Source organism: Glandiceps talaboti, chromosome 7 (assembly GCF_964340395.1).
Source record: "Glandiceps talaboti chromosome 7, keGlaTala1.1, whole genome shotgun sequence".
NCBI classification, from domain to species: Eukaryota; Metazoa; Hemichordata; class Enteropneusta; family Spengelidae; genus Glandiceps; species Glandiceps talaboti.
The window spans coordinates 12,350,879-12,639,236 of NC_135555.1; the positions used below are offsets into that span (position 1 = coordinate 12,350,879).

General features: G+C 36.3%; 22 protein-coding genes across 29 annotated transcripts; 8 read left to right on the forward strand and 14 right to left on the reverse strand.

The window, feature by feature from the left end:
- Positions 1-5,202: 5,202 nt before the first annotated feature.
- LOC144437284 (DNA topoisomerase I, mitochondrial-like) lies at positions 5,203-21,402 on the reverse strand. The gene is made up of 17 exons (XM_078126208.1): positions 21,249-21,402; positions 20,928-20,964; positions 16,538-17,366; positions 15,617-15,665; positions 14,723-14,832; positions 13,939-14,029; positions 13,509-13,618; positions 13,231-13,346; positions 12,651-12,772; positions 11,730-12,040; positions 10,930-11,074; positions 10,152-10,295; positions 9,566-9,751; positions 8,824-9,007; positions 8,087-8,309; positions 7,306-7,455; positions 5,203-6,955 (listed from the first exon to the last, which is right to left on the reverse strand). The coding sequence occupies exons 1-17, from the start codon at positions 21,288-21,290 to the stop codon at positions 6,853-6,855; spliced, it is 2,952 nt and encodes a 983-aa protein (XP_077982334.1). The 5' UTR covers positions 21,291-21,402; the 3' UTR covers positions 5,203-6,852.
- Positions 21,403-26,262: 4,860 nt separating this feature from the next.
- LOC144437285 (mRNA cap guanine-N(7) methyltransferase-like) lies at positions 26,263-35,398 on the reverse strand. Its single transcript, XM_078126209.1, has 9 exons — positions 35,359-35,398; positions 34,874-34,965; positions 33,367-33,628; positions 32,558-32,676; positions 31,659-31,840; positions 30,504-30,668; positions 29,519-29,636; positions 28,582-28,779; positions 26,263-28,190 (listed from the first exon to the last, which is right to left on the reverse strand). The coding sequence occupies exons 1-9, from the start codon at positions 35,363-35,365 to the stop codon at positions 27,867-27,869; spliced, it is 1,467 nt and encodes a 488-aa protein (XP_077982335.1). The 5' UTR covers positions 35,366-35,398; the 3' UTR covers positions 26,263-27,866.
- Positions 35,399-35,745: 347 nt separating this feature from the next.
- LOC144438233 (hydroxysteroid dehydrogenase-like protein 2) lies at positions 35,746-37,553 on the forward strand. The gene is made up of 3 exons (XM_078127278.1): positions 35,746-36,417; positions 36,676-36,817; positions 37,259-37,553. The coding sequence occupies exons 1-3, from the start codon at positions 35,883-35,885 to the stop codon at positions 37,431-37,433; spliced, it is 852 nt and encodes a 283-aa protein (XP_077983404.1). The 5' UTR covers positions 35,746-35,882; the 3' UTR covers positions 37,434-37,553.
- Positions 37,554-39,493: 1,940 nt separating this feature from the next.
- LOC144437945 (UDP-glucuronosyltransferase 2C1-like) lies at positions 39,494-44,713 on the reverse strand. Its single transcript, XM_078126979.1, has 4 exons — positions 43,853-44,713; positions 41,318-41,537; positions 40,434-40,653; positions 39,494-39,773 (listed from the first exon to the last, which is right to left on the reverse strand). The coding sequence occupies exons 1-4, from the start codon at positions 44,711-44,713 to the stop codon at positions 39,494-39,496; spliced, it is 1,581 nt and encodes a 526-aa protein (XP_077983105.1).
- A 746-nt stretch (positions 44,714-45,459) lies between these two features.
- LOC144437750 (UDP-glucuronosyltransferase 2C1-like) lies at positions 45,460-49,957 on the reverse strand. Its single transcript, XM_078126765.1, has 4 exons — positions 48,926-49,957; positions 47,714-47,933; positions 46,625-46,844; positions 45,460-46,300 (listed from the first exon to the last, which is right to left on the reverse strand). Exons 1-4 carry the CDS (start codon positions 49,784-49,786, stop codon positions 46,021-46,023), a joined length of 1,581 nt encoding a protein of 526 aa, XP_077982891.1. The 5' UTR covers positions 49,787-49,957; the 3' UTR covers positions 45,460-46,020.
- Positions 49,958-51,123: 1,166 nt separating this feature from the next.
- On the reverse strand, positions 51,124-55,432 carry LOC144437946 (UDP-glucuronosyltransferase 2C1-like). The gene is made up of 4 exons (XM_078126980.1): positions 54,569-55,432; positions 52,616-52,835; positions 51,961-52,180; positions 51,124-51,403 (listed from the first exon to the last, which is right to left on the reverse strand). The coding sequence occupies exons 1-4, from the start codon at positions 55,430-55,432 to the stop codon at positions 51,124-51,126; spliced, it is 1,584 nt and encodes a 527-aa protein (XP_077983106.1).
- A 1,153-nt stretch (positions 55,433-56,585) lies between these two features.
- LOC144438263 (UDP-glucuronosyltransferase 2C1-like) lies at positions 56,586-60,501 on the reverse strand. Its single transcript, XM_078127315.1, has 4 exons — positions 59,611-60,501; positions 58,612-58,831; positions 57,397-57,616; positions 56,586-56,920 (listed from the first exon to the last, which is right to left on the reverse strand). Exons 1-4 carry the CDS (start codon positions 60,472-60,474, stop codon positions 56,641-56,643), a joined length of 1,584 nt encoding a protein of 527 aa, XP_077983441.1. The 5' UTR covers positions 60,475-60,501; the 3' UTR covers positions 56,586-56,640.
- Positions 60,502-62,019: 1,518 nt separating this feature from the next.
- On the reverse strand, positions 62,020-63,376 carry LOC144437947 (histamine N-methyltransferase-like). Its single transcript, XM_078126981.1, has 2 exons — positions 63,019-63,376; positions 62,020-62,378 (listed from the first exon to the last, which is right to left on the reverse strand). Exons 1-2 carry the CDS (start codon positions 63,374-63,376, stop codon positions 62,020-62,022), a joined length of 717 nt encoding a protein of 238 aa, XP_077983107.1.
- Positions 63,377-65,096: 1,720 nt separating this feature from the next.
- Positions 65,097-69,469, reverse strand: LOC144437948 (UDP-glucuronosyltransferase 2C1-like). Its single transcript, XM_078126982.1, has 4 exons — positions 68,621-69,469; positions 67,272-67,491; positions 66,535-66,754; positions 65,097-65,376 (listed from the first exon to the last, which is right to left on the reverse strand). Exons 1-4 carry the CDS (start codon positions 69,467-69,469, stop codon positions 65,097-65,099), a joined length of 1,569 nt encoding a protein of 522 aa, XP_077983108.1.
- A 1,174-nt stretch (positions 69,470-70,643) lies between these two features.
- Positions 70,644-74,114, reverse strand: LOC144438181 (UDP-glucuronosyltransferase 2B15-like). Its single transcript, XM_078127215.1, has 4 exons — positions 73,250-74,114; positions 72,415-72,634; positions 71,750-71,969; positions 70,644-71,106 (listed from the first exon to the last, which is right to left on the reverse strand). Exons 1-4 carry the CDS (start codon positions 73,985-73,987, stop codon positions 70,827-70,829), a joined length of 1,458 nt encoding a protein of 485 aa, XP_077983341.1. The 5' UTR covers positions 73,988-74,114; the 3' UTR covers positions 70,644-70,826.
- A 7,140-nt stretch (positions 74,115-81,254) lies between these two features.
- Positions 81,255-91,763, reverse strand: LOC144437949 (CMP-N-acetylneuraminate-beta-galactosamide-alpha-2,3-sialyltransferase 2-like). Its single transcript, XM_078126983.1, has 6 exons — positions 91,521-91,763; positions 86,586-86,779; positions 83,548-83,721; positions 83,250-83,295; positions 82,241-82,360; positions 81,255-81,449 (listed from the first exon to the last, which is right to left on the reverse strand). Exons 1-6 carry the CDS (start codon positions 91,761-91,763, stop codon positions 81,255-81,257), a joined length of 972 nt encoding a protein of 323 aa, XP_077983109.1.
- Positions 91,764-96,492: 4,729 nt separating this feature from the next.
- Positions 96,493-140,817, reverse strand: LOC144437763 (CCR4-NOT transcription complex subunit 1-like). Of its 5 annotated transcripts, none has more exons than XM_078126780.1 (46): positions 140,341-140,817; positions 138,784-138,891; positions 136,001-136,099; positions 135,097-135,220; positions 132,917-132,973; positions 131,331-131,477; positions 130,315-130,427; positions 129,951-130,133; positions 129,116-129,418; positions 127,097-127,224; positions 126,566-126,698; positions 125,746-125,853; positions 125,095-125,337; positions 123,816-123,970; positions 123,349-123,496; positions 122,247-122,829; positions 121,602-121,799; positions 119,954-120,129; positions 119,567-119,691; positions 119,016-119,205; positions 118,351-118,566; positions 117,471-117,611; positions 116,955-117,134; positions 116,482-116,598; positions 115,854-116,042; positions 115,414-115,470; positions 114,481-114,765; positions 113,258-113,398; positions 112,228-112,383; positions 111,639-111,779; positions 111,183-111,287; positions 110,349-110,480; positions 107,487-107,672; positions 106,641-106,792; positions 106,102-106,210; positions 105,472-105,638; positions 104,288-104,522; positions 103,652-103,891; positions 102,945-103,108; positions 101,637-101,754; positions 101,005-101,106; positions 100,387-100,644; positions 99,448-99,697; positions 98,655-98,787; positions 97,711-97,845; positions 96,493-97,026 (listed from the first exon to the last, which is right to left on the reverse strand). In XM_078126780.1, the coding sequence occupies exons 1-46, from the start codon at positions 140,440-140,442 to the stop codon at positions 96,939-96,941; spliced, it is 7,620 nt and encodes a 2,539-aa protein (XP_077982906.1). In that variant the 5' UTR covers positions 140,443-140,817; the 3' UTR covers positions 96,493-96,938. The 5 variants fall into 5 exon arrangements, with proteins under 5 accessions (XP_077982906.1, XP_077982909.1, XP_077982910.1 ...); XM_078126783.1 differs by having other exon boundaries at positions 121,602-121,784; positions 125,086-125,337; XM_078126784.1 differs by having other exon boundaries at positions 121,629-121,799; positions 125,086-125,337.
- An 83-nt stretch (positions 140,818-140,900) lies between these two features.
- On the forward strand, positions 140,901-151,914 carry LOC144437201 (lysosomal protective protein-like). The gene is made up of 10 exons (XM_078126092.1): positions 140,901-141,175; positions 142,082-142,193; positions 142,576-142,713; positions 143,452-143,610; positions 145,345-145,436; positions 146,214-146,298; positions 147,333-147,488; positions 148,391-148,542; positions 149,282-149,441; positions 149,818-151,914. The coding sequence occupies exons 1-10, from the start codon at positions 141,003-141,005 to the stop codon at positions 149,986-149,988; spliced, it is 1,398 nt and encodes a 465-aa protein (XP_077982218.1). The 5' UTR covers positions 140,901-141,002; the 3' UTR covers positions 149,989-151,914.
- Positions 151,915-154,284: 2,370 nt separating this feature from the next.
- On the forward strand, positions 154,285-161,599 carry LOC144437690 (lysosomal protective protein-like). The gene is made up of 10 exons (XM_078126695.1): positions 154,285-154,486; positions 154,885-154,996; positions 155,998-156,135; positions 156,521-156,679; positions 157,157-157,248; positions 157,970-158,054; positions 158,424-158,588; positions 159,101-159,240; positions 159,933-160,098; positions 160,435-161,599. Exons 1-10 carry the CDS (start codon positions 154,314-154,316, stop codon positions 160,603-160,605), a joined length of 1,401 nt encoding a protein of 466 aa, XP_077982821.1. The 5' UTR covers positions 154,285-154,313; the 3' UTR covers positions 160,606-161,599.
- A 445-nt stretch (positions 161,600-162,044) lies between these two features.
- On the reverse strand, positions 162,045-190,777 carry LOC144437221 (phosphorylase b kinase regulatory subunit beta-like). Of its 4 annotated transcripts, none has more exons than XM_078126118.1 (23): positions 190,671-190,777; positions 189,787-189,925; positions 188,810-188,909; positions 188,052-188,213; positions 187,303-187,439; positions 186,674-186,833; positions 186,362-186,559; positions 185,697-185,832; positions 184,744-184,899; positions 184,140-184,237; positions 183,305-183,451; positions 182,866-183,054; positions 182,210-182,292; positions 181,799-181,951; positions 178,496-178,604; positions 175,229-175,358; positions 168,800-168,948; positions 168,055-168,257; positions 167,576-167,630; positions 166,246-166,405; positions 165,879-166,048; positions 165,485-165,559; positions 162,045-165,101 (listed from the first exon to the last, which is right to left on the reverse strand). In XM_078126118.1, the coding sequence occupies exons 1-23, from the start codon at positions 190,735-190,737 to the stop codon at positions 164,898-164,900; spliced, it is 3,180 nt and encodes a 1,059-aa protein (XP_077982244.1). In that variant the 5' UTR covers positions 190,738-190,777; the 3' UTR covers positions 162,045-164,897. The 4 variants fall into 4 exon arrangements, with proteins under 4 accessions (XP_077982244.1, XP_077982243.1, XP_077982242.1 ...); XM_078126117.1 differs by having other exon boundaries at positions 175,229-175,349; positions 178,496-178,625; XM_078126116.1 differs by having other exon boundaries at positions 178,496-178,625.
- Positions 170,372-174,521, forward strand: LOC144437294 (uncharacterized). The gene is made up of 3 exons (XM_078126218.1): positions 170,372-170,550; positions 171,576-171,732; positions 172,809-174,521. Exons 2-3 carry the CDS (start codon positions 171,585-171,587, stop codon positions 173,930-173,932), a joined length of 1,272 nt encoding a protein of 423 aa, XP_077982344.1. The 5' UTR covers positions 170,372-170,550; positions 171,576-171,584; the 3' UTR covers positions 173,933-174,521.
- A 293-nt stretch (positions 190,778-191,070) lies between the features above and the next one.
- LOC144437210 (T-cell immunomodulatory protein-like) lies at positions 191,071-204,746 on the forward strand. The gene is made up of 16 exons (XM_078126105.1): positions 191,071-191,294; positions 191,625-191,727; positions 192,159-192,316; positions 192,846-192,900; positions 193,229-193,306; positions 193,588-193,862; positions 194,666-194,760; positions 195,476-195,645; positions 196,430-196,592; positions 197,245-197,353; positions 198,001-198,044; positions 198,956-199,034; positions 199,736-199,851; positions 200,856-200,938; positions 204,120-204,237; positions 204,398-204,746. The coding sequence occupies exons 1-16, from the start codon at positions 191,087-191,089 to the stop codon at positions 204,455-204,457; spliced, it is 1,914 nt and encodes a 637-aa protein (XP_077982231.1). The 5' UTR covers positions 191,071-191,086; the 3' UTR covers positions 204,458-204,746.
- Positions 202,859-203,613, reverse strand: LOC144437211 (histone H3-like). Its single transcript, XM_078126106.1, has 2 exons — positions 203,481-203,613; positions 202,859-203,136 (listed from the first exon to the last, which is right to left on the reverse strand). Exons 1-2 carry the CDS (start codon positions 203,611-203,613, stop codon positions 202,859-202,861), a joined length of 411 nt encoding a protein of 136 aa, XP_077982232.1.
- An 18,929-nt stretch (positions 204,747-223,675) lies between the features above and the next one.
- LOC144437950 (uncharacterized) lies at positions 223,676-231,309 on the forward strand. The gene is made up of 4 exons (XM_078126984.1): positions 223,676-223,685; positions 223,932-224,072; positions 225,347-225,616; positions 227,187-231,309. The coding sequence occupies exons 1-4, from the start codon at positions 223,676-223,678 to the stop codon at positions 231,239-231,241; spliced, it is 4,476 nt and encodes a 1,491-aa protein (XP_077983110.1). The 3' UTR covers positions 231,242-231,309.
- An 8,124-nt stretch (positions 231,310-239,433) lies between these two features.
- On the reverse strand, positions 239,434-239,766 carry LOC144437952 (uncharacterized). The gene has a single exon (XM_078126985.1). It carries the CDS (start codon positions 239,764-239,766, stop codon positions 239,434-239,436), a length of 333 nt encoding a protein of 110 aa, XP_077983111.1.
- A 26,020-nt stretch (positions 239,767-265,786) lies between these two features.
- LOC144437511 (RNA cytosine-C(5)-methyltransferase NSUN2-like) lies at positions 265,787-280,023 on the forward strand. Its single transcript, XM_078126450.1, has 20 exons — positions 265,787-265,909; positions 266,457-266,531; positions 266,827-266,921; positions 267,521-267,625; positions 269,476-269,581; positions 269,992-270,063; positions 270,529-270,613; positions 271,483-271,684; positions 272,025-272,099; positions 272,639-272,769; positions 273,659-273,732; positions 274,104-274,225; positions 274,812-274,921; positions 275,090-275,156; positions 275,330-275,419; positions 275,854-275,989; positions 276,652-276,729; positions 277,309-277,447; positions 277,905-277,947; positions 278,542-280,023. Exons 1-20 carry the CDS (start codon positions 265,880-265,882, stop codon positions 278,999-279,001), a joined length of 2,295 nt encoding a protein of 764 aa, XP_077982576.1. The 5' UTR covers positions 265,787-265,879; the 3' UTR covers positions 279,002-280,023.
- A 4,723-nt stretch (positions 280,024-284,746) lies between these two features.
- LOC144437540 (ADP/ATP translocase 3-like) lies at positions 284,747-287,518 on the forward strand. Its single transcript, XM_078126489.1, has 2 exons — positions 284,747-284,931; positions 286,312-287,518. The coding sequence occupies exons 1-2, from the start codon at positions 284,806-284,808 to the stop codon at positions 287,107-287,109; spliced, it is 924 nt and encodes a 307-aa protein (XP_077982615.1). The 5' UTR covers positions 284,747-284,805; the 3' UTR covers positions 287,110-287,518.
- The last annotated feature ends 840 nt before the right edge of the window (positions 287,519-288,358 follow it).

Consider the following 288,358-nt stretch of genomic DNA (forward strand, 5'->3'; position numbering starts at 1 on the left):
AAAACAAACAAACAAACAAACAAAAACATGACAAAACAAGAAATAGATCTAAACCAACGAATATGAAAAAAAAGTGGTAAGAAAAGACTTCAAAATGGCACAAGTTGAGCTTATTAACTTTTTTTTTACCCGTATGAAAATACTTACTATACGTTCAAGTTCAAGTATGATTCCAGTATAATGTTATAATGTGTGCCTTTGATGGCATTGACATTCACTAATGTTGTTGGCATAGTTGTTGGTATAAATACAGATTTCGTCGGTATTTCAGCTGACGTATAATAATGACGTCATCAATCGATTATGCATTATGCCTAGCCTGAATACCGGGTTTGAGTTCTATCAACAGCAAGTGATGACTGTGTATGCTTCACTAAGTAGAATACTGTATGTATAAACAAAATCACCCACAACAACGTAAAAACACACAAAACATCACAATTGACATAGGAAATATGATATTAAAGTCATTCAACAATTTCAAAGGTGTTACATTTCAGTGACATTCATACAGCACTTAATATAATGTGCATCCGATGCTGTTATCAAATAATTCATATCATTATCATTTACTGTACATTTAAGCTTGGATAATTTGATGATTTAATTGATTGATTGATTTGATTTGATTTGATTTGATTTGATTTGATTGATTGATTGATTGATTGATTGATTGATTGATTGATTGATTGATTGATTGATTGTTTGATTGATTGATTGATTGATTGATTGATTGATTGATTGATTGATTGATTGATTGATTGATTGATAGGTTGGTTGGTTGGTTGGTTGGTTGGTTGATTGATTGATTGATTGATTGATTGATTGATTCGCAGTGAGGGTTTTGCCCATCCATCCTCGATAGCGATGTTCGGTCGTGTGTAGTATTGTATCGGAAGACTCGGAAGAACATCCGAGGTCTAGCAGATAGACTAGTTGGTTGGTTGGTTTGTTGGTGGTTGAAAAAGAATAACATATCCGTATTTGAAACTAACAAAATACTTGAGACGTTATTGATTATCATAAACCAATTAATTAATTATTTTGTTTATATTCGTTACTAATAGATTGTTTCATTGGTTGTCATTGTGACTAATTTCTATTGGTCATGGTCGTTCCAGAAATCTTTTGAAGTAAGAATAATTTTCAATTGCTGAAATGAAATGAACATGGCGTACAGTAAATATCGGACTGTAAATGTCGCAAAATATCATTACGACATTGACAGATACACGTCTGAATACATACCGGGGTTTACGGCAATAGACCATAAAACTTGCAGCAGTGTCGTCAGGAAATATATTACGATCCTTTTCATAGACAAAATCATGTTGGATGTTGTGGCCTCCCGATCCAGCGAGGAAGAGATCTAACCTTCAAATCAAAGAAATATAAGTGAAATCTGTAATTAGTACTGAAGATATCATCTTGATATTAAAATTATTGGAGCGTACATGTCCATTTACAAAAGGAACGGAAAAGGCGTTTGTTCTCTACGAGGAAGTTTCATTTCCACGACGGAAAAAGACGTAAAATACACATATGTTGCGGTCCTTTGAAATGCTTCCAATCAGAACGGCTGTGATGGAAATCCAGATTGCACCTAAATAAGCTAGTTGCCATGGTTACTAAGCGGTAACAACGAGGATAATTAAACTTGTTATATATGAGTTTTCTTTCCTGTGAATACGAACTCCATGTTTTGTATACTCAAGTTTGAACATTTTAATAACCTGTCTGTTTTTGTCCTTTCCGTATAAACACAAAAAATTACAGAAATAAATATCACACTTATCATAAAATTGTTGCATTTTTTTACGTAAATTCAGGGTAGTTGGCTTTTGATGTGGGTATAACCTCACGTGACCATTTTACAATCTACCTTCAACGATGTAAACAACTCATGTCATGTAAGCGATGAGATCAGTAGTCCATTGTAGAAAAACAAACTAAATTCTTTTATTTGGTTGTGTGTGTGTGTGTGGGGGGGGGGGGGGGGCTAAGCTATTTTAGTTCTCATCCTACAAAATCGATTTTACTTTTAGTGGATGTTTTGTATCCCTAAATACAAATATTTCTTTAAAAAATGTCAAGTTGAGAAATTGAATAATTTTTGCTACAGTAAAGTAAAGTGTCAGCAAAAGAACTAATTTTTACTCACTACATACTGGCTTTATATTCATAACACTACGAACACTATTACATACTGATTTGAAATTGATTGTGTGGTTTGAAGCAATTTTGGCCAATCTAGCTAGAAGGGGGAGGGGGTCTGGGTATAAGAATCTAGTTTTTTATCCTATAGTGAACTATTGATCTCGCCCCTAAGCTCTAAGAAGGTTTTCAATTTTTTTGGGAAAAATCACTAATTACATTTAATAAGAAATATTGGTTACTCATAATCAATGTACAATTCTTGCAAAGTACAGTAACTGTTAAAGAATATGCATACACCTTTGTTTCGAAAGAGTACAGGAAAGTGTATGGTAAAATTTGAGTGATCTTTACAAGTGTAAATAATCGACCACACTTTATATATTTCTCAAATGACGTGAAGAAATAGTTTGTTCAAAACGATTTGAGCGCGAATCCCAATTATTTAATTGACATGAATCACACAAATACCAACATTTCAAGAAATATATATGTAGTCACTACAGTCACGGTCACGGTCATGGTTATAGTTGAGGTCAGACTGAACATTGAGTACGAGTGTAAACCACTGCTAGTTAAAGTTGAGGTGAAGGTCAACCGCCTCTAGCAATAAGATTCAACCCACCATACACCTGTACAAAGTCTTGAATCGCTGGTTTGATCGTTGTCCGTAGGTTAACAGGACGCAATGATAGTAAGTAATAGTCACACATATATTGTGAAGCAACTTTTACCAATAAATTGCGTATTTTTCATAAAAATATAGCACATCGATGGCGAACTGTGGTTTTTAACGGACGACGCCCAATGTCACCTGTACTGTACAGGCTGATTTATAGCTCTCTATTCACGGTGGAATGTTGTCATTCATGCTAAAGCTGGCATTCAACTCAAACAAGGCCAGTTATATACTATTTGAAAGTAGTCGTTAGAGTTCACAAATGAAATTGGAACTCCCTTTATCCAATTATACTTTGGTCAGTCTATGGTAGTGTGTTCGACCATCTCAATCGCAATCATTGTTGAGTACTGATCTCTCTCTCTCTCTCTCTCTCTCTCTCTCTCTCTCTCTCTCTCTCTCTCTCTCTCTCTCTCTCTCTCTCTCTCTCTCTCTCTCTCTCTCTCTCTCTCTCTCTCTCTCTCTCTCTCTCTCTCTCTCTCTCTCTCTCTCCTGCTCCAATGTCCATGGTAATTTAATCATGAAAAACGACATTTATGTTAATCGAGACGCCATAAGTATCATATTAAAATCATAAATACTGTACGCCATCGATGTTATTGTATATTATGAGTCGTTCTTACCATGTAGAGATCGGTAACCGTGTTGTCATCAGCAGCTAGCAAGGGTTGTTGAAAAGAAAACAGCTGTTACCTAGTCGTTTATCGGCATCCCTAGTTCATTATTCCCCCATTGAATCACACTCACAGTTCATGAATACATCCATGTCTTGAAATGTACACAACTTACCTTTTTTTCCCTCTAAAGCCAATGCTTGAATAAGAGTTCAGTACTGGCGAAGTTAATCAAAGCTTTGTTTAGAACGTAGAGATGCGTATGAACTCCAGTAGCAGTTAAAACAAGGAGCATGGGGGGCGGACCAACGCCCTATTGAGAAACTATGTCGTCGTGTACGGTCGGTCTACTCTGCAATGACATGACTTAGTCTGGCAAAGGCTAAGTCTTACTACCTTAAATACTCTGTATTGTTATATTTCATAGAATGAAATGCGTTACAATTCGGCCGTGACCTCTTATTTCAAGTATAGCACGTGTACAGGTCATTCATGTGTTTAGACCAACCATTAGTTTACGAGGTTTGTCCCTGCTTCGGTGAGCCACAGGGGACAGGGCTATAAAACATGGAAATAAAGGATTCCTATTTTAGGTAAGTGATGTAACAGGAATATTAGCAGTCAAATAATCATTATCGTTATAATAATAATGTATTTCTATCCGATAATATTTTCCAAAATAAAATCCTTAAAAAGTGTAAGTGAACTTGAGAAAGAAGTCGTTAAATTGTTGAGACAATTAATCGAACTTGGCGTACACGTAAAGTACAACATCATAACTTCACACTAAAAGGTAAAATACACATAAATATTATTATTGAGGGAGGGGTGGGAGATTGAAGTGTCTGTGCCTATATGACAGGCGTCTGATCCGATACCCCGCTTCGTCGGAGGGGAGGGGTGGAAGAGGAAGAGAGATCGAGAGCGGGGTTGTCTGTGTGTCAGGTGAATTATCCGATCCCCTACTTCTAGTCATACAAGTCCGAAGTACTGTGAATGTAAACAAATTTTAGCTGCAATGACACTTTTTTTCATTTTATTTTGGCTGACAAACAGTATACTTTTATTACACGTAGTTTACAGAAATTACCAGTGACAGTGATTCTGTTTTCACGCTGATTTGTTTTGGCACAAACTTGGCATTGGTCCATTTAAATACGCTAAATGGGAATGGGGAAAATAAGTTTAAAAGCAAAATACATACGCTCACCGTGACATATATACTATTACATATAGACGTCGTAATGAAGAACACGTGCACGAATAAACAATAACGCAGAATCAAACCCCCAATTGCCATGGCCCTCAGATGTAGCAAGCAATTGTAATGATATAATATCAGTGATCTTATCAGCATCAGTAATGAATAAAACAAGTGTAATACATGAACGACGAGTTACTCCACTGTATTTCATGGCCGTTTATTGTGTGAGGGCGCCCTTGAAAATTTTGTTCATGTCTCGCACGCCGGGCGTCATCAGCACCTTGAGCACGCAATATTCTTGAAAACGGTTTCATTGCATGCGTTGGGGTTTGCAGCAACTTCAATGGGTGCATGATTCAGTACCATGCTGAATTAATCGCCTTGCCCTGCTAAGTATTTAACATTCAATATCTCTTTGCAATTGTATACTACACACACACACACACACAAACAAACAGCTGCCAACAACAACAAATCAGATGCATACACATATGGCCAGAAACACAACACACATGGCACTGCCACCACAGAAAAGACACAAATTATTTTATGGTAAAATCCACTTTATTGAAGGTGGACACAGTTAAGAGGTACATTTCATAGGCACACGTCGACAGGGAGACTGAAACCTAAAAATTCTAAAAAAACAGACCAGAATTGCATTGAGTGATAAAACAAACAGTGAGTGTCCTTCTATGGTGTATAATCAATAGTCTTGGCTCTGTGGTTAGATATTAGCTGTATTTCTAAACAGAACACACTTGAATAATATTTTCAGAATTTCCCAACGATAAAGGTCACAATATTTACCCCTGGCACATTGTAGTAAACTGGTGCATTAGACACTTTTAGAGAATTCATCTGTCTCTAGCATTATCTGATCTGTGCTAGATATATATCATTGAAAATACTGGCTCTACTTTTTGCATAAATTTAGGGGTTACTGCTGTATCTGAGGTGATGTTGGCTGCTTCAAAAGTATTCTAAAAATTGCGACATAATTTGAAGACTTCACTACTGTAGAGCCATGAAATGTATAATTTGACCTGATTTTTTTCCCCTTAATTAAACGTCTGTCCTGGTCATAAAAAAGATATGACGCTGCTGAAAATGCTGCCGTTTTTTTTCATCTCGTGTGTAAAAAGTGATGGGTAAACATGTGGCCTCATCATCATCAACTTGTAGTGAACAGTACTTGTAAAAATTGATGCAGGTTGACAAACATTGCACAGTGAAATAAATGTTGAGGTATTATATATACTAAACATTTCGACTAAAGAGGGCAGTCATAGAAGGTAATAGGTTACACAAATACATCAAGTTTTTAAAGTATGTCTTTCTACAATAACTGACATCAAGGTTGTATACTAAACTAGTATTTCACGACAAAAAAAGGCTGGAAAAGAGAAAGAGAGAGAGGTTGTGGTGAACGCCCTTCAGCAGGCCTGATTCTTGAGCAACTGTTCCATGACTCAAAAGCATGTAAATATACAACTGTTCCCTCGTGGAAACTATGAAGGATTTCCGCATACTGTTTCTCTCTCTGATAGATCACTATGTCATTTCATGTTGGAAAATGAAATTTTGCGAGTTACAATCAATTTGAAATTTTTGTTGTTGTTGATAATTAGAGTCAGTGGCACAATTCATTTCATTTGACAAAAAAAAATGTATCTTGTTTATTTTTTTTATCACAATTTCTACATACTGAATATAGTAATACTTTTGCTTGGAGCAAATACAAGTTCATATCTACCAAAATAATCTATGGAAACCAAAGGGATATTGAAGACTGTTAGCCAAAAGTTACTAGGTATACAAGACCGTCAAATCAGTCACACACAATCTCGTCATAAATTAAGGAAACTCCAGGAGTTTAAATGCAATATTTGGTTCAATTCCTCCAGGTCAGCCTATAGACTCAAAGCATAAAATATTTTTTTTTAAAAAGAATAAAGTTTGCATGGTGCAAAACTTAATTAAACATCAATAGTATACAACAAAAATATTTCCATTTCTCAAAAAAAAAAATCAACAACAGTAATGTCCTCGCATATATATATGCTGACAATTACCGAGTAAAATCTAAAAATTTCCACTACGAAATAAAATTCAGTTTGGTTGACAGTCTCCAATAAGAATATCATTTGCTCATATAAATATACCCGCGTCATTCAATTCAGACGAGGGGTATACTAACATTAAAACACATAATCATCATCAACCATATCAATGGCCCATTGGAATTTCTCACGTTGTGTTCGGTTGTATATCTTCTCCATTGGAACTTCCCATTTCTTGCACCTGTTCATACAAAACAGAAAATAAAATTTAAAAAAAAAGTCTGACAAAAAAAGTCAACTAGGGGTTTAAGTCAACTACTAATAAGTCAACTACTAAGTTGACTATCTACAAAAGTTTTCATTTGTTTAGCGCCCTCAGTGACAGTATTTGGCAAAGCTGTCAATGTTGGGAATCTAGTGATAGCAAGTGACGTTACAGTTCTCAGATGTGTATTTCATTTCTTAGTATAATACTATAGTAACCTTGATTACTGCTTTAGTGTCTGATACACACTAACTTGACATAGGAAACAACAGGATCAAACCATAAATCATGGCGGGGGTGTAGTAGGGTGAGTTAGAGGGACTTACCATGCCACAGATATTCTGGGATCTAAATAATTCAACTTGGAGGTGCCCAAAGCAATTTCTTTATTTTCTTGTTTGTCAGTAGCCGACACTTCCAGTTTCATTAGCTGCTCCTCTAGTCTTTCAAGCTGTTTCTTTTTACGTTCTAGAGCTCTGTAATAATGACAAAATCAATGGTTAATGGAAATGTCAAGACTTATTTCTGCCTTGAGTATACTTGTATTGATTACTGCTATCAACTTAAAATAAAAGTCCAGTCAGACTTATTTCTACCTTTAGTACACTTCAAGCTATCAACTTAAAGGCAAAGTCCAGTCAGACTTATTTCTACCTTTAGTACACTTGTACTGATTACTGCTTTCAAATTCAATATGATTTTGGGGGAGAACAGAGCACCTTGTATTACACTCATTCAATTTCCTGCAAGGGTTTATGGGAAACTTTGATGGTCACAAATACTCCAATTTCTTTGTATTGACAAATAAGTTAGCAAAGCCATTATTTTGACTTTTTAAAAAAATATGTAGCCCGGCACCAACACAGCTGGCTACGTCATTCAAAAACAGCTGTAGTGTTTGGCTGGGTTTCTTATTTTATCCACCCTTCTTTCCATGGGATCTACTGTACACAGATTCTAGGACAGTGTGGTGTGGAATGTGGAACGGATGTCAGATTAAAAGATAGTTATGTCTGAGGACTGTAGACCACATGAAACTTACATGCATCGTAAGTGGCTGAGATTTTAACAACTAACAAATTACATGTACCATCTATCAGGTCTTACTTTTTTAGCCTTTCATCCCGACTTGTCTTGTAATCTACTTTAAGTTTCTTGTAATCTTTCTTGGCTGCTTTAATTGTATCATTCTTCTTGCCAATCTTTTCTTGTAGATTTGTCATCTGCTTATCAAACGTCTTAGGAGCGGCACGTTGATGGTTACACAGAATAGCCACAGCTCTATTAGCACGGTTGTAGGACAAGATCTTGGCAGTTACTGAATCATCAGCTGCAACACACAATAAATTTCACATTAAAATACTTCAATATCATTCTCTTATTCAAATACACAAGATAAACTAGTTCACATGAAGCAGAATTTTGTGTGAATTGACAAGACATCTAAGGAATTGCTAAATTTTATTGTATGGTTCAACAACATTTTATCATCTGGCAGGACAAAAAATCTTACCAACAGTGCCACATTTTATTTCCATGAATTTATTTTAGGTGATTTGCAGCCTTGGGCAACATGTATTTAATTTTTTGTCACAGCAGACAATACAAGTCTTCGTTGAAGACATATCTCCCAACTAGTGCAATAAAATACCTTTTTTCAGTCAAATATGGCCGCCCTTTGGTTAAAAGTTCAATGACCTTCATGATAGTTCATGCGTCCACTGCTAAGTGAAAGTTTTTGAAGACATCAATCACACTCAAAATACTACAGAGAGTGTGATGCACAAGAAAAGGAAAAACTCACTTCTCTTCACCCAAGGAGACATAATAACAATTGTACTTACGATCCGTCAATTCATCTAGTTGCTCTTGTAGAGTCTTGGAGGCGTTGTATGTCCTGAACACTTTGGCTGTCAACCCTTCCATCAATTCCTGTAGATGTTTGTTCAGAATGGAGGTGTTGAGTCGGTCAAAGAGATCATCACCTTCCTGTTTGTTCTCCATGAACAGTTGAAGATTCTTGAACACCTGAGATGGGCAGAAGGGAACACATTCATATAATCATTTGAAGGAATACTTATATACTATGGTATGTTATAATTAGATTTACAGACAAAGTACACAGTTGTAAAAGATGAACTAAGATTTATGCCTTGTTGCTTCAAGAAAACAAAAACAATCTGTAACTATGAACAAAATCTTCTATGCTCAATGGCATAGCCCATTACACCATACACACAGATGGATGTACATGGGTCTCCTATAGCTAATTCTGGGCTCTGTCCATTGGGAACTGATGTAAGTGTAAAGAGGCATTTTCACAATCTTGGGGACTGGATGCTACTGGTTATTTTGTAGCATATCATGAGTTTACTCATTTGCAACAATTTCTTCAAACTGCTAAATTACTACACTATTGCTATTAAATGTGTTAATGTGACAATAGTACACTACTTGCTTAGAGGCCATATTATTCTTTGTACGCATACACTTCTCTGACTGTGTGTACAAAGATAGTTATACCTTAAATCTACGACAAGCCTCAAGAAATCACAGTTACATTTTTTATATCAAAATCCCACTCACCCTTTTCTCTACTGGTATATGATTTACATATCGAATGGAATCTTTACCAAGGAAATCAAATCCGACTACAAACTCCTTGCCCTCACGTTCTGGGTACAATGTGATATGTTCAACACGCAATGAACAACAACCCACGGTGTCTGCAGTCTCTCCTTCTTCCTTTTCATTACCAGCTCTCAGAGCAAGCTGAAAATGTAGACATTTTATATCATTATTATTTAAATAGTTCCACATGTATGTTACTATACAAATGATATCTATGTGCCATAAAGCCAAGTAGTATGTACCAGCTGTGTGAGCAATGCTTTTGGGATGTGAACAAATTGACTGCTACAGGGAACGATTCCAACACAGCTGATACATGGATGTGCATAACTGTGCACTAGGTATGCCGAGTTCAGCTATGACACAGGGATGTGTAGCACATCCCTAACACAGAGATGATATCCGCATATCTATAACATGTACACTTTTCACATCCATGTAGCAGGGCTGTGGAAAACAGGGCCTATGTGGCACATGGTTGATGAATGGCTGTGCTCCTCTTCCTAACCCTTGGATGTGACCACACTTTAGTGACACTTACCTTGTCAATAAAGTACAGAGCTACAGCTCTCTGCCTGATTCTCATTTCTTTGCTCTTCCAATCTTCCTTATACTGAGACCTGATTCTGTCGACAATTTTTTTCAGTTTTCTTGCAGTTTCATATTTCTGCCAATCTTTTTCACCCTGTTACAGTAAAAACAAAGAAGTTAATTGAAATGAATTATTACAGAATCTGAAATGGGGAAGTTAAGATGTTCGAATTGGGGTAAACAGGAATAGGGGGCTGGAGGTGGTACAAGATGTACGAGAGAGAGAGTGTGTCTTTGGTAAAGGAAAAGGGTTACTGGTACTTCTCACAACGACACAGAATTGACAAAATCTCTGTTTCATCATTTTACTGTGAGAGTTAAATAAAACACAATTTTGATATTAAAAAAATAAATATGTAGCCCGACACCAACACAACTGGCCATGTCATTTAAATACAGCTGTAGTGTATGGCTGGGTTTCTTATTTTATCCACCCTTCTTTCCTTAGGATCTACTGTACAAAGATTCTAGGACAGTGTGGTGTGGAACGAGGAATTGGATGTCGGATGAAGAGAAGATAGCTCCGTCCGACTGTACTTCAGATGAAACTCATAAGTGTCTTAAGTGGCTGAGATTTTTTAACAGCTTAACAGAAAATTGCCATAATAAAGGAATCAGCTGTTATGTTCTCAGCTGATAAACATCTTCAGTAGATCCAGCTGTGAGTCATTTATCATTTCTGTCAAAACAAGCTGCTTTGCTAAACATTGACTCGTAGTAAAACTTACCTTGAGCCTAGAGTTAGCATTCAACATAACATATTTGATTGATCCCTGAATGTTTTCAGTCCAAGACGCCAACCAAGTCACTTTATTTTCATGGATGACTTCCTTCCATTTTCGACCATTAGGTGCTTCTGGAACTTTACTGCCTCTGTCAAACATACATAAATGATATTAGTTAGTCTGTTAATATAACCGACAGTCAAAAACACCATGACATTTATTCAAGGTATAGATTCTTTATCCTAAAGTGACTTTTCTATCACAAGTGACTTTTATTGCAAGTGACCCTTTTTCTTATTTTTGTTTCTTATTACAGGTGACTCTTTATAGTGACTTTTTAAAGTGATTCTAGTTTATTATTAGTGACCTTTATTACATGGGACTCTTTTCAATTCAGTGACGTTTGTGACTTTTTAGTGTTTTCCACTTGTAGTTTTTATTGCTTTTGTAGTGTTTCAGCACCTATAAAGTTTTAGGATATATGGCACTATACAAGTGCTATTATTATTATTATTATTATTATTATTATTAAATATATTTCGTCATGGAGTCATGACAACATGTAAGTTCCTACACATCAGTATGGCTGCCATCAGTGGTGGCTATATTTGATGAACATTTAATTTTGTGGGGTATTCAGAGTAGGGTGAAGTACGGCACATAAGGCTCAGTATTTATAATCCAGAATGATACCACCCCCTTTTTGTGGGTTGAGGAAATCATGTTAGGATCGAACAGCCATCCCTGATCAAAAAGAATCCTGCAGTTTACAGAAAACAAACGGAAAGTGAAAAGCAACCTACTTTCCAGTATTGATGATCACATCTGCCGGTGTTATTCTCCTCTTCAACATTCCCTGTTTGGGATGATCTCCACGTCCACGGAATAGACCTGGAGGTTCAATTTTGAAGTTACCAATCTTCTGCTTGTGGCCATCAATGATACAGAAGCCATAGTCACTTTGAATTTGTTCATTTTGTTTCTTGATTGCTAACTTTTCTTCCTTGGACATATTTTTCCTCTCCTCGGATTTCATTTTGTAATAATCATTAAATTCCCTGAAGTCACATTTTTTTAAGTCTGTGATTTTTTGTCTTTCCTCGTGAGTCATTTCCTATGAAAAATAATAAAAACATAAACATGTACAGATCAGAAAATATTTTTCACTATCAACGGAGAAGTACAAAATGACATACTTTTTCCTGAGAGTCAAACGAATACAGCAATTTTGACCGAGTTTTGCTTTTCAGGATGATTCTCCATGTTACTACATATAGATACCACATCCCCACATTGTACTTCATTCTGCCACGGAAAATACCAGTGACTTAAGGGGCCTTGTTACTACAAGTTGAAGACTAGGGAACCCTAGGTCACAAGTGTTTTCTATACCCGTGTATACATAACTTATGGAGATCTGTATAAATAAAGGTGATATTAAACATTTTCAATCATATTTTGAGCACTGCAGAAACAAGGATGTAGACGCATGTTGTAGTGCAATAAAATGACCAGAGTATAAACCCCATATTTTTTGTTTGAACATGTTCAACTTGGGTATCTGTTGGTATAAGGAAGAATATTAATTGCATAAGAATTTTAATATTCTTGTTATACTGCATTACTTTTAGCACCTGGCATTTGGCTGTCTATCTTCTACTAAGTCTTTTGTGATGACGGAATTACATTTTTAAAAATAATACATACATAAGTACACCATTTACCTTTCTCCAATCTTTGAAAAAGTTTTTGTTAAAGACTTCTTTTGTTGTGTAATCATGGTCCAACATTCGTCCATAGAAACCTGCCACTTCCTCTGTAGCCTGAGTCAATTTCATTTGTTTTCCTAAAGAGGAAATAAAATTAGTACAGGTCAAACCTACATCTCACTTTATCTGTTCAGATTTCTAGGAAATGATGATAGTATTACAAATACAAGATATTATTTATCAGTGTCTTTTATTCAAGAACAGGGCCAGGAAGAAGGGGTGGGGGGGGGGGGGAGACACTAAGTTTCATTACAGCTTTTCTGTAGATTATTCAATGGAATGGAGTCCAACTTACATATCACTTATATAGGATAACACCTCCACCCTCCTCTACACTATCGGAGTAGTAAACTGGCAGCACTACATTTATTTCTATGAATTAAAATCTGTGACAGTTTTACCAAATAGCAATCTCCAACAAATCAGACACATTTTTTTTCTTTTTAAAAAGTGAAGTTTACACAGCAATGTACTAGTAACAATGCATCGGTCAGGAAAAGCTACATGGATTAAATCCACAGAAATACTAACTTACCTTCATAGTAAAATCTGACATTGTCAGGCACAGGTTCGTAATCTGGGGCAAAGACAGGACCTTTGTGTTCCAATGTCATCCATTTGACACCCTCAGGATGTGGTGATTCTTCCCACCTAGTAAAACACAACAAAGTCAGTGAAGCTGATCACCCCTACTGTTCTTGTGGAGAAGTCAAAGCCTATTGTTATCTTCATAATGTGTGACACCATAATATAGAAATAGGGTGGACAAATTTCAAAGCACATACAAACATCAGATCAAAACAGAAAACTCACCATTTCCAGACATCCTCTTCCTCTTTTTCCTTCTTGGCTTTCTTCCTTGGTGGTTCTTCTTTTTCACTTCCTTTCCTCGCTTTCTTGTCTTTGTCTTTCTTCTTCTTTTTCTATACGTACCAAGACGTGAAATACATTTATTGTTGTCGGTTAATTAATAAGTTTCTGGAAACAAAACTGTAGTTGGACAGCTGAAGTAAGTATTGTACTTAAAATTGAGTGCTCCACTGCAACGACAAAGTAACATGCATTCATACACACACACACATACATACATACATACATACATACATACATACAGACAGACATACACACACACACACAGAGACACACACACAGACAGACACACAAACACACACACACACACACACACACACACACACATATTTAGAATGAGACAGATGTCAACTAGACACACACAAAAACTTACCAATGGCTCATCATCGTCTGTTTTCCTTTTCTTGGCACTGGGTTCTTGTTTCACAGAGGGCTCTGTTTTCTGTTTTTTGATTTTTTCAGCTCTACAACAGAAATTCGAATATGCAACAACCATAAACACAATATACTATTCACAAGGCTAAGAAATAAATCTGATCACTGAGTATCTATGGGATCTCTACATACTGACAATATGTGTTTGCATCATAACTTTTTTTCAGCATAACTAAATTCTAAAAATTTTTAATCACCATATACTTTGTCTTTCAAATTTCACAATGTTACAGGACGGAGTAACACTTGTGGTTGAAGCATGTGTGTCATTACACATCTGTAACCTTCAGAGACACCCACCCCCCCACCCTCACCATTTATATCAGCTGATGATACTAGTGGTTATACCTACTTACAAACTATACATACAAAGATCTAGTAATGTTCTTTGATACACAATCAAGTTACATTTTGTACTTTCTTTCTTGTCTACATTTCGGCAATTTTACTTTTGCCTTCCTCAGGACAAGCTGTCAATGACGTGAAACAAGTAACTTAGTTATGTATCATAGAACATTACTATATTAGTGAAGTTCCAACCTTATGAACCTGTTTACCGAGATATACATACAACGAAAGTGTCATAAAAAAATGTACATAAATACCCTCCACTAGTTCTCCATCTTGTATTTTAGTGTACATATCTCCCTTACAGACAAACTCACTACTTGTGACAAAGTGTATTCTAATCTCTGATTGGTCAATTAGTACTAAAGTCATACCTAGCAACCAATGGTTCGTCGTCTTCTGAATCACTTTGGTGTGGTCTTTTCTTTTGTGGTGACTTATGTTTTTCCTTCTTGATATCGATACTTAGCTTAGCTCTGTCCACCTGTAAATAAGTCAGCACACAGAAATGACCAGTTAGTGAAGTTTTCACTGTGTACATACGGTGTAAAACTCAGATTGTATACATTAATACAGGGGAAGAAAAGCAAGGCTGGTTTTGATGACGCAGTGTTTCTCATGGATATGAAGCCCTAGTACAAGTTATTTCCACCAATATGACCTTTCTCAAATTGTGTTTCAAAAATTTGGCAAAGCTGGTATAGAAGAGACAGCGGGATAAGCACCACGGGTAAGTAAACCAATAACATGAGTGCCAAGCTGGTCATAACATTGTTTGGCCCAGGTTTCAGGTGTGAAGCTCCACACATTGCTTATTTACCCATGATACCTCACCCAGTGTAAAACAGACCTTTTCTGAGCAAGATTTGACAAATTCTTTATAGCTCTATTCAGATTGGTTGCATGTAGCAGGACTGGTGAAAATGGATTTTTGTGACTCTCCAAGCACAAGAAATGCAGCCAAGATAAAATCAGTCTAAGTTGGCATGTCAATGAACTCGTAGCTGACTGAGGAAAACGTAGACATCAGGTCAATGTACTCAATGGCTGGCTGACTGACGTCAAAGTTGACATTAGGTCAATGTACTCAATGGGCCGACTAAGGTCAAAGTTGATATCAGGTCAATGTACTCGTGGCTGGCTGAGGTCAAAGTTGACATATCAAATTTAGAAGCATTCGATGTGCTGCCTCAGTACTATAAATAGTCTGATGTATGGTGACTGAATTGTTGATGAAATAAATACTGGAAGATTAGTTAGCTACTTACCAAAGGTACGTCATCGTCACTGTCTGCAGGTTCCCTTTTGATTGGCTTGCTAATGGGGGTAATGAAAACAAGTATATGAATGTTTTAGAAACATATCAAAGACAGTGTTTGTCAAATCAACCATCAGTGTGCCCTCTAAGCCAATTCAACATGCCAGACAGCGATGCTTGGCAATGATCCAATCTCTTGTGACCCACCAAAATTTGATGTTCCACTATCTCTCATTATTGGTGACTCACAAGAACATAGTTACAGATCATTAGAGGACACACTGGCAACCACATGTGAGTATTTTCCATGAAATAATAAGATAATTCATGGAACACTGTCTTCACACATTTCTTGAGAAGTATAAAACACTTTTAAGGCAAACATGTTTTTTATTAGGATACTACCTTTAAAAATCAGGAGATCAGAACCAAACAGGTAAAGTGTCAAAGTTTAATCCTCTTTCTCCCAACTTGTAATTAGGTGTGTACAAATAAAAAAAAAACCTTGTGTGAATCTACATGACATGATAAGTCTAATTTATCCACCATTACCGTAGCTGTGATATGACTTTTCGTATAGTGCTACAAAGTAGTAAAACCACAGACTTTTTTGAGTTACTGCCCCTTAACACTAGGTTGAAGAAAGATATGTGTTCCTGTGTGTACAATACAATAGCCACTTTTGAAAAGGGAAGGTAGTTGGATTACTGGGTAGGTAAGGTTTCTGATACTAACATCTCCCTGCATAAGGTTTCCTCAGTGATCATACACAATTTCACTTTGCTAGGCTATATCTTGTGATGTTATAAAAAAACAAATCTGTAATGTGACATTAACTGAACATCACCAAGGAAACCTTTGGCAATTGGACGTTAGTGTACCCACCACATGTTTTCTTTGAATTTCACCTAACAGTGATTTCACATCTTACCTGTGACTGTCGATCTTCTCTGTTTTGATGACCAATTTTGTTGGTGACATTGACTCCGACTTGACTTTGACACTGTTGTCTTTGTGCTTCTCTGTCTTAATTTTGTGGGATGAATCGCCAGACTTCTTCAACTCTTTGTGTTTACTATTGTCAGTCGGTTTTGTTGATGATGACGACTTGTGTTTGGATGACCCGTCAGATTTAGAGCTACTGTCTTTTGGTTTGCTAGAACTTACGGAATGCTCTTTGGGTTTGTTGGATGAATTGCTGGCTTTACTGGAATGATGTTTTGAGCTACTGGAGCCATCCTTTAGCTTATGGCTGCTGGAACTGCTGCTGTGTTTTGAACTTGAACCGTCCTTAGGTTTTGAACTTGAACTTGGCTTGCTGTCCTTAGATTTACTTGAGCTTGAAGATCCTTCCTTAGGTTTACTAGAACTGTCTTTGGGTTTATTACTACTAGATGAACTTGACTTGGAAGATCCATCCTTGGAACTGCTGCTTGAATGTTTGCCATCTTTTGTTTTCACCCCTGAGCTACTGTGGTGAGAATCCTTAGGCCTGGGAGAGCTGTGATCATTAGATTTGGAGTGGTGATTTTTGGGTTTGTCTGAATGGTGACCCGATTTGTGTTTCAAGCCATCTGATGAATGGCTGGACTTGTGTTTGTTATGGTGACCATTTTGGCTGCTTGAATGTTTAGGGGACACACCAGTCTTATGTGCAGATGACCCTGAAGATGATTTCCTTGGTGAGTTCATTGTCTGTTTGATGTGATCGTTAGCAGATAGACTCGAATTCATTGATGTGTGGTTCACATAAGCATCACCTGAAATAGAGAAAATTATGACAATACATACTCTATACATGTACCAATACAAAATACCAAGGTTTAAACTTAAGCTATCAATTTAGCCAAAAATGGTTGTGGATTGACTGCTTCTATGCTTGACCAAACTTCTGCACAAACCTTTTTATAATCAGGAAAATTTCCACAACAATGTTAAGTTTGATACAAGCAAAAAAAAAAAAAATTACGCCAAATATTAGTACAAGGAAATGCTTAAATGTAAATGAAAATGAGAAAATTGTTAATATGAATGTATTAGTTTTTTTATGAAGGAACTAGTGTTAACTGTTTCTACATTATAAATGTATCTTGAATTATTACTATTTTGATATGGAACTATTTCATGATGATTATATAATTAATATGTATTATTTATGCAGAACATAATTTCACTATAATGGCCATTATTCTCATTTTTCGAACAAATATCGTCTGCAGGGAAAAGGTTCTTTTATGGGCATGTAAAATGTACACGAGATTAGAGATTTAAGATGGAAGTCATTAAAATATAAGAAGCTTTATGGCTTTCTTAGTACAAAGCAGAAATATATGTCATAGAATTTAACCTTCATTTCTGAGTTCAAACATAAAAACAACAGGCATTTCTAAAAGCAAACACTTTCTCTTCTTACTTAATCTAGGCAGAACAATTGCAAATTCACTGGCATTCACATACCAAGACCCAAGCATTTTGCGAGTAAACACTTAGCCATCAGCGAGTCGACTAACACATCCTTGGGAAGTTTTGTAACAGCAAAAGGGGTGTCAACTTTACTGAATTCATCTCAATAGAGTTACTTCAGGTAAATTTAATTCAAATACCTCTCAAGGACTTCAGATAGAATTCAAACAAAAAACATACAACAGTCGTAACTCCTTCAACGAAAACGGGGCCTTAGGTAAAAAAACAGCTGTACTTCTCAAGAAGTCTGGCCAACTATTTATTAAATTTAAAACATTATTGACTCCAGATGAATTAGCTATACTGTATGTATAAACAACTTCCTCTACATATTTCATTTCATTTCAACAAACTAAATGGAAAAATCATATAAGGCCTAACGCTTGAAATATTGGCTAATGCTAACACAATTTGCATGTCTTTGTATCACAGCTTATAATCTCCAAATGTTGGATATTAGAATTGAGAGCACTCACAGCACTGCTATTTTGCTGTAATGGCAAAATCTCATTTTACTGTTTGGAAGACACCCAAGATTACGTAATAACATTTTTGCTAAAAAAATTATGAAGTGTAATTTCATTTAAAAAAAATAAGTTATGCAACCTCTAAAACGATGAATTAGAAATTTTTCTAAAATTTGGAAGCTTTTCAGTGCACTGTAAATCACTGTGACATGTCCTGTGATTGGCTATCTAATACGTAATACATGTACTGAAAGATCTAAATTAAATCTAGTGGTTTTCCAATCGGTAACTGTATCTTATAACTTAGATACATAAATTAGAACATATTTCAACCTTTCCTAACCCGATAAAAAGTATTTACATTATCATATCATATAACTTTGCAATATCTGACAGTTACTACAGACCCCTTCAGAGTGTTTGATTTACTGCTCTTCCAATGTGACCTCTTCACTGAGGAGGTTAAAGGTTACAAAGAGGTCATTAAATGGCATAAGGACCACATCAAATGTTGTAACTCTTTCCAGAAAACAAAACAGGAAACCGAGACCAGTGAATTTGTCAGCAGAATTTTGAACACTTTATACAAATATTTATCATTCTAACAAACATGAACGTTAGATTAATATCACTTTATATAAAATTTAACAAAGTTAAAACAATTCAAAATAGAATTTCAAATTTTATTTTTCACTGAAGTATTATTTTTTTATGTACAACTCTAAAATTAGAAGTTATGAGTATTTTGAACCTTGACCTCACATGACGTATGTTTGTCTACATTGGTGTTTTTGATGTCCAACATAATGTGAGTTCTCTTCTAAATCTAACAAAAACATGTTATTGAAGTACGTCATACAGGTAAATAAAGATTTACATTCATTTTATGAACTATTCACATAAACAGTTCAGAAGCAATATATATGAAAGATTATGCTTTTTGGTAAAAAAAAACCCATTTGAATGTAACAATTTCCACCTTTAAAAATTGAATATTATTTAGCCCTATTTTGGTTATGCCACTAAAACAAATTGATAAATTTACATAATTTTCAAACAAATTCATGTTCAATTTGAAGACACTTGAATTTATTAAGAGACATTCCTTTGATATTTCTCTAAATCCTTTTAATTTTTCGTATTTGTAAGTTGATGTCAGTTCAAACTTTTAATCCAAAAAAGCTAAGGTTTTTCTTTTACCCATAAATATTAGATACTGGCATATCCTGTTATCAAAAGAGCACTACTGAGTTACCTGTATACACTATCTCATTGTCTAGCAATCTAAAAATGACTCAGTCAGCATGAACCATTCTAAAATGAGAGCATGCCTAAGGACATTTTTGTCATATTTTCTGAAGAGCCATTGTTTTGAAGTAAAACCCGTAAATAAAGTAAGACAAAAGAATCGGATAAGGTTATCTTACATAATATAGAGTAAATTTCGGATGTCTTTTCTGTAACATACATTATTTTTCTTGAATGTGGTCAGTGGAATATAGAAAGATGGACAACTATTTACAAAAACACCCCAGAACTAACCAACAATTTCAATATGAAGTTATGTGAGTGATATTATAAATTTAGTTATTATGCAAACTGGTCGAGGCAGACACGTTACTCAACACAAGTTGTAAATGTAAACACAGAGAAGGTCGATAACATGCGATAGAGTCTAGTAGAGATGTGAACTCCACTATGCGTCACGAATGACCTTCAACTATGACTTCCGTTAGCTTCCAAGGTAATGGGTGTATATACTCATTAATTCTGTGTGTTCAACCAGCTTGTAGGTGCATGCACGTGGTGCACAGGTAATATTTTTGTAATTATTCATGATATTTGATAATTAAATGTCAAGATTGCACTTCAAAGTTGAACGTAAACTAAACCGTAAAAAAATTACAAAATTGATCTTTTTCATTCAGTGTCAATGCCACAAGTTTGTCAAATATAAATTACTAGTTAAAATTCGTTCACTTGTTTTTTCTTCCCAAGGTGTTGAACATGTACCTGGGCATAATGCTACCCGTATCGTATGTGGTGTTGAAAACAGCTGTGAACGAAGCCCTCCAATCCAAGCTGTGAGTGAACGGGTGAACAAAGGCCCGTACGGTGTGTGAAATATGCACGGGCCAGTCAGACACACCGGTTGGCAATGCAGATGAACTTTTCGGGGGTTCTTTTTGAAACAGAAGTTTTCAGTTAAATTAAAACTGTTCAGATTGTGCCCATTCATTCTACTTGTCAGAATAGATTTATCGTCAAACGAACGACAGATCGTGTAGAAAAGCTATTATTGGTGAGCCGCCATACAGGCCGATCGAATAGCTTAGTCAACGGACAATGAAGAAACGTGTAGAAAATGCCAGTGTTGACGCGAATACATACCCGAACCGGCACTTCCAGTTTTCTCTGCCATTTGGATCTGAAATTGAAAAGAAATATGCTCCACTAAGTTTGGAACAAGTGCTTCAAACCTGTATGAAATTCAATTCTGAAATTAGTACAGAAGAATGAGAAAAATCGACCGCGAAAAGAGACTATCTTCTCAACCTTCACAAGCTGGCCATGTCTTTTTTTCAGCTGTGGAGACTAAGTCAGAAATTTATAAATTTCCATCAGAAAATCACGTATTTCCAAACCTTTAGAACCCGTGAATTTTCACTCAATACATTCAATTTTGACGGTAGATTGCATCAAAATGCTTACCTGTGACGATTTTGAGGTGTGATCGCTGCTGGCACCGTTCATATTAACTAAATCAATGGCCTTGCTTGGCAATGTCTCGCACGCTATGGCGGCTGAGAGAAAAAACTGTGAAAAAGACAAAGTCGTAAAATTGATATCTGCGCATGCTTGAGAAAGTTGCCCGGATGTTGGACCATCACGCCTGTGAAATCTGCTGAGTACTGGGAATCGTAATGACGTGTTCAAGCATGCAAGGGGTACAGTGACGTCATTAAAGGGTGGAAGCTATTTACAAAAAATCCCCAAAAAGGAAAGAGCTTATCTTTTGTGACGTAAACGAAACGAATATAGATTCTGGCCGCAATTTTTTTCTTCTGTTTTTCTTTCTTTTGTTATTTCTAAATAAGATATTTCTCAGAAAGTGAGGATTGGGTGTTTATTTTTGATTTTTAATTAAAATTTTATAAAACAATTTTATAAATCCTACTTGAAAAATCAATGTGAAACAACATTGACTAAGTTTGTGTTTGTAACTCAATACATTGCATAAAGCTAAATAATGTGTAAAAAGTTTGCTGTTGTACGTACAATAACAACACATTCATTAATCTTTTGAAATTTATTGAGTTACAAACACAAACTTATTAATCAGTTTTGTTATGTCAAAAATAAATACCCAATCATTATCCATATGGCCATATGAATGAGGATTGTGTATTTATTTTGGATTTTTAATTTATAAAATAATTTTATCATGGCTTCCTAATACTGAAAAATCACATTTGAAACAACATATGTCAAGTCCTCAGTTGTTTGTAACTCAATGAATTGAAAAAGATTAATAAATGTGTAAAATGTTTGTTATTGTATGTACAATAACAAACTTTTTTTGTTTTACACATATATGAGTTTTTTGCAATGTATTGGTTACAAATACAAATTTTATCAATGTTGTTTCACATTGACTTTTTAAGCAGAAATTTATGATAAAATTGTTTTATGAAATAAAAGTCTAAATTAAATATAGAGTACCTTTGTGTTCATAAAGTAAACATCTGACTAGTATTAAATTATGAAATTGAAAGTATACGATACATACAAATGAATACTGGAGATGACAAAATCCCCCCCCCCCCCCGGATCCCCAACAAAAATGAAAATAAGAAAAGCCTGAAAAATGAAACTTGACTCCATAGTGGCCTGTCATTCTTGAATCCAGGATATTCTGTTATGGAACAGCAAGGTTTCATGGCCATTGATAGACTGCAGAAAATATTTTCATACAATTTTACAGATGGGATTTTTACATATAATTTTGTGTAACAATTATGATTTTTTTTTTATTAAAATTTTTGATAGAGGTCATTTCAAATTTACATAAAGTGTAATCTCCTTAGATGTTCATAACTACAGAAAGCAGAGGGTGATGTGATAACATGTAACAACATAAACCTTTAGTTTATATTGAGATCAAAATGTGTTTGTTATGTCATTCATTAATCTGCCTGATGTTACCACTGAAGTACACAGATGTGTTGTGTTTCATACCAAGTGTTTTCATTATGAAACATCTTGTCTATTAGTAATAGTGCATTTACCTGGAATCTAGTTTTGAAGTGACTATTGGTTCTATATGACTCTACTAGCCATATAGCTTGTTTATATGGCATTGACTGTGACTCCCTTTATATGGCTGCAGCAGTCAGATCTATAAGACAAAATATCGATCCACACATTATGCAAGAACCACCATTCAATAAAAAACTGCTACCAATATTTGCTGTATTCAAGAACCATCCACGAATGGAATTTACTACCTCCCACTATCCGTGCTGCAACAAACATGGGATGCCTTCAAAACATTGCTACAACAAGTAAAGTTACAAGACCTGATAACCAAAGCTCACCATAAACTGTAAACATTCAACAGGACATCATTTCCACCACTGACCTGTGTGTGATAACTGCAAGGTGTTTTTACACAGTATCAATCAGAAGCAGAAGCTGACTGTGACTTTGATAGTGGTTGTCATCTCAGAAGACAACAGCTGTTGGAGTCACAGTCAGAACCATAAACAGGCTGTATATATACTTGCCAGTACTCTTAACTCTCAAAGTTTGTTGTGTTTTGACAAGATCTCTCCTCCAGAAAGACAGGTGGCATATGGTAAACTTTCTGCTTTATAATACATAGTGACTAGACTGCTCTTGAAGCCAATATGATATGCAACTGATGTACAGTAATTTCTTGTAACCCACCAACATTTTCTGTTCTCTATCCCTTACTATGAGGTGACTCAAATGAAACCCCATTTTTATCATTTTGAACAACAATCAAAACATTGTGTTTAATTAGAAGGCACTTGGGTTAGAGGTGATGTGATAGCTAATAATGACATTTCAGCAGCCCATTCAAATGAATGAATGAATGAATGAACAAATGAATGAATGAATAAATGAGCAAATGAATGAATGAACAAATGAATGAATGAACAAATGAATGAATGAATGAATGAATGAATGAATGAATGAATGAATGAATGAATGAAAATATTGTATATTTTCATTCTCGACATTGTGTGGCTTAACAATTTATCGAGATTAAAATCAAGTCAATAATAATAATAATAATGAATGAATTGATGGATGGATGGATGGAGGGAGGCAGTGAATAACACAAGTCATTTGACATGTTATATTTGAAGCTCTGGTAAGTGATTCTTGGTTCTTCTTCTAGATGATGCTACTTCATGTGCATATATTTTGTTATTGTTCTGTCAGATTCTTTGTGTTTAACTGGGATAAATAACCCATACTTTGATTGGATATATTCACTATTGTAAAAAAACCAAACCATCTTCAATAAACTGTACATGATTTCATCCTTACTTGTAGCATTTATAAACAAATGATAAAAGGTTTAGACCTGAAGCACCAGTATTTTTTCAAAACACCTTTTAAACCATAAACACTCATTCTCACAAACCTGAGGAATGAAAAATACTGTACAAGGATGAATTGGTAATGTCGCAACGAGGTTAGTGGTTTGATGTGAACTATCTAATTTGAATACTCTACCTGTATGATTTATTGACTAGGATTTACAAATGTGTACAACTGTAAACCCTCACCCTTTAACACCATCCCTGCTCAATCATGGGAAATTACAGGCTGTTACTACTCTGGCAACCGAAGTCTCAGTTTACTAAGATTGACACAAACTAACATTTAGTGTTGTTTAAACCTCAATTGCCAGAGTAGTCTACTTTTTTTTAAAGATCTTAGTTGGGAGTCAGAATGGCTAAGACTTCAACATGGTAGATTTATTGATATGATACAGCCTGAAAACTAGTGACAGGCAGAGCTTTGGCAAAAGTACCGTAACATACTTGGATACTGAGACATATTAACTTATATTTGTCTTTGTTGACTCAAGGAAAACATGCATGGGGGGGGGGGGGTGTAGGGGGTGTATAAATGAAGAAAAACATTTGAGAATTAGATCATTATATCTATGCAAACCTAAATATCACTATTTTTTGTTATTCTTCTAAGACCTAAATATCACTATTTTTTGTTATTCTTCTAAGATAATGTTTTGACTATAATTTCAAGCAGTGCAGAACAATTACTGCTGATGTATGTAGCAACATACAACAGCCAGAAAATGAAACCCATATTTTCTCTCTTAATGGATACATCTTGGCTTGCAAGTGGTGTAAGGATTAATAGTAATGTGTTTTGGTTTACATTACGTGCAAGGTCACGCATCTGTTGTGGCTTAGAGTTTTAAAATTAGGTGTCAATCAATCATGAAGTTACCTGAAATAGAATTTTACCACCTAGGCAGGTCGTCAAAAACAATCATACATTTTCTTAGTCCACAACATGTCTTACTGTAGGCTCATGTGAGTCAACTTTCTTGTTCTATTTTGACCCCTTAGCAAGATGCAAAATGCTATAACAGGAACACAGAATTCATTATTACCTAATTTTGAAATGTCAATTGACACATACTGTTTGGATAGAATCGTTTGTATTGTAATGTCACTTGAACAAAACAAGAAGCAAGCTGTTTCTGCATTCTTTTAATTTGATGCAAGGGCAAAACATACACTGAATACTATGTCATCATGTGACTTTATTGGTTTGCGTGAGACTGCAGGTAACTATTGTGGATCTACCATATCAAATTATGTATACAACCCAAGTATGTATACATATTTCCCCAATTCTTTATGGGTGATTGTCAGATCGTCTCAGCCATTAAGACCACAGATGATGATAAGTATAGAAACATGTGTACACATGTCACTCACGTGCACAGGAACTAGCAAGGGATAAAATGCTGACACCAATCACTGCAATAGTTATAAATCTGGTACATAGGATAATTATTTGTATAGTACTTTCATATGGTAATAGATTTATTCATGTTACTGTGAAAAATCTACCATGACAAACTAAAAGAATCACAAACTAACATTTTTGGTGTTGTTGCATGAGGTAGATTACATAAATGGATGATAGCAATGCCTTGGTTATGCATGATGTGGATACATTTATCCTGTAATCAAGACAGTATTAACAATGAATGAGGGTGAATGTGCAACCACTTGAGGAAAACTTGTTATCAGTGATGCCACCCTACTGTGAGTGTAATTACATCAATGTCCATTGATAACTTTTAATATCAACATGTTCCATAACACCAACGTAAAGGGTTTCTGTATGTATCACAATCGTTTATAGCATCCATATCAAGTGTAAAAGTATACTGTTTCATTTGCTAATTGACAACATTAGAAAGGCCACATGCTAGGATTGTAACTAAACCAATTGAAACTGTATACTTTTACACTTGATATGAATGTTATCAACGAGTGTAGCACATATAGAAAGTGCTTTACTTCAGTGTTACTTCTTGTGAGAGTTTTAGTTTGTGTCTATGTTTAATTGTTAGTAATTAATCTAGACTACCATCATCTTATTTCTTCATCCAGTGAAGGAGTCTGGACTGTACAAAAAAATCAAGAGCATTTGTTGAAAAATGAGGCATTTTTATTTGATGTTAAAACAAATACATCCATTCATAAAGATGTCATATTCTTAGTTGTGGGTCTCTTTCTCAATTTCTTATCACGGATGTTTGCCAGAAAAATCAGTTAAACTTCATACACAATTTCACAAACAAGAAATGATAACATTTCACAACACTCATGTATAGATTGAAAGATTCATCATTGTGGTAGTTTAGTAATTATACTTGTGGTCGTTTTCTACAATCTCTCTCACCACGTATAGTCAAATTCTAGTTTAATCTCCTGCTGGGGAAAGGGTGAACAGTGCATGTCAGTAGTATTACATCAGACACTTACAGGCGGTTGTAATTGGTTACTTTGTTCAGTTTACTACGAACTCAACCTCTAGTATTAAAGTAAGTCATGTGAGAATGCGATAACGTCACCACGTTTATATCAACACTCCAATAGCATCAAACTACTGCTGTCAGTTCTAAAAGAAAGCCATTTGACTATATGGTGGAGAGATCATATTCTAGAAAATGACATGTATAGTTACTAGACCATGTGGGGGGTCCTTAAATTACCCACTATAGGACGAAATTAAAGAAGCACCAACAATGATGATTCTTTCATGCTAAACTTTATATGGTGGAATTTTGGATCAAAATCAATCAACTTTATCATGATTATGTGATAGTGACATGTAGAACACTGAAAACTTTACTTATACGATAACAGTTAAATCAAGCTACATAAACTGATACTCTGTCTCTCTGAAATCTTACACAGAGCAAACAACACAAAAAATAACTTCCCTGTAATTCTAACATTTACACAAGTCATCAATGAGCAAAAATAAAACACATCACAACCTCTGTTATCATAAACTCCACCATGAATTCCATCTACCTAGATTTCATGCCAAAAAAATATAGATTCCAAATTCTTGTTAACCTGAAAAACAATTTAACCACCTTGCTAGGCAAAAATAGCAATCGTTTCTCTCGCTTTTTTTGGAGGGTAATGCCATGACGTCCACTCTGTGTACTACATTATGTATAACTTGTGGCATGTGTGAGAATAAGTCAACCTTCTTGTTCTATTTTGACCCTCTAAGCATGAGGTAAAATGCTATTGTAGGTATCAAGAGAATAAGTTTACATTCTTGTTCTATTTTGACCCTCTAAGCATGAGGTAAAATGCTACTATAGGTACTGAGAATAAGTCAACCTTCTTGTTCTATTTTGACCCCCTAGCATGAGGTAAAAATTTTATTGTAGGTATCAAGAGAATTGAGTAGATAATGAATAGTTTAAATGAACAAACTTTTCTGAGGTCCACTAGCAAGTTTGCTAGCAGGAGATTAAATTTTCTAATTACGTAGATGCAAAAGAAATGATTGTGTTCCTGAATTATCAAAAGATTGAACAAAGTGTTGATGCAAGTCATATAGTTTGTTGAGATGTACAGTACCTATTGGCATTCAAGATGGTGGTGGGCGGGGGGGATGATTGATGGTGTAGAGGTGATAACGGTGATAATGTTCTTAACTTTTAGCATTTGCTTCCATACTATGCCTTGAGTAATTATTTTCTCTCTGTTATTCATTCAGTTTTCATTTCTTATCTTTATCTGACTTTTTCACTTTGTGGCTTGGTTCGTCATCGGACGAATGATACGGACTGCGACTACGTGATCTACTAGAATCACGCAAAGGGCTTTGTTTCCTCTTGGAGGTCTTCTTCGTTGGACTCTTAGATGACTCTCTGTCTCTTGCCCTTTCCTTCTCTTTCTCTCTTTCCTTTTCTTTCTTTCTCTCTTTTTCTTTCTCCTTTTCCCGCTCTTTGTCTTTTTCTTTCTCAGACTTCTCCTTTTCTTTTTGAAAGGCAAATATGACGTACATGCTGTTGGCTTCCCATTCTGCTTTAGTGAGAGTACCCTGGCAATAAGTAAAGAAAATAAATAAGCAATGTATTTTTCTGTTCAAATGGGAACTTGACAGTGCAAACTTTTAACAAAGCCACTTGCACAGCTGTGAGGAATCATTAGTCTTATTTTCAAACTGTCTATATTTGAATAATAATGTCATGTGCACTTTGACCTATGAACTTCCATTAAGTCTTTTCTTATGAATATGTAATGAGTACACCCAAATACAAGTGTTCGTGTAGACAACATACCAAATGTGGTCAAAATGTAAAAAAACAGCAGTGTCAACAACTACTTAGCATCAGACCAACATGTATTTAGTGGAAATGTTACACAGTTCTTGTCAAATATTGACTGACTGATATAATGAAAAACTAGTCTTTAAAATACCCAATACTTACAATCTTTGGTGATCTTCGGTATCTCTCATCATCTGACGAATCTGAATAGGAATCAGAATATGAATCTGAATCTCTTCTTGATCTCTTGCTTCGTTCTTCTTTTGCCTTCTTCTTGGCATCTTCTAAGAACTTCTTTGCATGTTTGTAATCTTTACTATCAGTACTGACAAGGTCTGTTTCCCTATCAGGTGGGTATTGCTGTAAAGGTATGCATACAAAACCAGATGAATGGCCACTTGTCAACAAAATACAGTACAATATTTCCTTTCTGTCTTGAATTTTCACAATGTTTACTCAGTTGCACTCATTTTCCATGAAAATCAAATAAAAAATTTCCCAATGCATGTCTTCTTAGACATAAAAAATTAAGTCTCTAAAAACAGTCAATTTTTTTTCACCAAAAATAAAATTCAGTAAAGTCACTAAAAACCAAGATAACTCTTTATCATGCAACAGTGTACAACCTGTAACAGTCAAGTTAAGTGATTCCACTGTGTGTCACATTCATTTATAGTGTTCATATCAAAATGTAAAAGTACACTGTTTCAGATACTTTGATTATAAGCCTAGTATGTCGTCCATGTAATGTAGTCAATTTTCAAACAATAATGCCAGCTAACTGATAATTTCTTTTAAGTCTATTTTCAAGGAGTGCCCTGGTCTTTTAGAAGACCCAGATCTGCACTCTGAGATGTCGAACAAAAGCAAGGATGACGGTACCTCTGGTGCACAGTTGAAAATGCCCTCAATGTTCACCTTAGGTACAATGTGACCTACAGTTGTTGCTTATATACGAAAAGAAAGCCCAACAGTCTAGCAGCTAGACTGGGAGTGTCCATACCAGGAGTAAATCACAATTGTACAGGACTTCAAGGAGTGGTTTAAATTCAAAGGAGTGTATAAACTCTGTCAGCAACCTGTTATTTTCATCACCTACCTCTAATGCCTGCATCCTACTGAGTAATTCTTCATTTTCTTTATCCTTCACCATGTCTTTGAAGAACTGAGCAAAAGTCTTCTTGTACACTAACTTCATTTTATACTTCTCTGCCATCCTGTAAACACATTGGGTGAAATTTTAACTTCTGTCCGTGAGCTTCTCTAACAATTTACTATGTTTTTTGAATATTATGATCACTAGTAAAACAACTCATGTGATGATACACATATCTATATTTCAACGTCCTGTCCATTGAAAATCTTAAAAGTATTAATCTTCACTATCAAAAATCACTTTATACTGAAAAGACAGACTAACACAATATGATGAAAATATAAATGGCAAGAAAGTCTATATGATAGATGACTTATGGTCTTATCTTTGACAAGTAAAGACATAAACTAAAACTACTATGACATGTAGTAAATCATGAGTAAATGAATGAATGACAGGAGTGCCTTGGTGATGTGGTTGTAATCACCTGTAAATTGAGACAGTGTAAACACAGGAAGTTGTATTCAAATAAACCCCTGCATGGCAGTCTTCCCACAGACTGGAAATGTACACTCAAAGTCTACATACAAAAATACATCCCTGCATTGGTCTTGCTAAAGACTGTGCCATTCTACTGTGAGTGTAATCACATCAACATCCACTGATAGATTACCGTCAATATGTCACATTAATAGAGTGAGCTTCTTCTGTTTTAGTATGGCATGTTGAAAGTAATCGCACCAGAGTAACGTAATATGGTTAGCGTTAGGGCTAACCCTATATTATCATTTGTAATTGACAAATCCCTTGATCTCTACTCAAATCTGCACAGAGACCCAACTTTACATGTATTATTGTCTTCATCTACCAGTAATATGTCTCTGTATGCAAAATACATGAATACAGTTTCTCAGAATAATTGTTAACAGACCCATAAAACTCTTCGGAAAAGCCAACATGTACATTTCCCAAAACAAAGACAACTTACTTTACAAGCAACGGGAAATAGACCAGGAACTCGGGGCAGTCAACAACACCATGTAATGAGAAATGATACTGGCAACCAAATAGAGGAAATTCTTCTTTGTTTTTAAACGTCACTTTGTATAGATCATTTCCATATGACAGGCCATCAACTTCTTTCAGTCTCCTCCTGTGTTGTAAAAATACAAGTGTGTTATCCCTATTAAATATAATTGGTTTACTTAGCACTAAATAGTATACCATAATTGATCAACGATCTGTTGACAGAAAATTGCCAAACACTAGACATATATGAATAACGATAAACAGGTGAATGCTAGAGCTGTTCCCAACAACGTACTTGAAGATATGTGTGTGAATGCTTTCAAGAAATGGCAGCCTCAAAATGATAAAAACACAATTTTGATGAAAAATACCGAACTAATGGAAATAGGTGTTTGACTCAATAAAAATCAAGCGGGTAAATCAAATTGTCTGTAGAAACATGATGTGAATATTTTTTCATGTTTTTTTTGGAATTTCTGTGGCAAGAATATCATTAAAACTTTATTTGTAGTTTCAACTACATGTTATAATAGCTTAGCTATTGACATTTTTTTCAGCAATTACACTCAAACATGTCACATTTTCTATTCACCATAAATCCGTCCATCAACATAACAAGTCTATAGAATGTGCTGGTAGTGTACATAAGAGAACAACATATGAACTTCTCGTTATCACAAAAATAGAAAACCTGGGCTACCATGAAAATATCATACAATGAGTCATCTGAACAGCAATCACTTCAATACAAAACCACCCATGCATATTTCATTGCAAATCTCTGAGAAAAAGTCATGTATTTCAATTTTTTAGATTTTGTACAAATTTTCAGGAACAGATTTGATACTGTTTATAATTTGACATAGTCTGATAGCCATAATCATCATTTTGTTACAAGGTGACCTGTGAACTTAAATGCATGCTGGGTATGGACCCTCCATGAAACTACACATGTGAACATTGTTTCATCTGCCATCCCTACCATGCTATTTTTTTCCTTCCTTGTATGGCTTAGCAGATAGGAACTGACATGAATGAAGGTTTCCGTTTGACATCAACATGTCGGACTATATCTCAACAAAGTCCTACCTATCTACCCCAAACTTATACTTACACCACTTCATATGAATCAGGTGTTGTACCAATGAAGTAACCGCCTGGTTTTAATCTTTCACATAGATTTCTCAGCATAGTGTCAGCTTGCTGGTAGCTTTCAAAGGCATAATGCAATGCAAATTGGCAGCTGGTGATATGGAACATCTGATCTGGATCCTTGTATCTTTCTTTAAGTAAGGCCTAGATGAGAAAATAGAAACAAAACCTATTGTAATGATGCATCATATCATCCCTATCTACATATAACAATACCTTATATACTCATAACAATACCTTACACAATATACCCAAACTCATAACAATACCTCATAAACAGTAAGCCCTCTACGCCAATTTGACGTGCCACTGACACACACAATTTCTAGTGACACACCAAAATTTGGTGTTCCCCTACCTCTTACTATGTGTTGACTCACAAGAAATGCAAGTTTTTATCACTTTGACTCACAACAACAAAATTTGGCTATCATAAGAGGGTGCACTGCTCATAAGGTGATTTGCTGTGAATCAATCAACATTTACACATAAAAAATATCTAAAATATTAAATAGTAATAGCATTATTCTGCATAGTTATCGATAGTCTGGATGCCAACATGGTTTCTAACTAAACAATGTCTGGTCAAAGTCCCTCAATCAGCACAGAAAGTTGTTCATCAAATCAGTGAACCTCAGCTGCTGTAGTGACGTAAACAGTGTATAAGTAGCACCCTGAGCTGACAAATATACCATATTTGGACATTATGCAACTGCCTGAATAAACACTAACTTTATGTCAGACTGTGTTATTCATGGTTAGAATTTTGTGATTGATTAACAAAGACATGATACTAATGACTGTGTTGGTGGCTGTGGATGACTGTATAGGGACAACCAAGTTATCAATGGAATGACTTACTTTGGAACAATCAGCAGTAATAAACTGACAACGGAACATTCTCTGTCTGGCTCGTCTGGCACGTTCCAAATTATCTTGATATCTTCGTTCACACTGGATGACGGATGTGGCAGCTATATCTGTACAACACAAGAAGAACACATACCTAGAGATTCAGATATGGAGATGGAACAATCATACATTTCAAAAACAAAGTCAAGCAAATGAATCATTTCTATTCAAATAGCAGATGTAGTATTTATATTTGTGGTGTCATTTACTTCATGTAAACATCAAGGAAACATAAGGAGTGACATTTAACTATTTTTATAGCTTATTTTTATAATCTTTGAAATGCGAACATTTCTGAAATATAGTACTACACAGTGTCACCATGATTCATCATTATTGCTGCCACCACCGCTACTGCTAAGCAGTCACCACCACTAGTCTAAGCCAATTTGACGTGCCACTGATGCACACAATTTCTAGTGACACACCAAAATTTGGTGTTCCCTATTTTCTACCATGTGGTGGACTCACAAGAAATGCCAGTTTTTCTCATTTTGACTTACAACAACAAAATTTGGCTATCATTTTAAAGGGCACACTGACCACCAAAGCCACCACCACCACCACCAAAATGTGTATGTATCCTTTGCTACTTGTTTCCTAGGTGATGGTCTGCCATCAACATTAACAAAACAATTAACAATGGATACACATAGTTCTGTTACAAATATTTTTTTTTTTTTTACAAATGTTTACACAGTATTGACACATGCATGATTGATACAAGAAAGAAAGAATATAATATGTATATTTGATACCTGCACAGACTAGTCTATCTATATGTGCAATTCTCCATTTCAGGATATCACCACCTTTCCCACATGCCATATCAAGTACAGATATCTTGCAATCATCTCCTCGTCGGTCTCTTATCTTCTGTACGATGTCAGCGATGCATGCACTCTTTATCCAGTTGTTAAAGTTTCTCAGGTAGAAAATACGACTCTGACTGCGGGCATCAAGTCCGGCTTCCTCAAGTTGATTGTAATGTTTAGCGACTTTGTCACCAACACCTTTGTCCTATTTCAAAAAGAAACCAAAACATCAATGTTACATAAAATTGTTACAATTCAAGAGTTAGTATGTGCCAGTCTGTGTGACACAATATTCATTTTAGTTTCTCTGAGATCAACTACGGTATTACTAATGGTGACGGATCAACTCATCCCAATTTTAACTCGTCCCATTTCAACTCGTCCCACTCAACTCGTCCAATTTTCAACTCGCCCCATTTTCAACTCGCCCCAACTCTTTACAATATAATTTACCTGTGCATATATGAAATCGAACCTAGTAGTACTCAGTTTGAGGGTCTGTGGTATCTCGTACTCCACTAATGAAGTACCACTTGCGCTGTAAACACATACTACAATACTTAGTTGCGTTAACTAGGGAGAGGAGACAAGTTTCCAAAACCCGTATGCGCGTAAGTCGTAAGCGTGTCAGTCACTAATATTCTCCCTGGTTATTATCATTATTATTTCTTATTTGGGTTGTAAACATTAAGTCCTAATGTGAAAAATGATATTCCATGACTGAGGAAAGTTGTTGTGCTAGTATAAGTTCTAGATCTAGCAAACACTTAGCCAAAACCCACACCACTTTTTGCTACGAAATGTTACATTTGCTATGCTTCACCTGGCCACGTAGGTAAAATCATGTAAATGTTTCGGTACCAGTACTTCGCGTCTATGTATCGTTTAGATTTATAAACTTTTACTAGTGTTGTTGGGGCGAGTTGAAAATGGGACGAGTTAAAAATGGGGCGAGATGAAAATGGGGTGAGTTGAAATTGGGGCGAGTTGAAATTGGGACGAAGTGAATCGCAATCTTCATCATAGGCCAAGTTGAAAAAAAAATTGTTATATTGGTTTGTTGTCATCATTCTCTCTTCTTCTGTTATACACCTAGAGATCATATAATTGTTTCACAAGAGGGCCAAGGAACCAGTAACACATATTACAGTTGTTACATGTAATAGGTGACCATAGCAAGTGTATTCTGTTGGTTATTGTGACACCATTATTGTATAAAATGAATACAAGGGACATGTTATTTAAAATTAAAATGCTAGAGTACATTGTCCAACCAGACGTATACAAGAGAGCGGAACATCCCCAGTGACACTGTGATTGTACTGAACCATTGTACTCAAGACAACCTTCTGTGTTTAGCATGCGGTATAATTGAATCGGGTGCAACGTGTGTTGCCACTTGATGTTCATTTTATACGTAGTCCTAGTATCACCTATTCAATTTACTTACCCGGTCATCGTCTGAACTGCTATAGCTTCGCGATCGAGAACGACGGTCTCGGTCTCTCGATCTGGATCGGGAACGTGATCTCCGTCTACGATCTGAAACAGGAAAGGGGGGAATCGTGATTTACTCTATTCTGAACTGTCTATTTATGGTATTGCAAATTAAATTATATGTACGTTGCAAGTATTATATGCATATTAACAACATCTGCACTTATCAACTTCGTTCGCGACATTCTTAAGCGCCATGTACAATGAAAGTGGCACTGGTATAATGCAACGCCGAGACCGTTGACTTTTGTTTATATTTTCAGCCTTTCTCCGGACACAGAGGGCATGCGGTGCTCGACTCGAAGGAACCAGTTAAACATCGTAAAGGTTACTGCTACAGGATCTATTTTACGAAATTCATGCTCTCCCTGTCAATTTTGAGTTTACTTTATCTCTCCAATGAGAAATGTTTCCAAAAAATAGAGAGATAATACCAACCTGACATGTTGATTTCGCTGAAAGCGTGCTCACAGCAACACTGAGGTGATTTGGCAAGATTCGTAGCACGTGGTTCGTTTTTATATCTCAAAGATATGTCTTCATGATCTTGGAATTATTGAAATATATCGACAAAATTATCAAATAAACTTTCCATAGAAACTCACATATAACTATAATTACTAATCACACAGTATCTGTGTTGAAAATTTGTAATCAGGTCCGGGGCATAGGTGACGAACGACAGTCTACAAATACGAAAATGAACTTTTGTGCCAACATAAGGACGCACTGTGGAGATCCATTGAGTGCGAGTCAGGAGTCCTGGTTGGGGGTTGTATTCTTTGTAGTTCTCTGGGCATGATTGCAGTACCCGTGCACAACAAATCATTGTTTTTATCGAGTTTATAGGTATCAACTAGATGTAACTGCTTGATTTGCAACATATATCACTGGTAACTATTTTTTACTAGTGCAACACGACCTTCGTGAACTAGCCGGCCGTCTGATTTTTAACTTCCAGTATGTTGGGGGCGCTGGTCATCGGTGCGAGTAGGGGGATTGGACGACAGATAGCTATCACTCTTGCAAAGAACGGCTACCAGGTGGGAGTTGCGGCTAAAACAACGCAAGATACGTCAAAGCTGCCTGGAACAGTGTTCAGTGTGTCAGAAGAAATAAACGCTGCAGGAGGTCAGGCGATACCAATCAAGTGCAATGTCCGAAATGAACGCGATATCAAGGAAGCAATTGAAATATGTCTATCAAAGTTCGGGAAACTGGACTTTGTTGTCTACAACGCCGGTGCTATCAAATGGGACAAAGTTGTCGATACACCCTTGAAGAGGTTCGACTTGATGCATGAAGTGAATCTCCGAGGCGCATATTGTCTAATTCAGGAAATATTGCCCAAGTTTCTGGAGCAAAAGTCTGGCAAGATTTTATTGATTTCACCACCGATCTACTCGAGATTCTTCAAAGGAAAAGCGCCGTACGCGGCTGGTAAAATTGGAATGACAGTTTTGGTGAATGGTTTAGCTAACGAACTGATGAATACAGGTAGAGTAAACTGTAAATGCGTCATTACCACCAAAACATATGATTACTAGATTATGTATACAACTAAAACAACATGTGACAAGACAAGTCCAGAAATTATTATGACGATATCATCTATTCTTTATTCACTGCATGCAACATACTCAGTACGGTTAAGTACTATGTGATGAAAACTCACACATTCAAGATTACTTCCAGAAGTATATGCATGACATTATCACGATCTCAACATTTTAACAATTCCTTTATTTTGTATAGGTGTAAGTGTCTCAGCACTGTGGCCAGCAACTGTGATCGACAGTCACGTGACCAGAGTAATGGGGACTAATAAGGGTTTGATGAGAAACGCTGAAATCTTCGCTGATGCGTGTCTGGAAATAGCCAAGGACCAAACTGATAGGTAGAATATGTTATCTGTACATTGTGCCAATGTCAACAACAACCAATTGTCTGGCTCTACATCAAGTTTGGTCTGTCTTTTGAGCTCAACTTCAAGTTCAACATCCCATTGTACTTTACTTCACTTCACTTTACTTCACAATGTAGATAATTATGTTGGGTTCTGATTAAAGTTAAACGAAAGGCCATTCTCGAAAATCAGAGCTGATATTTCTTCCGTGACACTGCTAAATATCATCTTGACTGTGCCGTAAAAGAGGCTGTGGTTTACAACAATATTTATAATGCGTAAATGTGGTTTAATGGCTTTCTCCTATAAAGCTAAACATTAGCATCTTTTATGATATTCTACAGGTCCTATTTACACTGCATACAACACACACACACACACACACACACACACACACACATTAACCCACCTGTCTTTCCTTTTATCCCATAGGTTGAATGGTCAGGCTTTGCTAGACGAGGACTACTTACGAAGTGTTGGCGTGACCGATTTCAGCAAATATCGATGTGATCCCGATGTTGAACCACCGAGGATGATGCCAAGACAGATCCCATCACTCAGGGTAGCAGAGGAGGACGAGGCAGTAATGCCAGATGCAAAATTATAGAAAACTGTGAAATCTAGGAAATCTCAATATGACCGAGAGATTAACATTGACGTGATTAGTTTATGATCACATTGGTATTGACAATGGCAATGACATTCTATCGTGAACAAGTCTTTAATGCGAAAGTAACATTTTTTTTTACAATGAATCGAATGTTCCTTATGACTAAATTCATTGTTTTCCAAATGGATATGATTTGAAAATGTATTTCAGTGAATCATAGGCAATGTCTAATGTCTGTGATTTAATAAAGTTCGAATTTATGATGATGATGATGATGATGATGATGACGATGACGACGCCGACGAGCGGTGGCGGCGACGACGACGATTAGCTTGTACATTATGATATGACTTCTAGGAAGGTAAAGATTCCAGTTACTGCTAGGATAATGTCAGCCACGAAAAGCAATCGTTGCAACGTTACTGAAAACAAATTTGTCGAACAGGTGTCAAATGTAGCTATGTTGCTATAGCAAGATGTTTGTTAAGCGAGATGATAAACAGTACTGTAACATTTTTTTTCAGCCAGACAACGCCATGTTTCAGGTGACATGTTTTGGTTGGTAGAATGAAGAAAATGTCGCCCTCAGCCTAGAATCCCTTCCCGTCCCGAACTAATAGAAATGTATACACTAAAATTATCATGTACTGCAGGCTAACTTAGACGGATTGTGTTCCTACATCAAATGACTTTTTCTTCGGTACATGTTTGTTTACAACACAAGTTACGTACAATATAGATAACCAAACACAAGATGGCTATCACGTCTAACAAGAAATATTGGATAAAATTCAAATTGAACCCCTCTGCTGAGAGATGCTGGCCGCCATGTTTGGATGACGTGTTTGATACAGAAGACAGCTGTATACCCTCTATGGATACCGGTTGCGTTTTCTTTTGTAGCTGAAAGGGTAAAGACAAATAGCACACTGTAAAATACAATTCTTTGAATTTATCAAATAGAAATTAAGAGTGTTAGTCATTATCTAATTCTCAGTTTTGACACAGAACTTGAATAGTTCGGGATGGGATTTATTTCTGAAATACTGGTTTGCAATTATTGAGTTGATATTAATAACAAAAACAAACAAAAACAAAACAAAAAATGAAAAATAACACAAGCTACCGGTATTTGAGTAGGTAGTCATGATAGTTTAATGAAATTCCTCATATTCTAAGACAATAACCAATTACAGACTGTAAGAGGTAACAGCAAAATATTCTGCAGCAATGCCAATGATCAGTTGTTGAACACGTGTTTCGTCACGGCAAACGTCACAAACTGGCCTGGCACTAACAATAATACGGTATAAATTTCTGACTGTGATTTGATACATAGAATCAACATATCTCTGAAATGCGTTTTCTGACCACACTGCAACGTTTTTGTTTTTAACAATCCACCCGCCTCTGCGATTACTTAATTGTAAGACAAGTTTGTATTGGGGTGATTTTGGAGAAAAAAATTCGGCCAAAAAGAAATTACTATTTCCACTTGAGGAAATGCGTCAGAATCCGATGGACGCCCATGATGAAAAGTCCAGTCAGACTTATTTCTGCCTTTAGTGCACTTGTATTGATTACTGCTATACACCATCTTGACAGTCCACTGGTGGAGGGGCTATGTATAAACTTAAAGGAAAAGTCCAGTCAGACTTATTTTTTGTCTTTATTGCACTTTTATTGATTACTGCTATCAATTAAAGGAAAAGTCCAGTCAGATTTATTTCTGCCTTCAGTACACAAGTCTTGTATTCTGGTTACTGATATCAATTTCAATATGATTTTGAGTGATAAAATAAAATAGCACTGTGGTAACTTACTCAACTTTGAAATCTTGTAAACAAGCCCTACTACACTTGACATGTGTTCAGCCAATTTAGGGATTAGGGTTTATAGGGTCGGAAAAAGCTTCTATGATGACATCACAAATACCCTTGTTTTTAAAAAAGGACAGGGCTTTTCCTTGAAATAGCGCCACCCTTAGTTTTGCATCACTCCTGTCCTGTTCAAGAACATATATAAAAAAATTATGTTTTTTTTTTCTAAATAATTAATCAATTAACCTTTTCTTTGCTACCTGTTTGTCTACAACACAAGTTAAACAAGTATATAAATATCTTTCTGACAATAAAAATGACAACAAAGACAACCAAAAACAAGAAGGCTATCACATCTAATGAAAAATATTGAATAAGATTCAAATTGAATCCCTCTGCTCGGAGATGCTGGCCGCCATGTTTGATGACGTGTTCGATCCAGAAGACAGCTGTATCCCCTGCCAACATCGGTTTGTCTCTATGGATACGGGCGAGACGCAGCGCGTTTTCTTTGTAGCTGAAATGGGAAAGAAAAATACGGGATTTTATCCGGCGTTGATTGTAAATAGTGATATCAGTATTCATATTAATGAATATAAAACACCGTGCATTTGTAAGAATCATACTGAATCGGAAAAGTTGTAACTTAATACATGTACAGTTACTATGACAATCATTTGCGTCAAAAGTTATGTCCGACAAAAGGTCAGGTGATTTGATTAATTCTTTGAGCATTGGGTGAAGATGAGGTTCGATGCGGGTGTGTGAGCTCATGCGAAACCATTGGAGGGGAGTGCGTGTGTGTGTGTGTGGGGGGGGGGGGCAGCCCCAAAATAACAAACCCATTCGAAAATGTTCTGAGGTAAGGTATAAAGGATGAGATAAGTATTCAAAATACGTCTTTGTTATTTTGACTTTGGTCTTGAAAGATAGTTTTGAAAATATACTCAAACTTGTCGGCCCGAGGTTTTATGCATGTACAACATGAAAATTTCGTTTTAGCACAAAGCAGGAAATTAGTGGTTTTAGTCAAAATTCTCACGATTGCCTATCCGGACCATGTACAACAAAGACAACTGTATCTTGTATTCAAGGTTTGTGTTAACATAGACCCTAAACTTCATTTTATGAAGGGTCTGTTCATAAACGTTTAATTTTCGTATTATTTGACACTCACCTTGGATTCTCCACGACGGTCTTTATAGCTTCGTAGAGTTCATCTGAGGTCAAAGTACCAATGTTCACAGTCACAGCCACACCTTTCTTTGTGAGTCTGGCAAAGTTGTCGAACTGATCCCCAAACAATGGTACACCAACCATTGGTACACCGTGACACAAACCTTCATAGACACCATTCATACCACCATGCGTCACAAAGGCTAATGTCCTGGGGTTTCCTAAAATTGTAAGCACAAAACGACCTTATGAAACCGCCATTAACTTTGCACTGAATGCACTGTTTAAGATCAACAGTTTAAATTTTTTTCGCTTTACATAATTTTCGATTTGGATGATGGTTAAGACTTACCGTACTTTATCTCCAAGAAAAATAAAAAGTCGATGAATACAGGAATGTCTTATGATCTATATTGATGACGTATTTGACTGACGATGAAATTGTCGATATTGTAAATCTGATTTGTAAACCAAGAACATTTCGATACTAGAAAATTTTTCGATTTGATCTTCAAGTAGTTCGCAAAGAAATTTTTTTACTAATTACAGACTGGTACATTGTGTTCATGTACAAGAAGGAATATTGGTCACCACTTGTTCTACGTTTTTTGTTTTCCAGCGAAATAAGCAAAAATGTCTTAATGAAAATTTCCAGGTTCAAAGTATCATGACATGTCGTGTTTGTTTGTTTGTTTGTTTGTTTGTTTGTTTGTTTGTTTGTTTGTGTTTATGTGTATACTGAACCTGCTTATCATAAAATTATTCTGTCATGCCCATGTACATTGGTAATTATGCAGACATGGATGCCACTACGGCATCTACACGATTTAGTTTTCTCGTGAATTAATCAACCATGCCGTAAGAATCGAACTGTATCAACTTTACCTAATAGATCGTTTTGTGGCATCCATTTGGTCAACTTAGTATTGTTACCCAAACTTTTAGGTGTTTCTCCTTCATATCTCATGATAACCTTCTGAGGTAGTCTGGCCAACGCTGCTGTCAGCATTTCAGCCACTTCCATGTCAGATCCCGGATTGGCCTTGGAACCAAAGGAAAACACTACGATTCCATTCTCGGCAGAGTTAACAAATTCTTCCAATTCCTTCCAAAAATAATTGAGAAATGTCAAAGTTGACTTGGTTAAGATATTTCGAGACTAGTTCGTATAATATATATAAATTAAATCCCCGCTGAAAATTAGGATAGGGTGGTAATCTGCCCAACGTGAGAAGGACGGATAACATCCCGACCCGAAATCACAAATACCCACATCTTGTGGATATAGCATCTTTTATTATGTGGATATACGAGTTTTATCCGGCCAGATTAGCAAAATCTGAGCGCATCTTTTAGAAATCGCAACTTGGAAGTGGTACAGCTTTTATATTATCATAATATATATTACAGTACTCGTTTATTACTCGCGTGCAATATAGCCCGTGGGCAATATGTTAATTCACTTGTAGGGCAAGTGCCCTGGATATTCCTATCTGAAATTATGGGAGGTTGTGTGTTTAGATCGGGGCATGTAATACCGTCGGTAATCACCCTAAACTGACCACCAAAAGAGTGTTCCTCTCAATAGACATGGAGTAGTTTCTGTGTTCTTGATGATATGGAAAACATAATCAAAGTGGCCAAGTTTGGTGAGAATTAAAATTATCATGCTATATTTAGTCAAAACACCGTAAATCCTAACGAATAATTATGCAGAATAAAATGCGGAATTGCCATTTACACGTAAAATGAGAATGGTTTTCAGAATCAGAATGAAATTTACATTTCATTCACGTTTCTATGGATTATGGTATCTCATTGTAATCCACACCGTACACAGTACACCAGGAGTGGAGTAACCTATCTGTGAAAGGTCAAGTTCTAAAGCAGATTAGACCACAGGGTAAAGGACAAATAATCAGTTTTGTCCTCGCGATTTTCCGGATTTCTAATATTATTTTCTGTATATTTCAAATAAAGTTTTAAATACTGTTTCCTCTCATTGTTTTCTTTTTTCTGTTTCCTACCTGATATCAATCGTCTTATCTGAATATATCAGCTTTGTATTAATTAGTAGCTTGCGAGAACAAACTCACTATTTGCCCAAATTAACGCATTATGCCGTGAGTGTAAACATCTACTGATCCGACTAAATGGTAATACGTGTCGAACCAGTAGATGTTTACACTCAAGGCATAATGCGTTAATTTGGGCAAATAATGAGTTTGTTCTAGCAAGCTACTTATTAATGCAAAGCTGATAAACTCAGATAAGACATTGATATCAGGTAGGAAATAGAACAAAACAGTGAGAGGAAACAGTATTTAAAACTTTATTTGAAATATACAGAAAATAATATTAGAAATCCGGAAAATCGCGAGTACAAAACTGATTATTTGTCCTTTACCCTGTGATTAGACTGAGCACGCCAATTGCTAATCCCTCCAATCGCATAGGATGATAACGAAAGAAATTAAACACAATTATATCAGTGACTAATGCGGCGACATTTATGTAAAACTGACCCGATGGAAAAAGAGGAGAAGCGATTGGTTCGTGACTCTCGAAACTCCCCATCAATTCTTATTGAACATGTTTTTTAGGTGTGGATTTAGTATCATTACTTCTACATATCTCTCTCTCTCTCTCTCTCTCTCTCTCTCTCTCTCTCTCTCTCTCTCTCTCTCTCTCTCTCTCTCTCTCTCTCTCTCTCTCTCTCTCTCTCTCTCTGATAAACTTACATTTATTTTAATTGAAGTATAATGATAGAGTCGAGTCCATGTTAGAAGGTAGTCATCAATATCTTGTTATCTGATGCATTCTTTTAGACATGTACACATAGTGACTACATTAGGATGCTCCTGACATACATATTATTACATGTACAAATATTTTGTAGGACAAGGCAATATGAACTGCTAACAACCATACAAATATACAGGCGAGAATAATGGAGTTACCCAGGAGCGCCATTGTAGATGTCGATAAAATATAACATACACATACTTTGAACCTCGGACCACCAAACATGTCGAGTTTGATGAACATGACTCGATGGTGGAGTGTCCATGGTTTGCACAGACATTATTTACCGATTACATAACTAAGTACAAACGAGAAAGATTTGCAGTATTCTAATTTCTATAGAACATTTACGTAATGTCTGTTCACCTACATTGAATCTAGTCTCACATTTATCATCACTATAGAAGTACGAATGTCCTTGTAAATGCTATGTATGCTCAGGATGTGGCAGGTCTAAAACACACAGAATGTCCATTCTCGCGAGCCAGAGCATATAACCCCCCTCCCCCAGGGAAATTCAACCATCCAACGTGAGCTACATTGCCGTAAGGTGGCAAGTGGTTTACGACGATGAGAAAGTCACAACATTTCAGTCCTTTTCCAAACTATACTTACCTGGCTGAGAGGAGACGCCTCCTTAGCCATCAAACCACCAAGGAATATAGTATTTGGCATTATTGGCCGGGGAAATTCGAGTGCCCAGTCCACACCAAATAGATAAAGTTCGGCACTCCCTAAAGATTCTCGTATACCTATCTCTGGTTTAATATTGTACATCTGTTTTATCTCATCGTAAGCGGGATAGAGGAAGAGGTTCGCAAAAGCAAATCCTACGACATTGACCATAACATTTTTCAAACGCTGCATGAAGTTCATTCTGTCGGATAATCCTGACAGCATAGCGGGAACGTAAGACATTGGTGTCGGTACGGTATGATATGTGTCTAGTGGAGATATAGGACGGTTGGTTGAAACAGCAACAAATGGAAGGGAAAGCTTCTGTGCAATGAGAGCATGACAAAATGCAAAGTTATTGGCGACGATAATATCGAATTTAGCAGATTCCAAGCGTTGTAATAGCTCTTTGTTTTCAAGAATTTTTTTGCAGTCTTCTTTCATACCATCGACCATTACCATGGTGTCTTTAAACTCGAATTGACCTCTGACAGCTTTGGAAAAAAGCGTCGCCTCAGCTTTATCAAATAAAGCCGTATCCAGTGCTGAGTGGTACTTCTCGAACGTGAACAGTTTCTGTGTCTGTGGTGTCTTCTTCAAGTCATTGTGATTCTCCCCTAGTAGAAAGGTGACATCGTTACCGGCGTTTGCAAGATACTCGCCGATTTTAGACATGTAGAGATAGTGACTACCTATGGATCCTCCTGGTAGTACAAGTATTTTGTAAGACCAGGCACCACGAGCTGCCAACAAACATACAATTATACAGGCGATAATGATGGAGTTACTCTGGTATGCCATTATGGTAGTACTTTACACGTGAGGTCTTTGAAAGAAATGAAACCTAAAATACTGATTTGACCTTTGACCCCCACGCCAAGCAAATGTATTCTTATCTCTTAAATAATAAGTAAACATTGGTACATGAATGAATGAATGAATGAATGAATGAATGAATGAACAAATGAGAGCCACGGAAAGAAAGGAGAAAGTACACTCAGCTGCAACAAAAGAAAACAATAAATGAAATTCTGGGCAAGAGGCGACAACAGAGTTTGATTGGAGCCGCATAATACCATGAGTATACTTGTAATTAGAACATCGCAATCACTATTTCACAATTTGATCAAAACAATTATTCTACAAGTATACCAAAATATTCAGATTCTACATTACTGTAAAAAAAGCAGACACAGACACACAGACACAGGCATAGACTGTAAGGTATGCCATGACGGGGCGCCCTCACACATTGGTCATCCCCTTTTATAGATAGAACTAAACAGGTTACATACATACATACATACATACATACATACATACATACATACCCAATAAACAGATATAAATAAACAATAAAAAAACCCGTAATGTTTGAAAATACTTGACGACTGACTTGTAGTCCAAAGAATGAATATAGAAGGCATGTCGTTTACGTACATAAAGTAAAATGGAATCAGAATTATAACACGAACAACATATTTCTGTATTGAGTCTAAAAATATTACATTGAGAGTAATACGGCCATGTGGTCTAACTGGTAGGAAAATAGTCATTGAAGAGTGGCGGAAGCATGATATTGAGGTTTATTTCTGTCTTTAGTACACTTGTATTAATTACTGCTATCAACTTAAAGGAAAAGTCCAGTCAGACTTATTTCTACCTTTAGTACACTTGTATTCATTACAGCTCTCAACTTAAAGGAAAAGTCCAGTCAGACTTATTTCTACCTTTAGTACACTTGTATTCATTACAGCTATCAACTTAAAGGAAAAGTCCAGTCAGACTTATTTCTACCTTTAGTACACTTGTATTCATTACAGCTATCAACTTAAGTTGTACAGATCAAAGAACATAACCAAATAACAATTATTTGGAAAAAAATTAACTCAAACCAGTCGTACTCAGAAAATAACAAAAGATATGTATCACAAACGAATACAGTCATTATTATGTTAATCAATATCACAGATGGATCGAAGCCACAACAGCAACCTGCAGACACACGGAAAAGCGAGGCAGAGTCTTCCTCGTCTGTCAGTTTTGAACTAATAATGCACTTGAAACTTGAATAATGCAGTGGATTAAAAATACAAAGACATGTTCTATCAGTTTCTCTTTTCCTTTACATCTGTGCGTTTACAACACAAATTACACAAAAATGTGAATACTTTTTTGAGTATAAAAATAGTAGTTAAGAAAAGTAAAAGTAGAAAAGCCATCACATCTAACAAGAAATATTGGAAAATGTTCAAATTAAATGCCTCAGCTCGGAGATGCTGGCCGCCATGTTTGATGACGTGTTCGATCCAGAAGACAGCCGTATCCCCTGCCAATATGGGTTTATCCCTATGGATTCGAGCTAGCCGCATGGCGTTTTCTTTATAGCTGAAAAGGTGAACAGAAATAACACGAAAATGCCACCATCTTCGATATTGTCTCGAAACATTGAATTATTTTGGATTAAGATGTTGTTTCAAGAGTTCTGAATATGGTATTGGGCTTTAAGTACTTTGGTACAATAGGATTTCAAGCGGATAGGCCTGGTACAAGACGTCGTATCTCTAATGGTGCATGGAGTATAAAAGTACAGAATTATTTGAAAGTATTTGTAAGCATTCCTGCAACTGTGGGACACAAATAGTGATCAGAAACACAAACTCGTAAAAGTTGTACCATAAACGTTTTAATTTTATTTTTTTCGACACTCACCTTGGATCCTCAACAACCGTCGTTATGGCTTCATACAGTTCTTTTGAGGTCAATTTAGCAATGTTCACAGTCACAGCCATACCTTTCCTTGTGAGTCTGGCAAAGTTATCATGATGATCACCATACAGTGGTACACCAACCATTGGTACACCGTGACACACAGCTTCGTAGATCCCATTCATACCACCGTGCGTTACAAAGGCTTTCGTTCTCGGATTACCTGTTATATTGAGATAGTCATTAGTATATGTAAGAAATACGTCCGTTACGTGATTTCGAATTCTCTGCTTACGATAGTACGTTAAAGAGAGGTGGGCTTCTGTCAATGGTTTGGTATTTTAAATCTTGGTCAATGATTTCATTGGTTTTGAGCGATTTGTCGCCCTCTATCAACGATCATCAGAAAACTGTCTTCAACTTTTGGCGGGCGACAGATACGAAATTGATCATGGTTGAGAAGTGGAATACTTGAGGTCATATTGACAAAACTGGCCCTGGCAACCATGGCCACGCCCTTAGCAACAGTGCCCTGGCAACCATGACCACGCCCTTAGCAACAGTGAAATGATTTTATAAATGCATCATATCATCTATCAGCCTCAAGCAGGACCTGCAGCACTTATTCAAAACATGAGTTAAATGCTGTCAGATATGTAAAAGGACACGAGTCCCAGAATCCCACCGCTGCCACCAATGTACGGCATTAATAAATACCTGTGTTTGGATCTCATTGGCTGAGTTGAAGGCCACAATTCAACCCCAATGATTAGATTGGCACACTCCTGACATCGTCGAGAGTGATTTGATATAGGCTGATACCACAGTACCTAACCCTAACACTAACTGTAATCCTAACCCTAACCTGAAAGGCAGCAATGGGATTTGGACCCAGTGGCAGCGATGGGATCACAAAACCACCCAAAATAATGCAATGTTAAGCAATACAATGAGTCAAAGTAAAATGTGACACACCCCCTCCAAATTTTCTAAAATATGGCCCTCCCTGAGAGCCGATTTGTAAAAGTGACCCCCCCCCCCCAATTCTCCCCATAGGCTCAACTACTAGGGTAATATGTCTGTCTTACAAACCTAATAGATCATTTTGTGGAATCCATTTGGTCAACTTGGTATTGTTACCCAAACTTTTAGGTGGTTCTCCTTCATATCTCATGACAACTTTCTGAGGTAGTCTGGCCAACGCTGGTGTCAACATTTCAGCCACTTCCATGTCAGATCCAGGATTAACTAGTGAACCAAAGGAAAACACTACGATTCCATTGTCGGCAGAGTTAACAAACTCTTCCCATTCCTAGGAAAATGATACATACATGTCATTCTTCAATGTTATCAGTTACGTCCCTATTACACGAGTTTGGTATACTGAAATATGATGGGTTGGTGAATTCATTCATTCATTCATCTTTTTGAAAGGTCAACGGCTGATCACAACGAATGATGACGTTTAGAAGGTTAGTTCCTCGGGCAAGCTTGTTATCAAACGCGATATTGGCCGTGATGATATATATATATATATAGCTCTCGATATCCTTGATGTTGTGTCTGAGCTTATTCTGTAAAAAACATTGACCGTCACACACACACACACACACACACACACATACACACACACACACACACACACACACACACACACTGTGCGTGCGTGCGCGTACTCATGATTCAAACCAGGAGTAATGGGAAACAGATCTCATTACATGCAAATACATGAATTGTATGACCGACCTTGTCACTACAATATTTTACCCATAACTCTCTCTGATCTGAACTATAACACAATAAGCTTCCTCAATTAATGCAAGTGTGCATGGTTTCTGTCATTTTCGAATCGCACTTCGTCACTATCATTTCGTAAAGTACCCATTTTCATCGGGTTTTTTTTTAGTAGAAGGAGCAAGAAGCCTTATACATTTTCCAATAGACTTTCTTGAAAGGCATGCGGAATATTTGCAAGGAAACTAAGCTAAATATTTCCACATGTTACAATCTCATCAAAGATATTGATTTCTCTCAACATATAATTCAACTGTAATTGTTACGATGCTTTCAAATGTTAAGAAATATTTGCCTATCTCTGAAGTTATAAAATAAGAAACATCGAATCATACAAATCGGAGAGCGTTGTGGGTACAAAATATTGTTCAGTGCTCGTACTCGACTGATGATGTACGTGCTGTTGAAGACAGTCATCTTCACGCCGTTATTCAGGTACAGATTATCGAGTCAACAAACATTATGTGCACAATGTCACATTATTTTTGATATTCAATAAATCATACTTACATCACTAAGAGGAGACGATTCTTTGGCCATCAAACCACCAAGAAATACACTATTTGGCATTATAGGTCGGGGGAATTCAAGTGCCCAGTCCACACCAAATAGATAAAGTTCGGCACTCCCTAAAGATTCACGCATTCCCATCTCAGGTTTGATATTGTGTATCTGTTTTAACTCGTCGTAGGCTGGAAGTATCAATAAGTTCAAGAAGGTAAACCCCACAATGTGGGCCATGAAGTTTTTAACACGCTGCAGAAAGTCCATTCTGTCTGATAGTCCCGTCATCATTGCAGGGACATAGGATAATGGTGTTGGCATATTGGTATAGTACGCATCCACGGAAGAAACGGGTCGATTAGTCGAAACCGTGACAAATGGGAGAGAAAGTTTCTGTGCAATTAACACGTGACAAAATGCCATATTATTCGAGACTATGATATCGAACTTGGCAGATTCCAGTCGTTCGAACAACCTCTCGTTTTCAAGCAATGCTTTGCAGTCGTCAAGAAGTACACTTGACATAACCGCCATGTCTTTCACCTCGGCATTACCTTTAAGAGCTTTAGATGAGAACGAGTCGACCTTGTCATAGAACGACTTATCTGCCTTAGTGTGGTACTTCTCGAATGTGAACAGTTTCTGTGTCTGTGGTGTCTTCTTCAAGTCGTTGTGATTCTCCCCTAGTAGAAAGGTGACATCGTTGCCGGCGTTTGCAAGAAACTCGCCGATTTTAGACATGTAGAGATAGTGACTACTTACGGATGTTCCCGGAAGTACAAATATTTTGTAACTCGAAACACCATCAAATGTCAACATGCATGCGAGAATGTAAGTGACCAATACAGCAAGCCTGGCGAGAGCCATTGTATTGGTTTACGATTTCCTACGTTTTAAAAACGTTACATCATAGATTCATTGGGATCCAGGGCATGCAACCAAGATACTGCTGGTATATGAATAGTCAGCTAAGCACGTGCCGTCAAGTCATTGTCCTTGTGTCTGTCTGGCTGTCTGTCTGTATGTGGTTTGACCTTCGATCCCGCTCCGAACATACTGATTTATGGGTAAACTGGTATACTGATTTATGGTAAACTGAAATGGCATACACAACGTACATACTACTAGTTTTAATACGTTCACCTACAAATTCGAAGTTCCCCTGGTATTTCATGTTCACATAAAGAGGCTATACATGTAAAACTGTTCTTATCAAACCATGAAATGTAATACAACTTCAAGTCTCTACTGTTCCAACATGCTGTGCTATTAAGCAATGCGAGTGTTTACTATTCCTGTTTATAATATAGTGACTAATAAGCCCGGTGGGCTGGGTGATGTGTTTGCTTTCTGATATTGTTATTGCCAATTTGTAAAATGTATATCACATGTCACTATAATAAACAACCTTATAAAGTTTCCTTTTCGTCAACGATCTGATGTCGGCACACAGGCACTTGTTACCCGAGATATGTATCAGAATGTTTCTATCAGAATATGATAAAATGTCGATAATATCGATAATATTGACGTATTTAGCCAACTATGTATGAAAGGGCTAAAATTACACTTGTTTCTGTGATCGCGCACATATTAGACTAATATTTCGCGGTGAGTGGACTTGCGCGATCACAGAAACATATCTCGGGTAACAAGTGCTATGTGTGACGGCAGTTGTATCATTGTCTTGTCTGTCTGACTGTCTGTCTGTCTGTCTGTCTTGTCTTGTCTTGTCTGTAAAAGCATAAACCCTCCACGTTAAAGGGAGCTTGATGTACTTATCATTGGTTCCCATCCAAGCCAGTTCCTAAAACATCTCTATATTTGAGAACTGTAGAAATAGATACTTAGTCTCAGTATTGATGATGAATGGAAATACTTACAGTATTAGAAAGACGATTTGAGTACATACCCAATTTGAGAAATTATTTCAATCCATTTATTTATTTATTACACATAACACCATAAGTAACCTCTGTACATACTGTCTGAAACACAGTATCATACAGGTCCTATCTGAAATTACAAAATAAATCCTGTTCTCACGAAATTATGAAACATATACATGTCCATGCATTATTTAAATCGAGTCCCGTTGTAGCACACGAAACAGACAACATGGAATACAACCTATCCTGGACTATTAATGAACTTGGAATGTGGAAGACCTTGAACAATACATTGGACTAAAAAGGTGTGTTCGATCAGTTTTCCTTTTCCTTTACATCTGTGCGTTTACAACACAAATTACACAAAAATGTGAATATCTTTTTTAGTACAAAAATAATGGTTAAGAAAACTAAAAGGAGAAAAGCCATCACATCTAACAAGAAATATTGGAAAATATTCAAATTAAATGCCTCTGCTCGGAGATGTTGTCCACCATGTTTGATGACGTGTTCGATCCAGAAGACAGCCGTATCCCCTGCCAATATTGGTTTATCTCTATGGATACGAGCTAGGCGCATTGCGTTTTCTTTATAGCTGGAAGGGTGAACAGGAATAACTTAATTAAGAAAATGTCACTGTATTTCGTACTGTCTAGAAATACTGATTTATTTGGGTAAAAAGTGACGTATTGGACTAAGATGAGCACCACATTGGGCTCTACCTACGTATTTTGGTCCAATATCACTAGGAGAAACCTGCGTTGCTCTGTCACCATTGGTGGTCTGAAACAGAGTTCACTGGTTTGCATTGATTTATATATTGATATTCATAGTGAGAGAGTTGGCTCCACAAATGGGAATTACAAAACCAAAGTTCCCTATATCAAAAGTTGACTGTCGGGAGTATACATGATAACCTGGTTAGAATTTCATAAATGTCATATAAAGAGACGTGCATGTACAGCGTAAGATACGTCGTGTCGTTCAGTTCTAATCAGTCTTCTCTGTACTGGCTAATAGGCATGGTACAACACGTCATGTCTTACAGACTAAGGTGTAGAATAAAGGTGAAGTTTGGTAAGAGTTTGTAACCATGCAACTGCGGTACACAAATAGCGAAACACAATGTAAAAGTTGTATTCTTCGACTCACCTTTGATCCTCGACAACCGTTGTTATAGCTTTGTACAGTTCATCTGAGGTCAATGTAGCAATATTGACAGTCACTGCCATACCTTTGCTAGTGAGTCTAGCAAAGTTATCATAATGATCACCATACAGTGGTACACCAACCATTGGTACACCGTGACATACAGCTTCGTAGATCCCATTCATACCACCGTGTGTTACAAAGGCTTTCGTTCTGGGATTACCTGTTATATTGAGATAGTCATTAGTACATGTATATGATGATAGATAATCCATTTGTAGATTTTACAGATTCATTTCACATTAATTTCATTTTTAACGATTGCAATATTCTGTCACTGTCACTTTTTTTTATCCCATCAATGTGGCAAAATATGTATTACATGTATATCTTTATCACATCATACCAAGGTAAACACAATGCCGAATGGTGTGTCTCGTATCATAGAAACTGTACATAATGCACATATGCTTCCTCGAGACCGAGGGACTTTTTGGCCCAGATTTCGATTTTGAAAAAAAAAGATAATTATCTAATAGCATATTTCATGTATATCATATTGCTTCTAAGATAATAGAAGTAGGGGAATCAAAGTACATCAATTCATATAGTAATAGATTTGTCAAAAACAATTCACGGATATGTCTGTCTTACAAACCTAATAGATCGTTTTGTGGCATCCATTTGGTCAACTTGGTATTGTTACCCAAACTTTTAGGTGTTTCTCCTTCATATCTCATGACAACCTTCTGAGGTAGTCTGGCCAACGCTGCTGTCAGCATTTCAGCCACTTTCATGTTAGCTCCAGGATGAACTAGCGACCCAAAGGAAAACACTACGATTCCATTATCGGCAGATTTGACAAACTCTTCCCATTCCTAGGAAAGTGATAGAAACATGGCATTCTTTAATGTAATCCCAACTACAACATTTGTCTGAATAGCACGTGCAAACTTTACCTGTTATAAACAGGACAAGTACACAAATGAATTGGATTAATATCACTTTGCACAGCATGCTAGAAGCACAGAGATATGTCCTTCTTCAAGAAGAGACACTTTGTAGGTAAAGACAACAAGGTTGAGGGGTCGCTTTTATGACTTTGTTTATATCTGTCATGTCCTAAAATAAACTCTCACAGTGTGGACTGTTCTTGGACTATTTCAATATTAAGGTGTCAATGCTGACTCATTTAGTTCTGTAATGTATTATGACACTACCGTTGTCCTGATGTTGCATACACTTGTATTTTATCTGTAAGAGTACTTTTTGGGAGAGAATCTTCATGGAGTACTGAAGTTTATATTATTCATCTACAACAGACAGAAGTTAGTGTCAGAGTAGTCCTGCTTGCAGACAGAATAAATCATACCTTCTTGGATGCAGGACTAGTGACAGGGTAGACTTTCAATGTCAAGGCAGTTTCAAGTTGACCTAGCACCAGCTGATGTATTTTGAGTTTGACATAACAATTTACTATATAAACAGCAAGCCATCTTGTGAATTTTGTAGAGGAGGTAGGTATTTGATAGTCTTGCTGCTAGACGTTCGGGCTTTCTTTCGATGCTATAACTATAAGCGAACGAAGTTCGTATGTGAGGGCTTGCCTCGATAGCGTTGTTCGGCTGTGTGTCGTATTTTATCGGAGGAACATCCGAGGGCTAGCTGATAGACTAGGTATTTGACTAGGTAGTTTATTTAATCCTTTGCTAATCTCAACAATGACTTTGTTTACAAAGTTTACTGATTACATAAGATTGTGCAAGACCACCATAGCACACAGCATTTCTCAGTAGGTTGGTCTGTGAATTTTGAAATGATACATCTTAATTTTTGTGAAAATGAAAACGAGTGGTGTATATTGTTGATCATGGATTGTTTAGTCTATCACAAAATAATTGGCAAGAAACAGCATGAATACTCAAATACAGGTATATCCGTGTTATCTGTCTGACCATGGAAGTAGAACCCCCTACTTCGAATCCATGGTCTGACAAAACACACAGAATGGGCGATGGAAGGGGGTACGGTGGGGGGGGGGGGGGAAATGCAACTTGTGTGTTACAAACTGAGGCCTATATACAGCACACGTGTGTAGGCTTTACGTTCTTCTATGATCCAATCATTCCTGTCCATGGTCCAACTCTGAGAAGTTTCCCTCTGACAATGTCACACAGTCACGATGTTTCCACCAGAATTGGTGATTGAAATAAAATTTGACAATGCATGGTCACACAGCTAACACCTGACATTCATTCAAAATCTAACTTCTGTTTCAAGAGGCTATAAAACCGTTCCTATCAAACCAGACGTCTACTGCTTTTAGATGCTTTTTAATATGTACTTTTCATGTCTACAACGGGTTCTGTTTGTACACGCTATGCTGTATCATTGTATGATCGGGCTCCATTGTCTTCATGTGTGTTAGGTAACTGAAGTACAATGTGTTGGTGAATATTCGTTCGTCCCTTTTTAATATAAAGGTCGTCTTGCCCTGAGCTGCTGTACTGGGGTAACGTACTTGGGCAAGTTTTACACCACATGCGAACAGGCCGTGATGATGGCCATTTACATGTAATTAGTGTGTGTGTGTGTGTGTGTGTATACTTACATCACTAAGAGGAGACGATTCTTTGGCCATCAAACCACCTAGGAATACAGTATTTGGCATTATAGGTCGGGGGAATTCAAGTGCCCAGTCCACTGCAAATAAATAAAGTTCGGCACTCCCTAAAGATTCACGCATTCCCATCTCTGGTTTGATATTGTGTATCTGTTTTAAGTCGTCGTAGGCTGGAAGTACCAATAGGTTAAAGAAGGTCAAACCCACTAGGTTGTTCATAAAGTTTTTAACACGCTGCAGAAAGTCCATTCTGTCTGATAGTCCCGACATCATTGCAGGGACATAGGATAATGGTGTTGGCATATTGGTATAGTACGCGTCCATGGAAGAAATGGGTCGATTAGTCGAAACCGTAACAAATGGGAGAGACAGTTTCTGTGCCATTAAGACGTGACAAAATGCCATATTATTGGAGACAATGATATCGAACTTGGCAGATTCCAGTCGTTCGAATAACCTTTCGTTTTCAAGCAGTGCTTGGCAGTCGTCAATAAGTCCATTTGTTAGAATCATCATGTCTTTCGCTTCGAACTGACCTGTAAGAGCTTTAGATACAAACATTGAGTCGAGTTTGTCGATCAGTGATTTATCTGCCTTAGTGTGGTACTTCTCGAATGTGAACAGTTTCTGAGTCTGTGGCGTCTTCTTCAAATCGTTGTGATTCTCCCCGAGTAGAAAGGTGACATCGTGACCGGCGTTTGCAAGATACTCGCCGATTTTAGACATGTAGAGATAGTGACTACCAACGGATATTCCCGGTACTACAAATATTTTGTAACTCGAAACACCATGGAATAGCAACATACATACGAGAATGTAGCTGAGCAAGACATCAGGTCTGACGAGAGCCATTGTATTGGTTTACGAATTCAGGGCATTCAGCTGAGCATTTGCCAAGTCATTGCACGTGTGTTTGTCTGTTTATCTGAGGCGGTTTGACCTTTGGCCCCGCTCCCAACATACTGATTCATGGGTAAACTGAAATTGCATAAGCAACTTACATAATAGTTTACAAATTCGAACTCCCCCTGGCATCTCATGTTCACATATAAAGAAGCTCTAAAACTGTTCTTATCAAACCATGAAATGTAATACACCTTTAATCTCTGCTGTTCCAAAATGCTGTGCTAAGTGTTATTAATCAAATGAGAGTGTTTACTTAAATTCCCTGTTTCTTATAGGTTTCCTTTCGTCAACGGTCTTGCAACATTGTCTTCTCTTGTCTGTCTGTTTAGGGAGCTATGTACTTATCATTGGTTCCCATGCAAGCCAGTTCCTACAATGTCTCTATATTTGAGAAATGTTTGAGTTCGTCTGATGCTATTTACTAAAACTTGCTTGATACATTGCGATCAAAATTGCCTTATCTCTGATCGTTTTCTTTGACAAACCATGATTTAGCAAAATAAGTTTTAGAGTGGGAAATGGACACTTACAACGTGACTTCAGACTTCAGACCGTGGACAAACGGAACCTGTTACAAACAGGGAAAGTAAACATATGAATTGGATTAATAACACTTGGCACAGCATGTTGGACGTACATAGACTTGTATTACATTCCATCATTTGATAAGAACAGTTGTATGGCCACTTTACATAAAAGTTCATGTTCACAAACAAATTTCTAGTTTGCCTGGCATTTCATGTACACATAAAGAGGCCATAAAACTGTTCTTTTATCAAACTATGGTGTGTAATACAAGTATCTGCTGTACTTTCAGTATTGATGGTGAATGGAAATACTTACAGTGTTAGAAAGACGATTTGAGTACAGACCCAATGTGAAACTATTTGAGAAATTTGGACAACTAAATAATTCCAATCCATTTCTCTATTTATTTATTTATTTATTTACTACAGATCACACAAATAATTAACATCTGCAACGTACTGTTTGAAACAACACTATCTGAAATTACAAAATAATCTTGTCCTCAGAAAATTATGAAAAATAATTATATACAACAACATGGAACAAGCTAATAAGTATTCTGAACTTAATGCAGTTGGAAAGTGGAAGACCTTGAATAATGCATTGGACTAAAAAGGTGTGTTCGATCAGTTTTCCTTTTCCTTTACATCTGTGCGTTTACAACACAAATTACACAAAAATGTGAATATCTTTTTTAGAACAAAAATAATGGTTAAAAAAACTAAAAGGAGAAAAGCCATCACATCTAACAAGAAATATTGGAAAATATTCAAATTAAATGCTTCTGCTCGGAGATGTTGTCCACCATGTTTGATGACGTGTTCAATCCAGAAGACAGCCGTATCCCCTGGCAACATAGGTTTATCTCTATGGATACGAGCTAGGCGCATTGCGTTTTCTTTATAGCTGGAAGGGTGAACAGAAATAACTTAATTACGAAAATGTCACACTATTTCGTACTGTCTAGAAATCAGAATTATTTGGGCAAAATGGACGTATTGGACTAAGATGTTACTGAGCACCACACTGGGTTCTACCTACGTATTTTGGTCCAATATCACTAGGAGAAACCTGCGTTGCTCAGTCACCATTGGTGGTCTGAAACAGAGTTCACTGGTTTGCACTGATTTACATATTGATATTCATAGTGAGAGAGTTGGCTCCACAAATGGGAATTACAAAACCAAAGTTCCCTATATCAAAAGCTGGTTGTCGGGAGTCTGTGTACTCTTCTCTGTACTGGCTAATAGGCATGGTACAACACGTCGTGTCTTACAGACTAAGGTGTAGAATAAAGGTGAAGTTTGGTAAGAGTTTGTAACCATGCAACTGCGGTACACAAATAGCGAAACGCAAAGTAAAAGTTGTATTCTTCGACTCACCTTTGATCCTCGACAACCGTTGTTATAGCTTTGTACAGTTCATCTGAGGTCAATGTAGCAATATTCACAGTCACTGCCATACCTTTGCTAGTGAGTCTAGCAAAGTTATCATGATGATCACCATACAGTGGTACACCAACCATTGGTACACCGTGACATAAAGATTCGTAGATCCCATTCATACCACCATGCGACACAAAGGCTTTCGTTCTGGGATTACCTGTTATATTGAGATAATCATTAGTATATGTTTATGTACAAAACACAACTATTACTATTTTGAAATCGTCGATTACGCTACTAGTAGGCTGAAGACTTGTGGGCTTGCAATTTTAAGTGTAAGCTGCCCATGGTTTAGTGTTCTGAATCTTGGTCAAGGATTTCATTAGTTTTGAGCCATTTGTCGCCCTGTATCCTCCATCTTTGGAAAACTGTCTTCCTCTTTTGGCCCGGCAAGGACAGATTTTAAGAATTTGGAGCTATTTTTCGTTTTGTCTCGTTGACAATCAACCAGAACAAGCAGCCAGAAAGAAGACCCATCTCCGTCTCTTTGTTATCCAATCAGACAGAACGTAATGTGACCAAGTTTTCTTTCTGTCTGTTTGAGAGTCAACCCGAACAACCAGAAAGAAACAGAACAACCGGAATTTTGACTGTGATTCTATCCCTTTCTGGTTCTTGCGCGCAACAGATTATACGTGGATGAAAATGGCCACATTCCATGGCGAATTGGAAAGCGGTGATGTGATTGATGATATGACGCACTTACAACTTCAAGGTTCATTCTGGTTGGGTAGAAATAAACGAAAATTGTATAGCCGTTATTACGTTCATCAATCGATGATGCTTATAACTATGAAATATAATTATGACACTGTCACTTTTTTTCATCTCATCAACATGGCACAATATATATTATATCTTTAGCATATCATACCAAGGTTACCAATGTCGTATTATGTGCCTCGTATCATAGAATCTGCGATGAGCATGTTTCCTCGAGACCTGGGGGATGTTTTTGGCCCAGATTTCGATTTCGAACTAAAAAGGATAATAATCTAATAGCATATTTTAATGTATATCAGATTGCTTCAAATATAAATAGAAGTGCTAAATATAATAGAAGTGCTTCACAATAAAACTTTTTCAAAGTACATCAATTCATATAGAATAGATTTGTCAAAAGAAATCTACAGATGTGTTTGTCTTACAAACCTAATAGGTCGTTTTGTGGCATCCATTTGGTCAACTTAGTATTGTTACCCAAACTTTTAGGTGTTTCTCCTTCATATCTCATGACAACCTTCTGAGGTAGTCTGGCCAATGCAGCTGTCAGCATTTCAGCTACTTCTATGTTAACGCCAGGATTGGCAACTGAACCAAAGGAAAACACTACGATTCCATTATCGGCAGAGTTAACAAACTCTTCCCATTCCTAGGAAAGTGACAGAAACATGGCATTCGTTAAGGTAATCAATTATACATGTATGACTGGGCTCTCCATTTGGTGAGTTAGGTATAATGAAGAAGCATGCGTTGTACCCATCACTATAATAGTCACAAAAACATATCTAGTATACCCCCACGAGTATCTGTTTATTTGCTGGTTTATTTAATTATTTTATTTGTCCCTATACTTGTCGTTTGTTTGCTTGCTCATTTGTCATTTATTTGATAGTTTATTTATTTATTTATTTATTTATTTATTTATCTGTTTGTTTGTTTGTTTGTTTGTTTTGTTTTGTTTTGTTTTGTTTGTCACACGGTTCATGGGTCCCCTGTGATTCTAACGCTGTTATATAACACAGGTGTGGAGTTAACACACTCTGATTAAAAATATGTCGTGGTGAATACGGCTCGATTTCTTTATTTACCTCAACTTCCTTCGGTTTTCGTTTTGTTTGTTCCGGGAGTGATCGCACCTACCCATACACTGTACAAACAGAACGAAAAACGAAGGAACTTGAGGTATTAAAATAAAGACATCGAGCATTCACCACATCAGATTTTAATCAGATTGCAAGGTAACGTGGCATGTGAACAAACTCCAGTGTCACCTGTCTATAGAAATGATGACTAGATGTGTGTGTGTGTGTGTGTGTGTGTGTGTGTGTGTGTGTGTGCGTGCGTGTGTGCGTGCGTGCGTGCGTCCCACTTGAGTCTTTATGTGTACAATATCACAGTGTTTTTGATATTCAAATAAAACATACTTACATCACTAAGAGGAGACGATTCTTTGGCCATCAAACCACCTAGGAAAATACTATTTGGCATTATAGGTCGGGGGAATTCAAGTGCCCAGTCCACACCAAATAGATAAAGTTCGGCACTCCCTAAAGATTCACGCATGCCTATCTCTGGTTTGATATTGTGTATCTGTTTGAACTCGTCGTAGGCTGGGAGTACCATTAGATTAAAGAAGGTAGAAGCAACAATTTGGACCATGAAGTTTTTAACACGCTGCAGAAAGTCCATTCTGTCTGATAGTCCCGACATCATTGCTGGGACATAGGATAATGGTGTTGGCATATTGGTATAGTACGCATCCATGAAAGAAATAGGTCGATTAGTCGAAACCGTAACGAATGGGAGAGAAAGTTTCTGTGCAATTAACACGTGACACAGTGCCACATTATTCGAGACTATGATATCGAACTTGGCAGATTCCAGTCGTTCGAATAACCTCTCGTCTTCAAGCAGTTGTTGGCAGTCGTCTCGAAGCCCATCTGCAAAAATTGTCATGTCCCTCATTTCGATCTGACCTGTAAAAGCTTTGGCTATAAACATTGAATCAAGCCTATCGAACAACGATTTATCCGCCTTAGTGTGGTACATCTCGAACGTGAAAAGTTTCTGGGTCTGTGGTGTCTTCTTCAAATCGTTGTGATTCTCCCCTAGTAGAAAGGTGACATCGTTGCCGGCGTTTGCGAGATACTCGCTGATTTTAGACATGTAGAGATAGTGACTACTTACGGATAGTCCCGGTACTACAAGTATTTTGTAACTGGAAACACCATCAAATGTCAACATACATACGAGAATGTAAGTGAGCAAGACAGCAGGTCTGAGAAGAGCCATTGTATCCTGGATCCGAATGAATCGTAACGTTTTACAAACCAGGAATCATAAACCAGTACAGTGCTGGTATATCAATGGTCAGCTGAGTGTTTGCCAAGTCATTGCACTCGAGTCTCTGTTTGTGATGGTTTGACCTATGACCCCGCTCCGAAACATACTGATTCATGGGAAAAATTGGAAAGGCGTACACAAGAACAAGTATCTATAGAAGAACTGAAAAAAATACATATCACGACAACTACTACTGTGAGGACAATCACAACCGATAGGCAGCATTACAATTGTACACATGACATGGAAATTGACGATATGGAGCGAGACATTAAGTTGGAAACTTCAATGAAATACACTTCACTTAGTACATGTAAATTATATCATCTGGAGAACTTTGAAGTTGGACATTGGAAACACGAACGCTAGAAATTTCACATCTTCCCACGGAGTGTATTGTGAGAGAAAATGACCGTAGATATAGGCAGAGTTTCACGTTGTACATGTACTACACCCCTGAATACAACTTGTAAAAGTAAAAAGTAAAACTAGAGGAAAGAAACGAAGACGAACAAACCATTATAATATGGGTAGCCCTACAGTCATCCCCGGACCTTATTACGGTGGTTTGTGGTTTGATATTCATCAGGCATTTAGTTCAAGGACAGTGGGGCCATGTTCACGAAAACAAATAAACAAACAAACAAACAAAGAAACAAACAAACAAACAAAGAAGATAACTTAGGAAAATATATCAACATGAGGTGTCTTTTGCAATGAAATTCACAATACATTATATATATTTGTATTGCCAATAACGCATCCAGTGACTGTAACAATAAATTATTGAGTGCATTATGAAACAGTAAAGTGTCAGAGCGCTTTGTTAACTATTAAATAAAAGACTCAGCATCCATGAAACAATAAAACAAACCCAACACCTTTATTGTTATTTAAGTTTACTGAAAATTTTACACAGTTGACGTCTGGAAATTGAACGCTTCTTATTTCATTGAAATGGAATCTAGACTAATCATGAACATGTAGACGACTACGAGAAGATAATACATCTTACTTCTTCGCTTTTTAGTACTTTGCAAAATATTTTATTCAGCAGTCTTAGCAGCTTTGTTATTTGGTATAGATAATGTATTCAATTAAATGTCTCAACATCTGCAATTTCATCATGTTCATTTTTTTTCCATATCGGGACATCCGGGATACTTTAATACCGGAAAAGTGGGCAATATTATACAAGAAAAAGAAGTATCTGGGCAAATCTTTTGAATCTCACTGGATGAAAACTATTATTACACAAATCAAATTTACATTACCCCCACCCACCCCCTACCCCGGCATCATTTACTCGTCAACTTCAGGTAATGCGAACATTATATCCCCAATATTTTCGTCTGCGCAGTCATACACATATAAATTGAACTACTAGTCATGCGTTTCATTAAACATGCTGGATGCTGCGATTTTTAAAAAAAAACCAAGCGGTTGTTCTTCTTGTAGTGATCTGCGCATGTTTCACTGCAAGCAAGACCCTGACTAAGGCGACTGAACAATTATGACATCCTTATTGTTATGGATGTAGACATTCTTATCTATCCTGTGTGATAGCAGCTTTGGGCCTTGTAGAAACTGTAGAACACTTTCAACCAAGTCTTCTGGCGCCGTTTCTCTAAAATTCAGAACATGTGTAAAGATATCTAAAATCAAGTTACCAATTTCGGAATCTTTTTGCAAACATGGAGTGATGTCGACCACTGCCTCCATATTCAATACTCTGACACTGGCTCCAAGTTCATTTAGCACAGTAACCACTTTATCAGTTGGTGCGTTTTTCCTTCCGAAGTGTGAGCATAACCTAGGAAACTGCTGTCTTATTGCATCAAATACTCCTTTCTCTGTTGGTGAGAAAAAAAACACAGTTAACAATTTTTAAGAAGCATCTACATTACAACCATATCTATAATTCCTTATCAGGCCGGGGATTGTTACATATGAAAACTTGGTTCATTTTTTGGACGGCCAAGTTAACGAGCGAAGCAAGCAAACGTTTCCTCAAAAATTGAGGTTACAACTCATCCTGTATATAAAGACTAAAATACTTACAGTATTTCACCATTGAACAAGAACGCTTGAACACCAGATCAGATGAGAGAGAGAGAGAGAGAGAGAGAGAGAGAGAGAGAGAGAGAGAGAGAGAGAGAGAGAGAGAGAGAGAGAGAGAGAGAGAGAGGAGAGAGAGAGAGAGAGAGAGAGAGAGAGAGTGAGTGAGCAATCCACCCGTAATACACAATAAAATAAGTCGCCAGTGGTGTCCCTTTTGTGGAAAGGGTGAGAAGAGAGTTCACACTATCGAACGGTTTATCTTTCAGTTCATACTTACAAGAGAGTGCTGTCTTCCTAACTGGTCACAATTCGTACTCAACCTAGCCAATTAGTGGGTCCCGGTGACCTTATCAAATGATGTAGTTAATTTGAGTTAGAGACGAAAATGACCCTTTCGTTAAAATCGGGCTATTCAATAAAAGGGGTAAGTACCTGAATTGTTGATGATGACAAGACTTCCAGTTTTCGACAGCATCTTGTACAAGTCCTTCATTGTCTGCTCCATATCCACAAAGTATGCCGTGACACAAACAAGAAGTACGCAGTGGAAGCATTGGTTGTTATATTCACTTTCCATGTATTCTTCAAAAGTCATGTTCTTCCATTCAAACTCTACATCTTTCAGTGCTGATCCCTCTTTGATGATATTCTCCTTAAAATCTGTTACCATAGAAGGTGTAGGCTCAATGATCGTTGCACTGATTTTCGGATATCGCTTTGTCAGTTGAATCAGAAGCTTTATGTCAGCTTCACCTAGACCATGTAGATAGGAACGGTAGACTTTCGTCATGCTTCTGTCTGTCTACATACATTGGTATTAATTACTGCTAATATTACTTACATTTGGTTTTGGGTGATAAAATCACACTTTGATAATTTTGGTATAATTTAATCAACCGTGGAATCTTGTAAAGAAGCTCTACTACACTTCTCTGTTGCACTTGATACGTGTTTAGTCATTTTGGGGATTCCGTGCAAGGGTCTATGGGGGAAAACCTCTAGTGGTGACATCACGAATTACCCAATTGGTTTGTCTTTACGTGTCTTTGACCTGCTGTTATTCGATTAAAAATATAGCTATAAAACAGTTTACACAACGGATACAAGTATCTGAAATGATGACATGACTCTGATAGTATCTACCGGATAAAAGCCTGTGAAATATGGGTGGTACATGTACCCAGCGAGCCGGTTGCGAGCTGCTGGCTAAGTATCTTCACGTATGGGTTACAGCTCAATGTGAGATCTCTCTTTGCAAAACACAGTTCTGAAGAAATATCTTATTCTGTATATACTCTTAAGTCGATTAATACCCGACACTTCCATTTTGTAATGTAGTGGACCACACTATTTTGCATCTCCAAAATGTGGGAGGGGGTACCGTATAATCTGTACATATACAAATCAAATATATGCAACCTTTGGAGGGGGGGGGGTTCGAAAATCATTGAGTTTATTTCGAGGGGGGCATGACATTTTTTGAGAGCCTACCTGACCCACTGCCTACTCCAAGGTAGCAAATTCGGTCAAGGTCTTCAGTGGCAGCGGCAATTACAATTTTAGGAATTTCAGTTGAACAAAGTTGGCACACCTTCTCCGCCCTGTCTGTGTGGTCAAGGTAGGCAACGTCGCTTTGGAGATAACGTGTAGGGGACGACAGCAAGGGGGTCAACTGTGATGCCATAATCACTTGGACCACTCCTTACCGCGAATGCGATATCGATAAACTGCAAGTTGAAAGTGGATAGTTCACATGAACGTGTAAGATGCGCATGCGTAGACCAAGGCGTGACATTACATTCTGCACGGTACAGTAACTCATGTCCGTTTGCCGCTTGCTCAAACTGCCACGGCTCAACTACCGATAGCAAACCAAGAAGTCACCACTCTCTTATATTATATGTTATTCGTCACAGTGATCATTCCAAACAACATACAGCAAGAACATGATCGATGGCAGAACTAATTTCAAAAAGTTGCATGTTAGAGGTGTTTCAGTGGGGGACTGTCAATGTGTCATATTTTCCCTTTAATTTCCAGCGATCCAGACCCGAGCAGTTTATGCCATTATCGCTTTGGATTACCGAATAGACAGGAAAAAATATCAGAATTACACTATTTTGTAAGAACTAAACTAGAGCTGGAAAATGGTAACGAATACTCGCTTATCCTCATGTTCGATCATTGTCCCGGGTAATAAGTCCACCGTAGTCGACTAGTATGACGTGGGCAGTCCGGACGGACGTTCGTGATGGACACTGCACACTGTCATGATGTGATACTCATCGTTAGTTGGATATCTAATTATTCCGTATACGTTTCATACCTTCATAAAAAAACACTTCTATATTTCATTGGAAATGCCATGTAATTTTATTCTGTCAATATTTTATTTTCAATTAAAAACACAAATTTTACATGTTCATTATTATTTTCAATGTTAAGTTATCTTCGAAGTCACTAAATAAGGTCGAACATTAAACTCGAATTTGAATGGATATCTTTGTAATTCAATTCAATTTTTCCTTACCAATCGTTCGTTTGCAACATAATTTACACAAAAACGTAAAAATTGTCTTAAATATTAGAGTGAATGTCATGAAAACCAGAAATAGGAAAGCAAATACATCTAACAAGAAGTACTGGAAAACATTCAGATTGAATGCTTCGGTTCGAAGATGTTGTCCGCCATCTTTGATAACATGTTCGATCCAGAAGACGGCCGTATCCCCTGGCAACATGGGCTTGTCTCTATGGATTCGAGCTAGGTGCATGGCATTTTCTTTATATCTGAAAAGATAATATATAAAAGTCGCTAAAAAAACAACAACATTGTTTTAGCTTGGAATAATGAATGAACTATAATAATTATTGATATTGATATGGATATTTAAATGTAACACTTACTGCCTGACTATGAGAGCACTAGTTTATTACCCCTAGGGAAACTTTGAATAATTGCTATAAACCTGTAAGAGAGGTAACATGGCGTCTACTAGTGCCCGAATAAGGGCAGGTAATAAGTGTCTTATAACACATTGTATTTTCAAGTATGTATACGTATTCTTTCTATAGTGAAAGCAAATCACTGGTATGACTCCCATGCTACATTAATAGTGCCCTAGGGGAAATAGAAAATGAATAGTGGCCGCTGTATACAAATTGAGGTCACTGCGGGTCACTAGTCCGTACAACATGACACGATCTAAGCCAATTATTGATGGATGTATGAAAACGATGCGTTACAAATACTTTTAGTGTACAGATATCTGGAATTATACCAATCTCGTGACATATGACTTTTGGCACGACTCGTCTTCCAGTCCTGGTGTCTGACAAGGCCCCTATATGAATAGTATCTTCCGTCAGCTGAACAAATGTCGTAGTATGGTATCTAATTATTAAACATCGGACAAAATGTCAATCTAGGTTTAATAATAAGAGTTATTTACATTTCATAATAAACTATGGAAGGACAGTGCATTCATATATAGGATTTACCAATAGGGATAACATCGGAAGAGTCGAAGAAAAAATGCGGCGTCATTCAGGGAAGGTCTTAGCTAAAGATACCTTTCCCGTGCTTCTATTGTCACAGTGATTTTCTGAAGACGATATTATTAAAGTTAACCTGAATACGAGAACATCATGACATGGGGATATTTTGTCCCTTGGATACAGATCGAGACATTACTTTTATTTGCATTGTAGTGCAATAAAGAAAACATTGGATACTTGACAAGTATGCAAATGAGCGCGCGACCCTTCCATCACAGTACGCGAAACCACTGCAAAACCACATGCACTATGATGCTAGAGAAAGTGCGGCCGCAGAGAAAACCGCAATATTAAATTGTGCGAATACATTACACCTGTACTCATACGTCACGTCATAGGGTGCTGTTTTACTGCCACACACACATGAGCTTGTTTTATGCGCATACTCACACTGGCTTCTCGACGACGGTCTTGATAGCACTGAAGAGTTCATCTGAGGTCAATGTACCGATGTTCACAGTGACAGCCATACCCTTACTTGTGAGTCTGACACAGTTGTCATAATGATCACTATACAACGGTATCCCAACCACTGGCACGCCGTGAAAGATAGCTTCATAGATTCCGTTCAAACCACCGTGTGTAATAAATGCTTTTGTTTTTGGATGACCTGAAATTTTTAAACAATTTTTTTAGCTCAAACCCTGGAAATATATTTTCTCCTACTTTTGGTCTGTGACCATTTTTCTCGAAAATACTCAACTCCACGCACACCCAGATACGTGTATCAAATGGTATACCCCTTAGATGATGTCTTCCACAATTAGCTATTTTGGGGAAACTAATTTTGCGTGTATGTGGCTCGAATATTTTATATCATGCGTGATTTCTAAAGGTTTGATATGATTAGTGGACCATGTACAACAATAATTTCACATACATCAGTGACATTTTGTTGCAGATGTTAATACGATTTAGTTGTTAATAATATTTAGAAGGCGTGATCATTGTCCAAAATTATGTGTATATACCATGAAATATCATTGATATTGATGATGTTCGATTGACTTGTCTTTTCGCCAAATGTGGCATGCGAAATGGCCTATCCTGAATATTGCCATTTTGATTGGCGTATACTGGTCATGTGATATAATAATAACAACAAATCTTTTAATAATATCTCGTACCTAAAATGTCGTTTTGTGGCATCCATTTGGTCAACTTGGTATTGTTACCCAAACTTTTAGGTGTTTCTCCTTCATATCTCATGACAACTTTCTGAGGTAGTCTGGCCAACGCTGCTGTCAGCATTTCAGCCACTTCCATGTCAGATCCAGGATTCACTAGTGAACCAAAGGAAAACACTACGATTCCATGGTCAGCAGAGTTGACAAACTCTTCCCATTCCTAAGGAATAACAAACACCCAATCTGATTAAAATCTGATGTTAGATAGGCTGGTTTTCCTGTATTTACCTTTATTCCATCGTTATTGCGTCTTTTACGTTAGTTTTTTTTTCTGGGCGAACGATGGAATAAAGGTAAATACAGGAAAACCAGCCTATCTAACATCAGATTTTAATCAGATTGAACAAACACCCGTCATAACCGGTTTTTAATCAATCAATATATGTAATGGGTATATGTGTGCGTGATGAACAGTGGGCGGAGGACTCGGATGGGAGGGAAGTGGAGGGGAGGAGAGGGTGTAGTCTCAAACCGATTAATGGAATAAGTCATCACTCTGGTAATTTGCTTAAAAGTTGTACAAAAACATGTGTTAGTGACATTTTCTTACACTTCAACCCCGCCCCCTCAATTGGTCAGAATGAAATATCATCATAAACAAATATGTTGATGCATGCAACCAGACGATAATAATGAAATCATTTGCACACTGGTGACAATTACAACATTAGCCGTACCTCTTTTCAAAATTTAGTCTGGCTGTTGGATTACGCCTGAAGTTCTCTAATTTTGGTTGCTTTCGACGACAGAGAAATATCAAACATACCAGCTTCACTATCCGTCGATATGGGGATGCTTCTTTTGCAGCAAAGGGGTCTGCTAATGTTACGTCGATGACCAGCCTTATATCTCATACTGTATTGTCGATATACACAAACCCGTCCCCAGCTATTGTAATGGTAACTCTTACTATTTACATCATACCAAAGTGAAGTATTCACCACTTCAAATCTGACAGGTTTACTGGTTGATGTTAAGTACACGTCGAGGTTTTGTACATTAATTATAAATCAACATTTCCACTCATGGTGTTTTTGTTTATTCTCTGGGTAGGAGTTTTTATTTTATATCTATGAACACGGGGTCCATGAACACTCATTCTTGTACGAACAAAAACCTTTGAACCTGGGCTCATTTATGTCGCTAATACAAGGGTCAAGTAGCCATCGTCTATGTAAACATAAAGCATGCCCAGATTAAAATGCATGATGTGTTTGAGTGGTGCACATGATCTCTGAAAATGTTGCAATTTTTGTACTCTCTACCTAACACATTTAAGACGTACTCACGTTACTTAATGGAGACGCTTCATTAGCCATCAATCCACCGAGGAATACTGTATTTGGCATTATAGGTCGGGGGAATTCAAGTGCCCAATCCACAGCAAATAGATACAGTTCTGCACTCCCCAAAGATTCTCGTATACCTATCTCTGGTTTGATATTGTGTATCTGTTTTAACTCGTCGTATGTTGAAAGTAAGAACATGTTCATGAAGGCAAAACCCACAAGGTTGACAATAAAGTTATTCAAACGCTGCACGAAGTCCATTCTGTCAGATAGGCCTGACATCATTGCAGGGACATAGGATATTGGTGATGGCATATTGATGATGTACGAATCCCCGGGACAAATGGGTCGATTGGTGGAAATCGTGACAAATGGGAGAGAAAGTTTCTGTGCGATAATGGCATGACAAAGTGCAAAATTATTTGCGACAATGATATCGAACTTGGCAGATTCTAGTCGTTCGAACAGCTTCTCGTTTCCAAGCAGTTGTTTGCAGTCGTCTAAAAGTCCGTTTGCTAGGATCATGGTGTCTTTAACCTCAAACTGACCTTTGAGAGCTTTAGATAGAAACGCAGAGTCTAGCTTAGCGAAAACGGCCTTATCAATCGTAGTGTGGTACTTCTCGAACGTGAACAGTTTCCGAGTCTGTGGTGTCTTCTTCAAATCATTGTGATTCTCCCCGAGTAAGCAGGTGACGTCGTGACCGGCGTTCGCCAGATGCTCGCCGACTTTAGACATGTAGAGATAGTGACTACTTACGGATAACCCAGGTAGTAGGAGTATTTTGTAACACGAGACATACTGAAATCCCAACAAGGCGAGAATGACAACGTGCCTGGAGAGAGCCATTGCAGCAGTTGAATGACGAACTATTGAAGAACGTGTCCTGATACCGCTGACTTATCTATTGGCGATTTGGCCTTTCGCCCTACGTACTCCCAGCATACTGTTTTACACATAAACCTTTACAACTAGCCTAGTAGATGTAATACCATCAAAGCTAGAAAAGTAGATCTGAAAAATGCAAATATTACGAGTGTATTGGGCCAAAAGGGGAATTATCGTGTTAAAACACTGTTTGTCGAAATAATTTGGAACGTTAAAATTCTTCGTACATAGATCCAGTGAGTGAGTGAGTGAGTGAGTGAGTGAGTGAGTGAGTGAGTGAGTGAGTGAGTGAGTGAGTGAGTGAGTGAGTGAGTGAGTGAGTGAGTGAGTGAGTGAGTGAGTGAGTGAGTGAGTGAATTGGATATCGAGAACATTTTCTAGAAATTATAATCAAAAACTCTCTGTTTCTTGTGGCGGAAGTGAATATAAGCATCTTACACAAGATGACTTCACAATACTGTCGTGGTACATGGTATTTCTAATATGTATGAAACGAGAGAACACACTTGGCTAATGGTACATCTCGACTTCCCCGAAGATTGTTGTACACACTTAAGAAGGAAGAGATTCAAGTAAATTACAGCCTAATTTCTCAGGAGTAGGCACATATCTAGCTGCTGGGACAATCATCCCAACTATAGCGAACAGTGAAGGTAGCACATGCTTTGGGAGTTGATGGCACAGGAGTGATATGCGGAATCAACCAATGGGATGAAGCGTTTATAGAAATATTGAGTTTATGACATAGAATCCAGCCCATGGCATACATGTTTGATGTAAATGTAATATATGGTTTGCCATTGACAGTGTTTATTCCAAACTGGAGCTAGTCAAAATGAACGGCATTACGGACCACTATACTGAGAGAAAGGTATGACTTTTTTTTAAACCTCAAAATCTCTTTTATTTGAAAACAACTGCAATAATGACGAGAGTGTAAACCACGGCGATGAAAGGAGAGGAAAATAATGTAATTTTTGAACGAAAGACATATCCATCGTCGTAAAATCAGTAAATTGCACTTTCACATTATCAATTACTTGCGTCATCATAATTTTATTGGAAAATACAAATTTTTTTTTCAACAATAATGTTTTTTCTTCAGAATCCAAAGACTAAGAAATTATGGTAGCAAAGAAGACAGACCAACTTAAACGGAAATTCACCTCATCAAAGTGTCTGTTTTCTATCATTCTTAATTTTTATACTCCAATATAAAAAAAAAAAATAGGTCCATACAGTGACATTACATTAAATCAACAAGATTTATCAATGAAAGTGCGGAAATGACAACCCAATGGTTATTTTCAGAATTTGATTAGTTTACCTTTTCCTTCCGATTTTTTCGTTTACAACACAATTTATACAAAACTGTAAACATTTTCTTGAGTACAAAAATAACAATCAGTAGAACCATAAGCATGAAAGCGAATACATCCAACAGGAAGTACTGGATAAAATTCAAATTAAATGCCTCTGCTCGGAGATGTTGTCCGCCATGTTTGATGACGTGTTCGGTCCAGAAGACAGCCGTATCCCCTGGCAACATGGGTCTGTCTCTATGGATCCGAGATAGGCGCATTGCGTTTTCTTTGTAGCTGAAAATATAACGGAAATGCATTATCAATTTCTAATCATAAAAAGATTGATGTTGACATTATTAAAATATGACTTGCATCCAAAAAACTGGTGTAACATGGTTTATATCATATCTTGTGTGAAATTTGTATGGAAATACATCTTAAATGGAATGCCAGTAGAATATTAACCAGTGATCGAAACCTTGCAAAATGTCGATTGCAAAGTTTTAAATGTGATTTTCCGTGCTACATGAATAGTGCCCTATGGAAAATCCGCTCTATGCAAATTGACGTCACTATGGGTAACTAGTCCATACCACGTGACAGAATCTGTTTTCGTAAAGTCAAACAACGTTCTGTTTCAGGTTTTAATACTGGTTTGTATTGTAATGTTTCGGCAGTATGGAAATGTAAGCCAAATTCAGCGTCATGGGATGGATAAGAGCTTACACAGTGATCGCGATATAACATATCGTGCTTGTCAACAAACAAAGGGCACTTCATCAGGTCATCATGACGTCAGCATTATCAGACGACCATTGAACTTTAAAGTAAATAAAACTGTAATCTGACAGTCTCAACAATAACTAGTCTATCCGATAGTCGAATTCAACATGATACTACATATAATGTACCGGTGACTAAATATACAAACACTTACCTTGGATCCTCGATGACCATCATTATAGCTTCGTAGAGTTCATCTGAGGTACATGTACCAATGTTGACACTCACTGCCATGCCCTTAGTTGTCAGTCTGGCAAAGTTGTCATAATGATCTCCATACAGTGGCATACCAACCATCGGAACTCCGTGAAACATAGCTTCATAGATTCCGTTCATGCCTCCATGTGCCACAAATGCTTTTGTTCTCGGGTTGCCTGAAAGTGTTGGATTCAATTACAGTCATCTCTCCAAGGGAAAGTATAAAGAGGAAATTTTAAGCCACACTCACCCTTTTTGGTTAGGAAAGTGTAGAATAGTTTTGGCTATGTTTTGAGTCAAGATGGGCCAAATAATGCGACAATTTCGGTTGAAAATACAGGACACGTACTTTTCATGCATTATGTGAGAAACGAGTTACTGCTATCATTTATCTAGCATAGGCATGATGGGGACCATTGATAACTTGTATAGATAAACATCATGTATTTCCAATATCGACGTGGACAAATATCTGACGAAGTTAGGTTGACAGTTGGCATTCATTAACTATGACAGACAACATGGCCTATACTGAACTTTGCTAGTTTAAAAGGCATATATTGAGGTGTGCCTAAAATCAAGAAACACTACATGTAAATGCATAAAGTATAGATCTCGTACCTAAAAGGTCGTTTTGTGGCATCCATTTGGTCAACATGGTATTGTTACCCAAACTTTTAGGCGTTTCTCCTTCATATCTCATGACAACCTTCTGAGGTAGTCTGGCCAACGCTGATGTCAGCATTTCAGCCACTTCCATATTAGCTCCAGGATTGGCAATCGAACCAAAGGAAAACACCACGATTCCATTTTCAGCAGAGTTCACGAACTCTTCCCATTCCTAGGAAAATACAATTTAATCATGTAAATTGTTTTATTTCTCAAAAAGTAAAATGTATTAGTTGGAGGTACACGTATTCACAATTAGGTTAAACTATTTTTAATATTAAAGGAAATGTCCAGACTTATTTCTGCCTTCAGTACACTTGTGTTGATTACTGCTATCAACTTATATGTGATTTGGGTTATAAAATGCCAGATGGGAAACCCTATAATGATGACATCACAAATATCCTTATATCTTTGTCTTTGCAATTTGTAATAATCAGGATGTCCAAGCAATAGGATCTTTATACCCGCTTCACACTCTACGGGATATAATCAAATGGATGTTTGAGTGACGTTGTCTTTATATAATGTATTAATTAATAAACCTCTGCAAACCTTGCAGTGATTTATCGAGGCTAGAGATAATACGTGGTGACCTACTGTGAGCAGGACAAATAGACTGTGCATCAAGCGTATACCATTTCTGACGTGTGTGGTCAGAGATTACTAGTAACATGTCAAGCGACAATCTATAAATATTGCCCCTGACACGTAACCCGTGCCAATCTGGAAATAACACATCGATGGTCGGTATTACTCATTACTGTAACACGATAGTTTTACTTACCTTATTCAAAGGCGACGCTTCTTTGGCCATCAAACCACCTAGGAATATAGCATTAGGCAAAATAGGTCGAGGGAATTCAAGTGCCCAGTCTACGCCAAACAGATAAAGTTCTGCGCTCCCCATAGATTCATACATACCCATCTCAGGTTTGATATTGTACACCTGTTTAAATTCCTCGTAAGGTGGAAGCAAGAACACGTTTGCGAAAGCAAACCCCACAAGGTGAAACACACAATCTTTGACACGTTGCATGAAGTCCATTCTATCAGAAAATCCCGATATCATAACAGGGACATACGATAGCGGTGTTGGCATATTGCTATAGTATCCATCCATAGAAGTAAATGGACGGTTGGTAGAAAGTGAAACAAACGGTACGGAAAGTTTTTGTGCGATGAGGGCATGGCAAAATACGATGTTATTCGCGACAATGATATCGAACTTTGCTGTGTCCAGGCGTTGAAAGAGTATTTCATTTTCAAGCAGTAGCTTACAGTCGTCCCCCTGCTTCTTTGTGAATATCGCCGTGTCTTTAATCTCGAATTCACCTTTCAGCGCTTTAGAAACAAACAGTGAGTTCACTTTGTTGAACAGCTCCTCATCCATAGCTGAATAGTACTTCTCGAGCGTGAAGAGTTTCTCCGCCTGTGGCGTCTTCTTCAGATCGTTGGCATTCTCCGCTACGAGAAGTGTGACATTGTGTCCGGCGTTCGCCAGATACTCCCCGATTTTAGACATGTAGAGAAAGTGACTACCTACCGAGCTTCCTGGAAGTAAGAGTATTTCGTAAGACCAGGCACCTTGAGATGCCAAAATACATGCAAATATGCTGGACAGAATGTTTACAGCACGTCTGGTGTGTGGTGCCATGATTACAGCAGGCGAAGAGCATATGTATCATGTACTGTACGATTTACAGACTGTGATCGGCCATAGCATTAGGGCACTGATATCGAATTGTGAAATGTGCTTAATCATCGTTTCATGACCTCTGACCTTTGGTCCAACACACAGACAAAATGACAATTGTTATTACTAGTAACTCTGGAAGGGAGCCTTCAAGTTATGAGGTTCCCGCCAGTACAGCATATCAAAATAATAGTTTTCATCTTCAAGTTTAAAGTCACTGAAAATTACAATGAATATCATAATGACGAAAAAAATAAATAATTATAAAGAAGTCCACCCTACCATCAAATTTATTACACAAGCCAATGACGATTTGTGTGACTTTTTGAAAGCAAGGTCAAAGTAAAATCGTGTTCAAAAATTAAATTCATGCAAATACCACTCGTCGACAGTCTAACATGTTTGTACAAAGGTAGAAGGACACGGTGCAGTACAAGATGGTTGTGTTCCCGGGTATCGTCCTGTATATCGCCTACAACGGCTGAAACATTCTTAAATTGGTGGTGTTCCTGGTAAGGGTAAACCATTTGATTGGGGGGGGGGGGGGGGCTGGTGTACTTGGCCCCAAAATCAAAAACAAAATTCAATCACCATGACAGCAAATTCTTTTTTTCGAGAACAACTAGACAGCAATTTTCTTTGGCCAAGTAGGGGTACAGCATTTAAAAAAAAATAAACATGACTTTTCGCCGTGTCGCATCACGTCTTGTAATTTGTTATTTTTGAAATTGAATTTCCTCATAACAGGAGACATACATGATGAATGTATCTTATTTCAGAATTAAGGGGTAATAATGAATACAGCTTTAATATTCCAAAAGTAGGTAGTAACATTTGAAAGTAGGCAGTTAAGTTGAATAGAAGTTTGAGGGAGCGAAGTACGGGAGGGTACAGGAGGTGGGTTTTTCCCCACCTCCCAGTCTTGGCGATTTTTGAAATTCAAAGATTAAACGAATGTTTTTCTGGTGCTATAGTCTTTCCCAGTTAAGTCAAGGTCCCAACGATTGCACATAATTCTGTGCTCCCTCCCACAGGGTTCATATAAACATGATGACGTCCTCGTGTCCCCATGTGATCCTTAGTTTAAACAGACTGGAGGAGGAGTTGGACATTTGCATATCATTATTACATGCTAAATTCCCGCGATAGTCAAAACATAGTCAAAACAGCTGTATCAAATATATTAATGAGCGATGACGACAGCCTGTCAATTTGTGATGGATTACTACTGACATGCGCCGTTCGTTCTTCGCTCACCATGACGTTCAAACACACTTGACACCTTTCGTTGGGACCTTGACTAGACTGGGAAAGAGATGAAGTTTTCAATACGTAATATTGTCCCTGTCTGGAAACTAGACTAAGGTAGTAATAATATGAGGCAAAATTTGAATCAAAATACAAGGGAGCAGTATGGGGGTGGGTACCCCTAGAAACTATTGAAATTCAAGATTGAACTAAAAGAATGCTATTTTAACATGTCAAGGTAGTAATAATACAAGGTAAAATTTGTATCAATATAAAAGGGAGCAGTGTGTGTATGTACCCCTGGAAATTCTTAAATTGAAGAACTAAAAGAACGCTTTGGGGTGATATTTCACATGTCAAGGTGGAAACAATACTAGTTAAGTTAACTTTAAATCAAAATACAAAAGAGCTGTATGGGGGTAGGTATGGGAGGGGGTTTCCCCTTCCCACCCTTAATTTTTTTTGATGCCATACCATTTAAAATTAATTTATCATTATGAAATATTACATGATTTATTAGTGTACTAAGTCGGGTCAGTATTCTTAGTAATTTGATTTAATGTTAGTGTTTCGGTTTGTTACAGCATTTGCCATCAGTTAGTATACACCTTTGACATAAACTTTAAAAGTTTTGGTGCCGACGTCGGTGTCGCCATAGACACTTACACCTAGGAATTTGACATTTGTAGCTGTTTTTTGCATGCACTTGTACACAAATTTGTTTAGCTCATACCCTGGAAACACATTTCTTTTTCTGTCTCGAGTTGGTCAGTATATTTTTTCCCTTACTTTTGGCGGGCGACAATTTTTTTTCCGAAAATACTCTAGCCCCCCCCCCCCCTCCAATCAAATGGTGTACCCCTAATGTCCGGTATGTCGCCCACAACGGCTGAAAGATTCTTATATTCAGAGTTATATTGGTGTTTCCGGGTAATGTCCTGTATATCGCCTACAACGGCTGAAACATCCTCACATTCGTGGTCTGTGGTGTTACACAAGGTTATCTCTACTCACAGTTTGTACTATGTTCAAACACATAGTTTCCAAACCAAGGTCACGTTAATATAACCTCAAACACTGAGATGACATGTCATGTTCGATTTCAAGAGTAGTGACGTCACAATTTGACAGCGTTCGAACACTAGAGGGCAGGATAAAAGTGTGGTATACATGAACTTGAGACATGTCGGAAATTCAAAATTGGTGAAAGGCCACATGGATGATAATTAGACACGGTGTATTATTGAAAGTCAAATATCAGATCAAACTTTGTGAGTCATATTGCTCCACGGTTGAACTTTCCTCCTTCATTAACGATTTTCTTTCTCCTTCCGATTCTGCTCATTTACAACACAATTTACGCAGAAACTACAATATGAAAATGCAAGTCATAGAAACCACAAAAAGGAAGGCCATAACATTTACATTCAAACAAGAAATATATTGGAAAATACAAATTCAATGCCTCAGGTCGGAGATGTTGTCCGCCATGTTTGATGACGGGTTCGATCCAGAAAACGGCTGTGTTCCTGGGTCTGTCGCTATGGATACGAGATAGGTGAATGACCTTTTATTTGCAGCTGTGGAAGAGACAAAAAGAAGGGAATTGCCCAGACGAAGCAATTATAGGTTCATTAATTATTCAACATTTCGATACTTGAAGCACTCGTTAAAATATCACCCGTTCATGATGAATAGTGACACTGTGTTTTATGTATTGTCTAATGCAAATAATAACTCAAAATTAATTGAATGAGCGTGTTTCGTATACCTAAATTCATGGGTAATTAAGGGTCAATCTTGCAAGGCAGATAAGTATTTTGCTGCTGGGATAACGAAAATCCTCCTGTCATGACGTCACGCGCACAGGGCGTGTTGTCCAGTTGCCGTAAAGAGGCCTGTAATATTTTACGACAATAATGATGAGGATGGGCAGGAGGGTTGTGCTGTACGGTTTCCTAAGACAATGAAATGTAAATACGAATTACATGTGAAAAATAATCCTCCTTTTGCGTTTACGTCTAAAAAGGTTAAATGTACGAATTACTGGGAAAATACCTCAGGTGTAATAACACTCGCTCACATGTACGTAGAAAATTGCATATTTCAATGGATTACGATTAGATGATTATGTGTAACACATTCTCTCGTCTTTGGATGTCCTCAAATAGTTTCGTGAGCTCGTTACAGAAATACCCCCCCCCCTCTTTTCATTGCAAATACAATTGGCTGATGAGATACTATTGAGACTTACAATACAGCGATATGTGTTTGAGTTAGAATTGATTCTGATTAAGGAAATCAATGATACAGATATATACATTTTTCTATAAGACTAGGGATAAAAGCATAACGGTGATTGTCAAAGCAAAGAGAGGTCTTTTTTTACGTTCGAAGATATAGCCCCAATAAATTTATGGATGTTCACTGATGTCTGAAGTATGGTCCTACAATTCACTGACAATTCATAGCATCACATATACAATATTTACTCACAGCACAAAGTAATGTTAATTGATCAAAATACACTCCATGAGAAAATGGTTATCGACTACACATAGAATGCATTGATATATGAGACAGACTTTGTCTGACAATATGGATATTGACATGTATGTTAAGAATGCATGTTAAATATGCATTCTTTATTAGGGATATGGTCTGCAATGAGATGTTTACCAAAATCTATTTATCAGTTCTTGTCCTTACCATATGGAAGATGTGTAGCAAGTTTAATTAAAATCAATGCGGTAGTTTTTGAGATGTCGTGTCCACAGACAAACAAACAGACAGACAGACAGACAGACAGACACACACACACACACACACATACACACAAGTATGCTCGTAACATAACCTCCCCTGACAAAAGGTAAGAACAACAACTCAGTAAAGCAAGAAGTAGCGCTTTTTATATTCCATTGTCAATAAAAATACAAAATCTTCAAAACGTCATTTCCCAACATATTATTGAAGCAATGCCAGATATATATCCAACACTGTTGACCTACGTAAGGGGTTAGCAAATCCAGTGGTCTCATCTGGATATAGCCCCAATAAATTTATTGCTGTTCACTGATGTCTGAAATATGGTCCTACAATTCACTGACAATTCATAGCATCACATATACAATATTTACTCACAGCACAAAGTAATGTTAATTGATCAAATACACTCCATGAGAAAATGGTTATCGACTACACATAGAATGCATTGATATATGAGACAAGACTTTGTCTGACAATATGGATATTGACATGTATGTTAAGAATGCATGTTAAATATGCAATCTTTATTAGGGATATGGTCTGCAATGAGATGTTTACCAAAATCTATTTATCAGTTCTTGTCCTTACCATATGGAAGATGTGTAGCAAGTTTAATTAAAATCAATGCGGTAGTTTTTGAGATGTCGTGTCCACAGACAAACAAACAGACAGACAGACAGACAGACAGACAGACAGACAGACACACACACACACACACACATACACACAAGTATGCTCGTAACATAACCTCCCCTGACAAAAGGTAAGAACAACAACTCAGTAAAGCAAGAAGTAGCGCTTTTTATATTCCATTGTCAATAAAAATACAAAATCTTCAAAACGTCATTTCCCAACATATTATTGAAGCAATGCCAGATATATATCCAACACTGTTGACCTACGTAAGGGGTTAGCAAATCCAGTGGTCTCATCTGTGGGGACTGCTAATATTTTTCCTGACCATTAATTTTAGCAATGACTAGTTCGTTGGACCACCGTAAGGAGGAACCAAAAGACCATAACGAAAAACGTTATGTCCACAAATAATGATTACAAGGTCTGACAAGAAGATTATTAATGGTAACTAGAAGATTATTAATGATAACTAACGCAGGTACATGTACTATATAAAGGAGATTTATGTTCAGATAAAATGATTGCCTTCCGTAAGGGCAAAACCATAGATTTTTGCTCCTACACACATTGTTGGAATGCAAAATTCTGAGCCATAGCTATCATACAGTGATGTACCCGACAGAACCACTAGATTTGCTGAGTCACTGGGAACCATCAGTTTACAAAATTGAATTGATTTCCTTAGAGTAATAATTAAATTTGATCTGTATTCGCGTATCAGTATCGTCACAAATTCATGGACTATTTTGAAGGCTGACGCCTGGTGTTAATTTCTAAGCGGGAAGGCCCAATTTCTTATAAGCTTACCTGCCATACGGTCAGTTCACCCCAATATATTAGCAACTGTACTGTGATATATCCTGTATATTTGAGATTTGATTATTTCAGTATCTATAAGCCTATATTCCATGCTAAGAGAGCTTTCAGTAATTACAAGGGGGGGGGGGGCGAGAAAAATCAAGCCCAGTCAGTGGCATAAAATGTGACTCTCCCCCTAGTCCGTTGTGCTGGAAAGTGACCCTCCCTCAGTTTCCTTTCACCATAATACGGGGTGCGATGTGGTAGCAGTAGGATTTGGCAGCAGTGGGATCATACCAAAATCACAAAATAATGCAAATTTAGATAAAAAAACATGAGTGACCCTCGTCAAAGTAAAATGTGACCCTCCCCTAATTTTCATTTTCTAAAATATGACCCTCCCCTGAGGACGGATTTGTAAAAAGAGACACATACCCCAACCCCCCCCCCCCCTTGTAACTACTGAAGGCTTCCTAAGCTGTTGATTGAAGCCATTATTTTTTTTTCTAAACAAGACAAAACAAAACAAAACAAGTTGTATATGTATACGCTAAGCCAACCTCGACCAGCAAAGTATTCATCGAAGGTTCTTAGAATGATATGTTCTTAGAATGATATGTTTTGACAAATTACACAGATATGTACACATGAAAATAGTTATCAAATGAAAATTGGTCCCAAATACAATTTCGCACACTAAGGCACTGAAAGATTGCCGTTTTTTCCTCCACATGTTGATCGCACTAATGTCCAAGTGAATTCTCGCAAACCAGAGCTGTTAATTCTTCCGCGACACTGCGGTGCGTCTTGGACGGTGCCGTAAAAGAGGCTGTGGTTTACGACGATGGTCCAAATGGTGTGTATATTGGTGTCATTCAAAGACATCAGCCTCTCAATGGAACGATTCAAACAGGAATCGCTTAGAAATGCCAATTTGAATAATCTCAGATCACTATATATGGTCTGGAGGAATAATGCAATGAGTGACAGAAACACAATGTATAATGATGTGGAGTAATCTGTACTTTAGACAAAACAGTGGTCTTGGTTGTAATGCATAGTTGTATAAAATCCAAAAGAAATCGTGGATCATATATTTCACCTTTTCAACTTTTAAATGTAACCTTGTATGTTTTCTATTTCAGTTCAAATACCAATGAAGTACACTCATGAACATTGTCGTTTTCGAATAAGTAACTTTTGGGGTATGTGTTCTTTTTTCAGACCCCTAGGTGGGGGTCGACATGTTTGTTTTTAGACCACATCAGTGGTGTGAGGTTTTCTCTTGCAGTAGTCCATTACCATTACCTGTAACTTTGCAACCGAATACATCGAGGGTAAATGTAGAGCCCGAGTGTAGGGAAACCTGTCTTTATCGAAAGTTGGGTGACTAAGAAATTTAAGGTTACATCACAAAAAGGGAGCGTTCACCAGAAGACTATACAATATTATACATTTATGATCAAAGGCATGAATCCATCCGGCGGGTTGAGATTGTTGTTTTTTATCTGCAAGATAACAACACTGAACCTAGCAGGGTTGTAAAAGAGGAGTGAGTTTTCTTTACGTTGACATTTTCAGTATATACTGCACATTTCCTGAAAACATTATTGTGATTTTCCCACCACCCATACTTGATGAATGACTATGCCCTTGATCCTCCAAAAACAGTAATTTTGCCTATTTCCTCAAGTTTTTTGATGACCTTGGCCTCAAATTTACCATCATGTATTCCAGTGGTTCTAAAAGCACTCATTTCCTCGTTATGTGGATTCACTGGTCTATCGAAATAGTGATCCCAGTTACCCTTAGCTGTGGCTCCGTAACCAAAGACGTTGACCTAAACGGAAAAAATAGACAACAAGGTGTCCAAATTGGTGTGCTTCGTAGTACACTTGTGTCAACTATAAATAAAACTAGGGAGCGGAAGGTCGTGTAAAGTGCTAGTTGTTATGGTAACGCAATATATTCATATTACACTGATGTACAAATGTTTGTAGCCCAACATTTTAGAGTACAGTTCTATAGACGTGTAATTTTCACAGATGCAACTAAATGACATGTTTTTATTCAGGGACATATTTAGAGAAAATTAAACTCAAAAGTTCTGAACACCTTAAAGGCACATGGTTTGCAACTTGTAAGTATTTTTCATCATTTTTGTTTCCAAATGAAAAATTTCTTATATTTTACCCTTCACTGTCACTTGTTAAATGAATGGCAAACCTCCCATCGTATTAACTGCTGTTTTCTCATGTATGAATAAAATGACGTCATTTTATTCTTGTAAATTAGACTACAGTATCACAACAGTTTATACGGTAGGAGTTTTGCCAGTGGCTGCAGGTTTAGAGACAAGTGATAGTGAATGGTAAAATACAAGTATTATTTATTTGCAAACAAAAATGACGAAAAATACTTACAAGTTGCAGACCATATCCCTTTAATATCCGAAACCATGCTCAGGACTCTGAAGATGGGTCAATACTTAATATTTATATGCAGGATTACGTTTGTATGTCAAGGGAAATAGTGTCTGTAAAATTATAGTAACCAGTGGTCTCATTGACATAAAACGTTTCTGCTATAAACAGACTACTGGAAATCTTGTTAATTTTCAACTCAACTCACCTCATCACAGGCATACATAGCAAACATTAGTACCAGCATACCAGTTGAGGGATATCGACCATGATGCTCAGTCCACAAGTGATATGTGTGGTACATTAATGCAGGATAATACACTTGTACCTGTTGTGTGAAATAAAATGACAAATGAAATATCAGAAAGGAAACATTAATCTAAAATTAAAATTCAAAGTCACCTAATGGGATATTGGCTATCTACATATACAGATCACTTTATCGTTTTTTGGAGACTGGCATTATCACATGACAATAACGGGTTTGCTGTTTTGAGAAAGACCTTCTATCACGCAAAGTTAAATTAACAATTAGAATCAAGATATAGCGGATTTTGAAATACCGTTCAGCCAGCGGCTTTGTTTGATACAACCTTGCAGAAATCGATAAGAAACAATCGCAATTTATTGCTACATTTAGTCTGAATGAAATAAACCACTTAAACCAATGTACTACAGACACGCGGGCGCCATTGTTTTGACGCGTGCACTTGATGTCTGCATTGTTGCACTTTAGTTCATTTCAATTAAACAAAATGTTGCAAGATACTGTATTCATTCAATCTTGCTATCTTAAAGTGTAGCACATTTAGTTTCCTATTATTAGTTTCTGCATGGTTGTATCAAACAGAAAAGCTGAACGATATTTTGAAATTTGCTGTATCTCCTGTAAAAAGGGTAAAATATAGCAAACCACAAAATTTTGAGACATGCAACATATCAAGGTGTAATATCACGTGATTAACCGAGTTAATATGAAAATACAGTAATTAGAACTGTCTACTTTTATTTGAAAGTGAAATCTTGAGGTGAACAGATGGTTAACATTATGTTAGCAATTCGTTTGTTACCTTTTGGAACCTTGTCAACATTATACATGATGTGCAGCACAAAACTGTCATATTGTATACCACAAATGCGAATTCATGTGCACAGAGAATATAAATATACAGTTTGAAATAGTTTCCTATCAAATCTAATTATCACGAATAACTTACCATTGTTCGGTTCACATCTATGCCTACTTTCGACGAGGTGTTATTTCTGACAAAAGAATAACCAATACAAAGTAATTTATAAGTGTTAACTGATACTCACACCTAACTTTCAAATTTCTCAGCACCAAAGTATTACTTTACCAAAAATAAACGCACGGGAATTCATTTTTTTTGGGGGGGGATTGAAATTTCATCTTCAGCTTAAATACAATTTCCTTTCAATATTTCCAGTATAAATATTAACCCCCTAGCAAGATGTCGAACAAGAAATTGAATGGTTTGGAGCCTTTATACCTACTTGTCGTTTACTGTAAGACCACTGAGTAGCCACTCTAAGTCACGTTGTTTGAATGCTAAAAACACAAACCGAGTTTCGCCCTTGACTTCGATGAAACTTTCTGGGTACATAAACCGATGAGTCGTTCTGCTTCCAACGTCCTTTTCAAAGCCTTCCGTTCGGCCTACATTGATTCTGAAATACAGTGGAATGGTGTAATATGTAATTAATCTTTATCGTTAATGGATGTCAAAACACCTATGTACTTTCTATTGTGATTCAGATTTCAGTTCCAGTTTTGGTGCATTTTCATATTTCGCCAAACACTGTTCACATTAATTTTCCAATTGCATGACTTACATGACTTATGAAACATGTCTACACAAGGTCAAAGTTAATACCCTAATACATTAATTAGGAATAAATGGATTCTAACTGTCTTAACAATGTCATTGTTTGAGATCAATATTTTCCATTTTTCTTCCTGTAATTCTTTTAGCCATCTCTCTTCTGGTAGCACCGTGGGAGGTGAAATAGGTACCGTCCGTCCATACATATATATATCCACATCTCTGGCATGCATATGCAACAACAAATTTCTTTCAAATTAGCACATAGGCGGTATATACTACAGGAGTCATATGCACGTCACTTTGTTTTACGACATATGCAAATTTGACCAAATGACTGTACTTCATTCAAGTGTCTAGTCTCATATTGTCAGGTAAAATGAAATTTGACTTTGACCTTCCGGGACAATTATCAAAATCAAGCCATTTCTTGCATATTGCAGACACTTTGTGGTATTTAAGCGTAACCAATTTATGAAAGATATTATGCACAGAACAAAGGAAAAATATACATCACTTTTGGTGCTCATAACACTTTTTCGATGAAGACGGTGGATGCCCACATTTCCTTTTAATATTTCAGAAGGGCCAGAAGCAATCTTCCATATGGCCAGGTTTGGAGAGATTGTAAGATCTTTTATTTCAGTAAAATGTGTCCCTTGGGCCATTCTACCTTTATAGAGAATTGAAAATGGAGACGTATTCCTTTACATGTAACAGAATACTTAGTGTTGGCAAATTACAAATATTTACTTGAAAACACATATTTGTCTGAATATTTGAAATGCAACTTGAGAGTCACTATGTTGACATAATCACTCTCCGTGAACTGAATCCTTCTTATTCCAGCGTATTTTCTTTGTTCGATGCTCATATTACACGGACCAATGACTACAAATGAAAATGACAGTTTGCATAATTTGTCATTAAGGTCAAAGTTCAAACCGTTTTCGGTTTGAAGTTGGCAGTATCCGTGAGAGGTATAAAGCGTGACATGTTTTGTATGATATATATATATATATATATATATATATATATATATATATATATATATATATATATATATATATATATATATATATATATATATATATATATATATATATATAATCAATATTTATAATAAATTTCTTGTTTTCATAAAATAGCATAAGTTATCGATAGGTTGAACTATGCAGGTACAATTTCTACCATTGTGGAGATATGGGTTGATTAAAAAATACTGGTTCTCTACGTTGGAAATACTCGGCTATTAATCCCAGGGTGTTTTGTTTTCGTTCAACCGAGGAAAGTACCAGTGACATAAGGGGCTTGTCAATACGAGTCGAAGACGAGTATTTTCCGGTCAGAATGAGGAAAACTACATAGTGTTGGAGAACGGTAGAGTAAAAACCCGCACAAGCCTGATTTAAGAAAAAATGAGAGAAAATGGTGGCGATTATTATGAATGTTTTGACTTGCGAATAACAGAAGCAATGACGTAGACACGAGTTGTTGTGACGTAGAACGACTAGGTGTAGGCCTAAATTCCACATTTTCAGTTTGAAACAATTAACAAAATAAAACTAAATCATGTCAAAACTTATTTTTTTTACCTGTTATCTAACCTCACACAGTATATCAAGAATTGTATATGCACTTTAATATTACTTTGTAATTTTTTAGAATTATCGGGTAGTCAACTCGGAAAAACTATCACCTCTCTCGCTGATGAAATGGTTTAGCAAGTGCTAATAAATTTCCAGAGGATAATCACTTTTCTTACAGTCATTCAGTATTTGCATTATCGCTAAAAAAGATACGTTATTCGCCATGCATCGTCCTACCATATGGCAAGCCGTTCAGTTGTCAGGCCAACGGTAGTATTTTACGTTAGCTATAGCATTTTATATTTCTCGTAGTTACAAACTAATTTTTACCGTTTATGTGTAGTTTTTCGATGGAATCTTCACTTTTATTCCATGTTTGACATTCTGGTTTGACGAAAAATAAAACAATAATCTCAAATAAATGAGAACTTGTTTGAATTAAATAATGTTAACATGGAATAAAAGTGTGGATTCCATCGAAAAACTACACATGAACGGTTAAAATTAGTTTGTAGCTACGAAAAATATAAAACACTATAGCTAAAATGAAATAATACTTTTGGCCTGAACGGCTTGCCATACTACCACACGGGGTCGTGATAAGCAGTGAAAACGACAAACTATTCCTTGACAAGTCAAGGTATTTTTCTACATACGTGACAATCAAGTCTTTGTTTTACTTGGTTTAGTAAAAATGTCGATTTTTTTCATTAAGAGTTGCCATCTTGTTTATTTTGACTAACTTAAGGTTGTTCTCCTTAATCCAGCAGTCTGTCAGTAATTTCAGTCACCATTTCGTTGCCATGTATATTTACATTCATTGTAGAGAGCATGCGTAGTTTTTTGTCGCCAGAATGTTGTTGTGTTATATTTGCTCCATCTACTGTCGATTGTCGCTAGCAAGTGGTGCATGACCACATTGAAATGCCAAAGCGATACTTGCAATGTGTGTATACCATTCGCAAGCTAGGGCATATTTTTCCGCTGACGTAAAGGAATGGGGTGCATGTGTGGGGTAGAGATGCCGAAAAGGGGGCACAATTGGGAATAAATGTCTAAAAAAAATAACGGAACCGGCTCGTATCAGGTGTAACGATGAAATATGTACTGCTACACCTACCTCATTATATAGTCATGTTCATCAATTAATTTTCCATATTCACTTTGTCTCAAGTTTCCAGAATTTCCAACTACAGCACAACGCAAACACCTGTTTGGGTCGCCAATCTTGTATGGATTCTTATCGGGAATGATTTGAAACAGATTATCCAAAATTACCGGCAGCTTGTCAGTGCTTTTACTCATATGTAATGACTGCATAAGTAAAAAAAAAATAAAACAGCATAAAAATGTAAGCATTGTACAAAAATGTTGCACTTTAGAATTGAAGCCCTGTCAGCGAAAGAAACGTCTTATGTGATTGGGTATCTCAGTGGCTCCATGGATTACCATAGGCGGGAATAAATACAGCACATTGCAAGTCACTGTTCACTCGCTCGGTTTGATACAATCGGGTAGATATCAATAAAAATCCACACGTGACATTCTACACTTCAACATAGTAAGATATAGCAACTTCTTGCTACATTCAGTCTGAATCATGAAATTAACAATTTACTACATACTACAACTAGACACAGACACACGGGTACCAATGTTTTGATGCCATGGTGGCACTTTAGTTCATTTCATCTAGACACAATGTAACAAGAAACTGTATTTGTTTAATCTTGTTATCCTAAAGCGTAGCGAGAAGTTTCTTATTGGTTGCTGTATGGCGGTATCAAACAGAGCCTGTGATTGAACAGTTAACGAGCTGTAAATACATCTGACAACAGAAATATATTACAGCCAAGATCACCATTTTGTTTAAAGTACAGTCTACGCCTCATCATTAGAATTAAACCGGTCCATTTTGTTCTCTTTCCTAATAATTTTAAATCGTGAGTCATTGGGGCGCTGATTTTTGGTACGGACCCAAAATCCATTTGAATAGATATATTACACCATATTATGCGTACTGTTGAACACAAATATGTTTATCCACAAGTGATTGAATACAGTTCAGGGTATGGTGTAGGATATTACGATTCAGCCACTATATCTAAACATGGTTATACCATCGTACCGTTTTACGGTACCGTTCTTAACGAGTTGGTCCCTACTTTTTATTTCGAAGTGTAGCGGAAATAATAGCTCTGGTTTGCGAGAATGGGTTATACTTCCATGATCTAACAAAGCAGTATCAAAAAAACGTTCAAGTTGCAGCAGGTGTAGAACGACAGTAATAAATGCCATACAGGTATGTATGTTGCACACCACATGTATGCACATGTTTTTCATGTTGTATCTTTCACAGCTTGCTGGCGATTTGTTAGTATTTACCTCAACTTCTATCACACAGTCGTAAAATGAAACAAAAATGAAAAAAGAAATTTAAAAAAAAGAAGAAGCCTTGTTGGTTTGGCCTGCGTAGATCTGGAGGATGTGGCAAGTTAGAGAGGAATGCCACTTAAGGAAATAAAGGCATTTTTGTAAACTTTTGGTTGTAGAGTAATTTTTGATTTTACATCACTTACACTATGCGCGATTGGCGAGATATACGAAGGGAAATTATTGTCCGTCTATTGTTTAGTGGTACCATGGTTATATTGGTTATATTTCCAGGATGACAGCCCTTATATCAGCGATCGTGCGTTGTCTCGTGGGGCTAGCCTCATAAATATATGGAATGATTCATGAGTAAAGAACAAATGACAATCCAATCCAATCCAATCATGTATGGATATTATAATTGTACTAGTCGACAAAAGACGAGGCAACTCATGAATGAATATCTATTGTGCAGTACTGTTGTTCTTTACTCATCCATAGCATTCCATAGTTATGAGGCTAGCCCCAGGAGACAACGTATGACCGGCAATAATTATGACTTCGTGTGTATTTCTCGGCAATCACGCGTCGTGTAAGTAATGTAAAGTCATAAAATGACTTTATACAACCCCAAAGTTTACAAAAAATGCCTTTATTTCCTGGCTTGGCGTTCGTTCCACGAGCACCTGTGGTCTAAAACACATGCTAAGACGTTTACTATAGATCATTGTCAAGGTCAACTCATCATATAGCTGCTATTATTTTCATTTTTGGCACTTATTCATATGTCTCGTCTTCGTAACCCTGCAATGCAGTCTGTATTTTTGTGTGTTTTAATTTATATGTATCTCGTATTTTCTTATCCTTTTCGGAATGCCATGTAAGCCTGGCCCCACAGAATGGTCTATGTATATAAAGTAAATCCTAGCCTGTCCAGGAGGCATCATTGTGCACGAACGTGTTTGTGTCGGGTCGTCTAGTCTACCAAAGCCTGCCACAATGCAATCTGTTTACAAAAAATATTATGTTTTGAAAGCGGCTAGATGTTTTTATTTCCCTCAGTCTATTTCCATCGTTTTGTGTCGTTTGTTTCGTTCCGGGGAGATGGCCGCCTTCAAATTATATTGGTCACAATGGTGAAATACATAAACTCATAGAAAGCTATGCATTTAATTGAGACAAACAACACAACTATTGACTAGTAGTATGCTACCTCTTGTCTATGGCTATTCATGCACACTTGTTGCAGTAATAAATAATATCTCATAAATGGCTGGAATATCTAAATTGTTTCGTACCTCTACCTATTAAAGAGGTCTTTTTCAACGAATATATATATAAATTCCAATATGACTGGGTCGGGGTTTTTTATGAGCCATACGATACGATTGTGTTTAGCCACAAAATATGTGTCGAATCGTAAACAGATGTAGCAAATGTTAGTCAGAATTTTGTCGAACAAACAAGATGATTTGGCTTCCATTATAGATTGAATCTTAATGATCTGAGCCAAAAAAACCTAGAATCTTACAGATTTTCGTCAAAGATGGGAAGACCACCCATGTATTAAACTGGCTTGACATTTTTGAGTCCTTGACACAAAATATTTTAATAACCCCCCCCCCCCCCACCACCACCACCATTTTACAATCATAACTGTTAATGGCATTCTACAAACTTTACACAAATTGAGGTTGAGTGTTCCATTGAGACACACACACACACAGACACACAGACATACAGACACAGACAGACAGACAGACAGACAGACAGACAGACAGACAGACAGACAAACAGACAGACAGACAGACAGACAGACAGACAGACAGACAGACACAGAGACAGACAGACAGACAGACAGACAGACAAACATACATACATACATACATACATACACACACACACACACACATACATACATACATACATACATACATACATACATACATACATACATACATACATACATACATACATACATACATACATACATACATACACACATACATACATACATACATACATACATACATACATACATACATACATACATACACATACACACATACATATCAAATTATGTTTATTTCCGAAATACATTAAATTATTATGTACAGGTGCAGTATTATTGGGTTCACACTGCATCTAGCAGGAAATATATCAAATTGCATTTGAACATTTGAACAAGGAAGAGGAAACAATGAAGGCAGCTTATTCCCAAAGTAGCTAGTAAAATTGTGGTATAATTAGAATCAAAGTGTATGGGAGGCAAGTGGGGGTGGGCACGGGAGGGGGTTTCAAAGACTAAGAATGTTTTCTGGTGCTATTTTAACATGCCAAGGTAGTAATAATACTACATAAAATTTGAATCAAAATAAAAAGGAGCAGTGTGAGGGTGGGTACGGGGGGTGTTCCCCTCGCGCGCCTAGAAGGACTAAAGCTGAAAAAGTTTATCTGGTATCATTTTAACATGTCAAGGTGATAACAATACCCTCTCCTGATCACAATTGGAATTTTTGTTCAGAATACTAACACCGAAAAAAATTCTCATAGTATCGTTGCATGCCATACCACTCAAAATTATTTTATCATTTATATGAAAAATTAGAGCATACTTATATATGCATTTCATGTAACAGAACACCATGTACTAATATCTGTGCAATGAAAAGTTGGCTATATATTATATTACCATATTCTTTGTTTTTCAACATGTATTTAATACTTATAATCAGTAATGAGTTGATCCTATTTGGTCAGACTTTGCCCTCCTGTGTGGCGTCAGCTGTTTATTTCTTTAACCAGGTTATTCCTTGCTACTTTATCGTTTAATGATTTGTTTCATGTAATAGAACTTAATGTACTAGTATCGGTTTGGTCAATTTGTGTTACAGATTGTTATGTTCCAATATACTGTCTTCATAAATTACATGTATATGTCGAATGTGTATTCATTTTCACAGGAGCAAAATTATAACAGAAAAAACACCGTGTTAATAAATATGTTTTTTGCCTTGCATAATTAATTGTGTAGGTGCGTTCTATATATACTTCAGTGTTAATTAAAAAAATTGAGTAGCCACCCCTTTCACCACCAGTTTTTGATGAGTAACCCTCCTTCTAGCTTAGCATTTTTAAGTGATCTCCTCCCCTCCAATTCCTCCGACCCCCAGGTCATAAATAAATGACGGCTCCCTAATATTAAAAAAAGTATCTACGAGTCACGTCGCCGGTCATCTGTATTTTCTCGCCGTCTTTTGCCCATCCTCGTTCCACTTTTTAAGGAATTTGGTACGCTCATGTCACAGACGTCCGAATTTCGTTGCTACCATATCAAACACTAGGTATATTTTTCAGATTGAAATATTTAGGTTCACAGGGAAGAACTAGGCACAGAGTACGACAAGGTGTCCATCTATTTACTAGTAGTCCCTAAGTTTACTAGTCACGTGGCAAGCCTTTATTTCCGGGATACACATACATTAAATTTACTATTCTATCATTTACCCTTACATTGTAAAGAAAGAAATATCACCGAAGCGTACGGGAACCAAGACATCTGACGATCTAGACGAGTAAACAGGAGATCTGAGTGTATATTTCTCTGTATGAATCGCGCCTCGATTTTTCACTCGCGGTGATGTATGTCAATATAATATAAATGTACAAAAAACCTACTTACCATCCACCATCTTGTCATAGTTTTCCCAAGGTCTTTATTTTTACTAGTCCAGACAGGTGAGATGTTGCCATCATATCTTTCGTCAAACCACTGCGATATACCTGTTCTCCAAACTGCAAATCTGCTGCAATTCGTTATTTGCTCAGTGTTGTTAACACCCACGTTGGTTGGGTGTGCTAACGTACGAGCAGCAAGCGTTGTACCACCGGCCCCGTGTGCTAGGGCTTCATATTGTATCTTCATCCGTTCCGATGGAGATAGAATCCGAGCCGAATGGTTGTAGAAAAACGGAACGAAGACCAGGATAAGATACATCAACAGGCACACAATCAAAACACGTAGTCGTGACTTACCCATGGTGACCAGATTCCATTTTGTTTCCGTTTCCAAATGTTGTCTGACTCAGCTACACTACACAATGCTTCGGCTATATTAAATTACACACAACTGCGAATACCAAACAGTTAATTGTGGAGAACTGGTACCGTATTTCATTTCGCAAGGACACTCAGCGAGGTTACAAAATAAGCCAATATTTACAACATTCCTTACTTAGTAGCTTGCCCACAAAAACGAAAAAAATAAATATATGATGTGTTTTTGTTGCGAAGACGGATTGCTGTGTTAACGAATTGAGGGAAGAATTGCCCTTACAGACACCGGCGATTCTATTATGTGAGAATGTACTGAGTTGCTTACGTCATAGGTTTCCTTGGTTGTGAACGGAGCTGGACGACGACGTACAGTATTGTGACGCTGAAGCCCGACCCTTCGAGTTTGGTCATTAGCGTTGCGGTAGAAAATAATTGAATTGTTAATAGTCTGCATTCGAAATTGACAATAATCCCCACGAAATTAGGGGACCTTTCATACCTGTCATTCCACTTTAAAGACATTAATTTTCTGTTGTAATCTTACGAATAAAAAAATGTTGAGCGTGAATAATGTTCTGTATAATAACACTGGCACAGCAAGTGACGTCACTGTCTTATTTATCAACATGATACCATTTTGATAACGGACCGAATCAGACATCAGCTAGGGAAGTCTATTTTAGGTAAAATAAAAAAAAAATGCGTTTTCGACCTTAGTTTAAGCCGCCGACCCTAAACATTTTTTAAAAAAAACATTAACATGCAAAACAAACGAAATTGTTTCTCTTTCTTGACCTTCGTGCACGTCTCCTCAGTGCTAGTGATATCTATACATATTTCATCAAAGTATCACAGAAGGGATATTCTGACCGACATTTTGTTCGTTTTTGGGGCGGGAAGCAATCTTTTTCAAATATAAAAATAATTTCAAAAACCTTTTAAAGGTAAAATAAGTGCAATCCAATCCAATTCCGACCTACCCATCTACCCTATTTCTGACGTCATGTTATCGAAAACACAAAATTAAGGTTGTGATCTTAAGAACCTCTGTTTAGGCCTAAAAAATTGTGGTTCCGATTACGCTCAATTTAAGAATAGGTGGGTGTAGGTAGATTTGTTTTAAATTCAGGTAGTAATGTTTTCCCTTGTTTTCCATGGTCTCCGTGTTATTGGTTTCTTCTCATCAGATTTACAGCCATTTCAGATTGGAAGAACAGTTTTATATCGTCTTTTTAAGTTGACGTCAGTTTCCGCATCCACTATTTCTCGCGAGACTTCCCAATTTTTTCGATTTTTTTTACTCGAATACGTAAAAAATATTTGGGGTGAAACACTAGATGGGGTCGGGTAACCGGGACCAAAACGATTTTGTTTAGGCCTTACTGTCGGTCTGCAAACCAAGATTTTTAGCCAAAGGAAAGGGACAAGTCTTCAAATTACTTTTCATAAACATGAAAATACAACATTTCATTTTAATAACAAGTAATACATAACGTAAAGACAGCAATACGCATCCAGCGAACAGCTTAGGTCAACAGGTCTAACAGAAGATTTCAACACAACATATAAATCTTCTTTTTTATCTTCCTAGCTATTATCGGGGCTATCAATTTTAGATACACTTGCTAACTCTCAAACCACCTGTTGCATTCTTGTTCGTATGACCACACTTCCACACGAACTCAAACTGCTCTATGCTTACATGTGTAGACTCTGGTGTTCATCTCCACTACGGAGACCTTATGCTTTAGATGTGTAGAAAAAAGCCGCTCGGCTAAGACCAGCACTTGTGTTCATGTTGGGTTTCCTGCATCTGATTCAGTAAATTCAGAAAGTGTGTTTGAGAGAGGACACGCCTAATGTACACAATTTCCATTTCTTATCATCCAGTGAGTTTAGCCAATCTGATTAAAATCTGATGTAGTGAAAGGAATAGAGGTATTAAAATAGCTTGCCAGTCGGCGTCGTCGGTTGCATATAGGTACTGTGGTATAAATCATTTTATCCTATATATAAAAACCCATTTAGACAGATAATTAGTAATCATTTTGTTCACAAGTACGTTTAGTTTCAACATGTACCGTTTTTTGTGTGTGTGAAATTTTAAATGGGGTATGCATGGTTAAAAATAAAAAAGTTGAAATTCAAAAATGCCCAGGGATGACAAGATGTCACTCAACAGATTCTGATTGTGTGTCCTAGACAAACAACAATATTCAGTAAAGAACAAAAAAAAACTACAGACAACAGATCTAGGTCCAGCCTAAGAAGTACATATTTGTGCAGGAGTACGACGAATACTACATTACTGCAAACGATTGGGAATGTCGGAATGGGCTTCCACTCGTGATTTACGAAGAACCACCTATCTCCAAAACCTCGGCTGTTGAGCGTAACCGTGATGTTGACATCGAACGTTGTTGTTCGATTTGTCACTTACGGTGAAATTACAGAAAACATTGTATATCACATGCATGCAAGGTGTTACCTTTTTGGGGTAACATAGATTTAATCTCGACTCCCTAGTATAGTAGCTTCAAGATTTCGGAAGTTTTAAATCCACCAAGCTGGACAATTGAAATTTCTTTGTATGAGATTCATAACCTGCATTCATTCTTCACGTTTCCTCCAATCCAATGCATTCAGGTTTCTAGACCCTTTACTATGTCTTTACCATGTCGGTTCTATTGATACTGAGTAGGTTTACTGTGTAATTGGTTTGCCTTCAGATAGTTTTTAAGTCCCCTTTATATACAGTATAATAATCTTACATTTATACTGGTTGATTGTTCAACGCAAACACCCTTGATTCCAAAGGAATTGTGTAAATCCTGGCTCGCATGGAGGATGCACGCAGGGCGAAACCAGAGAACCATACACTGTTCAGAATGACTTTCCTTGAAGCTATGGATTTCTCCAAACCCACGGAGGTATGACTGACGTGTTCAAACTAAGCCAGTCATCATGGGCTACTCTGAACTGAGTGCGTTGAAAGATCTATCAAATATGTATGACCTCTGAACCGTGATTGTGGTCGTTGTTACAGTCCAGGGGACTCAGACTTAGTTTAATGGTTAAGATTACGAAAACAAACAAACAGTCATTTAAATGTCTGTATCACACAACATCATTGTACCAATGGTGAACTATGACAGTGTGATGATAATAACAAATACAACCGTTGCAGCCGTCCTTTAGAGATGTCTGTGATCACAACATCGTGGAATCAGTGATGAACTAACACAGTATGATCGTAACAAATACAACCATTGCAGCCGTCATTTAGAGATGCATGTGATCAGAACACATCCTTGTACCAGTCGTGGACTATTACAGTGCAGTGTGATTCTAGTAACAAATACAACTATTGCAGCCATCATGTAGAGAAGCGTGTGATGAGAACGTTTTTGAACCAATGATGGACTATTACAGTGTAATGATAGTAACAAATGCAACCATTGGAGCCGCCATTTTGAGATGTCTGTGATCAGAATGTTGTATCAGTGGTGGACAATTACATGTAAACTGGCTTGAAGGTACCAAAACTCTTCCCCTTCATAATCACACGATCAAACACACACACATATATATATATATATACACACACACATATATATATATATATATATACACACACACACACACACCATGTAAAAGATATTGAGGCAACCACCAAAATCACTTGAATTTTCAGCAATGAAAAGAACATATATCCACTGATAATTCTTTTAGAAAGATATAATATAATACACTGGGATGAAGAACAGGACTTTATTGTAAAAGCTGCACTCCAATATAAAGATTTATGTCAAACACACATCCCCACCCTAAATTCGTGGGGGAAACACTTATTTCTTACAGTTGACATCTACATTACATCAAACTAATTTTTGATGAACGCATATTTCACACTGATGGATGAAAGAACCTCTTATAGATTGCCTTTGACTTTAATAATATAATATTCGCCTAGGATCAAACGTATATGTTCATTTGTATGTAAGCTATTTGCTGCGATACAATCAAATGTAAAAAAAAAACCGAGGAAACCTCTTGAATTTACATGATGAATGCACATCAGCTGGCGATAGTTTCGGTCATTAGTCTCTGCATGCATGGTAATATAACCTTGCAGGCAATAGGCTATTTAAAGGTTGTGATCCTATTTTGACCAATGAGAGCTTTTGAGGTATAATACTGCCTACTACTACATCTCTGTGTGGTGACATTTGACATCCTAATCTTTTATTTTCTCCACATATTCACTCACATGGTGTGTTTGCAAGTTGCTTATCCCTGTGGTAATCACGAGGGCATCATTTTTAACCCTTTCATGACTAGAGACGAGTTTTAAATAACATGGGGACCCAATTTATATGAATATTTTCATAATTATAATAATATTACTTTATTAGGAAGTAACATGTCTTTAATTCCAGTCTAAAATGAAGTTAATATATGCCAAAAACTTTCATAAAACAAGAATTTTGTCCAAACAATTTTGGCGGGAATGTTTTCAGTATTGAAGGGGTTAATCCGATAATGTTATCATCTCCTTTTCTGCATAGGTACACAACAAAAAACTGCACACTTCCACCTTCAAGATGCATAAGACAATTTATTGTGTTTTCCAATATGAAGAAACAAAACATATTGTAACAAGAATATCAAATCTACCAAGCAACAAATATACATGTATACTAGTTTTTATTCTACTGGACAGTACAAGAACCAAAAAAAAATTGTCCCGTTTATTTTTAACAATTGTTCCAGTTTTTCTTGTCCGACTGCATTGGAATTGGCCATCGAATGCAGTCAGTGTTGTCACTCCTAACACAGACTTTCACAAACCAGACATTGTTTACTGTCAGTTACCAATCATGGTTCATTTGGTATCATAATTTCCTAGTGTCCGATCTGTAAATGTTGACGTCCCCCTCCCCAAAACAAACTAAATCCGTAATTAAAAACACAACATAAAAATCAAGTGATGATTGTTTGATAGTTTCGTTCTTTGTTGTTGTTATCTTCCAAATATGGGTTCCTATGATGCTGGTGCTTCAGCTGTCTCTCTGGGAATCGCCTGGCCCTGTTTTTGTTGCATACAGCTTCGAGCAACCGACTCAAATAACCTGTGGGGGTCGACAATACAGGATGAGTGAGTTCCACATTTATTTACCCTTTTAAGCTTATTAATAATAAGTTTGTTGTTAGGGGTTAGTAGTATACACAATGAAAAATACTTTTTATGTGACGTTATAATGTGTTGATATCTGAACATCTTCTGCTGCCAAGACAAATTGATGACTTTAGCTATGATGCAACAAACTGATGACAAATTTGATAAAATATATATCACAGTGAGATGACTGGGGACCAACATCACAAACTTCATTCATTACAAGTATCTAAATATACTAGAAAACGTTAAATTGTGCACAATCTTGGAATTTCTTTTACAACAACTATAGACCAGAATCACATATCTGACAGTAATAGTAAAGTTACCTTATTGAAATCTAATTTTTTAAGAGACTACGCACCTTCTGTCCAAATCACATCTGATGTAAATCATCATCTTAGTCTGTCTCTGTGTGTAAGTGTCTATCTATCAATGCATGTGTGCGTGTCTCTCTGTTCCTATCTCACTTGGTCTGTCTGTCTGTCTGAGTCCATCTCATCACGTTTTACAGTAATCATACATATCAATTACCTACCACATCATATAACTATCATTCTCATTTCATACTGGTTGCTCACTTGCCAACCAACACCATTTCCAGTTACCTGACTGATTTTCTACCAACAGTACTTACTTTTCAATTTCAGGTGCACAATGGACAAACTCGTGGTTCCAGAATTTAAAGCTTGGGTTTTTGATGAGTTCAATGAATGTTATCAGTAGTCCCCATGGATGCGGCCTATTAACTATCAACCTTTCTAACAGTACCCTGCAATTTGAAACACAAAAAGTCATTGTTATTACCACAAAATGCAAATGTATTTGCATTACAAAACAAATGTCTTTTGTTAACATTTACCGGATAACAGACAGAAACAGAAATTTTGTAAATTTTACATAGATTTCCATATTAAAAAATAATTTTGGTCTGAAACTGGTAAAATACCTTGGGAACACCTCATGTAGGTTTTACCTTCTTGATACCATCTTTTGTAAATACACTGAAAAATCACGAAACAGGTGCAGAAATGCTCAATTGCTCCATCACTAGCCTCACAAAACATGACCACCTGCATCCTTCATTGACACCATAGCACATTTATTGACGTTCAATACTTTGACACTGGTTTTGAAAATCAGCATACACTGTTAACCACTTAAAATGTTTCAATAATTTGTATGTGTTTTACAGTTCATTGTTACTTAAATCGATGTACAGCGGATTTCAAAATGCCGTTCAGCAGGCTCTGTTTGATACAATCACACAGCAACTAATAAGAAACTACACATGCTATACTTTAAGATAGCAAGACTGCATGAATAGTTTCTTGCAAAATTTTGTTTAAATGAAATGTCCGAACATTGGCACCTGTGTCTCTGCGTCTTGTTGTATGTTGGTGTAAATGGTTTATTTCTTTCAGACAAGATGTAGAGATAAATTGTGATCTTGCTATTCAAGTGTAGCATGTGAAGCTTCTTACTGATTTCTGCATGGTTGTATCAAACAGAGATGTTGAGTGGTATTTTGAAATCTACTGATTCAGAAACACAAGGACTCTTTAAGTTTGTATGACAAACCTGGTAATTTGCTCTTGAATGGCTTCTGTGTTGGTTTCAGCAAACAAGTAGAGTAAAGTGCAGCTGAAGTAGTGGGTATGGCTGTTGGGATATCGTAACTGATTGGCTATTGCATTGAGGAATAAGTACCGACCTGAAACAAATCAATTTAGGTTTAAATCTTGGGTGTGACGATGGTTCTCTGGCAGAGCTATAGAAAAAGTTGGTCCTGGACGATAAAAATGATCCTATGGAATCTTCATGTTTTGAGTTCAGTCAATTGCAAGTGATGGTAAAGCATGCTTTAGTAAGTAGAATTCTGCGAGTACTTTTTCAAAATGCAGCTAAACTTTCGCCAAATAATGTACAACTTCAGCTTGTGCCCCTTTAAAGGCGGAGCAGGCCACTCATGTGATTGTTGTTAGCACCAAGACGTCCTAATCTTGAATAATTAAAGAGTAATAAATAGTAACGGCTTTTCAGTATAAGTAATAAGCTCAAGTTCATGTTTTGTCCAAAACTGTGTATATCATGTATAAATCATTAAATGTCAACTTTCTGTTAAACAAAACACGCATTCCCAAGACATTCACGCGTACACACATACCAAATTTATTACCAAAATCACTAGCTGCTCATTTTTGTCATGGATTTTCAGAGGAATTGCTGTGTTGTTCACTGCATGCATTCAAGTGTGACAATAACCCCCACAAAGTTAGAGGGCCTTTTATATCCCTTATCTCGTCTGGTTAAGTTTACAAGTTACCAATAGAGTTATGTGATCATGATGTAGAAGATTCACAATTCAACATACCTTCTGTGTCTAGATCCACTGCTAGATTCTGGAATATATCCATATGTGAGGAGTGTGTGATTGTACTCATAGAGGGTGTGCTACCTTTACTGTGGATGTACGCTATTGCTTGTGAGCCTACGTACAATACTAACGCATTCATGAGTGCTATATTGTACCGTACACCCGGTTCATGTGATACTTGTAAGTGACTTCTGAGTTCAGATAAAAAGGTAACAGGTGACCTGGTTTTAAGATAGGAATCAAGATCCTGGAAGAGAAGTGTAAAATTCATAAACAATTTGTAAGCTTTGCACAAGAAGTCATACATTGGTAATACATTATGTGAAGTGAAAAAGGTGGGTGATTACTTCCCTTTGAAAATGTTTGGTAAACTTTACTTCCAAACTGTTTCATGATACACTGCATAATGTTGCTCTTTTATAATATGAGTATTAAAAACAGTTTTTCAGTTCACAAAAGTTGTTTGAATGAATAGTAAATATCTTTAATTCTGACAGTTATCTGGATCAGAAAACGGTAACGTTAGCCACAGAATATATTCAGTGAATGTGTCAAGTTTTCATCCTGTCCAGTAGAGGGTAGGTAACATTTGCATGTTTATCATTTTTACGTTCATTTTGGTTGTAACATACAGTAAGTTATTTTACTGGTCTACAATACTTCTACTTGAAATATACTGATAAATGAATCATCTACATTAGTGTCTACCAGGGGTAGTATCAAAATGTGTTTTTCCTTGTAGGCTAAAGGCTAGTAGATGGTCGAACGTAACACATCAGCTACATGTAAATTTTGCAACCAACCAAGCAAGACTATGATATTCATACATACACTATATCGTCCTCTATCACTTACTTGATTACGATTATGAAGCCCATAATATCAAGAACTTATGTCAATGGCAACATTGAGAGCTAATGTGAAGTGACAACTTACCTTCTTGAATGATGTCGGCTGTATCATCGCAGCAAAGTTTGTAAGTATACGGGGTGGATGTGCTATTTCACTTAGCATATCCACCTTGAGGTTAGGTGTGAACGGATCAGGAAGTCTCATATTCCTTGGGAAAGCACTAAGAATCAGATTCCGCATCTGAATACAGTTGGGTGGGATAACATCACAGAATCCATAGTGATAGTCACATAAGAATTCTGGGAAGTCATGAAGTAACACTAACAGCACCCGTAATGTTCCCTGCAAAGAGAAATGTCAATATTTAAGTTTGATATTTGAAAATAAATTTTTTCCCAATTTTCAAAATGGTTTTGATAGCCTTGTTAAAGCAGCCACCCACAAGTAGTCTTGATAAAGTAGTCACAAACTGTTCAAGTTTTCACGCAATAAAAAAATATACCTAGTATTTACATAGGGCACTGCAAGATCTGATTGAACAAAAAATTTCTCCAGAAACCTATTTTCTACTGCTGTCAAAAATACCAAGTTATATATTTTATATGTCTCGATCATATAATGTGTTTGAATCATGAATGTCACAAAGGAAACATAGTCAGTTGAATTTGTCTTTTGGTCTATTTCATATAATCAAGTACTCACTTTGTACAGTAATGTTGTATGTTTTGCCAGTTCTGCATTCCTAAGGAATGGTGCCAGGAACTTGAACAGATCAATCAGCAGCTGGGCATACATTGGCCATCCCTGTAAAGTTAGCAATCAAATAAGTTCATTTCATAATGCATTTAATGTCACTAGTAAACAGGTTCATAACACTGGAACTTTAAATAATTAGAACAACGTTTGTTGATAATGATAGATGCAGGTTCCTTTTCCAATGTATAAGTTTCTTATATTACTATCACTAGATCTACAAGTTATACCAAATAGGTAAAAGATGATTGCAATTTTGACTAATTTGTTGCTGAAACCATTACAGTGTGTGTGTGTGTGTGTGTGTGTGTGATGACAGCTGTCACAATCTTGAACCACAAATATATTTACCTCTCTATGAGAACTAGACAATAGTTATAGCATCTATGTTTATACCCTAGTCATTGACTATAATGCTTTTTTACTGATAACGTTATTCACAGATTGATAACATTTAGACACTCCCTACCAAGCTAATGATTAAAGCAGTTGATATGGATGCTGTAAACAATGGTGGCAAATCATGCAAACGTTTCACTTGAGTGCTTGGACTCCATATGTGAAGTTTTGACAATATTTACCTTTTGTTGTGGGAGTATTGCTAGCATCCTGGCTATAAATATCCTATGCGATATCAGTTCTAACCAGGAATATGCAAAGCCTGGTGCTTTGCTGGGTCGCAGCACATGGAAAGCATTACTGAAATCAAACATAATATAGAAAAGGTCACTTTGAATCACTTTCAACAAACAAAAACCCAACTATATCATGGAATTATCTCTCTCACTGAAGTATTACAATACCTTTAAACAAGACTAAAGGATCTACTTTTTTCCAGAGTGCATAAAAATGCATTTATGACCTGCTTATGAATATTTAATAGTCTATGCTCTGTAAACCAAGACAAATGGTGTTTTTGACCAGATAAACAAAATTTGTTTGACAGCATTTTTATGATATAAGGACCATTTCAGCAAAAGGGTTAAAGTACTATTTGAAAAAACCCACTAAGACACAGATATACATTACACGGTATTAGTCATTGTTCTAGGTATCTAAAAATGTTAGTCACGGATGTATGGAACAAGTATTAATTATTTTTTTTATAGATATCTGGATCAGAAAACGGTAACGTTAGCCACAGAATATATTCAGTGGATGTGTCAAAGTTTCATCTTATCCAGATTGGTTATGCACCTATGCTCTTCTTTTTCATTACACCAACACCCACTCTTTACTTTAACCCCATAATATTTCTTTCAATTATTTACTTGATTTCAAAGTCTGTTACTGAATTATACCATGCTTTCCTGGTAATTTTACCCAGTTTTAGATCTAATAGCAATTTTTCTATATTTTACGACTAAGACAGCCCACTCACAGCTCTCAACATCTGTTTGAGAAAATGACTGCCAGCAGTTTTTCAATTTATGTTAAATAGTGTATTTACTGTAACAGTATGAATAGTAGGTACTAGACCATCATTTACAACAAATATAGTTTTCAACAAACATATTTGTACAATAATTTTCCATATCAAGCCCTTGCACATTTTTCCCCAAATATGACTATTGGCACATTCATAGATGTCTCCTCACCCAGTGCTTTGGTTTTGACTTTTTCTCTCTTTTTCTCTACCTTTACGTTTTTGCACATGAAATAACATTCGATATGAATTTATACATACAAGTGTTTAAGTAATTTCAATTCACTACATAGGGTACATGATAAAACCTTTCCATCGTCGATATGAGTTTAAAGGACTTTGGGAGTACAGCTACAGGCCAAAATCGAGCCCTTTCGGCAAACAACCACAGCCTACCAAACCCATATCTGGACTGTAAGGATAATTTGATGATTACATGAATATAATGACATTAATAACTTACCAAAATGCAGTTAGTACTTGGTAATTAATACTTTCCAGGACGTGTTCAGGTGCGTTGAGTTCAAGAAGCAGCATGATAAAAATGCGATGATAAGGCAGTTGTTGGAATTCTGTATGTCTGGTTTCATGATCTTGAAGGAGCACACCAGCCACAATACCAAGAACCTGATATCCCCAAAAATGTGTGTTTGTATTAAACTCAACATTACAATACATGATATAGAGAGTTCAGATATCTTTGGACTGACTGGATCAGAAAACGGTAACGTTAGCCACAGAATATATTCAGTGGATGTGTCAAGTTTTCATCCTGTCCAGTAGGAGGTAGGTAACATTTGTATGTCAAGTTTTCATCCTGTCCAGATGGGGGTTAAATAACAAAAGATATTTCATTTACATTTCAACTGGCACGGCAGTGTTCTCCTTAGAATTTTTCAGGATCAGAGACCAATAAAACATCAAAAATTGATGGTTTGATACCAAGAAAAGAACATGAGCTCTAATCCTGGCATAGCCATTTATCTTTAAGTCAAGATGAGAGTTCTGAAGTGTACATAATGATATTATGAATTTATACTATTTGGACAGCACCATTGGCAAACCTAAGAAGATTTAAAGCAGTTTGGTAACAGTTGCACTCAAGCAATCCTTACTTTCAAAAATCAAGGCATACCCTGTATTAAGGTGTTGTTTATGAAATGTACTGACCTTATTAAGCAGGTTGATCTTGGTAACAGTGTTGGTAGCATCACCAGAATGTTTGACTAGTAATGCTATCAACCTGACGAATGCATCTAAAGTGTGGAAACATTTGGCACGGATTAGGGTAGGATTATGGGCCGACTGCTCTGCTAGCGCCCTGTAACACAGCTCAACACACATCTCAGTGCACAAACGGAAGAACCTTGTGATCAGATCATCTGTCTTTAGGATCCCCTGTTGGTGCATCTGTAACATTCAAAGATAAAAATTACATTCATTTTGTATAACACATTAATCTTCTTTCTCCCTAGGGTAGTATTTGTATGTACACAACTGAGGAAAAAGTTGGAAGAAAGATGATTAATCATACTACTACAGAAAGCTTACTACTAAACCAAAAAGACTATAGCTTTTCAATTAGGTGGCACGATTTTTTTAACATGTTCCTTATTGGAACAAAACAGTCTTTTGAAATTGAAATATCTTAACTCTTTTCGTCTTACATTTTCATTTTGAATGTTAATACGCACACACAATTTGAAAGTCTATCACTACATCTTATTGGGAAACATCAATATACTTTGATTTTTCTGGGATCTGGAAATAAATAGAGTATAAACTACATCAACACAGCACACTTACTTGTCCCACAAATGCTGAGAATGCTTTGGTACTATCTCTGCCTGCAGCTGGGGAATGGTACATGTTGACCCACTCTCTTAGCAGGAATTCAGTCTTTTCTCTCAGACCGGGTGGATCATCAAACTCTCGTGCCTGTGATATTCCTGAATGCATCATGGATGTTGGACCTCCTGGTGCTTTGTCTAAGAATGCAGTGTCATGATTCTGACGTATTAGATCAACCAACTGTGTCAGTCTGTAGTGAGGTAATAGAAACGATATCTCTGTTATTATACCAAGCACAACCAAGTTGAATGGGCTTCAAACAAGAAATATGGGATTTATATCCTGCTCATTGAACGCCACAACAACAACATACACCTACTTCATTCATTCTGCAGTACTCAAAATATGAATCAAAACATTCAAAGTTGCCATACTCTCCTGATTTTTCATAAATTATGCTAGAGCAGGTATAATCATATTATTCCTAACATTTTTCTTGTCAGCTGGAAAATACTCATGCCCTAAGAGTTTCACCACTGCTCATCTTTGACTTGAAGTGACAAGGCCCCTTAGGTCATTTGTGTTTACCTTGGCTGAGCAAAGAACAACATTAGGGAAATATATCTACAGTATAGATACAGTAACAACAACTGGCACAGAAATGTGAAATAGACTACCGTAATAGAAAAAAAAATTTGGTATAATTTCAGAATATAAGTTTACCCACACTTTCCCTCCTTTGTCAGAAACATCTACTTTGTGTCACCTATTATTGTGTATTCCATTCATGTTCAGTACAAATCCTTGCATTACAAATCACTCATTTGCAATAGATGCTAGAAAGCTTAATATTCATAACACATCCTGAAATAGCCTAATTCAGGACACTTCCTGAAGATATCCTACCAACCATGCGCAAAATGTACATTTCGTATATACAACATACTACATGTTTACACAAACCTGTATTACCGGACATAGAATCAGTAGGTGTTGAAAGAGGTAAATTGAAGAAGTGAAGGCTACTGATGCTGAAATGTGTAGTAAACAGCACTAAATACAAGATTCTTAATTAACTTACACCTGCCCAGATTTTAAAGAGCGAACTACATATGCAAAGTAGGCATATTATACTTAAATATGTACATAGACATCAGTGGCACATGCAAATCTTGAGCTGTTGAAAGAAGTGTACTTACCCATCTGGTGGATTGGCAGAATGGGATGCAATCCTGATTAATGTCTGTAAGGTATTAAATAGATCAGCTTCATTGCACACATTACTCATCTTCTCATCTATCAGATAATACTTGACAAGCTGCATTGCGAAGGCCACTGCCAGGTAATTCAGACCATTTTCCAGAGACTGTCAAAAACATATCAACCAGAACAGAATATCTAAATCACTGGTTCTTGTGTATATGGGCATGGAAAAAATGCACATATTCACTGACCTAGTCACAACTGTTAAAATGTTGGACTACTTCACGTTTACATTGAACAGTTCTTACATATGTCTACTACATTAAAAAGGGTTACTCATGTCTGTCTGATACAAACAGCAAATGTTAAATTGGCGAAATACTGCAGGCTAGAACAGGACAGAGTTATACCAAACCAGTCGGAAGGGAATGATAACTGGACGAATCAGGAATGCCACCTAAGGTGGTCAGAAAACATCACCTTACTGCATTAATTTCATTTACACTGGAGTTGGGGTGCCTATTGCATATTTAGGAAAATTCATTCTTTCAATATCCAAGTATTTATGCATTGCAGTTTTTGCCAACAATAACATTTTTTTTTAAATTCCAGAATACACTTCTTACCTGTGCTAGGTGCATATCATAGGCCTGTAAATTCACTAGGTGATTACGTATCAAGCAATCAACAGCTTCTAAGTTGAACTTGCTGTCTGTCCTGGTTTCACATAACACCCTGAGAACACATACAAAAATTGTCACGGTCATAAACCTGTAATTCCTAATACATTGGAAAATGTATTGTTCATGATATGGTAGCAAAAATCTGGTTGATTGTGAACAAATTTACTTTGGGATAATAACTTCGAAGAATTGTGATGATCCATCTCTAAGAACTAGGATCATACAAAGTGTTTTGTTGTCAGTGACAAGTTTCAGACATCATAATCGTCTAACTTGCTGTTCCAAAAGGACTGTGTGTCACTCCCAACATAATTATTATCAATACACCTATTTCCTTCAAGTATCTTCCCAAATAACACAGTTAAAGAGTTGACTTCTCAAAGATATTCTAAACCTTTCTCACTTATTTTCTTCTCCTTCAGAGTACTGAGAAATGAAACTTCCCAGCCATTCAATTCAAAGTTAGAGGAGCGAAATCTCACCTTGTGACTTGTTTATTGGTCCACTGTGGTCCATATGCTCTGTGGTCCTGTAAAGCTTTCAATACCAGTAGATGGCAGTCACGGAACCTGATGGTCAATTCAGGGTCTGTTGTTATCTGTTGAGTCAAGCCTTCTAGTAATCCTTCTACAGCCTGAAATAAATACACCGGGTGCAAAAATTTATAACTTCTGGAAATCAAATCAAGGTTTATATGACAGTCATTTGCTCTGAACCAATTTAAAGACCCATTTCAGATTAGGATTAAAATCTAGGCGTGAAAAACAGTTGTCTTACAAAACTACAGAAAAAGTTGGTACAGAACAGAATAATCCTATGTAATCCTTATGGCTATACTGACAACATCACATTAATGCAAGAACCTGGGATTGACACTTTGGCCTTTAACACTTCTGAAATACACTAGCCATGAGTAAAGTAGTTTTCTATCAATTAAAGGAGAAGACCATCTGTAAATAACTCGTACAGTACGTCATATTCAGTGAAACTATTCTTGAAATCTATCACAACACCTAAATATAGAAATATGACAACTTGTAAAGTATGTTTGTGGGACTTATTTATGCAGAAAAACTTTTAGTGTGAATTCAGCTAAAATAAATCAAGTGCCAAAAAACACACAACTTCAGTATTACAGTCCTGTAATCACTGGTTTAGCTTCTGGTAAACATGAGTACCCACAATGTTGAATCTAACGATGTAATCTAACTTCTTATATGGACCAGTGGCTACATTTATAATATTACTTATGATTCCGTCTCTTTAAAACATCAGTAATTTTACTACTTTTTTTACTCTTACTTTTCACAAATGTTGACGAGACTTACTTTTTGTAGAAGAGCTAATGCTGTCACAATTTCCCGTGAGTTTCTGGCCAGCAGAACAGCTTCCAGGAGACTGTGCATTGCTTGTATATGAGGACTATTTGGTGTGGCCACTGTAGCATGGATATACTGTTCAATGTCTGCAGCACACTTGTCATAGATTTGGGTGATTTCATCGGTGGCGTACGACTATAATATGTATTATAGAGACAAAGGTTAATATGACATATCACACTCTGATTCTTGAGATCTGATTACACCTGTTTTCCTTAATGTAAAAATCTAGTGAACAAATCCATCCATTGGGCTTGTTCATACACTGAAAAAATACAACCCAAGAAAAAACACTGGTGCGTTTGCTTGCTTATGGTAAGCAAGAATGAGACAAGGTTCTTGCAGATATAAAATGTTATTAGTGCTTTTAACTTATGTTAGCATAAATACCACAGGAGTTTGTGTTTTTGTATTGGTTGTATTGTTTTTACCCAATTTTGTCTTTGAGTGAAGTCTCACCTCAGCTCACTTCATTAAAGCAAACACACTGGTGTTTTTTGGCAGGTTGTACATTATCAACTCGTGTGTACACCTATTCCCATAATCCACATTTGGATTCTGGACATCTCTTTATAGTCTATCACTTCCCACGCTTTTTTCTATCTTTGATGGTTTTAGCATATTCTCATATCCTAGTTTTCCAAGTCTTGTCTTCAGTTATAATGACAGTTAATACAACATGTTTATACCATACCAAGCTGTACTCCAGTGTTTTCAACACAGCAGTTCAGCCTGGTTGCATAATACTAAACCATTCCTAAATTTTGTCTTCAGTTTGTTTTCTGGTTTATTCAGACAAACTCACAAATCAGTGTAATCACAGGGATGCCAACAACTAAGACATCAAGAATAAAATCCTCAATGCTAGAACACTTAGTAGAGTTCTTATCAAACATGATAAGATGTTAAATCATTTGGGAAAAGTTTTCACAAGTTTAAACTAATTTTTTTTATTTCTAAACATTACTCATATTAAAGTAAGTAGAAGTGTGCTGTAAGATGGTCAAAACAGGCTTTATAATTTCACGTTAACAGCAACACCATAAATTGCAATTGTTATCCTTTTCCCCCTATAAATGATGATTTCACCATGTTTGTTTATTTATAGGCGAGGTCAGACAACAATTAAATAAACCATTCCTGAAATGTAGTACAGTGAAGTGGGGACACATAGGTGAACATAAACCACAACAGAAAACCCTTCACCATCTTATTAGCTGGCACACCCATAGCATTTACTAGCTGTACATTAAACAAGACATACTCCATTGGAGTATGCAATGTTTCATGCAGACTTTGGAGGGAAAGCATGAAAACGGTTTTCAAAAACTCATTATTCATAAACGCTGTAACATTTGCAGAACAAAAGTGCGCAATTAAGCTTTCTGCCACATAGTTTTGACAACATTAGGTTTCACAAAATTCACACTCAAACACTTTGTTAGTAAACAGTTACCAAACCTTTTGCAGGAAGCCATGCACCACATCAGGGGGGCTACTGAAGCCCTTGTCACAATATAGTTACTCTCGCACACAAGTTTGGATTCAAAATCTGAGTTTTGACAAAGTTTTTGTGCAAACAACAAAGAATTTGTTCTAGAAACAGAATCTTGCCATTTAAATTTAGTGAAAACATAACTGCAAACGAACTGGAAATGTTATTGTGAGAGAGAGAGAGACAGAGTGACAAGAACTAAACAAGCTATGAACCAAGGTAGGAATCTCAAATAAAAAGTAATGCTGCTGACCACATAAGATAGACAACAAAACTACACATAGGTTGATGGTAGTAGTGCCAGACACAACATGAACTTTGTGAGGGTTTTTTTTCAGTCACGTCTCAGACACAAACTAACAAAAAGCTCTGGAATCAAAGCTGCACGTGTCTAAAATTTGGTACAGTACAACAGAAATTAGCCAACCAACCACTGTCATCACTTGCAGTTCTTTGTTATCTTGGTTATATGCTCCAGGGAGTTGGGCGAGTATAATGGGGCCATTGTGCTGCTATAGATCTGTGCCAAGAGTAGTAATTGTTAGCACCTGGATACGGCCTGAGGACAGGCACATTACAAATACATTTTATGATCAGTATCTGTGTTGCCTTACTCAAATCATTTTTTTTATTATACTCTGAAGTTTTTCAAATATTTGTAAGCATTCTGGAAAGTTTTACATAAAATGATACACAAACGAAAGATGTGGATATAAAGAAGCTGTACATGTATTTGTGATTATGATAATCCAACAGTTGTGTTTTTGTAAAGGTTTATGAACCCCAGCAACGGAGGAGAAAATCTTGTCAAATTGGCATGGATTTCTGTATCTTTTACCATAAATTGGCTGAGAAATATCCTGGGGGACTACTTGTTAAATTTTACCTACTTCCCACTCGTCTCAAAACAGATCCCGAATCTTCATAATTTCACTACCATAAAGGCAAAGATGCTTTTCTTTCTTTGATGGTTTCAAGCATATTCTCTTATCCTACTCTTTCCAATTTAGGCTCAGATCAAAGTATACACCAAATAAACTTGGTGTCTGTCATAATTGTATGAATATTGCTTTGGAAAATATCAAGTTGGCTAATTTCTGTAGTGTGTATGGCAATATGCATAACAAACATTACAAGAGGTTGACGTGACGGCAACTTGATACATCAGGGTAAAAAAACAACACATTTCTTGGCTATAATATGATAAAATATACACTAGGTTTGTATGGAGACTCCTACTAATAGAACACAGCTGATCACAGCAACCCCCCTTGCAATGAGGGCACACATCAATAAAGGTTGGATAACGTTACTACCTTTCCTGTTACCTGCATCGGTTTCGCTAGGAAACCTGTCGGTTGGCTTGCATCGTTGGTTGGTAAAAAGCCTGGAATATTGCGAGCAAATTCTTCATAGACTGCAGTCTGGTTGGGTGTCACACCACCAACCTGTTTATCAAAACAAGCAAAATCAAGTAAGCTATCAAATGCAGATAGAAAACAGTAAACTAAGGTGAAATCTTTGTAAGGTGGGTTGTATGTTGACATTGATCTTAGTTCGGCTGCTTATACTTACCTTCTTGTGGTAAAAAGTTTACAAAACAAAATTTCCAAGACATTCTTTCTCGCTAAAACTATGCAAATGTTTGAAAGAACGTACTACAGGACTAATTCTTCTTTGAGTACAAATGAAAGTTACTTTGCTATGAATGGGATCAGTTTAGACTTGACTCGTCATTACTGGTTTTGATCTGAAAGTAAGCCTTGTGTGTCTGCAGTGCTGGTTGTGAAACCAGGCTAAGACTGTTAATATAGTTTATCATCATTTCAAAAACCAGTCTATAAGGAACAGTATTAACTTTAAAACATACATCATGATTGGCAGGATTTATTTACTCAATATGACAAGCGACCAGAAAGACAAATATCAGTGTGTGACACCGCCATTTGTACATGCTCAAACAGGGGGTGCCACTGTAATCTGTGTCACCTCGCATGATGATTGCAATTATGAGGATGACCTCAACAAAGGCATATCAGGTCCTTAGTTGTCTTCATTGCATGTTCATTCCTTTCATCCTAGACGCTCCAAGGATCACAGTAAACTCATATGACACTGTGTATGTTACCAATCTGCCAAAAAAAGCTCACCTTTAGTCTGATCTGTTCTGGCATTCTTTCAGCTTGATACGTTAAAACAACTGGATCACAATAACGTCTGCCTTCATTTCTAGCATGTTTTCTCAAATCAAATTCCTAAGGAGGGAAACAAATAGAGGGGACCGAAATTAGGAAATCTGCATTCTGAAAGAACACACATCAATGTAAATTATCTCCAATTCCTTACAAGAAATCATATGGAAGAACCCACTACTTTTGCCTTGAGCAAACATTGCACACATGATCTAATTCAGTGAGTATGCAAACTAGGGGAAGTTAAAAACACAGAAATAGAAAGTTACACATTCATTATACAAGTTATTGGCCTGCGAACATGTATATTGTTGCTTACAGCAATGATGAGCTAAATATCTAATATTATTGAAGTTTGTGTACAATATGTAAGATGCAATCTTGAGCAAAATATACAACTTTATTTGAACTTACTGTGGCAAGTCTTTTGTCCATCTCTGGCACTGCCTTTTCCACTGCACACTTCTGAATGAATGCACAGGCCAACTCTACATTCTCTGTGGCAACTACTGTAGCTGCCTGCTCTATCATCTCTTTCTGTTGAGCTGTTGCACCCTGGTGAACAAAACATAAACAAGTCAAAGTCAAGGTAAAGTTACTGCTGATAATACTAGCCCTGTATACAACATTATTATGAACAGGGACCAAAGATACCAACTACCATCAATTTACAGACAAATTATTCTGCCAGTTCAGAGAGCGATATTAACGGTGAAAAATTAAATCATTGCGTGATCAAGGTCCATAGTAGATTGATCGTAACGTCACATTTGTTTCCAAGGTACCGTTCCATAGTAACTATATTTTACAGTCCTCTATACAACATGTTTGATCCATACACCCCAGTGCTATTTAATCTAACAGTGACACTAACCCTTTATGAAAGGCTATCCATACCCCCTTGCCATTCAAACTTTGAGCAGTTTCCCTTTCCACTCACATCATACCATATCATGCAAAAACATAACAGCATGACTGTCTACACATGATAAGAATGACTTACCTTGAGTGTTGTTAGGCAGTTACTCTTGAAGTTATTACTGATGCTAACCATAAGTGGTTCTCTGCATGTTATCATTGCCATACCAGCTGTTAGATTGCGTACCATATGATGGGCAGCGGCACGCATACGAGATTCTTCAGGGTCCAATGCAAAGTCCTGTCATTTGACAAAATACATGTGAATATTTACTTTGAATTTACCATGAAATCTGTATGGGGTAGGAAGCCAATGAGGCTTTTAAAGACGCCTTACTGTTCTGAGGTGGTTATTGATACATGCTTTTAAGTCATTAACTGAGGTATTGGCAATAACACATGATGTGGAAAACTGATAGGAAACAAAGACAAGATAGGTCTAGACCATATGATTACTGGTTTTGATCTGAAAGTAAGCCTTGTGTGTCTGCAGTGCTGGTTGTGAAACCAGGCTAAGACTGTTAAAATAGTTTATCATCATTTCAAAAACCAGATTCAAACAAGGCACATAATATGCATCATTACAAAATTACAAATCAGGTTAGAGCTAGGGATTAAGTCACTTTTTAGCAATACCCTGTGGTAAGGTACATTGCTGAATGGGGGTTTTTTACTGTGGAATTACCCAACCTTTGAATGAGTGCATAAGTTCTACTAGAATGGTCAAAGAAAATTTGCATTACAGCTTTTAACATACAAACCATACACAACACAAATATATTGATGAAATGATCATTTGTGCACAATTAAGTACATACTGTGTAGTTTTGAGGTTAACACAATAATCTGGCATACAGATTCTAACATACACCATACAGGACAAAAAGATTTTGATGAAATAATCATATGTATAATTAAGAAAATATTATGTACTCTTACAGTTCAAAGTGACAGAACTCAGCTGTGTATCACCAAATAGATTGATATTTTGGCACATGGTCTTACATACTCGTATACTCAGATCACAGCTGTGACCCTATAATCCAAAATACAACATATCCAAGCACCTCTAGGCATATACATGCAGTGCTGGTTGTGAAAGCACTTAAACTCACCTTTTTAACAATCTGTTCACAAGTTGTCATGGCGATCTTAATGGACCTCTCTACCACCGGATGTACCAACTCCTGCACAGCACGTTCCACTGATGGTCGTACGCACTGCCTCAGTGCTAGGTTGGCTTGGAACAGTGCAAGCTGTCAGAGAAATAACAAATATTCATAAAGTCTCCCATAACACAAAACAACATAATATATTTTCATTTCTCCCGAAAGTCAGAAAAAGGAAGGCTCAAGCATAAATGAAGGGGACAACACAAGTCATTCCTTGGTTTATATGATTGGAAAGAACATGTAAAAAATATTGCATTAATGTCATAATCATTGACAACACATGCAACATATGTCATTTTTTGTCTATTCTTCTCCATCCAACCAGAATGAACCTTATATACAGCATTTCACAACTACTGGGGGGTGTTGGGGGTTGGGGTTCCCTGAACCTTAGCAAAAACACTGCTGTGTACATAATTTAAATTCTATGAAACTAAAGTACTGGTTTTGATCTGAAAGTAAGCCTTGTGTGTCTGCAGTGCTGGTTGTGAAACCAGGCTAAGACTGTTAAAATATTTTATCATCATTTCAAAAACCAGTTTACAAGAAGCGGTATTTGCTTTAAAATATACAGCATAACAACACTTGGGTATAAACACACAAAATGAAACAACAACATGGACAAAAAACATCTCTCAACAATTGCTTACAAGTTAGCTATTACAATGATTTACTGTGGCATCCTTTCGATTTTGTATGTCTAAGACATTATATGTCGAGTTGTTTTAACATTCTAAGGTTCCATGTTAATTTTTTCCATGGTCTCTAGTATATATGTAGATGGGAGTGTGGCACTTTGACAAAATTATCCATTGTAGGAAGTTATGTAACACACAGAAGAAATGTTTTCTGGTTAAAGTTTGAGTTCAGCTTAGGATTACATTTTATGTGTTAAAAACTGCCTTGCAGAGTGGTAGATAAAGTTGATAACAAACAAAAGAACAATCCCTATGAGTCCACTTTTAAGATAATGCAAATTTTAAGAATCTGACATTGAAACTGGTCTTTAAAGGCCAATGATTCAATCCCTGGTTCATTAATGTTATCTGGGATCATTGTTGTGTTTGGGACAAACTTTTTGTACAGCTCTGCATAATGACAACAGGCCTAATTCTAACTTCACCTGACATGGGACTTTAAACACTTTGTGACAATAGTTTTCCTACCTGGTTATTGACAGCAATGTGTGGTCCAAGCCCAGCTAGTGATGACACGTTGAGGTCATGAAAACTGAACTGAGGTTGTGGAGGAGCTGGTGTAGTGGTTGTTGTTGTTGTCGTTGTTGTGGTTGTGGAAGCAATGGTTGTAGTATCAGCTGCTGTGGTGATGGCCGTAACGGCGGTTGTCGTTATCACAACACCCTCATCTGGTTTGGTTTCAGGTGAAAGCAGCTGTTCTTCAAGTTTTGAGAATCTTTCAGCATCTTGTAGAAGATTGCTAGGTTGAAGGTCCTGTAATGTACAATATAAGGACAAACTTTTACACCAAATCTGAGAGTGGCATTTGGTATCAACATAACCTGAAATGTTGTGTATCCAAAAGTACACCACATCCGGGGTACCGACTTTGCAGCAATTTCCAAGTGATGACACATCATGACTTGGGACTATGATGGTTAACAATTTTATCATGAATGCCAATACCTTAGCAATACAAGAAGTTGACAACAAATCGCACGCAAAAGAATTTCACGTATACCAAATATGACACCATCCACAACAGGAAAGACATACTCATGTGAAGTGACAGAGAATACCATAAACTTATATCATGACACATTGTGAATGAAGGATTTTAAAAGCACCATAGCTAGTCGAAAATCTAGCACCCCTAGTGGCCAACATATACAATCCTTTTGTTTTCTTATACCAAGAATGTCATATTTTTTACATTGGCTTGAAATCTTTCACTCTCCTGGAAAGGGTCATCAAAAATATTCTTACAAGTCTGCTGCACCTATGTTTTGGGATTTTTGACTGGGCTATATGTTTGACAACTTTAATGTGGAATACAACATCACTCTTGAAAATGACACATCACATCTCTTCATAATTCAGCTAAACTGATTTCCACTATATATATAAAAAGATTGGACTTACTGTAATGTCTAAGTTTAGAGTCTTACATAGGACTTCAATCTCAAACTTGAGATTAAGCTGTGAGATGACAAAAACATTGGTTAGTGCAATCGTAACATTCAAAGTACTGGTTAACTGGTGTTTCACAACCTGAAGTGATTATTCATCTCTGCACAGGAGGAGTATTCCTAATCTAGACAGACACGTGCATCCAGAGTTTGGGCAAACATACACACAGAATGTTCACAACTGTTTTTAAAAATTTCAAAATATTTTGTCGTAAGCCACATAGGCCTTTTGGGCTTATCACTGTCGGTATGATGTTCATTCAAATGAATCATTTTTCTTTTAACTGATCTACAATTAACTGAAACCCGAGAAATTTTCAATATGAGTGATAAAGCAGACATTTCTTTCACAGGATTCTTAACCTCTTTTAGAATTTCTGATACACCACACACCTTCAAGTCAGGTTCTTTGTGCATTTCAGCCAACACATTCATAATACCCATAGTCCATGGGTTGGGTGGCTTGAAAACTTTACTCTTAGAGCTGGATTCTAAGACTTTCGCAACAAAAGGCACGACGTACAGTAGTTCCTGTTGACCCTTGAAGTAGGCTTCAAGCAGTAAAGATTTCAGATCTAAGTCCTACAAATAAAAAAAAAGACAATTAATCAAAATATCAATCTTATAATCTGACAAAACTAGAGTCAATCTTCCATTTGCTAGGTCAATCAAGGAAAGAGTCCTTTTTCAAATTGATACATTCAAGTAGATTTTATTCTCTGCATTACTTTTCAAAAATATGCCATTTTTTACAAATTCAAACAATGACACACATTACCAATTCATCTCAAATATTTGGTAATTGGAAATTTTGACAACTCTGTGTGCGTGTGTGTGTGTGTGTGTGTGTGTGAGAGAGAGAGAGAGAGAGAGAGAGAGAGAGAGTGTGTGTGTGTGTGTGTGTGTGTGTGTGTGTGCATTTGTGTAAGCACATGAGAATGAGGATATGCTGTGTGTAATAGCGTGTGAATGTTCACAATATTTAATTCACTACACTAACAAGAAGAGAAGTGTCACTTACTATTTGTAGAATGGGTTTGTTCTTGTACAATGTCAGCATTCCTAACCAGTGACCAAGATTCTTTAGGATAGTTCTATCAGAATAGTTAGCACTGCTCTTGTTGGAGTTCAATAATACCTGCATAAAACAGACACATACATATAGTTATGGAATAATTAAATGGGAATGATCTTATCTAGTCGTTACATCTCAACTGATTGGATAAAATGAACGAGTTACTGAATCCGGTATGCAGCAAGCTGTCAAACAGAACAAAGATTACTTTCTAGGCTGCATAGGTTTGCATAGACATTGACATCAAACTGTCTTCATGCCTGCCTGAGGCAGGAGATTTATTCAGTCTCGTGTAAACTGAGTTACATCATGAGCAAATGCAATAAAATCTACCACGTACAACAATAGTTTTGGTTTGTATCCTTCTTAGTTTGCCAATAGCACATTTCCTATAGCAATATGACAAAACCGTTAATCACCTTGATGTTTCTGTACGTTTCCTTCAGCACCATCTCAATAAACTTATTCATCTTGAGTACGTCCAAGAAGTTAGCATATAGCATATGGAAATTTGGTTCAATACTGGCTCTCTTCTGTACAAGATACTGGGCTACCCATGGGAGGAATTCCTCACCTACCAGTTCTTTAAGTTCATCGCACTGCATACAAAACAGACATGGTATGGGTTATCTATACAAGTCAGTACAATTTTTGTCAGCCAGCTGATAAAATATAGCAATGTTATCAACGATTTCGATGAGCTTAACCATGAAATGTAGCAATATTATCGGTATGATTTTTCATTTAGTCAGAAGACGAAATGGAATGATATTCACTATCAAAATCTTTGATGAAATCGTGTAATTTTAGGATAATATTGGTTGAGTTACACAACGTTTTGTTTCAAATGTAGTATGCAGTTATTCCTATCAAAATTTAAGAAGGAATTTAATTAAGGAAGGTAAAAATTTCAGGTGCAAAGCAAACTATCTTACCTTTTGTTGTAAATTGGACTGAGAAAGGTTGTTGAAGATAAAGAATATTTTATCCTGTAATGCTTCTGTGGGTTCTGGATTCTCCTCTAAAGGGGCATTTGTCAACAGTGTATCTATGTTGGTGGTACTGGCAATGGAAGGCTGAAATATCAACACAAATATATCACATTATTATCACTAATATTACAGTTGAATATTTCATAACAATAGTTCATATGGATATCAAACCTTACTATGATATCAGTTGGCACGCTTACGTAAAAATAATGAAATAATAAGTAACTGTTTGATTCCTTTGATTATCTGAACTACCTTATAGTCTGAATGCTATAAACCTAGTATAGATAGAACATTTTACAGTCTTCAACTAGTCCCAAAGACCAATGTTTTACAAATTTCTGAGCTAGGTGCACCGTGTATATGTACAAGAAGACATTTTAGTCATTACTTATTGTCGTGTTTTGTTTCCAGTAAAATAAGCAAAAATATGTCTTTCTGAATGTTTCCAGGTTGACAGTAATTCTTTGAATGTATTTCCCTCACTAATTTTATATACTCATACACCTAAAATGGTAACTAAATATTGATGGGGAAATGGTAAAATATGTACGGTGAAGAATTTGCATGTGTGTGTGTGTGTGTGTGTGCATGCGTGTGTGCTCATGTGTGTTGTATGTGCAAGTGTCTGAGTGTGCATGCGTTAAGTGTGTGTGCCAGCATGTGGGTGTACAGATTTCTGTGTCTGTGCGCTATGTACTTTTTATATGAGCCTCTGTGTGTACAGCTGTATGTACAAGTGTGAGCTCCTTTCAGTATGCCTTTACATGTGTGCATGTGTTGTAACGTAACTTTATGAGATATATTGGGAGTGCTGACTTACTGGAACCTCCCTGGTCCCTTTGACTGATGTGGTAGTTTTAGTTGTAGGTTTGGTTGTTACTGCTGTAGTTGTAGTAGTTGTTGTGGTGGTAGTTACAGCGGTTGGTTTGGTTGTCCCAGGTGCTACAAGACTGACTGGAGCTGTGGTAGTGGTTGGGGTAGGAGTTGACGGTACTCTGACAGGTGGTTCTCTTGACTGCTGGCCATACTGCACAAACTGTGGGTAGGCAAGTAAACAAGAAATCGGTTAATGGCTGAAATTTACTTCTTATCAAGGGCATTAGAATCTACCAGTAGGATTTATCACTATGGTTGTAAATATACAGTCTGTCACTGAATCCCATCTTTGGCTAAATTAAGTATCAGTATACATCTTACTGAATACAACCCATGACAACCAATGTCCACTGATTTCACTGTGCATCAAAATCGTTATAGCCTTCATATCAACTTTAATATAATACTGTTTCATTTGCTTTTAACCCTTCCCTTGCTGTATTGCCTCGTGATTACCCTGTATATACTGAAATGCCTGCTATAAATAACCAATTCTAGGTATATACATTTGAAGTCACTTTATGTGTAAATAAATCTATACACAGTGTGAAAGAAGTATACAAACTGTATTATGGTATTCACCATCAGCTGATGAAGTTATTGTCTTACCTCCACAAGGTGTTCAGGAAACTGGTTGAAATGAGGGATTGATGCTAAATGCTGGCAATACTGTGGGTAGTCTTTGAGTCTGCTTTTAAACCTATCTAGTGAAGCTATACCAAAATAGTACATTTTACTGCCATGTGGCTTGCGGAGAGCTTCAAGAACATACCGTAGTGCTATCCCTAAAGCCATATACCTACAGATTAAATAATGATACATTGCTATTAGTGTTACACTTTCAAGGCAATCAAGACTTGGTGTAGATTCTAAATTAGGACAAATAAGCCTCCTCTTTAGGTTTCCAGTCATCATTTCTAGGAAAACAACAAGGCTGGCTTATAGTATCAATGTTCTATTTCAATTTGACATTAACTACGAAATACATCAAACAAACAGGAAGTAACATGTAACTCACTACGTCATGTTTTGGTATGCGTATTTCAATTTAACTTATGCGAGAAGACCTTGTTCAAGAACAAAAAAACCACACAGGTAGTTACACTTTAATGTCTGCACTATCATACTTGTTGAGAGTACAGTATTTCATTTTGACTTACGTAACGAGACCTTGTTCAACAATACCACCAAACAAACAGGCAGTTATATGTAATTCTCTGTCTGGGTACTGGGGGAAGAACCTGTACTCTTCGAAAAGATTGCGCAGCATACATAGAAACACCTCCTGTCAACACAAAACACATGTGCAATGTTTCAATTTCTTTTTTGTTGTTAAAACTGGGGAAAAAAAGTGATATTTGGTATCGAAAATACTCAAACAATGAATACTTGGTTGTTGGGAAAATTATTCAGCAACAAATAGTATTGAGACGAAAACTTTAACATCAGCATTCTGCTACTACTTTGCCATTTTCATCTACTACCACTAGAGGGCACCATAACACATGCCTTCACTGCCACTAGAGGATGCCAACTTGATATCTTACCCTCTCCTTTTTGACGAGAGAATCCTTGAATCGTTTCAACATGTCTAAGACTTCGTCTACTGACATGGTTGGATCTGGCGGTTGGTTGTAGATTTTTTGAAAGTAACTGTTAGCCTCATCATCAATCTCCTTTGAGAAAGTTTGGTTCATTTCAGGCCAAATATTGGACAGATCACCTACAGGAAAAAAAGTTCTCATCAGTAAAGTATGCTCCCATTTCACATAATTTGCTAGGTCTTTCCTAGTTGAGTGTATAAAATGCTATGCAAGAATTTTCATTGGCAAAGCTTGCAGATTTTTTGCCCACATTGCTAGCAAATTCCATAACCTACTGCTTGCTTTGCACTTCATGGAAGCAAGTACTTGTAAAACTAACTAACGTTGTGCTGTTTGCTTTTTGCGTTGTATATATACAGCTCATTACATTTGACATAACATTGTGCATTATGATTTAGGTAAATTTGCTGGAAGGATTTTATCCACACCAGTCTCATCTCTACATGCTATGATCTCAAGGTGATGTCATTTGTAAAAACAAGAGGTGAGTTATTTTTATATGTTCTTTGTTTGAACACAAATTTTGTCATCAACTTATCTTGTACCATTTTTATTTCAAACCAAGTCCACAGAAATGCTGTAGCATACTGTCATTGCTTCAAGCTACATTCAACAGCTTTCTACACACATTTCCTTAGATAACAACCCCACCCCCACCACCACCCCCACCACCATAATAATAGCACAATATTGTAAACATGCATACTGCCGCACATCATGCTGGTTACTCTGCACAGCTGTAGACATACTGGACTGCTGTAGAATACAGTATGCTGGGAAGGGGCCTAGCCAAATCAAATGAAATTATGAAGTAGCTCATGCAATCTGCCAGTGAAATGAATCAAATGACTGAAGTACACAGTGATGTAGAAATACACTAACTAATATGACATCAGGACAAACCATCATGGCATACCATCTGTCTTACCGAATTCAGCACGCGAAGGCTAACCCTGGTAGGCACTGTTTAGTGCTTTGTAAATTCTTATCAGGGTTCTCCCATGCCTAAGAAATCACTGCTTAATCATTAATATTCATGTGCATTAATGTCAATATCAAAACTTGTAAATTGCATGCTACTATTAAATGTGTAATTTATATATAAAACAACAAGACTGATTTGAAGTTCATTGGTAAGATTACATTTTCCTGAGTGCAAATATTTGGCTGGCCAGCATGAGGAGAGCCTCGACTATGTCCCTCGGCTACATTTTGTTACGTTTATGTTTACTTTAATATATATATATACTTCTACAGCACTGGCACGTTACTTTAAGTCCATCATTTGTATAAACAATGTAACTAAAGCATATTGTTGAGATTTCGCCTTCTGAGTGCTGGGAACAACACGGGAAGAACATTGTCTCAATCCCTATGCCTCATCTTTTTTGTATATATCTACCGACCCCTTGCTTTCAATCCATATGTCACATCTTTTGCATACATTTGTATTTCTACATCACTGCTATGACACAGATGAGAGATGACGATGAGATGGATGACGAGTACCTACCACAGGAAGGAAAGACAGGACCAGGAGGTATAGGACTAGTCTAGCAACATCACAGTGGAACAATGGAAATGAACTTACTACTAAAGCTCTTTGGTTCCAGCTCACCTGGTCTAAGAGCAGCTGTAGTTGTTGTTTTCACACTTGCTTGTGCAAATGCCTGTGCTGCTGAGGTATTCAAACCACCAATACCTCCTCCTATACTTGTTGGTCTAGACAACTTAAACGGATCTGTTCCACCAGCACCTGCCATCATATTGTTGCCTAAAGTTGAAACACCTAGTGCAAGAAAACTGACCTTTATCCACAATATGTCTACATAACACAAACTATCACACATCACACACGTCTTCACTTAAGGTTCCATCTCGGAATTTGGACTAAAAAGTTTGAGTATAAACAAAGGTCATTCCCTATGCACTTGTTGCAGTCTTGACAAAACTCAACATAAAGGTTACAAAATTTAGAACTAGCTTTCATCCTGTTCATAGAGCATCACAACGTCAGCAGGATCTTTCAACTATTGTAGAAGATGAAGTCATTCATACAGTGTGTTGTTCTGATTACGAGATAATTTCAGTTGAAAAAACCAACACTACAACAGAAGATACTGTTGTTTACAATGCCACATCTTGCACACATACCTGATCAAATATACTTGCTGGTCACTCCATTAACAAAATCTATGAAGGTATGTTTACAACCAAAACAACTGAATAGACTTACCAGAGCCAATACCACCACCTAGAGTAGTACCACCACCTAGAGTAGTACCACCAAGTGCAGTACCACCAATGCTACCACCAATGTTGCTTCCAATATTTCCTCCTATGTTACCACCGATGCCTCCACCTATATTACTGCCAATGTTGCCACCGATATTTCCACCGATGTTTCCGCCAATGTTTCCTCCGATATTGCCACTCAGGTTACTACCAATATTTCCACCAATATTGCCACCAATGTTTCCACCAATGTTGCCACCAAGGTTGCCACCAATGTTGCCTCCAATGTTGCCTCCAATGTTGCCACCAATGTTGCTACTGATGCCACCCCCAAGGCCACTGCCAATGCCACTGCCAATGCCACTGCCAATTCCACCTCCAAATCCACCTGCCATCTGGTTGGACAGTGAAGGCATTGATGAAAGTCCAGTGCTAGCACCTAATGTAGGAAATTGTTTCTGTGGCGACTGTGGTGTTGGGAGGGAGCTCAGGTGTGATGGGAATCCCGGCATGGCAGTACTGTTGGTTGGTGTTGTTCCACCAATGTTTAATGTTGATATACTACTGACCAACGGATCCATTTGCTGAAATAGGAAAAGTGGTTTTAGTCAAATCAACCCAATGAACCTCTCAATAAGTGTATACTATACTCTATTTATTTAACCCATTGGCTTAAAAATAAAAGATTTCACTTCAACTTTCGTCAACCGCAATGCCCTCTTTTAACTGTCACAAACATTCGCCAGGTAAGCATGCATTTCCCTCCTCAGTCAGAATAAATATGCTCAAAATAAAGAGATTTGTCTTGGTGGTAATGTAAAGTAGAGTGCCAAGTTTGGACTAGAATTAAACTTTGGATGAGAAAAATTGTTGTCTGGCAGAGATATATCAGAAGTTGGTTTTGAACAAAAGAACGTTTTGAATCCTTATGTCTCCATTGATGAGACAGCACTAATTTAGACTAATCATATGGCTTTGGCGCAACACCACAATGAAAACACAACTGGTGAGAACTACACCGAGCCCAAGCTTCAACTTTCTCTCTTATTTCTATTAATAACAAAGTGTCTGAGAAAGTCATCATTTGCTGTACTACTTCTTACTTGAGATCCAATCCCAGGAAAGCCAGGAATGTTAGGGGCTTGACTTGTCTTGGTTATTACTCCTGGTGGTGGTTGTCTGGCTTTTATCAAACCTCCAGAGTTCCCAACCATTGTAAGAATGGTTTCTGACAATTCCAGTTGTACAGACCTGTAATTTAGGTAGTGATATACATGATTGTGAGCACAATAAATCACAGTATGACATCAATTTCTGCACCATCACCAGTCCCATTTACCTATACACTAATAATACAACACAAGGAATACCTTTTAGTTTGTAAAAAAAAATCAGCATGTTTTCTTCACAAACCTGAACGTTCCTGATCCCACCTGGCAAACAGGTAACAAAGCCTGTATAGCGAACACATCATAAGCTTACATGTAGGCAATATAAGCTTCACTTACACAGTAGCTAACCAGGATGTTCCTCTCAGAAACTACAGCAAGATAGTGTTATCACTACTTACCCTACACAACCTTGTAAACATGCTAACATTGTACCAATTGTTTCTGGTGGCAACTGGCCAGGTTTAGGTCCCATATCAGGTTTATCAATCAATCCACCCAACACCTGTGGCGCTCTCCTTTTCAGGAAAGAAACACATGCCTGTACAAACAGTTCCTAAAGAGCATCAACAAAAACACCTTTTTTTAGTCATCAGTTTGTGGAAACAACTGTTATTCTGGGCACTGCTAAAAGTCCATGTTAATTTAGTATATATAAAGTTAACATCAACCTATGCTGAATTGAAATCATTGGAGAAGGCACAATTTTGTTTAATCAGTGATTGTATCAAGGTTGGTAAGCAGGTACAATCTACCTGACTTCCCCAGTCATTTTTACAGGTGTTCCACACCACAATTATGGTATAATATATAGAAAAGTATGCCTGTTTGCCATATTTCTCCCTTTCTGTTAAAGGGGTTCCCCAATTTTAGCAAAAGCACTGCTAATAGACAACACCACTTGGTAGTCAATGGTAAAGCCAGTTAAATCATTATGTGTCATGAGTGACTAGAGAGAACACATCATTTAAAGTTCTTTGGAATATTTACACACACAGTCAATGCAAAAAGGAACATCGACTTTCCTAGGATATTCTGTACTGCAAACACTCTCAAACCTTACCACTTGACCCATGTATATAAAAGATAATACTTTCATTACAGAAATTAACATGAATTAAGTTTTGCCGATTTGGAAACCTACAGTAGAGCTCAAAAATCTCTTTCCTATTTGCTTGCCCAGGACCAACCTGATGTTACCATTTGGTTGGTGTAGGCTTTAACCCAACCAGTCGCTAACACATTCTAGTATGGTGCTAGTGCACCCCGGTGTTAGCATTGAGTGAGTACATTGCTAGCCCCAGTTGGATATCAATTTTTGACCTCTATAGAACAATCAGGGTTGTAGATAAGGGTAACCAGTAAAAATAACCACCAACTCTACAATGTTTTACCGACTACTTCTTCATTAATTTGGTGGTTTTTTTAAAATTTGTTTCTAATTGTCAGTACATTTCCACTGTTGGACAAATTCATGGGTCTTGTTCATAGATATTACCACCCACTTTTCACATTTAATGGCTACTTATAAAATCAGCCATATCACTGACAATGCTAAAAACACGAAAGTAGCATAAAATTAGTCCAGATAGAGTAATTCTACAAAGATCATAAAACGTGTTTACAAGACATGCACGCAGAGATAAGATTCATCAACTAAAGTGTACATACATAGCTTACCCCATGTTCTCTGATTTTATCAGTTAACCATTTATCCAGTTTGAGGTATTCCCTACGCGATGCTAGACAGGCTAAGTCGATGACAAATGCAAATGGCGTTCCACTGAGCAGTAAAGAGAGGGCTTTCAAATCCTGAGCAACATCTAAAATCCTGGACAACCTGCTTTGGTCAAAGTTTTCCCCTCTCATATACCACTCTGCCATTGCATGCATCACTAACTTCCGTATTGTTGGTGAATGACCCTGTGTCAAGAAAGAAAAAACAAATTAACAAAACATCTCACAAACGAAACAACTTTTGTTGGCTCAGATTTTCATAGACATCTTTTGAACATATTTGCTGACCTTATTTGGCTATTGGCAGAGACAGACAGACAGACAGACAGACAGACAGACAGACAGACAGACACACACACACACAGACACATACACACACACAGACATACACACACACACACACAGTCCATTTTGTTATGCCCACTGCAAATGAACCTGTATGTTCAACAGTACTGTAAGTAACCTGAAGTTTCACTTATTCTGCAAAACTTATCCTTCAACTTCAACTTCAACTTCAATCTACAAGCTAACACAAAGAATATACCACATAAATTTACAATGACACACACAACTACACAAATATGAGGAACTTACCTGACCATGCCAAGCATAATGTAAAACTATTGCTGCATTAGGATGATTCCCTAGAAATATTGGCAGTAGAGTGGATACAAGCTCATGACGTAATGTATTCCATGTTGGCTGTAATAGATCATATTGGTATGTTCATTTTACATAACTTAAAGATAAATAACACAACTTGGTGGGTGGGGTGGGGTGTATCAAAAACATTGAGAAAGTTACAGTGATCACTATATAAACTATAGTGAAGCATCTGTATGTAATTCATTCACAACATTCTACTATTTGGGTTATTGCATGATTTGAATATTCCAGATTTTGGGATACCACCCACTCTTTGAAGTCTAGCATGAACTGAATGTCCTGAATTCTGGGATAACACTCACTATTTGAAGTCTAGCATGATTTGAATGCCATGAACATTAGGGTAAAATCAACTATTTGTAGTCAAGCATGAATTGAATGTTCCAAATCCAGAGATCACATCTAATAGTTGGTTTCTCACATGATTTGAATACCCTGAATTCTGGGATATCAGCAATTTGCATTCTGGTATGATATGAATGCCTTGAATTTTGGATAACGTCCACAAATTAGCTTCCCACTTGTTTTGAATATCTTCAATTCTGGGATAACATTCCCTATTTGGCTTTTCAAATCAATTGATTTTCTCTGTACATATTGACACCACTACCTTCATGTATATACCAGTACAGACTGGATGCAAGATGGTTGAAGAGACAAAGAGTAACACAGATTGCTGGACAGTCATTTGAAAACGTTGAAAAAAATCTCATCTTTCATGACAAATTTTTAGATATTCCAACCCTACCTGTACTTGAAGTAATGCTAGGAGTAGCACATCTGGACAGTGTTTGATTGGAAATGAAAATAAAACTTTAACTTGGTCATATTTCCCTGTTTCTGACAACCTCAGTAATGTCTCCACAAGATCAAGTGATTTCCTGTGAAAAGCAAAATATAGTAAAGAGTCAGAAATACATTTCAATGTATGGTGATGTTGAATTTAAAGGTCTGTAACTCTATTCACAGGCCACTGTGCACAGTCATTACCCTAGCATGCGTTTACTTTTGAATTGTGTATATAGGGCAAAGTCAGCGAGAAGTCAAATTTCCTAGACTTTTATTGGCATTTCACCAGGTCAGTTTCAATATCGAGTCAAAACATAACCTACAAACTACAAGAAAACAGGAACGTTTCTTCCATCAAGTGCAATCAGTTGGTGCAGGGTTTTGAGGGGCACACTTGCCAACTTCTTGCGCGAGCTGCATCTCTATCTGATGGCCAAATTCTTCACCTTTGGCCCCTTTTTTTGGTGCAAGTGTCGTCAGTCTGACTTACCAGGTGGCAATCTCTCTGTTATCCTCATCAGGTGGTGATTTCAGTATGTCAATGACTGCTGTGTGACACGGATGATCAGCAAAGCAGAAAATGTCTGAATTTGATAAGGCCTGTTGTATCCATGATAACTGAAATGCAATCCACACAAAGTATCACAGTTACTTTGGATTTAAGTATCGGTGGGGAAAAAGACAATCTCTGAATTTGATACGGCCTGTATCATCCACGAATCAATAACCCTGACATGCATTAAACCCACTAAAAAAAAGGGGGTGGGGGGTGGGGGGGTGTGCTTAACCCTTTGCTTCCTGTATAGGTGGCCCTATACAGGACCCCCTAGGGCCTGAATAAATTTTAGAGACTTACTTGTCAAGACATTATAACTTTCATATGCTTAGGACTTTGTTTCTATGACAACTGACCCAACTTAAATGTGGTTTATGTAAAGTTAACATGTTACAGTGTATCAAAGTGTATTGTTATGCAAATTAGCATATTGTTATGCAAATGATAGTATTGATTATTCTTCTTACTCACTGCTTTTTTAAAATAAAATCCATCCAAAACTATGAATATAGTTTATTTTACTCACCCCTACTCTGTTTTTTCCCTGCAATTACCCTACTCTACAGTTTCCTCCTTTTCCTAGCTAAATCTCTACCTGCACACTCCGGATCATTGTACTGGTAATCAGTCATATAATGATATCGTTGGAAGCAGGGTACTGGGCACATCCTAACTTTACATGATCCACAAATGTACTTAGTATCTTTCCTATTGGGTTTGTTCTTTATATACTGTTTAATTCCTAACCTTCCTTTAAACTTGATCATGGTCTCATCTAAAGCTAGTTGTCTCTCGGGAGTATACACTTCTCTAAACTTTCTGACAACGACATCAATTACAGGTTTTATTTTCTGAAGTTTGTCAAAGTTAGGGTCATTTCGATCAGTGGGTAGGGCTTCATTGTCAACAAAATGTAGATATCTTAAGATTTGACATTACATGTCACGAGGCATATGTTTTCCAAAAGCAGGGGTCTGCGTTAGCCAATATTCAGACCAATACTCCTTGAACGACCCCTTCTTGTCAACTACATGTAATCCCATCGCTAAAGTTAGACCTAAAAACACTTCAAGATGATCGACGGATATACCTTCCCACGCAGACTTCCGGTTGTTTGGATCACGACGACATTGATCAGCGTAGCGGTTAGTTTCAGTTACTATTTTGGTCATAAGTTCCGGAGTGAAAAAAACATCTTTCGCTGATTTATCATTGAAATCAAAATTTATTCCTGAATTTTCGTTAAATTCAAAGTCATCAACATCAGTTATGTCGCGCGACCACTCGATCGAGTCGTCGTCACTACTACTATCACTACTACTGGAGTCGCTGTCATCGGGTGACATATCTAATTCTGCCTCGTCATCTGAGTAACGTCGAACTAACCTGGCTAATGGTACGTCGTCCTCTATGTCAGACGGTGTAAATCCCTCAAATTCTGAGAATTCTGAAGAATCAAAAATATCAGCGATCATGTCACCCACTGACAGTTCGTTGTTTACTTCGGTCGCCATATTTAGATTTTCATTGATATATTTTCCGTGAACTACGAATTTTGACCGTTGACCTCTTCGTCGTGTTATGGTAAACAGCAATATACATATCAATGGACTTTTGGCGGCAATTTCTAGGCAATTGAATTACTAATACCCCCCTATAACGAACAATGACATCATACGTTCGAGTCAAAGGTTGCATTGCATACATACGCCTTTAGGCGCCTGTCGGCTGCAACGGAGTCTAGGGTGAAGTACGCCCTCAGGCGCCTGTCGGCCGCAAAGGGTTAAAACGTTGAGTCGCAATGTGTTGGGATGGTGAAAAAATTTACACTGACCCAGGGCTCTCACTGCCATCATAGAGTATACACTAGCATGGCATTTTAAAAGTGACTGAGAGTCTTTGAATATGAATATGATCGAAATCAATGAGCGCATCCATGAAGCAGTGTGTTACCTGTCCTTCTGTGTTCTTCCATTGCCTGTATATAAACTCCACCGGGAAAAGTTCCTGAAGCCCTCTCATGTAGGCTTCTTTGATTAACCTCAGTGCTTGTGAATCTCTTATAGTAAATCCTGGATGATCCAACTCAAAGATCACCTCTCTCCAATTGATATGTGGTGCCAAATCTCTCACAACCTCCACAAAAACTGTAACATTCCACGTAGTTGGTTGATTGGCTTGATCTGACTTGTCTTTGCCATCACTCCATATATTTGCACCAGGCGCAGTCAAAGACTGTAGCAAGAGAGAAGAGACCTAATGGAATTGAACGGTAACAAATAAACATATCACAGGGTTAAGAAGGTGTTATAATTTTACCCATATCCTTACCAAGGCTATCATTTTTGTACATAACAGTTTGACCTTTGACCTTTTTGATACAGTCAGGAGCTGTATGAATACAACACCACATCTGCAAAAGAGTCAACAATGTGAAACAAAGATGTCCCATTTGAAGATATGTTCATTAGTTCATGCAATCATTTTTTTTTTCTTTCATCCTGTATTTGCAATACCCCATAAGCTGAATTAGCCACTAAGTGACTTCCATGACCTGTGTGTGACCAACATCTAGGCGTTCCTGGAGGCGCACACAAAAGAAACAACAACATTTACAACAAATGTATATTAATTTCAATATGGCACCTGACACACCAATCATGTGTCATTCACAGGTCATGCAAGTCGACTAGTGAATGAAATGTCTACAAAGTAGTTTCCAAGACTGCCTTATCCATCTAAAATGTCATTCCAAAATTGGTGATTTTGGGAACCGTTGTGGGCTTACCTGCAAAGACATTTGGTCTCCAAGACCTGTATGAGTTCGGGCCATCATTCCCAAGACTCTGGCAACAGATGAAGGTGTGAGAACATTCACACCAAACTGTACCAATGTGTTGCGGCATTCTTCAGTTGTGATACAGCAGCTGTATCCTAACTCTAGCATCGTATCTGCTAGTGACCCATCCATCTGAGTGAAAAAAAAAAACAGAACATTTTACGTCTAAAACGTCCCTTCGTGCACTTGTCATCACACGAATGAATACTGATTGGTACAGAGAAGTGAATGATATCAGAAGAATCTGCCAATTTTGTTTTGGTTCTACTGATTTTGGCTAGCCGGTGAGCCGAGAGGAATGATAGATACTCACCATGGACTTTTGTACATTCACTACATCTGTGATCAATCGATCCATTGTAATGTCTTGTTTCTCAGAATACAAGAGTGGTGCCAGCACAACCGGCACCTGATGTCTGGGAAAGTCTGTAACAACAGAACAGGATACAATGGTTACACTTATAGTCACACAAAAACAACATAATCAACATTGCACAAACAGAGGGGTAATGAATGACACATCATGACAACCACATGACAATGAGATTCAAACACCAAATAAACCCTATCAGTTCTCTAATTGCTGTGCTCTCCCAACTGAAAATTCTGATAGCAGGCTATGAATATGTGAATAACTGATTAAGTGAAGGTTTTGATGGAGACTATATTGTTCATCGTTCCCAAGAATCAACAAGACAATAAATAAAATATAGTTACTTTGGAAAAGTAAATTGGAAACAACTGCTTTTGTGTTGTTGTTTTAAAACAATCACAACAAATTATCTATAAAAATATTAAACTTTATGGTAGTGGGGAGAGCATAGCAGTAACAGTCATCTTTAAATTTCGTAACATAACACACTAAAAAAATGGATGAACATTCCATGATAATTTGTTGAGATCTGCATTTGAAAATCATATAATTCAGTTTTCATGATCTGTCAAAGATTATGGACATCGTGCATGCAAAAAAAAAAGACATCTAGGAAAGCTAAAAAGTATGAACATTTTAGGAGTCATGCAACATTCTATATAAGTATCATGCAATTTTATCTGATTTGGGTTAAACAGTTAAGTATAAATTATCTCCTCTGAACATTTTGCTCCAGTCCCTCTCTCAAGCATACAGAAACATGACCCTAAACTTTCAATACTCATGAGTCATGAGCCCCCTCCCCCACATACACATGCAATGCATACACATAAGCCCAAATTATCTATAATCTTAGACCAAAAATAACTAACGTTTTCTACGAAAGAAAATATACCATCTGTAATAGATGATTTCAAACATCAGGATTTCTTTTTTGTCAAAAACTTTGTGCTTACCTTTCCTGAGTGTATTGAGAAAAGCTTCCTTTTGATCAGTCCCGATACTAGATTGACTTTTTGGTCCGTGTATTAAATGAGTTAGTAGCAGATGTAGCACCTCTATGGCAATATCGTTGAGACCACCCTCCTGACTACTACCAATATCTGTTGGGGAAAGCAAACACAAAATTCACACATATAAACACAAACTCAAAATGTTGAATAAAGATCGATCATCCTCTCCTGAATTTGGTTTTAGGTGGTGGTGAAGGAACGAGCTGAGAGATAGAAACAACCCTGAGGTTTAATAACCTTTACACTATAGGCGTCAATGATTCAACTGCCTTCAAAATGTTGATACTACCTTAACAGCCTTACAAAGGTTCATACTCTATTGCAGAAAATGTCAGTTTCAATAATTACTTTACGGACTATTTTTTTTTTTTTTAAACAAATTATCATGTCATATACCTCTGGTAACCCTAACCTGTTGCATTTTCATGCATGCATACCATGCTCTCTCACCAATGCTACAAGTGTATCTCATCAGTTGTCGCCATACAAATTAGATCAACTCATTCTACAGCTCTACCAGACTACTGTGTTTCTCATTCAAAATATTAATCCTAATTCAACACAAGCCCTTTAAACATTCATCTACCCTTCATCCATTACATTTCTGCCAATTATGAAATTTAACATAATTTTTATCTAGTTACGTTATGTAGTACAAGCTACATGTAGTACACAGCTACATCAACATTGTTAGAACACAATATCATAATTAGCACCAAACTGAATAACATGCAGTACTTGAATTATCCTGAATAAACATTTCAATCATGCAGGCTGTATGAATTTCCATACAACACATACAAGTTTTCATACAATAGTCGATTTTCCAGTTCCAAGATGCATTGTGCGAGAGGACGTCGCTTATGTTGTTAGATTTCATCTTGTTTTGTCTTTATTACATTTGAAATAACAATTTCATCAGGAAATGATGGTAAGACATGTTGACCTCTTCAATTATGGGCGATTTTATAGAACAAAGAATGAACACCATCGATGACAGATGAACGCCATCCCCCTGAGTAGCACACGTGCAAACCCCTCCGTGTGTACAGAATACATGGCATTGTATGGAGAGACGCGCAATGCATCTTGGAACCGGCAACAGGTCTATACATAAAATTTTGCATACAATATTTTCACATAATTACACCATTTATAGACAATGTGATAATAAATTCAAATTACAAAGCATTCTCAATTTTTTAATCCATCTGAATATTCTGAATGAAATAAAACATCTGTATCGATTTATCAAATTGGAGAGATCTATTCACTCTAGTTCCATTGTACCTATTTACATATAAATAGTAATTATACACATGTATGTATATGTCACAGTCTGTTTACAATAACATTGTCAGAGCTAATAAATTACACCTCCTACGTCAAGGTAAAATGTATGCATCACAGAAGTTCATCCAGGCTATCATAGATCAAAGCAGAGGAACACAAACAAAAACATACCATTGACATAAACCATCACTACCCAAAAAGGGCAAAGAACAAAGGAGGGGGGGAAATACACTCACCAGAATCTATGTAGGACCTCAATAAATCAGGCAGCTTCTGTTTCACAAACTGTGCAGCTGTAAAGTGAAGGACATGACATGCATATTACACACTCTGTGTACACAAAGGGAAACTCATGACGTAGGAACAAAGCAGTTAAGGTCACACAAAACAAATTTAGAGGTTCTTACTGCCTGGTTTACCTGACAGCAAATTAGTTCTTGTGGCATAATTAGTTCAAGTATTATGTCTCCTGGGTGTAGGTGAAGTAAGTAAATGAATAGCTACATATAATGACATCTACAAATGTCAAAGTATACCTGTGTTGTATAATCATGTTTATACAGAAGTAGGCTACAGAATATGTAATAACAAAAGCTGTCCTAGAAAGAAAAGCGACCATTTTGTCAAATACTACAGCTAGGTAAATTTATTTTAGCATCATATTGGGGGTAACCTCAATGTAATGTTTTCCAAATTAAGAAAGGAAGGACAGTATTATCACAGGAAATTTGCAAAACGAATGAGCATGTCATTAACTTAATTACAATATTTACATTCGTTGTTCAAATTGTTGTCCAAAAAACATTGAACGGAACTTGCTATCCTACAATGACTTCAGACGAGGACGTTATAACTGTATAAATTGATACTGCAATTACCTACTGCCATACAAAAACTCAGTAATACTGCATAAAGATTAAATATATTACAATCTATGTGTACTATTTCATCTTATTTTTAATCATGTCATGACCAGAATTCACCCTCCACAAAATTGCCAATGATGGTTGATAACAGACTGAAGCTAAATAACTATTGATAATAATAATAATGATGGTGATAAATTTGACCAACACATGTAATATACTGGCTATAACAACTACAAAACCTGCTACATGTACGTGCAAGGAATCTTTATACTTTAGATACTGAATTTTGTGAAAACGAACTAAATAAATATTCCTTTTTATACCTCAGACATGTAAATATGGCATCCACTTTCTGATGAGAGATACTAAAACTAATGTATATATGCTACTATCAGTGTTTTTGCTAAGGTTGGGGAACAAAGGGGAATATGGTAAAACTGGCATAGTTTCCGATATATGGTACCATAATTTTGGTGGGGTAACCCCTCCAATCTACAAAAATGTAGCATAACAGAGGAACTAAGGTAGATTTTACCTGCTTACTGCCCATAACAAAAAAACCTGACCATTTCATTAGGATGCAAGATAGGACCCCAGGAGGCTACTCCCCTTATTTGAGTATACATATATGTGCCACCCCTTTGGGGTACATTTTCTAGCCCTTTGGTCTAAAATGGGGTCTGTTTTTTTCGAGCTGAAGAGTCTATAAAGGGGTCCACTTTGCATTATTTTCGATTTTGCTCGGTCTAAAATGTGGTCCATTGTCCTTTACTAGATCATAACTGCCATTAATTGCCCCAAAATGTTCCCTCATAAGGAAAATGTATTTAGGGCCAAACTTTTATCTTTTAAAAACCTGCAATGATCTAAAATGGGGTATTGATTTTTGGTCAAAATGGGTCTAAAATGGGGCCTGTGGTTTCCAGCACTGGCCACACACCCTTACCAGAGCTGGTCACTGGTACCCGTCCCTGGGGGTAGGACTCTGTCAGATTTAACTTTTCATACACATGACATCAAATATATGTGCATATGTAAAACTCTTCAGTTACACATAATGTAAACAATTGTCAAATTTTGAAAAATTACCCAAATTATTTCTAATTAATGTGCATTACACACGTTACTGCTACAAAATTTTGAATGAAAGTATGTTTAGTCATTCATAGTTCATCAACAGACAGAATTAAAATTAATTTAGCATGTAACAATTTCACAATTCAATGACATTTTATTTAAAAAAAGAAATATAAAAAATTCACATTTTCACATCACACTAAAAGACGGTTCCTTCACTACAGTGTGCATTAGACACTGGGAAATGAATGCAATTCTGATCTGAAATAAGTTGCACTGGAAATAGTAAATTTAGCTTCAGGCAAAAATAAACCATGATTAATTGTACAATAAGTATTCAAAATTGGAAATTAGTGAAACCCCTAAATCCAGTTTCAGCTCACATAAATTCCACTCAAACATTATATATTATTCTTCCTCAAAATGAATGAATTTTAAAACGTGTCAATAATGATTACTGTGAAGCTTACCGTAAGATCTTGTGTCAGAGTTAGATGAGTGTAGTAAAGCTATCCCAAAGGCCACCTCTTGCACTCGAGTTAGCTTCAAGACCTTACTCAGCTGGGTGAACAGCTGAGTTGATGATTTTATACTCTGTAAAAAAAAAAAAAAAAAAATTTAATTTAAATATAATCAATATTTACTAAATCAACATTCCATATCATGTTCTACAGCAGCAATGATTTTGTACTTTTTAGGGACTATGTTATCACTGTCTTTTGTGAGTTGACTTTATATTCCTTAAACTATTTGCCAGATGTGATAGAAGCTAGTCTGGAAGCTAAAAATAGTTTGGTGTAAGTCTATGGTCTTGAAGAGATAATAGACCACTGATGATTCCAGACCCAACTTGTTTATTTTTCCTAACTCTCACTGGGTTCAGGCGCTAGTTCATCATATTACAACCAAGCTAAATAACTTTAACTGGACTGCACATCAACACACACTCATCCACTAAATTTTTAATGTATATCAAATATGTATACAAACAAATCATGTAGAAATTAACTTTCACTTCCATGTGGCAACTCTTGGTGTGGAAATGGGAAAATACTTCTACATTACAATATCAATTATATTTATATTACAAAACTGAGAATGAGATCAATACTTGATATATTTGCACAAAATAAATCTAGCACATTCAACGGACAGAAAACAGAGTCCTACATCACACAGCTGGTGTATGTAAATTCCTTGTATATTTGAAATTAAATCAGATAACTGTTAGAACTTGGCCAACCAAGTACACAACGTTTTACGTCCACACTTCTCTACTTTACTCATTCAAGTGAGTAATGATACAGTTCCACGGGAATACAGATTTTATACAGATTACCAATAAATTTGTACATTTACAATTACATGGCTTACCTTTTGATGATGCAATGGATTATCAATGGCGTAGCAAAGTGTAGATATAAAGTTTGGCTTGGTAATTAGTGTTGCACACTCCTGAATCAAAAATTGTGTCTGGAATGAAGAACACATATAATTATTCAAAATATTCAACTCACATCTCTACACAAAAATTGTCACTTCACAGTGTGTTTTAGTGCACAGGAAACTAAGTAACAGACAGGAAGAAACAAGTTACTTGTTTAGTTTCCAAATGATGTAATGTAAGTCATAATTTTAGTGGGGAACCCTGGTAAAATCACGGGGAAACTTAGATGTTATTTATTTATAACATTTCACAAAACCATGATTCAAGTAAATTCCCCAGTTGGCGTCCACTGTGGACTTCATGCAAAAATGGACTTAAATTTTTCATTTAAGTACAGCACCAAAAAATTATCGCAATAAGAAAGCATCCTTCAGTGAAATATGTATATTTTGTTTTCCCATAAATCTAATCAAAATCCACAACACTACATGATTGGTCTGGAAAGAATCCCTGTGATTAAGGTAGAAGGTGCTACACGAAGGATTTCACTGACAATCAAAGATCTTGAAAATTTGGTCATATAGCAGCTTACTTCTGGCCTTTTCAAACAATAAAATAGATTTGAGGTCCACCGTCTTGTTTTCGCACAAATAAACAATCTTTTATTTTTCCCATAGAGTTAACACAGTATTAGGTGGCCATGTTGGATTCTAAAGAGAGTAATTTTTAAAACATTTCGACCTCAACTGCAAAAATTTGTATGGTAACCCCTGATTTATTTTTAGTGAATTTAACTGAAAATGGGTTCGAGCTTTCGTGAACAAAGTAAAAACAAAAGTTTAAATAGCTTATTTCTGAGGTGCAATTCATGTTAAAGAGCCAATCTGCAATCTAAACTGAGCATGTTCAGATGCAAAGGATTGTGGGATCATTTGTTGTTATGGTAATACCTAATCTGGTGGGATCAGAAGGATATCCCTCACGCAAGGGTCTGAGTAACGAAGACTAGATTATTTGTAGTTGTGGTAAACCTAATCTGGTGTGATGATGATCAGAAGAATATGATCAGAAGAATATACCCCCAAGCCATGGTCTGGGTAACAAAGACTAGTCCAAATTTGTGGTTATGAACAATGTCACAAAGTTAACAGCAGTGATTGATTTATGTTTATCAATAGAGTGATACCACATTTCCCATAATGTACTATCCATATCATTAAAGATGGTGGATTATGAGTTCTAAAAATTACAAGGGTGACTGCCTTGTTTCAGAAAAAACAATGCTTAATAAATAAGACAGAAAAGTGCTGCGGTGATTACATGTAAAGGAATTTTGGTAATGCTGTTTTCACAAATGATGGAGACTGCACTGTTCACTCTATTGAAACAGGCATGTAGACTTGCCATGGTGTTAAAATTAAAGTATAAAATCACAGCTGTGATGAACATCTAGGCGTATAAATTTAGATGTTTTGCTACCAACAGAGTTAGTTTCTTTGTCTATTTTGCACTTTCAATACAGCTGTCACTCCTCTTACAACACATCATTGTAATCAAAATCAACATGGACTGAAATCAATATATGACAGAGTTAGGTTGTTTTTTTCACTACATTGGAAAACTGGAATTCCTAATGGATTGAACACCTCCATTGGATCTTACATGTATTTGTTCACGACAGTATTGCCTATTTATTTGCAAAAGATAAACATTTAAACCATGCAAGTTCATGTTGTATTCAACTCTACAACCTTCTTATTGGCATTTGCCTTGGCCACTACACCACGCTGATTTTACGATACAATGCAATAAAATACAATATCTTTTATTACCCAATCAAAAACAAGAAAAAAGTTACCTCAAAAATGAAACTACATAAGAAGCAAAACAATCAGATCTGATAACAGGAGTCAGAAAATAGTGATGCTATTTAGCTTGCTTCCAGCTACTATGGAAATGGTTACCTGTCCTTCAGCCCTTTCACATGCAGAGAGGGAATATGGCAAACTTTCCAAGCTTTGTTCTTCCTAAAGAAAGTTACAAACAGGATGCCAGACACCCTTGTAATTTTTGGGACCATCTTAATTGAGAATTAAATTACAAACCAATAACCATATACAATTGACTTCCAAACCACTTCAATTAAATATTATCATGTAGCACAAATAGAAGATATCTTCATTTTGAATGCTAAATTTCAGGGCAACAGACAGGGGGGGGGGGGGGGGGGGGGGGGCACCCTTCCCAGCTTTAATATATCCAGCTACTATGGAAGTGGTTACCTGTCCTTCAGCCCTTTCACATTCAAAGAGGAAAAACAACAACCTTATTTAGCTCACATCCTGGTCCAGCTACTACAGAAATGGTTACCTGTCCTTCAGCCTTTTCACATGCAGAGAGGGAATACGGCAGTCAGAACTCTTTCTATAATTGCTAAATACATCTTCCTATAATATTAGTTTATTTAGGGCACAGATAACCATTCAAGTTAAGGGTTCTCCCCGACCGGTAAGGGTAGTGGTGGTTCCATCCCATGAATTCTTGAAGTCAACATGCATCAATTAACATATTTTATTTTTGTTATGTAAATAATGTATGGTACATTTTATTATTGTCAAGGGGAAACACTGAAGTGAGATCATCATGGTTACGTGTCCGATTTTGTACTTTCAAAGACAAAACAACTGTACACCTTTTGTTGCATTACATGCATCTTGCATGTAGATTTGCATTTCAAAATGTTTCCCACAATTTATTGAAGGAATCCTACCTGATGAAAGTCTTTGCCACTACTTTTACCATCACCACTAAAATCCACGTGTGAGAAGAGACTACGGAACAGATGCCTGTCAGCTTCTGGTCCGTGTTTAGAAACAAGCTGCAAGAAAAGAAAAAAATATCTTTGTCAATCTTCAACAAATGATTGTTTCAATACACTCCTCTCAGGTTCATATGGAAATGTTCAGTTCTGCTTACTTGCACCAGGTCAGAGTTAAATATGGAAATACTACTAATTACTATTGTGTCTCAACAGCAGAATTTCAGCTCGAAGTAACAAAAGCAGTCTGAGTCAATAAATAGAATTTCCCAGTGATGTCATGCAATAAAAGAAATTCAGCATATGGGAGTGAACATGAGAAAAATGTATGGTTGTTATCATTATTAATATCTTTGCAAACACATTGTTTCAAATCAAATGATGTAAAATATTCATTTTTCAAAAATAAACGTTAGCATTTGTATTGTATATTTTGACCAGTCTTTCTCCTACTACAAAAGACTGCATAGAATGTTTCTAACACATATAGGCATCTCCATACTTTCTTTACAATATGTTACGACTTGTATTCTTTATGAACTAAGACAAAACACTGAAATAAAATTGAATCATTAGGAGAGAGACTTCTGTCCAGAGGGAATATTTCCATGAAAGTAAACATTTCTGACAAGATATTTTTACAGATCACATTGTGCATATTGTAACCACAATGAAATACATATGGAACATACTGCTGCTGCTGACATCAGCATATTCATAATGTATAATTTGTTTCCTTGAATTGAAAATGGTGCACATTACATTTGATGAAAAATCGGGTTATTCTGATTAGATTGAAACTTTTCAATGAATTTGGGTATATTGCATAGTTCATTGTACAAAAGGAAATGGAAAATGGTCCACCTGCTGCTTCGACCAACAAATAATCTAAGGTCAGATGTCATCAATATTGTAATCCGCTGTTGGTAATTATATGGTATCTCTGTGCTAATCAGCTCATGGTTAGCTTTGTCTTTTTCAAATGCATGATAAAACATATTGCATATGGCGTAAACCACATAAATGTGTAAGACATCTATGTTGACTTATATCTTTCAATACGTTAGACAGAGCTAATTCGTTTGTTTTTCACTAATATTACATCCTTTGCAAACTGAATGAAAACATACAATTATTACATATCATATTTCTATTTATAATCATTTTGCGAGCTTACATATGTTGAAACTGCTCGTCATAAATACGCAAGCTTGTATTCTTACTTGCTCTGGTTGAAAAAAAAAGACACTTGGAGAGTGTTGAAGTCCAGCGGAAATGTCTGTCTTTGTATACAGTCACTAAATTATACCATGCGTGGTGTACCACTACTCGTGTCTGGTCAAGGTGCTTTGTTGCATTGTGACTCCGAATCTCAAGTTGTCATCATTTTTCCCTATGAAAGTTGCATCATTTAAGGATAGCTCGGCATCATAAAATTCAGTTAAACTACAAACACAGTAACTGAACTTAGTTTCTGGCAAAGAAAAATTCAAAATTGTATTTACTTACACGAGAAATTTCCGCAACACTTGACTTATAGTTCTTCTTGGTGAGATTAGCCACTGAATAACTGATTTGAGACAGGGCCAGCGACAACGAGTCAAGATTCATTATTTCATTCTTTCACATTAGGGAAGCTTCAAATTGCTTTGAAACCACCCTTGTAAAGACTTTGAACGAGAAAGTCACGGGACAAATTGATAAACGACTCAGCTACAACCGAAAAACTGGAACAATCCTTGAGTGAAAACACACTATCATTATGGCGCACCCCATGCAGCCGCCATGTTGGGTTTCAATTCCTGCAATCGGTAAACTTCGGTATATTCCGTAAAAATGAATATTGTGATCAACGATTTCTCAATATATGAGAACAAATTACAGGAACGAACGTTAAAATTTATTCTAAATCAGCGCGATATAGGAAAAATGAAAGAGAACAAGATGTAGTGGCCGACACGTCGTTCGTAACGCCAGTTTCCAAAAGCCGAAGGGCGGATGTACTCGGTATTGTGTTCGTATATTTTCGGTGAGTCATGTGAAAGATCGTCAGTCACATGATAAACTCACATTTGTTCACAGCTGTACCTATCTAGAGAGGTTCAGTGCTAGCCATCCCCTGTGAAGTTTTGTTTCCAAACTTTGTCTGTAACCGTTCTGTGTCTACAGACATGGCTGATAGGAAGGCAATTATATGCTTTTTGATACTCCTGGCAAGCTTCAGTCCCTTAGACGCAGCCAATTCCGACGAAGTTGTGTCACTTCCTGGGTTGAGTAAGAAACCATCATTCAAACATTATTCAGGATACCTTGATTCGACTGGTACAAAGAAATTACATTATTGGTAAGATATAGAATTTTTCCCATGTAAATTAGTCCAAACCTTTTCCCTCAAACCTTCCCGTATCCTCAGTATTCATTGTTGTGGAATTGATAGACAAAACATATCATGAATATGTAAGTGAATATAACTATTTTGCAGTGACATTGAAACAGGAATACATGATGAATCTAATTACTTTCAAGATCAAAACGTTATTCTTTCGTTTATTTTTTCCGAAATCTTTCTTATTTCTTGATTGAAGTAAAGAAAGGTGATACATTTTTTTTACAAAATTCAGCCTTCATTTAATTATCCATTTTTGAAGAGAAATATTTTGCCGCATTTTAATATTAATAAAGAAAAACAACAGTTTTCATCTTTACAAGATCCCGCTATCACATTGGGGGAGAGGACTCGACTGTGATCTTTGTAAATTACAAATACACGTGTAAAACTGGTTTCTCATAAATACGACACTGGTAATCCATCTTTCGGTTTACTGATACTATTACATGTAAAGAGAGACGCAAACTAAATATACTGTTCTTCAATGTGGTAGGTGACACAAGTGGGTGATAGCAGTTTAGTTCCTCTGTTGTGCGTTTCTAATCACCCCGTCTGTCTGTGATCAACATTATGAAGACATTGGAAGTCCCAAAAACAGCACTGCAAGTTCACAGAACTCTAAATAAACTAGTTTTCAGAGACACCTATTGGGACTATCCATAGACCCTACTTTATTGTAGGGTCAGTGAACCAACATCCATTCAATAGCTTACCACATGTTGCGATGATCGTTTTAGTTTTTGTCTATCTTAGAAAATCGAAAGCTCAACTACCAGAGTAATAATTGCATAATATTGCAAAATGAAATATATAAAGAGTACAACTCAACATCAAAGTGGTTGACTGATTTTAAATTTGCAGGTTTGTAGAATCACAAAACAGTCCAACAAAGGACCCAGTACTATTGTGGTTGAATGGAGGACCAGGATGCAGTTCTCTAGATGGATTTCTGTCTGAACTTGGACCGTTTCATGTAAGAGTCTGAAAAACATTTTATTCTTTCATTTGGCTGAATTAACTATTAAAACATGACTTTTTGCCTTCTAGAATTCATTTGAAATCTGCATAAACATGAACAATGGTTCTTCGTGACTATTTATCTGAAGGAATTAAGCTCTTAGGAGTCATGAATATTCATTGCTCATCTAATATATATGCATGTGTCCCATGATGCAGTAGTGTACCACTGAAAGAAAATAGAGCTGAAAAAGAGTTTAAATTTAGAGTTTCTTGGCAACTGAGCAGAATTTATGTGAAATCATGAAATGACTGACTCCAGAAACCATAGTTTATGAAAGTACCTCTCCTTGCTGATGCGGCGTTCCCCTGTAAAGGTAAATTTATTTTTATTACAGGTGAACGATGATGGTACAACTCTATATGAGAATGTATTCAGTTGGAACAAAGTTGCTAATGTTCTGTTTTTAGAAGCACCAGCAGGTGTAGGATTTTCGTATTCAGCTGATAAAAATTACACAACATCAGATGACCAGGTAAGGTGTATTTTTGATATGATAGTCAAACAGTGGACTGAGGTGTCATTTGGGTCTGGGTCTGCCAGTTTCTGCCTAAATACACAATGAATAACTGTAGACAGTGTGTGGAGTAACTTCAGGTGCAAAGACTGCATAGTATATGGCCAGTATATGCATATAGATCCTAAACAAGTTCAAAGCCACCATAGTACTAAGATCTGATATACATTAATCTCTCTCTGTGTATTACTTGGGTCAGTTCATTATTTAGGGCTCCCATACACTAGTTTAGCTGATAGACCCTTTAGCAATTGTACTAACTGTATAATGTCCAGAGGCACTGTGGAGGGCTTGCTGCACACAAGAAGTACTGTCCTCCTTGACTTTCATTTGTCAACCTTTGGAGTACATATTCAGGTCTTACTACTTACTCACAGATAAATCTGATAATGAATGGATAATGGAGATACTGACATTTTACATTAGATACCAACTTTCAAAAGTGAAAAATCTTAAATAATCAAGTAAAATCAACTCTCCTTCCTGAGCATGCATCTGTTAATAGCAATACATGTATCAATGTTCTCAAACTCTTGTTTACACAAAATTTTCTTTAAAAAATGCCAATTTATCAAAATCTCAAGTTATAGAAGAGATGAATGTAGTTGAAAGGAAATAAGTTTGATTGAATGTACATTGGTTGAGATAGCGAGAGCTAAAATCACTTTGACCAACAGCGTGTCATTTCTTTTGCAGGTATCAATAGATAATTACCAGGCACTGCAGTCTTTCTTTGTCAAATTTCCAGAATTTGCCAACAATTCATTCTATGTGACAGGTGAAAGTTATGGCGGTATCTATGTACCTACATTAGCTATGAGAATCATGCAAGGAAATGCTACCATCAACTTTAAGGTAATCAATCAATCTCAAGGATAAACACTGAAATGGGTAAATTTGCAATGTCATACACAGGAGCTATACACTGGAACAACTTACCTCTTAATGTTAGGTCCAAATCATCAAGGAATGTTTTTCGTAACTCACTAAAAGATTTTCTTCACCTGAAGTGAATATACTGCAACTCATGTAGATGCACAATATATATATTTTTTCATAAATATTTAGGTTTGTTTTCACTGCCCTCTTTATACTTTGTCATGTATTTATTTATAAATTTTGTGTACAGTGGCTAAGGAGACAGACTTGATTAGCAAGTAGCTATTTTTCTGGTCTCCTTTTACCTACCTCAAAACATGTATTATTTTATTTTGTCTACAAATGTAAAATTTAAAAAGTAGGTAATAAAGAAGAAGATATATAAGACTAAGAGTAAAAATCTGATTATAGATAAAGTTTAAAATAGCTTCTATGAATTATGACATATTGAGTATTGTTCAGTACTATTTGTAGTTCATTGTATGGTATAATTATAGAATTGTAAAATATGTGCCAGGATATTTTAAAGCTAAAAGCTTTGTAGACATTAATCATACCATTCAAAAGCAAATTGTACCTGTTTGAACAGAATATACAGATTTTATACTCGTTCTGTGTCACAACAACACACATCTATGTCATTTATTCTGTGTGTGCTTCAGGATGAAAAAAAAATTGCCATTATTTTTCATGATTTTTCAGGTGTGGTATAGTATTCTCGTATACCTTCTTCGTTTAGCTAAAAAATACTCATGACAAGTAGGTTTGGACATTATTCAGCTTTGACTCAAAAGGACAAGGCCCCTTTGGTCACTTTTATCTTCCTTTGCATGAATGAGGAAAGATACATTGAATATCTATATCTGTATTTGTATCTGGGTATAATAATCTAAGTATACTCATAGAGGGGCTCAGTGTGATGTGTTTTTACTAAGGTTTTGGAACCTCAGGATCAAGGGGGGGGGGGGGGGTCTTGTAAATATTTGAGTAGATTTCCATACCTTGTACTATAAATTTTTGGTGGAAAATCTAGTTACATGTAAAACAATTTGGGAATTCAGGTTGATTTTACCTCCTTACCTAGGTGTGTATGTGACCCACCAAATTTAGTAATCCCCTATCTCTTACTATGGGGTGACTCACAAGAAAACCCAATTTCTATCACTTTGGCGCACAACAAATATTTTTATAATTCACAAGAGAGAGCACACTGCTCCCTACCACCCAAACTAATCCACTGATCTTAGTGTCAGTATTTACTTGCAATATCCACAACTAGCTGCTACCCCCAAAAAAAAAATTTAAAAAAATTAAAAATTAAAAAAAAATAAAATAAAAAATAACAACTATGATGTGCAATATTTCTTGATACAGGTGAGAATTACAAAAAGATGTTATCTTGAAGTTTGCCTACAGAAATTTTTCTTGTCTCGTCTTGCATTCTGATGACATTCTCATTGACAGATTGCATGCATGATGATAAAGCTACTTGGAAATCAACTATAATATAACTACCAAAACACTTTGATAAGCTAACGACATTGGGTATTTCCTGCATATGAGAATCAAATTTGCATATCAGAAGCACATCATGAGATCCTCATGTGACAAATATGATGTAAGAATAGTGGTTTGCAAGGCCAAAGAAAAGGGGGAAAGAACTGCTTTGTTTCTGATGTATGTTTTTCTCTTGTTTCATTTCATTCACAGGGTTTTGCAGTTGGCAATGGAATGTCTAGTTATGAATTGAATGACAATTCAATTGTCTATTTTGGTTACTACCATGGCATCTTTGGAGATGAGTAAGTTCATGTTTTATGTGAACATAAGATCAGATGCTGGCTAAGAATTGAAACAATTTCATGAAAACTCCAGTGGACAGTTCAATAACATAGAGTAGGCAATATATCAGGACATTCAATTTAATCATTTTTGCTGTCACTGGCGTGAAAGCCTAGCATTTTCATCATCATTTGATGTTTTTCAGTAAGGAACATGAGAAATGACAGAAATATATTCCACAAGTTAAAATCTAGTATATGATGATATTAAAGTCACACAAAACCACTATGTCGTCAACCTTCTTTGATGTGAGAAGCCAATAAGATTTGATATACTTGCTGTGATGTTGTATTAGTACTAAATACACCTTTCAAGGGCTATCACTGCATGAAAGGGTGGTTTTTTCCGGTTCCATATACATGATGGTTACACTATGGAATTGCAGCGAATCCAGAATCGTTGCAATTCCATTGTGTGACCGTCATGTATACAAAACCGGGATTGCCACCCTTTTCATGCTGTGTATGTTTCAATCCCAGGTCATTGCATTAGTGATATCCTATCACTGTATCAGTGGAACCATAAGGAGTAGAATAGGATAATTCTTTTGTATTGGTACAACTTTCTGTAGCTCTGCTACATAGTTGTTTTTTACACCTAAATCTTAATCCTAATCCGAGGTGAACCTTTAAGCATTACATTGGATGTGACATAATTCACATTTCTTGACCTCCACCAAGCTGCCACCAGAGGGCATCTTGTTCGAAAGTCTTAACCTTCTATTTTCTTATTTTCAGTCTATGGACCAATCTAAATGACTTCTGCTGCAAACAAGGAGTTTGTAATTTCTATAATAACACAGATCAGAACTGTGTACTTGCAGTAAGTCTTACTCTTTGAATAAATTTCAGACACCCTCTACTTACCATAGGGTACTTTGGTTTCCTTCTGCATTGACACTGAACCCATGAGGGATGGCCCTCACTGGACTTCTTGGGAGACAAGTGTTTATACACTTAAAGAACTATCCAGTATAAATAAAGATTATTATTAATAAGATTATTATTATTATAAGAAGGCAAAACACATGCAAGATCAACAGTCTATTGTGAGAAGTACATAATACTAGTATATTGGTGAACCATTGTTTGTATAGTACTACACACATATCAAAACTTCATTTGGATGATTCTAGAAAATAAAATGCATGATACAAACAGTCCGCTACAACAGTTCTCCAAATATCAGTGTCGCTGTACTGTCATCAATACAGCAGCGGAATGATTAGCGTTGACTTTAGCTGTTTGTTGCAATCAGGAATGTGACTTGTTTCATGTCAGACTGTAATAAGCATCGGTAATTGATCAGAGTAGAAATACTAGGAAACCAAACCAATTGTGTTTATTGATACTTGAGAAGTCGATTTAGTCTTGAATGTCCAGTTTACTATGTAGAAGCAGATAATTTACTATGCGAGTACTTTGCACAGATAGAAACAAGCTGATAAGAGTGTCACAGTAATCTACATCAGAGGCATCCACTATTGTTTTTGTGTTACTGATGTTGTTTTTTCCTAATTTTGTCTTTTTTGTATGGAATCTTTCATTTCATACAAGCAAAGTCATTGTATTGCTCATCATTGCTATTCATTACATGGGTGTAGAATCTCCCTTAGCTCACTTCATACAAGGAAAGTGAATGGTATTCATTCTAAGGTTGTAGATTCTGTAACAGCATTGTAGCGAAAGAACGTTACGTCAAAGTTCTACTCCAAAGGAAAACTATGAGCATAACTAATCCTCTCTATACTGGGGTGATTTGTTTGTACTGACAAGAAAATTTTAAGTTTGGACAAAACAGGACTCACTTCAGACATGTTTGTGACATGACCTTTTTTTTCACATTTTCACCCACAGTTGGATCAGGTACAGCATTTCTTATATAACATTGGTTTAAATATGTATTCTCTGTATATGGACTGTGCTGGAGGTATACCACCACATATGCAAAGATTTCGTGCAGACTTCAAAAATATCTTCAGATTCTATAACTTTGAGATACCAAATATGAAGGTAAGAGTATATAAGTGTGTCTTTCTATCAAAGAACACAACATTTGTTTTAGTTGATGGGGAGAAATGAGTCCTTTAATATTTCTATGCAAGGAATTATCACCACTGAGTCAGTCTACTTTCTGGTATCAAAAACATATATGATTTTGGGCTCAACAGGAGGAGAGAAAATGTTCCCATTTTTCATAATACTAGAAGGGTTTCCATTATTTTGACATAAACTGAAAACTTTCCTCCATACGAGTGACGCGACATTATTTCAAAGACAAGTAAGACACGTTGATATTGTGGTAAGGTTTGAGAACGCCAGTAGTTGAGGAGGAAATCTGGTACAACTAACATAGATGATCGTAGTCTGTTAGATACAATGTCTTAATCAATCAATCAATCAGTCAATCAATCAGTTTATTTCAGACCAATAAGGCCACAAGCCCAAACAATGTTACAAACGTTTCAGTTCATAGAGGGAGATTCTTCTCTATTTTTCATTTCAAAATAAATACAATGTGTCATACCTCCCTATCAACCACCACTCTCATGATTTGAGAAGCCTGATAGGGCTAAACAAGACTACATATTTCTGATAGTGTAAGATGGTCCATACCTTGAACCATTACTTTGATGGGAACCCCTGTAAATTGACTGGGATGCTCACAGAGATTTTGTTTATCTAGTAGCAATGGCGGAATAACACTTTAGGACATATCATGTGAACTTTATTTTGGCTGAAGGGGAAAGTAAATACTACTTGTAAATTACTCATCCAATCAACCTGCCATATTCAGTTCAATGGTTTTTGACAACTTACACCGTCGCTAAATATAGTAATATGATACCACATCAAGTATGCTAGCAGGACATATTTCCACGGAAAAAAATTGCATATTTACTCTACTTCTGTAGATGAATGGATCCAAATATCAGGCTAATGCTAAAAGTCTTGGTGGTACCCCTCCATGTATTGATGCTACAGCCATTACCAAGTACCTTAACCAGGACTCAGTGAGGAAAGCTCTACACATAGAGAGTTCATTACCACAATGGCAGATATGTAGGTAGGTACATATAAATGCAATGTGACTGAAAGATGATGTAGTGGTCAGTGAATTGCTCAGTTCGATCATTGCCTTCAGTTTTGCTTGTATCATTGTTTATTTTATATATTTTTCTTCCACGCCACCCGTAGGTCTGACCAATTTTTATGGTGATGCGCAAAGCTTGTGCATGCGTATATCCAATTAAATACAAATGAACCACAGTAAAATGTGTTGTCATTGGTTAAACGGAACACAGCCACTTTTGACCATTACCAGTAATGAGAAATGGTCAGAGATAGGAAAACAACCAAGATAAAAATGTGAACATGTTGTATGAAGTACAAAGTCAAGTAGAAAATAAAAGTAATTGTGAACAAAAAGCTGATATGTACACCAGATTGTAATCAGACTGATAGAGATGGTCTAATGAAGACGAGCAAATTCTTCTGAATGCAATTTTCAAAAGATTTAACAAAAAAAATCTTCAAACCTGAACATCTTGTACCCTGTCTTTATAATGACACATCACTCTTTTATTGTGTAATAACTTTGAATCAAAATGAGAAATGATTATATAATGTGAGATGTTGAAACCTTTGTAATAATTCATTTCTTTATAGTTGATGAGGAATCAAAGTTTACAATTTCTATAGATGTTTAATAGTGAAAAAATGTTCTAATTTGTAAAATAATTTGCCGAGTCTGTAAGAGTACTCGATTAAATCTTTGTACTTTTCACCATTCCTTTCTCTTGTAGTGATGAAGTTGGAGCCAACTACCACCGTAACTATGACAACATGTTCAACCAGTACCAAACTCTACTGACAAAATACAAAGCACTGGTGTACAATGGTGATACCGACATGGCTTGTAATTTCTTAGGTGACCAGTGGTTTGTGGAGTCATTGAACAAGAAGGTAAATTGTCAGACACTAGAATTCTAATTTCTAGTCTTCATCCATCTTTGATGATTTCATGTAATATACCAAAACATCATCCATGCTTTCAATTTATAGATGTTGTCCCCAATATTTTCTCTATTCAGCCAAGGAAAATATGAGTAACTTAAGCGGCCTTGTCACTATGAGTTGAAGACACATAGTGACAAACCCTTTAGGTCACAAATATTTTCAGACTGAATGAAGGAAAATATTGAGGAATTATATAATTATACCTGGAGAAGTATGACCGAAAATCATATTTAAGTTGATAGCAGTAATCAGTGCAAGTTTATTTAAATCAGAAATAAGTCTAACTTGACTTTTCCTCAAATCTATTTCTGTAATCTTTCAGGAGGTGCAAACAAGGCAACCATGGACTTACAACAATCAAGTGGCTGGATTCTATCACCAATTTCAAAACATTACATTTGTGACAGTGAAGGGATCAGGTCACATGGTACCTCAATGGCGACCAGGACAAGCTCTACAGATGATCACTGACTTTCTGAACGGGAAAATGTAGTTACTTTTACTGGTAATACTATGGAAATTAAAGTTTATAGTGATATAATCTCTGCTATCAGTGTAAGCATAAAGCCACCACCCTACATTTGTTATTTTACACATTTTTATGTTGTTTTATTTACATAAAGGATTCTACCACAGCAAACTATAATTTCCATAGTTTAAGAGTTGTACTTCATTACACCTCGTCACGTCAGTGCAGTAAAGTCGTATCTGCTATGCACTTGTATAGGCAGATACAACCTTACTGCACTGACGCAACGGCCTCAGGCAATACTGTCAGTGTGCTAACATCTTTCTCTATAACGATACAAAAAAACTTAGTTTATACCTTTTGAGAAAAAGTCGAAACATTTTTAAGTTAGATATGACTATTTTTTCAGAAGACCGTTTTCATGAAAAAATGGTTTTGTACAACTTAAGCTTTTCTTTGTTGGGGAATCTTTACAATTTTTTAAAGCAACTTTGTAGTTTCATGAAGGTTTGTCATAAATGTTTAACTGGTTTATGTGTTCATACTTACAGTATCTTTATTTTTGTATCTCAAGAGTGTACCGTCATGGTGGAAGGGATGGCTATGAAAAATACTTACAAACACCACCAGTACATTACTATTTTAAACAGTTATATCACTGCACATTTCAGCGAATGAATATTTTCGAATAAATTAAATGAATTTTTACAACAATAATTCACAATTTTGGCAATGATTAACAAGCACACAATTTACAAATTTCATACAATCATATTTACAGATAGGAAAGTGTTGAGCAATCAGATTTTAAGTCTACAAGTCTGCTGTCTTTCACAATAGTGACATATCACTTGTGTATTTAGAATTTCATAAACATATTGTTGTTATGTATGTTTTGTCTTTTTTACACTGTCAAGATAAGTAAAATCATACAAGTCGCAGGTGTTCAGGTACATGCAACTCATAACATCCTAAGTAAAGTGTTTCTACTGTTTTCCACAATAATTTATAGAATTCACATAACAATCATTATATACTGTATATACTTAAAATACCCAAATGTGGTTGCCACCTGGGCACCGAGCACCGTAGCAGGAGGAAACCATAGTACCCGAGGAACACCTGTGTGGTACAGTAGGGTCAAACTGAACATCACACTTATGTACAGATCTGGGAAATTTTTAAGCAAACCCAGCCTCCTCTTGATGTGTTTAAACCCCGACTGCAGTGGTAAGAGGCACACGAGCTTACTGCTTAACCACCGACAACCCAACATCAAGTGTAAAATATTGCTGTTTTAAATTGTTTTGATTCTAAGACCAGAATGTGATTTTACTAACTACAAGTCAATTTGTAAGTGATATTGTCAGCTAACAAACTACACAGAGCTGATAACAATGTAAACAGTATACTTTTGCACTCGATATGGATACTATAAACAATTGTGGCAAGCAGAGAAAACAACATTGCTTAGGTGGTATGGTGCAAGCAGAGAAAACAACGTTACTTAGGTGGTATGGCGCAAGCAGAGAAAACAACGTTACTAAGGTGGTATGGTGCAAGCAGAGAAAACGACGTTACTTAGGTGGTATGGGTGTTATGCATTACATCCTGATACTTGTTTGTTCACTAATAAATAGTAACATAATCTTTTGAATATGGAGACCAATTTTACATGTACCAAGTTATTCAGTTACAGTAATTTACCAGCTATTTACATTGTATGTAAGTCGACAAATACCAAAGGCAATAGAATACAGGCTGTATATATTTGTATGAAAATATTGCACACATATTGAACAATATTGATACAGTGAGAAAATACAAAACCTTGCAAATAATCAAAATATTTATTTGCAAAATGAATTTGAATGATGTATGGATTTGGGGTAATTGCACAAATAAACTGTCAATTATATGTATGCACGAATGGTTGCCGGTAATATATTGAGGAGAAATAAAAAAAAAAAATTAAAATCCTTGAAACTGTTGTCATGTGGGTATGATTGGAGTTCTGAAAGTGTATGAATTTTATGAAATTACCTGAAAGAGGAATGCACTTATTACAACAGAAATTAAAATTATCACAAAGGAAAATAATTAATGTACCCTGTACTTGTAGCAACTTGCCTCAAACGTGCAGACTAGATGGTGAATGAACAAATTCCAATCTGTTGATCTGCAAATATAATGTTGACTAAAAAGTGACCAAATAATGATCAAACATCCAAAGTTCCAATGGTTATCATAGAATAACTATTAAATGCGAATGTATTCAGCACTGGATACGACACAAAACTACTATTTTGTAAAGGTATGTTTCAGACTAAAGTTTGTTTCATAAAATATTCTGCAATATTTCACCATTACTGTCAGTTTGATGACTTGTACTAGTAAATCTCATCAAAGTATATACCAAGGGTATGGGATGAAATGAAATGAAATGAAGACTGTACTGCTGCTGCAAACTGTACAAATTTAAATTACAAAACATTGTACATCTGATTGCATAACTTCAATACTGTGGTTCAGGTCTCATCCTGATATTGATCTCAAAGTGGTATTGATTAAAAGATTAAAAAGAAAAAAGTATGCAGATATAGTAAATTTTCTGTCGACCTTCAAAAGAAAAGGAAAGGTTCATGTTCTTTCTCAAAAATTGAAGTTATGGGTGTTTCTCTTTTATTTGTGCGGATTTGTAAAAACAATGGAAAATTGAGTCTTATCATATGAGTGATATGCCATTAAATTCCTGTCTGTCATTTCAATGCCATTTTTCATCAAAGTTTTTTCATTTCATTATTGCGATGAATCCGTTATTCAATCTGTTTAGATAATTTTATGCAACGCTAGCTCGTGTATAGCTCTGGATATATGCACTATATATGCGTATAGCCTATATATTATCATGGATCTATAGTAGATCAATTATCAATAATATATCCATGATATATTATCATGAGCAAGGTTACCATCTCCCGGGGGTTGTCTACAACCTGCACTTATCGAAAAACAACCACTTTATTTCCGGATACAAGACCGGAATTTGTGTTTTTCTATGATACAGAACACAAAACTTCCTTTACACACCATTATCAACTCCACACGTTGATTTGTTCAGGGTTGAAAAGTCTTACACAACCGGGCCGGGCATGAACATTTGCGATGTTTCGCAGATATATCGTATACGCCACCTAGTGTCAGAATGATAAAACCCACAGTACATTCGTTTTTATACTCAACTCTTCACACTGTGGTTGCATCTGACCCACAGGGACGCGTAATGTTGCATGGATTGTGGATATACCAGTGACGGAGATACGAACTGTCGAACAATAGAGATTACTGATGTTGTTACGAATAAGCGTATTCTCCATACACGATTCATGCTCGATTGATAGTATATAATTTGGTAATGTTATTTTTTTTTGTATCGTAAACGTATCTCCCTGGAGTCCTGTGGAAGTATTAAACTTTGCCATATTCTTCTCTGTCAGCAAGCTACAGTGCTAGTGGTAGACAAGGTTGCAAGAGGGACATTTTATTCACCAAAGAACCAAAGATATTCACCAAAAGTTGGTCAATTACTCACATCATTACAGAATTCAAAATTTATTATTTATTATTTACATCGACTATACCTATATGTTTTGGGGATGTAGTTTGTTTCTGCATATTAAAGGTACTCAGAGTATTCTACTAACTGATGCACTGGTATTCGGATATAAGTAACCTATAAGCGATCCGATGACGTAATTTGTTATACGTATCAAAAAATATACAGGAACTCTCTACTACTGTGCAATCAACCGTTCTAAGATTGCCAGAACACACATTGTGATGTCATATAGAAGATACGTATCGGCGTTGACATTATACGAGAATAGTAAATCGACGTTTATGTAAGTATATTTTCACGTAAAGCAGAAAGCTTATAAACTCCGAAGCTTGTGCCACTTTAAATTCAACTCCTCGTCTGAACTCAAAGTCGTGACGTTGGACCAATACGTTGGTATTTTGTGGTACGTGCGCCACCTATTTTATCATTAGTGCTATCGAAGCCAGTCCAGGCTACGTGTGACAAACACAAACTTTGATGACACTGATGTATGTTTTTTATGACCCACCTTTCACACCATATACATTTGACCTTAGATGACCCGAGTGACGATCACGAGTTCCTCGTAACCTTATATGTAGGCATGCATACATGTAGTCCTGCTTGCATACGGAGTAATCCGGGACTCGATTCTGACAATTGTCCCTCCTATTAGAGTCAAGTCAGTAATATAGACCCGTGCACCGTCTAGCGTCTGTAAGCAGGACTAGCATACATTTAGTCTGCAGACATGGCAAACATAGGTACTTTACTGAGTCTTGTCCTATTTGCAGGGAGTCTTGGAATTTTGTGTGCGGATAACCCAGACGAGATCAAGTCTCTTCCTGGTTTAAAACAGCAACCCACGTTTAAACAATACTCGGGTTTTCTGAACGCAACTGGAACAAGGAAATTGCACTATTGGTAAGGCAAGGCATTACATTGGTGACAAATCAATCAAAAGTTATATGAATTTATAGTATATTACATGTTTAGAACTCAAAACAATGACAATTATAATTGTACTACTTTTACGGTTTACATTGAATCATGTTCAATACGAATTTTCTAAAATAGTTACAGGCTGTAGTAACACAGTTGCTAGTATTTCGTACTGGGATATCCATAAATTTACTTACAAAAAAAGTGTACATGATGTATAGCCTGTATTAGGCTTACTATATAACACTAGTGAAGTGCATCGTATCACAATATATTTATTGATTTTATCCCAGTTGCATTTTTTGGTCGCATTGCCCTTCATAATTACCACAATTTCTTAAAGGCGACGTATCTGTGTAAATGGAGTTTATTTGATATAGGTTCGTAGAATCACAAGGTAATCCATCCAAGGACCCGTTGTTATTGTGGGTGAATGGAGGACCAGGATGTAGTTCTCTAGACGGATTCCTTTCTGAACTTGGACCTTTTCATGTAAGCGTCTGAAATATTTTACTGAAAAACAGATTTTCGAAGTTTTACATCTAATTTTTTTCAGACTCGATATCGATGTTTAAAGACAGGGGATTGTGTTTGTACATAAAATGGCTGAACTGGTTGCTGTGTATCCAGACATAAATATGACTTCGAGTCCTGATTTGATCGCTCTGTCAACAGACACACCCCCTACTTCGAATTTTAGAGTGGTCGATAATGTTTCATTATTGTGAAAAAGTCCAGTCAGACTTATTTCTGCCTGTAGTACACTTTTAGTGATAAAATAGCACCTTGGTATAATTTAGTTCAACTTTGAAATCTTGTAAAGAAGCCCCATTGCACTTATACCTGTGATGTCATTTTTTGGGTTTCCTGTAAGGTTTTTTTTTCTTTTTTTTTCTGGTTTTTGGTTTTTGTTGTTGTTGGTTGTTGTTGGTTTTTTTTTTGGGGGGGGAGGGGGTCATCTTGCAGGAATTGACATACCATTTACCACAGTGTCTCTGCCAAAACAAAGGCATAGTTATATGATAGTAGAAAGCTGGAAATTTAATTGTAAATTGATAGAAATAACCACATCCTCTACGTTTTGTCACATTGTTTGTGGCAAAAATCCTTCAGTTCACAACACAGGTTACATCAAACTGTATTTCACTCCTCATCAATTCAAAAGCAATTTGGATATTTTTAAATCTTTTGTATTTATGTAATATATTGTAAAATTGAGAACCTTTGGGTTGCCGAGAAACATGTTATGCAAATTAGCTTATTAATATTTATGTTTGTCAAAGTAAGACATGCATTGGAAAAATTTATAACATATACCTTCAACTCCATGATTATTACCCATGACAATATTTGAATTTTTTTGTATTTCTCACTTATCTTTTGATTTATTTTGAAGGTATCTGAGGTTTAAGGAAAGGAGAATTACTAATTCTAAGGTCAACAACCTCTTTTTTTCAAAGTTGATTTTTACAGACTTTTTTAAATTTTCACAGGTGAATGATGATGGCACAACTCTATATGAGAACGAATTCAGCTGGAACAAAGTTGCTAATGTTCTGATTTTAGAAGCACCAGCAGGTGTAGGATTTTCCTATTCAGATGATAAAAACTACACAACATCAGATGACCAGGTAAGCATTTTGTTTATGGATGGTGATGTTTACATCATTTGATAAAATCAAATTTTGTTTTCAGTATCAAAAGCTTTGTAAAGTATTTGAAAACAAGTACGAATGCATTGGGAAAATATTAAAATGAAAAAATAAGATCTATGCAAATTACCCTATTTATATGCACATTTTTGCTAAAACAAAATATTATAATTCATGCAAATTACCCTATCAATATATATATTATTTGCAGGTATCTCTAACTTACTATGCAGTCTTTCTTTGTCAAATTCCAGCATTTGCCAACAATTCATTCTACTTGACAAGTAAAAGGTATTGCAGTATTTATGTACCAACATTGTGTGATTATGCAAATTATCCTCTCAATATGCATATTATTTTGCAGGTATCTCTAGATAACTATGCTGCACTGCAATCTTTCTTTGTCAAATTTCCCGAGTTTGTCAACAATTCATTCTATGTGACAGGTGAAAGTTATGGTGGTATTTATGTACCAACATTGTCTGTCCGAATTATGAAAGGCAATGCAACCATTAATTTCAAGGTAATTAGACAGTTTAAATTTGCAGTTTTCTTGACTAAAAAGAAACTTCAAAAGTAAATAATACATATGTTGACCTTTGAACTGAAAAGACATAGACATCATTTCTATTGATTGGACTTTGTTCTCATTGAACAAATGTGGAAAAAATCTTTAGAAACTGAGAAAAAATCTGTGGTTCCATAGAAACCCTCAAACACACAAGAATATATTTGTATCGATAATGTATGGATGTGAATTGTCGTAAATTTTGTACAATGAGAGGGAAAGGAATTTAAAGGATTGTTTATGTTTTACCTCCACATTGGCATACTATCAACAAATTGTGAAATGTCATGTGACCTGCCTTGACCTGTGACATGTGACTGTCACATGACAAAAATCAAGTGACCAATCACAACACAGACCTAACAATTGTATGTACAAATTGAATGGTTGGGATTTAGGATATGGTATAATAATTCTAGTATCTATTTACAGGGTCTAGCAGTTGGTAATGGTTATGTAAGTGCTGAACTAAATGACAACTCAATAGTTTACTTTGCTTACTATCATGGTCTTTTTGGAGACGAGTAAGTATGGAATTCTTGATTTTTTTACGTGTGATTTAGATAAATTATTTTGTTGTTAGGTTTCAAAAAGCAAACAATTGAGAATTATTTTTTTTAATTTACGAAATCATGAGGGAAATGTATTGAAAATAAAGGAATGCCAAAATAAGAATGAGGTGTAGATGACTGTGTTTCAGTGGTAATACATACAGTCATATTGTTCATCATCATGATCACCAGAGTGCTAGCCAAAAAGCGTGCTTTGCCAAGTACAAGCAAAAATTACAAAAATCAAAATGTCAGTTAGCATAGCTGAAATACATAGTACTAGTAGTGTTAGTTCTTCAAGCCTACAGGTATAGGCTACCAGAGTGCATTCTACTTCAGTTTGATGTGTGACTGATGCACAGCCATTTCTGGTGAAGGGCCAAAATATGATGTTTGACCCTGTCCCCAAAAGTATGTGTCAATTAATTCACAATTAAAAAAAAAAAGTTAATGAGTTTATTATAGTATTTATACAAAACTTGGCCTTGCACTAGTGGACACACTGACTGACTGACTGACTACATAAATGAATAAATGAATGAGTGAGTGAGTGAGTGAGTAAATAGATAAAATAATAAATGCTATAATCATAACATGTATGCAATATATGACACGTACAATGAAATCATTTTCATAGATTTCAAAGATTACTCCCATTGTATAACAATTGTGCCATCACTATTCTCCATTTCAGTTTGTGGACCAATCTAAATGACTATTGCTGCAATCAAGGAATTTGTAATTTCCATAACAACACAGATCAGAACTGTCAGATTGGAGTAAGTTGTGAACTTTTACAACGTTCCCATTCTAGACTGCTTTGTCAATTCTTAAATTTTCAAATAGTATGTATGGGCAATGTAAACAACAATTGTTGGTTTCTTTATTAAAAAAAACCAAACAAATTTTTTCTGAATAATTATTTCTTGATAAAATAAACACACAGTATAATCTGAGGAATTCTATTCGTATTAAATTTTACAAAGTAAAGCTTATTGAACTTAGCGAAAATGTTATTAATTTTCAGTTTTTACATAAAATTTTGAGAAACCTGAGCATGTATTCACAATTAACATGTACTGGTTAATACATACATACATACATACATGTATTTGTATATTTTCATGGCATTATCTATCTCTGTTCAGCTTAATCAAGTTAACCACATCATCTTTGATATTGGTTTGAATGAATATGCTCTCTATTTGGACTGTGATGGCGGTATTCCTCCACATCTCCACAGATTCAGAACTGCTTTCCGGAACATGTTCAGATTCTATCATTTCCAGGCTCCAAAGTGGAATCCAAACAAAGTAAGATAGTGGGTTTTATTTCTGTCCATTTTCAAATTAAATTTACTGGAGAAAGGACAGTTACACAATATAGCATAAAACGAGTTGTCAGGCATTTCAAACTTGAAGGGAAAAACACCTTGTGATGCATTTAGTATGTTTAAATAAAAACTTAAATGTTGAATGACAGACAATGTGTTGGTTTCATTCATTTTCACTTATCAGTAGAGTCAAGAGTTCAGTTGTGTCTACCTTTAGTGTCACCGTTTGTGTTAACAATATCTTGTCCTATGAGTAACACACCAAGGCAACTTCATTTGTCCCATGATATCTAAGCCTGTCATATCACCATATTTACCAAAATTATGATTGAATGTACAGAAAAAGAAGCATATAAGTTACCAGTTTTCACCATATCTGTTACAAAAGTATGTTGTACATGGAACACAATCATAAAGTCAGCGTTATAATAGCATGGTTTGTGAAATAAAAGTTAACACACCTGTTATTATGCCGTTTGGTTCATTTTGCAGAAAATTAAAACACTGAAGAACAGACTCCATGGAGTTATTGACTGTGTTAATACAACAGCAGAAACCAACTATCTAAACATGGACTCTGTACGGAAGGCACTACATATTCCAGAAACAGTACAAACATGGCAAGTCTGCAGGTTAGTGATAGTTTAAATGTACATAACACCCCACAAACAATAGTTATTATTCCCCCATAGTTTTCTTCACTCAGCCAAGGAAAATATCAGACTTGTGACCTACTAGGGCCTTGTCACTACGAGTTACAAGATGAGTCACAAATATTTTTCAGCTGAATGAAGAAAAATATTGGAGAATAATATAATATAAAAATACCTTCTTAAGCATAATTTATGAAAAAAACAAAAAAATAATGGCACTTTGGAATGTTTTGGCTCATATTTCCAAGTCTGTAAAACCAATGAAGTAGACACAGGAGTCATGTCATAGAATGACTAGGGTATTTAATCCATATTTTCTGTTCAAAGACAATAACTTGGCTTGAGTATGGTTTGAACAATGGATGATCTCAATATATGTAAACTCAAAATGCTTTCAATGTTGTGACTAATTTTTGCTCTGGCATAATACCGTAGAACAGCAGCATTTGTTTGAAATATGCAAAGGAAAACTGAGATTTGCACTTCTGGTTGACTGGTATTTGATGAACCTCATTTGCATACAACCAGATGCATAACAGGTGTAATTTTTGTACAAGATTTTTGACTGGAAGGTTGCAGAACCAAGCCAAAGGATGACAGAATGTGCGTGATGGTATCTTTATTGTTGAATTTGTAAGTACGTATTTATTTACATATTTTTTCTGTTTCAGTGACGAAGTAAGTGAGAACTACCAACGTAATTACGATACCATGTACGACCAGTTTCAGTCACTGTTGTCATCTGAAATGTACAGAGTTTTAGTCTATAATGGTGATACTGATATGGCCTGTAATTTCCTTGGTGATCAGTGGTTTGTGGAGTCACTGAATAGAAAGGTGAGCACCAAAACAAGGAATGTATACTCTTCCTGTAATTTAAGCAAATAAATCAAGTCAATATTGTTTGATAGAGGTCAGGTTTCTACCTGTCCAATAATTTTTTCAAACACCTATTGCTAGTTTGGCTACAGGAATAGACATTATGAACTTCTGGTAAGCCTGTATTCTGTTGCACTCATTTGCATATAGTCAGATTCATAACAGGTGTTCTCAAATCATAATACAGCCACTGATGCATAACAGATGTATTCTAAAACCAGAATACAGCCCTAAATTACCACTCTTAGATAAAAAAATACTGATTCAGATTGTGGTTTTTTCGTCCTGACACAGGAGGTACAGACAAGACAGCCATGGATTTACAGTGACCAAGTGGCTGGATTCTATCACCAATTTCAAAACATTACATTTGTGACAGTGAAGGGATCAGGTCACATGGTACCTCAATGGCGACCAGGACAAGCTCTACAGATGATCACTGACTTTCTGAACGGGAAAATGTAGCCAATCCTGAAAGTTCTATTCCTACAAATCAGTACTTTGTAATTTTTATTCCAAATATGATATCTAAAATGAGAAATATTTTAAAATGGAAAAATTAGAATTTTTACCTCAAAATTGAGTAAAAAGGAAATTCAGAACTTCCATAATATATTCAAGAGATTATCACATTGCCATGTTTATCTTTAAGCTGTATTCTCTTTCTTGTTACCTTAACTGTTGTTACTTCTTAGTATTCACACAATATTCAAAAATCAGATTAAAGTATTGTCACTTTAGTAAAAAGGTTACCAGATAGGATTGTGCCACTTAAATCTACTGGAAAACACATCAAACCTTTACTGGAAATGAGTCAGTTCTTCTAGCTGGATTGCCTGTCAACTAGTCATTGATTGTACAGTGTACATCAGTATGTAATAAACTGTGAATAAACCGTCAACATAATTTAGCATTTGTCAGGAAATTGTGGGATGCTGATGAGTTTGGATGACCAGGTGAACATAAATGTCTGTAAATACAGTTGAAATAGGTACAACCAAGATCAAAGTTGTGTGGAAAGTACAGTGTACACAATATTAGTATTATTGAACCTGTTATTTTTTTCCCTTTGACTCTGTCGCTTTGTGGAAATGTCATTGTAAGTGTGTATAAACATGTATCAATGATAGCTGTAGGTCAGACAGAATGTTACAGTGTAACACTCACAGCTACAGTTTGTTTGGTTTTGAATGATGTCTCAGACAATGGATAACACCACCTGTTTCAGTTGTACTGAAAGTGATATCTGGCAACCTTGATTGATTAACCCTTAGTATGAAATATAGTTACAGTTACAATTGTATAATTACTGCAGGACTCATGAATAGGTACACAGACTCTCACTGAGTGGAGTTTTCACAGACTCTCACTGAGTGGAGTTTACACAGACTCTCACTGAGTGGAGTTTACACAGACTCTCACTGAGTGGAGTTTTCACAGACTCTCACTGAGTGGAGTTTTCACAGACTCTCACTGAGTGGAGTTTACACAGACTCTCACTGAGTGGAGTTTTCACAGACTCTCACTGAGTGGAGTTTTCACAGACTCTCACTGAGTGGAGTTTACACAGACTCTCACTGAGTGGAGTTTTCACAGACTCTCACTGAGTGGAGTTTTCACAGACTCTCACTGAGTGGAGTTTACACAGACTCTCACTGAGTGGAGTTTTCAGACTCTCACTGAGTGGAGTTTTCACAGACTCTCACTGAGTGGAGTTTTCACAGAGAAAAAAATAGTCTTTTGGTTTACTTAATTATAATGACATTGCATAGAATTCACTTTCCACACAACGTTGATCTTGGTTGTATAACATGATGAAACCATGAAATCCACCCATGGCAAATTAAGAGTGTATGATGAAGAAAATCGACTTAACGACAAAAAGTGTTTGGTTAAAATGTTTATTTCAATACAAAATACAGAATAGTTTACTGCAATAAAGAATACTATGCACTGTTAAATAGTACTGTAAATTATGATAACACTCTGCATGTTTTTGCAAAAATTGTAAAAAGATAATAAATACTTCATGTACATGCAATTTGTCTCATTTTTTTTACCTGATATATACTTAGTGCAGTTCTAGAACCTCAAATAAATTTCAAAGTGTGCATGTCTTTTGTAATGAGTCCACAACATTTATGTATCCTATGTAATACCATGCACAAGGGGAAAACGTGTAATATCACCCACTTAAAGTCCAATGTTTCAATCCCATGTGCTCGCTGAGTGTAATCTTATTAGTAGAGCCATAAGGATTGTTCTTTTGTTTTGGACTGATTTTTAAGCATAGCTCTGTCAGACAACTGTTTTCCACACTCAAATGTTAATCTTAGCCCTTTTAGTAACATTAGCCTTACACCCTACGTATGTGACAACCAGTATTGGTGCTTGTATGTCTATGATACAGACACAGAAACATAGGGTGTAATTATACAGAGTTACAGAAACCAAGTCATTAAAGGCTTAATGAGCATTGGGTCTTAGACTGTAAGATATGTTGTGCCAGTCTGCCCTCACTGGCCTCCTCTCATCCGACTGTAGGAGGGGTTGGGTGATGTGTGAGGGTGCCCCATCACAGCGTACCTTACAGACTGGCTGGGTCTTTAAAGCCCAATTTTTGAATCCCATGTCCTGGCATCAGTACTATCTGAGTGAAACCATAAGGATTCCATGGGGTTATAAGTTTGTCCGGAATCATAATAGGTCTGCCAGACAACCATTTCCATCCAAATCTATTGAAATCTTAATCTGATATGGGTCTTTAAACGTCAGAGTAACTTTACAACAGCCTCTGTTTTCTGTACTAAAATTAGATTTGTTCAGCACTTTGAATATGTATTAGTTATCTAAATATAACTTTACTTCGTTGATTTTCCTAAACCATTGAGTGGTTTTCATCCTGTGTTGTACAACATCATCAATGAGATAAAACACACATGCAAAGAAATTCAATGTTCATTGTACCACAAAACTTTCTTTGACAGCCACTATTTTTAATTTGAACCATGACTGTGCACCAGTCAACCCAACTCTATAATTGGGGACCTGATAGGACACAGGCAGCTATGTGAATGCTGTAGTCCTATACTATATTAGAGGCTGCAGTGGATTGTATGCTCCCCAAGATTGTGCTGATATAGGTCCATGCCTGGGGTAATAACTGTACAGCACTACGACCATGATATTCATTGTGGGAGGCACGTCATAAATGTGCACCAGCACTATTACTATTAGTTATCATTATCAAATAAATTACAGTTTTTATATAATGCTATGTCATGTACAGCACCACCACAGAAAAATTAACATCAAACTCAAAACTATTGATAACTCTGTAATGTACATATAATACAAAATAGAAACACTCCTGTGTCACTTATTAAAACAGAGGATATTTGCCTCCTCAGACAGACAGACAGACTTCAAATTCCATTCACAAAATCAAACTTCAAATCCATGCTTTATAGCCTATGTGGACTATCCACTATTTCTCTTCACAGAACAATTCAAAATGTACAAAAGTGAATAACAGCAAACCAAAACTGTTTACACACATTCACAATTTCTTGGAAGTGTCGGACTGTCACCCAGTGCTAATACTCCTCATATACAAGGACAAAGTCTTTTGAAGTTCTTCTAGAAATATCAGACTGTTTATGGGGAGCTAGGACTCTGTACATGTATGTTGAAGGGCTTCAATTTAACTACCATCTACGCTTGGTTGTCAAATTTATCCAAGTGAACTATTTCAGCTACTGTTTTCTATTGATTTTCATTGGTCTAATAGACTACTACCCTATAAAGCGGTACTCTAGATCAGATATTTAGTGGTCTACATGTATGTGCCCTGGACTACTGCTAATTTGGTAGTCTAGATACAATGTTTAGTAGTCTATGTGTCCTGGACTACTGCTAACGTGGTACTCTAGATCTGATGTTTAGTAGTCTATGTGTCCTCGACTATCACAAATCTGGAGCCCTGTCTTGATTTTCAGATGGTCAGATCTCTTATTTGTTGTTCTAGAGCAGATGTGAGTAAATCTGCTCTCATGCAAATGTACCTTAGTGAATAGTTTGTAGGGTTGTTACAGATGTCATATTGCCTCTTTATAAAGACTATAATATACAGTGCTGGCAATGATAGTGTAGCAGTTGCTCTGTAGATGTCATCAAAGTTCAACTCTACACAAACAAAGAAACCATATAGATGTTTTTCAAAAGTCCAGTCAGACTTATTTTGGCCTTCAGTACACTTGTATTGATTACTGTTATAAACTTGCATGTGATTTTAGTGATAAAATACCACCTTGGTAACTTACTCAACTTTGTAATCTTATAAAGAAACCTTACTGCACTTGACATGTGTTTGGCCATTTTGGAGACTTCCAGCAAGGGTTTATGGGAAAACCTCTGATGATGACATCACATTTACCACAAATCTTTTCTCTTCATACTTTTTTAAATATTTTTCAAGACAAAGATACTGTCACAGTGGTAAATATGATATTATCACAACTATTTCTGTAACTTTACCCATCAACTGTTTTTTTAACCCAAATGTTCATCCTATGTTCATTTGTCCTCTAACACATAGGGGTGCCATCTACATCAAAAATACTTAGTCAAACAACTCATATTTATTTGTTTATAAAGAGCGATAATTTGTTTACATCGACAGAGTAAATCCTCCTCTCTTATTATCAGCACTGTGTGTGCTATCCATGGACAATTATCTTGGTATCAAGAGTGGACCTCTATGACACAGAGCACGGCTCTGTTGCATCAACCTGTACATCACCTTCCAGTAATCTATGTGTGACTGCCTTAGCCATGTAACTAGCCGTTCCTCGTTTAGCATAGGGTGGGGTGTTGTAAAATGCCTGCATGGTGTCCTTCTTTTCCTCTTGTTCTAGCTCACTCTGTGTTCTCTGGAAATCTTCAAATGCTTCTTTCAAAAGCTGAAACCAGACAGATTTAAGTCAAGACATCATCCATTACTTTGTATTTCTGTCACACTTGAAATGTCTGTCAAAGTGCGCAAAGTGTGATATTACGTTTTTGATATCAGAACCGATTCTTAGACTGATAAACCATCTCTTGTCAGCCCTGTCAAATGACTGCCACAGGTAAAGTATCATCCAGATCGAAGAAAACAAACAAACTCACAAATAAACATACAAACAAGGAAACAGACAAACAAACAGACAGACACACAGACAAACAAACAAACAAACAAACAAATAAACAAACAAACAAACAAACAGAAACAAACATCTAGGAATTAAAAGCTAGCTGCAATGGTTGTAATATATTTTGAGGTACTGTAAGTTTTGTTACTTACCTGATCCATGTCCACAGTGTTCTGGAATTCTAACTCTGGATTTCTGTTTAGTATGGTTGACACAACCACCAATAACTGTAAATAGATACAATGTTATACAATGTGATATAATATAGATAATATGCAAATGATATGTGTAATATACATGATGTCATCATTATGCAAATGAACATGTAAGACAATGTAATACACATAAATGATATCATCAAGAATGTAACTGTACCAAATTTTGTTTGAATTGAGCCAGCTAAGTTTTAGAAAATGATGACACCGAGAGACAGACAAACATAACCACAATACCCCCCCTTGCGGAAGGTAAAAAGATTGATGGGAAGTGCCCTGTACAACAGAGGCTAAAAAGTAACAGAAATCACATGTGAATTGTGAACTTTACCTCTACCATCATCTGTCTGTATTCAGGTTCTGCCACACTTCCCAACATATCTTCTACTTTCTTGGCAAAGTTGAGTTCATTCTTTGTCATATCTGATATGGTTGGATGCTGAGGAAGCATATATCCGGCAATTATCATACCACCCTTGGTACGCTCAAGGATCTCCCACACTGCAACAGAAAATTTGGTCAAATTTGATACAGTCACAAAAGTAATGTGTGTCACCTTTGTACAATATTTGAATGAAATTGACTCATGCATATGAAGATATGGAGAGATACAAACAGATACAGATGGACACATACACAGAAGGATGGAACATATACTCTTTCCTAAATTGACAAACATATTTGAACAAACTACCAACCTTTATCATAGAATCCTGGTGGGTTTCGATTGAGGGCGCCATCTCTCTGACGATCCTGTAACCAACTCCTTACAGTCACAGGGCTGTCAGTTGTATCTGAACTCAATACTTTGTGCAGAAGATCTTTGACTTGAGTAGGTGAAAGGTCATGAACTGTGACCTGAAAGAAATTTCATAATGATACTTGAGATAAAGGAAAACCAATAATTTTGAGATAAAATTGATTATTTGATCAATGTCTGTATTAACAGTTCAAATATTTACTTATTCACACATTTTGTTCAACAAAGAATAAGAAATTTTGAAATGAAAAATACAAAATATAAGTACATGTACATCAGTTGCCAAGGAAACACCATAGGTTCTACAGTCAGTGAAGAGTCAGGAAAGTAAGGGACTATGGTATCAGTATGTCACCTCTGTGCTAAGTTTGAATGAAATGTGGTCTGTGCATGTGAGAGACATAGCAGGATGGGACATATGGATAGACAGTGGAAACCAATTCCAAAATATGTTTATGTTAAAAGAGTGAAATGTTGTCAAGGAAATCTCACACCAACTTTAGGTTCAAATAGGGAACCTGTCATCTTGAATATCCTGAATGATGCATCATGGGAGATATCATAAATATGAATCAATCAGCATTGTAAACAATATTGTTTCATTGTTTGTGTAGTAACCACAAATGATGTAGTCATGGTTACCCTACCCTGACCATTGTAGGAGATTTATTCTATCCATAACTCCAGATGAGGTACTACAATAACTACAGATAATCCCATAGTCCTTTGCATCTGAGCATGCTCAGTCTGCATGGCAAGTCCCCTATTGACGATGGTCATGAATAGACATACATTTTTGCATGTAAGATGTGTATAATTCATGATTCAGAAGAAACATAACATCTATGGTGTGACAGAACCCCATGATGTGCAAGTGTAAGTGTGGTGTACTTTGGGAATTTGCATGAGCGCGTGTGGTGTTCTCTAAGGCCATTTTTTTTCCATGACTAGCAAGTGAAAGGGCAGCTAACCAAAACAAAAAGCATGAATGCAAATACACTCAAGTACCCAGACTGGCACTTATGCATCATGGGGGGGGGGGGGGGGGGGGGGGGGGATCTTTATCATTACACAAGTTTATCCAAAACAGCAAATTGTGCTGGCATATACTTCTGTACATGAATGTGATTTTATTTCATTGCCAGAACACATGCATACTAGTACCAATGTTTTTGGTATTGCACTGCAGTGTAAATAACATGAGTATGCACATCCACCAATGCAAGTATACTCACTGCTACATTAAAATAACAATAAAGAGTACTTACTGGAGAGTCGGGGTTGTTAATTTGTAATTCTGCTTTCATGGCATGAATAATCCAACTGTGAAGAGAAGTAAAAAACCACAATATAACATTTCAGTCTTCAAGTAAATGAAAAATAATACTGACAATAAACATACTGACTCAGAGATTGTTGCTGTCTTTAAATTAAAATTCAGAATATTTCAAATAGGATGTTTTTGTTTATCAACTTCGAAATATTTCCAACAAGTTTTTGTCTCTGTGATTAGAACTTTCTTTCTTCACTTGTATGATGTAAACAGTGTTTTCGCTAAGGTGTGGGAACCCCAGCAACAGACAGGGGTAAAGTTGGTCAACCTGGCATAGATTCCATATACTGTAATATAATTTTGGTGGGGAACCCGGGTAAAATGACTGGGGAACTCAGGTAAGTTTTTAATACCTTCTTTAATACCGCCCTTAAAAAAAGACACTGGTAAAAGTTTAGCGAATGATTCTCTTACCCAACTCTTATCTTCAGCATACCGTCAAATAGCTGCGGCTGTGACTGCATCATTTTGGCCAAATCAATGATGAGTTCTTGCTGCAACACACATTCCCTCATATCATAGGGACCACACTTGTTGTAAATAATCTGTATCAGTTCGTTAGGGGTCAGTGGCTTTGAAATGATCTCCTCTTCGTGACCAAATGACCCTACTGTTACCTATATCATGTTAATATTTATACAATCAATTCAAATATTGGATATCTCCAAAGTCTTTCTAACTAAATATACATACATGTAATCATTTTAATTTGAAAATTTTCTGAAGTAGACCCACAAAGAAATCACTCCACAAAATTAATACCACGTCTTGATTTGTCAAGTATTGGTCCATCTGTTTCCATGCCTACCATTGTGGAATGAGATATACCAATTGAAGCCTGCCCTCTTGTGTTCACAAGGTATAAATACTGTTGTTTTTTATTACTCTATACCAACTTGGAGCTTATGATTCAATCAGTCCTCTGATACACAACTGCACAGAAAGACAGACAGACAGACAGACAGACAGACAGACAGACAGACAGACAGGCAGGCAGGCAGGCAGGCAGGCAGGCAGGCAGGCAGAAAGACAGACAGACAGACAGACAGACAGACAGACAGACAGACAGACAGACAGACAGACAGACAGACAAACAAACAAACAAACAAACAGACAGACAGAGACATTTTACCATGCTCATAATGAACTAAAAACTTACCAATTTTCCTCTGACCAAGATTGTAGTTATTCCTGGAGCCAGACTATCAACAACCTTATTAAGAAGACTGGCACAGAATCTTACAGTTGACCATTCTTTCATTACACCTGCTTTGCGATACAGTTTTTCCAATCTGTCTGCCACAGTACCTGCAACGTTTTTAAGATGATATAGTTATCAGTATTTACTATTTAGAGACTATTGAAAACACATACTATGATAGGCAACATCTGAAAAATACATCATCATGTGACCTTTTTTTTAAAACTATTGTAGTAGTTTTGCAATAAGCATTACTGGCGAGACAGATGCTACAAATATGAATGTATATGGAGAGACTATAGACTGTAAAATATATTGTATTATGCCATCCTCACTGGCCTCCTCTCACTGATGTGTGAGGGCGCTCTGTCACAGTGTACCTTACAGACTAGATCAGATTTTAGTCTTGCATATATTTTATAGATCTAGGTAGTATTATTGTACATTTGTCTGTTTGGATGTGTGTTGTCTGTGATAGCATTTTATTTGTATATTGGATTTTCTGAGATGCCAAAAAGGAAATTTTCCATTACACATGTTTTCATTTAATGGACAATAAAGGTTTTGAATTGAATCGAATTGACTGTTGGTTTTGTAAATCTTGGTCAATGTTTCAGACAGACATTTAAATGTTGACTGTATGATCTCACAGTTTTCAATGTATTCTTTCCCATGGTATGAGTAGGTTATACTATAATACGTACAATACTTTGTATACCAGTTACCCAATTTGCACCCAATTTCAAAAGAATCTGTGTGAGGGCATCCAAGATCATCAAACATGTGAAAGTTACATCATCAAAACAAAAGAGACAGAACATTTTACACTGAACTAGTTGAAAATGCCATTTTTTCTTGACATGAAATATTGAGGAAGGACCATTTCAAAAGTCCACCACCACACTAAATAATTCTAGCTTTGAAAAGTTTATTTCTCTCATCTGTACTGTAAAGGGGTGTTTGTGATAACTTTCCCATGACATCATCCATGACCTTTGAAAAACTTCCGAAAATAAATAACTCCTTGTAAAACATCAAATTAATCCACAGATATCTGAAATCAGTTGTTAAGCACCACTTTGTGGCTATAATATGGTTAGAAGGAAAAGTGATACCATTAGAACTGATAGATTTTGTCAGTGAATACAAGGAAGCAATGCTGTGTATATAAACATCAATTTGGCACAGTTCTACACCACTGGGGTACATTGAACTATAGAGAAACAGCTGGTTAACATCTGTATCTGCATGTTCTGACACCATTATTGAATTGCGGTCATCCCGTTCTCACATCTATTGAGTTGGTCACATTCTCACAACTGTTTAAGGATGAGTTTGTCAGTCTTACAAGTTTCCCACGACATCAAGGACTCAACTTACTAAAAGAAAAAAACAATCCCTGGTAAAGTGTTTATTCCACAAATGTTTCTGTTAAGATCCACTTTGTAATTTGGTCTGTGTGTATATATAGACAGACGCAATGCTGTAGCTTCATTCTGGACTGAATGCTAGTACCAGTACATGTATGTAGAAACAGCTAGCCTATCACTGATTTGTTTGACAGCATCTCTGTTGTTTTGGTCTGTAAATTCTGGCATCTCTGCTGAATTAGTTAAAGATTTCTGCTGTGAGTTCTGACATCTCTACATCTTCCAAATCAGTTTACAAGTTCTCATATTTCTGTTGAATTGGTCAACATTTTCTCTAAGGTAAGGTACATAAATTTTACTTATCCACCAAGTGTTATTAGTATTACTATAAATTCACTAGTTTTGAGAGATGTTTACAGTAACTGTCAGGTTTCATCACTGATACTGTTCATTTACTTGTAAGATCTGACCACTAAGTTGTTAATGCTTGCACAATAATGCAAAAAGTTATTTGATCATTTTGATGTTGACCCTTTTCACATCATATAGTACTGCTGCTGCTTTCATGAACATGGAGACTGGGGACTTGCTTTTTTCAAACTATACTCCTAAAGTTTTTAGAATTCAACCCTGTGGAAAAGTACACAACAAATAACTCCAGCTGCTTTCAAATAATTCACTCAAATATAGAAATTTTCGGAAACTCATTTTTTTGACAGTGGATGTCTTCAAGGCATCTATGTAGTGCAACTAAGTGTTTTGCCCTCCGCTTCCATAGACCAGTTATTGGTTTCTTCAATGTATTTACAGCAAATTTCACAACACCATTCAGCTTTTCTGTTTGATACAACCACGCGGAAACCAACAAGAAACTGCATATGCAACACTCCAATAAGAAGATCGCATTTTTTGCTACATTGGAGTCAAAATGAAATAAACCATTTCAATATATTGCAACTCCATGCAGACATTTGGGCTCCAATGTTTTTCTTAGTATCAAATACCTGATGAAGGGTGTGTAAAATGTTCTTTGTGGTGTTCATTTGTCTGTACGGTGGATGGTGGCATGTGTAGTTCATGTCACTTAGACAAAATGTAGCAAGAAACAGTATTCACTCAATCTTACTATCTTAAAGTGTAGCATGTCCAGTTTCTTATTGGTTTCTGCATGGTTGCCACAAAAGCTGAACGGTATTGTGAAATTTGCTGTATACTGTATACTAGTACAACACTGCAAGACAAGCATCAAATCTGAATATTTTCCGGAGCAAACTAAAAACACGTCTGTTCAAACATTCATTCATATCTTCTAAAAACTTCCAAAATAAATTATTTTACATTATTTTCCCTTTATTTTCACACAGAAGTAAACAATGAAGATCAACGTATTACAACGGATTGTACAGTACTGTATTGCAGTCTGTATTATCCAACTTTCACTGACTGTTGCCCAGCAACAAAATGAAGGCACTCAGACTGATGTATCTCAACGCTGTGGAAATGGAATTCCTGGTATCCCAGGTAATTCTAAATCAATTTAAATCTTATTCACTGAAGCTGCACCAGCTGTAACAGGGGTATTATTTTTTCAATCAGACAACCAACAATATATTTACTAAAAATTCTTAAAATAACAATTATATATGTCAAATACAGGTCAATTTTATCTATAAGTAGTATAGTAATAAGTTGAAATCATGATTCAATGAGGTGCTGATTTTTGGGTGCTGACCCAGAAATCAATTTGATTTGATATATTGCACCATAATGTGTGTATTGCTCCACAAATATGTTTACCATAGGTGGTTCATTGCTGTACAACATTACTAGTAAGTCATTATAATTATCTAACAAAACAGTTTCAAAAGATGGTCTAACCATAGAGTATATATGTATTCCATCAACGTTTTACATGCGTTGTTATAGCAAATTTTGTAAGTTACTGTATATACGTACATGTAAAGGATTGATTGGTATATTTTAAGTAGTATGGGTGGTAGACTAAAAAGATTCATCATTGACTACACTCATGCAATCACTTATCACAGGTGTTTAGGTAATGGGTAGCTTAGTGTTCTACTGTATGTGGCACAATGTAGGACACTAACAGATACACTGTGCAGGTGATTAGATAGTCTATCTGCTAGACCTCGGGTGTTCTTCCGATACAATACGACACATGACCGAACATCGCTATCGAGGATGGAACATCCAGGTCTAGCAAATGTCATCAGGATATAAATAACTCCCAATCAGAGAACTGCATTAGCGACAAGCACAAACAGAGGACAATGGCTAATTTTTCATGCATATTCATCTTAAGGAGGGGCTTGTAAAAATAACCACCAATGCGTTAACTGAAATGTGTGAAGGACAACGTCTACACACTCATCAAACTCACAATTACCATAAACCGATAAGACATAGTAATGACGTAAATGTGTTTGTCAACACCTGCATGCAGAGATTGAATATATTAAAGTATATATATATGCATATATGGCCCAACCCACAGCTTAACGTAATCTCAATGGAATGTCCGGTCTGAAAATGACATTTGCTAGACAATCAATCACTTCATTATTATATTCCATTAGGTGTTCCAGGAACTAATGGATTACAGGGTACTATAGGTCCAAAAGGAGACAGTGGTTCACCGGGGCTTCCGGGTGCAAAGGGAAACAATGGTTTACAAGGTCCTGTAGGGCTAAAGGGAGCCAATGGTTTGGATGGCATGCCTGGTGAGAAAGGCGAGAAGGGTGACAGGAGTGATCTTGGGTCAAGAGGTCAACCAGGTCAGAAAGGAACCACAGGTAAACCAGGACCAAAGGGAGACAAAGGTGATGTTGGATCGGGAGGAGATGGTGCCAAAGGTCAAATGGGAATCAAAGGTGATAAAGGGTCAATGGGAGGTCAAGGTCTACCAGGTCCTAAAGGTGACATGGGAGAAGTAGGTCAACCAGGTCAGAAAGGAACCACAGGTAAACCAGGACCAATGGGAGACAAGGGTGATGTTGGACAGGGAGGAGTTGGTGTCAAAGGTCAAATGGGAATCAAAGGTGATAAAGGGTCAATGGGAGGTCAAGGTCAACCAGGTCCTAAAGGTGACATGGGAGAAGTAGGTCAACCAGGTCAGAAAGGAACCACAGGTAAACCAGGACCAATGGGAGACAAGGGTGATGTTGGACAGGGAGGAGTTGGTGTCAAAGGTCAAATGGGGATCAAAGGTGATAAAGGGTCAATGGGAGGTCAAGGTGAACCAGGTTCCAAAGGTGACAAGGGAGAAGTAGGTCAGGTACAACAACAACCTAGGGTTGCATTCTCAGTTGCCAAGACAGCTGCCATGGAACCGGCGCCTCGTCACCAAGGGATTGTTTATGATAGAACGTATTCTAATGATGGAAATGGTTATAGCACATCTACTGGTAAATTTACATGCCCTGTCAGTGGTATGTATGTTTTCATGATATCTGCAATGCGACCACAGGGTAACAACCACAGCTTATATGCGTGTTTGATGAAGAACAATGACAGGTTACCTTGCGTACATATAGTCAGAGATAGTACGAGGGAACATGGTTCTGCATCTAACACTGTGATCATGGATGTACAAAAAGGAGAAGTAGTCTGGGTTAGACTTGGCCATAATTATGCTTTGCACAGTGCTGGCAGTGCATACACAACCTTTGCTGGTTACATGTTGTATCCAAAGACACAATAAACGGAATGAAGACAGTCTGGAACACAAAATAAACATTTAATTATCTCTCCCCTGAGAGCAATTTTCACAGTCTTGTTATTATTCTAAGATCAAAGTGAGACTTTCGTTTATAATTTGTCTTTTGCAAATTATCTAAATCTACAAATATAGCAATAGATAATCAAAATTAATCTCCATAGTAATAATTTTATGAATTATCTGTCATGTATGAAATAATACTTTTAACAGCTGTGATAGGTCAGCAACACAATACATCTAGACCGGTTGCCATGGCATCAACTTCCAATAATGCAATCATTTTGTGAGACTGCATTGACTGCAATGTATGATACTCATAGTAATGGGTGTGTTATGATGAAACAGAACGCGCCTTGTACAAGACGAAGTGATCAATGTGAAGGAAGGGACAGCCCACATAAATAAACTTGAACTTGTGAGTTTTGATAATCTTACTAAAACAGTGAGTCCATCAAGCCAGTTGACACTGCCTACTTCTGACCTAAAGAATTGTAGGTTTTGAAAATATATGCTATAGATATATTCTAAAGAATCATGGAATGATTAACATACAGATTGTGTCTACCCATGTTTATATTAGTGTATTGAATATGCTTGATTTTAATATTTTGTTTGATAAGGGGGGGGGGGGGGGGGTTCATGTATAGCTGATGGGGGTGTTGGTTGGTGAGGGTTTATCTTCACAAACAGCACTTGAACAAAACACCCCCACCCCCCCAGTCAGTTAAACATGACTGCCTCCTAATGTCATAATGTCATAATGTCATATATATGAATACTTAGTAGTACAAGCTATTAGACTACATGTAAGTAGACAAGGTCACACAAATTTTGTATTAACAATATCATTTAAATAGAGAATAAAAGTAACATACACTTTAAAAGTTACTGACAGTATCCTTCCAAAGCAACACAGACATGACTATGATGACAACATGTCAGCTATCAGCTAACTAAAACAGTCACACACTAAAACTATTGTTGCAACACTTTGATATAAGTTTCTGTGATTACTCTCACAGCAGGGTGGGTATCTCTGATAGTGAGTTTTTCTCAAATTTTTCCCAGTCCGTGGAAAGACACAGACAGCATTTTATTTCTTAAGCTTTCCATGATCTTCCAGTGTATATTTTTGGGGACTATCTAGATGACAAGGTGACACACAACCTAGGCACCCCTATCATCCATTTATGTAAATCTTCCACATGCAACAATAATACCTATAGTTTGTGTTTGTCTTAGTTTGCTGACAGTGTGTTTTCCATAGTAATATCTCACCTCCATCTGTCAAATAGTGAGGACCTTCTTTCTTGAGAAGCATAGAAAGTAGGAGACTCTGCCATCGAAGACTTTCAGCATGTAGTTTTAACTTCTGAACAACTTCCCACGATGACTTACCCTCAAGTTCCTACAAATTTTCCATGCAAAAAAAAAATTACTGTTTAAGGTGGCTATTACGTCAGCTGTGTTCAACTTGTGTTGCAACAGAGTGCCATCTTTAATAATAACATCCAAAATTGTTTGTTACTGGTCAAAATTATCACGTCTCTGTGAGACACCACATAGTAAGGGATTGGGTAACACCAAATTTTGGTTTCTCACAACAAATAGCTGAATGTCGTATTGGTTTTGAGGTACACACTACGACAGTAATATATGTGTACAGTCCCCATGTCGCTTACCAGTCATAACGTCCCCGGGTCAAAACGTCCCCGGGTCAAAACGTCCCCGGGTATGACCAAAACGTCCCCCGGTCAAAACGTCCCCGGGTCAAAACGTCCTCGGGTATGACCAAAATTTAACCAAGAGACTTGACTGTGTAACAGTTTCCGTTCCTTCCCTAAAACACGGTCAAGTATCGATGCCCATATTCCGAACCATTTTCTGTTCGTGATTTACCGTGAAAGATACAATTTAGTTTTCACCGACTTGCCAGTGCATACTACTTTCGTTCATCACGATTAACTATATTTGCATGATGTGCTAAATACATTGATCAATCGCAACATTCAAGTATTTGAAGCGTCGCCACGCGTGACTTCAAACCTTACCGCCCTCTTCATTTGTGTCGCTAATTAGCACTTGTGTTAGCCGATCCATGGGAGCCGCATAAACGTATTTTGGGCACCTGAGGGGGGTACGCAGTCACATTACTGTATTGTGATGTAAGAAATAGTAAGAAATAAGGATATAATGTAACACACACACACACACACACACACTCACACACAAATAGTTTGGGTCGAGGAAAATGGAAAGACGGGGACGTTTTGACCTGGGGACGTTTTGACCCGGGGACGTTTTGACTTATGGAAACCGGGGACGTTTTGACCCGGGGACGTTTTGACTGGATACCCCCATGTCACTGGTCATGATAAAGGGACTATGATTTCGGCTTCACAGGCTTATAGACATTCCTGTAAGATGTTCCTTCATTAGAATACAAATTTACACATACTTGTATAATTATAGGTTTTTTGTTGTAAAGGCACAAAATTGTTAGTCTACGTAGTTGCCATTTCTGTGCATGTCGTATTGTACAAAAAGTCTGAGAAAAACAAAACTGCAAAAAAAAAACATTTCAACAAATTGTACACTCAAAAACTATGCAGTATTTACTGCAGCATCTAGTTGTTATGACAACAAATAGCATTTGCACACTCTTGACCATCAGTCAAACTATGTTTTTTTAATGGTTTTCTCCTAGAATTGTAGGGATACAAGTCTCTGTAACCAACCAACACTATAGAATCTACTTTGCCTTCATTCAAGTTCATCAAACTGCTACTAGAACTGGTACATTGTAAAACACATCAAGCATTTCACAGAAAACACAGAAATAATGCAATACTCAGAACCACTTTTCAAACTTGTTATTTTGTTATGTTTAATCTGTTCACTCTATTAAATACACCATGTTCCAGTTACCCCCATTCTGCAGCTATTTTCAAAGAAGCACCACAAGAGGGTGCACTACATAATGGAAACTGAAGGCTAACATTTTTGCTCATTGATGCCTACCACATCATGGTAGTACAGAAAGTTGTTGATGTATATCAGTTCCTAAAGTATATGTCATCTCAAACAAATAAGCTGAACTTGTCATACCGGCAATTGTTATCAATTTCAGCTTTGTTAACGATACAAAATTTTTCAAAAGAAGGCCTACAGCACTCAGCTATTGTGGCCCTCATTTCCTTGCTTTTGTATAGCACTCCTAGTGTTCAAACTATGCAATCTTTTGTCTTTTTTTCATACCTGGATCATGACATATTCTCTTACAACAGTCATTAGTATGATTTTATTTCAGGCATACTTCATTCGTAATGATACTCTCATGCATATTTTGAAAAGGATGAGTAAACAAAAACAGAATAGTAACTGAATCAACCAACAAACAAACAAACAAAAAGAAAACCTCTACATTCTCTACACCAACTCACCAAAGAAAGAGGACAGCAATCAGGGTCAAAGGTCATGGTGGAAAGAAAATAAAAAGATGAAGGGATGGATATATACAGAGGATGAAATCAAAATTTTGTGATTAAGGATTTGATGTTATGAAGGAGAAATGTGGTTGATAAAAGGAACCTTTGTGATATTGTTTGTTGTGCAGCCTCAGTGTCACTAATTTTCTGAAGCATTCTGGGAAAAGAATACAGTCTGAAAAATATTCTGGCTAGAGTCTATAGAAATGTCTTCCGGCTAGACTACAGAAATGTACACTGGTTAGACACTACAAAAATATATTTTAGATAGCAACTACAGAAATATATTCTAGTTGGAGACTACAGATATGTATTCTAGCTAGAGACTACAGAAATGTATTCTGGGTAGAGATGACAAATGTATTGTGGGTAGAGATGACAGAAATGTATTGTGGGTAGAGATGACAGAAATGTATTCTGGGTAGAGATGACAGAAATGTATTCTGGGTAGAGATGACAAAAATGTATTCTGGCTAGAGATTACAGAAATGTATTCTGGGTAGAGATGACAAAAATGTATAGATTACAGAAATGTACTCTGGGTAGTGATGACAAAAATGTATTCTGGCTAGAGATGACAGAAATGTATTCTGGGTAGAGATGACAAAAATGTATTCTGGGTAGAGATGACAGAAATGTATTCTGGTTAAAGGTGACAGAAATGTATTCTGGCTAGAGATGACAGAAATGTATTCTGGCTAGAGATGACAGAAACATGTACTGGCTAGACCATATACCCTGGTGGAAGGTCTATGGACTAGACATTGCAAAAAATATATTTTGGATAACGACTATAGAAACATATCTTTTGGATAAATCCCAAACAAACGTATACTGAATACACTCTAAAAAAAAACTATTCTGACAAGAGACCAGAGAAACCATTGTGACTACAGATATTGGAAAGTTTGAGTGTATATGAAAATGCTTGCCATATCAAATACAGGTACATATGTATGTATACTAAAATCTAGGAACAAGAGTGAATGGAAGTGAACCAACAATGTTTGAGATAATGAAAGGGTGAAATGTCAAAGGTCAAAGGTTGTGGACATACCTTGACATTGTACACTTGTCTGTCTGGTTTAGCTGCACGTACACTATCACCTTTTATACTTTGCTGTTGTTTTAACGGAGCATTACCAACTTGTAACTCTTCTAGACGTCTGAATAAATTCATGCACGTGCTGCAAAAAAATATAATCATACACATTTAAAAAATGTTTTCATGCAAAATAAATCTATTGTATCTAAAAAAAACAGCATCAACAACAACTGCTGTTTGCACTACACTACAGGCATTGCAAACAAGTGCAGGTAAGTTGTAACCATGGTAACCACCCTATCTGCAAATACCTCTGTTTAGATTTATATGTTAGACTTGGTCATAGAAACCAACACAATTATATTGTTAGGTGGGCATTTACATATATTGATGTAATAATATTAATCAACTCATGAGTACAAGTGGTCTGCTAACAGACCTTGGAGGTAAACAGCGCCATCTATGGTAGCATAGCAAAGATATCACACCTACTGCTAGCTGTGGGAAGTGTTTGTATTACATATATTATATTATATTTATGTAACGGACAATGTTTGTCTTCAGATTCCTTTGTCACACCAAAATAAAAATTACCATGCATATACACGCTAAGTTCCTATGTTACGCAGAGCTAGGTTTCACTAATACATTACAAATATCAGTATGTATTATTGAACACAAATGCTATGCATTGGTAGGTTTAGGTTTAGGCTCAGTACACAAAAGAAAATTTCTAAATACAAAAATGTTACCAACGGTATGTTAAAGATGGCCACTCTGTAGATGCTAAGGCTGCACATTGTGCATTTTTGTAAGTGCAAAGGTGAGCTGGGTAACATTCACTTTAAGGAAATGTTGTCTATCTGGAGATAGAACTCACCAAAATGAAAACAGCAATAAGAGTGGGTCAAAGTAACAGCAAGGGAATGAGTCATGGTAGAAAAAAAGGAATGAAATGGTGACAAACTTAAAGAAAATAGCACCAAAGGTGTTGTAGCACAACTGACTTTACTGAAATTAATGCATGCCATATTGTTATCATATGAGAATTTTTGAACTTGATTCCTAGTTGCTATGGTCATTATCAGCGTAGTTTTGTTAACTTGATTCCCAGTTGCTATGGTCATTATCAGCATAGTTTTGTCAACTTGATTCCTAGTTGCTATGGTCATTATCAGCATAGTTTTGTCAACTTGATTCCTAGTTGCTAAGGTCATTATCAGCATAGTTTTGTCAACTTGATTCCTAGTTGCTATGGTCATTATCAGCATAGTTTTGTCAACTTGATTCCTAGTTGCTAAGGTCATTATCAGCATAGTTTTGTCAACTAGATTCCTAGTTGCTATGGTCATTATCAGCATAGTTTTGTCAACTTGATTCCTAGTTGCTAGGGTCATTATCAGCATAGTTTTGTCAACTTGATTCCTAGTTGCTATGGTCATTATCAGCATAGTTTTGTCAACTTGATTCCTAGTTGCTATGGTCATTATCAGCATAGTTTTGTCAACTTGATTCCTAGTTGCTATGGTCATTATCAGCATAGTTTTATTTTCAACAACAAAATTAAGCATCAAATGTAATATCCCAACAAAGTACCATAATAATTAGCACACACACACACACACACACACACACACACACACACACACACACACACACACACACACACACACACACACACACACACAGATACACACACACACATACACATACACACACACACACACACACACACACACACACACACACACACACACACACACACACACACACACACACACACACACACACACACACAGAGGCAGACATTTCACAATGCCTATATTACTACTGACCCTTCAGTTCACTTGTGCTAAAAAGACAATAAGAATCCATAATTTTAGTTTGTTGTAGAATGTACACACATTGATTCCATTGCAATATATAAGACAGCATCAGAGTTAGACAGGATGTACATAGCAGTAGTAGTAGTAGTAGTAGTACAGCAATGAGGTCAAAGGTAAAGATGATGGAGTTGGTTTAGAGATGGTATAAACCCTTGGACCAATGGACAAGGGTATTTTCATAACCAGTAATCACGTCCTATCCTGTTTGTAAACTGTAAAACTTCAAAATTAAGATCTGTAAACTTGATGTCAATCATACTTCGCAACAACTGGGTTTTTCCTATGAAATCCAGTGGAAAGTACCGTTTTCTAGGTACATGTTAAATAAATTTATCAACATTTTATTGCAGTGTGCAGGCAATCATATCTTTTGTACAACGTAAAGATGGAGTATTGTCTCTGTGATTTTCTTTCACACTAAATACAACAGAAGAAGTATGTCATTCCTAATTTACACTTCAGTAAAGTGTACTGCCCAGCCCCCCCCCCCTCCCCCTCCCCCCTCCGGCCTTGCCCACCCTCATTGAAGTATAGATTGTGTCAAGTTGTGCAAGTGTGATACAGTCTTACACAGGTAACAGCTCTAAAACAAATGAAGAATTAGAAACCAAGATAAAAAGTTAAAGGTTGCTACACTGCTAAGGTGAGAGGTCAAGGATGGAAACACTCAGCATGAGGTCAAAGGGTATTGATAGCATAATGAGGTCATAGGTCAAAGGTTGACACATTCAACGTAAGGTAAAAGTATTGATAGCATAATGATAAGGTTATGGTCAGGCAATGATGGTATAAATACAAAGTAATGAACCCCTAATCCTAGACACTACATCTCATAAAGGTTGGACAACCAGGTGAAGGGGTCAAAGGTTGCCAAAAAGTACAAGTCAAAGGTCACAACTTTGTGTGTTCAGGTTAAAGGCTTTAGTACAATGTTAAATCATCAATAGATAAAAAAAGAATAGAAAAAATTGAGATAGAACTCTCATTTTAGAATGGTTGGCAATATTTCAGACTAAGAAAATCTTCATTGCACATATTGGCAGGGAGATAAACATTATAAAAATCCAGTGAAAGAACTACAGCTGACTGTTAGATACACTACTGTTAGGCTCTCTAGTGGCCCGGCCCAATGGATGCATCTGTACAGTTCAGTTCAGTAAAGTGTTCACCACCTGACCCTGATAGGAAATCAAATTAAACAGTGCTGGTACTTCCTTTTCTTTTACTTCTGTAACCAGTAAGAGTAAAACTCTCATACTATGTCAAGCATAAATGCTTCATGTTCAAATTCTCAAGCTAATCAAGTAATGGAAACCCCTTCACCAGGGACAAACAGATGTATGAAACCACAAAGACTGTGTTTGAAATTTGAAAGTGAATGACCTAGATATCACTAAAATGATGTAGAATAGCATCTATAGATACAAACCTTCTGTGTTCATCCATACCAATAAAGTCCAATGGTTCTACAATAGCAGTGTCTATCATGGTCTGTAATCTTCCTAGTTTGACTTTGATACCATTACACTCTCCTCTCTTAAAACTAGCCAAGAGATCCAGCATCTCAGCCTGTGCGCTTCCACTGAGACAAATAAAATAAACGAAAGAATAACAATTAAACACCACAAGAGGGACACTCATAATTTGCTGTTAACTCAGAACTATTTAATTTCTGAACAAAACTGCATTTACCTATTGATAACTTGTCTGAATTTTTTTGTTCTTTTGGAAAACAGACATTTTCAGTTTGTCTAACAGGCACAATAAGTGAACTTATAGTTTGAATTGTGTACACCTTCATGATATTTGACTGCTTCATAAAATGATAAGAGGACAGTACCAGATGTGATCTTCTCTTATTATAACACAGAACGTTGGTCTACCATGCAAAGTCCAAGCATTACGAATGAATGCAATATGAGCCTGTGAAAAACAAAAAAAGTACAATGTACTAATGAATGTGATCATGACATAGGGCTACATACAAAGGATCTAACTGGAAATTGAATACATAGTTTATTTTCATTGGTATTACATAGTAGTCTATATTTATACTGTTGTTACTGTCCATACTGCAGGAGCTTACTTGCCGTCCCTCATTCATTCATATCAAAATGTGATTTCTTAAAGTGACACACAAGCAAATTGCCTCTTCAGGTCATTCATTAGAAACTCATGACAAATCTGTATCCTTAAAAATATATAATTACAAATGGAATAAATATAATAAAAAAATAAATAAATAAATAAATAAAACAATATATAAATAAAAAAATAAATAAATAAATAAATAAATAAATAAATAAATAAATAAATAAAATAAAAAAATAATTTAAAAAAAGACAAAATATATATAGAAAACTTGGAGATGGTTCAACAATATTTACACAAAATGTTTTTCCTAAATCATACTAAATATATAACTGTCTAGTGTAATATTCAGGTGTTGATTATTTCATTGACCCTTGACCTAAGGTTAAAGTTCAATGACCTTACCTTGATATCATCAATGAGTAGAGACATGTCTTGTGCCATGTAGAAGTCAGTCAAATCAAAGACAATAGGATAACATAGCACAGTTTTACCCATGATCCGATAACATTTACTGGTGCCAAGACTTCCAATGGGTCTAGGTGGACGACCTGACAGACCAAGTTTATTGTTTACGCCAAGACTTTCAAAGGCCTGCATAGAGATACAAAATGTTGTATATGTGTGAAAAGGAAGGGGAATATGATGGGACTTTCTCAGATTTATGGATAAGTTCAGAGTACAAAACCTGTCATTTAAAAGAGGAAGGTTTCAACTTTGAGTCAATTTGACACTGAACTTTAATTTTGTACTTTTCTGATAACACTATTTCTGTAATATTTTACTCAACAAAGACACACTTGCTTGTATAGTTAGGGGGCATATTTCATTGTGGGGTTCTTACCTTAACCAGATGACTAGGGGGCCATATTTCATATGGCTCCACTTGTATCGGTGTTTGAGCTGGAATTCCATATGTAGCCAGAATAGATTGCAAACGTGCAGATTCTGCTACCAATGTGATCTGGATACACAGATCCCTGGGAGGTTTCTATGGGTAGATGTATAAAACAAAGTTATGACATGTACCTGTATGCACATGTACATATATACTGTAGTGTTGTGATGTTGCTAAGGGCACAGCAGTCTAGATACACACATCCTTGCGAGGTTTCCATGGGTAGGTATAAAACAAAGTGACATGTGCGCACATGGATGGTGTACAGTTGTGATGTTGCTAAGGGCACAGAAGTTGTACTTTGGTGTTTCGTTGAACGATGCAAGGTGTTCTACATGGTAAAGTTACTATTTACACATCAATTTATTGATGGGTATATAATTGCCATCTCTCATTCATCAGGCATACGATCAGAAAACTCAGTTGATTTTTTTTACCATCTTCACTTTCATTTGACCTCCTTGGGAGGTTTCTATGGGTAAGTGTATATATATGTAAAGAACAAGTTTTTAATTATGTATAGGCACATATACATGTCTGATGTAATGTAATGTTATAATCTTGATAAAGGCACACAGTCATAGTTCGGAGTGCATCACTGAATGAAGCAAAGTAAGGATAAGGCTAGGACCTACACATCTATTTATTGATTGTAACATGGGTATAAAACTACTGTCATCCAAGGTCATTTGATCAGAAAATTAATTTTATACTTTACAAGTTTGCCATCTTTTTTTTATGCATAGTGTCTAGTTACGAGAAGAGTTGATGTTTTGTATACCTTGAAATTAGCATATCTTCCTTGCTGTTTCTTCTTCAACCCAGTGCCTTTGCATCTACCCAGCGGATCAAGTTCTTGGAATTTCAGCAAGTTGTCAACTGTAGTACATGTATCATATATACAAATGTAAGTGATACAATGAGTTGTAAAAGGTGACCAGACTTGATACATCATACAGGTGTGCTGTGTATATTTTGAAGTTGAATGCTGGACATGTACAATTGATTGTTGTAGCTTATAGTTATACACAGTTCTACACTTTAATCTAGTCTAGTCCCTATTCGGAATCATTACGATTTACACCTCCATTCACAGAGACCATGTTGGCATCCAGACTACATTTTCTCATAATTTTTACACATTCCTGTCCAAAACAGCTTAACATTCCTTCAACGCTTTTCTATAGAATAACTTCTCAGTACAGTAAAATTTACATTTTGGATTAAAAGAAAGGAAGACTTCTACTTGAGCTGTTTTTCTGCTGCACTTTCACTTTCCTTGTTCATGAAAATAGGACAACAGAGAACATTACAAGTACATGGTGCAAATACCCCAAATACACCACACTAGCACTCATGCATAATGGGCTTGCCTTAATACTCACCTAGAAGACAGGATATGAAGTGAACGGACTGTCCCCACAAAAACAACTTGCTACCATACACTTCTTCACTTGGCAGTTTGTCTTGACTTCCTGGATTTTCTTTCTCGGCAGCAACACAGTGTTTGGGGACAAAATAATACTTTGGTACTACAGGACCTGAAACAGAGAGTAAAATGAAAACCATTTCACCATAAACTATTTGCCAATACCTTTCTTTGTAGCGATATTAGGAATACAAACTCTACACACAAAAAGGAATTTCTTTTACAGCTGACAAAGTAAATAACTTTTGTATTCCTTGTTCATTATATTTTCCCTATGGTTTCCAATCATAATTATAGTGTGCACCTGGAAATGTGTGGTATATTCTAATTCATGCAAATATATTTGCTACATTTGCATACACACATAAATTCCCCATTTCAAACTTATAACGACCCACCTTATATATATATATACAATCACAATATAAGAAGTCAAACTCAACATCATTCTATGATGCCGTAAGTACACTATGCCATATTCTAGTTGGTTACAGGAAACATAAAAGATGGCATGGTTTTGCCACTAGGAGTGCTGTTCACAAGTCATTGTGTGGGCAGAAGTGAGGGCCAGAATGGCTTAGTGAGTATCATAGCATAAGACTGCAGATACAAAATTATCACTCATTTTCAGCCGTGTTCCCCAGGTACTATTTTATTAGCGACTACCCAATACCATAATAATCTTTTCAAAGCTCAGGAGATTCGTCCCACTCATTTTATTCATTGCTTCATACATTACTCTATGACCAGTGGCCATGTCGAAAGTTTTGGCCCTCACTTTGCCAAATCTGAGATGCCCTCTTGACTGCGAAATTACTGGTATGTCAGTAAACATGATATAGTGTATTGATATTTTCAACTGAACACTTTACATAACGGTTGTCATCATTCTCTGAAATCAATACTGACCTTCAGGGGAGTATTTTAGTATTGGCCTAAGGAGCTCTCTGTACTCCTCAACTTGTTCTTTGTTTTCCTTAGCAACGCCATCAATTATCATGTAGGCATAAAACAGAGGCCATTCAGATTCTATGCCATCAAACAGCTGTAATGAAGCAATAAACATCTATAACTTTAAGGCCTGAGATTTGTCATTGGCATGGAATGCTTAAACACTGTTCACACTTTATCCCAAATATTTGACTTATAATATACAGTATGGACCTCTGGTAAATCACATCTCTGAAATAAAGTCACGATTTTGGCTCTCTCAGTAACTTGTGCTTAGAAAAACAGCTACTGGGTTTATTTAAAACATAATTAAATCTTTGATGTCAAAGATAGTCAGCAGAAACCAAGAAAACTATGAAACATGAAGAAATTTGAAATCATCAGTGTCCTTGTGACTGATTTGGCACACCCCTGACACTCAACAATTTCTTGTAACACGCCATTGTTTGGTGCTCCCCTATCCTTACTATGTGATTACTTACAAGAAATCTGGTGCGTTAGTCATTTTTAGCATTCTTTGTCAATCTTTTTTTTTTGTCTTTTATCATACAGTACACTGGTCATCATGACTCAATGTAGCATAACTTAGTCACATGTTATCATCTGATCAGTCTTATACTTACTTTAATCTCAGCAGGTCTATAATGTTTTCTATTGTGGTCTTCTAGTACAGTGCAATAACCATCACGAAGACATCTCTTGAAGCCAAATTTGCCTTTCAGTTTCCTTACCACTTTATCAAGTGTTCTGTTGACTACGTCCTCTTTACTCACAGCAAAGGCAGGAAAACTCAAAGTCGGTATCAGGGAAGCATCAGTATTCTGTCAACAAATAATCACATCTTATGAGTTGATGAAATAGGAAAATTTACTTGTTCTGATGGCAAATGGGCTATTTATGTATATATTTGATATAAATGACTATTTTCAATTTACCTTGGAGCTACTTTCCCTTGGTAGTAATGTTTCAAGAGTTGTTCTATTTCTGTTGTGTGCATCAATGTCTACGTACGTCAAGTTCCAGGCACCACCATGTTCACCGAATAAATTAAAACCACTCATGACTTCCAGGGCTGCTTTGGCCATACCAATAGAACTGAAAACAGTAATGCAGAATTTGTTATGTTAGGTCTGTCGGTATATATATATTATTATTATCATTATCTTTATTTAAGGCCAACAGCCAATATACTTAAAATAAAAAAAAAGAGAAAACACTTATATTGTTCTCTGTTATTCAGCCAAGGAAAATATGAGTGGCCTTGTCACCACATCTTTGACTTGTTGTGACCTTTATGTTAAGGGTATTTTTTCCCTGCATGTGAAACATACTGGAAAACAATTATTATAAACATTGTTTACAAATTGATTAAATTAAGAGAGAACTGAAACAGTATGCAAACTTGTTCAATATCTTTGTACACCTGGATATGAACACCACTTAAAAATAATTGTGGCACATAGTGAATATTGATTGACGTGTCAATTTCACCAGTTCTTGCAATGTCATTTACATGGGGGTTCTAAGACCTTAGCAAAAACACTCACTCAAAAAATGAACCCACCTAGAATGTAGTTCCATTGTTCCATTGTTATATTTACTACCTCTTTCCCACATACCATAGTCTGGTGTTCTGTAAGCCCTCTCCAAATAATAAACAAGATTCTGGACAAAGTTCACCTCATCCATTGTGTAAATGATCTGAAAAGAAAAAAGTCAAGAATTCAAGTTTTTTAAGATATACCTTGGAATTACAGTTTCATGCTCTAAAAACTAGTTTGATTATATTTCTGAATATTTGTTTGGCATTTAGTGCTGTGCACAACTGACATATAACTGACATGTATATATTTGAAATCACTTCTCAGTCAAAATGTAGTCATATTGCTCCAGGTAAATGCTAATTCAATACAAAATCTACCCGTTATCAGAAAGACAAAAGATTATTTAGTTTGGCCACTAGGAGTGCTATTCGGAAGCAGCTTTAGGAAGAGAAGTGAGGGCCATAAAGAGTGAGTACTACTATATTCTCTTTCTAAAACTTGTCATTTGGCCCTGCCTGCTTCAAAAAGTACATCAATTCTCAGCAAGAGCAAATATATGTAAATTGCACATATTTCAAAAATGGTGTATCAAAACAGCCTACCTGCAGACCAGATTGTATCATTTGTGCTAAGAATTATATTCTCTTTCTAAAACTTGTCATTCAGCCCTGCCTACTTCATATTAAAGTAAAAAGTACATCAATTCTCAGCTAGTGCAAAGATATGTAAATTGCACATATTTCAAAAATGGTATATCAAAACAGCCTACCTGCAGACCAGATTGTATCATTTGTGCTAAGAATAACAAAAACAGTGAAATGGCATCCATTTGTAAATGTTCATAGTCAGGATCTTCAATATATTTCCCATCCAGTTGAAATTTTGAATGTAAAGCATTTTGGGCTATTTGTTCTTTCTTGAATGTTTCAACCTGGAAGTACAACAAAATAGATTTGTAATTACTGTTTAGCTGCCTGAATTAAGTTTCCAGGTTACTTGGTAGATTATCATTGCTCATCATATCCCTGACCTTAATTGACCTTGTGAATGACTGGAGAAAAGAAATACATTTATCATACAAACAAACAAACAAACAAACAAACAAACAAACACAGTCAACACTTCATGACCTATATCTACAAACTGCAAAATGTTACACCTCTGAAAGACGAAAAAGTCTGGGAGTCCTTTTGTGAAATAATTCAAGGGAGAACTCATTCTCACACGCCAGAGCACATATTTCTGCTGAAACAATGAAATATTGCAGGTATGTTTTGGATGGTGCTGTAAAGAGGCCTGTGGGTTATGACATTCATGTACACACAGTTGACAGTTCTTGGATGAACATCAAGATAAAACCAATACAACGATTACACCATAGAATAAAGTAGCTTGTGTCATGAGAAAATTGTTACCCCTTTGTACTGTTACGGGCATACAAAAGGCTGTTGACTATCCATTCCACCCCCACCCCCACCCCCACCCCCACCCCAGCTCAGAGAAACTGACGAGTCCCTCCTGCCCTACCTTGTCTGCTTGTTTCATATAACAGAACAGGATTCCTCTCATACACTTGACAGCTGATTGTTCAAGTTCATAAGTACGCCCAAGGTCATTGTCAATGTGCCTGTAAAATTAAATGACATTTTCATTACAAACTTCATTTCTGATGGAAACTTAAGTAATCGTCACATATCTCTTTACAACAGTGTCATAAACTGTATGAACTCATCTTTTCCATCATAACATAAAGTAACACACTCGTTCATTCATGTCATCATTATATACAGTAACACGTTGTCTGTTCAGGTGCCAATGTGTACATATTGTAAATATATCATTCCATGACATGTCTATCCTCCATTGGTATCTTGTTAGCTTTGTATGACAGTTATTCAGTTAACTCATGACAGCATTCTCTTTTTAAAAATACAAACTTCTGTGAAATGTTTTTTTTTGTACCTGAAAGCTAATACATGTCCCCAAACAGCTTCAGCTCAAAAAAATAGGTATACATGATAATGCCATCAACTATCCCTTACCAAAACTCTGACATTTTCCTTTTTCGTATTGTAAAATGCCAATGACCTAGACTCCCACAGAAGGAATCAACACTTCTATCAACCACATTTTACCAACATCCTGCAAAGTATGTTTTTTGTTTACCTGTAAGCTAACGCCAGCAACTAGACTGCCATAGCACAATGAACACTTTTATTTACCATCCCTTACCAAAACTATATGATGTTTTTGTTTACCTTTAAGCTAACGCCAGTGACTGTACTGTAACAGCACAATGAACACACTTTTATTTACCACCCCTTACCTAAACGTTGTGATGTCTTTGTTTACCTGTAAGCTAACGCCAGTGACCGTACTGCTACAGCACAATACATACTGCCATGGACTTTATCTGCCAGCTAATACCAGCAACCAGATTGTCGTAGCACAATAAACACTTTATTTACCGCCCCTTACTCAAACTCTATGATGTTTTTGTTTACCTGTAAGCTAACGCCAGTGACCATACTGCAACAGCACAATAAACACTGTCACGAACTTTGGCATCTTGAGTTTCTCCATCTGTATCCACTGGAAACATTCCAGTTATAGGACTTTGAAAACATAATATTTGATTTTTCACTGAAATAAATTTAGAAAATTAAAAATGATTAATGTTTAGGTTTAGAGTTAGAGTTAATTAAGTTAGTGTGGTTTGAGAAGAAATGTATTGTTGTTTTTGTTCCAGTTTGTACTATTGGCAATGATGGCTTCAAAAAGAACTTATTTCAATGGTTTTCACTCTATAGTTGTAAAGAAAAAATTATTTACATAGAATACAAATTCAATCAAAGTGAAATTTTAAAAGGTCATGAGTAGAATTTTCACACTGACACTGTTCCTAACAAATTACCCTTGCATTCTAACATTGAGATGCAATACATGTATGTGGGAAGAAGGTATAGACAGTAGACTAGATTTCGGCTACATTTCGTAATTTACAATTTACATATGAAAACAAGGAATTTCCAGCATATCCAGCCTCGAAGTTTTATGTAAGAAAATGTACACGTACAATGTCTGTCAAGAATCGAGGGCAGTACGTCAGCTTCAAGAGAATAGGGATATATAAAATGTTCACACATAAATACAGACTGGTAGTGGTAGCTCTGGATCACGCGGATGTATACGCTACGAGATTCGACACGCCTTCCACGACTGTCGAACCTCGTAGCATATACCCAGGCCAGAGCGAGCAGAATGACAGTTTTGACTTTCAGTGTGTTGTAACTTGTTTCTTGTCACATAACATCAGGATTTTAAAGTACATGTTCAACACTTATGATAAAAATTTCACCTCTACAAACTAACAGAATGTCCAACTAACCTATTCTGTAGTAGTAATCTAGTTTCTCTATTGTTTCTTTGTATTTTTCCTGATCAATTCGTTCCATCCTCTCCGTTCCCTTATGCCTTAGGCCGACACCGAACGTTCCTCCAATCCCAGTCATTGAGCTGGTCGTCAAAAAGGAGAAATCCCCTTTGTCGTAAACCAATTAAACTACACACAGGGTTCATGAATTTCCAAATACATGTACATTTAGTGTAGTGTGCGTTAACCCAATATGGGGTTTGTAACGTATGTATCAAAGTAGGCCAGGGTCAAACGAACTATTGATTAACGTCTTTTCTGAGGTCACAGACTTGTTTACGGCAGTGCCACACTCGAGGAAAGACACATATCTGTGTGAACAAGCTAACAAACCAGGAAGTGGAGTGACAGACAGGTTAATATTAATTAAAATGGACTACGTGTTGAAAGTCCAGGTTTTTCTCGTAATATTAACATTTGTGATTGATAATGGAAACCAGGTGTTAGGTACATCGACGCCAAATTTTAGAGACATCACGGGTTCGGTTTTTGAAGGCTCTCCTCCAGAAGGTGTGGTGGCTGCATACGGTGATTTTAACAGCGACAAAAAGACAGATATTTTTGTTATTACAGACAGAGGTAGGCGAACACACCTATAATTATTACTAATATTTAACGTCGTAACTTTTTCTATATATATTTATATTGATGTTTCCTTTGTGTCTGTCTGTCTGTCTGTCTGTCTGTCTGTCTGTCTGTCTGTCTGTCTGTCTGTGTGTATGTATGTATGTATGTATGTATGTATGTATGTATGTATGTATGTATGTATGTATGTATGTATGTATGTATGTATGTATGTATGTATGTATGTATACATGCATGCATGCATGGTTTTAATGTTATTTTCGTTATAATTTAATGAATGTATGAGTAATTTAATTAAATGATATCCTATTCTCTTTACACCAGGTCATACTGTAAATCTGTGGTTATGGTATGAGACTAGTACAACAGTGCCTGGCAGCTCTCCTAGTGTTATGCGCAAAAGTGATGTAGTCATCTCAACCAAAAAGTGAGCTCTTTACATATTAGGCGAATTTCTTGTCAAAAGACTTACAATCATCATCACATTTGACAGTCCTTGACAATTTTTACAGTGTTCACTCTAAGTCATGTAAAGGGATTAGTTACTCTATGAAACATCATCTGCCACAGTAAATGTCATTTTTTTTCTCAAGTTCTGAACATTTGTCCAAATTTAAGACAATTTTTAAAACTCTATAGTTTATTTACTTTACCATAAGAGACACCATGACAGGAATAGATGACCACATGGTCTACTTTCTTTCTTTTCTTCTATGTCAAGATTGTTTTCAAAGTAACTCAAGAACTTCAGAATCTTAATTTTATTTTTGAAATAGTATAATGTACAGGATTAAAATGTACCATATATGATATCTGATAAATTTGCTACTGTTACAAACCTTTGACTTTTGACTCTAGGAATGATAGTGTGGTCACCAATGTTGTCCCTGGTGATTATGATGGTGATTCTATGATGGACTTGTTAATAACTACAAAACCTAAGGATAAAGCCACTGATTTGTCTGTACCGACATCTGCATTTATTTACTGGGGAATTCATCAAACAATGTCCCTAGGTAAGATCAGTTTTATTCATTATCTTGTAGCCTAATACCAGTGATAAATAGCAGGCTGTTCAGGGACTGGTCACTTTCTTGGTAGGAGAGTGGGGTTGGAATTTTTTCAGCAATACAACAAAATGTCTCTGAAACCCCCCCCCCCCCCTCGATCATGCCATTGTAGAAATGGAGTGGTCTTGGCCATCTTTAATCACAATCTAAAGCACAATAACATTTTCAAGCAAGATAATCCCCTCATCCCCACCCTACCCTGTCTATTTACAAAAACAGTGTAACCCCACAACCAATCCACCCATCCCCACTTCCCATCCCCCGCTTAATAAACTTATTGGTCCCTTATACAGTATAAACAAAATGTGATATTGAAGCACTTCTTATAACCACAGCCAAAGCCTCAAAATTAATTTTTGTTCCTCAATATTAGAGAAAACAATGAACATCATATAATATGTATAGTTCTTTTCAAGATCATTAGGGATGTTATGTGTGCCTTTACTCTGAACCTTTTCAATTTTTTTAATTGTAGAGCAAGAACCAACAATGGTATCAGATGACCTATATGATCAGCCACATGTAATGGAGTAAGTAGTCAGACACTTGATTTTTTATTTTTTTGTTTTAAAGGGCCATGTTTCAATCCCAGGTCATTGCATTAGTGTTATCTTAGTAAGGATTACATTGGATCATTCTTTTGTTCTAGACCAACTTTTTCTGTATCTCTGTCAAACAACTGGTTTTCAAACCTAGATTTTAATCCTAATCCAAAGTAGACCTTAAAACGTTTTTGACAAAATAGAGAACAAAAATGGATGTTGGAGAGAGACTCTAATGTCTATGCCTACATGGAAAACTGTGCAGTCAAGTTGTTCTTCAATGAGTGGTTTATTTTCCTTTGAATGTTCATTTCAGTTTTAATGCTGACATGATTCCAGATTTATTTGGTGCTACAGTTGGTGATGGTAAAAGGTACTTCTGGACTGGCAATTTGTAAGTACATAAATTTTGGGCATATTCTTGACATTGATTAGTTTAACTTTACGTCCAATCCTATGATATATGATTTGCTTAAATAAGAATTTGATGAAGAAAATAAGAAAGCCCCAAAATTTGGCTGCTTGTTGAAATAGTTGCATTTCTATTGTAGAAATGATATTAGCATCTCTTTATTATTTGACCTTTGACATCACATAGAAGTATGGGATAAATCAAAGATGGCGGACACTCAAATTTGTGCTGCTTGTTGAAATTGTTGCATTTCTCAATCACAGTACTGACAGGAGAGCCATTGGACCTATACCATTTGATAGTGTAACCAACACAACTACACCTAGTGAATTAACTTTGAGGAGACCTCACTCTCATGTCTTTGTTGACATTAACGGTGATGATGGGGCAGATTTACTGGTTACATCCAGTGATTCGGACCAAACCAAGTTTGAAACCTGGCTTAATGTAGATGGTCACCTCAAATGGGATGGAAAGTATTTGAATGCTCCTTCTGAAAATCTTGCACATGTTGGACAGTCAGTTTTTGCTGATATTGGTAAGTGACAGAACAACTTAAAGTAGCACCCCCACCCCCACCCCCACCCCATCCCAATATTTGTATTTCATGACTACTTTGAACACAAATTATGCATTTCTATTGCTAGGACATGTTTCCCTTTCATGTTTTGATATGAATCAGGGATGGGAGTTTGTGCACATTTGTCCGATACAAGGCACTAATCCATAAATGAAACTACACGTAATAGGTTTTAGTATAAACAAAATGGGAAGAAACCTGCAGTTGACTCAAGCAATTAAAAAAAAAACACAATTGAAGAACTACTTATCAAAATACAAAAGGATTGCATGGTACATTTATTTCGCTTCATGGTCTATGAACTGTAGGGAGAGAATTGTGAAAACTATATTTTCAATAACTTGAAGTCAGTGATAGCCTGCTCACAGACATGTTCTTATGTAAAAAAGACTGCACTGTTGACTTTTTTCCAGTGAATAACCCCTATTCACATTTGTAGTACATTTTCTGTAATAAGGAAATGAACAACCTTTCATATACATGTAATAGCTTTCTTTGCAATCAGACAAAAACTTGATGTATGATAAAATGCCCCAGGTTGCTTTTGTGTCTGCATTTCCCAAACTAGACTATGGCAATTATTGAACATGTATAAATAGCTTTATTACTCTGTATAGATTGAAGACGAAACTTTGAGTTGAACCCCTTCAATGTCTATGTTGTAGCAATTAAATATTTTTGGATTTATATTTCACTCGCTATCCTTTACATAAAGTTTTCAAAACTTACCATTCTGTTTTTGTATTTTATTTATTTGATAGATGCTGATGGTAAAGTTGACCACCTCCTCCCTGTATGTGAAGATGCCAAGTGTGCTACAAGTGCTATTTATGTCAAATATTATCAAGAGGATGAAGTAAGAATGATACTGTGTACAGTGCATTGCGAGTTACTGTTTACTGGCTCTGTTTGTTACACACTGACACCAATAACATTCTACATTTTAAGATACCAAGATCATAATTTCTAGATTTAAAAAATCTGAATGAACTTTTAAATGTACTGCAAATAGACATAGATACAAAGATGCCAATGTTTTGTTGTTTGTATTTAATGTCTGCATGGTGGCAGTAATTTCATTTAGACAAAATGTAGCAAGAAACTATTGATTCAATCTTATTACCTCAAAGTGCAACATGTGCAGTTTCTTCTTGTATCAAACAGAGCCAGTGAACAGTTACGTGCAATGCGCTGTCATCCATTGTTTTCAGTGGCACTATAACAATTAGATAGGATCAAGAATTACTTTTATTATAGCTCTGTCTGACAATATTTATCTAGACCAATTTTTATCTCAATCTGATGTGTACCAATAACACACTAGGGTTTGTACCAGTAGTTATCTTTGAAAAGGAAAGGGTAAACCAAGATAGGGTTATTTTGTTTATTTGACAAAAAAAGAAAAGATAGGATCTTGATTAGAAGAGAGTGCCTACAATGAAACACAAGTCAGTGTTTTAACGTTAATATTGTAAGTGACAGGCAAATAATGAAGCCAATGTTTACCATTATTGCAAGTTAATACAAGTTTAATGTTGGCTCAACACTTTGTCATATTTTTGTGCCACCAGTGGATTTTGTTGGTGAAGACATTTATTGATGATAGCATAACATGGGGATTTGTCCCACCAGATGACAATCCATTAGCAACATCCAACATTCCCATCATGCTTAGCGTCGGTGACTACACATTGGATGGCTTCTCAGATGCCATGGCAATAATGTATGACGTGTCAGATGAGTAAGTCAATTTTGTATGATCTTTTTTTAGTTTTAAGTTTGTGTGATTCTGCATGATCCATAAAATTTATATAGAGTAGAATGTTTGTTGTGTACAAAACAATTGGAATAGTTGTGTGTGTATTTTAAAACATATGCCTGTTTATGTATTGTGTTTAGTAATAATTTCATTCTTGGTACCTGCAATAGCATTTTAGCTCATGCTAGAGGGTCAAACTAGAACAAGAAGGTTGACTTATTTTCACAGCACCTATAGTAATACATGTGAATTGCATGGAGTGGAAGTTATGATGTCGACCAAGAAATTGAATGTTTGTTATTTTCATTCTGCACCTAGACAGTAAAATTTTATTGTTAGGTACCAAGAATTGAAGTATGATCAGTAGTGCTACTAAAATCAAAGATCTGATGCTACCAATACAGTAAATCCAGTAGGTTTTTTTTTTCTTCAAATAACGTTTTGGGTACTGACATTTTGTGCCCTTCTTCAGACTATAAAGGAATACAAACCATAAAAGTAGAAATCAGTGAATAAACTATTAAAGTATTGGGAAAACTGTACCAAATAAAATGAAATACTTGATTTTTAGGACTACCAGAACTCCAAATATAAAACTGGCAGTTCATGATAAGTACAACTGACTAGATATAGTTAATAAAAGTGAAAGGTTTATACATATACTTGCTATGATCATAGTAAATGAGTGGGTTCTGATATTGGAATGCATTCATTAGAAAATGTTGAGACAATTTATACATACAATCCATTTACATTTATTTTACAGGAAACCTGTAAGAAGGATTATTCTTCTTGAAAATACTGTATGTGATTCAAGTAAGCCTGACGTGTGTACTCAAGGCTACAGAACATTCCGTGTTGATGTCAGAGATGGTGTTATTGACCTCGACAACCCTGTTATCACTTCATTTAATGATTATTACATGGATGTGAGTTTGAATCAAATAATTATAACTCTTCTCGTTTGGATTCCTAAAGAGTTTGATAGATTTCAAGAAATGGACTGACTTGAAGAGAAATTTTAGGTAGTCTTTATTTGCATAGAAATCTGTATAATTTAATTTTATATAGTGAGAAATTAAGAAAAAAGAGTGTTGTTTTTGTGAAATCAGACTCGGTATAACATACATCTGGTAGGAGATTTGTAGTTTATCATTGACACATGAATGTCACGGTACATAGTCATAGTAACAGCCTAGTCTGATGTCAGTCGGTCAATCAATCAATCAATCAATCAATCAATCAATCAATCAATCAATCAGATTTCTAGTGTTGCACCAATCTCCAGAGCAATGTTGTTGTTACAAGCAGATTCTTGTTTGTAGAATGCAGAGTGCGACACGGTGTGTATGGCTGGAGAAGATCACAAAATGTAAACTGGAGTTAAGCCATGGAGAGCTGTATATGTCAACAATAAAAATTGTAATCAATCCTGGTACTCCGATGCAAACTGATAAAAACTAGAGAAATTATTTTCTGAAGCTTGAAGTCATATTGCTATTGTCAAGTTTGCCTAAATTAGTTATCACACATTACAAACATCTGACACTCTATTTTGCAATATTTTTGTTTGCATTTCAGGGAGCTCTTGATATTCTAGTTACAACTCAAGAAAAATCGGAAGATAAACCAGTATTCCATGCTCTTCAAAATAATTTACATGAAGATGCAAGTTTTGTTCAAGTTTTAGGTGAGTAAACCATAACCATGACAACGTAATTACAATCTATTCTACTAGACTTGGTGTTGTTTTTAGTGACCACAGTTTCACATCAGATCCCGGATACTTCTTCAGGCTGACTGATTATCTAGAGACAGGTGGTTGGTGACATATGATGTGACATATAACAATATGACAACATTTCCACCAACTGCAGCTATTACAAGTATCTCTGTTTTAAATGACATTTGATTTTCTACAGTTGGAGTAAGTTTGCTGCATTTTCAGCTATCACAAATACTTCAGATATATGTCATAGAAACAAACAAAAAACATTTTACCTAGGTTTTACAATGTCATCATAAATGCTCTATGACACTGCCAGCTACACTCTAATTTCACAGTAAGGAGGTATAAGTAGATAAAATTTCCCTAGTTTTAGCTACCATTTTCCTTCATTCCCTCCTGAGTTATTAACATTATGTGTATTGCATCACAATTCAGTACTACAAAATCTAAAGTGATAAAGATACTACAGTATGTAATTCACTTTTGTGATTATTTTCAAAGTGAATGAATTATGTTTGCATGCATTGTGTTTACATTTTTGATTTTTTTTCCAAGTGTTCAGCAGACTACATTTTAGCTCCTAATTCACCTTTGTCATTTCTTTTCAGTGTTGAGTGGACTGTGTTTCAGCCATTGCCCAACTGGAGCAGAGGTAAGTGCTGATTGTTTCGGATTGTGTTCACAATGACTTTAATGCTTGACTTGCATGTGTCTGTTTGTTTGACTTGTGTGTGTCTGTTTGTTTGTTGTTAAAGTGACATAGTATGTACTGGAGGGCCAGATTTCAACTGTATACAGTGTACGAAATGCCCATACCCAATTCTCGCTAAGAAGCAAATCAGAATTTAATTGCAAGGTAGAGGTGGCTGAATGTGCCAAGAGGCTTGGTAACCAAGACTACAACATTTTTTTAGTAACTAAAATATTATGTCATAATGTCATTTTCATATCGTATCTTAATGCCCTGTGAGAGTTTTTTACCATTTGTGATGTATGATTCACCATATTCTGGTGGACTGAAAAATATAAGGGTATGGAGCAAAAATAAGCACCACAAACCATAAACCAGTGTGCCCCTTCAACATTCAACTTCAGCAATGTAGAAATAATCATTCCTTAGCACAGACCAGACTCGGATTTTGGACTTCCATGACAAGCAACAGTACTGGCATTTTATGTATCTCTTGTTATATAAAGATGGAGATATTGTTTGTATGTAAATAAACCAAGGCATAAAGCTGAAAGGCAGAAATATAGTGTTTTGACCAAGTCAGAATTTTTCTCAGCCGTATGAAGACCAAATATGTAGTCGTGTTTTTCTCCTCATGGTGAACTCACTTTCCTGTCATCTCAAAGATTTAAATGAATGAGAAAGAAATTTATAGAAATATCACTCACAACAAAGGGCAAATTAAAATGGCTTGAAACAAATCAGTCAAAATGGTGTTGTCATCGTCAAATTCCAAATTCTATGCAGTGACATGTGACCTTTTGTAATTTAATGTTGACCTCTACCCTTGCTATGTTGACCTATGACCTCCTGTCATGTGTTTGTAATTGTAGCCCTATGGTGTAAACCAGCCTGGTCCAATTATTCATTACCAGACAACAGATCCAGAGGGGAATCAACAGTACAATGCAGGTACAATACATCATATTCATTAATGAGGCAATATTGGTGAAAATTAGTGGCAAAAAGTGAACCTTTAAAAAGCTGAAAACAGATTCCCCATCAAAGTTACAATATGCCACATTCCGATTTGCCATCAACAGTACCCCGTAACAAAATTTGAAAATAGTTTGCCTGCTTGTGACACATACATTTGCAATTGCATTTTTTATGAACTTATGTAACTTCAAGACACAGGTAAATCTTATTACTTTTTGTTGAGGCTCTATGATATAGAGTATATATACTGTGTGCAAGCCAAGTTGTACATGTTTAAACAGAAAATATAGAATTTATACTCACTTTGTTCTACAACACACATGTACATCACTGATTGTGTGAACTCAGAATATGAGTCAAGATGTTCCAAATCTCTGTTATTTTCCCAAATATCTTGGCTTGTTTAGTTATGATTATATTTTTCTCTGATAAATCTCTTCATTCAGCCTGAAAATATTTCAGACATTGAGTTTGAATCATACTGCAGAGGCCCTTTTTGTCACTTATATTTTCCTTGGTTGAACGAAGAAAAATGTTAGGAAACAATAATTGATTACTGGTATTGACAACTGTACAGACACAATCGCGATTTCTAACCTACTTTGACCTTTAACCCATGACCCTTAACCCCCGAGGTCATCAGTAAATAATTGAGTATACTTGTTTTGATACAGCTGCTCAGATGTCACAGTCAGCCTATTTCTCATTACAACTACCGTTTGTTGTCATGGGATTGGGTCAGACACCAAACTTTATAGATTACCTCACAGTTGGGATACCATTTAAAGATGTAAGTATGAGGACGTAGTATATTGCTATTTATTTGGTGTTTGGTAAGACTTTGACTTTGAAATTGTAGGCAACAATGAGTCATCAAAAAAAGGGAAAAAGGAGAAAAAAGAAAACACAAGTTTTAGCATTAGGTTTGGTTGATGTATATGGGTTGGTTAGTATTGCTGAATACAAGGATTTGTTGTTGTTTTTGTATGTTTGGGTTGGAGGGGGGGGGGGCAGGGCTGTAGTTTTTATTATGAACAACAGGTGAAAGAACCCAACGTAATTTATGTCTGCAATATTTGTTCCTTTCATCATCACTCAAGTGGAAAAACTTTGCATAAACAACAGAAGTGGTTGTTTCCCTGTCTGCGTCAGATTTGATTTATTCAAAGTTTTCATGGTCAAACAAGATTAACAGTGCTTCAGAAAAAGATAACATCATTGTAAAGATGTATCAGATGATAGCATTAGGAAATATTTCTATATGATGTAATGATGTGTTTATGTGCATATCTGTGACAGTAGAGACAAGGGGTGGTGGATGGAAACTTTGTTATGGATTATGATTTAATAATCTATTGATGTGTGTAAATGTGTACCTGTGTCTGTGTCTGTCTATGTATGTCTGTGACTGTGTCTGTCTGTCTGTGTGTGTGTCTGTATGTATGTATGTCTGTGACTATGTCTGTCTGTCTGTCTGTCTGTCTGTCTATGACTGTCTGTCTCTGTCTGTCTGTCTGTCTGTCTATGACTGTCTGTCTCTGTCTGTCTGTCTATCTATCTGTGTGTCTGTCTGTCTGTCTGGAGTATGTGTGTGTGTGTGTGTGTGTGTGTGTGTGCATGTGTGTCTCTGGAGAGAGAGAGAGAGAGAGAGAGAGAGAGAGAGAGAGAGAGAGAGAGAGAGAGAGGGGGGGGGAGAGAGGGAGAGGGGAGAAAGACTCTTCACTATTTTAAAGTAACCACTTACCTTCATTTGTTCAAAGAAAGAGCCTTGACATTTCTTGCTTGTATTTGTAGACCCCAAAGAAGCATACATGGACACAAACTATTCCTAACTCACAACTTATAGCTATACCACACCCACCAGATGACCCAAGCAAGTAAGTATAACAGTCAGGGCTGGTAATGTGTAAGGGTCAGGGGTCAAGAATCATGCTTTTTCCTTTCCTTTACAGGTTGAAAAGAAATGAACAATATTTTTTTGCTAGTAGTTGTTTTTCAGTGAGACAAGCAAGTGAATGAGAGATTTATAAACATCATAATCTCAGATTTACTGAAAAATTTCATGCATAAAATATTGTAAATTGGAATTCAGTGTTGGTCTGTGCCAGTGGACCACTTCATGAATTTGTTTTAGTTCAATCTGATTAAAATCTGATGTGTTGAATGTGACTCATTTAGCGTCGTTTGTTTTCGATTTTGTTGTTCTGGAAGGGATCGCTGCCTTCCCCTTTCCCAACCCCTTCTCAGCTGGGAAGGCAGCACTCGCTCCCAGGACAACAAAATCGAAAACAAATGACACTAAGTGAAGGAAATAGAGGTAAATAAAGAAATTGAACCGTATTTACCACATCAGATTTTAATCAGATTTGTTTTAAGTTGTTCTTTATATGTTACCTATAATGTTTTTATCGTATGAAATTTACTTGTATTTAGATGCACTACTTAACGCCTAATGCATGAACCCCAGGTTCTCAATTTAGAACTAACCTGTCCAGATTTCTTATTAACCTTGTAGTGTACCATCACAGCAGTAATGCCCAAAGAGCCACTAGTCTTTTCACTATCATAACACACTGCAATTATAATCATTTCAACATTCATATATGAATTGGTGAAATGTAATTGAATTTAAAATTCGGTTTCCCCTTCAAGCTAGAGTGGATTTTCTAGGGTCTTTGATTCAAAGTGCAAGGAGAAAATTACTGGGCATTCTATCGAATTGCTATTTCCCTGCTGCAAAAAAAATACTCATCAAAAAATGCCTTCACATTTTATCTGAATTCATCCCTTCAGTTTGCTGTGTTAAGACCAGCATAATCTTGATTTGCTTATTTTAAGTGAAGGGTTATATAAAGAAATTCATCCAGCAAGGGTTATATATTCCTCATTAAAAGTTTATTTTGTAATTCATGCATGGAACATTTCCTGCCAATTATACGAATTATTCCAATTGTTGGTATCCAGTTATTCTGCAAGTCAATACCAATTTTATGTAACTGCAAATACTTACACTTTTCTAAAAGCTTTGGACTTAATGTTGTTCACTCTTAACTCAAGGAACATTATTGCAACATAAAATTCGCTTTTTCCACTGCCCAAAACTGTCAATGATTCAAGTGATCTTTGTTAGAGGTAATAATTGTACAATTTAATCCCAAAAAACATCAGTTTTTATTTTAATCATTCAGGACAAATTGGGGCAAATAAGCAAAGGGTATATTGCAAATCGTGGAAAAGGGAAAAAAACAAGTACCACCAGACTCTAGACTACCAGAATTACCATCAAACACTCACAAGTTAGTTTTGAAGCCAGTAAAAACTCATCAAGATTTTTTTTTAATTTTGTTTTATTACAAAAAATAGTTAACAAAAATATAAATTTACAAATCACACCATGCAGAAACTTAGAAAAATATGGCTGAGACTTAAAATAAATATCACATGAAGAGAAATAGCAACTGACTATATGACAATTTTGGTCTGTTCAGAAATTCATTTGGGTTCTATCTATTTTGGCATACGAAGGAAACTATTTTCACAGGGCTTTTTTAACACTAGAATTATCTTAATTTCTTTCACAAGTCTTTCATTCGTTAAGTATGGACATGTCAGAACTTTCACAAAGAATATTTTCTGGAAACTTTCGTCAACACTAAATACTGCCGCATTTGAAATTTGTCGAATCAATGTTGTGAACCATTAAGACCATCCCCTAATATCCCCCCAGTCGACGTGGTTTTCTTTTTTGCAATTTAGTAAAAATGTAAAGCTAGTGTGAAAGAGAAAGCTCAAAGTTTTTATGCCCGTTCTCCGCGGATTCGCCTTGCTAGCTGGATGTCCTTGGGCATGATGGTAACCCTCTTGGCATGAATAGCACAGAGGTTGGTATCCTCAAACAGACCCACCAAGTACGCTTCGCTGGCCTCTTGCAGTGCTAGGACAGCTGAACTTTGGAAACGCAAGTCGGTCTTGAAGTCCTGTGCGATTTCTCTGATAAGACGCTGGAATGGTAGTTTGCGGATCAGGAGTTCGGTACTCTTCTGGTATCGACGGATTTCACGAAGAGCAACAGTGCCTGCAAATGGAAAGGAATAAATTTAGCATTTCGCAACGTCTATTTATTCTAACAAAAAATATCAATCTCGAGCGAAATTTCTTCAATCATAAAAATGTTCGGAATTGCCAACGTAATAACGAAAATACATATGTAATGTATGCAGAACAAGAAAATTTTGACTTGACAACACGTGCATATCACATTTCCATTTAACAGTAGATAGGGTGGGTTTTTTGCATTGCTCTAGATAGGCGTCTCGTTTTGACCGCTAACACTGCTTTTTTGTAAGAAAAAAACTTTCTCGAACAATTGGTTCAAAAGTCTATGCATGTGCATGCAACATTGAAAGGAAATGGGCTTACCGGGCCTGTATCTGTGTGGTTTCTTGACTCCGCCGGTTGCAGGGGCACTCTTTCGAGCTGCTTTCGTTGCCAACTGCTTCCTTGGTGCTTTGCCGCCAGTTGATTTACGGGCTGTCTGTTTGGTACGTGCCATGGCGAATCGGAGCTTCTCTTCACAAAACCAGAGCTGAACTGAATATGAACGTTGTTGTATCGATGGTGTTTCAGCAGAGAACTGGTTTTTCACCGATCAAAAACTCGTTTTTATAGGCAAAATGTGAATTTTTAATCAAACCAGATGGCTTTGCATAAAGGAGACATTTCATTGGTTGTATTTCGCGCCGTTTTGATGAGTTGTGTCAGCACATTTGTGTAGTCAACCAATCAGTGACAAAAGTATTCCACCTTCCAGCTTGCATGCACAGACGTTGAATCTTGCCAAAGTCCGGAGGTCAAAAACCGCCATAATTATGGGACAGACACCTGCAAATTTACTTTCCAATATTTCAACGACGGAAACCAGAGTTCGAGTCTTCCAGCAATGATTTACAATCAATAAAGTCGCAAACAAAGCTTAATTTGGCAATTCCTAAAACATCGGTCTTTTATAAGAAGTGGGGAATATTACTAAAATCTGCACTCTTTTGTCTTGTTTTGTAGGTGGAAGAGTAAATTAATTGTCACGCCGAGCCCACTCATTTACATGACTGCAGGTGTTTTAGCGGCAACATGTCTCTTCATCGCCGCCATTGTCGGAATTCTCCACTGGCGCGAAAAGGTGGGTACCAGTTAATATATGCATATTTGTAGAGGTGGAGATGTGATGCAAGTTTGTGGGGTCTATTTTTATAGGTTTTGGTGGGAATTTACACCCGTTTGAAAAAAAAAAACGAAAATTTACTTAAAACAACTCTCTTTTTTTTCATTCCTGTGAACAGCGAGAAGATAAAGAAGAGAAAAGACAAGAATCTCATAGGTTCCACTTTGATGCCATGTAATGTCATTTCGACATAGTATCAAAGGTGTACTAATTCATAAACCAGTTTGTTCCTTGATACAAGAAGATCTGTGTTAATTCAAATCACGTGCACACTTTGTGAACTCGATGAGGCGTCTCGGTAAAACTGGGTTCACACCTTTGCCTTATGAGTGGTGGAAAATTATGCATGTAGTGCGCCTATACCAGCTGTCATCAACCATGATTAGATAACTTTAGAGTTGGCGCATTTTCTCAACGGAAACAACTTCCTGACAACACCACTGTTCCCTCAAGTGTGTGTGTGTGTGTGTGTGTGTGTGTGTATGTATGTGTGTATGTGTGTCTGTGTCTGTGTCTGTCTGTGTGTGTGTGTGTGTGTGTGTGTGTGTGTGTGTGTGTGTGTGTGTGTGTGAACGATAGGATAGGTGGGAGGGGATTCATATATGAATGTGTGACCGAAATGTATCAATTGTCATTGAAGTGTGTGTGTGTGTGTGTGTGTGTGTGTGCTTAGACCCTACACGTGTAGGGTCTATGGTGTGTGTGTATGCGTGCTTGCATGGGTACGCGTGCATGTGTGGTTGTAAACACCGTATGAGTATGATATTAGCATTATAACAAAACTAGAAAAAAGAGAGTAAATTTAACTTATTTATTGTCAAGTGCAATGAACATTTATTTGGTTGTAATTATTTTGTTAATGCCACATGTAAAATATACCAAGAAAAACACCATTTCAGCCTTTTTGGATGGCTTTACCCGTATGTATTGTATGTATATTTCGCTGTGGTATATTTCGGACTAAAGGGCAGTTCACATTTGGTGTGAGTATGTAGACATGAGAAGTACTCCTCGCACGTTATTTTCACATATTTATTAAATAAATGCACACTTTGTCGTACAGCGTAGACGTCAACGAAACCTCACTACAAGAAATGCCCATGCATGTGACTGTTTTCGTACAAATCTCTTCAATTATTTTGGCTTCTAAGCCGAGAGAACAATTAGATAAGACTTGTTATTTGAGAATATAGTACTTTATAGGCTCACTATGATCGTCTGTTTGTTTGTGATATCACTTTATCTCTGTCTTCCAATATTTTCTATGTTTTGCGACTGCGCAGTTTAATACTTCATCATGGATGTAAACTATTGGTTCTTTGTAAGACATCGTAATCAGAAATAAACATCAATTTATTCAACTTCCCTGTATTTCTTGTTGTTTTTGACAGCCACATACCTTGACCTATGACATGTCAGTGCACGTGTCTATCTAACGATGTCGGGTGTCGGCCATGCTCACATCCTATTCACGTGTTGTGTATAGAGATTTTGTTTACTTCAAATTCAATGTAGATGTATTGTACTATACATGCAATTGTAATTTTAATAGGCAAGGAAAGGTTCGAGGTTAAGAGATGTAAATAAACAATTCAATTTATTTTTAGTATATTTTTATGCAGATCAATACTACAACTGCCGACATCGAAGCATTGACGGACGGAACCTGTTATAAACAGAGAATGAATCGAAAATACACAAATTTGATGTACAGACGATTCAGAATTAGATTAATAACACTTGGCACAGCATGTGTCGGAACGTTAGGGATATGACATTTCGTGGTTTGATAAGAACAGTTTTATAGGGTAATGTGTACATGAAATGCCAGGGAAACTTCGCATGTGTTTGTGAACGTTAACTTTTTATGTAAAGAGGCCAAACAACTGTTCTTTATCAAATGATGGAATGTAATACAAGTATCTGTAATTCTATGGCATGCTGTGCCAATGGTTATCAATCCAAATATTCATTTGTTTACTTTCTCTGTTTGTAACAAGTGCCGTTCGTCAGTGCTTTGATGTCGGCATCGAAACTTCAAATTGCTTGGCAGTACTGTCAGATCATCACGAACTCATTCTCGCAAACCAGAGCTAATATTTCTTCGAAATAAAAGTGGGGACCGGCTCGTTAAGAACGGTACCGTAAAACGGTCGTGGTTTGCGACGATGCACGAACTATGAACTATGATGAATGAAGAACGGAGTACAATATTGAATGTACCGTTACAAAGTTAAAGCAATCACCGTGTTCGTTGCTAGTTTACGTTTCATTTGATACTGTGAACTGTATGTGGCTCTATAATCCTAGCTTATTTATCTGAAAGTGTGATGGCGCCAAAATGAAAAAGCCTTTAAGTTAGCATTAATATGGAGTCACTTTGACGGGTTAATTCTGAATAATCATAGGCCCTAAAGGTTGACATTTTCTCACAAAACGTGATGTAGTTAATAACTTATAAATACTCTGCAGTTAAAATTGTTTATCCGCCGAAATAAAGTGAAACCAAAATGTCTTTCCGGTGCAATTTGTATGCGCAATAAATTAACAGTGTGTGTCATTTTATTTTATTGTATGTGATTTGACCGAATTCAACATTTTCCCAAACCAACAATCTTGCATGATATATATAATTAGTATACAGATTTTGCTGAATTAAAGTATACTTTGATTCAAAATCTCATATATATGCCATATACTTTGAAAATAAGCGTGGTGAATATTCTCTATATATACATAAGATATTCATAATTTATTAAAATCAGACGTATGAAAGTATTACAACCGTTATCAGACATGTCAGTGGATCAAAATGTAACAACTGTACTTCAATATTGTGTCCTGTCAGACGATAATTATGTTGAATTCCTAATCAGATGTTCGTCAAGCCAGACCATATAATATGATTTAGTGGCAATGTTAATAAGATATCCAGACAATAAAATGTAACAAATTATGTTATTAACACTTTCGTTTATTCTGTTCGTCAATGATATGCCAGACATTGTCAACAGTCATGGGTCATCATTGTGCTCAATGTATGCTGACGATGCCAAAATATATCGCATAGTTAGAACACAAGATGATTGTATTTCTCTTCAAACAGACATTAATAATGTCTACAAATGGTGTAATACATGGAATTTGAAGCTCAATGTGGGGAAGTGTAAAGTAATTACATTTAGTAACAAAAGGAAACTGATTACATACAATTACAGTATTGCTGATGGTCCCCTTGTTCGTGTTCATAGTATCAAAGATCTTGGTATTCTACTTTCTTCACAGATGTCTTTTAACACCCATATTGATAGTATTGTCAGGAAAGCTTTTAGAATGATGGGTTTTATCAAACTTACATGTGCCATTTTTTCCAACATTTCTACATTAAGATCTTTATATGTGAGCCATGTTAGAAGCCATCTTGAGTGCTCCAGTGTAATCTGGTCACCATGGCAAGTAAATCAAATTGATAAAATCGAACGTGTACAGCAGAAATTTATTAAATTTTTATGTTTTAAATCAAATGTGCAATATACTTCAAGAAATTACGATTCGCTATGTGCTAGGTTTAAGATCCCACACTGTTGAGGAGGTGAAAGTTTTTAGTTGCTATTTTTGTTTACAAACTGGTCAATTCATACTATAATTGTCCATCCATTTTGTACAAGGTTTGTTTTAATGTACAGAGCAGACAGATACGTAATAACCATATCTTTCGCATCAGTGCCTCCAGGGTAAATCTGAGAAAATATTCCCCAATTTTAAGATGTTTAACCACTTGTAATGACGTTTTTAAAGCAAATCCAAATATAGAGATATTTAGTCCTGTTTCCGCCTTTCGGCGTGTGCTTCAGGCTGCGTGTTGTTAATAATTTTACCTGTTTTGTTGTTTTTATTTATGTCATGTCACTTCTTTCTGTTATTACTACCCCTTTTTTTTTTATCTTTTTAGTGCTTGTTTTTCCTTATTTGTTTCTAAAGGTGCCTGTAAATGGGCTTTATGCCCGTTGGTTTACCTGAATATATAAATGAATAAATAATAAATAAATAATAAAATATCCAGACAATAAAATGTAGCAATGATAATAAAATATCCAGATAATAAAATGTAACAAATTATGTTAATAAGATATCCAGACAATAAAATGTAGCAATGTTAATAAGATATCCAGACAATAAAATGTAGCAATGTTAATGAGATATCCAGACAATAAAATGTAGCAATGTTAATGAGATATCCAGACAGTAAAATGTAGCAATGTTAATAAGATATCCAGACAATAAAATGTAGCAATGTTAATAAGATATCCAGACAATAAAATGTAACAAATTATGTTAATAATAAGATATCCAGACAATAAAATGTAACAAAATGTTAAAATATCCAGACAATCAAATGTAACAATGTTAATAAGATATCCAGACAATAAAATGTAGCAATGTTAATAAGATATCCAGACAATAAAATGTAACAATGTTAATAAAATATCCAGACAATAAAATGTAACAATGTTAATAAGATATCCAGACAATAAAATGTAGCAATGTTAATAAGATATCCAGACAATAAAATGTAGCAATTGAATGTTACTAAGATATCCAGAATAATAAAATCTAACAATGTTAATAAGATATCCAGACAATAAAATGTAACAAATTATGTTAATAAGATATCCAGACAATAAAATGTAGCAATGTTAATAAGATATCCAGACAATAAAATGTAACAAATTATGTTAATAAGATACCCAGACAATAAAATGTAACAATGTTAATAAGATATCCAGACAATAAAATGTAACAAATTATGTTAATAAGATATCCAGACAATAAAATGTAACAATGTTAATGAGATATCCAGACAATAAAATGTAACAAATTATGTTAATAAGATACCCAGACAATAAAATGTAGCAATGATAAAGAGATAACCAGACAATAAAATGTAACAATGTTAATAAGCTATCCAGACAATAAAATGTAACAATGTTAGTAAGAGTTTCCGTTTCTACTCAAATGGTTCCCATTGTAAATATTCTAATTTTATGTTATTCAGATTAATAGCATGCAGAATTTATCGCCATGAACAAGGATTTGTTTCTTTTGTTTCCTTATAACCCTCGGGGAAAAAATATTTCAATAATGTTCATTAAATTTTCTGAAGTAAGCATCAAGATTTGTTGTCCCGAGACAGTAAAAATATAATTGATAACTTTGCAATACTATTTATGACCTCGAACAATATTTCCTGAATCAGGTAATGAGTCGTATTGAATTCAGTATAAAGTAAGAAACTTCATTTATGGTTGAAAGAATTCACGGCATCTATTATTCAGACTATATATTAGTAATACCATAATTACGAACATAACGTCCTTAGGATACGACTGTAACTCTGTTGTTTCATGCAAGATACAACATATACTACATAAACTAATTTGAAATACATAGGCATATAACCAGTCAGCCAATCAATCAATCAATCAATTAATCAATCAATCAATCAATCAATCAATCAATCAATCAATCAATCAATCAATCAATCAATCAATCAATCAAACTTCTATATCCATAGCTCCGATTTCCAGAGCAATGTTCTGTTCAGTAGCGCCGAATGGTTAAATTACACCGTAGGCTTTGGTAAACAAATAAGCCTTCGGTTTCGTTTAATTTTGAAACAATCCGGGCTAGAGGCTTAGCGAATGTCAAATACCATAGTTTGGAGGCGACATATGAGAATGAACAACCTCCATAGTAGGTGACTTGTCTGTATTAACATATAACATATAACATATAACATAATATATATATATACACTACATGTGATGATCTCAAATTTAAAGTAGGTGGAAATGTCAGTGAAGAATTACTGAAAGCAACCAGCAAAACGATGATACAAAAGATAAAGGTAGGTGTTTCTTTTGTCAGCTATTAATTCTTATTTCTGTATGTATGTATGTATATATATATGTGTGTGTGTGTGTATGTGTGTGTGTGTGTGTGTGTGTGTGTGTGTGTGTGTGTGTGTGTGTGTGTGTGTGTGTGTGTGTGTGTGTGTGGAGGGGGGGATAAATATCCTGAACACACTTGAAATAATGCATTTTTATTGCTGGTACATTTCTTTTATATCCGTATGTAATAAGGGATTTCGCATCCACCTCTACCATACGTCACTTTCTCATTGAAAATTATCTATAAACGTATCTATATGTATATACTATTGAAATACATATAATACATCTTGTTTCTTTATGTATACACGTACATATACTCATCCATCATCTGTTGTTTGTATGGATGAGTATATAGTATATCATAGCAATAGTATACAAGTTTGTATATATACATTTATATAGATAGTTTTAGTTTAAAATGATAATCCATTTACCCAAACATAGTTGTTTGTTTGTTTGTTGTTTGTTTGTAGTGTATTTGTTTGTTTGTTTGTTTGTTTGTTTGTTTGTTTGTTTGTTTGTTTGTTTGTTTGTTTGTTTGGTGAAAAGTGCACCAAATTTTCTACATAAAACGGTTCAAACATCCTGGATCAGCAAGATTTAATGTAAAGTAGTATTTTATGGTGTAGGACAGACTGATGTTAGTCGCTTGTGGTATTGTTGCTGTTGTAATTATTGAAATATACTTATTAATTTTCATGTACCTGTAATTTTAGACTGGCAAAGCGTGACGTGGATTTAGTGGAACACGTCCAGCAGACTGAGCTAGCACTTTACAAAACGCCTAACGCGTTGTATGTATATGTATGTATGTATGTATGTATGTATGTATGTATGTATGTATGTATGTATGTATGTATGTATGCATGTATGTATGTATGTATGTATGTATGTATGTATGTATGTATGCATGCATGCATGCATGCATGCACAGTACCGTAGCTTGCGGGGGGGGGGGGCAAGGGGGGCAGTTGCCCCCCTGAGATTTTGGAAAAAAGAAAGAAAAAAAGCTACTTTTTGAATACATAGCGATGCTATTAAAATCGTTATTTACGTGACGATTCCTAGCATGCGCGATTTCAATGGATAGTTCACTAAAGTGACTGTACACTGACTCGTGGCTAATATGTATCTTATATCGCTATTGTACGCTGGCTTAATTGAATTAAAATGTGTCCAGTTAAAAATTGTAACATTTTGCAGCAAATTAAAAAAAAATTGCGCGGGAAAGTACAAAAGAAGTGCGCAAACGCACTGTGCATTTTCTGCGAGTAACAGTAGTCTTGAAAGTCTCCTTCATTTGAAGATAGCAAGTCGCAATTATAATGTCAGCGAGCGAAAAAAAAGACGGAAAAAGTCGTTCAAAGTGAGGTTGCCTGCTATGCTGCATGCAGTGACTCGTGACTCCGAAGATGCGCTCGATCTCATTTACATCTTGTTCCTTATATTAAAACATTTCATGCTGATAAAACGGCATATCTCTTTTTGGAATATTTGGTGGCCCTGAAAAAAACTATTAAACTAGGTACGCAGTTTAAGATCCACTATTTGAAGATATATCTTTCAATAATTGTGTTCGACGTTGTCTTTGGTTAAAATGTTGTTTGATATAATTATCTCATTGCACACTGACACTAGCGTTATTCCACAATTCATTTTGAAGCCACAATTTGCTATTTAAAGAATGGCCCTGAATTTGTAAACAGAGCTGTACCTTCGACATCAAAATCCAAACTCCAATTTCCATTATAATGATAATGACAAGGAGAATTCACTGAGTTCATCTTGGGTTCAAACATAAACGAGGCCATAACAGTTTTGGGAGTTGGGTAAAGAAAATGATTATTTTGTTGTGTTACTTATTTGAGAAAGCACCATCCATTTTTTACTTTGAATGTGACATCTTTTCGGCAACTATATTGAAAGATACGACATTAGGCCAGAAAAAATGAAAAAGCTGTTCAACCTACCCATATATGTTTTTCTGGTGATGGGCAATATATCCTCATGCGGGTTTCACATTTTTTTTTCAAAATTAAGGATGTTTCTTTATATTTTCTGAATAGTACATGTAACAAATTATACATTTGAGTCTATTCCAAATTATATGATATCTTATACAGTGGTTATCTTGGCTCTGATGTTGCATACAAGCATGAATTGAGATTAAATATCCAATGTGCACTAAAAAGACTTGAACAAAAGTTTACGACCATTGGGCCATCAAACGTCTGAAAGTCTTGAAATGTTTTGCTCTTTATTCGGGATTTTTTGGAACGAAATTAAACTTCAGGAGAAGTCATTTACCATGTGCACATCCGCATAATATCTTTCAGCTTTGCCACAACAAAATACACTTCCAGATAATATGTAATACATAGTATAATTGTTTCAATTCTAGTATTTTATTATGTCTATGGTTTGATATTTTATGCCTCTAAATGGCCTCCTACACTGTCTTATTTTCATTTTTTTCACCTTTGGAGTTGTCTCCTCCCAAAGCATCATTGTACCATATGATTTTATATCTCCACTGTAGTGTAGGTGACAGAAGCCTGAAAAGGGGTGGCTAAAATAATGCTTGAGTTTCAATTGGCGGGGCTTAACATTTTTTTAGAAGAGAGGGTGCGAGGAACTACACCATTTGTTTAACCGTAAATTGTGTACATTTCATAACTGTAACTATGCAGATAAATTGCATGAGATAGTATCAAGATGACTGAATAAGTTCTATCTAAACTCGACCTGAAATATTTTGCTGTCATTATATATGGTTTGTTTTATCCTTGTCAAACATTGTGAAAAAATGAAATCGACCTACTTACCCAATGTGATGGGTTAGGTTACCCGTTGACAAGCATTTTTTATTTTTTTCTGACCTTACATATGATATTTAATTGCGTATGCTAAAATATATATTATGTAAATTACATGCTAATAAATGTAAATTAGCAATTTTCTAAATTTTAAAAGCATGATTGCACCAAGACAAAGTTCTGCCCCCCTTGGCAATTTGGTCAGGCTACGGCCCTGATGCATGCATGCATGCATGCATGCATGTATGCATGTATGCATGTATGCATGTATGCATGCATGTATGTATGTATGTATGTATGAATGTATGTATGTATGTATGTATGTATGTATGTATGTCCGTCTGTCTACTAGATACGAGCATACCAGCAATGCTAAAAATAATTAAATGAATCTTGGTAATATGTATGACAGAAATGTCATTACTTGTAAGATCTGAACAAGATACATCACCGACTACTGATAGTTGTTAGTCTTACTCCAGGGGGGCTACTACTATGTTTGGTTTTGATTCAAATCATGCTCGTACATCTGAACTTTCTCATTTCATTGCATTTATTGATTCTGTTGAATTCACGAGCAGGAAAACAGAGTTTGGGTTTCGGGAACGGGGTCATCTTCCATTTATCAACTCAAAATAAAGTGATTTATGTATACATTTTTTATTTGATCGATATGACAATAAACTAATTAATGAGAGACTAAAACTTCGTCAAATATAACCAAAAGTCGCCCACTTTTCAAAGGTTAGGCGGCGAGCGATCACATAAATATACTGAAAGGTCCGTATTAAAGCTCGCAGTCTCTACAAGGTGGGTAGGAATATCAACCCCAACCTGCACAACTTAAACCGTGTTCTACCAACCCCAACCTGCACAACTTAAACCGTGTTACAGTTTACTCTAGATAAAATAAATGATTTTATGATGACAAGGGACCTTGCGATTTTGATACATCATGCTTTTAATATGACAACGTACAAAACATTTGCTGTTACAGTATTTCTCATGAAAAGACATTTAAAAAAAATGTAACAAAAGAATGTCATACAGGAAGATAGAAAACACGCACTATATATGCGTTAGAGTGTCCTTGCCAATGTACTTTATTGAGAAACATGTGTTTCGGAGGGGAGGGGGTCGGATATGAAATGTTATGGATGTTTAATGAGTATTGAAATAGGTGATCAAGCTCCGCGGATGCCGCTCCATCCAGTGCTTATTACATGCATTACGTTAGGGAATTTCCTTTACTGCGCCTGCGCACTTTGTCGAAATCAGTTGAATGTGAACTGGCTTTCCCACTGAGCGGAACCCCTACTGAGAGAGCTGTAAATATCCGATTCAGCTGCATTCAAACGCCTCATTTGTGGGCGACGTGTCTATTCTAGTGTAGTGTGAGCATCAGAGGCAAGCCAGTTCTTCAGCCAAACCGCATATGAAAGTCTATCCATCGTCGTCTCACGATCAGCACAAAGTGACAAAGTAGATTCATTTCCGATTTCGCTTTCCGAACATCGTTGTGTCGTCAGAGAACACGTTTTTTGAAAGATTGTGCGTGATCGAAGAGAGTGTGATGTCTCGTCGAAAACAAGCGAAGCCACGAGCCCTTAAACGTAAGTACATATACTTTCGTATCATAACCGAGATTCAATAATCTACCGACTCAATCGACGTCCTTTTCCATTTGTTTACACATACACACACCCCCACATCCACCCTCAGTCTCATGGGTTGGACTGCCATAGATTAGAAAAAAAGGCGGAAAGGGAGACGCGGCCTATACCAAGACCAGCTGCTTCAACGTATATAGTGTAAACTGCCAGTTCTCAGCTCTTGTGAGTGAATTGCCGTCTCTTACGAATGCCCTACCTGGTCGTAGAGGTACGGACAATTGATTGTGATACAGATCGTGTTCATAAATGATGTAATTATTTACGAGAGACGCCAATCATGTATCTGTAATTTCGAATACGTCACTTCGGGAGGAGCAACACCTTGCTCTGGTGAACATTGTGACCTCAACCCTCCAAATCGAAGTAGTACAAGTACAGTGCTACATTTACTGTAAAGCTTACGTTTTAGTCAAGTCAAGACGGACGATTTCGTAATATTTTCTGTAAATTTCATTAGATTTTACTTCAAATATCGAGGGTTACTGTGGTCGAGAAAAGTGGGGTTGGTGTGAAAAAGGAGGGGGTGGGGGGTGGGGGGTGGGAGCGTGATGTTTGAGATTGCGATAACTGGGATCAAGGTGACAAGAAACCACCCACGACTGATGTACTGTAGACTGTCAAATATCAACATACCCAAGGTACCTTGGTGCCTAACACTATATCCAGAAAAAAGTGCCACTAGTGAAATAGAAGGGGGATAAAAAAAATTGTCCAAAGGGTTGATTTTCTTGGAGCAGGAAAATTTGGCAACTGTAATAGTATAAAATTCAGTGAGGATGCATGCAGTAATACACAAAAGTATTGGTTTCAAATTGACAGGTGTTTCCACTACCGTATACCAAACAGGAGAGACTGCGTTTTACCTTGTGTTTTCTATAAAAAATAATTTCAGACCATTGAAACTCAGAATTTATTCAGCATTTAAAAAAATAAAAATTCAAAATCATGCTGTGTGAAATATTACCTACCTATGGCAACTGTAATTTCAATTGAGATTTCTCTACAGAAAAAATTCCTCCCATTTTAAAACTATTTTAGTAATTATATTGGTGAGTTAGTATATTCCTTCTGAAATCCTGTGTATCTATTGGAACTCCCTGGTTGGGCCCACAGCTCATGTCTGCTAGTACAAAGTGTCTGTGTGAATATTATTAAAATGCATCTAAGCTAGTAAAAGTTCCCCGCCGAGACACAGTTTGGAGAAAATACTGGAGTCCCAACTGCTGACACCTAATTAGATGACATTCTTGTCTCCCACAGAGTCTCGTTTTGCACACTCCCTTGATGTCCTTGTTTCTTACTGTGCAATCAAGATGCCTTGCATTTTATGATGGCAAGAAACATTAGCCGCACCCTAGGGGGCTTCCCACCAGGGCTTCCTTTCACATCCACTGCAATCTTATTGCTTTTTGCAAATTTCCCACTGGAATTAGTTCTACCTGGAACTGTTTATGTCTGTGAGAGGGGTGGATAGCATGTACATGAGAGGGGAACTATCTGATGAGTGGAGTAACAGGTGAGTTTTACATTCCTAACCGACTCGCATACTTTCCTTCTCATGGAACATGTACCTTACCATGTATACACAACACAATATGTCCAGATAACTAACGGTACCTGGTACAATACATGCTCCCCACTGATGTGAACAGACCAAGACATACCCTTGGTTGGAGCCATTCATTTCCTCTCAGTGGGAGGGCAACCTATAGATAGAATAGTCTCCTAGTGGGGGATGTTCATTTCCTCCCAGTGGGACGGCAGCTGGTTTTAGATTAATCCTGGTGAGTGCTTGGAAAATTGCCTATAGCGATGGAAATGGAATAAGAGACCCAGGAGGTCCACTGGCTGTAATCATTTGTGGAAACAACATACACATATCAGTATACACTCTCTCTCCTTCCATAAACTAAAATTTCATCCTTCATAATAAAACTAGGGGAAAAAAAGGCCCAGAGGTTCTTGGACTAGGTAATGTAAATACTTCCAGCTGCTTCACTAGTTGGAAGAAAAGGTCAGAGTTGCGTAAAGTGGGATTTCCTACTATTTCCCACAGGTAATCAAGATAATATGCTCAAAAGCAGGTATAATCTCTGAAATTTCTCGCATATGAATGAGGACAAAGCTATATCTTCTCAGAAATATCTTCTAGGGCGTAATTTTTAGTATTTTTGCTAATCCGTGAATTCAATTACTTTTCTTTATACTCTTACCTGTTACGCAGTATATTCATCACACCTTAGCAGTAGTACATCAACAGACAACATCCTTTTTAGGCTTGTCAAGTAAAAATAACATGTTTTTCTCAAATGTTATTTGTAACGTATGTAATTATTTATGAGGTTACAAAGTTGTTTTTTTTCACCATTTATTTCATTTCCAAGACCTTTTTAATGTTAGACTTATTCCCCCCCCCCACCATTTGTTTCCACTTTTTCTGATTTCCAAGACTTTTTCACCATTAAGATTGTTTTACTTTCTTTTCTTATTTATAAGATTGGTTCAGCTTAGTTTATAGAATTGAATCAAAATAAACACACAATAATACTTCAAAGACTGAATACCAGTAATGTACAAGCACAGAATTTACTAACTTTTGTTTGTAAGCTTAAAGTTGTACAAGCTGAGGTTATAAGCCTTTTTACTCAGGTGACAATAGTTACATAAAACCAGATTTCAGTACAATGTTAATGTCAATGCACGTCTTCTATAACATTACAATTGTCTTATGCCATTGTTAGAACAGTTGATTGCATATTAGTAAGAATTTCCTGAACATATTTTGAAATGAATTGTAAATTGCATCATTGGATCGTTTATATCCTAATACCAGGTTTGAGTTCAGTCAATTGCAAGTGATAGTTAAGTGTACTTTAGTAGGTACAATACTGTGAGTACCTTTTAAATATGCAGTAAAAAGTACGCCTAAACACATACAAACTCAGCTTGTGCCCCTTTAAGAGAAAAACAAGTCCCAAAAGTAGTTCAATCTTTCTACTCCATTACTCAGAGACTTAGCTATCTGATCTGCTGAGATGCTGGTATCCTATGCAAAGAACATATAGTAGTGATACTTTTATTGATCAATAATGACTCTTTTTTCAGGTGGTATGGGTTTAATTGTACATAAATATGAAAATAAAACAAAGTTTTAATACTGTTACAGAACAAAAATATCAGAAAATATTATCGAAATACAGTCACCTTGCCTCTAGAAAGATTCCTTGTAAGTTGTATTATCAACCATTTTAGAAACATTTTAATCAATTTTCATAAAATACAGCAATTTCAATATTTTATGAAAAATAAAATTGAAAATAAACAAATTATTACTATGACAACATTTATTCAGATAGTGTTAGATGTCAGAGATAACCTCATTAAATTTACAGTATTTGAAACTTCAAATTTGAGAAATCAAATTCCCATATTTTCTAAACCTACTTTGCCTTTTTATTCCATATTGATAGATTCAGGAACAACAGTCTACAAAACAAAATTCTGCTATTTGTTCAATATCACAATCTTTGCTACAAGAAGTAAAAATTATGAGTAACAAAATATTTTTTACAAATAACAGGGTATATCTCATCATGTTGTTTCCTTGTGTGCTGTAGGCATGCATCGTAGAACCGTGATAATTATGAGCAGTGTGCATATGCATGTACAGACTGTACTAAAATTGTTGTGACTGACCTCAGGAAATTTGCATAAAAGGGTTAATATCACTCCAAAAAATATATGGGGAGACTGAAATGTACCAAACAATAATGCAAGTTCTTTCAGCCAATCAGATTGTGAGAATGGTGATATGTGATATACATCGTCATGGATACAGTAAAAATAACTTACAACAAATGTTCGGGATCATCAGTCCTACGGCTATGAAGCCATCATCATTAAAAATAGACAAGCTTCACGATTATTTGTACCCACAGCATTAATTTCATGGTCTTAGAGGACAGAGACTATAAAATCTTGCCTTTTACATCGCAAAGTTGAACATATACATGTACTATTGGAATGAAAGAATATTTGATAAACAATACCCTAGATATGTAAAGTTTCATGGGTCATTCTTTTTACATATTCATTAGGTCAGGCCCATTATATATTCATGATCAAAGTGGTAGTATTACTTTGTAGTAGTGTGTTGCTATGGTGATGAACCAGCTCTGTTGGGTATGCATAGTATGTCATTATTTATACAAAATTTTGCATATGATATCGATACCAGATGTATTTTGTAGCAAAAAGTGCACAATATGCTCTTAAAATCAAAATAAATGTCATGGAATTTACAGATGATAATAATAAAATCAATTATCAATACAAACTTAGAAGACTAGCACAGTGCCGGGTCTATTTTCAGAAATGTATTATTTTTCCCTCAGAAAACAAATATAGGTGTGAGGTTAATTCATGTCACCAGTTTTCACACATGTTGTTGTCACACCCTGACTGGGATATCTTTTTTTTTCACCCAGTTCTTTTAATATTGATGCCCGTATATTAATACAAATATTTTTTTATATGAAAACCTCAGTTAATATCACGAGAAGTTATTTTTTGCAAATTGAAAATCAACCAAAATGTCATGCAAAAAAATTGAATCATTCCGGAATTCTGCCCTGCCTCACAATTAGTTGCAGATGTTGCCTCATAATGATAAATGACTAATATAAAATGTTCACATACTCGTTACAGTTTCTGTCGTAGAGTGTTATAAAGATAATGCAGAATAATTTTTGGACAAATAACAAGAGTAATACTATTGCAGACTGTCTGTTCAGGTCATTCACAAGGGAATTATTCATGTCGTGATAGATATATAGTTACTAAGTAGAACAGCAAAATCTGAAATTCTGACGTTGTGAGAAACACTGGAGAAATTCTCGTACTTAGTCTGTAATAGGTAACACAGGAATAACTGCAGCAATAAAAGTTACTTTGTGTTGTATTTTGAATTTTTATTTTATTTTGTTATTATTTATTCAGAGCAGTCCATAGGTTTGCTTGCCACATTGCCGTGTACTTACGGTGACTGGGCTAGTACGTAATGAAACTACCATTCATTCTCTGCATATTATTATAGATGGTCTTTCCTCAAAGAAAGCTATTGCTCTTTTCAGTGATGTGTAGTCAGATTTTCTGCATTCTAATATCACCTTTTTGGTGAGTTCATTACCCAAATATCAGGCATACAGGAATCTTTAGTTAGTGACTTACCTAAGTATGATGTGTTGATGAGTCTTTGGTTTTTGTTTGTTGTGAGTGGGCACATACAGTATTAAGTAAATGGAAGGACCTCAGGTTCTTTGGGATAGAAAAATCTAAGTGTATGGGTGGGCCATGGGTTACCAAAATATAAATGTATAGATAGGCCTTGGGTTACCAAAATATAAATGTATAGATAGGCCATGGGTTTCCAAAATATAAATGTATGGGTGGGCCATGGGTTACCAAAATATAAATGTACGGGTGAGCCATGGGTTACAAAAATATAAATGTATGGGTGAGCCATTGGTTACCAAAATATAAATGTACGGGTGGGCCATGGGTTACCAAAATATAAATGTATGGGTGGGCCATGGGTTACAAAAATATAAATGTACGGGTGGGCCATGGGTTACAAAAATATATATGTATGGGTGAGCCATTGGTTACCAAAATATAAATGTACGGGTGGGCCATGGGTTACCAAAATATAAATGTATGGGTGAGTCATGGGTTACAAAAATATAAATGTACGGGTGGGCCATGGGTTACCAAAATATAAATGTACGGGTGGGCCATGGGTTACAAAAATATATATGTATGGGTGAGCCATGGGTTACCAAAATATATATGTACGGGTGGGCCATGGGTTACCAAAATATAAATGTACGGGTGGGCCATGGGTTACCAAAATATAAATGTATGGGTGAGCCATTGGTTACCAAAATATAAATGTATGTGTGGGCCATGGGTTTCCAAAATATAAATGTACGGGTGGGCCATGGGTTACCAAAATATAAATGTATGGGTGAGCCATTGGTTACCAAAATATATATGTATGGGTGGGCCATGGGTTACAAAAATATAAATGTACGGGTGGGCCATGGGTTACCAAAATATAAATGTATGTGTGGGCCATGGGTTTCCAAAATATAAATGTACGTGTGGGCCATGGGTTACCAAAATATAAATGTACGGGTGGGCCATGGGTTACCAAAATATAAATGTATGTGTGGGCCATGGGTTACAAAAATATAAATGTATGGGTGGGCCATGGGTTACAAAAATATAAATGTATGGGTGGGCCATGGGTTACAAAAATATAAATGTATGGGTGAGCCATGGGTTACAAAAATATAAATGTACGGGTGGGCCATGGGTTACAAAAATATAAATGTATGTGTGGGCCATGGGTTACAAAAATATAAATGTACGGGTGGGCCATGGGTTACCAAAATATAAATGTATGTGTGGGCCATGGGTTACAAAAATATAAATGTATGGGTGGGCCATGGGTTACCAAAATATAAATGTATGTGTGGGCCATGGGTTACAAAAATATAAATGTATGGGTGGGCCATGGGTTACAAAAATATAAATGTATGGGTGAGCCTTGGGTTACAAAAATATATATGTATGGGTGGGCCATGGGTTACAAAAATATAAATGTATGGGTGAGCCTTGGGTTACCAAAATATAAATGTATGTGTGGGCCATGGGTTTCCAAAATATAAATGTACGGGTGGGCCATGGGTTACAAAAATATATATGTATGGGTGAGCCATTGGTTACCAAAATATAAATGTATGGGTGGGCCATGGGTTACAAAAATATATATGTATGGGTGGGCCATGGGTTACCAAAATATAAATGTATGGGTGGGCCATGGGTTACCAAAATATAAATGTACGGGTGGGCCATGGGTTACAAAAATATATATGTATGGGTGAGCCATTGGTTACCAAAATATAAATGTACGGGTGGGCCATGGGTTACCAAAATATAAATGTATGGGTGAGCCATGGGTTACAAAAATATATATGTATGGGTGAGCCATGGGTTTCCAAAATATAAATGTATGGGTGGGCCATGGGTTACAAAAATATATATGTATGGGTGGGCCATGGGTTACCAAAATATAAATGTACGGGTGAGCCATTGGTTACCAAAATATAAATGTACGGGTGGGCCATGGGTTACAAAAATATAAATGTATGGGTGAGCCATGGGTTACCAAAATATAAATGTATGGGTGAGCCATGGGTTACAAAAATATAAATGTATGGGTGAGCCATGGGTTTCCAAAATATATATGTATGGGTGAGCCATGGGTTACCAAAATATAAATGTATGGGTGAGCCATGGGTTACCAAAATATAAATGTATTGATAGGCCTTGAGTTTCCAAAATATAACTGTATGGGTGGACCATGGGTTTCAAAAATATATATGTATGGGTGAGCCTTGAGTTTCCAAAATATAAATGTATGGGTGAGCCATGGCTTACCAAAATATAAATGTATTGATAGGCCTTGGGTTTCCAAAATATATATGTATGGGTGGGCCTTGGGTTTCCAAAATATATATGTATGGGTGGGCCTTGAGTTTCCAAAATATATATGTATGGGTGAGCCATGGCTTACCAAAATATAAATGTATGGGTGAGCCTTGAGTTTCCAAAATATAAATGTATTGATAGGCCTTGAGTTTCCAAAATATAAATGTATGGGTGGGCCATGGGTTACAAAAATATAAATGTACGGGTGGGCCATGGGTTACAAAAATATAAATGTATGGGTGAGCCTTGGGTTACCAAAATCTATGGGTGGGTCATTGTCACTGAAATCTAAGTATATGGGTGGGCCTTGGGTTACCAAAATATAAATGTATGGTGGGCCTGTGGTGACCATAAACCCACATATGGATGATATTCACTCGTTTCTGCAATTTACATGCATGCAGTGATGATATGATGTAAATGTATGTTTATGTCATCACAGCCAGTCAGTATTTGTTGAAAGTATATTCACTAATACTGTAATAGTCATAAAATTTATTTGAAAACAACACTCTGTGATAATCCTCTAGATGAAATTTGAATTACCTGGGTTGACAGCAAGCACGACCTGTGAAAACCTAAATCACTCATTGAGTGTATTTCTAATCTCCACACTAATAGATATGATGTGTGTTCACCATGATTCCTCTAGGGAGGGTGCCAACCCCATCTTGATTCTGTGCTTCCCCCAAGGGATAACACATCAATGTGTAAGCTGGTTAACAGATAAAACTACCTCTAGGCCATTCATTTGCTCCACAATGCAGTCTTTACCCAAGAGTCCATCTTTATGTTTACATTGAACTCACAACCTTTGAGAGTAACTCATATTTTTAGATGTTTTCAAATCATCGTAGGTTTGACTATTTGTTGATGCAGCAAGACTATTCACACACAGAGAGAGTGAATCACTATTAGACTCCATGCATTGCATATCAGTGCGACCCGACCATAATTGTTATGAGATAAGGATTCATGCATTCATCTCATTTGAGTCAGTGTAAATGATATTGTGTGCGTAACATCTACCTGAGTTCTGCAGATATTTGTACATAAAATCTACCTGAATTCCCCTGGTATTTTTCTGGTGTTCTAAGTGACACCATAATTATGGTACAAAATGTATGCCAGCTTTACCATATATTTTCCTCTATCATTGTCACCAGAGCTCCCAACATGTAACAAAAACACCGAAGTCATTGAGAAACATCGGAAAGGGCTCAATATGTGAAGTATCGACTCAATATGCATGCCCATTCTAATGGTTCAGTGTATTTTCACCATTTTGCGCAGTTTGTTTGTTTGTTTTATCTTTTATATATTATATATATTATACGACAGTATCAAATTCTAAGAACCAGTATTTATTATTTATTGATATTGATCGTTATCGATTATTATGGAACAAGGTATGGGAAAATCTGTACAAGGTTTACCAGCTTTTTTCCCCCTCTGTTGCCATGGTTCCCTACCAAAACTATATGGTATGATTCCAGTACCCAGGCATATTTATGCAAGCTTATACCAGATTTCCATCTCTGTCTAATACCAGGCTTCGCAATCTGTAGCAAAAACACTGAAAAATAATTGGAAAAGGACTCAAAGTGATAAAAGGAGAGTTGTAAAATATTTGTATTTTGTGATTTCATCTGTAGTTGATGAGTTTGAGGCTATTGGGCATCCGAGTAATGTCGTTACAGAAGACACACCGTCATCTAGTGGATTGAAGAGTGCTACATCAACTCATTCCAACCTATCAAGTCATTCTGATTGTATGGACGTTGGGGAAGGTACAGGTAAGGTTTTTTTTTTAAACAGATAACTATGATATTATGTGGTGTGGTGTGGTGTGGTGTGGTGTGTTGTGATGTGATGTGATGTGATGTGATGTGATGTGATGTGATATGACATGATTTGTTATTCCAATATTTAGTTCTATACAGATATCAACCAGTAGTTGATTTTCAAAGGGTTGCAGAAGCATAGATGAATGATCAATCACTGTAGGACTTTGAGTTTGATGCTTATAATGCTCTGAGTATTAACTAAGTTTATGATTAGAATGCAGCATTCGTGTGTGGTCATTCTGCAGAATGATATTTCTGTGTCTACAATGATGTTAACATGAGTGATGGGCATAAGTGCATATCCAAATGTCATAGAGTAATGTGGCTGACAATATTGGTATTTTACATAATGGGTTCTACAAATAGGATGATATGGTTGGGTTAAAGCTACTACATAGTACAATATGAGACACTGTTTTTTCATCCAAATAAATATACATGGAATTCATTTGGTGTCGTATTCCTGTCAATTTATGACTTGTTGAAATGAGTATAAAATTAAACCGTATGCAGTGTTGTTTTCGTGATCTGATTTCATGTAAACTATCATGCTTCTCTCCGATCCCAAATTTATGTCTGACATAAATGACATTTATTGATGACTCATCAAATCATCCATTTGTGTTGCTGAAAAGCAATTCAGGGCTTCTGGTTTACTAATGATAGCAAGATATTGTTTTAGCAAGAGTAAATAAGTAAAAACTAAACATCTATGGTATACAACTAGGAAATTACATTTTAAACACACGTCATACCAGATCTTTCTTTGTTCACATATTTTCTTGTGTCTGCCAAGATCTTCATTTGTTATGACTATGTAGGGAAATGATAGTTTCAAACCTCCACTGTAATATGCTCCTGGTTTCCATTAATGTAGTTCTTGCCTCAGAATTAAAAATCTTTTACTTTTGCAGTCACTTTGTTCAACAAAAGTCAAATGTAAAACCAGGGGTTACCATACAAATGTTTGAAATATAGATCAAATTTCATCAGTTGAGAATCCAATATGGCCGCCAAATACTGTATTATGGGAAAATAGAAGATTGTCAGTTTCTTTGAAGACAGAACAAATGACTGCCAAATTTCTTTCATTATTTCAACAAAAGGACCCAGAAGAAACTGTCTTATAGCAACGTTTGGAGAGAATTGAAAAATTTGATTTTCAAGAATATTGGTCCCTCTACAAATACTGTTTTATGTTGAATTTCTTTTCTCTTTTGTAGCAAGTACTACTGATACCCATAGAGATGACACCAATGGAGATGACACTGCCATCATCAAGACAGAGACTGATGAAGAATCAGATATAGGATTGTGTGCAGACTTGGAAGAAGCAATGGATGAAGAAGATGATGAGGGGGAGGGGGAGGGGGAGGGGGAGGAAGAAGAGGAGGAGGAGGAAGAAGAAGAGATATATAAATGTGATAATTGCCATGGAACATTTTTAAGTCTTACGAATTTTATGGACCATCGGAATAATGAATGTTCAGAAGGTAATTTTTCTATAGCTGTGTGTGTGTGTGTGTGTGTGTGTGTGTGTGTGTATGGATGTATGTATGCATATATGTATGTAGGTATATATGTATGTAGGTATGTATGTATGTATGTATGTATGTATGTGTGTGTGTGTATGTATGTATGTATGTGTGCGTACATATGCGTGCATGAAGACATAATATTTTTGCCTGCATTTACATGTTACATAATAAGTTTGTTCCATAGTTTGTCTCTGTGACATTTTGTTTGAGTATGAATAGATCTGTCAAGCTTGTACTACTACTAATCTTTATGTAGTTTCATACAATTTTACAAACGTAGGGGTGGTTAATGATTTTTGAAAAAGAGAACATTCAAAGTTGTAGTGTTGAAGTTTGACAATTTACCAATGTGATTATATTTGACAATTTTTAGGCCATTGTATATTACAGTACAGTTTGCATGCACTAAACAAAAGACAATAACATAACATTTAGTTTTCCATTATTAGTATTTGAACACTATTTTTCTAATCATTTTTGTCTTTCAGACTTTGATGAATCATTGTCTGCAGATATTGCAGGAACTTTCCACAACAAAACTGGTTCCCCAGACTCAATAGGTAAGAAAACTCCTTTACATTGACAGCAAGCAATAAAAGTGACAAATTCACTATGGTTGAATCCCTGATAGCTGTAATTTTATTATCGTGTATTTTTTCCATTGAAAAATAGCCAAACCTTTATTGAGAAGTGGCTCATTTGGTCTATTTACCTGTCACTTGTGGGTCCCTCTTCCCAAAACCAATTCGTCCCATACACTCGCACCACAGTCAACTCATCTCACCATTATCTCGTGCCATCTAACAGCCCTAAACTTGTCCAACAATGATACCCCAAGTATATAATAGTCTTTTCAATAAATAGTAGTATCAAAAAACATACATTTTGGGTCCAGAAATGCGCAGCCAAACATCCCAGACCACTGGACCAACGAAGCAATGAAACCATAAACTGGGCAGGCTATTCTTGTTTAGGTAACTTTAAAATGCTATCATCATGAGTTACATTTTGAAATTGAATTCTGGCACCATTTATGCTGCAATCTAATATGATATAGGCAAACTTTAACTGACTCCTGTGTGCATGTCATGTGCAGTGTCAAGGTGCACAGTGCGAGTTGGCAGTGGGACGGATTAGTTTGGAATGAGTTGGTTTTGGGATGAGCTGACTAGCAACTGCATATGTTACATGAATTAACTGTATACAGGTGGTTGATTGTATGTGTACACTACACTGGCCTAGCGCCTGGTGTCCATCTGAAAACAATGAATGGTCCAGACATTAAAATTGGTTGTCAGCAAAGCGTAAAAATATGTTGGGTATTGATGAGCTAATCATATGAGCTTCAGCAAGTACAGGAACATGGCATGTGTAAATTCACAATACCAGTACCACTATTGGTAATACTCTGTTTGGTGATAAAAGTCTTGTTATTACATGTGATTCAAATTTTAGAGAACCTTTGAAATATAACAAAACTGTGACAACAACATTGACATTTCTTGAACTTGTTTATTTGTTACAGAGGGTGAGATGGTTTACAAGGTGAACCACGATGGTACAGAGGGTTATCTAGTTGGTGAACATAAAATGGATTACTCCTTCTCAGAACAGTATGAAGTTAGTCCTGGAGCCCTGCAGCCATACGCCTGTCAATTCTGTAACAAAGCCTTCTCCAGACTCACTTACTTGAAGAAACATGAACAAGTCCATAGTGAGCAAATGCCATGGAAGTGTAATTTCTGTAGCCGACTTTTCAAACACAAGAGAAGTCGTGACCGACATGTTAAGCTACATACAGGGGACAAGAAATACCAGTGTCCACACTGCCAAGCTGCATTCGCTCGTAGTGATCATTTGAAAATTCACATCAAGACGCATAACTCTAGTAAACCATTCCAGTGTGTTTTGTGTAACCGTGGCTACACCACTGCTGCTGGACTGACAGCTCATTCTGTAAACCACCACAAAAACACATCGACCACCAAAGATAAAGAATTTAAATGTCTTCAGTGCAGTGTATCCTTCAGCTCGTCACAAGACTTGCAGATCCACGTTCTGACTCACGACGGCAACACTTCTAGAGAAAAAGTGATGCAGTGTACATACTGTGCTGAGTTATTCCAAGGAAAGGAGTCATTGCTGAACCACATAGACAAGGCACACGGTCACGACAAACGTAACAAATGTCCCATATGTACAGAGTGTTTTCAGACTGTGGATTATCTGTACGACCACATGAACACACACAGTCAGACTGGCTCTAATAATGTCAAGTACAAGTGTCCATATTGCTCCAAGCAGGAATTCCCAAGTGTAGCCGTGTTGAATATTCATCTGCAGACCATGCATAATGACAAGCCAGTAGAGAGTCATACATGTCAGTATTGTAATGAGGAATATCCCAGTTTGATCAATCTGACCGAACACATAAAGAATGTCCACAAACAAGCAAACAGTCCAGCGTTGGCATGCCAGTATTGCACCATGGAGTTTGAGACAGAGGTCACTCTGGAGAATCATGTTAGAAACATCCATGCTGTGACAGCTATGGCAGACAAGTGGTACTGTCAGCAGTGCATGATGGCATTCTCATCCGAAGCTACCCTCCAAGAACATTTAGAAAGCGTGCATTCTACCTCCCAGCCTGCCATGTTCTCTTGTGATAGTTGTATGAAGGTCTACACAACACAGCCAATGCTGGAAGAACACATTGAAAGAACTCACAGGAAGCCGTTGGATACCATGAAGTATCCCTGCCCATACTGCATTGAGCAGAATCTATTCAATACCATTGAAGAGCTTCAAATACATGTTGAAGTTCAACACAGAAAGGAGGGTGCAATTGTCATAGCAACACCGGATGGAGAGGCTGCCAGTGTCCATAGCAACAGTGAAGTGATGGAGAATGATGTAATGTCAACCACTATGAGGCAAGAGAAGGAGATTATACAATGTCCTGATTGTCAGCTGACTTTCCAACACTTGGAAGAGTTACAGGGACATTTGAAGACGCACATGAGGAGCTGTGCATCAGGTTGCAATACCTGTACATACTGTAGTGTAGAATTTAATACAGAGGAAGAAATGCAGAAACACATCGTCACTCACTTTGTGTCTGTCAGTGTCGAGTACTGCTGTCAAAGCTGTGCCAAATCTTTCCCTAAACCCGATGAACTTCAGAAGCATTTATTTGACATTCATGCTCACCATCTTTATAAGTGTTCAATGTGTAAAGAAGTGTTTGATTCTAAGGTGGCCGTCCAAGTTCACTTTGCCATCAAACACAGCAATGAATGCAAGCTATTCAAGTGTACAAAATGTGGAGTTGTCTTTCAGACTGAAAGTGATCTGCATCTCCATATTCGTATGGATCATCTGCATCATTCCACACGTATGTATCGGTGTCTCTTCTGTCATATGGCTTTCCATTCTGAGGTGGAGTTCCAGTGTCACCTTACGACACACAAGAAACAGTTTCAGTGCAACATGTGTAGTGCGTCGTTCCCAACTCAGCAAATGTTAGACATTCATACTGTTAATAAACATAATGAAATAGTCCACACTGCACTTCCCAAGCAAGATATCAAAGAAGTTACCATCAAAAAAGAGCCAGAGGAAGCAATAGAAACAACAACAATGCCAGAGAAGGCAACTGTGAAAACTAATGAAAAGGAGAAAAGTAAAACTCCTGAGTCTAAGAAACAAGAGTGTGTTGATACACTTCAAGTAAGGAACATCGAACTGCCTCAGATACCTCAAGACCAGAAGAATCTAGGCACTTATCCATGTGATATCTGTGGAGTGGTGTTCACTGTCAAAATCTTACTGGAAAATCACCAGATTTTAGAACACAGTGACCAGCAACAGGGACTCCATCTTGGTGGCAATGTTGGAAAAGATTCAATGCCGATTGGTGGAACTCTCTTTCAGTGTCCAATGTGTATGAAAACGTTCTCTTCTTCCGTCACACTACAGTCTCATCTCGGTGCACATCTTCTAGAAATGGAACAACAGAAAATGCTGATAGCAAAACGTACCGCTAGTTTCTGCAGTATTTGTAAAGATATGATTATCTCAGAGACAGATTTTCTAAGTCATGCACAGAGACATAATAACGAGAAGTCATGTACTACAACTACTATAGATTGCGTAGTGTGTTTGCAGTCACTCACCAGTATGGCTGCATTGCAGCTGCATGCACGCTACCACACTCAAGCACAAGATGCTATCAAGTTATACCAGTGTTTTAACTGCCAGAGAAATTTTGATTCAACCATGAACTTGACTGTTGTCTTAGATGCGGGAGGTAAACCAAGTTACTGCTGTCGGGATTGTCAAAGTAAAACAGAATCAAGTGGTGAAAAACCAATATTTCGTTGTCCACGGTGCAAGGTCAAGTTCGAATCCCAGGCAGAATTAGACACTCATATGTTGTCACACATACAGGGTAAGACTTACCAGTGTATTAAATGTCAGAAGACGTTTAGTACAGAGAAGGAAATACAAATCCATGTGACAACACACATGATCGAGGAAGGTATGCATCATGAGTGTAAATTGTGTCAACATATTTTTGATTCTCCAGCTAAACTACAGTGTCATCTTATTGAACATACTTACCCAGATAAACAGTATGCATGTCATCGATGCAAGGCCATGTTTAGCTGTGCGGCTGATATACAATCGCATGCCATTGAACACGGTATGGATGCACGTCAGTTTAAATGCAGCCAGTGCCCACAAACATTCTTCTTTGATGCAGAACTTCAGAATCACTTTCTTACTCATTCTTCGGGACTCGTCACAGTGTCACCAGTTCCACCTACCGTTGCTACATCCACAGCTGCAACATCACCGCAGTCGGCCAGTGAATTCCAATGCTCTGAATGCGCAAGAGTGTTCTCCTCCAGCACTAACCTGCAAAACCACATGAAAATCCATGCTGCAAAAGATAAAACTTTCAAATGTTCATTATGTCCTGAAGTCTTCTCCACAACTGTTGAGATGCAACAACATTATTTCCGCACACATTCCGAGTCAGAATTGGGAGTGAGGAAGAAAACGTACAAGTGTGCGCAATGCCGTCAAGTTTTTCCATGTATGAGTAACTTACAAGGACATATGCGTATACACACACAAGGAAAGAAATATCCCTGCTCCATTTGTAACAAAGTATTTGCATTGGCTAGAAATCTGACGATTCACATGCGATCTCACAGTGGTGAGAAGCCCTACCAATGTCCACTGTGCGATAAACGATTTGCCCGCAAAGAAAATAGAAAAGTCCACTTGAAAGCTCACAGTGGTTTGAAACCGTTTATGTGTCCACATTGTGGTAAAATGTTCTCCAGGAAATGTCATGTGAAAGATCACATGAGAACACATTCTAATGCAGCAGTAACGTATGGATGCAGTATGTGTGACGATGACTTCACTCATATACAGGCACTGCAAGATCACGTCAAACTTATGCACCAAACTGATGATGAAAACAAAAGTGAAGCCAGTCCAAATGGTAGCCACCCAGACATCAATGAATGTGATGAAGATGATGATATTAGTGAAGAGCCATGTTAGATATCACTTTTACTTTCAATGGCAAAAATTTGAGATAAACAAAACGGTGGCCATTTGTGTAGGATGAGTAAACTTACTTGCAGTTAGGGAGTCTAACATTCCTATGATCAATATTTCCCTGAATGTAACTCCCTAGCTTGAATGTAAATGTTTAGTGTATTGTACTACATTTATACATTCCAATTTCCAATTTTTTGCTGATATTTTTAGAAATTCAAATAATCTTTTAGTCGTCATAATATATTCAATTTGTCAAACATGTTACATCTGATTCACAAAGTGATAACACTATTCTGTGTTTGTGGAAGCCAGGTAACACCAAGATTAAAAGTGGTGTAATTTCCTATATGCTGTACCATAATTTTGCTTGGACACCCCTGTAAAATGACAGGGGTCTCAGAGTTTGACTTTTAACTGCCTTTAGCTGAAAATGTTGGTATTTATTTTCAGTGATGTTGAGAAAGACAATGAAAATGTTGTGTTTTCAAAAATAATTCTGTACCAGAAATATAAATTATTATATGAATAGTGCTCATCGCAGAAAAACTTATTTCGAAAGTAGAGTATAATAAAAGTGTCTTATGTATAAAATACTACTCTGGCAATTGAGGTCTCGGTTTACTAAGGTAGACACAAACTAAAACTATTGTTCTATTACACAAGTGGGTTAATGCCGTGCCTCTGTTGTACGAATCTAGCCATACTGAAATCAAGATATAGTGTAAACATTGAAAGTCCCTAAAAATGTACACTGTAAGATTATGGAAGTCATCAGAAACGTCACCCTACTGTGAGTATAATTAAACCCCAACATCTATTCAAAGCTTCTATCAACTGTCACAACAATAGTTTTACATGTAGTTTGTGTCTATCTTAGTAAACCAAAACCTCATACCAGTAGAGTAGTATATTGACGTCGGTGATGATTTTAAATGTTGTAATTTGACATTCTGTAATTTATGTAGAAAAGCAACAATACATATTACTATTTGTAGACCCATCAACCGAGACGACGACCTTTTAAATTGTAAAGGGATTTTCAACCCTTCCAAATTAATTTTATATTGCTGCATTGTAAATACAACATAAAGTGTTAGTTAAACCCTTTCATTCCTAGAGACGACATTGGAATAAATAGAAACTTGATTGTAAGAACATTTTCTAAAATTTAAGAATATTACTTCATTGGGAAGTAATATTTCTTGAATTCTGGTCTAAAATAAAGTTGATCTTTTTCCAAAAATTACAGAGAAACAAGAATTTTTGTTCAAAAATTTTGGCGGGAAAGTTTCTAGTCCTGAAAGGGTTAACTGGAAAGTACACCTCAGAGTTGCAGCTAACAGAAACAAATATTGATGTAATAATCCGTAGCAGCTGTAACCACAAGTTCAAAGACCAAGATCCAAATGAGATTAAAATTTAGTTTGTATGGCAGAGCTATCTTGAATATAAGCAAAGAAAAGACAGTAATCCAAGATGATTGTGGGATTCAGACATTGGGCTTTAACCTTAATTTAAAGATGCATGTCAGATCAGGGTTAGAATTTGGGTGAGAACGGTTGTCTTGAAAGCTATAGCAAATGTTTATCCTAAAGAAAGAATTATTCTCTGTATACAATCTTTATGGGTGCCATCGAGAAAAACTTTAAAACAAGGAGAGAAATGAAGATATTGATAAATATTTTAAATGTGTTTAAATTTGTCAATAAATATCAACAATTTATTGTTATTGTGAATCGGTTTGTGTTTGTGCATTACTTTACAAAATTCATGTAGAACTGAAATTTTTTTTGTTTCCTATGAAGTCATATTTTCAGGTTTTCAAAAACATGTAGTATTTTAATATTTTGCTGTTTAAAAGTATAGCAACCATAATGAGCTAAACAAACCACCATAATGGGGGGGGGGGGAATCACTATCACCTTGTCCCTAATGAAATATGCATAATTGTATCATGGATCAATTTGACAAGGAACCTGAGGTTGTGTTCAAATATGTATTGTGCATTTCCTATCAACACCTTCTCATAATGTCGCAATATCTCTAAAGGAAAGAAAAAAAAATGACAACTTAATTTTTTTAATTTTTTTTTTTTTTGGGGGGGGGACACACATGAGAAGATATCTCGAGAATGGCAAGAGAAGAGGCACCTGGAGATATACCATAATATTAACGTGTACAAACATTTAATTAGAGCTAATTGGACAATCAAAGTCACGTACTGATAATATGAAAGTGTATGATGTGTTCGCTTGCAAATTGTCCATGCAACACTTTCTCGGAAGCTGAAAATTGAATTGTCGCTGAAACGGCGCCACCTGTCGTCAAGTTTCGGTGCTAGGGAATAACACGAATGCTTGCCGCTCGTGAATTGCCACATAAGGCAAATAATCGTTCTTGCCTTTGTTGATTCTTACCATTTTGAAAAATTATATGGGATGATGAAATATTTACAGTACTATCTATTATAGTATAGGAAACATCTTTGCAAGTGAAGGTCTAATTGTCCCTGTAATTCTTTATGTTCCCGTGATGTTTTACGAGAATCTGGACGCTGATAAACCTGAGAAGAGCAAATATAAAGTATCTGAGATTTATAGTCAGGTGCAGTCAACGAAGCTTCTCTTACGCAATTTTTCAGTGGGCGGACAATTTTTTTTTTTCGACAGGTAGCGAGAAGGAAGACAACAAGAAACCGGGGGAAGTTCTGATTTTGATACAGTGAGTGGGAAAAACATGGAATTGTGGGGATGAGGGGGTGCACATTGTATCATACGTCAAATGTTGGTATACTGGAAAGCACAAATGTTTTCCTGGTGGGGAGTGGGTAAATATAATCATTCTCAATATTGGAGTAGTGGGCTGATGGGCAAGGTAGATATTTTCAAACAAACTAAATGTAAAACATTAAAAAAAATAGAAAGAAAGAAACTATGCAAACTACCTTGGCTACTGAAATAAAGGGGATACCTTATATTATGTATTCAGCATTTAAACTTTGGAATTGCTAGCAAACGTCATTCACACCCGTAAACTGTAAAATACATTGGCACGGGGGCGTCATGTCCTCATCGTCCTTCGTGGAAAAGGGTGAGAAGAGCGCCCACAACGGTTGACATTTTGGTCTAAATTCCAACTAGCCTTACATGTAAGCACACACCCTTGAGGGCGTTGCGTACTCAGGTTTCCTCAAAGCGGCTATACCGCACGCTACAGTGACTTGCAGTCAGTCCCTGTCAAACTGGGCCATAACATCCTCCTTATGGTACTAAGCCATCTGTAACGCCTCTAGACCATTATATAACAGAAGTTATCAACAGCCTGCAATGCATCCCCTTGGATCAGGGCCTCACTAAGTATGTTTAGAAGCACTATTACAATGAAGTTAAATAAAACACAAGCATGTCAGGACTAGAATTAGTAAAAAAAAATATGACACTTAATTTTGCCACAAACTAAAACGTAAAGATAGGGATGAAAAACAACTGTATTCATGGTAACAGTGAATATACTTATTAATTTGTCTATCTTACTTCGAGAGTCACAACTACGCATACTTTACCATTTTATCAGATCTGACAATTTTCTTACGTAAGTGTACCATGTACCACGAGAACGGATGCAAAACGCACATACACAGTTGTTTTCAGGCTGACACCATATGTTTATCAATTTGACGAAGCTGTAACCATCAAATTAGCATTAAAATGAGATGATTAAACACTGTGAAACATATGGTTTTTTTAAATATTGAAATAGTAGCAGGATTCTTTTGTCAGGTTAATGACGTCATTTAATTTGAATGTACTTTAACAATAAACGTATCACTGCATTCCGGGAAAAAATGACTCTAAAAGACACGTCAACACTCATCAGTAACAGAATACCCCTATGCTGTAGTTATAATATTGTTACCTTTCGCGTCATTTGACACTAATTGATGAAACGTTGAGCGATGTCAACAAGTTTCAATGGATATTTGTATTGTTTTGTTCTCCTATAGGACGATGAATGGTATTGGAAGGATTGGTATACATTTCAATATTTGATTATAGACAATGTCTGACCTTTCCTCTACTGTGAGCTGAATATGTGTACATTCATACAGTGTTGCCCGAGTGGGATTTATCGACATATACTATTGTTGTATATCTTCATTGTGACATGTAAAACTACTAAAAATATCACACCCTGCATGCAACTATCTAGTGCTCGCGAACAACGGATACCATAAAACTCTTGAAACATAAATTACAATACATGCAGTAAACAACAACACAAATCCATGACAAATATGGACGCATTTTGTAGTTTTTATATATCAACCTTCAAAGGAATTAAACTCATGACATTTGTTTGTAGATTATGTAAAATGACAAACAACAATATAGTACAGGAGTACATTTATTTAAGTGTAGAGGGAAAACGTGGTTTCGAATCTCAAGATGAAGCCACGGTTACCATCTAGACTAGAGGTTCAAAATCGTTAGTGGTCTGAGCTAGAGGAGAGATTCGAAGTCACGGCTACCATCTAGACTATAGGAGATATTCGAAGTCACGGCTAGTATCTAGATTGGAGGAGAGATTCGAAGTCATAGCTGACATTTACCACAGACTTACTTGTCTGTGTCTATACCAAATATCGTTTACGATAAGCTCAACTGGAGTTGTGCATCATGTTTGATTGTGTCATGGGTTAGCCTACCTCTTGTAAAGTCGATAACCTTTGTATGCCATGGTTTTCATAGCTCTACGACATACAAGTATTGAATAGGCTTGTTGTATAGTCCTGTGGCATTTTTGTTCTACTTTTCTTTCTTTAGTGAAATACACATCCTTGACTTGGTCTGCTGTGTGTGCTTTGGTTTTCATGCGTGGGCGAGACGATGTGAGTCTCGTCTACACCTACGTACATTTAATTATTAAGCTCGTCCTTAATACTAGTACACAAAACAAATCGAAAGTTTGTGAGACAAACGTATACTATACAAATTTGGGAAGTGGGTGGATGGAAATCGATTATGTATGGGCTAGTCTAGTCATCGGCTTAGGTTACAAGAGAACCAAGCGTTCAAAGTTCATATTACAGTTACCAGTTCGTAATAACTACCTGACACATCTTACGCGTAAAAACTAGTCCACACGAGACAAGAGAGCCACAGAGTCAAGAAAGATAAACCTCATACCACCAATTTGGTGGTCTTAGAATAAACCAACTATTGCATACTGTATATAAATAAACGCTGACGAAGAACTTATACCAGTATCTGTATACTTCACTTTCGTTGCAATTTACTTTCACTACTAGCTTACATGTAAAGCTTATTTTCGCTCAAGGCTTTCCAACCGATTTCCAACCCACATCAAAAGGAGATAATGTTTACCGAGATTATCTACTGGTGACATTTACGAGTCGAGAGTAAAAGTCAAACAGAATTACGCGTTACTCTTTCCGGTGGAAACGAAACTTGATCGTGAAACTGGAGTGTTTATCAGTAGTGGTACAACTTGTGGTCACCATGTACGTACAGACATTCAAAACACCGTGTAAAGCTATCGCTTCCATGAAAACACCATGTAAGGATATTATGCCTTCGATTCGAGTTAATACAGGCAATTTCTTTGGTAATGTTTTTCATATCCAATCATATTATGTTTTTACTCGCAGTGGGCTATTATAATTTATAGTAAGGCGAAAAATCGTGTTTCCGATGATATGGCCTCAGAATATTGTTGTTATTCAATATAGGGTCGGTAGGTCGGGATTTTATTTTATTTTATTTTATTTTATCTTTTAATTTAAAACAAAAACAAAAACATTGCTTCGACCCAAACACAAGCGAAATATCGGTCAGAATACCCCTTCTGTGACAGTTTGATGAAATATGTACAGACATGTCATCACTGGGGAAGAAAACATACATACATGAAGGTCAAGAAGACAAAGAATTCGTCATTTTTTAAATTTGTAAATGTTTTTAAAAAATGTTTAGCATTTGTCGGATTATCGGAAACACAATATTTTATTTTATTTTATTTTTTTCAACGAGACACCCTGGTGTCTAAGAAACTATACTTCTCGTTATTTACATTCACATTTCGCCGTGTGGATATGCCGTCTCTGGTTTCAGGCTGTGACCTAAACTTGACATTCGCGTCCGTGTCCCTGGCTATTTCCCTGTCCTCAAATTCATTCGTCACACAGAGATTGAATGTAGGACGGACGGTCTTGAACTCCACACAATCTGATTAAAATCATCGGATTTTAATCAGATTGGAACTCCACACTATGTGTACGGACTTCGGAATAACCACACGACGAATGCCAAAACTGAGCCAATGTCTGTAGACGTAGACAGGCTATCCACGGGGCAGTGTGGCCTACTTTACACTAACGTGCAACAGACAAGCTTTCTGTGTTTGTGCTAATATGACCTTCAACTATCTAGGGATAAATTGAAGAGGCTGGTTTTACTTATCACTTGTATTTATATATATATATACAATATTATATATATATATATATATATATATATATATATATATATATATATATATATATATATATATATATATATATATATATATATATACATATATATATATATACATTCATAGGTGGGCGTAGTGATGGCCGCAATAACTGTAACGTCAGCTGTTTTTTTTTCTTTTTTCTTTTTCAGTTCAGGGATATAAACTCAAAGTTAAACCCCAGAACTACATAAGCTCAAAGAAAAAAAAATAGAAAGCTCAATAATCAAGCTAACTCTACAACTATTGTAGCTAGTCAAGGTGGCAGCAATGTCATGTGGAGGCTAAATTTGGAAATGATATTGCCTTGCTATTATTCAGAACTTTCAATAACATAAACAAACGTTCTTCCTTCACGCTTCTCCTGACCGTCCAATTGCATGGACTTAATAAGATTATGGTGAACAATTTTTTTTCCAATGTAATCATCTCAAGTATGGTTTTTATTTCAGTGAAAAAAAATAACATTGGAAAGTTTAAAAAGCTTACTTCTACAAGATCGGACATGCATTTCCATTACGTCTAACCGCCATTTGATACCTGCCCAACTTCCAAGGTGATCGAAATATTTGAAATATAGAGTTGCACTAAGACGGCGTATTGTATATACTAGAATGTATACATGTATGTAAAAATAGCATCAGAGATTGTGGAAGACGGCTAGATTTGTTATAATAATTATTCAAATAAAAACTAATATTATGCAGATGACAGATTTGATATGTTTAACCCATTCCCAATCGGACATCAGTTTAGCAATTTTCCTCAAAAAATTAGATTGATCACTATATATCATGATGAACTAGAATATAACGCGTAGTGAAGCCATCGAGGTCGAGCACTGATACATCGGTATTTTGTATTAAAACGCTGTGTATAAAACAAGTCACGTGATAACTAGAAGGTCGACAAAAGGCCACATCATAGCACGCCAGTGGAAAGGTCGGCATCGCATCGTGTGTGAAAGCGATAACATTATTGGCTGATCTGACTAGTGAGCGATGCGCCGCTTCACTTCAGTGGAAGACTGCGTGAACCGGTAGCTTAAGCATCCTCGTCTCACCTCAATCATAATCAAATTAAGTATTAGTAAAAATACTAAAAATTAAAAAGCAGAAGTGGTACCGAAGCGTGACTGCATCGAATCATGAATGGAGAGTGTAAAAATTACCATATGGCTGTAATATAGATAATTATATGCAAAACACACAAATGTTGATTTCAACTAGTCTAGTAAACGTCAGAGTCGATGAAAACATATTTTGATTTCATTCGCATTTTACATGTAAAAATGTGTTTCTTAAGGTATATTGAAAGTTGTTTTCAAAATCACTGTGGTTTTCATCAGGATGAGCGAACGAGCTGATGTTATTGATGATGGTCTTCTGAAGAGGGTATCACCGTATTGACTGCAAGCTGCATCACTCCCGGGCATCACCCTAGTACAACGTTCAGTTTGTTGGCCCAGCGACCAATGTCTCCTCATATTATACGGCAAAGTTCTTCAAATTCGGAGATATATGTATACATATATATTGCCAACAAAAATACCCACGTGAGTGAAAAAGTCAAGTGTTTCAAGCATCAGTTCAGACGGTAGAAAATGGCAAGCATCGAAAGAAATGTCATGAGTTACGTCAATCCGCGACCGCACCCATTCTTTAAGTACGAGCCATGGCTGAACCAAACGGCGAAGGGACGTTCATTTCCTGAGCTTCTTGAGTGAGAGTGCAAAAATAACACCAACAAGCGAGGCACAGATCGCCGATAAATCCACCTTCTATTCCCTTCTGCTCCCTGACCTTGCCTCTAACTGACGCTCGTGCCCAGAGATCCAGCAGCGGTACAAAAACTGAAAGTCCACACAAGAGGCAATCATCTCCTACGGCCTCAGCGACTTTACCCTGGGTCCAACAGGGTGCGAAATATGTCACCACACACAGACCAAGGTTGTTGAAACAGCTGAAAAGCCCGTTTGAGAACTCGTTTGGCATGTTGATCGTTGGTGAAGTGGAGAACGAAGGAAGACAAGCAGTAATATGTAGTGATGAGATTTGTCACCGTTACGCGTTCCTTTCCAGGGCAGTGGATAGTGTAGAATGTGTAAACGCTAAACAGTGCACTCTGGGATGGTTCGAACCAGTGACGTAGACATTGCATCTAATTACATGTGCACCATAGATGGTAAAAGTTATTTGTGATGGAGCGCAAGCGTTAACCACGTGATACAGATGCTTTCTCTGGGCCGTACACAGGCATGTGTACAAAACACAAACTACCCCGAAAAGTACGATCGCCTCACACATACCACGTCCACTTCACAAAATGGAATTCGATCTGCGCTATGATGATATACACAGTCGTTCATTTAAGGGATGAATATTGTATGTTCACAGAGATATAGGCCTGCTGGATAACTGTTTTGCAATGTACTAGGTACTGTAGCTAACGATAGATAGATCGGCCAAATATAAACTTTTACATGTAAGATATAATGTACTGTAATACTAAAGTGTTTACGGTCGTGTCACCATCAAACATAAATTACAAACGAAATCTAGTATAAACACGACACAGCAGAGGTAAAATTTATCACCCGTACTGTAAAACACACTACGTGGTCATCATGTTGGTCTATCATGGGAAATTTACTAATAACAAATGTCCTGAATATAGACCGGGAAGATTAATATTGATCGCTTATGGGGAGAGTTCAATTTATAATAAACTTACAGTTCAATATAGGATAAAAACCAAATTCTTTTACTTTGGAGTGGGATGGGGGTTGGGTTTTAGCCATTATAGTTGTCATCGTACAAAACGATTTTACTTTTAATGAATCTGTACCCGAAAATACAAATATGTCTAAAAAATGTCAAATTGAAAGAAGAATTTTCACAATAGGATAAATGAGTGGCACTACAATAAAGTACAGAAGAGTGTCAATAAAAGTACTGCTGTATTATATCCCTCACTACATACTGGACTTTGCATTAATTCACATTGATTCATAGCACTACACACTACTACATACTGATTTGAAAAATGATTGTTCTGTCTGAAACATTATTTCCAATTTGGTCAAATTAGTTAGAATGAGGTGGGGATGGTGTGGTGGTGGGGGTCTGTTGCCTAAACTACAAGAATTGAGTTTTTTGTACCCTACAACTATCGAGCTCGCTCCTTAATTACTTTAATTTGAACACATTATTGTATACAATACATCTATGCATGCGCAAACCCAGCTCTGCTTGTAGGTGAATACTGATGAAGTCATTACACTGATTAGTGATGCGATTCTAAGTGTATATATAGGCCAAACAAAGGGATAACAATAAGTGAGTGTACATGAACCATCATCGGCTGAAATACACACATGACCGACTCTATGATGAGGGTATCTCCACCCGAGACATTTGAATCACGGCCACAAACAGCCCATCGTTTCCAACTTGTTGCCCCCCCCCCCCCTTCCACGAATATGCATGGATAGCAACTTTTCATTTACATGTAAGACTGTAAGAATTTAAAGTACAAAGTATCCATGGTAACACACCATGTTACAGATCGTCAGTTGAACATCTATTTTAAAATACAAGTGTCATAAGTAAAGTTATACATTATTTCATAGAAATAGTTAAAAAAACAAACTACTGCTACTACTAGTACTACTACGAGTACTACTACTACTACTACTACTACTACTACTACTACTACTACTACTACTACTACTACTACTACTACTACTACTACTACTAACGTTATTGTACATTCTTCAGACTATTCGAAGGATTTTCACGCAGAAAGATGATAATAACATGCACAAGATCTTGAAACTATAACGATATGTAAATTTCACACTGCATGTAGTTTTTGATATTACTAGTTTTTATTACCATTCTTATTATATACAATTCCGAGTTTAAAAAACAACATGAAAGTAACGCCACGTGTACTTCCTACCAAGCTTCGTGTCTGAGGATGTGTCCCGTTCAAATTCAATGTGCCGATCTTTGACTTACACAATGTTTACCTATGACTATGAACAAGGCCTATGTGATGGTGATAGTGACTATGTTGGTGGTGGTGGTAGTGATGACGACGATAGATAGATAGATAGATAGATAGATAGATAGATAGATAGATAGATAGATAGATAGATAGATATATAGATAGATAGATAGATAGATAGATAGATAGATAGATAGATAGATAGACATAGATAGATAGATAGATAGATAGATAGATGGATGGATGGATAGATAGATAGATAGATAGATAAATAAATAGATAGATAAATAGATAGATAGATAGATAGATAGATAGATAGATAGATAGATAGATAGATAGATAGATAGATAGATAGATAGATAGACATAGATAGATAGATAGATAGATAGATAGATAGATGGATGGATGGATAGATAGATAGATAGATAGATAGATAAATAAATAGATAGATAAATAGATAGATAGATAGATAGATAGATAGATAGATAGATAGATAGATAGATAGATAGATAGATAGATAGATAGATAGATAGATAGATAGATAGACATAGATAGATAGATAGATAGATAGATAGATAGATAGATAGATAGATGGATGGATGGATAGATAGATAGATAGATAGATAGCTAGCTAGCTAGCTAGCTAGCTAGATAGATAGATAGATAGATAGATAGATAGATAGATAGATAGATAGATAGATAGATAGATAGATAGATAGATGGATGGATGGATGGATGGATGGATGGATGGATGGATGGATGGATGGATGGATGGATGGATGGATGGGTGGGTGGGTGGGTGGGTGGATGGATGGATGGATGGATGGATGGATGGATGGATGGATGGATGGATAGACAGTTTTACTTATACCCATGGCTAAACTTAGTCTATTATTGCCAGAGTGAAACGCGGCACTATAAACGCTGTTTATTGGCCAGGCCAAGTCGATCACAGTACAGAGAAACGAGGTCAATTTGGCAAAGTGATTTATAGGTAATGCGGTTAGAACCAATACATGGGGTCAATAATAGTTGACATCTCGCACCTTGGTGTGCAAAAGACTTTAGGTGCTGGGACAACAATATCTTTTTGTGTTGGTGATCTGAGGCGGAACCTAAAGCGTATACATTAATTGAATGTCACATAGTACCAGGGGAAAAGCTATCAAAATGCATTCACCGATTTCCCCAATGTCCCTTCCTTTTCATTCACGGAATGCAGCTGTACATGTGGATATGTGTACGTTTTTTGTAGTATTCAATAACTTATTTGTAGTAAAGGAAAACAAATGCTGGTGCTACTACAAATACATCAGTTTATGCTCTATACAATAAGTGTTCTTCCGTAGAGGCAGGACGCCGCAGGGGAAATGTATTCAAGTCAAAACGTTGTCATATCTAGAATCTAGACAAGGAAAACAACAATCTAAGAAATACTACACGCCCCTATGGGAACCACCATTGATATATTATTAGGGAGACCTAACCATACATCCATCCATGGAACGGTAGAAACATGGTGAAACTTTACAAAATATATTTGTACCACAAATAGCTACAGGGTCTATCACATGTAAATATATTATATTGTATCAACACTACTTTTACTTTTAGTCTGCATGAGTCACGCGATGTTTTCTTAGGAAAACAGCAATGTAAGCAATAATACGTGCTCCTTTGGTGGTTCCAACATCCATGGTTTATTTAGGCCACTCTGTTCAATGCTTTCAGAAGAATGCTCGTCAATTACTCATTGTTTATTGTTTCTTTGTTTTATAGGAACAAAAACGATATATGTGCTCCGACTAATTACATCATAGCCTCTACTATGATTACATTAACCCATAGACCCTACACGTGTAGGGTCTATGGTTGAACTCTTGGTTCCAATAGTCACCTACGACACTCATTACATTGTAGTTAGGCATGGAGTGGTACTTCCATGGTTTATATTAGGTCTATGTGTCGAGTTATTCGTCCGTTTTTATGGATGTATTAGTGACACAAGAACGGAATACAAAACAATGTGTATATCATATAAATTAGAAACCATGTGAAGTTTTGTAGGAATTGAACCAGTTTATACATTTATCAATATTTATCTTTATTTATATATTTATTTCACCTTTGTATCAGTACAAAAAAACTATAGCATAACATTAAATATACAGACAGATAGCGAACAAGTACACAATACAAAAATCACAAAAAATCAACATGAAACAGAAATAGAACTCCCCTGTCTTATTAAATAGCTTACTTACTATAAGTGGCTCAACCTCGAGTTTCTTTTATCCCATAATGATCTCATGGTTTATTGCAGATAAACGTTTTGTCAGAACTGTTCTCGGGAGGTCGTAATCTTTAAGCATTTACATATATATAATACAGTTTACAAGATAACATGGCCCAATTACTCTAACTCAATTTCTCAAGTATCATCGTTCAATATCCCGTTAACATGGTTAATGATATTCATTATTGTTTCTATAATTAGTTTGAAATGTTATGAATTTGTACCACTGTTCACCGATAATTTCATGTAACATGATGGTCACAGTGACGTAACTAGCTAACTATGTATGCTATACTACTATTTGTTGTGCTTTGGCCGGAAGCGGAAGACTTTCGTTTATGTCTTTTGGTTTTTATTTGGGGTTTTCTTTTTGCCACATACGTGCTATTTGAATCGTAAAGCGTCTCACGGTTTTGTGATGGTTTAGAACAGAGTTTATAACTCTGTGTGTCTGTGGTATAATAAGCACACACATCCAAAGTATTCATCAAGTGAAGTGAAAAGAAAGATATACAATGATCTTCTACCAACTGTATCCCTTAGCGTGTCTCAAGCTCTGCTAAAACTAACTACTTTCAGCAAAGTTTCTCTATTGATCACAATGTAATCTTTCACTCCCTGATGTTTTATGCATTAGAAAGAAAATGAAATAAAATGGCCATTTCCTATGTCAAAAGATAGTAGTGATAGCATGTAAGTGAGAGAAAAAGTATTGAAAGACATGTATCTCTCACCTACTATAGATCATCTTTACAGACCACAACATGTTTTCCCCTCTGATGAAAGATACAGGGAAATTGAAGTTGCTCTGGCGTTTTCATCATGTGACACGACATATTTACACAACTTCAGAAAACTTCAAATGTAAACTAAACAATTATAGAGGCACCATGCACAGTTTGGCTGTAGAAGTAGATGAGTTACCATGGTGATTATCAGTAGTAAAGTAAACAATTGAAGCCACGTGTTGTTATTTTAGCAGGATCTGGTTTCTACTACACTTAACAAGAATAGCAATGCTTATCACAGTGGTTCAGCAAGTGATCCTGCTGTGTGCGTGGTGTCTCTGTTATTGTTAGTGTGGAGTTGAAATATGTCTATGTTTATTTTAAAAATACATTGTGTCCTATGAGTGAAATGCCAAGCCAACTTCAATTTCCCTGTAATAACAAGGGTTGTATGCAAGTTTAACAGCACTTCCATGAAGGGGAACAATGGTTTATGTTTTATCCTATAATTGCATATCCATTCAATGTAATATAATATTAGCTCAAAATGATAAATATTACAGCAAAAAAATTCTATGAAGCCACAGCAGTTGTTCAAATAAGCGAGCTGCATTATAGCGATTTTTACAAGTACCTTGACCTAATTACTTATCCCATCATTCTATCTTGACTGGGTGATCTCATCTCTACACATATGACTGTCTGGGTTAATATGTAAATTTATAATACCTATATATATACATATATAGATCATGTTATGATTTATAATATAAGTACCATCATCATTTACAGTTACCATGGTGATATGAATTATGATGGTACAGCTGTATTTCATTGATGCACACAGTCCATGGTTTGGCTGCTGTTTTTAATGAGAGAGACACACACTATGTGAATGCAGGGTGTATGATTTGATATGGTGTTTGTTTAGAATGAAATCTTGTGTATACATATATGTTGTATTAAAAGTACGAAAATCGATTGTTGATAGTGACACAAAATGTAAGTACATTTTTAGGTAATCACATAATAAGGGGTGAGCTCAATAGTTCAATGTTGGATAAAAAACTGAAATTTTCAGAGGGGAGGGGGGGGGGGGTTGAACCATTTCTCATCCTTCATCCTACATAAATGATATTATTTTTAAATGGAATCACTTTTGTATCCTTAATACAAATATTTCTAAAAAAATATCCTCCAATTGAGAAATGGAAGACTTTTTGTTATAGTAAATGCATGGCAATAAAGTAAAGGTTCAACAAAAGAACAGCTATTCTTTCATCAGTACATCATGGCTTTGTATTCATAGCACAACACACTACTACATACTGGCTTTGTATTCATAGCACTACATACTACTACATACTGGCTTTGTATTCATATTTTATTCATATTCACCTCTTACAATGTAATTCAATTTCATTTGCTTAATTTGACACCCTTCCCCTATCCCTATACAAACTATAAAAGAAGACATTAGAAGTTGAAACATCTAAAATGTCATTTGGATGGACTACATATATGTAAATGATATGTTAATGTTTGAGCCTCAACAAGAAAAGTGACTTTGCAAGCCTAGATCCTGTGGGTTTAATAAGTGGTAATTGTTAGTCAAGTCATTCTAGACCCTGTGGGTTTAATAAGTTTAGCCAAGACGCTGTGGATGTAATAATAAAATGAGTTAGCCAAGGGAATGTGGGTATAATAAATAATTTTGGTTGTTAAAAAAATGATTTATTCAAGACACTGTGGATCTAATACGTTATCACTACGTGTTACTATTGGATTGCTAATAATGGTCTCAACAGATTCTTCGCCGTCAGTCCTGGTGGCTAACTCTCCTGATGGACAGAAATAAACAATCATTGTTTCGCCATCTGTATGTAGAGAGTTGTTTAACTCGCTAGAGTCTATGTATATCACTTGTTCGTTTGCAGTCTGAGTGCCAGGTTGCATAGCAACCAGGGGAGTTTCAACAATTTGGATGTTGTCATTTTCGTTGATAATTTTTTCAGCTTCGTTAACCAGCATTGTGTCAATCTGTGAGTCTTCTTCTTCACCATCTACAGTATTGGTAACATCATTTACTGGCTGCGTCAGACTTGGGTTTTCTACTTGATGAAACAACCTGATGTGATTTTGAAGTTCATTGCTAGTTGTCAGTTTCTTATTACACATGTTACATGTCCAATATTTCTGATTGACGTGTTGTTTTTGGAAATGTTGATCGTGTTTGTACTGTGAGACAAAGAGAGCACCACACTCAGTACAGCTGTAACCGACTTGGTGGACCTCTTTCAGATGATGCCTTCTTTCACTGCAACTCACAAACATTTCATTGCAGAGTGCACATTTGCTGATTTTCTCACCTGAAAAAAAAAAGATAAAAAAACCCAATAAATTGTTACTAAGGCCTAAACTATTTTTCTTAAAGTGGCCATATATGGATGTGGATCAGGTATTTATTTTGGAATTTTAATCTTATAAAACAATTTCATCATGGCTTCCTACTTGAAGAATCCATGTGAAACAACATCGACCAACTCTGTGTTTTTAACTCAATACAATACTAAAAGCTGAAAAAAAAATGTGTTAAAATTTTTTGTTATTGTACGTATGATAACAAACATTTTACACATTTGTTAATCTTTTTGCAATTTATTGAGTTACAAACAAGAACTTGGTATGTGTTGTATCAAATTTATTTTTTAAGTAGGAAGCCATGATAAAATTGTTTTATAAATTAACAATCCAAAATTAAAATACACCATCCTCATCCATATGGCCACTATAATGTCATATCAGAATATGTGATGAGAACTAAATTCTGCCAGTTTATAGACATAATCTAACATGGTTCTGAAAATAAATGAAAACAACAACAACCAAGAACCACAAATGTACAGACTGTGGCCCTTCAATTTCTATAGAAAGAAAATAGAACCATACAAATGTACAGACTGTTGCTCTTTAATTTCTATAGACAGAAAATAGAATCACACAAATGTACAGACTGTGGCCCTTTAATTTCTAGAGACAGAAAATAGAATCACACAAATGTACAGACTGTGGCCCTTTAATTTCTAGAGACAGAAAATAGAATCACACAAATGTACAGACTGTGGCCCTTTAATTTCTAGAGACAGAAAATAGAATCACACAAATGTACAGACTGTGGCCCTTTAATTTCTAGAGACAGAAAATAGAATCACACAAATGTACAGACTGTGGCCCTTTAATTTCTAGAGACAGAAAATAGAATCACACAAATGTACAGACTGTGGCCCTTTAATTTCTAGAGACAGAAAATAGAATCACACAAATGTACAGACTGTGGCCCTTTAATTTCTATAGACAGAAAATAGAATCACACAAATGTACAGACTGTGGCCCTTTAATTTCTAGAGACAGAAAATAGAATCACACAAATGTACAGACTGTGGCCCTTTAATTTCTAGAGACAGAAAATAGAATCACACAAATGTACAGACTGTGGCCCTTCAATTTCTATAGACAGAAAATAGAATCACACAAATGTACAAACTGTGGCCCTTTAATTTCTAGAGACAGAAAATAGAATCACACAAATGTACAGACTGTGGCCCTTTAATTTCTAGAGACAGAAAATAGAATCACACAAATGTACAGACTGTGGCCCTTCAATTTCTAGAGACAGAAAATAGAATCACACAAATGTACAGACTGTGGCCCTTTAATTTCTAGAGACAGAAAATAGAATCACACAAATGTACAAACTGTGGCTCTTTAATTTCTAGAGACAGAAAATAGAATCACACAAATGTACAGACTGTGGCCCTTTAATTTCTAGAGACAGAAATGAAATCACCAAAATAACAGATAGCTATTAAAGTGACAGTGATCTGAGAAGAGCCATGACAACATTCACAAGGTGGCAATTTAATGATATGCCACTGGGTTATATAACTACATGTACCTGCAAATAATATGCCTATTATATTCTCATCAAAGTTACAGTCAATGTTACAATAGTCTTTCACTAACTAAAGTTGTACTCTTATGTAATGTAATTAAAATACAATTACAGTTTACATGTTTCACAGGTTAAACCAATCAATCAATCTATTGACCAACTGACCGATTGTCCAATCGACTAACCAAACAACTGACTGACTCACCAACCAACCGACAAATATGTAACTGAAGTTGCTGATGTTCACATTAATTATTCTGTATTCATGAAAAGTATATACGACCAATCAACCAACCAACTGACTGACCAACCAACCAACCAACCAATGAATATGTAACTGAAGTTGCTGATACTAATGTTAACTATTCTGTAGCCATGAAAAGTATATAAAGGCAAAAATTGTCCTGTGAACCATAGAACCTCCACCATTGTTGGAGGGGCTATGCGTGAACTAATAGTATATATGCATCTGTTATGTTGTCTAACCACGGCTTGCAAGTCATAATTGCAAAGAATGTATATACGTCTTTCACTAGATAGACGTACAATCATGAATTACCATAAAACATGAATATATACAGTTTACATGACAAAAATTAGTTGAATATAATGTGGCCATATGGATGTAGACAGGGTATTTCTTTTGGATTTTGAATTTATAAAACAATTTTATAGTAGCTTTCTACTTGAAAATCAATTTGAAACAACATATACCATGTCCTTGTTTGTGACTCAATACATTGCAAAAGAAGAATAAACGTGTAAAATGTTTGTACGTACAATAACAAACTTTTTACACATTTTCAAACTTTTTGCAATTTATTGCCTTACAAATAGTCTTGGTCAATGCTGTTTCACATTGATTTTTCACGGAGGAAGCCATGATAAAATAGTTTTATATATTAAAAATCCACAATATTAATACCCAGTCCTCATCCATATGGCCACTTCAAAGAATTAGAAAACATTAATATCAGATATTATTGGATGGATAGACAAGTACGCAATCTCAAACCTGTTACATTTAAAATATGTTATATTAAAATTGAACTGTCACTTGTCAAATAACTTCAGATTATTTCTAAATTAAAGACTTTATTTCATCAATATAAACAGTAATGCATGCAGACCAGCATAAAGCTGTGCAAAGGTTCTACCATTATTTTCAGTTCTTGACTAAATTTAGAGTAATTTCCATATCACTGAATGAAGAGCACTTGCTGGTAGTAGTTTATGATGACCTGTAGTAACCATGTGTGTGTGTGTGTGTGTGTGCGTGCGTGTGTGTGTGTGTGTGTTCATGCACATGTATGTATGTATGTGTGTATGTAGTGTGTATGTCTCTGTGAATATGTGTGTATGAGAGAGAGAGAGAGAGAGAGAGAGAGAGAGAGAGAGAGAGAGAGAGAGAGAGGAGAGAGAGAGAGAGAGAGAAGAGAGAGAGAGAGAGAGAGAGAGAGAGGAGAGAGAGAGAGAGAGAGAGAGAGAGAGAGAGAGAGAGAGAGAGAGAGAGAGAGAGAGAGAGAGAGAGAGAGAGAGAAGAGAGAGAGAGAGAGAGAGAGAGAGAGAGAGAGAGAGAGAGAGAGGAGAGAGAGAGAGAGAGAGAGAGAGAGAGAGAGAGAGAGAGAGAGAGAGAGAGAGAGAGAGAGAGAGAGAGAGAGAGAGAGAGAGAGAGAGAGAGAGAAATCAAGCCCAACTATAGCAACTAGACTATGGGTCACACAGCAGCTTCAATCCCCTCTCCCATCTATTCAGACATACTATATTACTATATATCATAATCAAAGTATAGTATTTTATTTCCTAAATACATCACTATATCGAGGCGCGAGCTAGCGAGGGCCCACTGTAACTATAAAAATATATTACAAGTACATAAAAATTGCTGTTTCTACTCGCTGTTATATATATATATATACATACATGTAAATTATGTATGCATGTACATTTTTTGTATATGTTTGTTTGTATGTGTATGTTTGTTTGTTTGCTTGTGTATGTGTATGTGTATGTGTATGTTTATGTGTATGTGTATGTGTATGTGTATGTGTATGTAAATACTCTTAAGACTTATACAGACATACTATTATTACTATTTTCATTGTTGAGAATTGTTCTAGTCCTTTTGCCTTGGAGTGAATAGCCATCATCATGGTTTCTTGTCTTACATTTTATAACTCAATATTGTTGTCTATAATACAGCCATACTAGTTGGGTTGTGATCTAAACACTCACTGACTCACAGTCATACTAGTTGGGTTGTGATCTAAACACTTACTGACTCACAGCCATACTAGTTGGGTTGTGATCTAAACACTCACTCACTGACTCAAGATTGTAGATCTGTACACAGTGCAGTGTAAATCTCTGCATAGCTTGACATTTTAAATCTCTACAACTGAGTGGGCTGACATTCCAGTCTTTGTCTTTGGAATGTGACATGTGAAAGAATTCCATGAACTGTCACTAATCCATATGACCTGATCTAGATCTATTTACCAATCCATGCTACTGATCTACATTAAAATGATGCTACCTCATTAGGTTGTATACTGTTCTAGGATTGGACAGAATCAATGCCCCTATGGTACCAATCTAGAGGCTAGTAATAATTCTTTTTTTTATGTATGTATAAAAAGTATAATACCAATAATACATGTAATACTGAAATTCTAACTAAAACACATACCCAAAAAGTCCCTATAAAAGGATATTATATATCATGTCTAACATCAAGGAAGGATGGCTTAATGCCCAGCACAGACATTATTCAACAAAAGGTTAAAGTGAATGTTTGCAACATTGATAATTTGCTAAATGATCAAAAAAATTATAACCCTGGTCAATTGAGAGAAAAAAACATGATAATTTAATTTGGCACAGTATATATATATATGGTCAGACAAGACTGCAACACCTGCAAACTAATTATATGATATTATGGAATACATTTTTTTTTTAATTTTCAATATTTCCCTTCTGCAATTTTTGCTTTTAGTTTTAATTTTCTATATTTTATATCATTTAATCTATTTCATTTTATATCTATTTTTATCTTTTGTGACTTCGTAACCATTTGTTATTCCTCCAAGATGTTTGGATAAATAGTGACAGTGGAGTGATATATTTATCTTGTAGTAGTCATGTGATAGCCATGTGACTGAAATGTGACTCATCTTCAGAGAGCTACTACTAGCTGGGTGCTTGATCATCCAGGGTTGGGAAAAGTCAGTGACTTGGAAATTAACACCCTTATTATGCACAAACACACTTGAAGGTCAGCTGAACACAGGATTACTTGAGTTGTCAATGCATGAACATACCCTAAATACCGACTTAGTGTAATCCCATCCAGATATTAGCATTCATTCAGCAACTGAGGTCAAATTAAGAATATGTAAATGATTCTGAACACAGTGCTAAAGTTCTTTTGTTGACCCATACATTTTTGTTGTTGTAAATGTTATCTTGTCACAAGATTAAATGTGATGATTGAAAATTTTGACATAAAATACTATTGTGTAGCGTTATGTCATAACAATTTGTATCCATTGCTGTCAGAAGTGTGAACCAGCTGTATGTTATATCTAGGTTTGCATAATTCATACCAATGCCATCATCATTGTTTCAAACATGCACTGGAGGAAATAAATCACACTGGAATATTTCTTGAATTTCACTCCAGGACTAGAATTGACATGTAGTGCTATCAACTGTTACTTGGGTTGCAGTAAGCACTACTTACACTTTGGAATTTACATACATGTATAAAAAGTTTGGCATGAATCCAGAAAGTCTCTTGACCATGTAATGACCCCCCACTATGTCTTGTACACTCTACAATGCATACACTATATCTCTGCCTTATTGCTATTCATGGCACAATATCAGTATTGTCTGCTTTGTTGATTAAGTCACAAATTTACAATTCACAATTCAGTCTTTTCTCATAAAAACACCCTGTACTAAAATATAATCAATACCGTCATTCTGTTTAATAGCTGACTTTGTGGTGGTTCAATGTACTCATTCCATTTTACTGTCCTGTTTTTTTGTTTTTTTGTTTTTCAATTTTCAGGCAATTCTATTTAAGTGTATGTTAAGACTTGACATAAGGACTAATAACAACAAATTGTTTGGTTTCAGTTATCCGACCCCACCTACCTGTACTTTTTCAAGCTGACCCTAAACCTTTTTTTTTTTTTTTTTTTTTTTTACATATTCGAGTGAAAATTGTGAAGTCTCACAATAAATAGTGGATGCGGAAACTGACATCTACTTAAAAAGACAATATAAAACTGTTCTTACAATCTGTAATGGCTGTACATCTGATGACAAGAAACAAATAACACAGAGACTATGTGGGAAAAAATGGAAAACCTAACTACCTCAACTAGACACTCACATATGAAAGAAACAACATAGTTTTGAATTGGAGGTTGGAATGTTGTGATATAGCATACTTGGTTGACAAATTGACAACACACATCATCCAAATCTATAAAATCTAATGAAAATATCTATTTTTGTAGGAAAATATTACATTTGTAATTTTTAAAAGCTGTGAATATTGGTACACTGCATTTTTTTTTACCTCTATGCACACATCAGTGAGGATGTAAGCATTGTTCAGTTGGATAACATTGGTATTAAAAAGTCTCTTGCCAAAATGCTCAAAGGGGCATGCCACTCCAGGATATAAAAGTATTTTCATTAACTTTGTGTTCTGGAGAAGCATTTTATTGTTTTGCATCACCTATAATACCAGGGACGTATAAATGTTTCTTTATATGTCCCTGATAACACATGTGTTGTCCCTCATTAGGGGATCTTTGCTGTGGGCCATATTGCCTCATGGGAGTCAGCACAATAATGCTAATACAATAGGTGACAATTAATATTCATGGAATTTTCACTATAGTAATAATAGGCACTTAGAAGTCAGAAATGCACACAATTATGCATGACCATGTGATATAGTGATGACAAATTTCATGAAATGAATTTCTAGAACCCATGAAGTTCATGCAAAATGCCTTTATTTCCTGGGATGGTGTTCCTCATTTAAAAATATTTTTCTTTACATTTTGTAAAGTCTAATCAAAATGACTACAGCATAGAATGAGTACAGCCTCGGGATGCACAAAGAAGCAGTTTTTGATACAGTAATTAACCAAATGTTTGAACCAAACTAGGCAATGGTTACTTTGCATTGATCTATGTACAAAGGTAAAACAAAATAATACAATTCGGTATATATGTTTCAGCCTTTGTACCTTTGAAAACAAGATATTTGTGAGCCTCGACAGTCAGCTGAAAAAGTTGAACACTCTGAAATCAACTTGTGGGCAATTTGCTCACCCTTTGTGGCAACATTACTAATAAACCACTACAACTACAGGGTTAATAAAGTACAAATTTTGAACTCTCCTAAAATTTAATATATTAATATGAATTTATTTTACATTTGTCATAAACTAATTGATTTAATGAATAAAAACTTTAATCATTAAAACATTCAAAAACATATGAAGGACTGTTCCAGTATGTTAGTATCATATTTGAATGTTACTAGTATTCCAGCATTACCGAAATTCACCTCCTGAGGGCGCTATTCCCTGCCAAAGTTGAGCAGACTGGGGCAGGCTCAGCAAGTGAATTTAAGTGTGGAGTTTTAAACATAGTGTCACCTACCTGTATGTTTTCTCATGTGTTGATCCAGTGCATATTTCTTACCATATGCCTTGTTACAGTGTTTACATTCAAAGGGGCGTTTGTTTTCATGAATGGTGGCAATATGTCCTTGGAGAGCATCTCCAGTACTGAAACCTTTGTTGCAACGATCACATACATGTGGACTGAGTCTCTTGTCATGAGAATATCGATGAATTTCAAACTTTGTTTTATGTAGGAAAGTTCGTCCACAAAACTCACATTTATATTTGTGTTTGCTTAGGTCATGTACCGTCGCTATGTGTCTCAGTAAGTCATCTTTCAGTCCGAATGCTGAGTCACATTTGTTGTAGGTACACTTGAAGGCTCGTCCATTCTGATGGTGAAGAGCTTGGTGTCGCTTTAGTCCATTACGGGAAAATACCACATGTTCACATTCGGTACACCTAAAGGCTTGAGTTTTCTTTCTTTTGGGATGCACACGTCTAATGTGATTGCTGAGGTGATTTTTGTGCGTAAATTGTTTGTCACACTGTGGACAGTGCATATTAGTTGTTTCGTGTCCAGCTTCATGGTCTTTCAACCTAACTTTACATGCAAATTTCTTATTGCATATCTTGCACACAAAACTGGGTCCGTCAAAGTTTTCTGCACTCTTGCTACTTCTTACACATTCTTCTGATTTTCCTGTTTCATCTTGTTTTCCTTGGTCGTTTATCAGTTCTTGGTTGGAAATGCCAGCACCTTCCTGTCTACTAGAGTGTACCATCCCTTCTTGTTCTTTCTGAAGAAGCTTTCGTTGTTTGATTCTGTTTGATACACGGATCGGATGTTTCTCAGAGGCAACAACAATATGACTGCATGTGTGCATATAAAACTCATTCTTGGTCTTACAGATAACCCCACATGAAGGGCAGGTTTGAGCATGCTCTGTGTGTTGTTTATCGTTATCAGTGCTATCAATGAGAACTTGACAATGTGAAGTCATGTCTGGGTCTTGCATTATATTCTGTAAATTTTCACTTTCAGTGTCTTCATCAGTAATGGTTTGTATTGTGTCAGCAGTCATGTCATTTTCTCTACTTTCCGTATCCAAGTTACTGACAATCTGAATACCACACTGGTCTACAATGTCTGTGACACTCTCATCTCCCTGTTTGTTTTGCATTTCATTTTGTCCACCATGCGTTAAACTGCTGGCACTGAGTTTCATTCTCTGGTTTCTACCTCTTCTCATTTTGCACTTTGCACCTGTAATTCTACCTCGAGTTTTTCTGTGTCCGTTGGCGGCCATTTTACCACCATACACAAGCATGTCAATGTTGTGACTGTCTGTTCCATTTGATGGAGTAGATTCCATCGTCTCCATGCTGTTAACTCCAGGACTACTGGATACATCTGGTTGCAAACTGTCAGTGAAAAATTCATCTGTCTTTCTTTGTTTATCTGCAAATATAAAAATAAAATGAACAACACTATAATTCATACTAGAATAGAAATTGATACTTGAGTCCATTTTTTAAAATAGAAGTAGTGATAAAGTTACCTTTTTGGAACACAATTTTGGAAGTGACAATGCAGCTCATCAGAGAATCTCTCAGACACCATCTGTGTTACATAACACCATTACACTGATAACGTCGGAGAGATTCAGATGAAAGCCACATAGTCTCTTAGATTCCAAAAAAGGGTAACTTTATCACTACTACAGGTATACGTAGTATAACTCCTGTTAACCACAATTTCAATTTTGAACTTTTCTATCTTGGGAAAAATATGAGGCTGTTTTGCCTTAGCATTATTTTCACCACTCCTGCATCATGCAACCACTCTTAAAGAGAGTGACAAAATTGGCAAACCTGGCATAGAAGAGATCTGCTGTGGGTTGAAGCATCATGACAGGAGGTTTTACAGTTGGACTCAACACTGTTTGGGTGAGGGCTCAAGAGTTATGAAGCTTCTAACATGGTTTAATTACCCATGATACATCATTCCCTGTAAAACTGCATTTTTTAGCAAGATTTGACAATAGCTCTGTTTCTAAGAGGTTGCATGTTGCAGGGTACATGATACAACAAGCCATTGAGAATGACATAGTCCCCGCTATGATTGGGTTTTAAGGAATTAGCACTACTCTGATCACGCAACAACACTTGTGAACCTAAATCAAACAGACTTAGATATGTTGTGTCTGCTTGTCGGACATGGAACATGCCTACAACAATAAAGGATTGGTCAGGTATGGGGGATCATATCAATATGAAAATGGATATGCAAATGTATGTCATAGAACACTGTCCTAATACCAACTCTGAATGAGATCTGTTCAAGCATGTCTGAGTTATGGCTTTGGACATGGAAAATTCACAAACAAAATGGCTGCCAGGCAGGACGGACGGACGGACGCACGCACGCACGGACACACTGATGCACGGACGCACGGACGCACGGACAGACGGAACCCAATCCATAAGTCCCCGTTCCGGACTTCGTCCGCGGGGACTAAAAATATTGACACATACAAACAGACTTACCTAAAATTGCATGCTGTAATCCTTGCAGGAAGTTGAGGGCAGTATTTGCATGTTCATCTCCTACATGGCAGCATATGATGTGATTTGATAAAGTCATCAAATTGTTACAGTCTTCACCACATAGCAGACATTTGAAGGAATCATCCATTGCTGCAATCAACAAACATTTGACTTCTGTTAGTTTGCTATTACCGATGTCATCGAAATATAATGTTACCAGGTAAATGTTAGATACTTGAAAACAGTCAGGGCTCACCCGTTGCAGTCATTTTTGAAGATCGGTCTCAAGAGGGTGTCCACATGAGGAGAAGTGAGGGCTATAGTACAAAATATGGTTAAAACAACTTGCATTCATAAATAAAACTACTTGATCTGACACAAAGTTAGCAGAATTGTTTGACTAGTTGAGATTGCTACTGGATTAACCATTAATTCTGTCATGAAACACTAGGAAATGATGATTTTTTTCAAAAGGAGGCTATAGCAGTTAACTATTACTCCCACATTTCTGCAAACAGCACTCCTAGTGGTCAAACTACACAATCTTTTGTCTTTCTGATAAATGGCATATGGCTGTTCATGCAAATTACATTACATAGTTCAACTTGATATGTTGTGATTTTCAGTAGTGTATTGTTTTAATAGATACAATGCTTCCAGTACCGAACATTATAATAACCTTGGACATAAGTTAATGTATTTTACAGAGAGTGAGTGAAAATTATCAATAAGATGTCTTCCAATAAATTAACTCATCATATACAAATGAAATTGGTGTAAAAAATTAAGACTGCAGTGCAATAATGAGTGTCACTTGTCTACACACCCAAAGTAGTAAATATATTGTGCATTTGTGATTGCGATTTATATCGATGGTTGAACTATTCACAATTTCAGTGTCTTGCCACTTTGTTAATTCAGACTTCCTAGTGACTCCATTTCCTGTATACACAAAGAAATCATGTCACAGGATTTGGCAGTGCAGCAAGGCAGAGTGTTTAGCGCCACCTACGATAATTTCCGGACAGGTCGTAAGACCCTCCAGGTTATCCATTTATCACGAATTGGGCTTGTTGGTTCCAGACGCTGAATACACACTAAATGTTGACAATAAAACGATACGTTTAAGGAGTGCAATATAACTCACCTGTTTGTTAGAATATTTATAACACGTTTACCAAAATACGGATGTGAATGAACTCCGTAATAACGTATTCATCCGTTCTTTTACGGTGCAACATAGGGTGCGTTTGGGCGCACTGTTCTTGACACGAGGACCGTCGTCGGGGGCAGGCGTCCGAGTACACGCGAAAGCCATTTGCAACACTCGTCGCCCAAACGACTTTAGCCTCGCTCTGGTGCGTACACAAAGATGGCAGTGTTGATGCAAGCAGTGATAGCTGAATTTGTGCGGGAATTTATGGACGATGATGAGGAAGTGGTGGTGGAAAATGACATTCTGCCTGTTGTACTCGCCTTACGTTTTAACAGACGAGAAACTACACCCAAAATATACAATTATGCTGAGGAAGTTATCCCACAGTTCACACCAGAAGATTTTCGCCAACATTTTCGTCTGTCAAGAACAACATTTGAAATAGTTTTGCACCAAATTGGGCCTAATCTGGAGAGTCGTTATCGTGGTGGTGAAGAACCCATCGTCAGTTCCAAACAATTGCTGATATTTCTTTGGGTTCTTAGTAATAAATCCAGCATGAGAGAGGTTGCTCAAACGTTTGGTGTGTCAAAGTGGGCTGTTCACGAATGTTGCAGGCGAGTTGCAGACGCCTTGCTACTTCTGAAGGTAAGCATTTATATATGAATCTTGATGACATGATATAGCCGTGGATTTATTACCAGTACATCTATGATATAACGTAGGGCTCCCTTGCTTCTATCCTGGACTTAGTGCCTTTATGGCAGTGTTCTGTATTTGCATGATTTTGTTACATTGAAACACATGTAAGCAGTACCAACCAATTACAATTTACATGTACGTTTCTGAACATGTAAATTTATAGTGCTCATCATGTTTACTGTTGAAAATAAAATAAAATAAAGTAATATTTCCAATTGCACCGAAAAAAATGAATAATTGATAGCTTTCCATAAATCATCAAAGTGCTAGATATTCTATTATAATCATATTTCATTGACCATCACGATGAAGTGGACAATCTAACTGAAAATTAAACTCACCAAATGATACCATGTTTTGTCTTTCCACATCTTGTATCAAAAAGTACATTTAGAAATGTAAATTTCTGGATTATAATCACTTGTCTGTTTTATGATGTATGTTAAGTTTACAGATATTTTTAAAAGATATGTTTTGTTTCAAATTATTTCTTAATCCTCTGTTCATTTTATGATTGTAATTGCATTTTGTTCTTGTGAAATTTATATAGTTCTGTTTTTCCATTTTTTGGAGCACCATATGTTAAAGTAGAACTTCATCTATATTCTTGAATCTTCATTATTAGTATTTATAGTGTATTTTATATGGATAACATTTCATTTTTTGTCATTTTATTTTTTTCCTAGGCTCATTTAATACAGTGGCCAGACCGTGAGAGGTTAAATGCAATAGCTGCATCAGTACAAGAAACCAACCTTTTTCCTGGAGTGGTAGGCTTCATTGATGGTACTCATATCCGTCTTACCAATCTACATGATGCCAACGCAAATGATTACGTCAACAGAAAAGGCTATAAATCAGTTGTTCTTCAACTTGTGGTAGATGATTATATGATTATCAATGATGCATATGTAGGGTGGCCTGGCTCTACTCATGATGCTAGGGTCCTGAGAAATTCAGAATTTTTGCGTAGTGCAGAGGTCAACATACCAGAAGGGAAATATATTTTTGGAGATTCTGCCTACCCAATCAAGCCATGGCTTATTACACCAATTAGAGACACAGGTTTCTTAACACCCCCACAAAGGAGATTTAATCATACTCTCTCTTCTTGTCGTCAAGTTGTAGAGCGAGCCATTGGACACCTAAAGGGTAGATTCAGAAGACTTCAAGATCTGAACAGTCCAAACATTGATACAATTTGTAAATTGATAATGTGTGGTTGTATTCTACACAATGTATGTATAATGACTGATGATGATGTTGAATCATTCATTGACATTGATCAGGTCCAGGATGGCAATGAGTACCCAAACATTTTTCATAATGATGTAACTGGTGTTAGGATTCGAGATAGGCTTGTGGCATTGTTTGTCTGAGCTCGATAAAACAACTGGCAATGAAATGTCACACACATTTTTCACAACGTAGATGTTTAGTGCATACATGTCTCATGGTTAACATTTTGTTAAGTAATTTCAAAGTTAGTCTCCAAGTTTACTTCACTTATGGAAGTGTGCAGTAAAGTACTTACAGATTTTGCGATCTTATCACAATTGGATACTGATAATGAGTCTATGCATTTGCCTGAATGAATAGACAACTTTAGGAGTTTCCTGCTTTCTTGACTAAGTAAGTGTTGGTTTCTTTTTAGAGATATATGCTCATCAATTTTGTGTTTGAATGAGTCCTTGTAAATACCTGCAAATTATAACTATGAAAGAATACACATGATCAAATGAGAATTACTTCTTATCATAGCAACAATATCATTCAAAAATTCACAGGACTAGTATTTTTACTTGTCTCCTTATACTTCCCAACTGCAGATATTACTTCTATAATAACTTGTATGTCCCATGAGTGAAATGTCAAACCAACTTTAACTATTGCTGTAAGTTCAGTTGTGATACTAGTCAATAATAATAATAATAATAATAATAATAACAACAACAACATAAAATTGCAGGATGTAAAACTTTCAAAACCAGATAACTTTATTAAATAACCATCAAACATCGAAAGAAACAAGAAACATTAATGAAATATAAAATTAAAGGGGTTTTGTAATGTTTAACCATATTGCACCACAGATGCAGTGACATACCTGTACATAGGTTGCTGTGCTATAGAACAACCTGGTTATAGGATATGTGAGATCAATAGTTCAATATAGGATAAAGTTAGGCCTCAGACTACCCCCTTCCTCATCAACTTCAAAATGAATTGGCCAAAATTGAAAATTCTTATATACTCTGACCAAACTGCTAATTTGAACCAAAATGTTTTTTGAAAAGGTTTTGAATAATGAAATGTGATAAATGTCATTGATTTCAAAATAGAAATTAAAAAATAGCATAAAATGTTTTGTGTACTACAGCTGTTTCAGAACTAGATTACTAATTAAATTCACTTATTTCTGGCTATGTTGTCCTGTATATTGCTGATAACATGATAGCCTTGAAAATAAATATTCTAATACCAAGGAAATGTAATATTACGACCTGCTAACAAAATTTTACTCGCAGTATACAGTCGCCCAATGTGGGTACTAGATTTAACATATTGCAGGTGAGATGGAAAATCTAATTTTCCCCATAACTTTGCATTGTGTCTGTACTATAGAAGTCCTGGCTACAGTAAGTAACCCTTCACTAGGTCGTCATCAAACAAGTCAGTGTTTATTACTTTGTTTATCAGTCATTCACATAATATGTTCTCAGAGAATCTGAGTAATATTGGGTTCACCTTGGAATATATTTCATTCTTGGTAGCTTATGGCGTAAAACAATAGCAAGACAAAAGAAGGTTTCACATGTAACCTGGTAACATCTATTACACTTGGTGATGGTCACATGTATCAGAGAATAAGTGAAACACAAACACAGAATGGTCATTTTTGATAAGAAGACATGTAGTTCATAGTATAGCTAGGCCAAGTAACAGTTCAATAGTTTGTACATGTATGATAAATCAACACAATAGGGGTGGGTGAGATCAATAGTTAAAAAATCTAAATTGTTTTACTTAGGCCTCAGACACACTTCCCCTACCCTCTTCTAACTAAATTGGTCAAAATTCAACTTTGTTGCACACAGCACAATCAGTATGTAGTATTTGTAGTGCTATGAATACAAAGCCAGTATGTAGTGAGGAAAAAATAGCTCTTTTATTGGCACTATAAATGTATTTTAGAGCCATGCATAACACAATTTTTTCCATTTTTCAATTTGACATTTTTAGAAATGTTTGTATTGGGGCAGATTTCATTATAAAAGTAAAATCTTCTTCATACATGTAGATTATATGAGACCTCCCTCACCCCAAACCCACACTAAATGAATTTAGTTTTTATCCTACTTGCACATTGAACTATTGATCTAAACCTGAACTTCTAACAGAGATGATTGTATTTATTGTACCTTATATGTACAAAAATGTATAGGAACTAGACTAACTACATCTATATACATGGACATTGAATATCCAATATCTAGACGTAGGCTAAGTCAGGCACTTTCATTTCATTCACAGTGTTTGCCACATTATGCACATATTATTTCAAAGTGTCCTAAATTGGTTATGTTTGTGCACAATTCAACATGTTCAGGTCAATGGAGGAACAGATTTTAGAGCCAGTACTGTAAATATTGATCGCTCCCTTACTGGTGAGGGTATAATTACTAGTATGTTATTCTCCAATCAAAGTTTTCTTCGTGACCTGAAGGTTGTCACTACGAGTCAATAGGTCACTCATACTGGTATTTTCCTTGGTTGAACAAAGAAAAATATTGGGAATAACATTTAATTAAAGAGGCCATATGGATGGGGATTTGTATTTATTTTGTATTTCTTATTTCTATCATGGCGTCTTACTTGACAAATCACTGTGAAACAACATAGACCAAGTCTGTGTTTGTAACTCATACATTGCAAATGATTAAGAAATGTTTATGTGTAAAGTGCGTGTTATTGTACATACAATAACAAACTTTTTTTTTTTTTTTACACATAATGTAGCTTTTTGCAATCTAGGTACAAACACAGACTTGGTCAATGATGTTCCATGTTGATTTTTCAAATAGGAAGCCAAGATAAAATTGTTTTTGAAATAAAAAATAAAAAATAAATTCCAAATCCTCATCCATATGGCCTCTTTAGTAGGGAATGTGATAAACATTTAGAAAAATGTATGCAAAAAGCAACAAATATGCCTAGCAACAAGAGCACACCTATAGCAACAGTCAAATTATGATATATATCAAATACAAAGACAACAAAAGGGATTAATAGGTGAGTTGAAAAACATTCAAAAAGTGCATGCAAATATGCCTAGCAACGAGAACATATTGATAGCAATGGTGACATGGGAATGTTTAACAATTCAAATTTTACAGTTGTACTACACCATTGGGGCTATTTTTATGTTTATTTTATATGTGTTATTTTCATTTTTTTTGAAAGAATGTCCAAAAACCTGTCCATTCTTTCCATCTTTTCATCATGCATTTTTTTTCTGTTCTTTTCTTCTTCTTCTTTCACTTTTTTCACCCCGTCTTGATACGTCTCCAACCAGCTCATCAGTTGAGATACATTTGATCTTCTTTTTCTTCCTTTAAGTTGGTTTTTTTTTGGTACTGTTGCACTAGTATTTGCATCACTACTGCTGGCACTGGTCTCATCTTTTGATGTTGTCGACTCAAGGATGAAACGTGGCTGAGTACTGGGGTTATTCCCATAAAGATTCTCAAATTCATCATAGAATAGACAGGTTTTCCTGTCATTACCTGATCTGTTGTTATGATCCCTGGTGGCACGATATTCTCGTTTCAGAGATTTCCATTTATTTGTACATTGATCGGTTGAAAAGTGAAAACCTTTCTCGTACATTTCTTCACTGATCTTGGTCCATATTGTCTTATGCACCTTGAAAATAAATGAAATCCTTTGTGAGGTTTTAAATCTTTAATTAAGCATCTGGAATTTCACATGCCCAAGTTGCCCAGGATTTGTCACTATGTACATGATCAATGAGAGAGAAAGCTTTGATATCATTTTTACAAAATTTCAATGTTTCAATTATTCAATGTTAACCATGTTTGATTTTTAATAAGTAGTTGGCATGTTAGCCTATGTTTACACATTTACCTGCTTTCATTATGACGATTTTCTTTTTAATTGTAGGGTGATGTTTTAAGAGTTTTTGCCTCATGGGTTTGGTAATTTTAAATAAAATAGCTATTAAAAAAGGCAAGCATTATTGTATTGAATACCTTATTTCCATTAAATTCTCTGTCCCTTTCAATACGAAGCATCACAAGGTTTTGTGCAGCAACCATGGGCCATTTCGTTGGGGATACGTCATCGTTTACAATATTTACATTGGTAGGTGGAGTTTTGGATGGCTGAGTTTTTGAGTTTTTAATTACTTGCTCAGCAAACAAAGGATCTGCAAGAAATAATTACCAAAAAAAACCCCAATCATTCAAACACTAGAATGGAAAGTAATGAGACATCATGTCCCAATAAACATTTCCTTAATAAATTGATTTATATATTTTAAAACTTCAAAGACGCGTAGCCGTCAAAGTTTCCTTACCCTGGTACTATACTAATCGAGGTATTTAAATTTTTAATGCCATGAAACTTGGAAACTTGATTATGATCATCAATTTCAGCTGAAGGTATATCAGTTATAGATCGAGCTGTAGCCCTGCTCGCATACGGAGTAAAGTCGTCCCTTCGCGTGCACCGTCTGCAAGCAGGACTACAATATTGCACCTTGTTTTCATTTATAATTTACAATACTTTTTTTATATATTTTATTTTGTGTTAGTTACTGTCACTAAACATTTTTCGTTTTACTTTTTATTTTCGTCTTTATTTTCGTATGGGATTTACAAAAATCACAACGAGATCGACGGAGCGAAACCGCTACAGCTACTACTGTTATTTTAGACCATGACAAATAAAAACGTATGGACGGTGTACCTGTGACAATTCGTTTAGCTGTGACCTCATCTGAAATGAATGTATAGACGCTACCGCCATATGTATACTTTGTTTCAACTTTCTTACTTGTAGCCAAAGAGCTCGTACTTGTTGCAGTAGAGGGCATTGTCCTGTAAAAAACAACATCAAAACATAGGTCAAAGTACGATAGGTCAGAGTTGAACTCATTTGTAAATAAAATTAATACCAGTGTCGGGATTTTTCATCACTTTTAACAAAAAATATCTTACTTTTTGAATTCGGCGCCTTCATTGTCCGCCATCTTGTTCTCGTCTGCTCCCGGTGCAGACGAGGGTCGTGTTCGCGGGTCAAGAACAAGCTTCGGCAGAATAGCCGAACACCAGTAAATGACGTCACAGCTCCCGAAGCTTGTTCTCGCGTCGAGAACAGTGCGCCCAAACGCACCCATAGGTGCGGCCCAACAAGCAATTTGCCCTTATTAGACCCTTTAGCAGTAGTTGAAAAAACCGAACAGAGTGGCACAAATTATTTCAAGGCTATGTGTAAGGATATTTTTGACAACTACTTAGAAATACATACTTTATAAATTGACTGAATATAATATTCCTCGTCTCTTTATATTCCGTCATACTTCCATGGCCATTCAATTTAAAAAAAAAAAAGTTGTATGCGGTCGAGGTCGGATCAAGTTATCCCATTAATATTGTAGGTAAGCATTATCATTGACATGCAGGAAATTGACGTTTAACAAGGTTTACATGAATGATTAAAAATCTCAACACATGAGTGGTACAGATGGATACAATGATATAATGTTCATAAAGTCATTGCAAAAATTAAATCTTCTAATATGACGAATATCCTAAGTATGTAGTGTCTACACGCCCCTTCCAAAAATGGTTTATGCTAACAATATGGCGACCTACATGTGTTGTGAAAACGTGCGTGTTTTTGACTGAGATTTTTGGAGACGCATGTTCCGAGCAAGACGTAAATTACAATATATCACGATCTTCTCTTGCTCGAAAGCATATTCAGTTTCACCAATCGTCAGGAAAGAAAATTTTAGTAATACAGCCGCGATGGGGAGAAGAAAGGCCAAGTGGAGTAAGGTGAGTCTTTGGAATGGGATCGGAGGCTGTACAGCCAGCTACAGTTGTAGCTAAGAAATTGTTGCAGTGAACATCGCCTCCAAGCTACAGTAGTCGGGCTTTACTTACTATATCCGAACACCAACTGCCTTCTCCCCTCCACATTGTAATGCACTTTAGATAACTGCATCTTGTACTTCAAGGAGGTGTTTTATTCTTAACGGTAACAATGTTGTATACCAATCATTGCCATACAGTGAAGCTGTAACATTAACAATCTGAATCGAGTGAGTACAAATACTAATAGTAATACTACGTCTGCAAGCAGGACGTGCGCACCTTGTTGGGTATACTTTGAAGTTTTTCACCTTTTGTAAGTATTACAATGGTAGTACAATCTCCTCGTAGAGTCAGATTACTTTTACATTGGTGTATTTCATGCTTTTACCAGTCTTTTCCCCAATGAGATTGTAGTTATGTAATAATATGGTCCCTGTCAGGACGTAAGTTTTACCAACCTTCTAAAATTTGTATTTTTTTGCATTTAATTTTTTCTTCTAACTTTCAGGGTGAAAGAACTCATCGCAAAGGTGGCTATCCAGACATAGTCAGAGCAAATGAAGCCTTTGAACAATACTACAAGGTATGCCATACTTAGCTTCTTTCTTTGATCACAAAATATTGCATGATTGTGAAATGCTGTTTTCAAGAAAAAATATATTTGGCTTGATTATTCATGAGCGAAAGAAATATAAATTAGCCTAAAATTTACTAGTGGTAAATCATTGTGCTCCAATGAATACATAGCACTAATGCAAGAACCTGGGATTGAATCCTGGGCCTTTAAATGATCAGTAAAAGTTCTTTCAGTTTAGTTCTACATGTTTTTTGAATTCTGTATCATCTAATTATATTTATACAACATTGATATGTTTAAGGCTCAAGGTATTATACCGGAAGGAGAATGGGACCAGTTTGTTTCTGTGTTGAAAGACAATCTGCCAGCAACTTTTAGAATAACAGGATTTAAAAGGTAAAAAAAGCAGTCTGCTCTCAGATAGGTGAATAAGAGAATTTAAAAGGTAAAGTTTGTGCAAATATAACTATTAGTATTTGCTGTTAGTGCAATTCGAAAAACATCATTATATATCTGTATCATATGGAAATGAATATGTGAGCATTCCATGATGTAAACACAGTGACAGTTTGATTGTTTCTCTCTCTCTCTCTCTCTCTCTCTCTCTCTCTCTCTCTCTCTCTCTCTCTCTCTCTCTCTCTCTCTCTCTCTCTCTCTCTCTCTCTCTCTCTCTCTCTCTCTCTCTCTCTCTCTCTCTCTCTCTCTCTCTCTCTCTCTCGATTCAGATAAACATACATGGTAATAACAGAACCCAGAGTGCCACGCAGGATACTTATACTCATGCTTGTGGTGTTATCTAGTTTGCTTCACTTTAATATGAAAGTGTAGTCACAGAGAACTCCACAAGGATGTGTGCAAGTACAACCTAGTACTCTACACTGGTATTCGTTGCATCATAGGGGTTTCTGTTATCACAATTTGTTAATGTAGTGCTCAGTTACTAAGAATACTTTTCAGTTACAGTATTTCAGTGTTGTCACTTTTCTTTTTTACAGACATGCACAGCAGTTGCTCGGTTTTCTAAAAAGTCACTATTTCAATGACCTTGTTGATGTCAAGGTGGAAGGATTAACCATTCAGAAGCCATTCCCGTTACCATGGTAATACCATAAAGTTTGTTTCTTTAGATCTGGTATCACTTTAATGAGACTTACTAAAATATTTGTGATAAATTTATTAGACTCTTATCAGACAGTACTTAACAATATAGAATAAGTAGAATGATCCAACGATTAGCAACCTACTACTTTACGCAACAACCTTTACAAATGCCAGGACACATACCTCTGAGTTCTCCCAGCACCAAACAGGCCAACTTGGACTTGAACCCTGTGACCAGTCACCACCACTCAGAAGTTACTGACCACTCCCTACTTGAATGCATTTTTGTCCTGCCTATTCTGTGTTTTCATCATTGTCACCTTCATTTTCTGCACCTACATTGTATACACATTTTACATCACAAGGAAACCAAAGAAATAGTAGTACAATCCATAACACCAAAGTAAAGTGTTTTCTGTATGTACCACAATTGTTTATGGCATCCATATCAAGTACAACCCATAACACCAAAATAAAGTGTTTTCTGTATGTACCACAATTGTTTATAGCATCCATATCAAGTACAACCCATAACACCAAAGTAAAGTGTTTTCTGTATGTACCACAATTTGTTATAGCATCCATATGAAGTACAACCCATAACACTAAAATAAAGTGTTTTCTGTATGTACCACAATCATTTATAACATCCATATCAAGTACAACCCCTAACACCAAAATAAAGTGTTTTCTGTATGTACCACAATTGTTTATAGCATCCATATCAAGTACAACCCATAACACCAAAATAAAGTGTTTTCTGTATGTACCACAATTGTTTATAGCATCCATATCAAGTACAACCCATAACACCAAAATAAAGTGTTTTCTGTATGTACCACAATTGTTTATAGCATCCATATCAAGTACAACCCATAACACCAAAGTAAAGTGTTTTCTGTATGTACCACAATTGTTTATAGCATCCATATCAAGTACAACCCATAACACCAAAGTAAAGTGTTTTCTGTATGTACCACAATTGTTTATAGCATCCATATCAAGTACAACCCATAACACCAAAGTAAAGTGTTTTCTGTATGTACCACAATTGTTTATAGCATCCATATCAAGTACAACCCATAACACCAAAGTAAAGTGTTTTCTGTATGTACCACAATCGTTTATAGCATCCATATCAAGTACAACCCATAACACCAAAGTAAAGTGTTTTCTGTATGTACCACAATTGTTTATAGCATCCATATCAAGTACAACCCATAACACCAAAGTAAAGTGTTTTCTGTATGTACCACAATCATTTACAGCATCCATATCAAGTACAACCCATAACACCAAAGTAAAGTGTTTTCTGTATGTACCACAATTGTTTATAGCATCCATATCAAGTACAACCCATAACACCAAAGTAAAGTGTTTTCTGTATGTACCACAATCATTTATAGCATCCATATCAAGTACAACCCATAACACCAAAGTAAAGTGTTTTCTGTATGTACCACAATCATTTATAACATCCATAAAACCCATAACACCAAAGTAAAGTGTTTTCTGTATGTACCACAATCATTTATAACATCCATACAACCCATAACACCAAAGTAAACGGTTTTCTGTATGTACCACAATCATTTATGATTTATAACATCCATACAACCCATAACACCAAAATAAAGTGTTTTCTGTTTGTACCACCATCGTTTATAGCATCCATAATAATTATTGCATGAGACAATCACCATAAATCACATAATCTATTCTTTTGGCAAGTGAACCCTCACCATATTGTTATATATAACGTAGGTAAGACACAGTTTAACATCTTGGAAGTCTGAGTTTTACCATTTCTGATAACCAACCATATATTCTTGTTTGTTGTTGATATCAGGTACCCTGATGAGTTGGCATGGCAACTGAATCTGTCAAGGAGTAATATTAGGAAGATACCAGCTTTGGAAAAACTGCATAATTTTCTTATTACTGAGACAGAGAGTGTAAGTAGAGAAAGACAGTCTCATTCTGTTGTGATTCGAAAGACAGTCTCATTCTGCTGTGACTCTTTAGCTAATAATGTGACAGAATTTTGTGTGGTTCTAGTTACCCAACAAATTTGTTTGTTTTTTCACATAAAGTTGTTGTTGACAATGATTCAATGAGTTGTCTTACCTTGATGATAATGTATCTGTTGGTTTTAAATGGCAACAAAGTATTGCTATGTTTTTCTAGAGAGGGTGTTGAATGCACCATGCTTGCCAAGAACATAGAGCTACATTTTTTTGTATTAGTCATAACAAGATTAAATTTTGAAAGTTACTGAACTTTTTCCATTGATATTGACATTGGCTTCTGTATTATACTTACCCATTTTGTCTGTCTCTCTATCTCTCTCTATCTCTGTATACAGGGTAACATAAGTCGTCAGGAGTCTGTTAGCATGATACCACCATTGCTGCTTGATGTACAGCCACACCATAAGGTGAAGTCAGAGAAATAGACTAAAAGAAATATGCAGTTGAATTATAGACATGCACATACAGACACACACACACACACACACACACACACACACACACAGAGTATATATACTGTACATGCACACGTGTGCCCATTTCCATCACCCTTTTAATATTGTTGTAATTTTACATAATAATTTTATAATCAGTGAATATGTTATCATTTTGCTATGATAGTTAACAAATTGATGATATAATGGTGACTATTACATGTACTTGCCACCATGACATACTGGTGTGCATATTTGTGATTATACTTGGTTGTCAACACTAATACCATGTTACCGCTGGCTACATATAAAAACATGTTGAATGATATTTTTGAAATTGAGCCACTGTTTTGGTGAGTCAGCAATAGTTCAACATTTACTAGCAAACTATCAACCACAGGGCTGTCAGTAAATTTCATTTTTGTTCGCTACATACAGGTGTTTGATATGTGTGCAGCACCAGGATCTAAGACAGCCCAGTTGATTGAGATGTTACATGCAGATGATAACCAACCATGGCCAGGTAATGTTTTATTTCATTACAATAGCTAAAGTCATTGACAATACAATGGAATTGAATATCAGTCAATGAGTATACAAGTGAATTAACTAAATGATTGCAAACAAGGTCAGGTTAACCGTACTTCATTGCAGTCAGTTATGCGATAATGTTTTTGGTACAGACAACTTGGCTTTTGTTTGACCTTGGATTTTTTGTATCTAGGCATTTTGGCTGTCTAATCTGCCATGGTTTTCACCTGTTGCTTACCTACAAATGTCACCAAGTGACTCTTAGAAGAACAAAACTCAGAAATGGCTACCGAGACAGATTAAGTGTGTTTAAAATCTTTGATTTGATTTCACTTTGTACCAACTAAAATGTTCCATCTTCTGTCATACAACTGATAACAAAATTTGACAAATTGTCAGTGATCTTCCCAAATTGAGAACAAACAGTGCATCAATGAATTGTTAAACGGTCTCTGGCTGTGCATATCTAATAACCTGTTATTGACTTGATCTGTGACTTCACTACTCATTCACCCCCCCCCCCCCCCCCCCCTGTATTAGTACCAATAAGGATGGTAATTTATGTTGATACAATGTATTATGTATGTTTCTTCAAGTGAGTACTTTAGTATTTGATATGGCCATTTGTTGGTATGGCTAAATTATCCATTTGAGATGTAACCACAACAGGCATGATAGTGGCTGTTGGTCTGTATTACTCAGCAAAACTGTGAAGAGTCAGACTGTCCAAGAAGATGCAGAAAAGTGCTATAGTTGTACATATATAATACCCAAATAGTAAATGGATGTAGTAGTTCTACGAGTACTGATAAGAGTATAAAACCTTTCAACATGTTTTACTTTTGTACTGTGTTTCTATAGATGGTTTTGTCCTTGCTAATGATGCTGACAATAAACGTTGTTACATTATGGTGCACCAAGCCAAGAGACTAAACAGTCCCTGTGTTATGATAGTCAACCAGGATGCCACTGTTATGCCAGTTATTCATGTACCTGATGATAAAAATGAAGGGGAAGTGAAAGCCCTCAAGTTTGACAGAGTACTGTGTGATGTTCCATGTAGGTAAGTCAAGGCTTTATAGTATTTGTGGACATAGTTCTTCAGAAAAGTTTCAAAATATTAAAGAAGATAGCATACAGGCAGTATTTTTTCCATCCACATGTTACTGAAATGTGTGTGTCTCTGTCTGTTTGTGTCTGTCTGTCTGTATGTATGTATGTATGTATGTATGTATGTATGTCTGTCTGTCTGTATGTGTGTCTCTGTGTCTCTCTGTCTACGTCTGTGTCTGTGTGCGTGCATCTGTTTATGTCTGGGTCTCAGTGTGTACCATGTGAAATTGTATATATAGACAACTACTGTACAGTTTAACTGCTAATGAAATGTACTCTGTCCCTTTCAGTGCTGATGGTACACTTCGTAAAAATTATGTGGTTTGGAAAAAATGGAGTGTACATAATGGTTTCACTTTACATCCGTAAGTCTTGAATTTATCTCATTTCATTTTACCAATCCTTTTAGAAAAGTCACAAGTCAGCAAAAGTGAAATTTCAGTACTGATTCAGTCAAAATGTGTAATGATTTTGAATTGCAAGTTCTGTACACTAGTAGTAATGAGTAATCAATTTTTTCATTAGAAGACTACAAACTGCTTCAGAAAATGTAAAACTGAATATGTTATTGACAATGTTCTAGCTAAGCAGTACTATCTCAGTAAGAAACTGAATATGTTATCGATGATGTTCTAGCTAATCTGTACCATCTCAGTAAGAGATAATAGTTTTCAATATTGCAAGAATCAGTATTCAGGGACTATGAGATGATAGTTATGACAAATAATGTCTACTCCTACGAGTCCTAGATTCAAAACATTTGTTCAGGGATTGGCCCACAAGTACATCTTCCATTATCATTCATGACATATATGGTCAAACACTTGAAGGGAGAACAGATTGTTGTTATTTACGGTTGAAGCTGACATTGATGTGGTTAACACAATGCATGGATATTTTACAGACTTCAGTTACAACTGTTGACAAGAGGAGTAGAATTACTAGAGATTGGTGGTAGATTAGTGTATTCTACATGCTCTTTTAACCCAATAGAAGATGAGGCAGTTGTTGCAGCGTTACTCAGTAGAAGTCAAGGTGAGGTCAAAGGTCAAACTGCACATTCCACCACGAGGTAATAGTGACCAGACTGTATGTATGTATGTATGTATGTATGTGTGTATGTATGTATGTATGTATGTGTGTATGTATGTATGTATGTATGTATGTATGTATGTATGTATACATACCGTACACAAACACACAAGTACTAACAATACATCACAAATAAAGTTTTGTACTGCATGTACATATATTTGCTCATCAATATTCTACAGTACTTCATGTCAGATTGTCTGGTAATATATTGTATACATGTACATTTTGTATTTACATATTGTGTGAGTTCAAAAACTCACACTTGTAGTCTGAACATAGTACATTGTATAAGGTTCAGCTTAGATTTCATTAGTTCATATAAGATAAGTGTAGTATGCATTTTAAACTTGATCAACATAATTTACATGGTAAACAGGGAACTTTAAATCCAGCTTATATTACATATACTGGTAATCCATTTAAAGAGTTTAGCCAATAAAAACACTCGTCGACTAAGACAGATCGAAAGCTCAATGCTGAAAAACTTTGAACTGCTTGTGTGTTATAACCTTTCAAAATCAATAAAAACTCTGTCATTATAGCTATTACACATTTATTAATTAAATATGATAAAAATGATTGCCAATCTCTTTATGACACATGCTCATTTCTTGCACTGAAATTACACTTTGCAGATCTGTTCTCCATTTAGTGTTATTAAGCTGTGCTGTTGTTGAAAAGTTCAAAAACAAAATAAACAATCAGTGTGTGTGTGTGTGTGTGTGTGTGTGTGTGTACAGGTGTTAGAAACAGCAGTGGAACTTTGAAATTGAGGCATGTATTTACATTGTTTATTACCGATGTATTCATTCCTTCTTTTGTGATAAAGGTGCCTTGGAATTAGTGGATTGTTCTAAAGAACTGCCAAATCTGAAAAGAGTTGATGGTCTCACATCATGGAAGGTAAGTTGGGCATAGTTCATGGGTTTACTGCATGGAACGTAGTTCACCGGCTTACTGACAGTAGATAAGAAAAAGTTGACATGGTTTGGAAACTGTCACTGCCAATGATTACTTTCATTTCTCTACTCTTCTGGAGTTAGCTAAAACACTGCAATCCAAACATCAACACAGTTATATAAAGGGGAACATCACCTGCATGTCCACGTCTAGTAGCAGTACGTTTAAATGGTTTATTTCATTCAGACAGCATATAATATTATGTGTGTGTGATGTGGACAAATCACAATTTGCATGTGTGTGTGATTTGGGCCAATCACAATGAAGCACATACATAGTCCACTAATAAATATGTGATTCCTTTTGATTGACAGGTTATGACAGAGACTAATAAAGTATATCCAAATTATGAAGAGGTACCTTTGAAGAACAGGAAGAGAATCAAAGAGTCTATGTTTCCACCAGAAGATGTGGACAGTTTACATTTAGATAGATGGTAAATACTTCAAATATGACTATCACAAGTCCATGCTCCTATGTGTACATGTAGTTAGCCATAAATGTGTGGAATTTTGTTTACCTTATTGTTGCTCATCACCTATAGACGTTGGCCAGTAACAATAGATTCATTTCATTGCTTGAAATCACTATGTATAGTTCCATGGCCATTTTCTTTGTGTTTATTTCCTTCAAACTTTGGACAAAGATGGCAGATTCACAGCCTTTACAAAGGTAACAGAATCACAAAGCTTAACAGATTCAAACCTTGCACAGGGGTGTAACACATTCAAACCTTGCACAAAGGCAAACTTTGCACAGAGGTGTAACACATTCAAACCTTGCACAAAGGCAACACATCTACACAACAAATCTTATTTTGAGGTAACAAATACCGTGGTAAACTCATACAGTACAATCCTGCCAAATACTTTGATCGCATTACTCTTATTCAAAAGTCACAACTCTCTTTAAAAGGGGCATTTCAGAGACTGTGGGATGAGATTTATTATAAGGAGAGATGGGGATTAGTAAGGATTATCATTTTCAGTGCTGACTGTTTCCTAATTATATTTTTATTTTAGTATACGTCTGTTACCGCACCATCAAGACACTGGTGGTTTCTTTATAGCAGTACTACAGAAAACCAAAGCACTGCCTTGGACCAGAGAAGGCAAAAAATCTACACAAACAGGTAACATCCAAATTAATGGTCAGATTGTGTCAAACAGGAATGCTGTGTAACTCGCACAGATGTTTTGTAATTTCTGACGATGTCACAAAAATAAGTCTACATTTGAAAAGTTGCTGTTTTTGTCTGTCGTAACTGCTAATATCTTTTCATTTATTTTATATTTTTCAGATAGTGAGGAAGCCTCTAGTGTTCAGGAGGTTAGTGAAGACGGCAAACGAAAGTCAACATTCAAAGGGTAAATGTTTTGTCATAATGATTATGAATTGAGTATTGAACAAATTTATGAAAATATTGAAGTTGACAGTGAAAATTATCAATAACCACAGATGGTCAGGTGACTATGAGTGGCTGACTGTTGTAAGTAAACAAATTCACTAAGTTTTGTAAAATTGTATTTCTGTTTTACAGTCCCCCACCAAAACGACGTCACTTTGAAGGGTATAAAGAAGATCCATTCATATTTTTTGAAGAAGATGAAGAACTATGGCCACCTATCAGGTAAATAAGTTACTGTTTACACATTAACATCAAGCCAGTGTACACAGTACCATCAATATTAGTAAGCAGTTACCATTAGTAACAAGACAACTCAGCTGATCAGAAAGATTAGACTGTTTCTAGGAAAGGTTTAATGAATTTTACAATGTACATTTATGAAAAATAATGAAAAAGTCACAGTTGTTCGTTGGAATTTAAAAGTGAGCCATTCATAATCTACATCCCCATGTTAATAATTTATCTGATCTCAAAGTCAAGTATGAATGCTTCCAGGCTGAGTGATGCCTAGTCCCAGGGCAGGAGTAATTTTCTTGAAACCTTCGAGCCCTGTGTGTCTTTGAGGCCATGTTTTCCAGTGGAGCAACTAGTTGTATTTATCCCGTGTACATCTAGTATTTCAAACCAGTGAAATTGTGTTCTCTCCTCTCCATTAGAAATTTCTTTGGTATTCCGGAATCTTTTCCAAGCACACAACTCCTTATACGATGTGAGACAGGAAAGAAGAGAACTATTTATTTTGTCAATGAAGCCATTAAACAGATTATCACTAACAATCGCAACAAACTCAAGGTAAAGCATAAAATCTGATAAATTTCAGTAAATTTTATAATTGTTCTGTGTATATAGTGAATGCCAGTGCAGCAAAGCCACGTAATATGTTTCATGATGTTATCTACACTATGGCCTTCGATTTCGATGATCAGTCACATGACTCATTGGCACTGTCATGTTGAATTTGTGGTCTGCGCCATATTGGATTAGATCAAGTGACTGAAGAGAAACAATTTTTTTTGCCTGATATACACATCATATTAAGTTTTCATAAACAAAACAAAAATTTTAAAATATATAAAAATGGAACCATGATAAATGACAAACTTGCCTTAAAATAAAGGAATAAATCCATTTGCTACAAAGTTTTTGCCATAGAGGGCAGGCTTTATGTGATCATTACAACATTTCCTTATTACTGCGCAGAGGAAAGCGTAACTTCATGAACTTCATGAAAGTTGCACAATATTGACCATGCATTCAAATTGATCATACTACATCAAATCAAAACAATCCATTTTTCAGTTATTGTTTAAACAAATTGCGAAAATAGATTTATATTTCCAGTTCTAACTGGTGTGAGCATATGGAGTGAGCCCTAGTGTGATAGTATTGAGTACTTCCTAGAATATAAATCATGAATTGACATGATAATCTTAATTGTTGAATTTTTATTACAGGTTATCAACAGCGGTGTAAGGGTTTTATGTCGAAGTAACTCACCAGAAGTAGACTGTAATTTTAGACTTACACAAGAGGTACAGTAATCTAACATAACGCTATAGTGTGTGTGAGTGCCAGTGTCACAGACGGGTCCTCTGCCACCCAGACAGCCATGCTTGGCACAATGTGACATGCTTCAAAAGTGAACTTTTAGTAGCCTTTTGAATGACAATATTACACATGTACTAATAGTAATACTTTCACATGAAGAAAAATTGGTAATCCCAATGTCCATGTGTATATGTGCTAAATATAAACATGTCAGAGTTTGTTTCAATGTTGAAGACATGCATATTATATGTTGACAATTATGCAAATTACCACCCTATTGATATGTAAATTATTATGCAAATTAGTTATGCTAAGGACACCCTCAAGACTTTGAGCATGTCACTTTTCATGCCATGGCTTTGTCAAAACCTCTACTCAAATCCAAGTCAGGAAGCTGACCTCCAAGATCTTACCAATTGGTCTCTCGTAGGCAATATTTCCACAAAATTTCATGTGTATTCATCAATAATTCTTTTAAAGATATTGTGCCCAACAAGCAACGATCAAAACAAAACAAAAACATAAACATTTATTGTCTCATCTCTCTTTCTTTTGGTGAACAGGGTTCATCGTCACTGTTGTCGTACGTGTCAAATCGTCTTGTACATCTTACCAAAGATGATGTCATCACTCTACTTACTGAAGAAAACCCCTTTGTACATAAATTATCAACAGATTCTAGAAAACAGATCACAGAGAATGGTGAGTGTTAATGTGAATGTAATCTGGTTTATTACAGTTTATAGATTAAATGAATAAATAAATAAATAAATCTAATAAAATGTGTTGATATTTACCTTTTTCTTACAATGTAGATGCATCTAGCATCATTTTTTTACTGAGGTATTTCAAACCATGAAACTACAAAAGTGAAGTTGATAATTTTGTGTATAAATTTGTATCTGTGGGAACCTTGTGTCATTCCCCATTATGTTAATAACACTTTATTGTGTCATGGGTTGATGGTCTTCAAATCCTGAATAAATAGACCAATTTCAAAAAAAAAATTATTTGTTAGGTATTATAGTTAATACTTGTGTTGTAGAAAGTGACAGTATGTGTATTAGTTTTATCGTCATGACGACACATTACATATAATCTGACAGTCTGTCATGTCATACTGATGTTGTCATGGAGATGTCTTCTTGTTCTTTTGTAGGTCAAGGCAGCCTTATGTTTGTGTATGATCCTCCTACAGATAAGTAAGTCATTCGTAAGCTGAGTTTAAACAGGGCCTGAAATGAAACTTTTTATCTGTGGTAGTCCCAATGGGCTACAAATTTCAAGAAGTGGTAGCCCAAGGATGGTGACCAGTAGTCTCATATTCCTGAAGTGAAAACAGAGTTCCTGTATTGGAAATATTAAAATACTGTAAATCTTGCATCCTTTCAATCATTGCATAATCAGTGGTACCCTGAGTGGGCTACCGTCTGCAGATTATGGTAGCCCTATGACAAGAATTGGTAGTCTGTTGACATTGGACTACTGTTAATTTTGAGCCCTGTAAGTGTTGTGGGAATCTTGATTATGTCATCAACTGAACTAACAATGACAGAAGACAATTTTCAATACTATCAAAGACATTTAATGTATCTACAATAACTGATAAAGAAGATTTTGTGTAAGCGTTTTCACTCTAGTGGCCAACATTTTATGAATTGGTAGTATTTCAATTTACTTTCAATACCTCAGTTCATAAACATTTTATTTTATAAATGTTCAGGTGTTGATTGTCATTGTTACATTTCTGATAATTCTTTCAAAAGTCTTGAGATTAAATTTTTATTCATTCACAGGTGTCCAGATGAAAATAGGATTGTAATTGTTGGATGGAGAGGAAGGACATCTGTACGTTCATTTGTTGCTAAGGGAGACCGCTATCACATCCTGAGAATGTGTGGAGTAGATGTCAATCTGTTGTCTGAGAGGAAACCAAAACAAAACAAAGGAGGAGGAGCCACTGGAGGCCAACAGAGTACTGGTGAACAAAAAGATGTAGAAGATGGTGATAATGATAATGATGATGGTGGTGGTGGTGGTGGTGATGGTGATGATGATGATGATGAGAAAATTGAAGATGTTCCTGATGATGATGAGGGTGTGAGCTCAAAGGAGGAGGAGATGGCGGAGGAAGAGATGGCAGAGAAGGAGGAGGATGATGTTGTAAATATTAAAGACACTGAAGACAAGATAAGTGGAGATGAGGACAGTGTAAAACAAGAAAATGAAAACAGAGATAGTGAGCAACCACTCTGATGACTCATAGACCCAAGAGACTAGAAGACTAGTAGAAATCTTGACATGTCTAGTGAAAATAAGGCAAACTCCAGCAATGGTATAACTACTTGTACTAATGACCAAATTTACGCAAGACCCCTTCCCCCTCCCCAAAGGCGGAGTAATAGACCTATTATAGTGTTGTGAATTTAAGATCCCCCCCCCCCAATGACAGAGTGGTGTGGTATATCTACAACTACAAGTCAACCAATTTATATAATTACAATTTCCACTATCTCATACATTACAATACATCACTGTCAGTGGATGGACTTAATTGAGCACCCCAGTCTGTTGCACTGGCATCATGACCAACTTATACCATTGAGTGATCAGCTGAGGGGCTGGGGATCCAATCAAGGGCCAGCTGACAGTGTTCACTTATTTCAAATGTAACCTCTCCCAATTGATGATATAAAACTTTCACAGTACTCTGAAAAGTGTTTTTATAATTTTTAAGAACATTTGACAGAAATACAAACTTTCAAATTTTGTTTACTGCTTCCTGCCACCATGTTTGACCATCTACTACTGATTAAAATTGGTCATACTATTGATACAGGCATTCCTGGATGGATGTGCATGCATACATACACAGTATTAGCCTGTGTTAGCATTAGCACTGCCGCTGTCTCCTATAAACCAGGCCCTCTGGTGGCATGTATGAGAGATGACACAATGAGATCAAGATTTCAAGTATGATGAATAAAAGTTTAAGCAACATGCTACTTTATTTCATTGAAACACAAAGAAGGAAATGTTTGTAAAAATTTGTAAGCATTACACCGTAATATGTACATTCATTATTATTATACTTTACAACAACACTTTAGGACATTGTTTGTCACTATAAAATTATATCACTTTTACTAGGACCCACTCTGTAATAGATGACCATGTCCAGTTCAAGGTGCAAAAGTACATATTGACCAGTTTTACCTATGTATATGTACAAATTGTGTGAAAATATTATTTTGTGTGTGGCCGCTGCCATCACAAGTGTTGGGGTAAAGGGGAGGGGTTTGGGTGAGGGGTTTAGTTTTCAAAGAACATTACACATGAGAAGTTATGGATATTCTCACCCACCAGAAGCATAACTACATTGTATAGTGGTATTATGTGTGAAGTATAGACAGAGGCAATACGGGCAAGATTAGCCAAGGCTCTTGTAGATTTTTGTATTTGTCTAATAGAGTTGACATAATCATGTACAAAAATGTATGTACTTTAGATAAAGAGTGTTCAGTTTCTTAATCATGTGTACTAGCAATTGAAAATTTTGTATATGTTCATCTCTACAAATTGAGTTTATTCCTAAGTTGGGAATATCAGTGTATGAACTAAAAGTTGTTAGAGTAAAGAAAGCAAAAGTAAGAAGTGTTGATGGTGGAACAGAGAATGAAACTTATGAGAGATTATATACGAACTAAGGTACAACTTTGCTAGCTTCTGTCAGCATTGCACCTTCATTTTGTATCTCTACAGGCAGGGTTAGTTGATAATTACAACAATGTTCGACCAACTGTATCTCTTAGCCTGTCTTAAGCTTTGCTAAAACTACCTACTAGCAGAAAGTTTCTCTAAACAAAGTTGCAATGTTGTAGTGTGTTCTAGTTGTTAATTCAACATCATATGTTGGAGTTGTTTGTTTACCATCTGACTGAAGTGAGTGAGTGTATGTGTGTCATATTATCTGTGTAGTGACTAGCCAGTCTTGGTCTTATCAACAAGTTGTTTACAATTAAACATCAGGGAGTGAAAGATTACACTGTGATCAATAGAGAAACTAGTAGGTAGTTTTAGCAGAGCTTGAGACAGGCTGAGAGATACAGTTGGTAGAAGATCATTGTAACTTGTACACTAGCGTAGCCCCTACGCTTGGTTGATTTCTGCTATCTCCTCTCAACACTTACTAAGACATCTGAATGAAAATTCTGCCAGAAAACAAGCCTGAAATTCATACTGTATTTTAAATCTACCCACTGTGTCAGATGATGTTAGTCAGGATCAGACTGTTCCAAACAGAACGATTTCATGATTTACACATATTTGAGTGGTTTAAGCTGTTGGTAAGAAGTGAAATCATAATCTAACTGTAGGTTTGAATCCAGAACCATTCAGCAAATGTCTTTGTGAGTGTTGATAGCCTAAATTAAATCAAACAAAGGTTCCAGGCTACAACTTCACCTGTAGTCCTAACAGGAACTAACTAGGTTATGATGTCACATCCTGTTCATACCCACAATGCTGTGTAAGTGAACCTCATCAATACAAATGCTAAGACAAATTCTCCTTCGATATATCTTTAGTAATTGGAAAATGAATTTTTAAAGTGGGCAATTGGATGAGGATTGGGTATTTATTTATGGATTTTTAATTTGAATAGAAAACAATTTTATCATGGCTTCCTACTGGAAAAATCAATGGGGAAACAATATATGTCATGATGTCAAGTCCTTGTTTGTAACTCAATAAATTGCAAAACATTAAGACATGTAAACACATTATTGATTTTTTTTGCAATTTATTGAGTTACAAACACAGACTTGGTCTATGTAGTCTCACATTGATTTTTCCATTAGAAAGCCATGATAAGATAGTTTTATAAAATAAATACCCAATCGCCATTCACATGACCACTTTAATTTTATCATATATGTGTGTTACATTAATGTTTAAGTCAGAGGTGTATGTCTTTCATTAATCATTGAAGTCAGATGTGTAAAGAGTCTAACTTAAAAAAAAAAAGTAAAAAAAATAAATTTCTGTTCAATACACCGGGATCAAGTCTTTCTTTCATTTTTAAAGGCCAGCTGTGTAATCTCATATTCTTGTATTAGTATATTATCCATAAGGATAGACTCTCTCACCAGTCCTCGGGAGCATCGCTATTAGCAGTTTTGTATGTACCAATATCTACCGAATAATTGTGCTGGAATATCCTTGTACTGTTGGCCCTCATTGACTGCATAGAGCTAATCATTTGTTGACATGTTTCTGCGATTACGTGTTATTGTGACCCCACCCCCCTCGGACATTGCAGTAACACATCAACAAATGATTAGCCCTATGTTGTCGATGAGGGCCCACAGTACTATTATGCAGTAGATATCGGTACATATAAAACAGTTCTTTTAGTGATGCGATGCTCCGAGGACTGTGAGAGAGTCTACCATAAGGATTACATAGGATCACTCTTTTGCTATAGGCCAATTTTTTCTATAACTTTGCCAGACAACTGTTTTCCACATCTAAATTCTAATCCTTAGTAATACCACTGTTTTACAAATAATTTTACAAACCTTGCAGAGTGAATTTTTAGAAATATTGATAAAATTGAATACAAACACTAATTTTTGGGTACAAGACAGTTGAATCATATACTCACAACCCACAAGTGCTACTTCATAATTTGCAATGGAGCTAAAAATTTTTTAAAAATGTTGTATTTTCTCTTGTTTTTAAGTTAACATTAGTTAGTCTCTCAAAAGTGTCTGCACATCAGGGGAACCAAATTTGCCCATATTACACTGCGATAGATATGGTGAGTGTGCCAAGCACAAGGAGATTGCATTGGGTTTTCTGGCCTTTATATTTTAATTCAGAGGGAGGTAGCTACCAAATCAAACATCAAATTAGGTCAACATTACTTTGTTTCCTCAATTTAAGTGATTTTTCCCCTAGTGATATAACTTTTGAAACTTTATCTAAAGAGTCATCTACCAGGAAGAAAAGCTCTGATAATGGCTACACTAATTATGTTTCATTCATTAATCTTTACTAGATAGGTACAAGTAGACCATTTATTGCAACTATTCTCACAAGATACAAGTCAGAGAAACACGATCTGTAAAATGTGAAGTTAAAAAAAGGAACATTTATCACAATGACATACATTTAAGAGTCAATGATGATAATGAAACCATACACCTACACTGTCTATGATCAAGCTTTACTTTACACCCAAAAACTTTTTACATGTGTAAAATCTGTGTAGCATAGATCTCACAACTATACAAGACCATTGACGATGTCAGAAAATACTCAAGGTGACCTGAATTAAACTAATTTATTCAGTCAAGTTCGGGCTAAACTTTGACCTGCAATACTATCTCAGTCTACAATAGTCTGTGTGCTCCGCACGTCCTTTTGGGAATCTCTACCCGATTGACCTTTGGCCACCTGAGTTGATATCAGAACAAGAACTGTGGTATGTAAAAGATTAGTAATGATTGATGTCAATCTTTTTATAGGGAAGCTTATCTCTTTACTGTACTAACCACTGCCACTACAACTATAAAAGGGTATCCCTTGGTTTGAGTAGGCACACAATAGGAGTACCAAGAGAGGTTCAGAAAGTATATGAACAATGAAGTATGAATACCGTGACAAAGAAATGAAACTAGTCAGTGCCCATCAATAGAAGTTGGCAAACTGTTCAATGGAACCACAGTCACTTGTGAGCTAATATTCTATTCCAGAATGGCAGTCACCGGCAACAGTATTCAAAAAATATCTTATATACCTAATAACGTCATTATTTTGTATTGTGATCATCGTAGACTAGAATATTATCATCCTGGAATAGAATATTAGCTCACAAGTGACGTGAATGGAACACTCACATATACTGAGCAAATACAATACTTCAAGAGAGTTGTGATATAAATAATTTTCACTGACCAGAGAGAGAGAGAGAGAGAGAGAGAGAGAGAGAGAGAGAGAGAGAGAGAGAGAGAGAGAGAGAGAGAGAGAGAGAGAGAGAGAGAGAGAGAGAGAGAGAGAGAGAGAGAGAGAGAGAGAGAGAGAGAGAGAGAGAGAGAGAGAGAGAGAGAGAGAGAGAGAGAGAGAGAGAGAGAGAGAGAGAGAGAGAGAAGTCTGCCATTTTGCCTCAACCTGTTTTCACTTTTAACAGATGTTTTAAAGAAAGATATTTATTATAACTATAGGAGTAACAAATATTTTCTCTTAATAGGTAGATTGTATTTTTGCTGAGATAAAACATCAACAAAAATTGTGATCATTAATATCAAATATATTGGTAGTACATTTGTATTTATTTATCAAATTTCTCTGTTGTCAACTGAAGGAAATTTATTTCAATCAATATACAGAACAGATTACTGCACATATGCACTGTGGCTTTAGGTCGTGAGTAACTTCTGATATAACAGATTTTGTTCTGCGATGGACAATGTGATATGTATTGTATAGTTGAATCCTGGGGCTCAATCACCATAGTTACTGTACAATCACATTTTGAAAAAAAAAAATTGTGTGCACTGTCAGTTTTTTATGATGCCCCCAAAACGAGAAAAGTGAGAATGGAAGAATGAATTATTACATGTAATGAAATCAGCACCACGTGCATGTGCATGTGCACACATACATCCACGTCCCATCCTCTTCTTCATCACTACAAGCGGACATTGACCTTACCCACAATGCAGCAGCCAAAGGAGATATTGTCACGTGATATACTCGTGGTCACTTTATGAAAATGTTTATCCCTCCGAGATAACAAATATAGTTCTGCATATGACATGGAATATCTCCAATATGATTGCCACATTACTATCTTGCCTAAAAGACAGTGTATAAAATAAAAGTTAATCTCGGTGACTCCACGATTTCGAGATTAAACTTCTTTTGACATTCTAAGGGACCTTACGTGCGCATTGATTCAAGTTGACACCTCCTGTGAAGTGAATGGTGATGACGTTTGCGTGCCCTCTCCCTCTCGACCGGCGTCCATTACGATCGATCCAGCTAAGATCAGAAGCATGGCAGAAAGAGACACCAAAGCAATTGCTATCGGCTTTCTAACCGATCTTCTTGTCGGTGGTACATCTGCTGCCGTCTCAAAAACAGCTGTAGCTCCAATTGAGAGAGTTAAATTGCTGCTTCAGGTAAGAAAATTGACTAACTTTTGTGAAGTTCTAGTAGTGGCCTCAAAGTGCCGGTAGGGCACATGCCGGCGTGTACTAGCAGCACAGCCGGCATTTCTGAAGGGATTCATTTAGGTTTGTATGGTTAAAGTTCGTCTTTGACATTAGACACAGGTAACTACTCGGGTAATTTGTCAATTATACACGAATAAATCACGGTTTTACTTTTTTTTTAAAAAGGTTAAGAGATTTGTCGTTTTAATATGCACAAAGGCTTCCTGTAGTAAATGTGTCAGTCGGCCATCTTGACTAAGCGTACGTGCAGAATATATATTTCACGGTCAATCGGTGTCCGCGTTTTATTTTACGTATGTATCGTCGTTGCCTAGACCGGGCTGTTGCCTGTCGAAGCGTCAGTTGGCGGGTTGCCAGACAATGAAATGCAAAACTAGGTCCTGGTAGGATCGATTTTTTCCGTACATTGCATAATCACGTGGTTTCGAAACCATACAGCTCGTCTATGCGGTTACATGTGCTACAAGTTACAATACTTTACCAGTCAATGTCGTCAATTATGCCCAGTGTGTGAAAAAAATTAGAGTTCTAACTAGATATGATAAAAGTTCACTCGTTTCTGGGGGTACAAATCACCCTAAATGTGTGGGAAAGAGATATTGCTACTACTGGCCGTTATGTAGATCCGGTTAATTTTCGGTCCTTTTTTGTTCAACGTTTGTAGTAATTACAAATTAAAATTCAGATTCAAAAATTCACTAAATAAGGCTTGTGGAAATTATTTAAGAGGGAAAAGTCCTTGAAAATTAATTTCTACCCACACATTGTGAGAATGACCTTGAATGGGGGACAGTCTGGTTATCTTCGGCCAACATGTCCTGGAATGTTCAACTGTTTGAAAGATGTTGGCCAGTAGTGGAATTGATCAGAATATGTAGTACAGTAAAAAAATGCCAGGCAAAGCCTCTTTAATACTATTGTGTCTCTGCATATGAAGTGTCAGATAGTTGATATGCTAATTAGGTGTTCTGTCAAGGCAATTGTACTTTTGTCATTCAAAATGTGTATATGGCCGAAAATTCATTTCATGTTTCACACTGTCCAGCAATCTTGCACAAAAGAATTGTGGCAATTTTTGAAGAAGTGACATATAAACACTTAGAGTGTAGTGAATTTATATTTATCCTGGATCATTTTCCAACAGTTTCAAAGCATGTGAAGCCAAAACTGAAGCTAGGCTGCTTATTTGTAACTCAATCTATTTGTATTGGCAACCTCTATTCTTACTGGTCCTCATTCATATGAAGGTGTGTACATACTCTGAATAACCACACTTCAGTACTGAATATAAACTCAGTGTATGTGTTTGTGTTTTTATTTCTACAGGTCCAAGATGCTTCATTACAAATAAAAGCTGATCAAAAATATAAGGGTATTGTCGATTGCTTCGTAAGAGTAACAAAGGAACAAGGATTCTCATCACTCTGGCGTGGTAACTTGGCTAACGTCATCAGATACTTCCCTACGCAAGCTCTTAATTTCGCCTTCAAAGATAAATACAAGCAGATCTTTGTAGCTGGTATCGATAAGAAAACCCAATTCTGGCGCTTCTTCTTTGGTAACTTGGCATCTGGTGGTGCTGCTGGTGCTACCTCACTCTGTTTCGTGTATCCCCTCGACTTCGCCAGAACACGTCTTGCTGCTGATGTCGGTAGAGGTGGTACAGAGAGACAATTCTCAGGTCTTGGCAACTGTTTGAGCTCAATCTACAAATCTGATGGTCTACGTGGTCTCTATCGTGGTTTCAATGTATCTGTGCAAGGTATCATCATCTACCGTGCATCATACTTTGGTTGCTTCGACACCGCCAAATCATTCGTGCCAGCCAAGTACCAGAGGAACGTCATTCTGTCCTGGATGATTGCCCAGACCGTCACAGTATGCTCGGGCATCCTTTCCTATCCATTTGACACCGTAAGAAGACGTATGATGATGCAGAGTGGTCGTGCCGATATTCTCTACAAAAACACCATTGATTGCTGGAGAAAGATCTACCAACAGGAGGGTGGCAGAGCATTCTTCAAGGGTGCTTTCTCCAATGTTCTCAGAGGTACCGGTGGTGCTTTGGTGCTTGTACTCTACGATGAAATCCAGCACATTCTCAAACCCAAGAAGGAACAATAAATGTACAATGCACCCTCGACCAGCATTCTATTTAAAAATTGACACGAACTGTGTGGAACTTGTGAAAAAAAAATGGTATGAACTGAGTGGACCTTTTTTGAGAGACTGTAATTTAAAAGCAAAGCCCTGAACTTCTTTACAGGGGGTAGAATTTATTGCACAGGTTCACAAACTGTGTTACATAAAAATGTCAGTTTGTGAACCTGTGCATAATTTGAATTTTGTAATAATATATGTAGACAAATGAAGAAATAATTGTGTGTACGTCTGCCATAGTTTAAAAACCAATCAGGATCCTGAGGTGTGTATTGCTAAAATACCGGTATTTTATCACAACAGCGTGTCTTCATAATCTTGAGTGAGTGTATTGATCATAGTGTTGCGGAAAGCATAACAATAAAATGTGTAATGTGTATTTGTAACTGTGTACTATGGTGTTTTTATTACTAGTAGTGGTCACATTCCCTCTATCACATGATGTCAATTGTTATGTTAGATACTCGGACCAAGAAAACACTCGGGCGTGGGGTGGGGGTGCTTGCGTAACAATGATATTGGAAAAATATGCTGAGAAGTGAGATGGACTTGTGATATGAACCCTTTGTAATTATGATTTGAGCCATGGTATGGGAAGGGTGATGTGACGATTGAGAGCTGTAACAAATCTGAGGCAACATAAGGCTCTTTAGTTTGTTGTAATCAAATATATGACAATGTTTGGTGCAAGAGTAGTTCAAATATTAATTTCATACCAATACCTACTGAGTTTGTCCATTAGTTGTGGATGTGTTGCAGATTGCCAGTCCTGAGGTCTTTGGATTCAATTAACTGATTTTGTCGTCCTGCGAAAAGAGCTAGTGTGTCAGGGAGGTGGGGTGGCTATAGTTTCTGTACTCGTGCTCTCTGACTAATTATTGACAGCCACTTGCCATAGAAGAGGCTGTGACTTATGACCGTCAAAAGCTTGAACATACTGTTCTAGAATTCAAGATGGGAACATTGAAATGAGTGGCCTGCAACAGGGAGGAGTTGCTATTTAAGTCATGTCCATAGTGAAAAGGTTAGCAGTGTATTTAACCCCCCCCCCCCCCCCCCCCCCATGTGTTCATCAACTTGAACTCCAATGGATATGTAGAGAGGGAAATGTAGGTGACCTATTACATGCCAAGGACGAGGAATCCCATGAAATGCCATCTGGAGTATCCCATAACGAATCACCATCCTGCCACTCTAAGAAGTTAAATATTGA

What these genes read in the sequence shown, in the direction of transcription:
- LOC144437284 (XM_078126208.1), bottom strand. Translation starts at nt 21,290, where the DNA reads ATGAACGGTGCCAGCAGCGATCACACCTCAAAATCGTCACAG. An exon ending in GTGACGATGACGTACCTTTG is followed by an intron (nt 14,833 to 15,616) that starts GTAAGTAGCTAA and finishes ACTTATTTACAG; the next exon opens with GTGGACAGAGCTAAGCTAAG. An exon ending in TGTCAGATTTTACTATGAAG is followed by an intron (nt 12,773 to 13,230) that starts GTAAGTTAGTAT and finishes TTTCCTCTTTAG; the next exon opens with GAAAACAAATGAAATTGACT.
- LOC144437285 (XM_078126209.1), bottom strand. An exon ending in AGATAGACTAGTCTGTGCAG is followed by an intron (nt 32,677 to 33,366) that starts GTATCAAATATA and finishes TGTGTTGTACAG; the next exon opens with ATATAGCTGCCACATCCGTC. An exon ending in TTACTGCTGATTGTTCCAAA is followed by an intron (nt 31,841 to 32,557) that starts GTAAGTCATTCC and finishes TTTCTCATCTAG; the next exon opens with GCCTTACTTAAAGAAAGATA.
- LOC144438233 (XM_078127278.1), top strand. Translation starts at nt 35,883, where the DNA reads ATGTTGGGGGCGCTGGTCATCGGTGCGAGTAGGGGGATTGGACGACAG. An exon ending in TAACGAACTGATGAATACAG is followed by an intron (nt 36,418 to 36,675) that starts GTAGAGTAAACT and finishes TATTTTGTATAG; the next exon opens with GTGTAAGTGTCTCAGCACTG. An exon ending in GCCAAGGACCAAACTGATAG is followed by an intron (nt 36,818 to 37,258) that starts GTAGAATATGTT and finishes TTTATCCCATAG; the next exon opens with GTTGAATGGTCAGGCTTTGC.
- LOC144437945 (XM_078126979.1), bottom strand. Translation starts at nt 44,713, where the DNA reads ATGGCATACCAGAGTAACTCCATCATTATCGCCTGTATAATTGTATGT. An exon ending in GCCACAAAACGATCTATTAG is followed by an intron (nt 40,654 to 41,317) that starts GTAAAGTTGATA and finishes TTACAATTTTAG; the next exon opens with GAAACCCCAGGACATTAGCC. An exon ending in ACCGTCGTGGAGAATCCAAG is followed by an intron (nt 39,774 to 40,433) that starts GTGAGTGTCAAA and finishes TTCCCATTTCAG; the next exon opens with CTACAAAGAAAACGCGCTGC.
- LOC144437750 (XM_078126765.1), bottom strand. Translation starts at nt 49,786, where the DNA reads ATGGCTCTCGCCAGGCTTGCTGTATTGGTCACTTACATTCTCGCATGC. An exon ending in AATCGTCTCCTCTTAGTGAT is followed by an intron (nt 47,934 to 48,925) that starts GTAAGTATGATT and finishes TCATTTTCCTAG; the next exon opens with GAATGGGAAGAGTTTGTTAA. An exon ending in TCCACAAAATGATCTATTAG is followed by an intron (nt 46,845 to 47,713) that starts GTTTGTAAGACA and finishes TCAATATAACAG; the next exon opens with GTAATCCGAGAACGAAAGCC.
- LOC144437946 (XM_078126980.1), bottom strand. Translation starts at nt 55,432, where the DNA reads ATGGCTCTCGTCAGACCTGATGTCTTGCTCAGCTACATTCTCGTATGT. An exon ending in AATCGTCTCCTCTTAGTGAT is followed by an intron (nt 52,836 to 54,568) that starts GTAAGTATACAC and finishes TCACTTTCCTAG; the next exon opens with GAATGGGAAGAGTTTGTCAA. An exon ending in GCCACAAAACGATCTATTAG is followed by an intron (nt 52,181 to 52,615) that starts GTTTGTAAGACA and finishes TCAATATAACAG; the next exon opens with GTAATCCCAGAACGAAAGCC.
- LOC144438263 (XM_078127315.1), bottom strand. Translation starts at nt 60,474, where the DNA reads ATGGCTCTTCTCAGACCTGCTGTCTTGCTCACTTACATTCTCGTATGT. An exon ending in GCCACAAAACGACCTATTAG is followed by an intron (nt 57,617 to 58,611) that starts GTTTGTAAGACA and finishes TCAATATAACAG; the next exon opens with GTAATCCCAGAACGAAAGCC. An exon ending in ACGGTTGTCGAGGATCAAAG is followed by an intron (nt 56,921 to 57,396) that starts GTGAGTCGAAGA and finishes TCACCCTTCCAG; the next exon opens with CTATAAAGAAAACGCAATGC.
- LOC144437947 (XM_078126981.1), bottom strand. Translation starts at nt 63,376, where the DNA reads ATGACGAAAGTCTACCGTTCCTATCTACATGGTCTAGGTGAAGCTGAC. An exon ending in TGTCATCATCAACAATTCAG is followed by an intron (nt 62,379 to 63,018) that starts GTACTTACCCCT and finishes TCTCACCAACAG; the next exon opens with AGAAAGGAGTATTTGATGCA.
- LOC144437948 (XM_078126982.1), bottom strand. Translation starts at nt 69,469, where the DNA reads ATGGCTCTCTCCAGGCACGTTGTCATTCTCGCCTTGTTGGGATTTCAG. An exon ending in AAGCGTCTCCATTAAGTAAC is followed by an intron (nt 67,492 to 68,620) that starts GTGAGTACGTCT and finishes GTTATTCCTTAG; the next exon opens with GAATGGGAAGAGTTTGTCAA. An exon ending in ACCGTCGTCGAGAAGCCAGT is followed by an intron (nt 65,377 to 66,534) that starts GTGAGTATGCGC and finishes TTATCTTTTCAG; the next exon opens with ATATAAAGAAAATGCCATGC.
- LOC144438181 (XM_078127215.1), bottom strand. Translation starts at nt 73,987, where the DNA reads ATGTCTAAAATCGGGGAGTATCTGGCGAACGCCGGACACAATGTCACA. An exon ending in AAGCGTCGCCTTTGAATAAG is followed by an intron (nt 72,635 to 73,249) that starts GTAAGTAAAACT and finishes GTATTTTCCTAG; the next exon opens with GAATGGGAAGAGTTCGTGAA. An exon ending in ATGGTCATCGAGGATCCAAG is followed by an intron (nt 71,107 to 71,749) that starts GTAAGTGTTTGT and finishes TTATATTTTCAG; the next exon opens with CTACAAAGAAAACGCAATGC.
- LOC144437949 (XM_078126983.1), bottom strand. Translation starts at nt 91,763, where the DNA reads ATGAAGATACAATATGAAGCCCTAGCACACGGGGCCGGTGGTACAACG. An exon ending in GGTCTTACAGTAAACGACAA is followed by an intron (nt 83,296 to 83,547) that starts GTAGGTATAAAG and finishes TTCTTTTGTCAG; the next exon opens with AAATAACACCTCGTCGAAAG. An exon ending in CTATGTATGCCTGTGATGAG is followed by an intron (nt 81,450 to 82,240) that starts GTGAGTTGAGTT and finishes TTTTCCGTTTAG; the next exon opens with GTCAACGTCTTTGGTTACGG.
- LOC144437763 (XM_078126779.1), bottom strand. Translation starts at nt 140,442, where the DNA reads ATGAATCTTGACTCGTTGTCGCTGGCCCTGTCTCAAATCAGTTATTCA. An exon ending in AGGTGGTGGTATTGGCTCTG is followed by an intron (nt 121,800 to 122,246) that starts GTAAGTCTATTC and finishes TTCTTGCACTAG; the next exon opens with GTGTTTCAACTTTAGGCAAC. An exon ending in CTCTAAACTTAGACATTACA is followed by an intron (nt 114,766 to 115,413) that starts GTAAGTCCAATC and finishes TGTACATTACAG; the next exon opens with GACCTTCAACCTAGCAATCT.
- LOC144437201 (XM_078126092.1), top strand. Translation starts at nt 141,003, where the DNA reads ATGGCTGATAGGAAGGCAATTATATGCTTTTTGATACTCCTGGCAAGC. An exon ending in CATGGCATCTTTGGAGATGA is followed by an intron (nt 145,437 to 146,213) that starts GTAAGTTCATGT and finishes TCTTATTTTCAG; the next exon opens with TCTATGGACCAATCTAAATG. An exon ending in ATCAGAACTGTGTACTTGCA is followed by an intron (nt 146,299 to 147,332) that starts GTAAGTCTTACT and finishes TTTCACCCACAG; the next exon opens with TTGGATCAGGTACAGCATTT.
- LOC144437690 (XM_078126695.1), top strand. Translation starts at nt 154,314, where the DNA reads ATGGCAAACATAGGTACTTTACTGAGTCTTGTCCTATTTGCAGGGAGT. An exon ending in ATCAGAACTGTCAGATTGGA is followed by an intron (nt 158,055 to 158,423) that starts GTAAGTTGTGAA and finishes ATCTCTGTTCAG; the next exon opens with CTTAATCAAGTTAACCACAT. An exon ending in CAAACATGGCAAGTCTGCAG is followed by an intron (nt 159,241 to 159,932) that starts GTTAGTGATAGT and finishes TTTCTGTTTCAG; the next exon opens with TGACGAAGTAAGTGAGAACT.
- LOC144437294 (XM_078126218.1), top strand. Translation starts at nt 171,585, where the DNA reads ATGAAGATCAACGTATTACAACGGATTGTACAGTACTGTATTGCAGTC. An exon ending in TGGAATTCCTGGTATCCCAG is followed by an intron (nt 171,733 to 172,808) that starts GTAATTCTAAAT and finishes ATATTCCATTAG; the next exon opens with GTGTTCCAGGAACTAATGGA.
- LOC144437221 (XM_078126116.1), bottom strand. Translation starts at nt 190,737, where the DNA reads ATGGAACGAATTGATCAGGAAAAATACAAAGAAACAATAGAGAAACTA. An exon ending in CAAGGGAAAGTAGCTCCAAG is followed by an intron (nt 186,560 to 186,673) that starts GTAAATTGAAAA and finishes ATTTGTTGACAG; the next exon opens with AATACTGATGCTTCCCTGAT. An exon ending in ATGCTGAAGATAAGAGTTGG is followed by an intron (nt 167,631 to 168,054) that starts GTAAGAGAATCA and finishes TTCTCTTCACAG; the next exon opens with TTGGATTATTCATGCCATGA.
- LOC144437210 (XM_078126105.1), top strand. Translation starts at nt 191,087, where the DNA reads ATGGACTACGTGTTGAAAGTCCAGGTTTTTCTCGTAATATTAACATTT. An exon ending in TTAATGATTATTACATGGAT is followed by an intron (nt 196,593 to 197,244) that starts GTGAGTTTGAAT and finishes TTTGCATTTCAG; the next exon opens with GGAGCTCTTGATATTCTAGT. An exon ending in CCACCAGATGACCCAAGCAA is followed by an intron (nt 200,939 to 204,119) that starts GTAAGTATAACA and finishes CTTGTTTTGTAG; the next exon opens with GTGGAAGAGTAAATTAATTG.
- LOC144437211 (XM_078126106.1), bottom strand. Translation starts at nt 203,613, where the DNA reads ATGGCACGTACCAAACAGACAGCCCGTAAATCAACTGGCGGCAAAGCA. An exon ending in ACCACACAGATACAGGCCCG is followed by an intron (nt 203,137 to 203,480) that starts GTAAGCCCATTT and finishes TTCCATTTGCAG; the next exon opens with GCACTGTTGCTCTTCGTGAA.
- LOC144437950 (XM_078126984.1), top strand. An exon ending in GGACGTTGGGGAAGGTACAG is followed by an intron (nt 224,073 to 225,346) that starts GTAAGGTTTTTT and finishes TCTCTTTTGTAG; the next exon opens with CAAGTACTACTGATACCCAT. An exon ending in GAATAATGAATGTTCAGAAG is followed by an intron (nt 225,617 to 227,186) that starts GTAATTTTTCTA and finishes TATTTGTTACAG; the next exon opens with AGGGTGAGATGGTTTACAAG.
- LOC144437952 (XM_078126985.1), bottom strand. Translation starts at nt 239,766, where the DNA reads ATGCCAAACGAGTTCTCAAACGGGCTTTTCAGCTGTTTCAACAACCTT.
- LOC144437511 (XM_078126450.1), top strand. Translation starts at nt 265,880, where the DNA reads ATGGGGAGAAGAAAGGCCAAGTGGAGTAAG. An exon ending in GTTACTCAGTAGAAGTCAAG is followed by an intron (nt 272,770 to 273,658) that starts GTGAGGTCAAAG and finishes TTTGTGATAAAG; the next exon opens with GTGCCTTGGAATTAGTGGAT. An exon ending in AGTTTACATTTAGATAGATG is followed by an intron (nt 274,226 to 274,811) that starts GTAAATACTTCA and finishes TTTTTATTTTAG; the next exon opens with TATACGTCTGTTACCGCACC.
- LOC144437540 (XM_078126489.1), top strand. Translation starts at nt 284,806, where the DNA reads ATGGCAGAAAGAGACACCAAAGCAATTGCTATCGGCTTTCTAACCGAT. An exon ending in GAGTTAAATTGCTGCTTCAG is followed by an intron (nt 284,932 to 286,311) that starts GTAAGAAAATTG and finishes TTATTTCTACAG; the next exon opens with GTCCAAGATGCTTCATTACA.